Here is a 267,357-nt window from a genome sequence, read left to right as displayed (position 1 = left end):
TGTTTAAGCATTACTCTGACATTTGAGAGAAAACAATCCCTCGGAGGAGAGCAGCCAAGAGAAGATGGAGCAGTCTAAGAAAGAATGGAAATGGTTGTTGCTCCACAAGCCAGCCAGGTGGGAGGGAAGCCAGGGTAAATGAGCAGAGGCCGTCTACAAAACAGCTCGCCTCAGCTGGAGCACAGGGTGCCTGCTCTGAAGCAGTGAGAGGTCTGCCACGTCTGGCCCCACTGGAGCTCCAAGTTAGTTATCTGCAGGAAACCAGCGTGATCTCCATCCTGCAGAGAGTGAGTGATCAAGCACAAGCACCCAGAATCGCGTCTGTGCTGCGCTTCTCGGCTGTCAGGGGAAGTGTTGCAAGTTACAGAGACAAATGAGACACTGGGGAACTACACAGTAAAGCCCCACTGATTGGTAGGGCTTGCTCTTGATGGTGATGAAAAACTAAATGTGTTAAAAACATCACTTTGTCTCAGAAACTGAAGAAAATGCTGCTGTTTTACAGAAGGGAGGAAAGATGGAACTTTAAAAAGATAAAACTGCATTTAATATCAGAGAAGTCAAAAAGCTCTTTGATGGCACATTTTTTACTTCTTCTAAGGTGTCATGAATACAAAAGAGGTGACATGCTGAATACAAAAGAGGTGACATGCTGAACACAAGTCTGCAGAACCAAGTAAACGAACTCGTATAAAATTTGCTTAATCATTTTCTAGTCCCTTGGAACAACCCCTGTTCTGTGGACATGAGGGGTTGTCTTGACACCTTGCCATTAATATCTGCTCTCCTGATTCCTGTGTGCTGCCACAGTATAAATGATTAGAGAGAGGAAGTCAGTCTTCATCCTGAGATCAGTGGATTAGGAAGTATTAGGAAGCTGGCTGATGCTCAGAAGCCAACACAGTAACAGAACTTTCTTAAAGCAAATCCCCACTGGATCAATTGGATACAACTGGGCTATCATTCTGGGCTGCACTAGGTTGCTGAATGTGTTATAAATTAATAGCAAATCCTAGCACCAGTCTCCACTGTCTATGCTCAGAGGGCCTTTTTCATCTGAGGTCTTGGAACCAACCTTTCTTGGCTTTCCTGCCTGTTTTTGCTGAGAATCATAAAAAGGATTGAGAAATATTTAGTGTCATTCCCTCATTTTATAGATGAGAAAATGAAGACCCAGAGAGATTAACTAATGTAACCAGTGAAACTGAAATTTACCTAGTAAATTTTACAGTTTGAAAGTTAGCAAGATACCTTGGAACATTTTTAGATATGCCTCAATCTAACCATAACCATTGAATATTAGAAGCAAGAGAAACCTGAGGATGTAAACTCTGAACATTTAAAAATGGAATCTTTGTCGATGTCTAAAAGCCTGTAAGTTTTCAGGTAAATAACAGCATCAGTTTTTGGGTTCTGTATTTTTCTACGATGCACATTTACCGTATTATCTTTTTGTCTAGATTCGGGACTAAGCTACAAACTATGAACAGTACATAGAAATGTAATGGTCACAATTTTAACTTGTAAAGTTAACAGTATTTCATTCTCCAAAGTAAACTAGAAATCAACTACCAATCATTTTCTCAACTTGGGAAGCTACCACCCTCTAGAGGGTGGGTCTGGAAATGCCAGGGGGGTTTCACCAGTGTCACAGTGAGTAATGGGGCAGGGCGTTTGTGCTACATGCTAATGGCATTTAGTATCTAGGGATGAAGGATGCACATTCCCCAAGGATGCACACCTTCCCCAGTATGCCAATAGTATTCACTTTGAAACACAACGAAAGTGAGATCTATGAAGTTTGCTTTATTTTTTACCAGTTTCATTTTAAAATGCCATTTATCCAACAATGACTTAGTGAGAAGGGGGCTAGAGTGTACCTGTTGACAGAGAACCTGGACTATTAAGTTCATGGTAAACCTGAGTCTACAGGAAGTTCATGGATCTGCATTTCAGGCCAGCCTACTCCACAAGCATTTATCTCAACACTGGGACCTGGGACTTGACTCACCAATTCATTGTCCACAGCTATAGTGCCACTTGCTCAACTAAGCATACATAAAGGCACAGACTTCTAACTGGTGTAATGTTTTATGTACACTGTTTACAGGCAAATGCTGAGAAAATAGCTGAAGTGCTCTTATCCTTGCAGAATAGATCTCAGATACCAAAAAGATATAAATCATTTTCTACGATCTTTGGGCACTTTTAGATTACCTAAGGGAAACTTCTATTTGTTTTCCAGATTTCTTTCACTGTTTCTTCCCTTAAGTAATAAACATCTGACTCTGCATTTCCATCTACATCCTCCAGCTTCCCCATGGTGGGGGGTGGGGGGTGTGTGGCCATCGAACTGTTGCCCACTGGGCACTGTGATGCGGGCAACTTCCAGCTCTTCCCTTCTTTTCAGCAGGGTAGCTGCGTGCTCTTCACTCTCTTCTCATTGCTGTGTAAGGATGACAACCTGAGCAACCGCCTTAGATCCAGAGACGGAAGCCATGGAGTGTTCCCCAGTTGGGTGCTTGGCTGACTGCTTGAAGCATAGCCACTTACTCATTTCTCTTTCATTTCAGCCAGTGTATTTTGGAGACACTGACTTTCTGCCATTTTCTCTTATGCCAACTGCTAAGCTGCTCTTTAGATTCTAAATAAGAAATGCCATCTGGTCTCAATAACAAATACTAGTGGGAGAAATGTATGTTACATTCAGGAGAATCCTGAATGTAACAGAACTCCTTTTTAGATATGTTTGAATCACAGATACACACATGTACATACCCTACTTAAAAAAAAATGTGTTTACAAACTTAATTCATTAAAAAGAGGCATGGTCCTTGGTAGGTTGAAAAGGGTGAGGGGGCTTTATTACAGGGATATTTAATAAAATGCAATGTGATGTACACAGTACATTCTATATAGTTCATCTTCAATGTGAACAGGTCAGCTTCATACAGCTATCTTTTTTTATTTTTCTGCAGATTGTACAATGTCAGAACTGTCCCTTGAGGTGTATAGCATCGGAGGTGCAGTCCTTAAACTTTGGCTTTACTGCTACCCAATCTATGTAGGCACACGACAATACAGATGGTGTAGGCAGCCATCCTGTTAAAAACACCAAACACAGCTCCAGATAGAGACCCAAGGGAAGCTACTGCTGTCTCACTCCATTTTTTTTTAAAGCGTACAATGCATTTGTGAAAATGTACAGATTCATTTTCAGAGTAGGTTGCATCTTACGAATAATCTAGCATGTATTTCTTAAAATTTTCAGTTAATGTCGGTTAAGGCAACATATACATGCATATACTTCCATATTTTTATGCATAAAATACATATTTTTATACATGACTATAAAAATATGCTAAACATCAGTGTGTATGTGTTTGAGCTGCTCAGTCGTGTCCAACTCTTTGGAACCACATAGACTGTAACCCACCACGCTCCTCTGTCCATGGGATTCTCCAGGCAAGAATACTGGAGTGGGTTGCCAGTTCCTTCTCCAGGGGATCTTCCTGACCCAGGGATGGACCCAGGTCTCCCACACTGCAGGCAGTTTCTTTACCGTCTGAGCCACCAGGTAAGCCCAAAACATCAGGAAGGCTACATTATTCCCCTTTTGAAAAGTGCTTGGTATAAAATTACCTGCAGAGGAGAACTTGATGTCAGCCACTGCTTCAGATTCCTCAAATCCTTCATCTAATGTGATATCTTAAGCAACAAGAGGAGGAAATCCTGCCATTCTTTCTTCACCCATTGGAACCTTCCATTGGGAGGAGATGAAGTTATTTGGAAATTCAAATGAAACCCCTGATAACTCTAATATTAAGTTAAGGCACTAATAAGATAATATTGTACAGGTTATCAAGAATAAAACCATTTTAAACATTAAACTATTGGGAAAAACCCTCAATCACTTCTAGATCAAATGAAAAGCCCAAGAGCTCTGTGACAGGATGAAGCCTATGGATCCCAGTGATGAGGGCCCCATGGCATCCATCTGGTGGTCACCTCCAGACAGCAGAATCTTGTTTTATTAGCTTACACTGTTTTGACAGCCCTCCATAAAGCTTTAGACATAGTAACTGGGCAATTAAGGCAACAACCTTCCAAACACCTCACTTCTTACAGGCCTAGCTGGACAGAAGTTACTCCCTGCCTCATTAGAATTGAAGGGTACCTGGTAAATGGGTAAGATTCAGCTCTGTGTTTACAAGTGTTTCCATGTATTGGAGGCATTAATAGATCTCTCTGTGTTTAGTACCAAGGACACAAAGATGGTACAATATGGTCTCTGATCCCCCAGGGAATCAGAAGGTGGAAGTAGAAGTAAATAATTTATAGGGTAAGAAAAGCGATGAAAGTCATCTATTAAGTACTATGGTTGTGAAGAGAGTAATGAATGTGATTTGGTCAAGGGAAACATGAAGAGCAGAATTTTGAAAAATAGATTACTCAGTGCAAAGGTATTGTGGGTTAGAATCATGTACGGACACAAAATCTGGAAAAAGGATGATGAGTTCAGAGAACTGTAGTTTAACTGTGCAGAGTATGTTAGGTGTACGTGTGTGTGTGTGTGTGTGTTCTCTCAGTAATGTGGAACTAACAAGGAATTATATGCAGGAAAGAAAAGAATAAAAAATAATACTGTGACCAGCTTAGTATTTTGGAAAAGTTTGTGTAGTGCAGGTTTTTTCAACCTCAGCACTACTGACCTTTGAGGCCAAGTAATTCTTTGTCGAAGGAGGCTGTCCTGTGCACTGCATGACTTTTAGCAGCTTCTACTCGGTGTCCATCAGATTGTGAAAACCAAAACTGTCTGCAGGCTTTGCCAAACATTGTCTTGCGGTAAGAGTCAACCTGGTTGAGAACTACAGCTGTAGTGGAGTGGGGGTGGGAGGAAGACAATAAAACTGGAATCTAGGAAATACCTCATAATCTCAGAAAGCAGGCTACAGTTTGGACTGTGAGCCTGATCTCAGTGATGATTAGGAGGCAGGATTGACTTTGACTTGAGAGATGAATGAAAACCAGAAGGCAAGGCGGAGGCACAGAGCGGCCCAAGAAACTGTATGATGAGGGGAGAGAAACCTGAGTGTCACTTTGAGAAGTATCAGTGAGTCCACCCTGAAGACTACACAGATGCATGAAGGTGGAGCCCTCCCCTCAAATCCTACATGTGTCTGGAGCATCAACTTCAGGCCAGTTATTTCAATGGAGTCTTAATTTCACTCTGGCTTTTTTAGTTAGTCCAGAGAAAAAGAAGCATTTGCTTCTGCAGTCAGGTTGGTTTTATCCTGGTTGAAAGGCAGGTGTGCGTTTTGACTTATTTATAGTTGTACGAGCATTCACTAATGTAAATCACATCTGCACTGGATGCAGCTGGTGTTTTTGCAGGAGCTCTGTCCCAGCCCCCTCCTCATCACCACAAACACACGGCAGGGACAGCGGTGCCCGGGCACTGGATCTTCTCCACAACCGCATGGTGTGGTCAGAACAGACAGAGGTAGAGGACTTGCCCAAAGTCACACAGCTTCACTGAGTTGGGGGGCAGAGCGGGACGTGAACCCAGCCTAGCTCCAGTGAGCTGAACCGTCATGCACTACAGGCCAGCCGACGGTGTGTGCGCAGGTCTGCTGAAAGAGCCGCAAACCGGCCCCGCCTCTGGTGAACGTGGACCGATTTCAGCGGCACAGAAAGGCCACGGCAGGGACTGCAGAGGATGGGAGGTGAGGAGCAGCAGTCGGCGTGATTGCAAAGAAGAGGAAGGAGCGGGACAGAGTTTTGTTTTGTTTCTGAAAGATCAGAGAAATGTTCACACACTGCTTCACAGGTCAGAGGAAGGATCAAGTAAGCAGGAGAGAAGATGTACAATAGTCTCTAAGTGTCTGTGATTAAGAACCTGGGAGGAGAGCTTTTCCACCCAGACAAGGGCTACTAAGCTCAGCACTCACGTGTGGACCAGATAATTCCCTGTTGTAAGGGGCTGTCCTGTGCATGCATTATGCTTAGCATCATCTCTGGCCTCCACCCATTACCTGCCGGTAGCATCACCCCATTGTGAGAAAATCCAGTGTCTCCTCACTCACATTATCCAGCGCAACTTTTTGAAATGATGTGACTACTGGGCAGTTGAAAAGTGGCTAATGCAAGTAAAGAACTAAATTTTAAAGTTTATTTAATTTTAATTAACTTATTGAAATAGCCACATGTTGGCTATTTAGCCACATAAGGCTACCATATTGGACAGTGTCACCTAGAGAAAACCCAGCTCTGTCAGTATCCTGGGATCAGTCCAATCCAACATCCCTCTTCTTATCAGAACCCATCTCACTTTATAGCCAAAATCCTCAAGGTGAACAAGGTCAGAGAGAGCTAGCTGATGGTGTAACAAAGATGGTTCTGTCCAACAAAGGCTTTTTATCAGGGCTGTGGGACTATCCACAGTGGGTGTTATTAACCTAACTATGCAACCATCAAAGCCTGTTGCCTCACCTTCAGTAGCATATGACCCATGTGCTTCTGATATATAGTATCCACCTTGTCCAACGAAACAGGAAGAAGGTTGGAAGCCACAACTATAAACCAAGCTGACTGGTTTCCCTTAAGAAAGAAAGAAGGAACTTATTTTATACAACAAAAATCTACCAACCAATATAAAACTGGTAAGTAAAAACAGGGTCTTAAAAGCACCTATTTTGCAATTATTACAGATGTTTCTTAAAGCCACCTATTTGACGTTTCTTCTCAACAAAGCCACAAATCATATTGCATTAGTGAAGAATTCAAATGTTAAATCTGTATAGTAGGGACTTCTCTGGTGGTACAATGGATAAAAATCCACCTGCCAATTCAGGGAAGATGGATTCCATCCTCCAGCCGGGGAAAATTTCACATGCTGTGGAGCAACTAAGCCTGTGCGCCACAACTACTGAGCCAGTGCTCTAGAGCCTGGGAGGGGTAACATGAAGCCCATGTACCCTAGAGCCTGTGATCAACAAGAGAAGCCCCCTCACTGCAATGAAGAGTAGTCCCCATTGGCTGCAACTAGAGAAAGCCCACACACAGCAACAAAGACCCAGCACAACCCAAAATAAGTAAATAATAATAATAAAAATCTGTATAGCATTCTCATGAGTAAACTCAAGATATAAAGAGGAAGACAGGAGTGGAGGAGGAGTAGAAAGTAAAAGAAGGATTTTCTGGAGAAACAAAGGACTAAAGCTACAAGGGAAACCTCCAAGAGAGTAGACACTGCCTTGTCCCCTGGTTCAGTGTTTAGAACAGTGGCTTGAACATCAGAGTACTCTAATTAGTTCTACTGAAAAGTTACTATAACATATACTGAATTTACAAGCACTAAGCTGATGTGGAAGAGAAATGTGACCAAAGTAGGAAAAGCATGTTTTTAAAGGGAAGCATCCCACCAGCCCCTGCTGGACATTGAAGAAGACAGAATGAGGTGCCTGAAACATGATCAGACTTAACAACTTTTCTGAAAACGAAGGAGATGGGCGCCCCAAGGCTAACCAGGCCAAGGGGAGGTGGCGGCCCTGTCGATAGCCTCAGCGCCCTTGGCGATGCAGTAATCGGACTCCAGAAGCGTACTGAAAACAGTGGACTTGCCAGCGTTGGTGGCGCCAACCAGGTAGACGTCGCCGCGGCAGCGCCAGGAGCGCTGGAGCGCGGAGATCTTGGCGCTGATGAGCCGCACGTCTCTGAGCACCTTGCGGATCTCGGACGGAAGATTTGCATTGTCCTCCCCGTCCCATGGCCGGTCCCCGCTGAGATGTTGTGGCCTTCGGTAGCCGCGGGGCGGCAGGAGCCCGGCGCCGATAGTCATCCCACAGTCGCTCCTGGAGTCGCTGCTGGTAGTCGGGAGTGTCCTGGGGCATAAGGGTCACCATGCTTCCCAGCACCATCAGCAGCTTGGGGCCCACCAGAGCGGGCAGGTGGGGCAGCAGGGCGTCGGGCAGATCCAGCAGGTCCACCTTGTACAGCACCAGGGCGGGCTCGGGCCGCCGCAGCGCGGCGCTCACCACCCCCGGAACTGTTCCGGCTCACCTGAAGGCGCAGGGCGCGCCGGTGATGCACCAGCACTCAGCAGTGTTGGCACACGGTCCGGGAGCGCCTGCCGGCCGGCCCGTGACCTCTGCAGCCGCCTCTCCTCCCCTCGCCGCTGCCGCCGTCGCGCCTCCTCCTCCCGCCGCTGCTGCAGCTTCCGCAGCTGGTCTTGGAGGGTCAGTTCCGGCTCCGAATCCCTGGACGCATTCGGGGAACAGAAAACTCTCCTCCAGGTCAGCCCCTCCTGGGATACCCCCAGTCGCCGTCGCGCCACGAGGAAGGCCACGTCCCAGGCCCGCTGGGGGCCGGGAGGAGGAGTCGGCTGCGCGTCTCCCGGAGGAGCGTCTCCCGGACGCCGTGGCGCGCTCCAGTGGGAGTGGGTCCCCGCAGGAAGCCGCAGAGAAGTCCGCACGCGAGGGCGCGGGCAGCATCATTATGCTGGAGAGGGCAAAGGGGCGGAGCCGCCTGGGGCAGGAGCACTGTGGCTGGGGAAGCCACGGGGACAGGCCCGGAGGACCTGAGGATTGTCGCCCTGAAGCTACTTCTCCCGCGTCTAATGGCGTGAGTTCTCTGGATGAAGGCTCTATGGCCCAAGAACCCATCTGAAGCGGAGATCAAGACATCGGGGACTTAAGACTAGAGTGTGTTGGTGGAATAGGCTTGCGAGTGAGGGTCTGTTCATTTTCAGGCTTCTTCAGCGCGCCGCCGCTGGCACTACCCGCTAGTAAAAAATCTTATTTTTAAAATCTTAGTGTTTTTCGTCTTTGGAACTAGGAGAGGAAAAAGAAAAGTTGAAAATCGAATGCCGCAGACTTATAGCCACAACAGAAACCTTTTATTAATACATCTTCTTGGCTTTTCCCCCCATGTGTCATTATGCGTGCGCGCTCAGTCGCTTTAGTCGTGTCCGACTCTTTGCGACCCCAGGCTTCACTGTCCATGGGATTCTCCAGGCAAGAATACTGGAGTGGGCAGTCATTTCCTTCTCCACGGGCTCTTCCCGACCCAGGGATCAAACCAGCGTCTCCTGCAAGGCAGGCGGATTCTGTATGGCTGAGCCACCAAGGATCCCTTGTGTCATTATGTAATAGGACTAAAAAGCAAAAACTTTTCATTGCCTATATCCGAGGCCGAGCGTGTAGGAGGGATCAGCCCTGTCTGTAAACCACTTGAAGCGTCCGCCTGCCATTTGCGCATGTGCAGAATTTCTAGCCGTTAGGAAACCGTAACCTACGCTTTGCGCAGGCGCAGAATTTATATTGCCGCCCCCAGCGTAAGACGAAGAGCATTCTGGGAATGCCGGAGGCTGAGGTGCTCTGGTCTGACGATACCTGTGTGTGTGGTTGCTCGGCCATTCTGTCTGTGATTAAGAGTTTGTCGTGAACCGTTAATCAGTATGTGTCACGCACACAAGGGTACGTGAACACTCAGAACACTCCGCGGCGAGCCATCTAAGGCGGGAAACGTGGGGAGCTGGACGAGTGAAGGATTTCTGGCCTCATTCCCGATCCAGGATTTTTGGGCTTCCCTGGTGGCTTAGGCGATAAAGAATCTACCTTCAATGCAGGAGACTCGGGTTGGATTCCTGGGTGAGGAATATCCTCTGGAGGAGGGCATGGCTACCCGCTCCAGTATTCCGGAGAATTGCCTGGAGAGAATTCCGTGGACAGAGGAGCCTGGCAGGCTACAGTTCTTGCGGTCGGAGGCGACTGAGCGACCAACATTCTTTCACTTTACCGGGCCGGTCGGACCACGTCCCCAGTCGTTTACCCACATTCTCCAGGCTGGGAAGGAGTCCGGGATTTTGAGAGGTGGAGGGTTCGGGAAACGTAGCCTTTATGATCTCGGTTGGAGGGACTCTTCTTTCGGTTGTCTGCTTCTCGGTAAATCTGACACTCCCTTCGCGTATTGAAAATAGCGTACAGAAACAGGACAAATTCCTCTGTTCTGACTTTGATGCAAAGGGCAGCTTTCTTGATTTCCCTTAAGGCCAAAGTTAATGGATTTATTGAGTTGGTGAATTTTTGAGCCTCAGCCTGTGCCAGGCACTGTGCTTGGCTCTGGAAATACACCGTGGGACAAAGAATGGAGTGGGCGGTGGGGAGCAGGCACTGATCTGGTTTGGCATTTCTTCATGATGTCATGTGCCTATGTAAATTATCCTAAAAGATGACTTTTACATATACTCTTTCCACAGATGACACAGTTCTAGGCACATATTTTACTGAACACGGTCAACGTATCTCTTTTTTTTCTTTTAATATGTAGAATTCTTAGTCATGTCTAGTGTATTTTGAAAGCTCCCAGTTCCATTCTCTACAGCTTCTGTTTCAAACGTCGTTTTCTTCTAGCTCCTTATACCTTTTTCAACCCTTTCATTTCTCCTTATTCTCTCAGTTGCTTCATGGAGAAAAATAGATGAAGAAGCTTAAACGCTACTATTTATTTCTGTCACCTTGAGTCTAGAAATCATTACATTCAAAATTGAAACCGTTTTTTAGCTCAGTTTTCGAGGTCATGTATTCTCGTGGTTCATAAACCATGAAAATGTTAACTGTGAGGTCTTATTCTTTTCCACCTTCCTTTCCTGTCCACCATCTGCTCCTCTGTAGGTAACCACTATTTTAGATTCTTAGCTCTCCAGATGCTTCATTTATATTCAAGGAAATACAAATAGTATTCTATTTTTCCTGCTTTTACAGAGCAAAAGTAACTTTACACTGTTCTGTACTTTTATTTTTTGCTTTATATATCTATATCCAAAAGATTTTCATATCAGTACATAGAGAGCATCCTAATTTTTTTTCACAGATATGTAGATTGTATGGATATACTATAACTAAAGTTGTGTCTTGATGTATAGTTGGGTTATTTCCAGTCTTTTTCTGCTTCAGACGTGCTGTAATGAATAATCTTGTACATATCATTTTGTTCAATACAAGTATATTCTGCAGGATAAAGTTTTAGGTATAGAATTTCAGGTTAGAAAATGGACACTTGTTACACAAATTATTAACATTTTGCTAAATGATTCCAAGCGACCACTGTAGTTGATTGTGTTAATTAATATTCTCATTAGCAATGTATAATAATCCTGTGGGAAAAGAGTTAACGTTAGATTGGTGATCACATTTGCTCTAGCATTGAGTCTTCATTAAATTCCTGCTTGTGTCCTTTGATATCACTGTTAGATATGCTCTTATCAGGTTTTAGACACTTGTTTTTCAGCTGGCTTCTTTTTATGTGAAATATTACCTCTCTCTTGTCCTTGGGAAAGCATGTTGAATATTTCCTTTTTCCTTCAGTATTTTAAGAAAATGAGTGACATCTCAATTGATAAATAAAATGGACATTTTTAAAACCTTATGTAAACCCTTTGGTAGTCAACACTGTTGATGACTTTGCCATGAAAACTCCTTCCTTCCATCTGCTACATCCCTCTCACTTAATTCTCGCCTGTGTGACTTTTTTTCTCATCCTCTTCTGCTGTTCACGTTATTCCTGGATGATTTCATTCATTCTCCGTAGCTTCAGTTACCATGTATGAGTGGATGACTCCTAAGTACAGTTGACCCTCCATATGGGTAGGTTCAGCATCTGGGGATTTAACTAACTTTGGATGGAAAATATTTGGGAAGAAAGTTCCAGAAAGGAAAATTTGAATTTACCTTGGGCTGACAAGTATTTATAGGCATGCTTTTTAAAATTTTGCTCCTCTTTATATGCTTCACAATATTACATTCTTTATAGATTTAGCTTTATGACAACCCTGAATTGAGCAAGTCTATTGATGCCATTTTTTAAACTGTATTTGTTCACTTCATGTCTCTGTGTCACATTTTGGCAATTCTTGCAATATTTCAGGCTTTTTCATTATGTTTTTTATGGTGATCTCTGATCAGTGATCTTTGATTTTACTACTGTGAGTGGCTGAAGGCTCAGATGATGGTTAGCATTTCTTCACAAAAAAATGTATTTTTAAATTAAGGTGAGTGCATTGTTTTTTTATTTTTAAATTTTTATTTATTTTATTTATTTTTGGCTGTGCTGGGCCTCAGTGCTTTACAGGCTTTTCTCTAGTTGCATAGAACAGGGACTGCTCTCTAGTGGTATGTGGGCTTCTCATTGCAGTGGCTTCTGTTGGTACAGAGCATGGGCTTTAGGGTGTGTGAGTTGCAGCTCCTGGGCTCTAGAACACAGGCTCTGTAGTTGTGGTACACAGGTTTAGTTGCTTCATGTCATGTGGGATCTTCCCAGATCAGGAGTTGAACCCATATCTCCTGTTTTGGCAGGCAGATTTTTTACCACTGAGCTACCAGGGAAGCTCCTACATTTTTTTTTAGACATAATGCTTAGTAGACTATGGTGTAGTGTAAACATAGCTTTTATATGCCCAGCAGGCTATCTCTCCTGTTCTGTGTTTTTATTTTTGTGCCAGTACCATACTGTTTTGACTAGTGTAGCTTTGTGGTATCGTCTGAAGTTAGGGAGCCAGACTCCTCCAGCTCCATTTTTTCTTTCTCATGATTGCTTTGACTCATCTGGGTGTGTGTGTGTGTGTGTGTGTGTGTTTCCATACAAATTTAAAATTTTTTTTCTAATTTTCTGAAAAATGCCATCGGTAATGTGATAGAGATTTCATTGAATCTGTAAATATCCTTGGGAAGTATAGTCATTTTGACAAATTGATTCTTCCAATCCAAGAACAAGGGTTTTCTTGGATCGGAAATGTTTGTGTCATCTTCCATTTCTTTTGCCACATTTTATAGTTTTGGGGATATAAATCTTTTGCCTTCTTGGATACGTTTATTCCTTGTGTGTGTTTTACTCTTTTTGATGTGATGGTAAATGGGATTGTTTCTTGAATTTCTCTTTCTGATCTTTTGTTGTTAGTGTACAGAAAAGCAAGAGATTTCTGTGTATAAATTTTGTATCCTACAACGTTACCAGATTCATTGATGAGCTCTAGTAGTTTTCTGGTAGCATCTGTAGGATTTTCTATGTATAGAACCATCTGCAAACAGTGACAGTTTTTCTTTCCCAATTTGGATTCCTGTTATTTCTTTCTGTACTCTGATTGCTGTGGCTGGGACTTCTAAAACTGTGTTCAATAAAAGTGGCAAGAGTGGATATCCTTGTCTTGTTTCTGATCATAGAAGAAATGCTTTCAGTTTTTCACTGTTCAGTATGATGGTAGCTATAGGTTTGTCATTTACAGATTTTGTTATGTTGAGATAGGTTCCCTCTAAGCCCACTTCTGGGGGTTTATTACCATAAATGGGTGTTGAATTTTGTCAAAAGCTTTTTCTGCATCTATTGAGATGATCATTTGGTTGTTGTTAATCTTTTTCAACTTATAATGTGGTGAATCACACTGATTGATTTGTGGATATTGAAAAATCCTTACATCCCTGGGATAAATCCCACTTAATCATGGTGTATGATCCTTTTAATAGATTGTTGGATTTGGTTTACTAGTATTTTGTTTAGGATTTTCTATGGTCATCAGTTACATTGGCTTATAATTTTCTTTCTTTTTTTTTTGTGGTATCTTTCTCTGACTTTGGTATCAAGTAGATGGTGGTCTCATAGAATGAGTTTGGAGTGTTCCTTCCTCTGAAATATTTTGGAATAGTTTCAGAAGGATAGGTGTTAACTATTCTCTAAATGTTTGGTAGAATTCACCTGTGAAGCCATATGTGCCTGGACTTTTGTTTGTTGGAAGTTTTTAAATTACAGTTTCAATTTCCCTACTTGTGATGGATGTATTCATATTTTTTATTTCTTCCTGGTTCAGTCTCAGAAGATTGTACCTTTCTAAGAAATTGCTCATGTATTCAAAGTTGCCCATTTTATTGGCTTGCTTGTAGTAATCTCTTATGATCCTTTATATTTCTGTGGTGTCCCTTGTAACTTCTCCTTTTTCATTTCTAATTTTATTGATTTGAGTCCTCTTCCTTTTTTCTTGATGAATCTGGCAATAAGTTTATCAGTTCCCTTTGTCTTTTCAAAAAACTGGATTTTAGTTTCATTGATTTTTGCTATTTTTTGTCTCTATTTCATTTATTTCTGCTTGATCTTTTAAAAATAAACTTTTTATTTTGTATTAGAGTATAGCATATTAACAATGTTGTGATAGATTCAGGTGAACATTGAAGGGACTCAGCCATACATATACATGTATCCATTTTCCCCAAACTCCATTCCCATCCAGGCTGTGACATAACATTGAGTTTCTGCTCTGATCTTTGTGATTTCTTTCCTTCTACTAAGTTTGGATTTTGTTTGTTCTTCTTTCTCTAGTGACTTTAGGTGTAAGGTTAGGTTCCTTATTGGAAATTTTCCTTATATCCTGAAGTTAAGATTGTATTAAAAGCAGAGACATTACTTTGCTGACAAAGGTCCATATAGTCGAAGCTATGGTTTTTCCAGTAGTCATTAATGGGATGTGAGAGTTGGACCGTAAAGAAGGCTGAACACCGAAGAACTGATGCTTTTGAGCTGTGGTGTTGGAGAAGATTCTTGAGAGTCCCTTGGACTGCAAGGAGATCCACCCAGTCCATCCTAAAGGAAATCAATTCCTGAATATTCATTGGAAGGACTGATGCTGGAACTGAAGCTCCAATACTTTGGCCACCTGATGTGAAGAACTGACTCATTGGAAAAGACACTGATGCTGGGAAAGTTTGAAGGTAGGTGGGGAAGGGGATGACAGAGGATCATAATTGGATGGCATCACTGACTCAATGAATATGGGTTTGAGCAAGCTCTGGGAGATGATGATTGACAGCGAAGCCTGGCATGCTGCAGTCCATGGGGTTGCAAAGAGTCGGACACAACTGAGTGACTGAATGACAACAACAAAATTGTGTACGACAACAACAAGATTGTGTTACTATAAACTTCCCTTTTAGAACTGTCTTTGCTGTATCCCATGGGTTTTGGATCCTTGTGTTTTCGTTTTCATTCATTTTTATTTTATTTCTTCTTTGATTTGTTCAGTGATACATTGATTGTTTAGTAACATATGGTTTGGTCTCCATAAGTCTGTGTTTTTTACAGTTTTTTTCTTGTAGTTGATTTTTAATCTTATAGCATTGTGGTCAGAGAAGATGCTTGATATTATTTCAGTTTTCTTAAATTTACTCAGGCTGGCCTAGTGGCCCAGCTTGTGATCTATCCTGGAGAATGTTCCATGTGCACTTGAGAAGAATATGTATTCTGCTGCTTTCAGATGTAATGTACTATAAATACACCCAATGGTGTAATATGTCTATTAAGATCTTTGTTTCCTTATTGATTTTCTGTCCATTGATGTAAGGGGATTGTTAAAAGTCCCCCACTATTATTGTATTACTATTGATTTCAGCTTTTATGACTGTTAGGATTTGCTTTCTATATTGAGGTGCTTTTATGTTGGGTGCATATGAATTTAGAAAGCTAAGACCTGGTGGCCCAGTCAGTAAAGAATCCTCCTGCAATGCAGGAGACCTGGGTTCGATCCCTGCATTGGGAAGATCCCCTGGAGAAGGAAATGGCAACACACTTCAATATTCTTGCCTGGGAAATCCCATGGACAAAGGAGCCTGGCAGGCTACAGTCCGTGGGGTCCATATTTACAATTATGCAAGACAGAAAAAGAGACAGAGATGTATAGAACAATTATAATGTCTCTTTGGGTTGATCCCTTGATTATTATGTAGTATCCATCATTGCCTCTTATAACAGTCTTTGTTTTATTTATTTTAAAAACTATTTGTTTATTTATTTGGCTGCGTCAGATCCTAGCTGCAGCACTTGGGATCTTCATTTCATCATGCAGTATCTTTTGCTGTGGTGCATGGACTCTCTAGTTGCAGCATACGTGCTCAGTAGTTGCAGTGTGTGGGTTTAGTTGCTCTGTAGCATGTGGGGTCCTAGTTCCCCAACCAGGGTTTGAACCCACATCCCCTAGATTGCAGATGGATTCTTAAACACTGGACCACCAGCAAAGTCCTGACATATGTATAGTTTTTATTTACTTGTGATATATGAGTTCTGTTTTTGCCTCTGTTTTAAGAAAGTGATGAAGTATAAAACTTAATGTCTATGGAATATGGCTGTTGACTCTGAAGAGTATCCATATTTGTAAAGTGGATTAATTTAGCCAATTTATATGCCATCTTCTACTTAAAATGTCAATTTTGGTTTAAATGGAATCATCAAAACTTTTATGGAAAAATATTATTTGCCTTTTTTATGTTCTTTGGTTTCATTTTAGCCAAGATATTTGCTGAAGTTTGAATAAATTTACCTCTCCAAACCTACCCATTGGGAAAGAGATGGTGCTACTTCACCAGTGATGCCTCATGAAGCAAGGTTAAGAAATCTCATGTAAGAAAGAGTTATTTCAGCAGCTGATACTGAAATAAAATAGAAAATGTAATTTTAATCAATTGAGAGTTTTAGCAATTACCTTACTATTAGTTTGTGATCTACTTTTATTTTCTGGTCCTCTTTATGTTGATATTATGGAAATAGTCATAAAGGAAGGTGAAGAACAACTTCAGGTGCAGCATCAGAAAACTTTCACGGTGAAACTCCAGCTATGTTGCAGTCAATATACTGCCTATTCAGTGGCTTAACAGATCATGATCTTTGTGAATTAAATGGATGCCCCTTGGATCCTGATGGCTCTTTCATTCTTAATGGATCAGAGAAGTATAGTAGCCTTATGTAAAAAAAAAGAAAAATTACACAGTTAGCATTAGATTTATATTATGAAAGTTGAAATTAAAATGTAAGCCTTTATACAGAATAATCTGAAAGTGGCATTTGAATTATTTAGGAGGGTGACAGCTGAATTTACATACCAAGATTTTATTCAGCTGCATATACTATGTACTAGAAATTTGGTTAGTTGTAGGTTTCTATGGAGCAGTTTTGCAAATGGAGTTTATAAAATTCAAGAATTGATGTTCAACGAGCCTATATGATGACATTAAATTAAGATGCAGCTTTCACTGTTCTTTCTACTTCAAGGACCTTGTGGATTTTTATGGATATAACTTTTATTGTCCATGTAGGTTGTGATTGCTCAAGAGAAAATGGCAGCACAGTCTATGTGTTTGCCAAAAAGGATTCTAAATATATGTACACAGGAGAGTGTGGATCATGTCTGGAGACGTGAAGTATCTCTGCAGAGATACTGATTCAGGAGGGCCTAATTCCTTGGGGCCACATTTCCACACCTGTTTGTCCATTAAGCTGTTCAAGGAGTCTTACTGGATTGTCTGGTTTCCCTTAGAGGCCCACCTACCCATGAATGCTCCCACCAAGGCCCTACACTCATCTTGATCCTCCTCAACTCCTTGCCTTTTTTCTGTAAGGCATAGTCTTATTACTTCCTTGTGGCCTGTGACACTAGTTTATAACTCTTGAGAGAATATTATAAATGCAAAAGGACTTCCCAGGTGGCACAGTAGAATCTGCCTGCCAATGCAGGAGACGGGATTGGATCTCTGGGTCAGGAAGATCCCCTGAAGTAGAAAATGGCAACACACTGCAGTATTCTTGCCTTGGAAATTCCATGGACAGAGGAGCCTGGTGGGCTACATGGGGTTCCAATTAGTCCTGAGACACGACCGAGCAACACACATAAATGCAAAAAAAAATCTTCTCTTGTTTTTATCTTGAATGTTTTGAAACACTGAAATTTTTGGAAAGGATAGACTTTTTTTTTTTTTTTTTTGGTAGACTATCCTTCAATTTGGATTTTTCTAAAATTTCCTCATGATTATATTCAATTTATGCCATTTCTTGGCAGGACAAATCTAGAGGTCATATTGTGTGCTTCCCAGGACATCATATCAGGAGTCACATGATGTCATTATGTCCCATCATTGGTAATGTTAACTTCACAGTGGCAGCTGTTAGGTTCCTCCACTCTATAGTTACTATTTTTGTGGAAAGTTTTATTGAGTCTAGATAAATATGCATTTCCTTATCAGTCTTTTCCATTGATGATCTTTGTCTAAGGCATAATTGATATTCATCAATGGAAAAGATTGATGAGAAAATGCATATTTATCTAGACTCAAAGCTGGGCTGAATAAAGCATAAGCTGGAATCAAGATTGCTGGGAGAAATATCAATAACCTCAGATATTCAGATGACACCACCCTTATGGCAGAAAGTGAAGAAGGACTAAAGAGCCTTTTAATGAAAGTGAAAGAGGAGAGTGAAAAAGTTGGCTTAAAGCTCAACATTCAGAAAACTAAGATCATGGCATCCGGTCCCATCACTTCATGCAACTAGATGGGGAAACGATGGAAACAGTGACGGGCTTTATTTTCTTGGACTCTAAAATCACTGCAGATGGTGACTGCAGCCATGAAATTAAAAGATGCTCCTTGGAAGAAAAGCTATGACCAACCTATACAGCATATTAAAAAGCAGAGACATTACTTTAAGGAAAGGTCCATATAGTCAGAGCTGTGGTTTTTCCAGTAGTCATGTATGGATGTGAGAGTTGGACCATAAGGAAAGCTGAGCACCAAAGAATTGATGCTTTTGAACTGTGGTGTTGGAGAAGACTCTTGAGAGTCCCTTGGACTGCAAGGAGATCCACCCAGTCCATCCTAAAGGAGATCAGTCCTGGGTGTTCATTGGAAGGACTGATGTTGAAGCTGAAACTCCAATACTTTGGCCACGTGATGCAAAGAACTGGCTCATTTGAAAAGACCCTGATGCTGGGAAAGATTGAGGGCAGGAGGAGAAGGGGATGACAGAGGATGAGATGGTTGGATGCCTCATGCCGACTCAATGGACATGAGTTTGGGTAAACTCCAGGAGTTAGTGATGGACAGGGAGGCCTGGTGTGTTGCGGTCCATGGGGACACAACTGAGCAACTGAACTGAACTGAACTGAATAAAACTTTGCACAACAGTAATAACTTTATTTTACAGTGGAAGAACCTAACAGCTGCCACTGTGAAGAAACTTCTCGCTGTGGCTGAGTGTGTATAGATGCAAAAAAAATTTATTGTTAATCTTTAATTATAGCTTATTATAGGGTTACTAAGTACACAATGCTTTTGATTTTACATTTTAGTGCAATCAAGATTTTTGTTAATGGCTGCTGAATTGGAATACATAAATACCTTGAACAGCATATGAACACTCTGTGGAAATTGTGGTGTCAGATGGACATCATTGTGTCCCAAGTAAGAGTCTTTAACTAAGATCTATGGGATTTTCAAACAAGGCATAAGACTAGTGAAAGTTATCTTTGTATTTGTATCTTTCTTGAACTGCTTTCCTTTGAATTGTAAATTTTAGTCAAAAGTTTAAATGATACTTTGAGCTAAATTTAATTATAAAATATTGCTGGCTTTATTGCTTGAGATATATGCATCTAAAATTTTGACATGTAATTTAAGTTATTAAATTATAGTTTAGAACTCAAATTACATTTTAAAGTAAAAAATTCTTTTGAGAATCTTTTTGTAAAGCTGACAGCAATATTTTTTAAAAAATGAATGAGGAACTTCCCTGGTGATCCAGTGGTTAAGAATCTTCAGAGGGCACAGGTTCGAACCCTGGTCAAGGAAATAAGATCCTGCATGCAGCACAGCTTAGCCAAAAACTCTTTTAAAAAAGAGAGAGAAACAGAGAAAAATGGATGAGCATTCTGATTTCCCCTTTGTCTTATTCTAGAGATTCATTCATGAAATGTGATACACCTCTAGATTTTTTCATGTTTAGATAGCTGTTAAAGTACCTTGGGATTAGGGTGAATTTTTTTTAATCATTAAAATAGAGTATGAGTTCAGTTCCTCCCCAAAATAGGGCTTTTGCTTTTAGTGTACTGTATTGAGGGATAGGGCTCAGACTTTTGATTCTCTCAAATACGCATCTGGAGTCTGTTTTGGTGAAAATGGGTTTAGAGAGAAACTGTAACACACTTTAGCCAGAGCTGGTCTTCTGTCTATGTAGCAAAGCAGAGAATTGAGATTTGGCTGCTCCAGGTCTTGCTCCAGTGGATGATAGACCCTGAGTTTTGACCTGAGTGTTTTCATAGCTTGAAGTTCAGGAGCAGCATGCTTCACTTGCAGAGAAAACCGGATAACCAACACTGGCTGTGTCTCTATGACTGAGAACTTACTGTTAATGCGTGTATTTCTGAAGAGAACTGCCTTCAGCTTTTCTGTGTTCTCTAGGGTAAAATTAAGTTCTTCATGTTGTTTTAGGCCTCTTTACCTTTCCATGGGCAAATTCCCTCAACCTGGAATGCTTGTGCAACCTATTTCCCATGCCTCCTCAAAAATGGGTAATAGGAAGAGAGGTGCTTATTACTTTTTTCAGGTAAATCTCACTTATTATGTAAAACTTTAGTATTGACTCTTGTCTTCTTCAGTGTACTTTACCTGACCCACCAATTTGATTTAGATCAGAGATTAGCTAACATTTTCTGTGATATTAAATATTTTAGTCTTTGTTTACCTTACAGTGTCTGTTGTGTATTCAACCCTGCCATTGTAGTGAAAAGCAGCCATAGACAGTACATAAACCAATTAAACTTTATTTACAAAAGTAGGTGGCAGATGAAGGCAGATTTGGCCTGCAGGCTATTCTCTGAGCCCCTGATTTAGACCTATCTCTGTGACTGTATATGGCATATTTTCCTTAAATAAATTCTGACAGAATGTGTACACCAGATGGTATTATTGGTATATTTGTCTACTTCACTCACTATACTATTCACTTCTTGGAGGCAGGGAATGTGTCTTAACAGGACTTTGTATTTTCAGCTCTGAGCATGGTGCCTGACACGTAGTGTCCAACAGTGAGTGTTTGTTGAACCTATAAATGGACCCTGTGTCCTTGGACTGGGCTCTTTAATCTCCTGTTGAAGAGCGTTAGGAGCCTCTAAGTAGGAATATTGTGTTTATTTTTCATGAGTCTAGTACTTTTCTCTTCCTTCATATTTTCTGATAACCAGAGGTCCTCATTTTGCTGGTTTCTAATAGACTTTCCTGTCAATAGTCCTTTCTAGATCTACTGAAACTCATATATTTCCTTTGGAGCACATGATACTGTTTAGTCTTCGAGGAGAACACAGCTCACTTTATTTCTTCCTGTTAAGACAACAGTTATATTCTATTAGCTCTATTGTAATATAATATTCTATGTTCTATTCTGAGTTCTCTAAGGATTCAAAGCAGGCATTTGAGAATGCCACTCATACTGTTTTGGCTCCCAGTGTTTCATCTTAGGTTGTTTTCTATGGACTGGAAGTGGGCTCAGAATGTAGCACATTTTCTGTTTCTTGACTTTGGACTCTCTGGGAGAACTTGATGTTTTTGACCAAGCTTTTATGATTTACTATTGTTTTTAAACTTACTAATCAAAGTCTTTTCCTAATAAACCTGATCTTTTTTTAAATAAAAGTATCCAGATGTGATTTTACTTTTTTAAAGTACTATTGTGATCGCTTTTCGGCCTTTTGGCTAAGATCAAGTGTAAAGTACTATTGTGGAAAAATGCTGTTTTTCTATTTTCCAACTAACCAGCTGTTCGTTTCTTAGTTGACTTCCAAAATTATATATTAGATATAAATAATTCACTGGAAATTCTTCTTTGTTTCCTTTTTGACATATCTTTATATATGCATGCATTCATGCTAAGTCGCTTCAGTCATGTCCGACTCTTTGCAACCCTATGGACTTTTAGCCCTCCAGGCTCCTCTATCCATGGAATTCTTCTGGCAAAAATACTGGAATGGATTGCCATGCTCTCCTCCAGGGGATCTTCCCAATCCAGGGATCTCTTAAGTCTCCTGTATTGGCAGTCAGGTTCTTTACCGCTAGTGCCGCCTGGGAAGCCCATCTTTATATACAGATACTTCAAAATCTGAAATGCTCTTAATAATTATTATGTCCTCTATTGCATATTTTCATGGAGTATATTTTCTAGTGCTTCTCAGTAGAAATAAAATTTAAGTTACATAAGCAATTAAAATTTTTCTAGTTAGCTATATTAAAACTAAAAAAGAGATAGAGGAAAATAATTTTAATAATATTTTTATTTGACATGATACTCTAAAATATTTTAATTTCAACATATAATCAATGTAAAAATTATTAATGAGATTTTATGTATTTTGTGTGTATGTGATATGTCTTTGAAGTCCAGTGTGTAGTTTATACCAACAACATAATTCATTTCAGAATTCAATTCATATTTCAGGTGCCCAGTGATGACCTGTGCCTAGTGACTGCTCTGTTAGACAGCTTGACTATAGACCGTTTGTCTGATAGGCGATTGTGAGAAGTCAGGCTTATAACTGGGAAAGCCTGATCAAAGCAGAGTGATATAGGGCTGGATATTGAAAGATTACAGAGTGAAGTATGTATAATTATCAAAGAAGCAAAATAAGAAATTGTCATATACAGTTGACCCTTAAGCGACATAGGTTTAAATTACATGGTTTCACTTATATGTGGATTTTTTTTTTTTTTTTTGCCACACCACGTGGCATACCAGATCTGACCAGGGATTGAACCTGTGCCCCCTGCAGTGGGCAGCGTGGAGTCTTAATCACTGGACTGCCAGGGAAGTCCTGTATGTGGATTATTTTCAATAAACACATTAGAAAATTATTTGGAGATTTGGAACAATTTGAAAAACATCACAGACTAGCCATGTAACCTAGAAATATTGAAAAAAATAAGAAAGATATGTCATGAATGTATAAAATATATTTAGATACTAGTTTATTTGATCATTTTCTACCATAAAATATATAGTAATCTATTATAAGAAGTTAAAATTTACCAAAATGGGTGCAATGACTTATAGATAGTACATGATCCAGTATACATGATCCATTTACATGCAAACATGTAAAGCTGCAATTTTGAATCATAACTGCATAAAATTAAATGTCGTGTACTATTATAATTGATCTCTTAATATTGTGGTAAGCTCAAGTATGTTTTGTTGTTTGTTGCTGTTTAGTTCTTAAGTCATGTTCAACTCTTTTGCAACCCATGGACTGCACCCCAGGAGGCTCCTCTGTCCATGGGATTCTTCAGGCAAGAGTACTGGAGTGGGTTGCTATTTCTTCCTCTGGGGATATCCACTTAAAATGCCATGAGACTCTAATCATTTCCAGGTGAGCACTTCATCTTTCCAGTAAACTGCATATCACAGTAAAAAGTGATCTCTTGCAGTTCTTGTATATTTTTCTTTGTGTTTAATGCAATACTGTAGACCTTGAATAACACCATGAGACCAATATGAAGTGCCACTAGTGATTCTAGAAATGCTCCCATGAAGCAGAGAAAAGTCATGACATTTCAAGGAAGAGCTGAATTGCTTGATGTATACTGTAGATTGAGGTCTGCAGCTGCAGTTGCCAGCCATTTCAAGATAAATGAATCCAGCATAAAAACCATTATAAAAAGAAAAAAATGAAAGGAAATGTGTGAAAACATCATTACACATATGCCAGCATGCATGAAAATTTACCTTTTGTGAAATAACTTTTTATCTTATATCAAAAATGCAGTTTTTATGTGGGTGTAGAATTACTATAAGAAAAGCATACCTACTAATATGATTTGAGAAAAAGCAGTCATTATTATATGATGACTTAAATGGAAAGTGAAGGATCTTAATGCCAGCAAGGGTTGATTTGATCATTTTAGAAAGGGGTTTGACTTAAAACATGTCAAGATAACAGGAGCAGCAGCTTCTGCTGACCAAGAAGCAGCAGATCAGTTCCCAGGCACCATTAAGAAAATCATTGAGGAGGAACAATAACAGGCTAAACAGGTTTTTAATGTAGACAAAAAGAGCCCTGTTCTCGGTGGAGGCGGGCAGGGGGGAAGTGCCACAAAGGACATTTACTAGTAAGGAAGGAAATCGAGTACTAGTTTTAATTCAGAAAGGGATAGGCTAACTCTCCTGTTATGCACAAATGCAGTGGGGTTTAGGATAAGGACTGCCCTTATCTATAAGATCCCTGGGTCGGGAAGATCCTCTGGAGAAGGAAATGGCACCCCACTCCAGTACTCTTGCCTGGAAAATCCCATGGACGGAGGAGCGTGGTAGGCTACAGTCCATGGGGTTTCAAAGAGTCGGACACGACTGAGTGACTTCACTTTATCTATAAAGCTGCTGACCCACAAGCCTTGAAGGGAAAAGATAAAACACCAGCTGCCAGTGTTTTCGTTGTACTGCAACAAGGAAGCCTGGATAATGAGAACCCTTTTCTTAGATTGGTTCCACTGATGCTTTGTCCTTGAAGTCAGTAATTATATTGCAAGTAAAGAACTGCCTTTTAAGACACAAATGTACAGAACAGACTTTTGGACTCTGTGGGAGAAGGCGAGGGTGGGATGTTTCGAGAGAACAGCATGTATATTATCTATGGGGAAACAGATCACCAGCCCAGGTGGGATGCATTAGACAAATGCTTGGGCCTGGTGCACTGGGAAGACCCAGAGGAATCGGGTGGAGAGAGAGGTGGGAGGGGGGATCGGGACGGGGAACACATGTAACTCCATGGCTGATTCATGTCAATGTATGGCAAAACCCACTGCAATGTTGTGAAGTAATTAGCCTCCAACTAATAAAAATAAATGAAAAAAAAAAAAAAGAACTGCCTTTTAAAGGTTTCTTTTTATTGGACAGTACCCCTGGCCACCCAGAACCCCATGGATTCAACACTGAAGGTGTTGAAGTGGTCTTGCTGCCTCCAAATACAACATCTCTAATTCATCCTCTAGATCAGGAAGTCATAGGGACCATTATGTCTCATTACACGTAGTGCTCTATGTAAAGGATTATCAGTGCTATGGGAGAGAACTCCATGGAAAGGTCCTGGAAGTCTGGAAGGACTACACGATTGAAGATGCCATCATCATAGGAAAAGCTGTGAAGACCGTCAATCCCAAAGCAATAAATTCTTGCTGGGGAAAACTGTGCCCACATGTTGTGTATGACTTCACAGGATATACACAGAACCAATCAAGGAAATCATGAAGGACATTTTGGATAATGGTAAAAAAGGTGGGGGTGAAGGGTTTCAAGATAGGGATCTTAGAGAAATTCAAGAGCTAATAGGCACGATACAAGAGGAATTAGCAAGAGATGACTCAGATAGAGTGCTTCCGAACCAGTGCCACACAATGAGGAAAAAGACATGGAAGAAGGAAGAAGCAGTGCCAGGAAACAGACTGATATTAGACTATCTAGGGCAAGAGTTCTGATCATTAAAAACTGCTTTTGACTTTTACAGCATGGACCTTTCTATGTTCCTGGTGCTGGAACTGAAGCACACAGTGGAGGACGGATTCGTACTTTATGGAAACATTCATAGAAAAATAAAAAAGCAAAAAAGTCAGAAATTAGGGTGTATTTCCATCAAGTTACACCCAGTGTGCCTGCCTCTCTTGCCTCCCCTCCCATGCCTGGGACAGCAAAGCCAATCCCTCCTCCTCCTCCTCCTCCTCCTCAGCCTAGTCAATATGAATCAAAGACACCTAGGATGAAGACCTTTGTGAGGATCCACTTCCGCTTAATGAATAGTAGATAATCATCATGTCCTGCAGTTAATCAACCTATCTGTTATGTATGTGTGTGGGTTCTTGTATTAAAGTCTAGTAACTGCTACAAGAACTGTATGAGATGTTGTGTCATCATCATCATCACCTAAGGATTCACCATATAGAACGTCATGTGCAAGACTTGTGTTGAAGTGGAAAGCCTACCTTATATAGAAATAAGATAAGTGGCATTTAATATTAATAATGTGTTAGTTTTCCTACTGCTTTATAAATTTGCTTTCAAAGAATTGCATTATCATACAGTATGCATTTCTCTCCCTTCCAATGGGAAAACCTGTATATCAGCCTGTTGTCATAGGTAGGTGGATTTTTTAAAATGTAACAGTGTTTCCAACACTGTATTATGAATACGACTGTAATGCTGTATACCATGAAAGTTCTATAAGGATTCACTCACTGTGTCTAAGCGAAGCCACTGTGAAACAACTATATCAGTTTCACTAAGCTTACCATAAAGTAATCATATTGCTGCTGCTTCACTATCGGTGCATGAGTCTTTAGATCTATGAATATATAATATATAAATGTGAATTTGTTTTTCATGTTATCTTTTTATTTGTTATGTCTAGAATTAGTAATTCATATTGTATCTACAATGTTTTATCTCATATATATAGTATGGATATAGGTGCTGATAGATAATTAATCTTGTAAACAGATAATATTAACTTGTGGTATCAGTATCGATAGTCTCTAGTTTATTAAAAGAGTACAATCAGTCAGTTTAGTCGCTCAGTCATGTCCTACCCTGTGACCCCATGGACTGCAGCATGCCAGGCTTCCCTGTCCATCACCAACTTCCAGAGTTTGCTCAAACTCATGTCCATTGAGTCGGTGATGCCATCCAACCATCTCATCTTCTGTTGTCCCCTTCTCCTCCTGCCTTAAATCTTTCCCAGCATCAGAGTATTTTCCAATGAGTCAGTTCTTTGCATCACATGGCCGAAGTATTGGAGCTTCAGCTTCAGCATTAGTCCTTCCAGTGAATATTCAGTACCGATTTCTTTTAGGATTGACTAGTTAGATCTCCTTGCAGTCCACAGGACCCTCAAGAGTCTTCTCCAGCACCACAGTTCAAAAGCATCAATTCTTCGGCGCTCAGCTTTCTTTATGGTCCAACTCTCACATTCATACATGACCACTGGAAAAACCATAGCTTTGACTATATGGACCTTTCTTTAAAGTAATGTCTCTGCTTGTTAATATGCTGTCTAAGTTGGTCATAGCTTTTCTCCCAAGGAGCAAGCATCTTTTAATTTCATGGCTGCAGTCACCATCTGCAGTGATTTTGAGTCCAAGAAAATAAAGTCTGTCAATGTTTTCCATTGTTTCCCCATCTATTTGCCATGAAGTAATGGAATTGGATACCATGATCTCAGTTTTTTGCATGTTGAGTTTTAAGCCAGCTTTTTCACACTCCTCTTTCAATTTCATCTCGAGGCTTTTTAGTTCCTCTTCGATTTCTGCCATAAGGGTAGTGTCATCTGCATATCTGAGGTTATTGATATTTCTCCCACAATCTTGATTCCAGCTATTCTTCCTCTAGTCCAGTATTTTGCATGATGTACTTTGCATGTAAGTTAAATAAGGAGGGTGACAATATACAGCCTTGATGTACTCCTTTCCCAGTTTGGAACCACTCAATTGTTCCATGTCTGGTTCTAATTGTTGCTTCTTGACCTGCATACAGATTTCTCAGGAGGTAGAAAAGATGGTCTGGTATTCCCATCTCTTGAAGAATTTTCCAGTTTGTTGTGAGCCACACAGTCAAAGGCTTTAGTGTAGTCAATGAAACAGAAGTAGATGTTTTTCTGGAATTCTCTTGCTTTTTCTAGGATCCAGTGCATAATGGCAATTATATTGCTGATTCCTCTGCCTTTTCTAAATCCAGTTTAAACATCTGGAAGTTCTTGGTTCACGTACTGTTGAAGCCTAGCTTAGAGAATTTTGAGCATTACTTTGCTAGCGTGTGAGATGAGTGCAATTGTGTGGTAGTTTGAACATTCTTTGGCATTGCCTTTCTTTGGGATTGGAATGAAAACTGACCTTTTCCAATCCTTTAGCCACTGCTGAGTTTTCCAAATTTGCTGGCATATTGAGTGCAGCAGTTTCACAGCATCATCTTTTGGGATTTGAAATAGCTCAACTGGAATTCCATAACCTCCACTAGCTTTGTTTGTAGTGATTCTTCCTAAGGCCCACCTGACTTCGCACTCTAAGATGCCTGGCTCTAGGTGAGTGATCACACCACTGTGGTTATCTGGGTCATTAAGATCTTTTTGTATAGTTTTTCTGTGTATTCTTGCCACCTCTTAATATCTTCTGCTTCTGTTAGGTTCATACCATTTCTGTCCTTTATTGTGCCCATCTTTGCATGAAATGTTCCCTTGGTATCTCTGATTTTATTGAAGAGATCTCTAGTCTTTCCCATTCTATTGTTTTTCTCTATCTCTTTGCATCGATCACTTAGGAAATCTTTCTTGTCTCTCCTTGCTTTTCTTTGGAACTCTGTATTCAGATGGATATATCTTTCCTTTCTTCCTTTGCCTTTCACTTCTCTTGTTTTCTCAAATATTTGTAAGATCTCCTCAGACAACCATTTTGCCTTTTTGCATTTCTTCTTCTTGGGGATGGTTTTGATCATTGCCTCCTATACAATGTTACAAACCTCTGTCCATAGTTCTTTAGGCACTCTACCAGATCTAATCCCTTGAATCTATTTGTCACTTCCACTGTATAATCGTAAGGGATTTGATTTAGATTATACCTCAATGGTCTAGTGGTTTTCCCTACTTTCTTCAATTTAAGTCTGAATTTTGCAATAAGGAATTCATGGTCTGACCAGAAACTATAAAATTCCTAGAGAAAAATATAGGCCAAACACTCTCTGACATAAATCACAGCAGGATCCTCAATTGCCCACCTCCCAGAGTAATGGAAATAAAAGCAAAAATAAACAAATGGGACCTAATTAAACTTAAAAGCTTTTGCACAACAAAGGAAACTATAAGCAAGGTGAAAAGACAGCCTTCAGAATGGGAGAAAATAATAGCAAACGAAGCAACTGACAAAGAATTAATCTCAAAAATATACAAGCAGCTCCTGCAGCTCAATTCCAGAAAAATATACAACCCAATCAAAAAATGGGTCTAAGAACTAAACAGACATTTCTCCAAAGAAGACATACAGATGGCTAACAAACACATGAAAAAATGCTCAACACCACTCATTATCAGAGAAATGCAAATCAAAACTACAATGAGGTATCATCTCAGGCCAGTCAGAATGACTGCTATCAAAAAGTCTACAAACAATAAATGCTGGAGAGGGTGTGGGGGAAAAGAAACTCTCTTACACTGTTGGTGGGAATGCAAACTAGTACAGCCACTATGGAGAACAGTGTGGAGATTCCTTAAAAAACTGGAAATAGAACTTCCTTATGACCCAGCCATCCCACTCCTGGGCATACACACCGAGGAAACCAGATATGAAAGAGACACGTGCACCCCAGTGTTCATCGCAGCACTGTTTATAATAGCCAGGACATGGAAGCAACCTAGATGTCCATCAGCAGACGAATGGATAAGGAAGCTGTGGTACATATACACTATGGAATATTACTCAGCCATTAAAAAGAACTCATTTGAATCAGTTCTAATGAGATGGATGAAACTGGAGCCCATCATACAGAGTGAAGTAAGCCAGAAAGATAAACACCAATACAGTATACTAACGCATATATATGGAATTTAGAAAGATGGTAATGATAACCCTATATGCAAGACAGCAAGAGAGACACAGATGTAAACCACAGTCTTTTGGACTCTGTTGGAGAAGGCAAGGATGGGATGATTTGAGAGGGTAGCATTGAAATGTATATATTATCATATGTGAATTGGATTGCCGGTCCAGTTTCAATGCATAAGACAGGGTGCTCAGGGCTGGTGCACTGGGATGACCCTGGGGGATGTGATGGGGAGGGAGGTGTGAGGGGGGTTCAGGTCGGGGAACACATGTGCACCTGTGGCTGATTCATGTCGATGTTTGGCAAAAACCACTACAATATTGTAAAGTAATTAGCCTCCAATTAAAATAAATAAATAAATTAAAAAAAAAAAAGAATTCATGGTCTGAGCCACAGTCAGCTCCTTGTCTTGTTTTTACTGATGGTATAGAGCTTCTCCATCTTTGGCTGCAAAGAATATATCCATCTAATTTCAAAAGTACAATAATGTAGTGTATATATAGTTTACATGTATTTTGTGTAATAATACTATTGTATAATATTAATAGTATATATGTAGTATATAATACACATAAAATTATCTTAATTGACTGTATATATTATCTGTATGGCTTCTGGTCTGCAATAGCCTGTTGGTTGTTAAGTTTTGGAGAAGTCAAAAATTACGTGTGAATTTTTGACTCCATTGGTGTTGGCGCCCCTAAACCCGGTGTTTTCAAGGGCTGCCTATACAAGCATCTTTGAAAAGATAGTCTGTATCAAAGCCAGTCACTGCCTTTGTTTACAATATATGCAAAACCATGAGATTCATGGAGAATTGTCTCCCAACATTCAGTTGTTATTTGTAACAAGTGATATGCATACATTGAAAGGTAAATATTTTACTTTAACAACTGCAGACAAAAAAAACAAAAAACAACTGCAGTCACTTGGTGATAGAATATGTATACATACAGGGCACTCCACAACTCCTCAAACCTTCAAATCAGATTGGACAGCACTACCCCATTCCCTGTTGCATACTGATTTTCTCAGAGTTCCAGCTTTTTATCGTGGCAGCCACCGAAAACCTAGATTCAGAGATATCTCATGTTATCAAGAGGAGGCAGTGCTCTCTGATGTTGGGATTGTGAATCTCGAGCTAGTGATCTATGTGGTGTACATTACATTCTGAGGGTCACCATGTTTTCCTCAAAATGTTGACACATCCTCTGAGTTCACTGAGGCTCTTTGGGACAACTTGGGAACCACAGTCCTAAGCAGTGGTGGAAGAAGGATTGATTCTGAATGACCTCTCAGACTAGTGCTGTCTTGGTAGTGTAGATTAAATGGTTGTTTTATCAGAGAGAAGTAAACTTCTATCCTCTTTCAGCCAGGTTTGTGGAAAGTCCTTGTTGCAGTGGCAGAGTCTTTATCCTAACTAGTATAATCTCCTAATAAATGTGACTGTGTCTCAGTGTGGTATTTGATGACATGTTCTTACATGGTGAGAGACAGTATTCACTGTGTGTGTCTTTTGTCTTTCCAGCCTCAGTCATCACCTCAGTCCCGATGTATTGAGCCCCTACTGTGCCCTGGCACTGGGCCAAGCATCCTCTCAAGTTCCAGTCCTCTCCGATGTTCCTCAGTCCCTTCAGCTGCAGACCAGCTGCTCTTGACCATTTAGCCACATCTAAGCAAGTCCCTCCCCATTTAGCAAGTAGGCTCTGTAAGGTTCATTGATGCTTTACTCCCAGGAGTGGTTGGTATGCTTTCATTGCTGGCTGAGCTTGGGCCGGGAACTCAATGAGAACAGGAGTGATCTGAACTGAAACCTGGATCAGCCCTTTTTGGCCTGTCTGGGTAGGACTAAGAAACATCAGACCAAAAGCCAATCTGACAAATCCAGCAGGACAGAATGTGTCCAGGAAGAAGCCTGCAGGGAGCAAGATAGAAGGTACTTGTTTTCACTGCCTAGTGCTGAGCTGGATTGCTGCTGGGGTAGTGAGCACTGTGTGTATCTATAAAAAGGAAGCAGGAAGGAGGACAGACTCTGGCCCGTCAGTGATTGAAAGGAGAGAAGAGATGAGGGATGACTGGGATGGCCCTGAGTGTTGGGAGAAGCAGACCCTTTGCCTACTCACTTAGGCTTAGACTTGTTGCTCTTTATCAAAAGACATAGTTTAGGAGACAAATTTTCCTAATAAATCAACCCTATGGCAAACAAAGGATTTCTTCACTCCTGCAAAGACTAACACACCACATTGCAAGTTAGGGTCATCTGTCTCACAAATATTCATTGACAATTTCATATGCATGGGTGCCCCTGAAAGTCTTTGAGTGGCAAATGCTTCTACAGAGCTGCCCTACCCTTCCCTTTCTCTTCAGAAAGGAATTTGTCCCTGAATGCCATAATCCAGATTCTGACACTTCCATTCTGCCCACATCACACCCTTTATCCTGCAGCTGGTCTGTGTGGCCAAACCAATGCAGTGTCCCTGGCACTGGATCCCCAACCTCTCATTGGTTCTTCTTCTTATTATTAATTTATTTATTTGACTGTGATGGATCTTAGTCGCAACCAAGGAATCTTCAATCTTGGTTGCAGCATGTGGATTCCAGTTCCCCGACCAGCCTGGGCCCCCTGCATTGAGAACACAGTCTTAGCCATTGGACTACCAGGAAAGTCCTTCACTGATTTTTTATATTAGCTTTGGTCAGTATGATGGAATCTGTTTCCAGTAAAAAAAAAAAAAAAAGAGTCAAAAGTGAAAGTGTTTCAAATGGCAAGTGAAAACATACGTGAAAGTTATATAGCGATTTCCCTGGTGGTCCAGGGAAAGTTATACAGAGATTTCCCTGGTGGTCCAGTAGTTAAGACTTTGCCTTCCAGTGAAGGGGACACAGGTTGAATCCCCTGTGAATCCTCAGTCAGAAAACTGAGATCCTATCTGCCTTGCAACCAAAGATAAAAATAAATATTTTAAGAAAGCATAAAGTATGAAAGAATTTGGAAACTATAAATGGCCAGGTTAATATTTGATATTATGGATTTTCTGAATTAATGAATATGTTCACCCGGGCAGAATTTTAGTTATGATGAAAATCATTGAACCAGAGGGGGACAGGGAGGTAGAAAACCTAGAAAGGAAAAGTTGGTGGCTTTTTTATAACCCTGCCCACCACAGAAAAGCAGTTGCCTCTTAGGCCTGTCAGGTCAGAGCTTTCTGCTCAAGTCAGACAAGCTTGTATAGTAGCCTTCTCCTCTGGCAGCTTTGCAAATTCCAGCTTTTCCAGCCACGATCTGAAAGCCTGTGCTTAACTCCTTCTCCAGATGGTAAAATTGTTTTTATTTGTCATTGTTTTTAATTCACCTAGATCCTTGACCCCAGTTAGCTCCAACTGGACCATTCATTCAGTGTTAGTCACAGAAATAGTATCTTCAAAGAATCAAAGCATTATTGTAAAGCAATTATCCTCCAATTAAAAATAAATAAATAAATAAATGAAAGCTTGAGTCTTTAAGAGTAGTTTGCAAGTCAAGTGTGACTCTCCCAGGCCAGTGGCAATGCTCTAGAGAGACATTACTCAGCTGGCTTCAGGCTGAGCGGCAGGAATTGCTGGAATTGGCGGTTCCCAGGGAGCCACTGCCCCCTTGTGTCTCAGCGCTGGCCAGGAATTGTTCCATGACAGGGAGAACATTTGGCAAAAGTCTGTAAAAGATTATTGGTGGGCTATTTCTGGCTCTTAATTTGTTGCTTCAATTAAGATTTCCTGTCGTCTTATGGCTTTTTAAATTGTAATCGTCCTTCTTTTAAAGCAGCAAAAATTTAAAAGGCATATTTATTATAATTAAGGACTGCCCAGGTGGCGTTAGTGGTAAAGAACCTGCCTGCCAAATGCAGAAGACGTAAGAGATGCAGGTTCAATCCTTGGGTCAGAAAGATCCCTTGGAGAAGGAAATAGCAACCCACTCTAGTATTCTTGTCTGGAAAATCCCATGGACAGAGGAGTTTGGTGGACTAGTCCATGGGGTCACAAAGAGTTGGACATGACTGAAGTGACTTAGCATAGCACATTATAATTATAAATATTCTCCTCAAAAATTTGTGTAAAAATTTTTTGCTAAATTTTGATGTATTTCCCCTGTATTTTTTTTTCCTTCATGTAAAAATGCCTAATTTTACTTGGAGGCAGAAAAAAAAAAAGCCACAGAACCACTGAATCTAATTTTATCCTAAGTGTTATATAAATATGATCTCTTATCCACAATAAGAAAATCAACTTTTGAATATGCCAAAGTATTAAGAGTTGCCTTTTTTTTTCTTACAAAATTTAAAATGTAAAGGATAGCATTTTTTTTCAAGTTTTTTTTGTCACACTCGGCATGCGAGATCTTAGTTCTCTGACCAGGAATCAAACCTGTGCCCCTGGCAGTGGAAGCACAGAGTCTTAACCACTGGTATCACCAGGAAGTCCCAGGGTATGTATTTTATATTTGGGCTTCACAGACAAAGTGTTTGGTTTAGTCAAGAAGAAGAAGAAGAAGAAAAGTGTGTCAAAATAACTGTATACCTTTAAAAAAATGATGAATAAAACAAAGTACTTCCTTAGTATTGTTGGGAATTCCATGGTGGTCCAGTGGTTAAGAATCTGCCTTGCAGTGCAGGGTACACGAGTTGGTCCCTGGTCTGGGAACTAAGATCCCACAGGCTGTGGAGCTACTAAGCACGCTTGCTGCAATTACTGAAGCCTCTGCTCCGGAGCCCTCACCCCATAGCTAGAGAACCTGCATGCCCCAACTAGAGAGAATCTGTGCAATGTGTGCCACATCTAAGATCACTAGAAGCCAATTAATTAATTGAAAGTAAATACTGTTGACAAACTATTCTGGTAAACTAGGATGCCTACATCAAGGCTCATGGCCAGGTGAGTCTCCTCCAGCACCCGGTGAGGAAGTGGCCGTCCCTGAAGGGTGAATGGCAGTGATTGGTGTCTGACCTGCTTTACTGCCTGAATTTCAGATTCTCCTGCTGCTCAAGATACTCTTACCTTCCTAAATCTGGCCATAGAATAGAGAAGGCAACAGAATGGAACTGAGGTAAAGTAGCCAGCCCACAAGTATGTACCAACACTTACTGTGTGCCAAGTTAGGAATACAGTAAAGAACATGACAAGTAAGGGTACTAGCCTCATGGAATTCACAGTCTATAGCAGATACCAGGCTTTCAGTTTCCAGAAGTGGGCGTTGTTTACTTTTCAGAGAAACTTAAGAGTATGATCCTGTAGGCTCTGCATGAACAGGGCAGTGCTTCATTCATCACTGTATCCTCAGTGCTCAACACATGTAATAGATATCTGCAAATATGAACGGCATAATTGAGAGAATGATCAGATGTAAACTGGATACTTAACAAAAAACCTAAACCAGTTTTGAGGTATGCTCTAAGGATTGTTCAAGATCATCTGGACATTCAGTCTCATTCCCCTTTTCAGTGTAATGAAGGAAAAAACGGAAATTCATTGTTGGCCAAGAGTCAAAACTTTGTTTCCTTTGTAGCGTGTGGGTTCTGTATTTTTGCCTGTTTGGGTGGAAGGAAGGAATTCAGGGAGGTTAGTGATTTTGTTGTCATTATTTTTTGAGGCCTTCTGGGCTGTTTTCTTTCTTCCTTTAATCAATAGATATGGACCTTGGGCTTCCCTGGTGGCTCAGCTGGTAAAGAATCTGCCTGCCAATGCAGGAGACGCAGGTTCAATCCCTGGTCTGGGAAGATCCCACATGCTGTGAAGCAGCTGGAATCAGGAGCCACACCTGTTGAGCCTGTGCTCTAGAGCCCGGGGGCTGCAACGAGATCCTAGCCCCCACTCGCCACAGTCAGAGAAAGGCCTGCACAGCCGTGAAGACCCAGCACAGCCAAAAATATGGAAGTAAAATAAATAAATACACACCGTGCCAGGCACTGCCCAAGCGCAGAAGATAACACGATTAGTAAGACTGGCAAGTACCCCAGCAGCTACTATTTCAGAGCTTTCCATGGATTGGTGGGCTGTTTTTTCCTACACTTACTTTGGGTAATTATAATCATTACATATCACTTTTATAATGAGAACATTTTTAAGAAGGTATAAAAAGAGTCTTCTTTAACAGGATGTATACAAATCTGAGTTTTCAGTACAACTGAGCATATTTTGGCAGCACTGCTTCCATTGCACAAAATGAAAAGAAGACCAGGCACTAATTTACCACAGAGAATATGTAAGTAAGCACACCTTTCAACATTTTAAATTTGTTTATTTTCTAACCAAGTGATTCCAGTTTTTTTAATTTATCCTACAGAGTGCTTGCATAAATAAAAAAGGACATATATGTGTGCACCATTTCTGTGATGGTAGAAAATGAAAAGTAATTGAAATGTTCATCACTCACTCGAGAATTGCATAAATAGGTCATTGTATGTCCATGTAATAGAATATAATACTGTTCTTTTTAATAAAATGAAGTAGATCTAAATGTACTGACTTGGGAAAACATCCATGATATATTGTTACAGGATCAGGTATAGGGCCAAAAATCAGGTTACTGATTTTACTCTTTCCTTAAAGGTATGCTGCTAAGTCACTTCAGTTGTGTCCGACTCTGTGTGATCCCATAGACGGCAGCCCACCAGGCTCCCCCGTCCCTGGGATTCTCCAGGCAAGAACACTGGAGTGGGTTGCCATTTCCTTCTCCAATGTGTGAAAGTGAAAAGTGAAAGTGAAGTCGCTCAGTCGTGTCTGACTCTTAGCGACCCCATGGACCGCAGCCTACCAGGCTCCTCCATCCATGGGATTTTCCAGCCAAGAGTACTGGAGTGGGGTGCCATTGCCTTCTCCCCTTAAAGGTATAGTTTTGTCTAACAGCCAACATTTTCCAGTGTTCTGAGCGCCTTATGTGTATGATCTTATTTACTCTTCACAGCAGCCCTGTGAAGTAAGTACCGTTACTGTTCTCACTCTACAGATGAGGAAACTGACTTAAATTTGTAACTTGCCTAATGAACACAGATACCTGACTTTGCGCTCATGTGCTAAGTCCCTCTGCTATATTCAGGAACCAATTACATAATTCTATCTTTAGCTTAGAATAGTTTCAGTTGGAATTTTCAACTTTGAATCAAGAGAATTCTCAGAAACAATCCAAATAGAGATCAATATAGACTGGATAAATTGAGACAACAATATAATGGAATACTATGCAGCTCTTAAAAAGAAGGAACTGCATATATTGACATGAAAACAAACATAAAGGAGAAAAGCAACTTCATAGAATACATGTGTTTTATAACAATAGAAGTTTGTACAGAAAAGCACAGAAGTAGTGATAGTTCAGTGTCATGAAAACAATACTTTCACAAAAACCCTTATAGTACCTGTTTATACATTTGAGTTTCTTTTTGAAATACCATTATTATCAGTTTTTTTCCTCAATATAAAAGTCTTCCATGATCATTGTTGTGGGAAATAATTGTTTAGTTTACTCAGGAGAGGAGAATGGGACTAAAACAGGGAAACTCTTTCACTTCACAGACTTCTGAATTGTTTGAATTTATTAGCTGAGTTTATATGATGACAACCCAACTCAAACTGCTATAAGCAAAAAAAAAAAAAAAAAAAAGTGTTGGAGGTAATACTGAATGGACAGCAGGCCAGCTCACAGAATCAAAGGAAAAGCTGACCAGCCAAGTATAAGCCATGGCAAAGTAGACAACCGAGGTGCCCCAGGGACCCGAAGTCCTCAAACCAGAATGCTGAGCCCCACTGAGACTGTGGGCCTTTGGTCTCTGCCCCCCATGGCATGTTGGCCTCGTGCTCTCCCACCACAGTCTTTCTTTGTAGTGAGGGATCACTGCTTCCAGCAGCTTCCAGTGACACAGACTGCCGATCCCACCACCTAAAAGGAAAAGGCTGTTCTCTGAGGAAGGACTCTGAATGGTCAAAAACAGACTGCAGACCAACCTCTGTGACCAGGGTAGTGGGAATTACTACTGGTCATGATTGGTTTGATTTGAACTACGTGCTCACCCTTCAACCTATCACCAGGGACAGGTTATGGGATCGACTAAGAAGGCAGTGGTTCCATTCAGCCAGAAGTTGGGAGTGGACTGAAGAAGGACAGTTGGAGCTAGAAAAAAATGCCTTTTTGGAGCAGAAGAAGGGAGGAAATGCTGGGCAAGCCAAATGATTACTGTATGCTACATGAGCATAAATGGCGGCTAAACATTTTTTAAAGCTATTTTCGTCGTGTATATGTGTATTTAAGTGCCAAGAATGTGTTAAGAAGGATATTTTCTGAAACAGATTTATTATCATTAAAAATTGTAATAGTACAGATAAGCAATTATAGTTAACATCTACTGATTTTTTTCTTCTTGAATTTTCCCTTATTTTTCCTCTGGGAACATTGCACCCAATCTCTCATCTCAGCTGAACCAATCATATATCACCTTATTTCCTGTGACCACAATTGGGCCTAAATGGTGGGTGTGTGATCAACATGAACCAATCAGGGTCTTGGCCCAGAAAAGGCTTTTTTTTTTTTTTTTTTTTTAAGTAATAAGGCTGTGGGGCCGTGACTCCAGCAGCCTTTTTCACCTGGAGTTGTTACAAAAGACTCATTTCCTGTCAGGTTAGGAAGTTGCTAGGATAGGATCTAGAGCTGCCAATTTTGCCTCCAACTCAGGGGGGTAAAGCTAGTCTATGAATGAAGTTGTTTATGCTGAAATAAGCAAAGATGAACATGAAGAGACAAGGAGTCTTAATGCATTAGAGTCCCTGGTACTAGGCACCCTCTGAGGCTAATGCCACCTCTACCCTCCAGCTCTTCTGCAAATATGACTAAATGGGACAGTTTCTTCTTTACATAAGGCTAGCTTGAGTTGGGATTCCTCTAATTTCAGCCACAAGACTCCTAATAATATAAATACAGATCAATAGAGAGGGCTAACTTATGGCACAATAATAAAATTCTATGCAGCTTTTAAAAGAACTACATATATTGATGTTAAAAACCTAAATATAAGGAGAAAAGTAAGTTTACAGACAGGGTGAATTTCTGTATGTGTGTGATTTTATATGTACCCACATATGTAGGGAGACTATGTTCCAAAAGGTTATTGGTCACCTCTGGAGGCTGCTATGGGCAAGACTTTCATCTTTAAATATACTTCTGTGTATTTTTAGCTTTCCTAAAATTTTATACTTTTTTTTCTATTATACTTTTATAAAACTTTTAAGCCAAAAATAACTACAGACATAATGTAGTTGTGGCACATTTATGTTATACAACTTCCTACTTTATTGCCTCTGTTCTATTAAAAACAGAGTTCTGGGTATTTGGAGACCAGGCTTCTAGGCCACAAAAAAATACGTGTTTTGTATGTATTCTATAACCTTTGGCAAGTTGGCTTGCCTCTGTGGGCCTCAGTTTTGTCCTTCCTAAGAGGGCTACTTGAAGTAACAGTAGCTACTATTTCAGTAGTGTCCATGGACCAAGTGCTGTGCTAAGCAGTTTCCTCACAGCAGCTCCATGAGTTGAGCATTATCCTTCTTTTCCAGATAAGAAACAGAAGCCCAAGTAAATATTGGAATCAGAATTCAAATTCATGTTAAGCCCACTCCCGAAAGCCATGTTCTTTTTATTACATACTCTCCCAGCCACCTCCTGCCTCATGTCTCAATTTTCTGGCCCCAGAATTCAGTTAAACCCAAGACTCGACTCAAAATCCTCTACCTGGACAACACTATCTTTCTAAATTAACTTTTGGTCACTTTTATTATTGCTACATCTGTATGTATGTTGCATCATACTTGAAGACAGGATGTCTCTACCTCAGCACTATTGTACAGGAGCCAGTGACCAGAACCGTCCCAAACAAAAAGAAATGCAAGAGAGCAAAGTGGCTGTCTGAGGAGGCCTTGCAAATAGCTGAGAAAAGAAGAGGAGGGAAAGACAAAGAAGAAAGGGAAAGGTATACCCAACTCAATGCAGAGTTCCAGAGAGCAGCAGGGGAGAGAAGAAAGCCTTCTTAAGTGAAAAACGCAAAGAAACAGAGGAAAACAATAGAATGGGAAAGACTAGAGATTTCTTAAGAAAATCTGAGATACCAAGGGGACATGTTATGCAAAGATGGGCACAATAAAGGACAGAAATGGCAAGGACCTAACAGAAGCAGAAGAGATTAAGAAGAGGTAGCAAGAATATACAGAAGAACTGTACAAAAAAAAAGGTGTTAATGACATGGATAACCATGATAGTGTGATCACTCACCTACAGCCAGACATCCTGGAGTGTTGAAATCAAGTGGGCCTTAGGAAGCATCATTACAAACAAAGCTAGTGGAGGTGATGGAATTCCAGTTGAGCTATTTCAAATCCTAAAAGATGATGCTGTGAAACTGCTGCACTCAATACGCCAACAAATTTGGAAAATTCAGCAGTCACCACAGGACTGGAAAAGGTCAATCCCAAAAAAGGGCAATGCCAAAGAATGTTCAAACTACTGCACAATTGCACTCATTTCACATGTTAGCAAGATCATGCTCAAAATCCTTCAAGCTAGGCTTCAACAGTATGTGAACTGAGAATTTCCAGATGTTCAAGCTGGATTCAGAAAAGGCAGAGGAACCTGAGATCAAACCGCCAACACCTGCTGGATCATGGAAGAAGCAAGAGAATTTCAGAAAAACATCTACTTCTGCTCATTGACTACACTAAAGCCTTTGTGTGGATCACAACAAACTGTGGAAAATTCTTCAAGAGATGGGACTATGGGACCATCTGACCTGGCTCCTGAGAAATCTGTATGCAGGTCAAGAAGCAACAGAACTGGACATGGAACAACTGAGTGGTTCCAAATTGGGAAAGGACTATGTCAGGCTGCATACTGTCACCCGGCTTATTTAACTTACATGCAAAGTACGTCATGCAAAATACTGCACTGGATGAAACACAAGCTGGAATCAAGATCGCAGGGAGAAATACCAACAACTTCAGATATGCAGATGACACAACCCTTATGGCAGAAAGCAGAGAGGAACTAAAGAGCCTCTTGATGAAGGTGAAAGAGGAGAGCGAAAAAGCTGGCTTAAATCTCAGCATTCAAAAAACTAAGATGATGGCATCTGGTCCCATCACTTCATGGCAAATAGATGGGGAAACAATGGAAACAGACAGACTTTATCTTCTTGGGCTCCAAAATCACTGCAGATGGTGACTGCAGCCATGAAATTAAAAGACAGTTGCTCCTTGGAAGAAAAGCTATGACAAACCTAGACAACATATTGAAAAGCAGAGATATTATTTTACTGACAAAGGTCCCTCTAGTCAAAGCTATGGTTTTTCCAGTAGTCATGTATGGATGTGAGAATTGGACCATAAAGAAAGCTGAGTGCCAAAGAATTGATGCTTTCGAATTGCGGTACTGGAGAAGACTCTTGAGAGTCCCTTGGACAACAAGGAGATCAAACCAGTCAATCCTAAAAGAAATCAACCATGAATACTCATTGGAAGGACTAATGCTGAAGCTGAAGCTCCAATAGTTTGGTCACCTGACATGAAGAGGTGACTCATTGGAAAGGCCCTGATGCTGGGAAAGATCAAAGGCCAGAGAAGGGGACGACAAAAGATGAGATGATTGGATGGCATCACCGACTCAATGGGCATGAGTTTGAGCAAACTCTGGGAGCTAAGGACAGGGAAGCCTGGTGTGCTGCAGTCCATGGGGTTGCAAAGAGTCGGCCATAAGTTAGCGACTGAACAACTGACATTTTGGACTGAAAATTTCTTTGTTGTGGGAGCTGGATGTGTTTGGCAGCATCCCTGGCTTCTGCCCACTAGATGTCAGGATCATCTACCATTCAAGTTGTGACGCCCAAAATGCCTGTATAGTTCCAAAGGTCCTTTGGGGAAAATTCACCCAGGGTTCAGAATCTCTGCTCTCAAAGAAAGGGAAAAGCAATTTCCTGCATTAACCCTGAAGGAAAGTTGTACTGAAAGGAGATTATGTTTTTGTATTTTGTATCTTGTATTTTTACCTTTGTGATTCTTTTTGACTTTACCAACTCTGGCTAAAGTCAGCTCCAGTATACATATTATTTGCTCTGTGCAGAATGCTGTACCAGCTACACCTACATTGTACTTCCAAGATTTAGAAGAAGGTGGAAGAATAAACCTTGCCTTCTCAAAAATGACCACTTCTCCGTTAGTGAAATTCACCCTTGCTTGAGAGGCAAAGGTCCATATGAGGCTGCTGAGTGAGAATGGACAGTCGATAGCAAACTGTGGTGATTAAATACAGTGCTGATTTTATTCCAATTAAATAAAGCAATGCATAGGTCATATGGGCAATAAGCTTAACTAAAAGGATAAAAGCCAAAAATGAGGATTTTGTAGTTGTTTTATCAGTCACTGCCCTCTTACACAACTCATCTCAGAAAATCTCATGCAAAGAAATACAGGAAAAGAGAAAAGCAGGAAATGAAGTTCATTTAGTGTGCAGTGGAAGGTGGTTTCTCCAGTTCCTCTTCTGTGAACTGCTCCATCAGCATGGTCCACTTCGGATTATTTTAATATCATGACCATCATCCCTGCAAATTGAACAACCATAAAAACACATTTATTATTAAATCCCACCCCCCGCAACTGTCCTGAGTTCTTGTGGCTAGACTAAAAATGAAATGAACCCAAGACAGATTCCCAGGAAGAAAAACAATTTTAATTCTTGTGCATGGAGGTCTCATAGAAATGAGACTTAATAAGTGACCAAAGCAGAGAGCTTTTATACTTTTTAGACAAACAATACATTTGTGAGGAATTAAAGAGGACAAAGAAACTTAGGCTTTGGCTGCTTAAAATTAGTAAAGAATCTATAAACAGTTTCTGCTTACGGTAGTAAATAACAAAAACCTCAAAGACCATGAGTAGGACTAAAGTCTGTTTTATAGTGTGTATGATAGTTTCCTGCTGAAAGGTAATTTTCTTTCTACAATTATTACCAAAGATGGCCAAATCAGACTAATTTTTTCATAAAATATGTCTAGATTAAATAAACTTGGCCTGGTTGTTTACATAAGTACAGCAAGAATAGTGATTGACCACATAGACTCTCTTAAATCTGCTTTGCAGGAACTTTTTATGAGGAACTTCAGATTGAATCTTTAATAGCCTCTCAAGGATAAGAAGTCAAGCCAAGCATTCACCAACCGACTTTGTCTGCAATAGATACAGATTTGGGTGAATTCCTCTCTTCACACAAGTCTCCAAAGTACACTGTTTCCTAAAGGTCCCAGGAAATGACCTTCCTTCCTTACCTGGTAAAGCTGCTGGGAAACCTGAATGTAAGATTCTAGGCTGTTTTTCCAAAGGGCTTTATTGGCTCCATAAAGTCAACCTTAGTTCCTCAAAGCTCTCTGGTCATATCTGAGTCTATGCAGGTCTCTCTCCAATATGACATTCCAGTCAAAGCTTTGATACTACAATCAATGTTTCCAATTGTGTTCTAAGAAAAGCAGATTCTTACTGAACTTATGCAAATAACTATATTGCCAAGAAAATAAGAATACTCACTGAGAGTTTCTGACTTCTGAAGGGATCCAGTAAAGAGAAAAAGAAATGTTTCAGTGCTGCTTACAAATGTATAGTGGACCAAATTGCTCTAAGTCATAGTTAGCTTAAGAGAAAAGACAAAAAACTTTCCTTAAATCTGGAGAAAACATTTTAAAAATTCAGCAATGTTTCAGATTTTAAAAAGTATTAAAAAATTATAATTATCTTCCTCAGTTTATTTAATCTTGTAGTGAATTCTTGTTCCACTTGATCTTCTGTTAAAAAATTTTTGAAGCCATAAATTTCTCCATTTAGGGTTCTGTAAATTCTTATCCAGGTATGATTTTAAAGTCATCAGACACCTATACTCTAGAATATTTGTTAGATTTCTTTCCATGAATTTCCCTGAAAATAAAACACATTTGCAGAAAGCCTTTGTAGAAGCATCTGAGTAAAAGAGTTCAGTTCACTTCAGTCGCTCAGTCGTATCCGACTCTTTGCGACCCCATGAATCGCAGCATGCCAGGCCTCCCTGTCCATCACCAACTCCCAGAGTTTATTCAAACTCATGTCCATCGAGTCGGTGATGCCATCCAGCCATCTCATCCTCTGTCATCCCCTTCTCCTCCTGCCCCCAAGTAAAAGAGTAACTGTGTGTAAATGATAAATGAGTTTAAAATGTCCACTATTGAAGATATGATTCATTATAATGGAATTGATAAGAAAATTTGGTTATCTCTAAGACATATCATTTTAAGGTAGTAACTAGAATTATGGCTAACATATAATGACATATCCAAAGTTTAGGGATTTCATTTATTTTCTAGAACATTTATGTTAATAACATTTATCCATACAACTTAAGAAGGTTTATCATTTACTTGATAAATGTTTCCTATGTAATTTACATAAAAAAGAAGCCTAATTAGTTTAATAGCTCTTTTATGAGGACAGAAAATAAATTTTTGAGGTATCCAGGGGCCCTGTGAAAAACCCCAAAGTCATTTCCAGTTCAATAAGAGTTGATTTGGAATTTGCAGAATTTGTCAAAAATATCAAACGTTTTTGAAACACATGGTCAAATAGGACCATTGGTCACTGTGAAACAATATTTAGCTACCCATATAATCAGTGACAAACATGTCCCTGGCAAATACAGAAAGCTAAATAGTTGTAAAAAACTTTAGTTCTTTTAATATTGAAAAGACTTAGGAGTTTTTTTGTGGGTGTCTTCTAAGTGATCAAAAACCTAATAAAGACAAAATATAGAATCTGGATTTCTATTAAAGGTAAAGAAAACTTATTTTCTTTTACAATTTCTTATTAAGACTAGACCAACAATCTAAGAGAACTTTGTACTTTTAAACAAGAAAACTTTTTAAGAGATAAACACCAAATTTTAATTTTGTACCAGTTTACTTTTGATATTCCTTTACTTAATTAAACTCATTCCAGTCTTAGTCCTGATCACACATAAAATTCCTTAAGATTATTTTTTCATAAACCTTTTGCAATTTTCTATGTTCATTTTATTTGTCCCTTGTTTTCTTTCCCATTTAGAAATAGCCAGCTTTAGGACAAAACATCTTTCCTTTTCCTTAACAAAGGCACCTGTTTACCTTTTCTTAGCCCAAAACACTTAATACTTTTTTTTCATTTCTGGGACCTTTAACTGCATATATTAATTAGAATTATTAATCCTTTGAAATCTAAATTTTTGGAGGGAATAAAGAAGTAAACAACTGTGAACCGTATTTTGTGACTTGGCAAACTTATAAACACATTTCATAATTTCTAGAAATAAATGAATTTGTCAATAAAGCACAAGAGGGACCTCCCTGGTGGTCCAGTGGTTAAGAATCCTCCTTGCAATGCAGGGAACATGGGTTCAATCCCTGGTAGGGGAACTAAGATCCCACAGGCCACAGAGTAACCAAGCCCACAGCTGCTGAGTCTGCATGCTCTGGAGTCCCAACGCCACAACTAGGGAGCCCGTGTGCTGCAACTGGGGAGTCTGTGCACTGCAACGAAAGAGCGCATGGTACAACGAAGATCCCACGCGCTGCAACATCTCTGTTTTGGAAATGATACAGATATCCAGTGACCTCCCATCATTTAACTTAACAAACTCTAAGGGTGTAAATTAAATTACCGAAGAATTTAGAAAATTAAGTTCACTTACTGAGATGGCTAACATCTTTTATTATTTGTGGGAAAGACTTAAGCTCTGTATTTGCCCTTGACAAGCAGTTGTAGAGCGGTGTGATTAACTTGAATTTGGGCACGAGATCCTTTCAGCAGTGTGTGTTTTAAAAGGGATCTTTCCTTCTTTTTCGGTTTCAGGTTCTACCAATTTAGCCAATCGAAGCTTAGTCTCAGGCAAGGTGGGCTGTGTTTACATATCAAAGATATGACAATATTTATAACCTTTAAGGCCAAAGAAAGGCCTTTTAAGGTCAGTTTTCCCGTAGGAGTTTTGGATTATATTTGTCTATTATTATAAGTCTTAGGGTAATTATTATTTTAAAATAATTTTTAAAGTACAGGACAATTTTGCTCTAATATTGTGATCTTCTATAATATCTAAAGGCATTTTAAGAGGAACAGGTAAGCTTTTGGGAATGGTAAAAACAAGTGGGTCTTGATTTGTTTCTACAGTTGCATTTCTGATTTTGTAGTTTTGCAAGACAAAAAAAAAACCGGTTTCTATTAGCCCTTGATAATTGTTTGTATTAAGCTTCCAGCTAATCTACTTCCTGGTTATTCCTAGGAAGGCCTGAGGAATTGTAGAGGAGGTGGGCATTTTTTTTTTTAAAGGGGAATTTATGTTGGATCTTACTTTTAAGTCTAATTTCTGTTTTTTCATCTTAATAAGGGACACTCTAAGGCTCACCATTATAGTTTATTTTTCTTTTCAATTTGTTCCTCCCATAAGTACCAATGTAACAGTTATTTACGATGAGAACTTTCAAATTTTTTTCCTCTTAAATACAACCTGCTTAAAGGATCTTTTGACCTATGGCTGATTAATGTATGGCAGAGACCAACACAATACTGTAAAGCAATTATCCTCCAATTAAAAATAAATTTTTTGGAGAGGAAGGTGGGAGGGGGGATCGGGATGGGGAATACGTGTAAATCTATGGCTGATTCATATCAATGTATGACAAAACCCACTGGGAAAAAATAAATAAATAAAGGGAAAAAAAATCACAGGAAAAAAAAATAATAAATTTTTTTTTTTAAAAAAAGGATCCTTTGTCCGTTGATGAGTAGGACTTTATATTAATTTCAAATACAGACTCAAACCAGTAAGCCTTTTTTATGGCTTAACAAAAGATAAAAACGTGTTTCCAAGGATAGAGCTCTCACATGATTAAAAAGTTCACTCCCATGGATAGTCTAAGAAAATAAGGCAATGAAAGATGAGACCACAGCCCATTATGGATAGGGACCCCATGACCGACTTCCCTGAGAGCTGGTATGGCCGGACAAAGAGAGCGCTGACTTTGTGTCTCAGAACTCAAGTCTAGTCAACTGGCCACCAGACACACCTTTCAAATGGCAGAGCTCTCAGAACATAAAACAAGACGGAAGAACACATCTCATGTGGTTTTATATGGAAGACCCACAGGAGCTGTTTAAGTAGATGCAGGTCTGGTGAGAACCATTAACTCACCAGTCTGTGAGACCAGCTCAAACAACAGGCTCACAGGGCCTGTGGCTGCCGGCTGCCCTGTGGTTCTTCCTTCTTATGGCAGACAACACAACAGACAGAGACAAAAAGCAGTGACCATCTCTGAGAAGAAAGGAATTTCCAAGAGTTACTAAATACAAGGAGCTAAGTCGACAAATATTTTCTCCTGCTAATCTAAATTTAGAGAGGAAATAAGGAACTCTCGCCAACTTCCCCTTCCACCAGGCTTTGCAGGGAGAGATCCCAGAAGCTCAGGCGGTAAGAAATCTTACCTTCTGCTGGTCTTTATCAGAGGGCCCAGGATCTCTTAGCTGCAGGAGCCTCAGGTTGGGAAGTGGCTTCCAGCCAGGATCCTCCTGGCTCACCAACTGTCAGGGTAAAAGAAATTTCCCCCTCTACCCTCTTGAGTTCTTGTGGCTGGACTAATAATAAAATGGACACAAGACAGATTAACAGGAGAAAAAGAAAAATTTTTATTCAGGGTGCACAGAGGTCTGATGGAAATGGGACATAATAAGTGACCAAAACAGGCAACTTTTATTCTTTTTAGACAAAAAAAGCAATACATTTGTGAGGAATTGATAAGACAAAGAAACTTAGGCTTTGGGTACTTAATAAGTGAAGAATCTGTACAGAGTTTTGGCTTGGGGTAGTAAATTTAAAAAGTAACAAAGTTTGTTTATACTGGCTTTTTAGCTTTAAATTCCCAATTCCTGATGTAAGAGTGTACCTTCAGAGGCAGGAAGTGCATCTTTCACATGACATTAATTTCCTGCTTTCAGGGAGAGAGACAGAAGGGTCAAAGCATCCCTCATGCATTGGCTTTTTCTTAAGCAACTTTAATACACAATACTTAATATGCTACTGTGGCACATTTTGGGGTAGCCTGCCCTGGGCCACCATATTGAAACATCATCTGTCATATTGAAACTGCCCCACTATTTGTATTAAAAAGACCCATGTCATTATACATTATATTCTCTCCAGGGTGACAATCATTTTTAAAGCTAAATCTAGGAAACAGTAAGGGCGAAAGCCCAACTCTGCTATTTTTCTCCTAACCCTAGGGCACAGGGAACTGTTAACATTTCCAAGGAATCACTCTTGAGAAGACCTAGGTAACTCACTTAAGACTGAGGTCAGAGAATGGACCCCTGAAATACAAACCAGCATATCTGGAGGAGAAGGCATGGTCACATGAGCTGGTCGGGTGTTTTACAATAAGGGAATCGATGTAATATATTTATTACTAAGCATTCTACCAGATAGAGTTATTAAGACCTATTTTCCAGCTAATAGTGCAGGGTGTGTAGGTTGCCTGTACATAGCTTCTGACTTTAAAAAAACACAATATTCTGCCACAGAGTTTAACTATTAAATATATTCTTGTTTTATTTAATTTTTATTTTATATTGGAGTATAACTGATTTACAGTGTTGCTTTAGTCTCAGGTATACAGCAAAGTGGTTCTTTTTCCTTTTAGGTTATTACAAAATAATACATATGCATATATCCATTCTTTTTCAGATTATTTCTCCCATATAGGTTATTACAGAATATTGAGTGAAGTTCCCTGTGCTGTGCAGTAGGTCTTGTTAATTATCTATTTTATATATAGTGGTGTGCATGTTAACCCCCAACTCCTAATTTATCCCTCCCCCAACCTTTCCCTTTTGGTAACCATAAGTTTGTTTTTGAAGCCCGTGAGTCTGTTTCTGTTTTGCAGCTAAGTTCATTTGTATCATTTTTAAGATTATACACATAAGTGATATCATGGTATTTGTTTTTCTGTGTCTCTCGGCCCATCCACTTGCTGCAAATGGCATTATTTCATTCTTTTTTATGGCTGAGTAGTATTGAATATATACCACATCTTCTTTATCCATTCCTCTGTCGATGGGCTATTTAGGCTGCTTCCATGTCTTGACTATTGCTGCTGTGAACATAGGGCTAAATGTATCTTTTCAAATTATGGTTTTCTCCAGGTATATGCCCAGGAATGTGATTACTGGATCATATGGTAGTTCTATTTCTAGTTTTTTGAGGACACTCCATAGTGGCTGTACCAATTTACATTTCCACCAACAATGTAGGTGGAACTTTTCTCCAACTCCCTTTTCTGGCTGTAAGCATTTGCTGTATATATTGAGGTGCTCCTATGTTGGAGACATATATATTTACAGTTGTAATTTCTTCTTAGATTGATCCCTTGATCATTATGTGGTGTCCTTCTTTGTCTCTTTTATCAGTCTTTATTTTACAGTCTATTTTGTCTTACCTAAGTGCTGCTACTCTAGCTTTCCTTTGCTTTCCATTTGTATGAAATACCTTTTTCCAGATCCTCCCTTACAGTCTGCACTGTATCTGAAGTGAGTCTCCAGCAGACAGCATGTATATGGCACTTTTTTTTAAAATCCATTCAACCAGTCTATGTCTTATGGTTGGAGCATTTAATCCATTTACATTTAAGATAATTATCTATCAGTTCAGTTCAGTCACTCAGTCATGTCCGACTCTTTGCAACCCCATGGACTGCAGCATGCTAGGCCTCCCTGTCCATCATCAACTCCCAGAGCTTACTCAAACTCATGTCCATCAAGTCGGTGATGCCATCCAACCATCTCATCCTCTGTTGTTCCCTTCTCCTCCCACTTTCAATCGTTCCGAGCATCAGGGTCTTTTCCAGTGAGTCAGTTCTTTGCATCAGGTGGCCAGTTATCTATATGTATGGTCTTACTGCCATTTTGTTAATTGTTTTTGGGTTTTTTTTTGGGGGGGGGGTCTTTTTTCTTCCCTCCCTCTTTTGTTCTCTTTAGAGTTGTATTTGGATTGCTTTTTTCTGTGTGTGTATCTATTGTAGATTTTTGGTTTGTGCTTGTATGAGGTTTTATATTTCAGTCTATATACATAGATAGAGATATATACAAGGTTGTTTTAAGGTGCTGGTCTCTTAATTTAAATGCACTTCCAGTATCCTGCCTCTGTGCTCCCCTCCTCTCACAGTTGCTGTTTGACTTCACGTTTGTGTGTAGATGATTTCCTACCTTTACTGTGTCTTTGCCTTTACCGGTGAGCTTTGCATTGGTAATTTTCTTGTTTCTAGTCATGGCCTTTTCTTTCTCATCTAGAGAAGTTCCTTTAGTATTTGTTGTAAAACTGGTTTGGTGGCACTGAATTATCTTAGCTTTTGCTTATCTATAAAGCTTTTGGTGTCTCTGTCAGATCTGAATAAGAGCCTAGCTGGGTAGAACATTCTTGGTCCTAGGTTTTCCCCTTTCATCACTTTAAATACACACTCCCTTCTGGCCTGCATAGTTTTTGCTGGAAAAAAATCAACTGATAATCTTATGGGGATACCCTTGTATGTCACTTGTTGCTTTTCTCCTTTCGTTTATTCTCTCTATTCCTTTATTTCCTCTGTCTTTAATTTTTATTAGTTTGATTTATATGTGTCTTGGCATATTCCCCTTGTGTTTATCCAGTATGGGGCTCTCTGCACTTCCTGGACTTAAATAAGTGTTTCCTTTCCCATGTTAGGGAAATTTCTGGTTATTATCTCTTCAAGTATTTTCTCAGGCCCTTTCTCTCTCTCTTCTCCTTCTAGGACCCCTATAATGCAAAATATTGGTGCATTTAATATTGTCACAGAGGTCTCTTAGACAGTCTCGTTTCTTTTCATTCTTCTTTATTCTGTTCTGCAGCAGTGTTTCCTACCAGTATGTCTTCCAGCTCATTTATTTGTTCTTCTGCCTCATTTATTCTGTTATTGATTCCTTCTAGTGTATTTTTCATTTCACATATTGTATCGTTCATCTCTGTTTGTTTGTTCTTTAAATCTTCCAGCTCTCCATTAAGCATTTCTTATGTCTTCTGAGCTGTGCTTTCGTTCTTTTTCTGAGACCTTGGGTCACCTTTACTGTCGTTATTCTGACCCTTTTTCAGGCAGATCGCCTCTCTCCACCTCTCACTTAGCTGTTTCTCTGGGGTTTCATCTGGTTTCTGCATCTGAAACCTACTCCTCTCCTGTTTGACTTTGTCTAACTACCCGTGTTGTGGTCTCTGTTCCTCAGGTTGCAGAACTGGAGTTCTTGCTTCTGATGTCTGTCCCCTGGTAGATGAGGTTGATCCAGGGGCTTGTGCAGGCTTTCTAGTGGGAGGAACTGGTACCTACTCACTGGTGGGTGGAGTTGGGTCTTGTCCCTCTGGTAGACAGGCTGTGTCAAGGGGTGTATTTAGAGGCAGATGTTGGTGCAGGACAACTTTAAGCACCTTGTCTGCTGATGGGTGTGGCTGCCAGCTGTTGGGTGGGGCTAGGAATCTTTGCCAAAATGGAGATTTCTAGGAGAGCTCATGCCAATGAATGTTTCACAAAGTCTCTGCCACCAGTGTCCTTGTCCCCCAGTGAGCCACAGCTGATCCCTGCCTCCCCAGGAGACCATCCCAGACCCACAGGTATGTCGGGTTCAGGCTCCTATGGAGTCACTGCTTTGCCCTAAGACTCAATATATGTGAAACCTTGTGTGTTCCCTCCAAGAGCGGAGTTTCTGTTCCTCCAGGCCTGTGGAGCTCCTCCACGCAAGTCTTGCTGACCTGCAAAGCCAAATGCTCTTGAATCTCCTCGTCTCGATGCTGGACTCCCCAGGCTGCAGAGCCTGACATGAGGCTCATACTCTTACTCCTGCGGGAGAACCTCTGCAACTATTTTCCAGTTTGTGGGTCACCCATTTGGAGGGTATGAGATTTGATTATATCATGAAAGCACGCCTACTACTATCCTGTTGTGGCTTCTTCTTTATCTTTGAAGGTAGAATATCTTTTTTGGTAGGCTCCAGCTTTTTTCTGTCAGTGGTGGTTCAGCAGTTAGTTGTAATTTTGGTGTTTTCATGAGAGGACATATGCTTAAGTCTGTCTCCTGTCTCCTAAGGGACAAAGCATTCTTGATGGCCTGGGACATCCCTGCTCCCCTTCCTGCTATGCCAGGATGGGTGGGGTTGATAATGGGCTACGGTTTTTTACATAGCAGCGCCTCAGTTCCATGATCTGCCTTGAAACCCAGAAATAGCTATCATTCCTTCCCTTGTCTTCTTTCATTCCTCTGAAAACACACTGAATCATAACCCTGGAACTGTCCATAGACACTGCATGAGAGACCCAGGTCTTCTTTCTTGGTGCTCAGCACAGACTTGAGTGATGAGGCTGCAAACAGCACCACTGCTACAAGCCTAAACAAATTTTGGGAAACTACCCATCCCTGGATAGTACATTACTTAATTATCTCATCTATAATTGATTAATCACACACTTCTTTTTCTAACCTTGACCTAGAAAATACACTGAAAGATTCTGGGTCTTTTTAAATGTCAGTCTTAAAACAGAGCTACTTACGTCACATTTGATTCTTATGTCCAAGAAGAGTCACAACCTGCTAAGTGATCAAAATGCAAGAGAAGAACTAAAGAAAATGGGCCTAGTTTATATTATAAAATTGTTACCTGATTTTCATGCATAGAACACACTCAGTGGGATAAGTGGACATGTCGCTTCCACACACAGGGCTAAAGTCCCTGGGACATCCTGGTAATTTATACTGATCACAGTTTGGCTAGAAAAGAGAAAGGAAGACAGAAATTGGAGAATAACTTGAGATATTCTCATCATACAGCAGTTTAGAGGAGGACAAAGCGCTAAGTTTTCCTAGATTTCCTGGAAATATCCTACAAAAAGATTTCTTTTTCCATACAAAAATATGTTTTTTTCTAATACAAAAATCAGATGCAGTGTTGAAGCAGTGGATCAATATCTGCTATGTAAGAAAAAGGACCTCAAAGGAAGGTTCAATATGGCTGATTTTTAAAATGAAAGTCCAAGGCATGCCACCAAACGTACTTAACTATCTATCCTCCAGCTTCATAATTTGCTCTTCACTACCACCTATGTGAGAACGGCCTGTTCCATTCCCCTAATCCCTTGGCGTAACACCCAGACACGCTCAGGAATCTAATCTTTTTCTCTGGACTTTTAATATACTGGCATTTGAACAACATCATTAAAGAAAGTAAGTAGTAGGTTCAGGATTAGACCTTCAGGGTTGTTATGGGTTTAACTGTGTTCACCCAGAGAGATGTGTTAAAGTCCTAACCCCTAGCACCTCAGAATGTGACCTTATGTGGAATTAGGGTCTTTATATAGGAAATTATGTTAAAATAAGTTTAGGAGAGTGGGTCCTAATCTAATATGACTGGTGTTCTTATAAAAGGGAAAGTTTGGAAACAGAGTCACACATAGAGGGAAAATCATGCGAAGACACCGAGAGAATGCCATTTACAAGCCAAGAAATGCCTGAGGCTACGAGATACTAGGAGAGAGGAGTGGAACAGATTCTCCTTCACAGCCCTTGGAAGGAACCAACCCTGCCGACACCTTGAGTTTGGACATCCAGCCTTGAGAGCTGTGGGACAACCCATCTCTGGTGTTCAAGTCACTCAGTTTGTGGCTTTATTACAGCAGCCCTAACAAACTGATGTTGGATCGTGGAACTCAACCCTCAGATTCAATGGAATTGAGGCCAGAGAGGTAATAGGTCTTGCTCGTAACCTCTAGTCTCCAGCAGGACCAGGACTAGAACTGGTCACAGTGGTCACACCAAAGCATGCAGAGGCTCACTCTAAGAACAGGTTGAATATATGACCTGCTGTATTTGTTTTGTTTTAGTAATAGTGATCATCTTTCCTCACTTCAGAATAAGTGTTTAGTACTCTGAATAAATGAAATATACCATTTCCTTCATATTCTATGGATTCATAGAGACCTAAGTAGGACAGGGCATTGGCCAAACTCTGAACTAAAGAGAAACTTTTAACCCTTTCCACCCTCTGTTCAGCCTTCTATCTCCTTCTAGAAGCCTGATGTGTTCTTCCTGCTCAAGGCTCACTAAGATGATGACTTCCAGGGCAGCTTCCACAGGAGACTAGATACCCTTTTTCTCATTGGAAAAAGTTCCAATGAGATTGGGACAACTGGTAATTGGTCATTTTATTGAAAAAGTCAATTAAAGCAGGGAAACAATAACAAAAAATACATACCCTAAGTATTTTCTCTTAAAACATAAAAGAAAATAGGATCGCCAATCTTTTTGATGTAAGACAAGGACAAGGCACATGGCTAGGGGTAATACTCCTTACACTGAGAGAGCTTCCCTTGCAGCTCGGTATGCCCACACGATCAAGATTAGGCTGACCGGAATCAAATGGGAGTCTTGTGTAGTAGCTTCTGAGGACCTCCTTTAAAGGAAAATTGAGCCTGTCCTCTGGTTCCCCTAATTTTTAGTCTCCTTTGTCCATTCCTCTCTCCTGTTCCTGGGTGCATGAAACCCTCCCCTTTACAGACCGGGACAACAAAGGCCACATCCTAATGGCAGCTCCGTGAGCTATTATTTTGAATTCATGTTACTTGCAGCTGAATCTAATCCTACCTGACACCAGACATAAGACTTTTCCTATTAATGTTTCAAGGAATTGAGTTCTAGGTGCTATCACTGCAAAAATCATACCCATAATAAATCACCTACGATTTCTTGTTTTGTTTTTTTTTAGAAGGGATTTCTCAACTGCACTCATATTTGGGGCCAGATAATTCTCTGCTGAGTGAGGTTGTCGTGTGTGTTGCGGGATGTTTAGTATTATCTTTGTTCTTTATCTACTGGATGCCAGCAACAATTCCCTGGTGATGACAATCAAAATGACAGTCTACATGTCTCCCAGGGGTAAGACAACCCACTTTTAAATATGGCAAGAATGTAGAGACATGGTTACAACAATGCAGTGTACAATTAAAAAACAATTCCCCGATTACTTACTATTTTTTACCTACACCTAATTCAAGAGCAATTATTTTGTTTTACAATTTGTCTTTTAGCAAGTCTCAAAAGTATTTGACACAGTTCTCATATAAATGGCTTTATTTCTTTATAATCATGTTTATACTGTCTTTACATTTTTAATTAAAATAAGACTGGAAACTCTCATAATAGGCTTGTGAACACAGCCACTTGAGTCTTGGTGAAAATATAACTCCACTTATGGGAAATAGTCTGCTTTATAAGACAGGAGTCATACAAGATAGTAATCTACAACCAGTCAGTGATTGGTCTCCTGTGGAAATTATTCAGAGAGAAAGGAGAGGGGCATTTGTAAGTTGCTTAAATGGAGCATGGCAGAGTGAATTTTCACTGTTATTTATCCCCATTTTCTGAAAGAAATTCAAACCCAAGAAAAACTGAGTCACCTGAGCAAAAATATTATTGGGTACCCATTAAGTGCTGAAAATAGGACACCAAACAATAAGACATCACAAAATATACAGTTTACTGGGGGGAGACAGACAATTACAATTCATTGCTATGATGGGGTAATTAAAAGCACTGGATCTGGAGTCAGATGCTGAGGTTGAAACTACAGTTGCACCATTTCCATGTGACCTTGGCCAGAGAGATAATAATGGTACCCACTGCTAGTGCTGTAAAAGATTAAGTGAGTGATTCTATATAAAGAATTTAGGACACTGATTGGTATCCTTTACTGTTAAAGAAACCCGGGCTATGTCACCCCAAAATATGGCTCCTTGTCATAAACATCACTTGGAGCTAAAGGCAGTCAACATGCAGTTTTGACTTCCCCTTTACTGCCTAAAGGCAGAATATAAATTCTCATTTACTGGAAATGATTCTGGTTTCTTATCAGCCCAGAAATGTCACCTAAGGAACCTGCAAACAAATTTTATTCCATTAGTTTCCTCCCATTATTTATCTTCCTACTGTTTGCCACCCTTGAAAGCCTAAAACTATTTTCCTTTGTCCTGTCATTTATCTACAAACATTGTTGTTATTCAGTCCCTAAGTTATGTCTAACTCTTTGCAACCTCATGGACTATATAGTATGCTGGTCTCCTCTGTCCTTCACTGTCTCCCAGAGCTTGCTTAAATTCATGTCCACTGAGTCGAAGATGCTATCTAACCATCTCATCCTCTGCTGCTTCCTTCTCCTTTTGCCTTCAATCTTTCCCAGCATCAAGGTCTTTTGCAATGAGTCAGCTGTTTGCATCAGATGACCAAAATATTGGAACTTCAGGTTTAGCAACAGTCCTTCCAATGAATATTCAGAGTTGATTTCCTTTAGAATTTACTGGTTTGATCTCCTTGCTGTTCAAGGGTCTCTCAAGAGTCTTCTCCAGCACCACAATTTGAAAGCATCAGTTCTTTGGCACTCAGCTTTCTTTATGATCTGACTCTCACATCTGTCCACGACTACTGGAAAAACCATAGGTTTGACTACATGGACCTTTGTCAGCAAAGTGATGCCTCTGCTTTTAACACACTGGCTAGGTTTGTCATAGCCTTCCTTCTGAGGAACAAGCATCTTTTGACTTCATGGCTGCAGTCCCTGGCCACAGTGATTTTGGAGCCCAAGAAAATAAAATCTGTCACTGCTTCCACTTTCCCCCCTTCTATTTGTCATGAAGAGTTGGGACCAGATGAAATGATCTTAGTTTTTTGAATGTTGAGTTTTAAGCTAGCTTTTTTACTTTCCTCTTTCACCCTCAACAAAAGGATCTTTAGTTCCTCTTCACATTGGAGTGGTATCATCTCATATCTGAGGTTGCTGCTATTTTCCCAGCAATCTTGATTACAGTCTGTGAGTCATCCAGCCCACCATTCCACATGATATACACTGCATATAAGTTAAATAAGCAGGGTAACAATATATAGCCTTTACGTACTCCTTTCCCAATTTGGAACCAGTCAGTTGTTCCATTTCCAGTTATAACTGTTGCTTCTTGACCCATATACAGGTTTCTCAGGAGACAGGTAAGGTGGTCTGGAACTCCCGTCTCTTTAAGAATTTTCCTTGGTTTGTCGTGATCCACACAGTCAAAGGCTTTAGTGTAGTCAATGAGGCAGAAGTTTTCTGGAACCCCCTTGCTTTCTCCATGAGCCAACGAATGTTGGCAATTTGAACTCTGGTTCCTCTACCTTTTCTAAACCCAACTTGTACATCTGGAAGTTATTGGTTCATATACTGCTGAAGCCAATCTTGAAGGATTTTGAGCATTACCTTATTAGTTAGTATCTGAAATGAGGACAATTGTACAGTCGTTGGAATATTCTTTGGTATTGCCCTTCTTTGGGATTGGAATGAAAACTGACCTTTTCCAGTCCTGTGGAAACACTGTGGCCAAGACTGGGTATTCCAAATTTGCTGACCTGTTGAGTGCAGCACTTTAACAGCATCATAGTTTAGGACAGCTGGAATTCCATCACCTCCACTAGCTTTCTTCATAGTAGTGCTTCCTAAGGCCCACTTGACCTCACTCATACTCCAGTCTGGCTCTAGGTGAGTGACCACACCATTGTGGTTATCTGGGTCATTAAGATTTTTTTTGGTATAGTTCTTCAGTGTATTCTTGCTACCTCTTCTTAATCTCCTCTGCTTGTTAGGTCCTTACCATTTCTGTTCTTTATCATCCCCATCCTTGCATGAAACATTTCCTTGATAGCTCTAATTTTCTTGAAGAAATCTCTAGTCTTACCTATTCTTTTGTTTCCCTTTATTTCTTTGGATTGCTCATTTTAAGAAGGTCTTCTTATCTCTCCTGGCTATTCGCTAGAACTCTGCATTCAGTTGGGTGTGTCTTTCACAAATTTATTGCTTTCTGTTAAATATGCAAGACAAGGCAGATTTCTAAGCCACCTCTTTGAGTTACTAATTTCTGAGTACTCCCATGTGTATGCACAATACACTTGTTAATAAACATTTGTTTATTTTTCTCTGGTTAATCTCTCCTTTGTTGTACAGACCCCAGCTGAGAATTTAGGAGAGTAGAGGGAAGATTTTTTTTCCTCCCCTACACTAGTATGGTAATGATGATGATGCAGTATAGTGTGAATGGAAACAAAGAGAAAGTGCATTTATGTCTACTTTGGAGGAAGAAAACAGGGTGGGAAGTTTCCTGGAAAAGGTCTGCACTGACATGAATACTCAAAGTTACCTTACCCACTGAGGTCAATATCCACGTATGTAAAATAATCATCTCTATTTATTTTACAAGGTCATTGTGAGAACAGAGATTGCATGGAAAAATGGACAGTGTCAGACCAGATATTAAAACAGAACTATGGCCCCAAACCTTAGCAAGCTAGCCAGGAAACCAGCCCATTATTGAGAATAACCAGTCCAGGAAGCCAACCTGCTGTGAATCAGATTTGTAAGAAATCAGACAGCTATGTCTCGTGACACCCAGGTGGTCAAGCAGTGCACTAGGTAACAGTTGGCCCCAAACAGCCAAGACTTGATTAACCACTGATATTTTCCCCAAATTTTACCTCTGCTCCCAACTAGAGAAAGCCAAATATGCCCTCTGAACCATTCACATACTATGCCTGCCTTTAGTTTCCCACCTCCAGCCTCCCCATGCCAACAGCCTCAAACAGGGCACACCTAATACCTTCCCTTTTTCCCATTATAAAGCTTTCCCACTCCTCTGCCTTTGAGTCTCAGCTAAAACACAAGTGACATGGCTGACTCACTTGCTACATTAAGCTCTGAGTAACTAGCTCTTTTTTTGATTAACTTTGTAAGATAACTGACGTATAGTTATTTACAATGTTATGTTAGTTTCAGTGTACAGCAAAGCGATTCTCTTCTGGATTCTTTTCCATTATAGGTCACTAGTAGACACCGAATACAGCTCCCCACGCTATACAGCAGGTCCTTCTGTTTATCTGTTACATATATAGTAATGTGTATATGTTAACCCCAAACTCCTAATTTATCCTTCCCTCCCCCTCCCACTTGGCAACCACAAATCTGTTCTCCGTATCAGAGTCTGTTTCTGTTTCACAGATAGGTTAATTTGTGTCATAGTTTGGATTCACATTTAAATGATATCACATGATATTTGTCTTTCTCTGACTTACTTCACTTAATATGATAATCTCTATGTCTATCCATATTGCTGCAAATGGCATTATTTTATTCTTTTTTATGGCTGAGCAATATTCCTCTGTGTGTGTGTGTAATCTTATTTTTTCATTCATCTGTCAATGGACATTTAGATTGCTTCCATTCTTAGCTATTGTAAATAGTGCTGCAATGAACACTGGGGTGCATGTTGAATAACTCCTTTTTCTTGTTCTTATTCGGTTGGTCTTCCTTTACTTTCACACAATCTAATTTGTTAATATACATAAAATGTCTAATACAACATATAATTATTAGGCCCAGAACCTTCTGAATCATCAAAGGAAACAAAGCCCTGAGGCTCCCAAGGCCTGAGCTGTTTCCTTTCTTTTTAAAAATTATTTATTTATTTGGTAGTGCCAGGTTGCAGCTTGTGGGATCTTTAGTTTGTGGCATGCAACCTCTTAGTTACGGCACGCGTTTCCCTGATCAGGAACCAAACCCTGGCCCCCTGCATTGGGAGCTCTAAGTCTTAGCTACTGGACCACCAGGGAGGTCCCAAGGACTGAGCCTTTTTCAACCAGAATTTACAGTGTTATCAAAACGCCTGCCTGGTAATCTGGTTTCTAAAGGTTCAGTCAACTGTTTCCAAAGGGGCAGGTCAGACCTGAAAACCAGGCTCCAACCCCAACCTTTGTGGGCTTCATTGAATTAGTCGCAACAGTAGAAGTGATTTCTTACTTACTGTTCTATGTTCTGAATGTTGACTAAATTGAGCATTCAAAGAGGCTGCAAGAAGAAAACAGACATTTAAAAGGATATGATTAAGGTCAACTCTTCATCATAAGGGGTTTTTTATTTTTTATTTTTATTTTTTTTATAAGGGGTTTTTTAAATGCAGCTTGTAATGTATACAAGCTGCCCCTTCTCCCTTTCTCTCCCATGTCCAGCTTTTGAAGAACTTCTGGGAGGTATATTCAGCTGTATTCTGGCACCTCTCTTAGAGGCTCACAGAAAACGTTTGGTACAGTTCTATAACTGACCACTCTAATAGGTCTGCTTGAGAGAGGACTTTGGAGCTACATAACAAAAGTCAGAGAAGAGGCCCTCATGCCTTCCTCAGATATATATATATGCACAGGGTTGGTGATCCTCTGCCCTCACCCCCACCAGCTGCTTCCTAAGGAGCCAGTGGAAGTTTAGAGATCAGAGAAAACCTCCCCTGAGCCTCAGTGGGAGAATGCTTACCCAACCCTTGGAGCAACAGCAGAAGAGGCCATGTCCCACCGCCCACCTACTGTTCCTTGAGGGGGGCTTCCGAGAGGAACAGGATGGAGCTTCAGCTGCACCAGAACTCACTGCAGCTTTAGTCCCCGCAGAATGGGTCCCAGTATCCGGCAGGACATTCAGAGCCAGCGGAAAATGAACCCACAGCCGGTACTGACTGACACCTACCTCAGAGGTGTGCCAGCCAAGAGATGCGAGCACCGGCTAATTCACAAACGTGACTGCAGGAAGACCCTGACTACTGCCCCCGGGGCTTCCCTAATGCCTCAGTATCCCTTGCTCTTTGCTCCACGGCCCTCCATCATCAGGGGACCATTCCCAATCTCATCCTTCACAGTATTTAAGAAATAAAAAATCAACTTTCCTGGCTAAAAGAACCCAAAAGTCAGAGAAATAACTCAAAAATTCACGATATTCTTTTCCTTTGTTGCTCAGAATAATAAATACAAAGCTTACCACTAGATGTTACCATTTTAACTTCATTTTAAAGCGGGTGTCAAGTCTGGCTGGCCCGAGGCCCTTTTCTCATGAGCCCCAGAGTGCCTGGCACACTTGGCATTCACAATTCCTGACTCCTGTACATCTCCTGCCAAGGTTCTGTAGGGCCCCGGGTACATAAAAACCCGACCCCTGATCCTGGACTCCAGAAAATCTGCTTTAAGGGAGAAAGCGCAGGCAGCAGGGTCAGTAGAAAAGCCCAAGCAACAACACTGTGGCTCCCACATGTCACCCGCGCACACCCCCGAGTTCGTGTCCTTAGGCAATCCCGGGGCGGGCCTGGAACCGCCAGTAACGGGTGCGTGGAGGGGCAGTCGTTGGCGAGACCCCCCTCTACATTTGATCCCAGTCAAAAGGCCGAGAAGCGATGAGACCCCCCTCTCCACCGCCCCACCCCCCATCCCCAGGTAACTCTTCCGCTTCCCTTGGCTGCCAAGCCCACTGGTGACCATTACCTGCCGAGTCCCCGACCAAGAACAACAGCAGCAAGCGCAGCCCCACGAGCGCCATCCCCCCGCGCGCGCCTTCCATCCCCCCCGCGCGCCATCCCCCCCGCCTGGCCAGCGGTCGGTCCGGGGCGCCCAGCGCCTGCGCGCACCGCTGCGGCCTCGGGCAGAACACGTGACAGAGGGCTGTGAAGGAAGGGTAGGCAGGAGGAGGGAGGAGGGAGGAGGGAGGGGGGAGGGGGGAGGGGGAGGAGGGAGGGGGGAGGGGAGGAGGGAGGGGGAGGGGGAGGGGGGAGGGGGAGGAGGGAGGGGAGGGGAGGAGGGAGGGGGGAGGGGGGAGGGGGAGGAGGGAGGGGGGAGGGGGGAGGGGGAGGAGGGCCGGGAAGGACGGACGCGGGGAGGGGGGATGGAGGAAGTGGGAAAGTAAGGTAGAGGAGGGTGGTTACTAGCTTCCCACTTCCCTACCGCCCACCCGCTTCTGTAGGAGAAAGCGACTAAGGCGGCCCCGTCCCCGCAGCAAACAAGAAGGGTGTGGATAACCTTGTGAGTGACAGTCACCCCAGGTTCTTCAGCATCCTCTGTGTCCCAGAAACTGTTTGGGGGCTGAACTTTACAAAGGAGGTCAGGGCTCTCTAGAAGCTTTCTAGAGTAGGTGTTGGGGACGGGGTCACACAGGAAACCCCACAAGTGCGTACAGTAATTTCTAAAATTAAGCAGGAGACTGGAACCAGCTGCCACTGGCAGTGAAGGGCCGAAGCTGGGTCACCACTGGAAGAAACAGTGAGTCCCTCCTCTGTCACCCTGACTTGAGGTGTCCCCCCTACACATCCTATTGGCACAAGAAGCCAGCTAGCAAAGCAGATGCGAGGTCTGCAGAATTCTGTCATCAGAGTCTGAAAGGCTGGGTGTAGAGCTTGTGGTTGCTGCTCAGTTGCTCAGTCATGTCTGACTCCTTGCGACCCCATGGACTGCAGCACGCCAGACTTTTCTGTCCTTCACCATCTCCTGGAGCTTGCTCAAACTCATGTCCATTGAGTCAGTGATGCCATCCTCTGTCGTCCCCTTCCCCTCCTTCAATCTTCCCCAGCATCAGGGTCTTTCTAATGAGTGAGTTCTTTGAATCAGGTGGCCAAAGTACTGGAGCTTCAGCTTCAGCATCAGTCCTTCTAGAGATGACATACCACAGCCTAATGATTGGTGCCATCTCGTGCCCACCCCGTGATGTCAACAACCTCAGATACAGGGACAAGAAGACAGTGTGTGCCAGGCACAGTGCTCGGCTAAAGCTCTGGCTAGTGTCCTGTTGAGGCCAGAGCGTAAATTTGAAATGTGTTTATACTTTTCTGAGATATATAATGTAAATTCTTTGGACAAGAGTCTTAAAATGACTTATTTTGATCATAAATATGTTTTTTTTTTTTTTTTGCTTTCATACCAAAATATTTTCTCAACTTTGTGAGATTTCTATTACCAGATATTAATAACATAGACACTTGCTTATAAACATCTTCCTCTTTGACGTTCAGGAACACAAACTGGTATCTGAGCACAGACTCAGGGACAATGCTTAGAGTTGTGTTAGGAGGAATTTCAGCTTCAAACAGAAAACCGTTTACCCCTCAAGGTAGATTCCTTATAAATTCATGCTGCTGCCTCTTTGTTATTTTGTTCCAAACAGTTGATATCACACCTTAGAAATATTTCATACCAGGGTGCTTTTCACATAACTATCAGCATTTGTCAGATGAGAATAAGAATAACAAAAATTTTTCTGTAAAGGGCCTGAGAATTAAGTACTTTAGACTGTGGGTCATGCAGTCTGTCACAACTGATCACCTCTCCCATTGTAGTGCAAAAGCAGGCAGATTATGGGTGAGTCAGCAAAGGGACGTGGCTGTGCTCCAGCAAAACTTTATAAAAACAGGCAGCAAGCCATGTTTAGACTGTGGGCTGTAGTTTACTGACCCCTGGACAAACATGCCAAATAAAAATGGTCAATGCAGCCATTGGCGAGTTAGTAACACCAAGAGCAAGATAGGAGATGTGTTCTGAGGTTAATCCTTGTGGCTTTGTTTTTCGTCCTCCTCTAGTTACTCACTACTACTTAGATCTCCACAGCTCCAAATGAGTGAACATTTGATAAAGTGTCTAGGCAATTTTGGCAAAATAAAAATTTTTTCTAGTCCTATTATATGATCACTTCATTTAAATACATTTTTCTTTTGTCCTGAATCACCTGGTTGACTATGCCTCTAGGAAGTCGGGCTTTTAACTTTAGTGTTCTGTTGATTACAGGTACTGGTGAATCTTCTGAAATTATGCAATATGAAGGTACTTTTACTGTTTCTCATGCTACAACCAAACAAGAGATCTTATATACAAACCCTATCATAAGAAATTGTCCAGTCCATATTTAATTATTGATACGAGGCTTTTAAAAGGCATCCATAAGCTTAGAAAAAGGAAGTCTTGTTACACTAAAATTAACTCAAAATGGAATGTGAATTTAAATGTAAGAGTGAAACTTTAAAATTTTGGAGATACGTAGAAAATCTTCAGAACTTAAGCAAGGAGTTCATAGACTTGACACAAAGGTATAGTTCATGAAAAGACAAACATAAATTGGACTTCATCAAAGGTAAAAAATTTTGCTCTGCAAAAAACCTTGTAAAGAGAATGAAAAGACAAACTACAGATTGGCCAAAAATATTTGCAAACCACATATCCAACAAAGGACTTGTATCTAGAACATGTAAAGAGATCTCAAAAATCACAGATGCTTCTAGTTAGCTGGAAAACAGAGAGATAGGGGTCAAAACTGAGAATTTATTGAAAACATTTTTGCTAGCTTATTACATGCATGGTTCTCAGAATTTTTAAAAAAACTATCAGTAAATGTAAATTGTACATCTTTGAAAAGAATTCTCAAGCACTTATGACTCTTACCACAAAGGTGTATTTAGAGTCCCTCCCCCAACCTTGTTAAAAGTAGATACTCTGCATATCACATTTGGAAATTACAAAAAAGAAAAATTTAAGATAAATAATTACTTTTGAATGAAACCATCCCTACTATCCAGAAGGAAGTACAGTCCTGGAAATATCAGATTCATTTCGTTCACTCATTCATTCCACAAATATTTACAAAATATTTACATGTGTACTGTCCTAGGAAGGAGATTTAGCAGTGACTAAAACACACATCAGAATCAAAACCCCTGCCCTCAAGAAGCCTACGTTATAGTGATTTTACTGTGACAAAAAGCCCAGTTAAAACAGCAAAAAACTGTTCAAATAATGTTCACGATCAATGTATACCTACTCTTAGTTGATTACACAAGACCTGTGGATCAGAGAACTCTTTCTTTCTTTTTTTTTTTTTTAACTTTTTGGACATTTACTGTGGCATGTGGGATCCTAGTTCCCTGACCAGGGATTGAACCTGCACCCTCTGAATTAGAAGGTGGAGCCGTAATCACGGGACTACAGGGGAAGTCCCCAAGAGAATTAAAAAATTTTTTTTAATTTAATGAGGGACTTCTCTGGTGGTCTAGCACCTAAGATTCTGCACTACCAATTCAGGGGGCCCAGGTTAAAGCCCTTGTCAGATAACTAGATCCCACCTGCTACAACTGAAGATCATGTAGGCTACTGATAAGAGCCGGCACAGCCAAATAAATAAACAAATATTTTTTTAAAAAATAAAGTAAAAATAAAAATGGAATCAGTGTAGTAAATCAGGCTATATAAATACCAAAATGTATATGATCACTCCTAGGCCCATCTTGGGCCACCATGTTATCAAATCTCATCTAATCAGAAGTTGCAGAAGCACCAAAGTCTCTATGGAAAACTTTAACTGGTTCCCCGTGAATCAAATCCAAACCTTTGTGGGGTTTTGGAATATGTAGTTCCTTTATACAAAAATTATTTTGTTTATTTAAGTAATGAATATTATTATTTTAAATGAGTTAATAAATATTTTCTGAATTTCTTAGTTTAATTCTAATAACATTAAATACTGATAGACAAAACAGAAACACTCTTTAGGATCTTCAATAATTTTTTAAAATGTTAAAAATATATTTGGACTCCAAGACCATATTTTGAAGATCAACTGCCAAATGAAATAAATGGTATTCCCAATTTATATTTAGTGTAAGTAGGGCCAAAATGGTCAGGAAGATGTTAAGGACAAGGCTAATTTGATCTTGTTTTCCTTTCTATTCAGCTTTATAATGTAACAGATATTCATTTCGTACTCTGAAACTAACATAAATAGAATTCTACTGTATTAAGTGAACTTTGGCAACCTAGCGTGTGTATTCCTATTGCCTCTGTTGTTTTTAAGTCACTAAGTCATGTCTGACTCTGGGACCCCGTGGACTGCAGCATGCCAGGCTTCCCTGTCCTTCACTATTTCCTAGAGTTTGCTCAAACATGTCCATTGAGTTGGTGATGCCATTCAATCATTTCATCCTCAGTCACCCCCTTCTCCTGCCCTCAATCTTTCCCAGCATCAGGGTCTTTTTTAATAAGTTGGCTCTTCACATCACGTGGCCAAAGTATTGGAGCTTCAGCATCAGTCCTTCCGATGAATATTCACTGTTGATTTCCTTTAGGACTGACTAGTTTGATCTCTTTGCATCTGAGGAACTTAAGAGTTTTCTCCAGCACCATCAAATTTAAACTTTTAAGAAAAATTATCCCAAATTTGGAAATAAAGCAAAATATTACTATGTGGCTTTGTAAAGTCATACTAGAGCATTCTCTAAGAAGCCTGAAGGGGATCATCAAATTCTAGGGGCTATCATCTTATATGGCTTATTATTTACCCAGTAGAGCCTAGAGTGACAATATATAGACTTGACATACTCCTGTTCCTATTTGGAACCAGTCTCTTCTTCCATGTTCAGTTCTAACTGTTGCTTCCTGACCTACATACAGATTTCTCAAGAGGCAGGTCAGCTGATCTGGTATTCCCATCTCCTTCAGAATTTTCCACAGTTTATTGTGATCCACACAGTCAAAGGCTTTGGCATAGTCAATAAAGCAGAAATAGATGTTTTTCTGGAACTCTCTTGCTTTTTCGATAATCCAGTGGATGTTGGCAATTTGATCTCTGGTTCTCTGCTTTTCTAAAATCAGCTTGAACATCTGCAAGTTCACAGTTCATGTATTGCTGAAGCCTGGCTTGGAGAATTTTCAGCATTACTTTACTAGTGTGTGAGATGAGTGCAATTGTGCGGTAGTTTGAGCATTCTTTGGCATTGCCTCTCTTTGGGATTGGAATGAAAACTGACCTTTTCCAGTCCTGTGGCCACTGCTGAGTTTTCCAAATTTGCTGGCATATTGAGTGCAGCACTTTCACAGCATCATCTTTCAAGATTTGAAATAGCTCAACTGGAATTCCATCACCTTCACTAGCTTTGTTCATAGTGATGCTTCCTAAGGCCCGTTTGACTTCACATTCCAGGATGTCTGGCTCTAGGTGAGTGATCACATCATCGTGATTATCTGGGTCATGAAGATCTTTTTTGTGCAGTTCTTCTGTGTATTCTTGCCACCTCTTCTTAATATCTTCTGCTTCTGTTAGGTCCCTACCATGTCTGTCCTTTATTGAGCCCATCTTTGCATAAAATGTTCCCTTGGTATCTCTAATTTTCTTGAAGAGATCTCTAGTTTTTCCCATTCTATTGTTTTCCTCTATTTCTTTGCATTGATCACTAGGAAAGGGAGTATGTCAAGGCTGTATACTGTCACCCTACTTATTTAACTTATATGCAGAGGACATCATGAGAAACGCTGGGCTGGAGGAAGCACAAGCTGGATTGCCAAAAGAAATATCAATAACCTCAGATATGCAGATGACACCACCCTTATGGCAGAAAGTGAAGAAGAACTAAAGAGCCTCTTGATGAAAGTGAAAGAGGAGAGTGAAAAAGTTGGCTTAAAGCTCAACATTCAGAAAACTAAGATCATGGCATCTGGTCCCATCACTTCACGGCAAATAGATGGGGAAACAGTGGAAACAGTGGCTGACTATTTTTCTGGGCTCCAAAATCACTGCAGATGGTGATTGCAGCCATGAAATTAAAAGACGCTTACTCCTTGGAAGGAAAGTTATGACCAACCTAGACAGCATATTAAAAAGCAGAGACATCACTTTGCCAACAAAGGTCCGTCTAATCAAGGCTATGGTTTTTCCAGTGGTCATGTATGGATGTGAGACCTGGACTGTGAAGAAAGCTGAGCACCATGGAATTGATGCTTTTGAACTGTGGTGTTGGAGAAGAATTGAGAGTCCCTTGGACTGCAAGGAGATCCAACCAGTCCATCCTAAAGGAGATCAGTCCTGGGTGTTCATTGGAAGGACTGATGTTGATGCTGAAACTCCAATATTTTGGCCACCTGATGAGAAAAACTGACTCATTGAAAAAGACCCTGATGCTGGGAAAGATTGAGGGCAGGAGGAGAAGGGGATGACAGAGGATGAGATGGTTGGATGGCATCACTGACTCGATAGACTTGGGTTTGGGTGGACTCCGGGAGTTGGTGATGGACAGGGAGGTCTGGCGTGCTGCAGTTCATGGGGTCGCAAAGAGTCAGACACGACTGAGCGACTGAACTGACTGACTGACTGAGAGCCTAGAGTCTGTAAAATTAGATCTAACTTGTAGAAGATCTGTTATAAATGACTTTGTCAGGTAGAAAAGATTATGCTAAATGTTACTGTTTTCCTAATGTGTCAATAGTAGTAGTAATAGGAGTGTCAATAGGGCTTCCCTGGTAGCTCAGCTGGTAAAGAATCTGCCTGCAGTGCAGGAGACCCTGGTTCAACTCCTGGGTCAGGAAGATCCCCTGGAGAAGGGATAGGCTACCCACTCCAGTATTCTTGCCTGGAGAATCCCCATGGACAGAGGAGCCTGGTCGGCTACAGTCCATGAGGTCACAAAGAGCTGGACACGACTAAGTGACTAAGCACGATGTGTCAATAAAAAGCAGTGTTGTATTTAATTTTCAGTCTTACTCCAGCAGTCTTTTCTCCATAGACTGTGTGTTTACCAGTCTCCTCTATCCTCCTTGAACTGGACTTACCATCTTGCTCATTCCCTCACTAACTAATTAAATAAGAAGACTAAATAAGAAGCCAATTTTCCTAGCACATGGGGAAGAAGATCTTTCCCATTTGAGAAGACCAGCATGTGCAAAGGCTTCATGACTCCTTTAGAGAATTTTAAGAAGTTCAGTGTGGCTAGAACTGTGCTTCTCAGACTTTGATATGCATGCAAATCACTTAGATACAATAAGTCCAAGCTAAGGCCTAAGAGTCTTCGTTTCTACAGGCTTCCAGCTAAAGCTCTTGCTGCTGATATACTAACCACACTTTTAGTAACAAGGGGCTAGTCCCGAGCATAGGAGTATATGAGACTCTCCAGAGCTGAAGATGGGAACTGAAGATGAATGTGGGTCTAGAATAGGCGATCTAATAAAAAATAACCTTTTTTTTTTTTTTTTTTAACAATCTACATCAAACAGAAGATTCCTAGGGCCAAGTAGGAAGTCCACTCTTCTGAAATAATATATGTGCTCCAGCCCCATTTCAGTATAATTACAGAAGCGGGACGAGGCCTACTGAGTAACTGCATGAAAACTGTCCTGTTTTTTTGTTTTTTCCTTTTTGTTTTGGCCGCTCAACTTGTGGGCTCCTATCCTACTCCTGATCAAGAGTTGAGCCCAGCCTGTGGCAGTGACGTGAAGTGAGAATCACTCAGTCGCTCAGTCGTGTCCGACTCTTTGCGACCCCATGGGCTAGGATGGAACCCTGGTCTCCCGCATTGCAGGTGGATTCTGTACCAGCTGAGCCACAAGGGAAGCCCAACTACCGGACCACAAGGAATTCACAGCTCCCTCAGTTCTTTGTTTAGTTGAGCTCAGCTGTATTTGATGATGTCTACTGCCATCTAGGGATTCCCTGGTAGCTCAGCTGGTAAAGAATCCACCTGCAATGCAGGAAACCCTGGTTCGATTCCTGGGTTGGGAAGATCCCCTGGAGACGGGAAGGGCTACCCACTCCAGTATTCTGGCCTCCGGGTTGCAGAGAGTCAGACATGACTGAGTGACTTTTAATAAGCAACTGCCATCTAGTGGAAATGAGTGGACATTTTAACTATGCTGTGCTGCGCTCAGTCATGTCCCACTCTTTGCCACCCCATGGACTGCAGCTCGCCAGGCTCCTCTGTCCATGGGGATTCTCCAGGCAAGAATGCTGGAGTGGATCGCTGTCCCCTTCTCTAGGGGATCTTCCCAACCCAGGGATTGAACCCAGGTCTCCCACATTGCAGATGGATTCTTTACTGACTGAGCCACCAGGGAAACCAGACATTTTTTTTTGGCTGTGTACATGGGGTGCTTTATTCTTCTCAGAGTGATACGTGCTAAGGTGGGTTGGGTTTGGGCCGATGTGCCCATATGTTCAGAACGGAATAAAGTGAGTCTCTGAAAAGTCTGATCTGCCTCGATGTGGAGGGGAGCCAGGGAGGATGACGATGGATGTGACCACCAGGGTGTGTTCAGTCCTGCGCTGTTCCGTCCCTGCCTGGAATGCAGGGAGGTAAGGCAGTCCTCAGGGTGGTCACTTCTAGACGGGGGCAGCCTGCCGGGCTTGGAGGGCCTTCTGCACCCCATCTTCCCACTGGGCATCTGATATCTCACAAGCCCGGGCTGGAACCACTGGTGCAGGCCGGCGTAAGCCAGCCATCGTCCTTTTCACCAGCTCTCCGTGTTCTGGGCCCACGGGAACAGAGCTGTGGCTGTTCAGTGCTGGAGCTCCCTCCTCATCGTCATCCTCACTTTCTAATGGGGGGTCTGGCAGATGAAGCCCCAGGGCCTGGTTTTGATCCCAGGTGAGGAAACTAGATCCCACATGCCGCAGCTAAAGACCCAGCACAGCCAAATGAATAAATATTTTTTAAAAAAGAGAAGAATTCAAACCCAGGAGAGGCAGTCATCATTGACACAAACTTTCTACTCCTTCTTCTCACCGTCCTCTTCCTTCCCCGTCACCATCATCCTCATTATCACAAACTATTATGATTATGTGCCGGGCATTTTCCTAAGCCCTTTACAGGTATTATATAATTTAATTCTCACAACTGATGTGAGTTAAGTATAATTATTATTCCTGTTTCATAAGTGAAGAAATCAAGGCCCAGAGCACTTAAGCAAGTTATCCAAGGTCATTAACTAAGGAAAGCATAGCCAGAATTGGGATTTGGGAGAATTTTGGGTTTTGTTTTAATATTTTAAAAATTTTAAATAAAATTTATGTCTTTAAAGTCTATGAAAAAAAAAGTCTATGAAGTGAATTTTTTCTCATTTCTTATTTTGTTCTCCAGATTTATTGAGGTATTGCTGACATATAACTTTGTTAAAGTTTAAGTATACTATATGATGATTTGATACTAAAATGTATGTAAAATGATTACCACAATAAGGCTAGTTAACATATTCATCACCTCACGTAGTCATAAATTGCGTATGTGTATGATGAAAACATTTAAAATCTACTCTCTCAGCAATTTAAAAATACATAATACAGCATTATTGGCACCATGTTGTTCCCCAGAACTTGCTGGTGCAGCTAAAAAAAAAGGTTTGGTACATGTATATAATGGAATACTACTCAGCCCTAAAAAGAATGAAATAATGCCATTTGCAGCAACATGGATAGATTTAGAGATTATCAATACTAAGTGAAGTAAGTCAGAGATACAAGTACCATATGATATCACTTATGTGTGAAATCTAAAATACGACACAAATGAACTTATTTATGAAACAGAAACAGACTCAGAGACGTAGAAAACAAACTTTGGTTACCAAAAGGAAAAGGGGATGGGGGAGGGATAAATTAGAATTTGGGATTAGCAGAGGCAAACTGCTGTGTATAAAATAGATAAGCAACAGGGTCCTACTGCATAGCACAGGGAACTATATTCAATGTCCTGTAATCATCAGTGATGGGAAAATATTAAAAAGAATATATATGTATATATATATAACTGAATCACGTAGCTGTACACCAGAAACCATACAACATTGTGAACCAATTATAACTTTAATGTTTTTAAAGGTGTACAATTCTTTTCATGTATTGTTGAATTTGGTTGGCTAATATTTTGCTGAGGATTTTTACACTTACATTCATCAGTAATATTAGCCTGTTATTTTCTTTTTTTTGTGTTGTCTTTGTCTGGTTTTGGTATCAGGGTCATGCTGGCCTTGCAGGATGATTTCAAGAGGTTTTTTGGGTTTCTTTTTTCCCCTTCATTTCTTGGAATAGTTTGAGAAGGATAGATGTTAACTATTCTTTAGATGTTTGATAGAATACACCTATGAAGCTGTCTGGCACTGGACTTTTGCTTGTTGGGAGTTTTTAAAATTACTGATTCAAAAAAAAATTACTGATTCAGTTTAATTACAGGTAATGAGTCTGTTCACATTTTGAATTTCTGACTGAATCTTAGACAATTGTACATTTCTAGGAATTTATTCATTTCTTCTAGGTTATCCATTTGATTGATTCTAATTGTTTATAGTAACCATTTATGTATCTCCAAAATCACTGCAGATGGTGATTGCAGCCATGAAATTAAAAGACGCTTACTCCTTGGAGCGTCTTACTCCTCTCACTTACTCATCTTACTTCCAAGGAGCTTACTCCTTGGAAGGAAAGTTATGACCAACCTAGACAGCATATTAAAAAGCAGAGACATTACTTTGCCAACAAAGGTCCATCTAGTCAAGGCTATGGTTTGTCCAGTGGTCATGTATGGATGTGAGAGTTTGACTGTGAAGAAAGCTGAATGCCGAAGAATTGATGCTTTTGAACTGTGGTGTTGGAGAAGACCCTTGAGAGTCCCTTGGACTGCAAGGAGATCCAACCAGTCCATCTTAAAGGAGATCAGTCCTGGGTGTTCATTGGAAGGACAGATGCTGAAGCTGGAACTCCAATACTTTGGCCACCTCATGCGAAGAGTTGACTCGTTGGAAAAGACCCTGATGCTGGGAAAGATTGAAGGCAGGAGGAGAAGGGGATGACAGAGGATGAGATGGTTGGATGGCATCACCAACTCGATGGACATGAGTTTGAGTAAACTTCGGGAGTTGGTGATGGACAGAGAGGCCTGGCATGCTGCGATTCATGGGGTCGCAAAGAGTCGGACACGACTGAGCAACTGAACTGAGCTGAATGTTGATTATAACTTCTTTCATTTATGATTTTATTTATTTGGGCCCACTCTTTTTTGCTTAATGAACATTGCTAAAAGCTTTATCAATTTTGTCTGGTTTTCAAAGAACCCACATCTCCTGCATTGGCAGGCAGATTCTTTACCACTGAGCCACCAGGGAAGCCCTATAATAAGGGATAGGGATCTCAATTTTAGGCATATGTAGGAGTACTACCTAAAAAAAAAGGAAGTTGAGAGTATATTCATGAAAATATAAGCATATAAAATACTAAAAAATTTGGGATCTATTCCTCAATATTAAGATAAGGAAAATAAGGGGAGCTGAATTTTCTGGGGGGTTTTCAAAACATTAGATCTATCAGATTTTATAGCCACCTGGAGAGGAAGTTTTCCTGGTGGCCTGGAGCCATTATTGGCAAAAATAATTGACAGGGTGATAATTTGTGTAAGATCTCTGGTTTGAATTAATGTGTCTGTCTGCCCACCTCTGTGGTCAAATTGTCTTTTACCTGAAGCAAATGCCTTGCACGTACTTGGTATCTGCTGCAAGCAAGAGAGGAGTATAAGGACTCACTGTGGAATGGAAAACAGATGTCACTACCTTGGAAATCTAATCAAACAGCTTTTGAGGTATAGGGAGGCATGCATTTGCAAATCAGGAAATATTCAACCCCAGGAAGCAGATGTGGTCAAAACTCCAGGGTCATATTTTTACTCTGGTGACTATCAAAACATTTAATCTGCCCAGGGAATTTATTTCCAAATGACATTCTGAGTGACTGCTTCCATTCACTACAAGCTGGGTTTTGCGATAATTGCCTTTGATGTCTGTTTTGTAGTCTTCCTTCCTCTCCTAACCCCTGCCACTGTCAATTACTCTGGGAGGCTGCCCACAACAATGGAGACTATGGCCTCAGTAAAGGTAAGGCCCACAGTGCCAGAGGTCACAGGCTCTGCTGAAAGCTATACTGAGAGAAAAGGGAACTTCTAAAGGTTCATTTTTACTGATATATATCATTTTCCTTTCTAAAATGTATGCCCATCATCACATGGGCGAAACATGCCGTTTGCAGCAGCAGTTTCATCTCTCAGATTTTCAGTGGATTTACTGCCTCTGCTGTGGGCAAAGTGATTCTTGACATTGCAGGACTGTAGCTGGGGAATTCCGAGGGCAGGTAGAGAAAGAGGGGATGCTTTCTAGGCCAATAACAGTACCTTAGTGCCCTAAGGGCTTCCATAAACTATTTCTACCTTCTATACCCAGCAATCTTTCTTGAAAGATTAAGACATTTTAGGCAGTGCCAGAGAAAGGAACTAACATTTATTGGTTCATGATTATAGGTCAAAGGTTGTACAGGTCCTTCTTAGTCCTAGAACATTATCAGACCCAATTTACAGATGAGGAAAAATTAAGCTACCTTGGGATCTAAGCTCAGATCCCTAGACCCTAAAATCATGGTCTTTCTCATACAGGGAGAGAGGGGAATGAGAGTGGGAGTCAATATTACTGGCTTGTTTGGGACAGTATCTCAGTAAATACACCAGGACAGTGGCATTCATAGGAATGGGCATAAAATAGTCTCCTCCAATATATTACTTTAGATATAATGGAACAAAATGCTCACCTTTAATTCATCCTGATTTGGGGGAAATAACTGAAAAATTAAGACTATTTAAAGTACCTGATTATAAATTTTTTAAAGTTAAATAAGTCCTGATCGTATCGCATCAAGCCCATTGTATCGCAACAACTAATCAAGGACCAGAGGCTCCTTTTTCAGATCCTAACTCTCCAGGTTTCTGCTGTTGGCCATTTCCCAGTAAGATAAACACTAGATGCCTGTCATACTGGATAAAGTTGTACTTTGGGTTCCCACTGCCTTCCATAATTCATTACGTTTCAAATATGCCCAAGTGATATAAGCTACACTCATCATAAAATTCTTAATGTCTTTTTGAGCTCACTCCTAACATTATTTAAAATTGACAACCTATACTTGCAAACATGGTGACTAAAGTTGCAAGTAGATGTGTTTACAAAAAATCCTTGAAACTAAGAAGTTCACAGAAAAGACATTTTAAAATTATCAAATTCTTATGTGGAATAATACAAGAAACAAATTGTCATAAAGAACACTGGGTTGTCTACAAGCAGTAAAAGTTGAGTCGTTTAGAAATAGGAAAAGAAGATTTTTTAAAGTGGCTACTGGAAGGGGAAAATAAAAAAGAAGCTATGGCAAGGAAAGCCATTTGACTTCTCCTATTTGACTTATGTTCTTAGAGATGACTTTGTCCCAGGGCCAAGTCTAAAATAATGTGTCCTTTCCGTTGTCATTATTTAAGTCCTACTTATCAGTAAGAAAGGCCAAATCTTAAAAAAAGTTGAAAACTTAAAAAGGAGTTTAAGCATTCAGCTGTGGCAAGTCACTGGAATGAGTAGACAGAATGTCACAAGTTTTATTTTGAACTTGTACACCTGATTTTGGAAAACATTTACATGGTACGTTTAGTTTTAATTTGTCCTATTTCAGTGCAAAAATTATTGGATCCTGGAAGTCTTCCTAAGTTCCTTTTACCTCCTTGTAACAGTGCCTCTTAAACTTTAATGTGCACAGACAGCTTGTCAAAATGCAATTCTGATTCACTAGATCTGGGTTGGGCTTCAGACTCTGCATTTTTACTAAGCTCTCAGGTGATGACAGTGTTTCTGATTGATGGGCTACACTCTGTGAACCAAGACTTTAGATCAGAGAATTCTTAAAACTCAGTGGAATGATATCTCAAAGGCAGGAACTAAATGGATTTATTGTTGTTTAGTCACTAAGTCATGTCTTACTCTTTTGCGACCACATGGACTGTAGCCCACCAGGCTCCTCTGTCCATGGGATTTCCCAGGCAAGAATACTGGAGTGGGTTGCTGCTTCGGATCTTCTGGACCCAGGGATCAAACCCAAGTCTCCTGCGTTGCCCGGTGGGTTCTTTACCACAGAGCCACCAGGGAAGCCCAAATGGATTAACAGAGGAAGACTTTTTCTCAGGGGACACTTAAGAGTGAAAAGAATATGAATAGGACTTCCCTTGTGGCCCAGTGGTTAAGAACCCACCTGCCAGTGTAAGGGACACGGGTTCAATCCCTGGTCCAGGAAGATTCCACATGCCACAGGGCAACTAAGCCCATGTGCCGCAACTACTAAGCCTGCCTGCCTAGAGCCTGTACTCCTCAACAAGGGAAGACATCACAATGAGAATAGCCCTGAGTTCACTGTAACTGGAGAAAGCCCCACAAGCAGCAGTGAAGACCCAGCATCACCAAAAATTAAATTAAATTAAATTTGAAAAAAGAATATGTATAGAAACTATCTTAAGCCAGACACGCTTTACTATGGAGAGATACTGGTAGATTTAAAACAAGAAGGAACTTGATCAGATTGACTGATTATTCAATATCACTCCTTTCTTCCTAAGTAGTGATCTATTAGCAAGAGATAGACAACACACAAGCCACTACTGAGGAACACAGCTAGATAATTGCAACAAAGCCCTAGTCAAGTCTTTATCTTATCTCGACCTCCCTCTGTTCCTTGTGGTAGCTATGTGCAAGTTGAGAGATTTCAAGCTTGGATGACAGACATGGTCTTTATTCAAGATATTATCTCTACAATGGAGTCATGAACCAGAGTCTACTAACTACCCTCTTTTACAGACGAGGAAACTAAGACTCAGAGTTGTGGTAATTGCGGAATGTCATTGAGCTAGTTAGTGAAATAGCTGGAATTGGAGCCCAGGTGGTCAGGGTCTAGAATCCACATTTGAAACTTCCTCAAGTATTGCTCTCAGTATTTCAACATTGTAGCGCCATCGTGTGTGTATTAGGCATCCAAACTTGTAGGTGAAATCATCAGGATTCCTCTAGGAATGTAATTAATGTTTGTAGAGTCTAAATCTCTTCCAGAAGTCTCAGGTACATCTGCATTATACGTTTTCTACTTTTAACATCTCCACATCTTTAACTTTCATTTACCCTTCAACCCATTCAGATTCAACCAGGCATCTGACTTCATCACTCACATGAAGTGATTTTTTTTTTTTTTTTTTTTTTTTTGGGGGGCTGCAACATGCAGCATGCAGAATCTTAGTTCCTGGACCAGGGATCCAACCCATGTTCCCTGCAGTGGAAGCGCCGATTCCTAATCATTGGATCACCAAGGAAGTCCCCTAAGTGACCTTTGAAAAGCCCTGGCTGTCTCCCATGTTGCCAAATCTGGTATATGCATTCTACTCCTAATCTGACACAGTCTCTCAACAGCATTTGGTCCAGCCCTCTTGTTTCTCTGACACTGTACCATTTTGTTCTCTGATATCTCTGTTCCCTCTCCAGTCTCCTTTTGCTACCTCTTCATTCTCCATTCCAGCTTGATATTGTATCACAACAAACTGTGGAAAATTCTTAAAGTGCTAGGAATACCAGACTACCTTACCTATCTCCCAAGAAACCTGTATGCAGGTCAAGAAGCAACAGAACAGGACATGAAACAATGAATGAACTGGTTCAAAATTGGGAAAGGAGTACATCAAGGTTGTATATTGTCACCCTGCTTATTTAACTTCTGTGCAGAGTACATCATATGAAATGACAGGCTGAATGAATCACAAGCGGGAATCAAGATTGCTGGGAGAAATATCAATAACCTCAGATATGCAAATGATACCACTCTAATAGCAGAAAGTGAAGAGGAACCAAAGAGCCTCTTGATGAGGATGAAAGAGGAGAGTGAAAAAGCTGGCTTAAAACTCAACATTCAAGAAACTAAGATCATGGCACCTAGTCCCATCACTTCATGGCAAATAGATGGGGAAAAACCTGAAACAGTGACAGACTTTATTTTCCTGGGCTCCGAAATCACTGTGGACAGGGACTGCAGCCATGAAGTTAAAAGACGCTTGCTCCTTGAAAGAAAAGTTATGACAAACCCAGACAAAGTAATAGAAAAGCAGAGACATTGCTTTGCAGACAAAGGTCCATATGTCAAAGTGATGGTTTTGCCTGTAGTCATGTCCGGATGCGGAGAAGGCAATGGCAACCCACTCCAGTACTCTTGCCTGGAAAATCTCATGGACGGAGGAGCCTGGTAGGTTGCAGTCCATGGAGTCGCTAAGAATCAGACATGACTGAGCGACTTCACTTTTACTTTCATGCATTGGAGAAGGAAATGACAACCCACTCCAGTGTTCTTGCTTGGAGAATCCCAGGGACGGAGGAGCCTGGTAGGCTGCCGTCTATGGGATCACACAGAGTCAGACACGACTGGAGCGACTTAGCAGCGGCATGTCCGGATGTGAGAGCTGGACCATAAAGAAGGCTGAGGGCTGAAGAACTGTTATTTTCACAGTGAGGTACTAGAGAAGACTCTTGAGAGTCCCTTGGACTGCAAGGAGATCAAACCAGTCAATCCTAAAGGAAATCAACCCTAAATATTCATTGGAAGGACTGATGCTGAAGCTCCAATACTTTGGCCACCTGATGAGAAGAGCCAACTCATTGAAAAAGACCCTGATGCCGGGGAAGATTGAGAGCAGGAGAAGGAGGTGACAGAAGATGAGATGGTTGGATGGCGTCACTGATTCAATGGACATGAGTTTGAGCAAACTCCGGGTACAGTGAAGGACAGGGAAGCCTGGCGTGCTGCAGTCCGATGGGGTCACAAAGAGTTGGACATGACTTAGGCAATGAACAACAACAGGTCAATTAATCTCTGTTGGTCTATTTCTTCTCTCATCTTTTCCCTTCCTTCATCCCTTCCTGTTTATCCTCATGACTTTAAATATCTTCTTAATGATGCAAATGACTCCCAAATTTACATTGTCAGCCCAGGCCCCTTCCCTGAACTCTAAACATAGAACTTTTACTTTGACTTCTCCACTGGCTTGTTTTATGGGCATTTTAACTTGCATTCAAAACTAAGTGTTTAGCAGAACTTCACATAGGCATGATGATCATACTGGTTATTGAGTACATGGTTCTTTGGTTTCAGGATAAATTTAAAAATTCTTAACCTGGTATCCAAGGCCAATTTGGGGCAGTCTTTGCCCAGGTATCTTTCTGTGATCATACTAGGATTTCCTTGATGGTTTCGTGGTTAAGACTCCGTGATTCCAATGCAGGGGGTACAGGTTTGATTCCTGGTCAAGGAACTAAGATTCCACATGCTGCATGATTCGGTCAAAACAAAAAAAAAAAAGGCTTACCTAGTTCCTGCTCATTTGTTAACTCAGCCTAACTTGGTGCTGACCAACAGTCACTCTGCTTACCACTCATTCTATGAGTGAGAAAAATGGATGGTACCTGACCACAGGGTAAGTTAGTCTGGCAGGCTATCAATGTCAGTATCTGAATATTCCTGAAAGGTCATTGAGACAGTTCCCCTCCCTCAGTGAACCCCTTCCCATATATAAAACTGTGTGAGGCTTGTTGGATGGATTTCCTCCACAAAGTTGTTACCCAAAAACTGGGTTTGCCTTTTGGTGGGTGTCAAGCCAAAAGATGTAACCAAGCCAAAGATTGGAAGAAGTAAGGATTTGTGAAATAAAAGTCATATTTTTGTGGTAATACAGGAGAAGTTTAAACAAGAAATCTTCTCAGCCCTTTGGAGTCCTCTCTCCCTGCACCATGCGTTGTGTATCTGCATTATGCATTACCAAACCTCCTCTCCTCCCTGCCCCTGTAAAGGGGGAGGGGTACCGGCTCAACCTTAAAGAGCAACTTCTAGCATCAAAAAGAGGACTCCTTAAAAGATAACATTCTTTCCTGATGTTGTAAGGGGTCATATGACCTACCACAGTGACTCATTCGACGTCCAGCCCTCTGTCTCAAAAAAGCTTGTATAACTGTGCCTTTACTTCTAAAGGATGTAATAGTTCTTGGAGCCGAGATGCTCTTCCCAGGTTGTAATCCTCCAATTTGGCTCAGATAACATTTTCCATTTCTTTCTTAGATCAACTGATTAATTTTCCATCAACAGATTTATTACCTGTAGCAAGTAAGGAGAACACCAGAGAGCTTTCCCAAAGCAGTGTCTCCCCAAACAGCAAAATGTGGAAGTTTTAAGCAAAGGGTTCATGCATACTCATGAAAGGGCTTGGGCGGTATGTGTATATTCATGAAGGGAGAATTGAGTAAGAGAGATTTCAGTCTAGAATTGGTGCAAAATTGACAGAGTCCAAACTTTAGTGGAACGAAGTTGGAAAAGGTTGACATCATCAATTGATCCTCCACCTGGGTGGGGTCTTTAGTTCCTGTAGAACTCAAAGTTATGTATCAGATGGCTTTGTATACTCCCTGAGGAGGAACTAGAGTTCTGTTTTACTGCAGAACTGTTGTTTCCTGACTGCGTTTCCTTTGTTCCTTCATTCACTCACTTCCCTTAAGACCATTAATTACTGAGACCCGTTCAAGGGCAGTTATTGTGGCCAGGCTTAGATCACAAAATGGCTTATACCAAAAATGACTTCTCTTATGTCAAGAAAACCATGCCTGGTTCTCTTTGGGGATCCCCCTCCCTTATCTGTTTACAGAGTCACTGTCTCCTTCAGTTAGCCTGTCCTGGTCCAGACTAGGTTAGGCATATCATTAATGGATGTCATTGGCTGCCATGCATAATTAAATAAATGGTGCTTATGACCACGACATCCAAGTACCAGGTGCTAACAGAGCTCATAGAGGCATAGTAGGACTTGATGTAGTTCAGGTGAAGTTTTTCTGGAAGACATGACATCTAAGCAAATTCCTGAAATGAGAACAAGTCACCCAAATCAAGTGGGTCCATGTTGGAGTGGGGATAGGTGCCCAGAAGTACTGTCCAGGTAGTTGGAACAGCATGTGGAGATGGTTTAAGACTGGAAATGGCCAGTGTGAAGGAGCTGGTGGCAGGAGAGATAGCAGTCTAGGCCAGGCAGCTCCTTACTGAACTTGTTAAGCAGCTCAAACATTGCCCTAAAAGAAATGAGAAGGCTCGGAGGGGATTTTAGCACAGGAATGATGTGATCAGATGAACTGATTTGCATTTTTTAAAGTTGACCTTATAAGTCTTCTAGGTGAAGAATGGAATGCAGAGGAGCAGGAATGGGCAAGGGATATTAAGGCAGAGAGATAATGGTGGCTTGGCTTCCCTGGTGGCTCAGATGGAAAAAGAATCGGCCTGCAATGCAGGAGACCTGGGTTCGACCCCTGGATTAGGGAGATCCCCTAGAGAAGAAAAAGGCAACCCACTCCAGTATTCATGCCTAGAGAATTCCATGGACAGAGGAGCCTGGTGGGCTAGAGTCCATGGAGTTGCAAAGAGTTGGACACAACTGAGCAATTAACACCACACCAATGCTCATATATAGAGTGAATGACAGAACTTTCTAATCAAAGTATAGGTTACAAGGTCTGGAAAGTCCTCACACATACCTTTCAGGTTCCAGGTTTTATGTCTCATTGAACAAGTCACCATTATTTTTTCAATACTAACTTATTCATCCTAGCTTGCTCATTCAATACTAGCTTGCTCAAAATCCTCCAAGCCAGACTTCAACAGTATGTGAACCGTGAACTTCCAGATGTTCAAACTGGATTTAGAAAAGGCAGAGGAACCAGAGATCAAATTGCCAATATCCATTGGATCATTGAAAAAGCAAGAGAGTTCCAGAAAAACATCTACTTCTGCTTTATTGATTATGCCAAAGCCTTTGACTGTGTGGATCACAACAAACTGTGGAAAATTCTTAAAGAGATGGGAATACCAGACCACATTACCTGCCTCCCGAGAAATCTGTATGCAGGTCAAGAAGCAACAGTTAGAACTGGACATGGAACAACAGACTGGTTCCAAATTGGGAAAGGAGTATGTCAAGGCTGTATATCGTCACCCTGCTTATTTAACTTATATGAAGAGTACATCATAAGAAATGTCAGGCTGGATGAAGCACATCTGGAATCAAGATTGCAGGGAGAAATATCAATAACCTCAGATATGCAGATGACACCACCCTTATGGCAGAAAGTGAAGAAGAACTAAAGAGCCTCTTGATGAAAGTGAAAGGGGAGAGTGAAAAAGTTGGCTTAAAGCTCAACATTCAGAAAACTAAGATCGTGGCATCTGGTCCCATCACTTCATGGCAAATAGAAGGGGAAACAATGGAAACAGTGAGAGACTTTATTTTTGGGGACTCCAAAATCACTGCAAATGGTGACTGTGGCCATGAAATTAAAAGATGCTGATCCTTGGAAGAAAAGCTATGACCAATCCAGACAGCATGTTAAAAAGCAGAGACATTACTTTGTCAACAAAGGTCCGTCTAGTCAAAGCTGTAGTTTTTCCAGTAACCATGTATGGATGTGAGAGTTGGACTATAAGGAAAGTTGAGTGCTGAAGAATTGATGCTTTTGAACTGTGGTGTTGGAGAAGACTCTTGAGAGTCCCTTGGACTGCAAGGAGATCCAACCAGTCCATCCTAGGGGAGATCAGTCCTGGGTGTTCATTGGAAGGACTGACACTGAAGCTGAAGCTCCAATCCTTTGGCCACCTGATGTGAAGAACTGACTCATTGGAGAAGACCCTGATCCTGGGAAAGATTGAAGGTGGGAGGAGACGGGGACAACAGAGGATGAGATGGTTAGATAGCATCACCGATGCAATGGACATGAGTTTGAGTAAGCTCCGGGAGTTGGTAATGGACAGGGAGGCCTGTTGTGCTGCAGTCCATGGGGTCACAAAGAGTCGGACATGACTGAGTGACTGAACTGAACTGAGCTTATTTATAGCAGAGCTAGGACTACACACCAATTGTGTATTTTTCTCTTGCTACCTTTTGTCATGAACCTCCTCATATGACTCAGTGAGTTTTCAAATTTCAAAAAAGCTGTGCCATACTAAATTACAGATATGGTCTCTCTACTTTGAGGTGTTTGAGAATTTTATAATAAACAGTTCTATATAAACAGTGCTTTAAAACTGTCGGCATACAGGTACGAATTCCAGGCCTTTGAAATGAGGTTAGTGATGGAAACCTGTCCAGGGCTTCCTGGGGCTCTCAAACTCACACCACACCCTCTGGGCCCCGACCTGGTAGACTCAGAGGGATGGCATCTGGGCTGATTGCCGCAGTCATAGATAATGTCAGATTTCTGAACTCCATGGCACTCACCAGGCACAAGACACGGAACTTTGAATCTGTTGTAAATTGGGAGTCCATACTGTCAAACGACAAAAATAATACAATTTAGTCATGAGCTTGATGTCCCTTATCCATGGGAAAGCCATCCACGGATTGAGGACTGCCTCATAGACAATAGAGCACTCTTCCTGCGGGAGTCTGGGCAAGAGCGAGTTTATAGAGCATCAAAGAAGAAACAGAAAAGAGGGCAAGATGACCTAGGAAGTCAGTCATTTCCTTATAAGCTTGTTTTTGTTGTTCAGTTGTTAAGTCATGTCTGACTCTTTTGTGACCCTGTGGACGGCAGCAAGCCAGGTTTCCCTATCCTTCACCATCTCCTAGAGTTTGCTCAAACTCATGTCCATTGAGTCAGGGATGCCATCCAACCATCTTGGCCTCTGCCGTCCCCTACTCCTCCTGCCCTCAGTCTTTCCCAGCATCAGGGTCTTTTCCAACGAGTCGGCTCTTGGCATCAGGTGGCCACAGTATTGCAGCTTCAGCTTATAAGCTTAGTGGGTCCTATTTTCCAGGGTGAGGTGAGCTGGCTAAAGCTGAGCTAGGGGATTGTGATGGGCGTAGGTTAGGTTTCCTCGACAGTGGGGCATTTTCTGGAAGTGCAGCCTGGCTTAGGTTTACATTTGTGACCTGGGGCCAGCTGCTGCAGTGGCCTCCATTTTCTGGGTCCCCATATATGAATTATATTTATCAATGCTTTTTATACAGGAGATGTTGTGAGAACAAAGTGAGTCTGTATTGGTCCCACATTCCTGATCATCGATAGCTTCTTTTTTTCTTAACTCTTACTTGACATTGAGTCATCAATGTCACCACAGCTGTCTACATAAACTACCAAGTGGCGATGTAGTGACCTATTTACGATTTATATTACATGTGAAAATAAGCTTGAAGAGGTCCTGGTTTGGTTTATTTAAGCTGGGGACTGTTACTCATTTAATAGCTTCTAAATATAGAAAGCAAAGATGACAGTTTATATTCACTGAAACAATTATATGGAAGGTAGGCTGTGATCATATACTGGTTAGGACTCTGCATTGTGGAAGTTGGGTGATTGGTGAGGTAATTCTGATGATTTTCAGTCTGAGGTCTCTAGATCTTGGAGGGTGATGGTTGACAGTTAAAGGCAATAGCTCTAGCTATTAGTTTCTTTTCTGAAGCAGCTGCTGTGGCAGGCGTTTCTTATGATTGTGATCAAGGAACTCTGCAAATAGCATCCTCTATTTTATCTTCTGGGCTTCCCTGGCTCAGTGGTAAAGAATCTACCTGCCAGTTCAGGAGATGCAGGTTTCATCCCTGGGTCAGGAAGATCCCCTGGAGAAGGAAATGGCAGTATTCTTGCCTGGGAAATCTCATGGACAGAGGAGCCAGGTGGGCTGCAGTCTGTGGGGTCAGAAAAGAGTCAGACATGATATAGTGACTAAACATTTAATCTTCTACCTAGACTTTCTGCATCATGTAGATTCCCTGGTACAAGAAAGTATTCAGTTAGTCAGCTCCTTATTTGCATTGGTGAGGGAAGATTCAAAAGACACATCATAAGTAACGAATAATTGTCAAATGGATGAAATAATTCATAAGCAAATTTGAGTCCTCTAATTTAAATATAACATTGTAAGCTGCATAATAAAGGCATGTTTATTGTAGAAAGTGAAAGTACCCTGCCGTAAGTCTATTCCACAAAATAATCTTGGTTAACATTTTGACCACTAGTTTTACTAAAAAAACTGGATTGAATCTTCTTGTATATCAATGTACGCTGTAGGAGGTTTTGTTGGGTCAGAAGCCTTGTGAGCTTATATATGTGTGTGTTTATTTTGGCAGTGCCAACTTATTCTCCAAAAGAGCTGTGGAAATTTTCACTCCCTCAAACATTCTGTTGTAAGAAATTCCAAGACTGTTTTATTTTACTTTTAAAATGCTTCTTTTCCCAACTTCCCTGGTGGTGCAGTGGTTAAGAAGCTGACTGCACATGGATTTGATCCCTGGTGCGGGAAGATTCCACATGCTGTGGAGCAACTAAGCCCATGCACCACAACTAGCCTAGAGGCCACGAACCACGAGTGCTGGGCTGGCATGCTGCAGCCCCTGAAGCTTGTGTGCCTGGAGCCCGTGCTCCATAAGAGAAGCCACCGCAAGGAGAAGCCCGGGCGCCACAACGAAGAGCAGCCCCTGCTGCTGCAATGGGAGAAAGCCTGCGCACAGCAGCGAAGACCCAGAGCAGCCAAAAAGCAAAGGAGAGAGAGGCCAACGAAATTATCTATCTGTTAAAAAAATTCTTGTTTTCCATATTGTAAAAGTACACATCCTTTTGAGACAAATTAGAACAACTTGGGAGCATACAAAGTAAAAAATTCTGGTATTTTCCACCCTCCATCCAATTTTTAGGGTTATTTTAGAATGAGATGATAATATGGTTTCAATATTGAAACCTTTCAAAATCAATTTTAGTTTGTTTCTTCTTTTTCCCCTAGCATATGTAAACAACCTGTGTCACTACTTCTGGGAGAACTGCCTAGGCCTCTGGGGCCTCAGGCACTTTTGTTTTTCAAGGCTCTCTTCCTTATATTCTATCAGTCAACTTCAGATGCCCCCACATCAAATACTATATGTGTATATATATATATATATATATATATATATATATATATATATATATAGTATATGTATATATATACACACAATAGAAATAATTCAATATTTTTCTCTTAAAAATATTTGGATTTTAAGTAACCTATTTAACCTATCAGCCATGATTTCCCAGTAATCATTCTGCATACTCAGCAGGATTTCTTGGGAAGTGAGAAAATGTAGTCTATAAGTTTTTAAAAATACATAATATTTGGGACTTCCCTGGTGGTCCAGTGGCAGGAATCTGCACTCTCAATGCAAGGGGACCAGATTCCATCCCTGGTCAGGAAACTAGATCCCACATGCTGTAAGTAGGAATTCCCATGCTGCAACTAAATATCCTGCATGTCAAATGAAGACCTGATGCAGCCAAAAAAAAAAAAAGAAAGAAAGTATGGTATAAAAAGTGTGGTATGGGGCTTACCTGGTGGCTCAGCTGGTAAAGAATTGGCCTGCTATGTGGGAGACCTGGGTTCAATCCCTGGGTTGGGAGAAGGAAAAGGTTACGCACTTCAGTATTCTGGCCTGGAGAATTCCATGGGGTCCATGGGGTCACAAAGAGTTGGACATGACTGAGCGACTTTCACTTCACAAAAAAGTGTGGTATGTTATTAGCTACTCAGTCACTTTGTGAGCATGGGGTTAATGTCAGAAGAAATAATTTTATATCTAGGGACTTCCCTGATAACCCAGTGGTTAAGACTCCATGCTTCCAACACAGAGGGCCCAGGTGCAATCTGGTTGGGGAACTAAGGTCCCACATGCCGACAAGCGTATGTGTGGATAATCTTCGCACCCATTCTGAGTCCAAAAAATCCAAGTCAGCTGTGCTTGTCCTAAGCCTAGATTACGCACCTCTGTCAGATTGTATCTCAACACTCTGCACAGTGTCAGGTAAACAGAGCCAATTTTTCCCCCTTCATTTTTCTCTTTTCTAGATTACTTGCAAACTAGCTTCTTCTGGAAACAATCTGTCTTCTGAGCACAATATGGGAATTTAGATTTCGTTTTTGTCCAGATCAATACACTCGATTCAGTTAAGGTTTCAAGGTGTTGATGTTGAAGACTTGGTCTCTATGCACCCAGTGCCGAACTGAATCTCAGAGGCAGAGTTTTGGATGAAGTAGGAAAGAATAGTTTTCTTGAATTGCCAGGCAAAGGGGAATATAGCAGGCTTCTGCTTCTGAAAACTCTTGTGTTCCAACTTGGGAGGATTTAATGAGGAGTTTTATAGCAGTAGTTCAAGGGTGGAGTTGTTGCCCAGATCAAGGTGTGTGCAGGCCCTACACTCCTCTAATCTGGTCTCAGGTAATCTTCTCGATGAGCCTTTCTGGTTTCTTTAATCTGGCCTCAGGTGATCTTCTCTGACACAATCCATTTGTTGGGTTTTATTCTATAAAGAGCTTAAAGATACTGTTGTGTGTATTCCTTGAAGTGGAACCAGGACCCTGCCCCAAGGCTGCGACTGTTTCTAGACATCTCCTCCTCTGTCTCTGCATCCACTCCCTTTCCTGATTAGCAACTGTTTGAACCTGCCCTTTGGAATTCAGGGAAGTTCACGGAAACTGAAGCCTATTCCTTATAAACAAGAAACAGGGGACACCGAAAGGCTTCCAGTACCAGGAGGACCGCTAGGTCCTGCCTGGTTCCTGGTTTCATATTGAAAGGGTCAGTAATACCCACTCACTGTGACATAAAAAATTATCTTTATCAAAAGACATTTGAGTTTGTTAAATCTCTTACAGTCCTAAAAGCAGAACTAAGAACCAATTGTCATAAATCCCCTCCACTAGAGGCCATCCCTGGAATCCACCAGGGATGACTGAGTCTTATCACGAGCAAAGACAAGTCTTCACACCACAAGTAAACAGACATTGTCACAAATCGATCCTATCTCCCATCTATTCTCCTGAGGCACATGTATCTTTCCAAAATGTCATTTGTTTTTGGATAAGCTCCCTTCTTCCTCCCCTTCCCTAATTGAGAACTCATTTATTTTCCCATTAGTGTCTTTCTCTTCCTCTTCTTCCCCGATCAAGATGTTGTGTAAGCCCTCCATATAGAAATTCTAACTCCCCCTCGTGTCAAATTTTTCTGTGCACTCTCTATATACCTGAATGAAAATATGATGATTGAATGTTATCTTTTGTTAATCTGTCTTTTGTCAGTTGAATTCAAAAGACCTCAATCAAGAAAGTACAGGAAAAGTTTTTGTTGTGGTGGTTTTTTAAATTGAAGTTGATTTACAATGTTGTGTTAATTTTTGCTGTACAGGAAAGTGATTCAGTTATGCATGTAGATATATATGTTTAAATATTTTTCCCATTATGGTTTATCATAGGATATTACATAAAGTTCCCTGTGCTGTAGAGTAGGAAGTACCTTGCTGTTTATCAATTCTGTACATAATAGCTTACATCTGCTGAACCCAGTCTCCCACTCCATCCCTTCCCCAGCCTCCTCCCCCTTAGCAGCTGCAGGTCTGTTCTCTATGTCTGTGAGTCTGTTTCTGGTTTGCAGATAGGTTCATTCATGTCATATACGAAGGATATCATTTTGCACTTTTAAATTTCTCTTTCTGACTTCATTTAGTATGATAATCCCTAGATCCATTCATGTTGCCGTAAATGGCATTATTTTATTCTTTTTTAGGGCTGAGTGGTATTCCATTGTATGTATGTACCACATCTTCTTTACCCATCCCTCTGTCGATGGACCTTTTAGATCGCTTCCATGTCTTGGCTATTGTGAATAGTGCTACTATGAACATAGGGGTACCTGCATCTTTTTGAACTCGAGTTTTGTCTGGATGTATGTGCAAGAGTGGGATTGCTGGATCATATAGTAATTCTATTCTTAGTTTTCTGAGGAGTTTCCATACTGTTTTCCATAGTGGCTGCATCAACTAACATTCCCACCAACAGTGTAGGGCGGTTATACAGGAAACGTTTTAACTCCTGGACACTTTACTGTATGAATGTATTAAAATTTGTTTATCCCTTCATCAGTTGGGTTTTAGGGTTGTTTCATTTTTTGGACACTAATCTCTAGGGTTTTTTTGCATGGCATAAGTTTTCAATTCTCCTCAGTTAGTATCTAGAATTGGATACCTATATTATATTCTATGTGTCTCTATAAGAAACTTCAAGACTGTTTTCCAAAATGGTTGTTTTGGGAGATGTTGCACCAAAAGACACAAACCAAAGCTTGGGAGAAGTAAGGATTTATTACTTGCAGTAAGTAAGGAGAATACCTGGGGTCTTTTCCAAAGCAGTGTCTCCACAAACAGCAAAATGGGAAACTTTTAAGCTAAGGGTACATACATATTCTTGAAGGGGTTAGAGCAGGAAATTCCACATAGAATTGGGGCAAAGGCAGACGGAGCCCAAGCTTTAGCTGATAGAATTTGGAAAAGGTCAAAACCATCATTTCATCCTCCACCTGCGTAGGGGGATTGGTTCCTGCAGAACTCAAAGATACATAACAGAGTGTTATGTATATTCCTCATTGTTTAGTTTCTAAGTCATGTCTGACTCTGTGACCCCATGGACTGTAGCCCACCAGGCTCCTCTGTCCATGGGATTTTCCAGGCAAGAAGACTGGAGTGGGTTGCCATTTCTTTCTCCAGGGGAATCTTCCTGACCCCGGGATTGAACCCACAGCTCCTACATTGACAGGTGGATTCTTTACCACTCAGCCAACAAGGAACCCCAAGGGGCAGGAGCTAAAACTCTGTTTTATCTCTGAACTATTGTTTCTTGACTGCTTTTCCTTTGTTCTGCTTCCCCTAACTTCCCTTAAGATCACTGATTATTGAGGCAAGCATGGGGCCAACTTAGATGCAAAACACTTAGGCCAAATTGGTTTCTCTTACGTCAAGAAAACCATGCCTGGTTCTGTTTCTCTGAGGATCCCCTATCCTATCAGTTGTACCAGTTTTCATTTTCATTATCAGTAGATGAGAGTTCTAGTTGCTCAGTGTCCTCATTAGCACCTTATATGGTTAGCTGTTTTACTTTCAGTCATTTTGGTGGATAAAGTGATTATTTGAAGACAAATAAGGAAATGTCCATTGAAGAAATATTTATTTGTAAAACCAGCACTGTGTGTTAGCTTTGACTGTGTTGATATACTTTGTTGCAAGTTTAATTTTACTGACTGTGTCAGAAATAAGAACACAATTCCCTATCTCTTCAGGTCCTCCTAGTTAGGTCTGAAACAGGAATGAAACTATGTTCAACAGTATACCTCTCATGGTACTCTGGAGGCTTTTGCCTCTTTCTGGAAGGAAGGAGAAGACTGCCACAAGTTGTATTTTGAATCAAGTCCCATTTCCCCTAAGTTGACAATTAGCTCTATAGGTTAAAATGTCAACGCTGCAACTGGAGTATTTTAAAAGCAATGGAGGAAAAGAAGGGTTTCCCTTGCCAGGAGATAACTAATCTTAACCTTAAAATAGGGTCAAGAGTTAACGAAATGTGGATCTGGAGAGTATTTTAACCTCAGATATATATTGTATATCCATTGAACATAGTAGCTCACCAGGTCCAAAAGCTGTAAAAGATGTTTTAGGTAAGGATGAGCTGCTGCCAGCGATTAGAGTTTAAGGCACATTGGAAGAGCACTGGGCCAGTTGGAAATCTGTGTCCCTGGGTCCAAGTTCTGGCTGTGACCTAACTAGGTGAGCAAACATGGACAAGTCAAATGCTTGCAGGCCTGTGTTTTCTTCTATAAAACAGAGCTTGGATCCCTAAGATCGCTTTCAGTTGTGACATTTTGTGGCCTGCATATGACAGGGAGAATTCTGGGAAGAAGGACAATAGGGAAAGCCAGAGCAAAGAGATAGAATGCAGGGGAGGGGCAGGGCTGTGCAGGGAGAGAGGTGTGGCTTATATGTAAAAAGGGGCAGGGAATTCCCTGGCGGTCCAGTGGTTAGCACTCCATGCTTTCACTGCTGAGGGCCTGGGTTCAGTCCCTGGTCCGGAAACTATGATCCTGCAAGCTGCATGATGACAAAGCTAAGAAAAACAAAACAAAACAACAACAAAAACAGGGGCAAATAGAGGGACCCTTGAGGCCCAAACAGACTCTTAGGAAAATCCAAGGAAAGACTGGTGTGTGGAACTAGGAGTGCGCTAGGAGTACCATATGCAGAAGGGCAGGAACGGAGACTTTCAACAGGAAGGCAGTGCAGAGGAACCAGTGACCTAAGAGCATTTTTTTGCCCATTCAACAAATAGCTATTGAAAGGAAATATTTTAAGGGACAAAGAGCTGGGTCAGTATTCAGCATTAGGGAAGTCTGTGATGGGTGCTGAACTGGGGGTGTCAGGGGCCCCACTGTGAGAGATTGTGATGCTAAGCTGGGATCCTGTAAATTTAAGAAACACATATTGAGCAACTACCACATTATAGGCATTGGAGATAAGGACTAATTTCTTTGTCATTTTGGACGTTCAGTTCTGTTCCCAAAATCTTGGCCCCCTGTACACCCGTGTTGAATAAAGAATATGGAGGCAGAATTCAGAGGAAATAGGAAAATGACTCTATATTTGCCTGGCACAGAGGAATACACAGCAGGCTAGCACCTCAAGAACTGAGCCCCTCTCCCCTGGGGAATACAGAGAGGTTTTATATCCTCATGAAGGTCTTGTGTGTGTGTGTGTATATATATATATATATATATATATATATATATATATATATTGGTTTTGTTTTGTTTTTTCCTGCAAGTTTACAGCTAAAAGCTGGAGTCAGGCGGCTCAGCAACCTGATCTGGTATCCCTGAAGTTATAGGCCAAGAACTTCTTCCTTTTGAGATGCAGAATCCTAAATCCATGGCTGATTCATGTCAATGTATGGCAAAAACCACTACAATATTGTAAAGTAATTGGCCTGCAACTAATAAAAATAAATGGAAAAACAAAAAAAAAGAGACGCAGAATCCTACTAGAGAGTGTAGGGGGAGAAAAATGCCAGCTGCAGAGTATAATTTATGTGGAATCAGATAGTAATTAGCTTTGTGAAGGACAAATCCAGCTACAAGTGTTTGTCAGTAGTAACACCTAAAGAATACCCAAGATTATTTAACTCTTGCAGACATGTTTGGCTGGTATGTGCCAAAGGCTGTCTACTCTTTTTTGTTTTTGCTGCAACAGTTTTAGTAAGGAAAGATAAACAATAAATGGTAAATAAGTAAAATCCATGGCATGTATGTTAGCAATAAATGCTAATAGCAGGGAAGGACAGTAGGACTGGGTACAAAGGGGAGGAGCTGTAATTCTGAAGAATGTGGCTGCTGAGAAAAAGCTGCCATCTGGCTCAGGAGGGGAGGGAATGAGCTTGCATGGACAGAGAGGTACTGGATAGTCTTTAGATAACGAACAGCAAGTTCTAGCAGCCAGGGTTCAAGGAGGCCAGGGAGTTGAGGGGAAGAAGAACAAGGGGAGAGTGGTACAAAATGTGATCTGGGCTCCCTGAGAAGCAGGAGGAGCCCAGCTTCTTTCAGAGCTCCCGCTCACCTCCTTCCCTTCTCTCAGCATTTTTAGATACTGTCATGGATAAGACTCTATTCTGATTACCAGAACCAGAACAAAAGTTTGGGGCTTAACTGGCAGCAAGGGTAGATGAAGTTGCTGTCAACAGTGCTAGACCTGGCCTTAAATCTGTCTTCAGACACCATTAGTCTTTTCTTTTTTTCTTGGTTCTGGCTGTGCCACATGGCAAGTAACATCTTAGTTCCCTGGCCAGGTGTCAAACCTGCATCGCCTGTGGAGTCTTAACCACTGGACTGCCAGGGAAGTCCCCAGACACCAACAGTCCTAAAGCCAGTGTGGCTCAAGGCCTACACTGGTGGGTTTCCCCACAGAGTGCAAAAGAAGCTGCAGAGAAGAAACAAGGGCTGCCAGGTATGTTGAACTGAAAAAAATACATATATGATTGTTTTAGGAAATACCTGCACTAGATTCAAAATTTAACAGAATAAAAAGCATTTTAGGGATTTGCCTGGTGGTCCAATGGTTAGAACTCTGTGCTGGTTCAATTCCTGATCAGGGAGTTAAGATCCTACATACTGTGAGTCACAGCCAAAAAAGAAAAAAAAAAACAGAACTCAGTCACAGTTCAAAGTCTTTATTTTTTTTCAAAAGATCTTAAATTTTGGATACAGCAAAGTAAAATACAGCTTCTTGAAAAGCAATTAATAATTTGTTTATAGAACCAGCTTCCCCCAAGGAGAGTTCCTATTGATTTATAAATTTGGCCTTAAATTTGACCTGTGGCCTTTATGTCATGATGATTTGGGTCACTCTGAATATAACATCTCTGAATCAAGGACCTCTGCTAATTGTAAATGAATGCAGCTGCCTATTTGTCATTCATTTATTTGCATCACAATATGTTGGAATAAATTCCCAATTAATAAAACATTTCCAGTAAACAGTCAGACTGAGGAAATGAAGGACATTTATCTAGTAAGTTTAAAAAGAAATATTTCATTTTTGTCTTTTTTGGACATGAAAAAGGGGAAAAGGTTTATATTTTTGCGGGCTGTGACAGGCCAGATTTGTTCCCAGGGCTACAGCATCTAAAAAATCCATATAAAAAGAGACATGTGCACCCCAATGTTCATTGCAGCACTGTTTATAATAGCCAGGACATGGAAGCAACCTAGATGCCCATCAACAGATGAATGGATAAGGAAGCTGTGGTAACATATACACCATGGAATATTACTCAGCCATTAAAAAGAATTCATTTGAATCAGTTCTAATGAGATGGATGAAACTGGAGCCCATTATACAGAGTGAAGTAAGCCAGAAAGATAAAGACCAATACAGTATACTAATGCATATATATGGAATTTAGAAAGATGGTAATGATAACCCTATATGCAAAACAGAAAAAGAGACACAGATGTATGGAACAGACTTTTGGACTCTGTGGGAGAAGGCAAGGGTGGGATGTTTCGATAGAATAGCATCGAAACATGTATATTATCAAGGGTGAAAGAGATCACCATTCCAGGTTGGATGCATGAGACAAGTGCTCAGGGCTGGTGCACTGGGATGACCCAGAGGGATGGCATGGGGAGGGAGTTGGGTGGGGGGATCGGGATGGGGAACACATGTAACTCTATGGCTGATTCATGTCAATGTATGGCAAAAACCACTACAATATTGTAAAGTAATTAGCCTCCAACTAATAAAAATAAATGGAAAAAAATAAAATAAAAATAGAAAATAAATAAAAAATCCATATAACCTCAAATTAGATTTTAGTGAAAAAAAATTTTTTTTTTTTTAAGTGAATAAAGGTAGAAAAGTTTAGGGAATTCCCTGACCGTCCAGTGGTTCGAACCTGGCACTTTCACAGCCAGGGGCCGGGTTCGATCCCTGGGTCTACAGGCCGCGTGAAAGTGAAAGTGGCAGTGCTTCACTTGTGTCCAACTCTCTGCGACCCCATGGACTGGTGTTCACCAGGCTCCTCTGTCCATGGGATTCTCCAGGCAAGAATACTGGAGTGGGTTGCCATGCTCTCCTCTATGGGATCTTCCCGACCAAGGGATCAAATCCAGGTATCCCGAAACACAGCTTCTTTACCCTTAGAGCTACCCGGAGAAGCCGCATAGAGCGGCCAAAGGAAAAAGGAAAGAAAGAAAAAGTTTGCCCCAGACCTACAAAGGTTTTTTTTTTTCCTTCCTTTCCTTCTTTTAATTTTTTTCTCCCTACCCCAACTCTCTCTATTTTCTTTTTCACCCTTCCCTCCTGCATTTCTTTCTCTTTTGGGATCAATGAAACTGAATGTGTCTTAAGTTTGATTCATGCGGGGATTTTGCATTTGGACAGCAAGGAGATCAAACCAGTCAATCCGAAAGGAAGTCAACCCTGAATATTCATTGGAAGGACTGATGTTGTAGCTGAAGTGCCAATACTGTGTCCATCTGATTCCAAGAGTCGACTCATTAGAAAAGACCCTCATGCTGGGAAAGATTGAAGGCAAGAGGAGGGGATGACAGAGAATGAGATGGTTGGAGCATCATTGATTCAATGGACTTGAGTATGAGCAAACTTGGAGACAATGGAGGACAGGGAGGTGAGCCTGGCATTCTGTAGTCCATGGGGTCGCAAAGATTTGGACACCACTGAGCGACTGAACAACAACAAATCAGAACCTTTGGTAGTTAAGCACGGAGGACCTTTCTTCCATTTCCCATTTGACCCTGTACGTTATTTAATAATGTACTGTCGACAATTAGAGAGACAGGGCTCCTAAGGAGTAGACCAGGAACATAGAGTGTGGCAGCTCTCTCGTAAAAGAAAAACCTAAAGGAAGGGAAGGAACTGGCTAAACTGAGTAGGAGGTAGGGAAGCCTCAGGTGTTTTTTGAGCTTGCTGTTTTTACTGTGTATAATGTTCCTTCCCCTATTTTCCACCTGTTGAAATCTTCCCAATCCTCAAGACCAGATTCGATAATCATCTACTGTGACTGTTTCTAGATCCTATTAGAAACCAGCTTCCTCCTCTAAACCCCCAAAGCACTTGCTGCTACCTCTTTTGTAATGTTAGTGATAGTCCAACTTATCTTGATCTGGGTAGTCAGGGCCTTGAATGCCATCCTAAGGAGTTTAAGAGAGTCATTAAATTTCTGAGGATAGCTGTGAATTACAATACTTAGGCATTTCTGGGGCAAAAAGAAACTTTTTTTCCCTCTCTCTCCCTCCTTCCCTCTTTCTAGCCTATTACTGTGTGCCAAGTAGCAGGCTTGGTTACTCCACTTTATAAACATGGACGCAGGTTACTCTCCAAAACTTGCTCAGGAAGCAGCCTCCAAGTCCTCACCTCCCGCTTTACCCTCTGTAACCAGAGGGTAACTGCTACACTGAAACGGTGCTTTGAAGGCTCCTCAATGACTTGATATCTTCCACGTCGAGGGACTTGTCCTCTCTGTCCTCAGTCTCACAATTTTGAATCCACTTCCTTCCTGAAATACTTTGTTTTCACAACTTACTGCGTTTTTTTTTTTTCCCCTGGCTTATAGCTTAAAATTTGGAAAGCTTTTTTTTTTTTTTTTTAATGTACACTCAAAACGAAGGTTAATTAGTTAAGGGTGGCTATGGGTCGAGATTAGAAGAGATTCTGAAAAGTATTTTTCAAGCATTTTAGACTTGAAAGGGAGGTGACAAAGCCTATTAAGAGCGCTGCTTTTAAGAGCGCTAGTTTCTTGCATGCATTCCAGGGCTGGGGGATAACTTTTCTGTTGTTGGTTTATGAAGGAAATCAACAAAGGAAGCGGGGCTGGCTTCTTTTCTGACCTCAGAGCCCGAGTTCGAGACACTGGGGGAATTAGGTGCTGCTACGTCTGGGCGCTCCCCCATCCGAAGCCCGAGCCCCCAGCAGACTCCTTCGCCCAGGGGCGGGGCGCGCCAGGCGGCTCCGCTTCGGGCCGGCGGAGGGGGCGTGCCCGGCGGGCGCGCGCGGGCGCTGAGGGGGCGTGTCCCGGGAGTGGCGGCGGCGGCGCGGGTCGGGTGCGCGGCGCAGCCTCCTGTGCTGGAATGTGCGGCTCCCGCGAGCTCAGGGCGCAGGAGCAGAGCAAGCGCCGCCGAGGCCTGGGGCCCCAGAGCCCGCTGTGGCTGGCGGCGGCGGCCCGGAGCGCAGGGCGCGAGCCCGCGGCCTGAACACTCCCTGCAGCCCCACTGGGTCTTTGAGGGCCTCGACGGGCCCAGCGGCCAACTTTTCCAGCGCCTCCCTCCCCTCCCCCGAAACTCCTGCAACAAAGAAAAGTAGTCCGTGAAGGAGCGGCGACGCGGGTCGTCGCCCCTCCTCGCCCAGGAAGGCCGGTAAGCGCGGCGCGGTCTGAGACACGGTCGGGTGGGGGCGGCGGGCCGGCCGGGCGGCCGTGGCCGCGGGAAGGGGAGGGCGCGGAAGGACGCGGAGCGAGGCGCTGTCCAGGGCTGATTTGCAGATACTGTGGCTCGGGCGGCGGCGAGCGCCGCGTCGGGCGGGGGCGGGCGGCCGGGCGGGATCGGGTTACATCGTCGCCGCCGGGGGGCTGGGCCGGGGGCGTCGGTGGGGAGCGGCGCGGCGCCGGGACCCCCTCCCCAGTGGAGGCCGGGCCGCCGCGTCCGCGCGGGCGCAGGCGGCGGGGATGTCTTGTCCCGCGGCCAGGAGCGGAGCTGCTTGGGGCCCTAGTCCTGAAACTTCCTCTCGTGCTCCTCCTGCTCCGGGTCCCGCCGCAGCCCCTCGCCTGCCGGCGGCCCTCGCGTCCTCCTCCCTCCGCGGCCTCTCCCTTTGGCCGGAAGGCGCCGTTGAGTGCGGCCGGGCGGGTTGAGTCAGCCCGGGACCCGGGCGGTTCCGCCAATGGGGCTGGACAGCGATTTCTGCGCTCGGGCCGCCGGGTCGCCGAGGCCCTGCGTGCGGGGTCGTCTGGCCGCCGCAGTCGGCGGGTCCGGGGCGCGCGTCCCGCGGGGCGCCGTGGGGGAGTGAGCCTGAGACTTCCGGGGCGCAGGGGGCCCCCTCTGGCGCTCGGGGCCCGGCGCCTCGGGAGGGCGCCCGCGGAGGCTCCCGGCCCCCTGCGGAGGGCGAGCCCTGGGCGGGCGAGGAGCCGGACGACGACGACGCGGCAACTTCGCTCACTCTTCCCGGGCTGGGGCGCGCGGGCCGGGAGGGGGCAGCCTGGACTGGGAAGACTCGGTCTGGCCCAGCGGCGCCCCGAGTTTGCCCGCCTGGCGTCTTCCGTGGTGGGGAGCCCAGCAGACGCTTCAGGACGACTTGGTGCGTCGGTGGTGCAGCGAGCGGGCCGAGGCGAGGGCGCCGGAGTTTGCGAAGAGCTGCTTTGTGTTTGGTACGTATTTTGAGAAAATGGCCGAATGCCTATTTCAGTTAGGAATGCCGCGGCCGAGGCGGCGCTGAAGGCAGCACGTAGGATCCGAGCGGCACGTTGGGCTTTCGGGCTGTGCGCGGACGGCCTTCCTGGGTAATGTGGGGACGGTAGTTAGGGTTGGGGGAGAATTAGGAATTCCGAGTCGCCTGGGCTGTTTCGTTAAGGCCTCGGACAGCCTTGCTTTGTGTGATGGCATTTGATTCCGACTTTTCGTTGGTACCTATGACTCAACGAGTTTGTATTTATGCACTTGGGTGAAACTGATTACTGTTTGTATTTTGGGTGTAAAAGTTTTTTAGCCCTTGCCACTTTGCTTTTTCTAATTCGCAAAAGAACGTCTAATTTGAGAATTAACACTTTTTAGGCTGGAAAGTAATGAGGTTAAGACACTTTATTAAAAAAGCCCAACGTTTTTTCAAAGTGATTTCGTTATGGCTCCTCTAGGCAGTTGAGTCAGATCAAACACGAGGCAAAAAAGTTGCTGATTTGAAGATGAGTTATTCAGTTATGGGTGTTTGAAAGCTCTTGTGTTTTCATTTGTGTATATTTTGAATACACTAAACTTCCCTTTTCACAGGAAAAAAGATCTTTAATTTTTGTTTACTTTTAAACAGATCATCAAGAAAAGAAACTTAAGTAGTACTTTAGTGGTATTATGTACTTTTTCAAAGTACATTGGACTCTTGAACAACAGGAATTTGAACTGCGTGGGTTCACTTATATGTGGATTTTTTTTCGAGAAATATATTCGAAAATTTCTCGTAGATCTGCAACATTTTGCAGAAGTCTACAGATGACACACATAACCTAGAAATATGGAAAAGTTAGAGAAAGGTACATCATGAACGCATAAAGTATACATAGATAATAGTGTATTTTATCATTTACTACCATAAAACGTATACAAATCTAATAAAAGTTATCAAAAATTACAGACCACCATGGCACCATTCCTGTCCAGAGAGATGTAAACAAATGTAAAGATCAGTCATTCACCCATAACTGCATATTAACTGTGGTCCATACTGTAGGTCTGTAATCATTTCATAGCTACCTCTTGTTGCTATTTTGGTGAGCCTCAGTTGTTGGAGGTATCCACTTAAAACGTCTTGTAAGTCTAATCATATCCGGGTGAGCAGTTCTCTCCAGTAAGTTGTGCTTGCAGAAAAAAAGCCACCTCTCCCATTTCCTGAGTGTGTTTCATTGTGTTTAGTGGGATACCAGAAACCTTGAATGACTGCACAGGACCCATATAAAGTGCCACTGGTGATGCTGGAAATCCTCCCAGGCAGTAAAGTCATGACGTTAGAAGAAAGAGTTAAATTGCTTGATATTGACCATATCAAGTTCTGCAGTTTCCATTACCCACCACTTTAAGATCAGTGAATCTAGTGTAAGGGTTATTGCAAAAAAAAGAAAAGGAAATTTGGACACTATCTCTGCATTTTTTCCAGCAGACACGAAAGCCTTACACTTTTTGTAAAATGCCTTTTGTCTGATATTAAAAATACCTTTTTGGGAATTCCCTGGTTGTCCAGTGGTTGGGACACCATGCTTTCACGCTTGAGGGTTCAGGTTTAATCCCTGGTTGGGGAACTAAGATACAACAAGCCACCAAGCCACGTGATGTAACCTTAAAAAAAAAGAGAAAATGAAGTGAAGTCATTGTATGACAATTTAAAGCAAAAGGAAAATGAAGTTTCTAAATCTGGAGAATTTAATGCTGGCAGAGAATGGTTTGGTAATTTTAGAAAGAGTTTTGGCTGAAAAAAATATCAAGATAGCAGAACCAGCTTTGAGTTCCCAGATGCTATTAACAAAATTATTGAAGAGAAAGGCTGTCTGCCTAAACAGGTTTTTAATACAGAGTAATATGCCTTAGTCTGGAAAAAGTTTCCAAAAAAGTCATTCATTACTAAAGAAGAGAAGTGAGCATTAATTTGGATTTGAGGCTGGTTGAAGACTAACTTGTTTTGTGCAAATTGAGTTTTTGATCAGGACTGTTCTTACCTATAAAGCTGCCAAGCCCACTTTTTTTTTTTAATGGAATTGTTTTTCTTTCATTCTTTGTCTTCCTTTCTTTTTTTTGGCTTGCACGATCTCAGTTCCCCCACCAGGGACTGAACCTGGGCCACTGCAGTGAAAGCCCAGAACCCTAACCATTAGGCCACCAGGGAACTTCATAAGCCCACTATCCTTAAAGATAAACACCAGTTACTATTCTTTTGGTTGTATAACAAGAAGGCCAGGGCAATGAGAATACTTATCTAAATTGGTTCCGTTGATGCTTTATCCCTGATTATGAAGTACTTTGCAGTAAGGGGACTGCATTTTAAGGTTCTTTGGTATTGGACAGTGACCCTGGCCACCTTAACCCCATGAGTTCAACATTGAAGGTGTCAAAGTGGTATTCATACGTGTGTGCTAAGTTGCTTCAGTTGTATCCCACTCTTTGCAACCCTATGGACTGCAGTCGGTCAGGCTCTTCTGTCCATGGGATTCTCCAAGTAAAATACTGGACTGGGTTGCCATTTCCTCCTCCAGGGGATCTTTCCGACCCAGGGATTGAACCCAGGTCTCTTACATCCACATTGGCAGGCAAGTTCTTTACCACTAGCACCACCTGGGAAGCCTGTCAAAGTGGTTCCCAAACACAGTGTCTTTGAATAAAGTATATTAAGGTATCATAAGGACCTTGAAGTCTCATTACACATGGTACTCTGTAGAAAGGATTGTCAGTGCTGTGGAAGACACCCCCGATAGAACATCATGAAAGTCTAGAAGGATCATACTGTTGAAGATGTTATCATTGTGATAGAAAAAACTATGAAGGCCATCAAGCCTAATACAAGTTTCTGCTAGAAGAGACTGTGTCGTGCATGAACTCACAGGATTTACGGCAGCCAATCAAGGAAGTCATGAAAGAGATAGTGGCTATTGGAAAAAGGTTGGGGGTGGGGTGGATGAAAGGCTTCAAGATACATATTTTGGGAATATTCAAGAGTTAATAGATAGCATAACAGAGAAATTAATGGAAGTTAATTTGGAGATGAGTCCTTTTGAACCAGTGCAAGACCATAAGGAAAAAGACATGGAAGATAGCAGTGCCAGAAAACAAATTGCCATTAGACAGTCTGGCAGCAAGGTTCCTTTTATTGAAGACTACTTTTGACTTCTTTTACAACTTGGCCCTTTGTATGACACTTGTAGACACTAAAACTAAAGCCCGTGGTTGAAGGATTAGTACCAAATAGAGACATTATTAGAGAAGTAGAAAAGGAAAATTTGGACAGAAATTAAGATACATTTCTCTCAAGTTACGCCTCTTCCCACTTCCTCCACCTCTTCTCTCTCTGCACCACCTTCTGCCTTCCCTTCCACTTCTCTGCCCCTTCTCACTGCCGCTCCTGACTCAGACAGAGCAACCCTTCCTCCCCCGCCCCCCATCCTCAACAGAAGACCAGAGGATGAAGACCTTGATGATGATCCACTTCTCTGCTTAATGAATGTTAAACAGTCATGCTGTTCAGTTAATAAACTTCTCTGTCGTTTATGCATATGAGTGTCTTGTGAAAATCTAGTAATTGTACACCAAGAGCTGGAAGACATTGTGTCATCACCATTGTTACCTAAGTATTCATTGTGTGCAAGACTTGAGAAAGGTTTAAAGTGATATTTAATATGAAATTTATAATGTATTAGTTTTTCTCCTGTTGTATAATTTTCTTTTAAATAATTACATTACCTGGAACTTCCTTGGTGGTCCAGTTGTTAAGAATCAATTGCCATAGCAGGGGATATACGTTCAGTCCCTGGTCTGGGAGGATCCTGCCCACACGCTGAGCAGCAATTTAGCCTCTGGGCTGCAACTACTAAAGCCTGGGCTCTAGAGCCCCAGCACTGCAACAAGAGAAGTCATTGCAACTACAGAGCAGCCTCTGCTCATCAAAACTAGAGAAAGCCAACACGCTGCAACGAAGACTCAGTACAGCCAAAGATAAATTTTCAGTCCAGTTCAGTCGCTCAGTTGTGTCCAACTCTTTGTGACCCCATGGACTGTAGCATGCCAGGCTTCCCTGTCCATCACCAACTCCCATAGTTTACTCAAACCCGTGTCCATAGAATCCGTGATGCCATCCAACCGTGTCATCCTCTGTCGTCCCCTTCTACTGCTTTCAATCTTTCCCAACATCAGGGTCTTTTCCAATGAGTCAGTTCTTCACATCAGGTGGCCAAAGGTTGGAGTTTCAGCTTCAGTCTTTCCAATGAATACTCAGGACTGATTTCCTTTAGGATTGACTGGTTAGATCTCCTTGCAGTCCAGGGGACTCACAAGAGTCTTCTCCAACACCACTGTTCAAAAGCATCAATTCTTCAGTGCTTAGCTTTCTTTATAATAAGTCCAACTCTCACATTCATACATGACTACTGGAAAAACCATAGTGTTGACTAGAGGGACCTTTGTTGGCAAAGTAATGTTTCTGCTTTTTAATATGCTGTCTAGGTTGGTCATAGTTTTTCTTCCAAGGAGTAAGCGTCTTTTAATTTCATGGCTGCAATCACCATCTGCAGTGATTTTGGAGCCCAAAAAAATAAAGTCTGCCAGTGTTTCCACTGTTTCCCCATCTATTTGCCATGAAGTGATGGGACCAGATGCCATGATTTTAGTTTTCTGAATGTTGAGCTTTAAGCCAACTTTTTCACTCTCCTCTTTCACTTTCATCAAGAGGCTCTTTAGTTCTTCTTCACTTTCTGCCATAAGGGTGGTGTCATCTGCATATCTGAGGTTATTGATATTTCTTTTGGCGATCTTGAGTCCAGCTTGTGCTTCATCCAGCCTGGCATTTCTCATGATGTACTCTGCATATAAGTTAAATAAGCAGGGTGACATTATACAGCCTTGATGTGCTCCTTTTCCTATTTGGAACCAGTCTCTTGTTCCATGTCCAGTTGTAACTGTTGTTTCCTGACCTGCATACAGATTTTTCAGGAGGCAGGTAATGTGGTCTGGTATTCCCATCTCTTTAAGAATTTTCCACAATTTGTTGTGATTCACACAGTCAAAGGCTGTGGCATAGTCAATAAAGCAGAAGTAGATGTTTTTCTGGAACTTTCTTGCTTTTTCCATGATCCAGCGGCTGTTGGCAATTTGATCTCTGGTTCCTCAGCCTTTTCTAAATCCAGCTTGAACATCTGGAAGTTTGCGGTTCATGGACTGTTGAAGCCTGGCTTCTAGAATTTTGAGCATTACTTTGCTAGTGTATGAGAGGAGTGCAAGTGTGCGGTAGTTTGAGCATTCTTTGGCATTGCCTTTCTTTGGGATTGAAATGGAAACTGACCTTTTCCAGTCCTGTGGCCACTGCTGAGTTTTCCAAATTTGCTGGCATATTGAGTGCAGCACTTTCACAGCATCATCTTTCAGGATTTGAAATAGCTCAACTGGAATTCCATCACCTCCACTAGCTTTGTTGGCAGTGATGCTTCTTAAGGCCTCCTTGACTTTGCACTCCAGGATTCACTCTAGGTGAGTGATCACATCATCGTTATTATCTGGGTCATGAAGATCTTTTTTGTATAGTTCTTCTGTGTATTCTTGCCACCTCTTCTTAATATCTTCTGCTTCTGTTAGGTCCACACCATTTCTATCCTTTATTGTGCCTATCTTTGCTTGAAATGTTCCCTTGGTATATAATTTTCTTGAAGAGATCTCTAGAGCCTCCCATTCTATTGTTTTCCTTTATTTCTTTGCATTGATCACCAAAGAAGGCTTTTTTATCTCTCCTTGCTATTCTTTGGAATACTGCATTCAAATGGATATGTTTCTTTTTCCCCTTTACCTTTGGCATCTTTTCTTTCCTCAACTATTTGTAAGGCCTCCTCAGAGGCCTTTTTGCATTTCCTTTTCTTGGCGATGCTTCCGGTACAATGCTGGAACCTCTGTCCATAGTTCTTCAGGCACTCTGTGTGTTTCAGATCTAATCTTTTGAATCTATTTCTCACTTCCACTGTATAATCATAAGGGATTTGATTTAGGTCATACCTGAATGATCTAATGGTTTTCCCTACTTTCTTCAATTTAAGTCTGAATTTGGGAATAAGGAGTTCATGATCTAAGCCACAGTCAGCTCTCGGTCTTGTTTTTGCCGACTGTATAGAACTTCTCCATCTTTGGCTGCAAAGAGTATAATCAGTCTGATTTCGGTGTTGGCCATGTGGTGATGTCCATGTGTAGAGTCTTGTGTTGTTGGAAGAGGGTGTTTGCTATGACCAGTGCGTCTCTTGGCAAAACTCTGTTAGTCTTTGACCTGCTTCGTTCTGTATTCCAAGGCCAAATTTGCCTGTTACTCCAGGTATCTCTTGACTTCTAACTTTTGTATTCCAGTCCCCTATAATGAAAAGGACATCTTTTTTGGGTGTTAGTTCTAGAAGGTCTTGTAGGTCTTTGTAGAAAAATAAATTGAAAAAAAAAAATTATATTACCATATGCTGTTTGAGAAACAGCATATCAGCCCATCATACATATATGCAGTTAAAAAAAAAACTATTTCTAATACTATGTTATGAAAATGCCTTACACTATATGCCATAAAAATTTTATGACTCATTTATTTGCATATAGGCTTGGCTACTGGGAAGCTGTCCTATCGATTGCAATAGATTTCAGTAAAGCAGTCATATCGTTGCTTCAACCTTATCAGTGCTTTGTTATAACTGTAAATGAGTATGAATTTCTTTTTCACAATATCTTTTCTCTTTTGTTGACTAGTGTTAGTAATGCGTATAATATCTGCAGTATTTTGTATCACAGTATTGGTAAATGTATGACAGGTGTAATTCATCTGGTACACAGGGGTTGTAAACTTACTGTATTTATAAACACAGTACTGGAAATGTAATCCTTATGATTTTCTTGACAACTTTTTCATGTATCTATTATATAAATGCATGTAACATGCCAAATATATGTTTACTGACTTACCCTTAAGGCTTCTGGTCAACAGTAGGCTATTGGTACTCTTAGTTTTTGTGGAGCCAAAAAGATGCGATTTTTAACCACACTGGGGGTTGGTGCCTCTAACCCGTTTGTACAAAGGTCAATTTAATTTTAGTTAGCACTAAAAAAAAAAAAAATTAGCACTAAAAATGAAGGCTACTTACATTTTTCCAACAGAAAAGGTAAAAGTCCTTGAGGGAAGGCACGCTGTTGGTAGACTTAGTTGATAGATGAGTTGTGTCAAACACTTGATAGAATTTCTTATGGGGGTTACAGAAAATTTTTTGATGACTGCAGTAAAGAGAGTTTGGACTTAGAAAATGATTTTAAAGGCTGACTTTGAGTAGTTAATGAAGCTGATTGAGTTTAAAGATTACATGGGGAAATGTATTTTTTTAAGTTACAAAGAACTACAGTGATGTTTTGTTGTAGACCGGTGAACGTTGTGCTTAAACTGGTGCTTCCGTGTGTTTTGTTTTGTTTGGATGCAGAGCACAGACATGGCCACCCAGGTGATGGGGCAGTCTTCCGGAGGAGGAGGGCTGTTCACCGGCAGTGGCCCCATGGGCATGGCCTTGCCAAATGACATGTACGACTTGCCCGATCTCTCTCGAGCTGAACTGGCTGCGCCTCAGCTCATCATGTTGGCAAACGTGGCCTTAACTGGGGAAGTAAATGGCGGCTGCTGTGATTATGTGGTTGGCGAAGAAAGACAGATGGCAGAATTGATGCCTGTTGGGGATAGCAACTTCTCAGATAGTGACGGAGAAGGACTTGAGGAGTCTCCTGAGGTGAAAGGCGAACCCAGTGGGCTGGAGAAGATGGACCTGGAAAGTTTGGAACTCAGCGTTGTCCAGCCACGGCCTGTGTTCGAGGCGTCAGCTGCCTCAGAAACGTACAGCTCCAACAAAGACCTTCCTCAGGAGACGCCCGCAGCAGAGGACAAGTGCAAGACCTTGAAGACCAAACCCTTCCGCTGTAAACCGTGCCAGTACGAGGCCGAATCTGAAGAGCAGTTTGTGCATCACATCCGAGTTCATAGCGCCAAGAAATTTTTTGTGGAAGAAAGTGCAGAGAAGCAAGCAAAAGCCAGGGAATCCGGCTCTTCTCCTGGGGAAGAGGGCGATTTCTCCAAGGGCCCCATCCGCTGTGACCGCTGTGGCTACAACACCAATCGCTATGATCACTACACTGCTCACCTGAAACATCACACCCGAGCCGGGGACAATGAGCGCGTCTACAAGTGCATCATATGCACGTACACCACAGTGAGCGAGTATCACTGGAGGAAGCACCTGAGAAACCACTTTCCAAGGAAGGTTTACACATGTGGGAAATGCAACTATTTTTCAGACAGAAAAAACAATTATGTTCAGCATGTTCGAACTCACACAGGTAAGAGGACCTTTCTCATTTATGAAGTGTACTGTACCCCCCAAAATGGAACAGTCTTAAAAATGTGAAAAATTTCAAACATCTCAAAGTAAAGAGAATTAAAGATGTGTAAATCTCATCTCAGAAGTAAATTATATCTCAAAAGTAAAGAGTAAAGATGGGTACCCACAGGTACCCATCACCTATCCCCAACAGTTATTAGTTATTAACATTTTATCACATTTGACAATTCATGTTTTAAAATAACAGCTTTATGAGATGTACTCCACTTCCACGCAGTTCATCCATTTAATGTTAGAATGCATTGGCTTTAGTATGTTTGCAGAATTGTGCAGCCAGTACCACAGTCAATTTTAGGACATCTTCACCCCAAAAGGAAACACCTCTCAGTGGTTGCTCCTCATTTTCCCCAATACCCCTTATTTATTCATTTTTAAATTGACTTTCAAATCTTTGTACTTAAGGGGTCTTATTTTTTGAAAGCAATGTTTATAATATTGATAGTTGCATTACAGTTTCCTGGTGAGAATTGGTACCTTTGAGGACCGATTACTGGTCTGAAGAAGATGGATAGAGTAACCTAGTACTCTGCTCCTCCCATTAGCAGTGAGAAGGGCTATGGCATGCTGTTTGCATCAGATCCCATTTGCAGTAGTTGTCACCCTGCAGCACTGAACCCTGTGGGGAGTCCTCGTGAGGAGAGGAATTGATGTTGAAGTGGTAGACATAAACAAGGAGACTTGCAGATGAAATTCCCTTACAAGAAAGACATGTGTAGCAAGATTTCTAAACTCCAACAGATGGCTTCTGTGTAATTTATTTATTTATTTTTAAAGGCAAAATAATAATTTTAATGGCTTCTGTGTAATTTAAAGCTTAAAATCTAGTTATATAAAAGAATTTGAAATCTCTTTGGAATTTGTTATAATCTGTGATTGTCTCTAGGCTTTGCAACCATTTTATCTCAAAAGTAAAAAAGTTTCAAAATTACATGGCATAGGAAATGAGAGTTACCGGACAGAATCCTACACCATTAATCACTTAAAGAGTTTGAATTAAACAAACTGTTAGACTAAAGTTAGACTAAACTAACCTCACCTGCAGTATCATAAAACAAACCCCAGATACCATATACACTTCAGCCATAAGTACTTCATGTTCCTTTAACAGTCTTGTGAAAACTTTGGGGCCTGATTTATCATAGAATTGGCCATAATCTGTAGAGCTTTTAGGTAATAAGTGTGATATACAGCGTAGTACATGACTTTTTCGTGTACACATTTATGAATTTTTAAAAATTGAGGTATTATTGACTGTGATGAATTTTTACAAATATATATACTTAATAACCACCATGCAAGTCACCATAAAAAATAATACCAGTGTCTTTCTTTATCTTACTAAATTTTTTTGTGGTGTCAGTTATATTTTTGATACTTTCAAAATTGTTGAGTCATTGAACAATTTAAAAGATTTTCCCCAAAATCTAAAAATGTTTGAACAATAAATTTAAATTAGTTGATTTAAGAGATTTTCAGAGTTAAGGAGAATGGAGAGAACTGGAAAAATTTCAGTTTGGTACGTATTTCCAATTTCTTATGTATACTTTAAAAAAAAATAAAACATAGGATCTCTACTTTTTGCCATTTCTTCTTTTTTTCTTATGGTGGTTTATTTTCATTTAATTACAATCTAGGCAACTAATTTTAATGGCTGTTTTTATATATTTCATCATTAATATTTTTTCTATATTAACTTAAAGTTGATATTTCCACAATTAAGGTTATGACTTACACAGCTAACTCTGGTTGTACATATCTCATTTCACATTTAGTGTTAAACTTATTTGATCTTAATACTTTTTTTTTTTTTTTTGGGCCTTAATACTTTTTAAAAGCTCCCTTACTGTTGTATTACCTTATTTATGGTTTTTTTAAAAAAAATTTTCTAGGCAATTTGGTGGTACACAAATAGAAGGTTATTATTTTAATTATTTAAAATCTGAGAGTATCAGTGGTATTAAATGCATGGTTCTAAAAATTGTATTTATGGAAAAATTAATTCATCTAGCGCAGAAGAGCAGAGATAAATGATCATCAGCAGGAATCCATCATTTCTTATCTCTCACTTAGGGAGCCAGCTTTTCAGGTTCACTTACCAAGTCTGGTATGTTTCTTTATTGAGTGCTCAGGGTTAGGTCTTTCTTCTACTCTCTGCTAATCGTCAGAAAAATACGCTAAGAAAAACAGTTAAGTGTCTATTGAAAGCCTAAAGTATTGTACCCAGGGTCACATACAGCTAAGATTCAAAGTTCTGTATCTTTTTTTATAGGTAGTATCATGGTAGGGGGCTGAGGATTTTCATTTGAGTCTTCAGTAGAAAGATTTTTCATTTTGTGGTTTTGCTATCTAACCAGTTCACAAATTCTATTTTGAAAGATGACATTTTTGCTTATATGTGCGAGTGAAAAATTACTAGTGCTTTTAGAGTATTTATGCCTATTTTGGTGAGTTGCACAGATAGATGCAATCTATTTTGTTATGAAGAATTTAAAAGTAAAGTATCTGTAGTTGATCCTTCATGTTAATCTTTAGGGTATTAAATTTTTCTTAGCTTTTTTTGGTAACAGTTTGACTGATACACAGTTGATATACCATACAATTCACTGTGAATTGAACTGTTCTGAACACTTCATATCAATGGAATCAGATAATATGTGGCCCTCAGTGGCTACCTTCTTTCACTTATGTTTTCAAGTTCATCCACATCAAAAGTACAGTACTTGTTTTCCTTTTGTTGCCAAATACTACTCTCAAATGGGTAAGCAACATTTTGTTTTTCTATTAGTTAAAGGATTTTTGGATTATTTCCACTTTTTGGCTATTGTGAGTAATGCTGCTATTGCCATTCTTATGCAAGGTTTTGTGTAGACATATGTTTTTATTTTTCTTAGGTAAATATACACCTAGGAGTGGAATTGCTTAGCCATATGGTAATTATGTTTAATCATTTGAGGGACTGACAAGGTGTTTTCCAAAGTGGCTGCACTATTTTACAGTCCCACCAGCACTGTATTAGGGTTCTAAATTGTCCACAACCTAACAAATAAATGTTAACATCTGTTATTTTGATTATAGCCATCCTGGTGGGTGTGAAATCATCTCACTGTGGTTTTGATTTACATTTCTGTTGTGGCTAATGATACTGTGCATCTTTTCATGTGCTTGTTGTCAATTATGTATCTTTTTACAGAAATACATTTCAACATTTTTTAAGTTACCAGAATTCTTCCAGGCTAAAGTAGGCGTCCTGTTGCCATGAACTATTTATGTCTAATCTATAGGTACCAGCTAATAATAGCTGGATAGCTACTAGGAACACATTTCACAGTTATCACCACATTCTTTCTTTCTTTTTTTCACTTTGTCTTTTCCTTTCCTTGTTCCATGGGTTTTTTGTTTGTGTTTTGTTTTTGGCCAAGCCACATGACATGTGGGATCTTTAGTTCTCCTACCAGGGATTGAACCTGTGCGCCCTGCAGTGGAAGTATGGAGTCTTAACCAGTTGACTGCCAGGAAAGTCCCTCCTTGTCCCTTGTTATTAGATACGTCTGTTGCTGTAATGCATGATATAGACAGAATAATAACATATTTATTGAGGGCTCTATTTGTCAGGCACAGGGCTGAAGGCTATCCATGTATTATCTTAATTTAAATTCTCACAATTCTAGAAAGTTGAGGTGCTGTTACTTTTATAGATGAGGAAGCTTGCCTGAGGTCCTGATTGTTATCTTGTGGCCAAAAAATAGACAAATGTCACAGTGTTTTTTTAGTATATTTTGTGGTCTACAACCCATGTCCAAAAAACACAATTTCTGCCTTTGAGACTTATATTCTTTAGTTCTCTTATCTCCAGTTGCTGTCAGTCCCTGTGGCTTTATGAGTATAACTGGGACTTCCCTGGTGGGCATGAGTTCGATCCTTGGTCTGGGAACTAAGGTCTCACATGCTGAGTGAGCAGCCAAAAAAACCCCCCAAAACTCAGTATTAAATAATGTATGTATTGTTAGTGAGAATTGTTATTGCCTTATTTTATCATTTGAACATTAATCACTGTATTTTTGTAGGTGAACGTCCATATAAATGTGAACTTTGTCCTTACTCAAGTTCTCAGAAGACCCATTTAACCAGGCATATGCGTACTCATTCAGGTTGGTAAGAAATGGGAACTTTTCTATCATTTTTAGTAAACTACCATTATAAAGAATGGAACTGGGTCATTACTTATGATTTATTTTTGATGTAATTTGGATATTTATATATTTTTTGCATATAATTTCAGTATGTGGTTGCTGGGTTCCAGGGATTCCTTGTTAGTTGCTTAGTTCCTGACATTTGGTTTTGTTCTCTTGAGAATTGTTAAGGCTTCTGAAGATTGATTTACAAAAGCCAAACTTTAAAGAGTGATGGATAATCCATGTTCCTAATTTATTCACTTACAATAAATAAAATATAGGACTATAACCCCTGGGAGAATTGTCCGCTCTAGAACTGAAATGATCATGATCACCATCCAGAATTGGCCCCCATTATGAATGTATGAAGATTGCGAAGTTAAAAAGTCAGTATTTGTGTAGGTGGTCTTGAGTGGATAATTTATTTCATCTTTGCCACACTGACGCTTGGGAGGTCCTGATATGATCCACAACTCTTCCTCTTCTAATTCTCAGTAGTTATGTTACCATTTCATCTTGAATGAAATATTTAGAACTGGAGGGAATGCGTCCAATTTGCATGTCCCTTTGTAATATTTTCGTAGGTATCATACTGGATAGTTCTTCCATCCTGCTAGCACAGGAATTAATTTTGAATATTTTCCAATTATGAGCACAGTGAATGTTTGTTAAAGGGAATTAACATCTTACTGAATTCTGTTACGGACTACTTATTTTTAAGATGGAAAAGTAATTTTTTCAGCAAAAACTATTTTCCCTCCATTGAGTACTTGGTGATTATTATGGAGGCACTGTGTTTTTTTTTTTTTTTTTTTTTTTTCCCTCTTGGCCAAGTGGCTTTCAGGATCTTAGTTCTCCAACCAGGGATCAAACCTGTGCCCACTGCAGTGGAAGCATGTAGTCCTAACCACTGGGCCACCAGTGAATTCCCTGAAAGGCATCATGTTTAATAGCTGGGTCATTTGAAACATATTATGGTTTGAGAGTCTTTTTGTGGATTTTAGAATAATTTTTTTGAAGATTTATTGATGCATTTTATTTATTTACGTTTTTTGGCTGTGGTGGGTCTTTGCTGCTGCACATGTGCTTTCTCTAGTTGCAGCGAGCAGGGGCTACTTTTTGTTGCGGCACGTGAGCTGAGTAGCTCTGTGGCATGTGGGATCCTCCCAGACTGGGTATCAAACTGGTGTCCCTTGTGTGTTGCAAGACAGATTCTTAACCCCTGGACCATCAGGGAAGCCCTAGAATAACTTTTTAAACATATTTTATTAAGGTTTAATTTACCTACATGAAAATGCACATGTATTAGGCATATAGGTCAGTGATTTTATGTATGCTTTCTCTTGTTTGACTGCCATTTTGGTGTAGATATGAAATATTTCTACTACCCTTAGAAAAGTTCCCTCCTTATTCTTCCTAGTCAGTACTCCCACATTCTTCCGTCAAGTGATACTCCGATTTCTGTTAAAGATTTAACATCCTTCTGTAAAATGTTTTCGAGAGTAATTCCATGCTGCGTTATCAGAATGTTGTGTTTATTGCTGAGTAGTACACCCCAGTTCCTTCGTTATTCTATCTGGGCTCTACTTAATAAGAATGTGTATAAGCTTATAAAACTCCCTTTTTGAATTTGCCTTACATTTATAAATTAGTTTGGGAAGAATAAAACAGACACCTGGCACATTTACAAAGATAAAAAACAGGTAAAAAGTTTTACTAGAACTGGAAAAGGAAATTAAATTGAAACTGTTGGTACAGGGCAAAAGAATCTTCATTCAGCTAGGTATTAATAAACTAATCAACTTGATGAATTGGTCTTCCAGTGTAACAGATTTAATGGCAATAAAGCAAAAATAGGGTGGGGTGAATGAAGCAAGTAAATGACGCCATTGGAGTTTTATTTAAACAGAGTACTAGGAACTCCATTCCTTGATCATTTCACAGGTGAATGCTTGCATCTTGCTTGATGCTGGCTATGAAAATGCTCTCATTCATTAGGGCTTATAAAGTGGTGACATTTTCTTTATACTTCTTTTAAGAGCACAAATATTTCCCTAACGAGATTGACTCCATTCATCAGCTCTTTGTTTACTCAAAGGTAAGGTTTATATAGTAAGGCAGGATAAGCACCTGAAATCTTCCTTTGTGTTTACCTATTCTATAGTATACCAGTTCATTCCAGAAGTCATAAATTACAGGTAATATGTATTGACTGGCCATCTGTTCTACACTATAGCTTACAGCACGTAAGAATAGTTTACAGATGAGGAAATTGAGCCTTAGAGAGTTTTCAGTACCTTGCTCAAGACCTCACAGTAAGTTGCAGAGCCCATACTTGATCCCTGCTGGTATTCTTACTGTGGAACAAGTTCTTAACCGTTATGTCACATATCTTGTTTCCCCCATTCTGTCTCTATATATATTAAGTAGATGTTTGTCTCCATTGAAGTCATTCAGTGGGAAGGACAAGATAGCACCAAGTGGAGAGTAATTTAGCATATTGTTAGAAACCTCTCTTCGTGAATCTGTTAGTGGACTAATGTGGAAAAGAGCTTATAGTTTGACACACTTGGATAAGTTTTTGTTTTTGTGGTCAACTATGCTGTAATCAGATATCTGCTAATCATGTAAAGCTTACTATCTGTGGTTTTACTTAATGTCTGAGTAGTTTTGCTTTACGAAAAAATTTAATAAGATTTTATGTGAATTTGAGAATGTTGAGAGATGAATTTTCATAAATGTCAATTTCCATTTTTCTGCTATGCATTCCATTGGACCAGTGGGGTATGGATACCGTTTGGTAATATTTGCTAGAGTGTGATCTAGATGGGTATGTATTCAGGTAGAATGAGTTAAATCTCATGCCTTTAATTTGGGGGTGGGAGGGCTTCTGGTCTTGTATGTGCCTGTGATTATAACTTGTGCTTATTTTATATGCCATATCTATTTGTATGCCCCTGGTTTCTTTGCTCATTCATTAGAAGAAAGTGGGAGAAAATCTAGAAAGGATTTTTGACTTGTTATACTTTGCTGTAGAATAGCAGCTTTGGCAGTGGAAAAATTTGCTGAGTGAAATCTGATTCAACTCTGCTACGATGGATGAAGGGTCAAAACATTGTTTTAAAGCTTTCACATAAAGGTTTGGGAGTATGGCCTAGAGTATGAAGTATTTTTTTTGAAGTCTCAAGGTTTATCTTAAATGTATGGGAATTTTATGTTCTGCTCCTTTATAATTTGTTTTAACTACATAAAAACGTTATAATTATGTTACCTTTTTGAGTGCCTTTGCCCAAGAATTAGCGTCAAGAGCCTAAGTCACTTTTTCAGTAATTGTATATTTCTTGATGAATCTGTGTTCTTTAAGAGTGTTTGAGAGCACTAACTTGATGAACTTTTTAGAAGATGATTAAGATAATTATTCCTTTGTTTAGAATGAGAATCAGAAGTCAAGGGATAGAGGAAAGATATACAAATAAATACAAAAGATATACAAATAAATATGGTAAATATAAGTTGCATGATAAAGTCTTCATGAAATAGTTTTGGTGGTTTTGTTTTATTTTTATATATATATATATATATATATATATATCTCCACTTCTTGATGAGCATATTTGAATAAATCTTGAATTCATTTCTTAACGTGTGCCTTCTGTAACATGTCTTGTCTGCCTTCAGGTGAGAAGCCATTTAAGTGTGACCAGTGCAGCTATGTGGCCTCTAATCAGCATGAAGTAACCCGCCACGCAAGACAGGTTCACAACGGGCCCAAACCTCTAAACTGCCCGCACTGTGACTATAAAACAGCAGACAGAAGTAACTTCAAAAAGCACGTGGAGCTGCATGTGAATCCACGGCAGTTCAACTGCCCTGTGTGTGACTATGCAGCTTCCAAGAAGTGTAATCTGCAGTATCATTTCAAATCTAAGCATCCTACGTGTCCTAATAAAACCATGGATGTCTCAAAGGTGAAACTAAAGAAAACCAAGAAGCGAGAGGCTGACTTGCCTGATAACAAAATCACCAGTGAGAAACCAGAAACAGAGCAGGCAAAAGTAAAGGGGGATGTGACTGGGAAGAAAAATGAGAGGTCTGTAAAAGGGGAGAAGAAAGAGAACGTTTCAAAAGAGAAACGGCCTTGTAGTAATGCCTCAAGCCAGGTGACCACCAGAACTCGCAAATCGGCCATGGAAGCGAAAGAAGTGGATGTGTCCCCAGGAAACAATTCAGAAAAGAGCTGCAGAAGCAAGAAAAGCAAAAGGAAGGTGGAAGCTGAAGCCCATTCCTTACAAGAGCCTGTTAATGATGAGGAACCTGTGACAAAAAAGAAAAAGAAGGCAGAAAGCAAATCCAAAAATAGTCAGGCAGTGCCAAAGGGTGACAGCAAAGTAGAGGAGAATAAAAAGCAAAACATTTGCATGAAAAACAAGAGGAAAACCGTGAGAAGTAAACCATGTAAGAAGAGCAGCCAGCCTGCTCAGAGGAGGCCCACTCAGATGGAGTCTGCTCAGGTGGGGTGTGTTCAGACGGAGCCGCCCCCCCCTCCTCCCCCTTCCCCTCCCCCTCCTGTGGGGGGCGTTGAGGTCGAGGTTGTCCAGAAGGGGCCTGTTCAGATGGAGCCGCCTCCTCCCCTGGAGCCGCCTCCTCCCCTGGAGCCTGTTCAGGCCACCCCTGTTCAGATGGAGCCGCCGCCTCCCCTGGAGCCTGTTCAGGCCACCCCTGTTCAGATGGAGCCCCCTCCTCCCCTTCCTCCTCCTCCCCTTCCCCGTCCTCCCCCAGAGCCTGCTCAGGTGGGGTCTCTTCAGACAGAGCCTCCTCCTCCCCCTTCCCCTCCTCCTCCTGTGGGGGACGCTGAGATGGAGGTGGTTCAGACGGGGCCTGTTCAGACAGAGCCGCCGCCTCCCACGGAGCCGATCCCCAGAAGGTCTCCTCGCAGAGATCATGGAAAGGAGAAGTCCAGCATGCTGAGTGAAAGGGCGCGGAAGGAGCAGGTCCTCATTGAGGTCGGCTTAGTGCCTGTTAAAGACGCGCAGCGTCTGAAGGAAAGTGCCTGTGCCCAGGATCTCTCCCCACCGTCACCAGCCCTGCCAAAGGAAAACTCAAGCGGGGAGGAATCGCAAGGCCAGCATTTGTTCCCTGCAGGCGAAGGGAAGAAAGAAGCCCCTCCTCAAAAAGCGGGAGCAGAAGAGGCAGATGAGAGTCGAGCTGGTCTTGCTGCTGTTATCAAGGCATCTGCCAACACTTCATCCTCTGAACAAAACTTGAATATGCCAGAGGGGGAAACTTCAGAGGATAAACATCAGGCCGAAGCTGTGCTCTGTGAAATGGAGGTGGACACTGACGAGAGGAAAGCAGCGAATTTCCCCAGCAGAGCCGCGACAGTTGAAGAACCAGTTTCACCACCACTTCCTGCTCTGCCGCTGGAAAAACATGAAGCGGTGTCCACGGCGGCTGTGGCGTCCCCACCTCTCACCGTGGCAGTGGGTGAGTCTCAGGAAATGGATGAAGACGAAGGCATCCACAGTCACGATGGAAGCGACCTGAGTGACAACACGTCAGAGGACAGTGACGATTCTGGATTGAACGGGGCTCGGCCAGTCCCACAGGAGGCCAGTGGGAAAGATGGAAAGGAGGCCTTGGCTGCCAGAGTGGCCGAGGGAGGTTTCGTTTGTATCTTCTGTGATCGTTCTTTTCGAAAGGAAAAAGATTACAGCAAACACCTCAATCGCCATCTGGTCAATGTATATTTCCTTGAAAAAGCAGCTCAAGGGCAGGAGTAATGACACTCTGGTCAAGGTTTCAGTTCTTAGTGGATAAGGTCTCTGACATTTTATATTCATTTGCAGTAGTAGACAGCCTTTTTTTAAAATTAATTACTGTCCAATCTTGATTTTTAAGTGGCACTCTTTTTTTCTTAGGACTCCGTGTACCTACTCATGTACACATTTTAGTAAATCCAAGGGAGTTTCTGTCGCAGACATCTAAATCTCTAAGCTTTTTTTTTTTTTTAATCTGTTTTCATTTAATTTAACTAAGGAGGCCAAGGTGGTATTAGAGCATTCTGTCAATTTGTTCAGCTATAACTTACCAGTTTTTTCCTCATGTCTGTCTTCCTATTTCATTTTAGTTTATTCTTTGTTTATAGCCCTATAAAAATTGGCTTACTTAAATAGCAAATTACTTGAAGAATTTGCCTGCTTTATATAAAGTTAGCACTTTAAATTGTTCTAGCGATAAGAAGAGAGACATTGAATTTGAAGAGAAATTCTCCCAACAATGGATGTTCTATCAATCCAGGTATTTACGTTCCTGAATTTTGATCAGTATGTATGTTTATTTGTGTATGTGTTAATTGTCATAAAAACAATGATTTTGGTGGGTTTTTTTTTTTTTTTTTGGTGCTTTAATGCCTTAAGATGTTGCACATTGTTTTTTTTTTTAACCTATGCAGTTAAATTTTTTCTAGAAATAGCATTTGCGTTGTAATACTTTATATATGCATGTTTATTTTGATCTCTCTGGAGGGATGCTTTTTAGTATTGTTTGCAAAAGGGGCAGTTTTCTTTTTCCTTGCCGCAGTTGTCTTTTCTGAAGAATAGTAGTCTGTGAAAATTTGTGAGCAAATGAAAGATGCAGGTTTAGTCCATTGATTTTGATTTTAACATCTATGCCAGAATCTGTATTTCATTTATTTATTTTAAATTGATGTAGTGAGCTCACACCTTTCAGTTTGAACTTTGCAGTAAATACACCACTAGATCTATGTTGAATGGATTTTTATATCAAATACCAACCATAAGTAAATTTTTTGGCTCATCTTAGTACATCTACTTCCTCAATGTGTGGTATTAAGTTGTATCTTATAGGAAACCTCTTTTCCTGGATGGTTGGTGTTTGTTTATATGTCTGCTCCGCTGAATTAAGAGCTGTAATTTTTATTTGGAAACTGCAAATCTGGAACTAGGAGGCATAATGACTCCTTCCAGTTACACACAGTATCAGTTGTGAGACTCCAAAGCCATAGCAGTTACACAGAAAACCCAGGATGAGGAAGGTAGTGTGAGTGCTGGTAGACCAGCTGCTCCTCCTGTGAGCATGGTGAGGAGGGCTGGCGAAACGGAAGTTCAGTCCAGATTCAAAATCACACTTTCTCAGGGATCTCCACCAACTAGTGGGTGTCCTGGCTGTTACCGGGACAGTCTTTTGCTACAGGTGAGGCCTCAAATGAATAACTATTTTGGTGTTCCTACGGGACCACTTTGTATGGAAAAGAGTATGTGCTCCAAGCTTGGTAGGTTCTTTGGCCAGTCACCAAAGAATATGAAAGAATCTAACATAGGTTTTTGTTTTTCCTTGTAAAATAAAGTATGATTCCGGTAAGGAACCTTGATTCTTATCCTCCCAGGTTCTATTCTGAAGTAATCACTTTATATATTGTTTGTTTTCTTTTATCTGATTGATCTCTGAGGCAGGTTTCAGGGTTTGGCAATGCAACATGAAAAATTAGGAAGAAGTATTAAACTGTGTGTGGAAAACTAGTTATTCTGAGAGTGGACGTTTAAGGTAAAGGACATTTGAACTTGGAATTGACTGGGAGGCCAAAGATTTAAAGAAGCAGAAAATTTTCTCAAGACATGAGTAAGTTGTGTATTATTGATGTGTGTTTTCTGTACATAATAGGGATTTGTAAATGATGTTGAATTCTAGGTGAATTCTCGGCTCCGACAATCATTGTCAAACAGATCAAGCTGCAGATATTTATGTTTTAAAACTTAAATTATAAAGCTAGTTAAACCTTTCCAACAACTAGATTTAATGTTCATTAGTACATTTTATATTAAAACGTTACCTTTTTCAGTACATAACAAAAATATTCATATTAAGTACAAATTGGAGATTAGGAATCAGTTTGGATTCTTTTGATACCTCAAAAGAAAAAAAAATGACTTCTGGGGAATTGGACTTATTTTCTTATCTAGATTTTAAGACTAGAATGCCAAAACGAAAAATATGAAAGAAATTAAAACCCCTCATTAAAGTGATTTGTGAAAACATTGTTACTGGAAATTGAATGGGCTTGAGGCCTTTCCTCCAGAAAACAAGGACTTGTTTGTCAGGCCTATATTAGGTTCTGAACCTTAGTGCCATGTATTTGTTCTTATTAAAAATCGTTTGATTACAAAAATTGTTTCATTGAAAAATAGATTAGTAATATGAACTTCTGGTCTAGTTCTTCCATTTGAAAAATGTGCTATTTGCTTTGAATCTTTTTTTTCTCGCTTTCCCTTCCACTGGATAGGATTGAAGCTAGACTTTTCCCTTTTGATAAAGGAATAAAAAGTAAACATGTTGTAAACTGATGTTTAGTATTAAAGGTTGAAATACTTAGAATACCTTTATAAGCCTAATCCTAGGTAGCTTTGTAAAATATATCTCTTAACTGTCTTCTGAACCTATGTTCACGTTGCTTTTCAGGATATTTTAAGTTATTTTTTTTCCTCTTTTCAGAGCTGCTTCATTGAGGCTTTTTTTTTTTTTTTTTTTTTTAATTGATGTGTAATTCATAAAGAGCTATTCTTTTTTTTTTTGATTAGGCTTCTTTTAGCTATTGCCAGATGTTTTGCTCTAGTCTTCCAAGAAAGGCCATTTTATTTTTTAGAGTCACTTCTAAAGTCACGTGGTCTTTAACTTTGGGGACTCTTGCATCTGAGTGCTAATTCAGATTTAAGCCTAAGTAACCTCATTGCCTCTCACCCCAAGAATGTTGAAATGGGAGAAATACTTTGCTGTAGTTCTGGACTAAAAAGCTGGGGAAGAAACTTCGTTTTCTTTTTTGCACAAATCAGAAAAACAGCTACTGTGCAGAGTTGCCTTGTTGACTTCAGCTGATGAACTGGACTGCTAGTGTTAATTCAGAGTTAAGAAATTATCTGAATCTTTGAATAGATTTGGGATCTGCATGTAATATTAACTAGATCAGATAGCTTTTTTATACTTTCACATGTATACATAGGCTCTCCCTACCCTTGTCAACACCATTAGTTATTGAACTTTGTGAACTGGCATTGAAACATTACAACAATGTTTTGTTGTACCAGTGTATAAACTTTTACAGTGCAATACATGGTGTTTTTCAGAGACAAACCAAAGGTTTATTTCTCAAGGTTCCTGCTGTTTGCTTTAACAGCATTTGATGGAGAATCTTTTATATACATTTTTAATAGATGAAAAGCCAGATTGCAAATCCCTTTTATTGTTTTTTGAAGCAAACCATGTACCAGGTTTTTGGTCCCAATTGTGTAGGATAAGTTAAATTGCATTCTATTAACCCATATATAAGTGTATTTCTGTAAGCATAGTAATGTTGAAATAAAGTTTTAAAAAGCATTTTATGCCTTTGTTTATTTGTGGTACATCAAGTGTTAAGGAACCCAAATTTATTTGACTGGAACTAGAAGTATTTTAATAATTCTCAAAACATTTTCACTCTGATAACCTAGGGTAAATAGGAAGGTGGTGAGAATCTTTGTTTGGGGATAACCAGTCTGTGGGTAGAAGTCCAAAGCCTCTCTTCCTATAATCTGCTTTCTGGGAAGTGGATGTGTAGTAGGTAGGAGAGAAACAACCTGAAGACAATTTATAGGAAATTATATACTTCCCAATCACAGTTCCCTTAACAGTCGTAGTCTACATGTCTGTTCTCAGTAGCAAGCCTACTCAGTAAATATTCACTTATTGGAAAAAGGTGCATTGAATGGAAAATAAGAGGAGTTACACTGACTTCACTGAGTGCTGGGGCGCTGATGTGACTAGTTTTACTCTGATGGAAGCCTGAGAAGGAAATGAAGTCCTTGGGAAAGTGATAAGCCAAGTTATAAGGTTCTGCTTCCTTTGTTGCTGCTGCTAAGTCATGTCAGTCGTGTCTGACTCTGTGTGACCCCATAGAAGGCAGCCCACCAGGCTACCGTCCCTGGGATTCTCCAGGCAAGAACACTGGAGTGGGCTGCCATTTCCTTTTCCAGTGCATTAAAGTGAAAAGTGAAAGTTAAGTCGCTCAGTCATGTCCAACTCTTTGCGACCCCGTGGACTGTAGCCTACCAGGCTCTTCCGTCCATGGGATTTCTCAGGCAAGAGTACTGGAGTGGGTTGCCATTGCCTTCTCCAGCTTCCTTTGTTACTGGAAGTGATTGTGCTGTATGTTGAAAAACAGCGTTGAAGATTTAGGTATTTCTGTGGACTTGAGAGAAAAGGGAGAACAAATTGGAGAAACATCAGAACAACTGGATTGCATTTTGTCTTGATAGAGTAAGTGACCTAAAAGTTCATGAGTCAGGAAAGGATATTTAAATGTTATTGATGTGTGACTTGTTTGTTACCTTTAAGTGTGTTACCACAAGTGTGTTTTTCCAATCCCTTGCTATTCCTTTCTCAGAGGCTCACCCTGTTATGCTTTTTACAAGTGTCCGTTTTTCACTTAATCTTTGGCCATCCTTGTATTCTACCCAGGGGCAGTTAACGGTCCAGTAGTGGGCCCCCTCCAAGGGTACTCATCCTCAGCTCCATGAAGGTAGGTTGGTGAAGAGGCTAAGAACAATGTACTGATCTTTGGTAATCAGGGGAAGTTTCAGTGTAAACAAAATTGCTTATTTAAAGGATTATTATTGATGTTTGCTGTATCAAGTGCTCTGTGGCCCTTGCAGTTAGAGTTGGGTTCACTGTGGGCCTCTCTTTCTTACAACTATAATTTTGCAAATCATTTTTAACTTTGTTAAATCTGTTTCTTCATCCTGAAAATGAGGTCATATGGTACTAGTATTCATAGGGTGACTCTTGAGTGTTAACTGCTTTTGTTGGGTTTTTAAAATATTTTTTTGACTGTGCCACACCAAGCTTGGGGGAATCTTAGTTCCCCAGTCAGGGACTGAACCTGGGCCATAGCGCTGGAAGGGCTGAGTCCTAATCACTGGACCGCCAGAGAATTCCTGAGTGTTAAATTCCAGCTGAACTATTTCAAATCCTGAAAGATGAGGCTGTGAAAGTGCTGCACTCAGTATGCCCGAAAGTTTGGAAAACTCAGCAGTGGCCACAGGACTGGAAAAGGTCAGTTTTCATTCCAGTCCCAAAGAAGGGCACTGCCAGAGAATGTTCAAACTATCACACAATTGCACTCATTTCACAGGCAAGCAAAATAATGCTCAGAATTCTCCAAGCTAGGCTTCAACAGTATGTGAACCGAGAACTCCCAGATGTTTAAGCTGGATTTAGAAAAGTCAGAGGAACCAGAGATGAAATTGCCAACATCCATTGGATCATAGAAAAACATCTGCTTCATTGATTATGCTAAAGCCTTTGACTCTGGATCACCACAAACAGTGGAAAATTCTTTAAGAGACTACCTGTGTCCTGTGAAACCTGTATGTAGGTCAAGAAGCAACAGTTAGAACTGGACATGGAACAATAGATGGGTTCCAAATTGGGAAAGGAGTATGTGAAGGCTGTATATTGTCACCCTGCTTATTTAATTTAATATGCAAAGTGCTGGGCTGGGTGAAGCACAAGCTGGAATCAAGATTGCCAGGAGAGATACCAACAACCTCAGATATGCAGATGACACCACCCTAATGGCAGCAAGTGAGGAGGAACCAAAGAGCCTCTTGATGAAGGTGAAAGAGAGTGAAAAAGCTGGCTTAAAACTCAGCATTCAAAAAACTACCATGGCATCTGGTCCCATCACTTCATGGCAAATAGATGGGGAAACAATGGAAACATGACAGACTTTATTTTCCTGGGCTCCAAAATCACTGCAGATGGTGACAGCAGCCATGAAATTAAATGACGCTTGCTCCTTGGAAGAAAAGCTATGACAAACCTAGATAGCATATTAAAAAAGCAGAAACATTACTTTGCTGACAAAAGTCCATATAGTCAAAGCTATGGTTTTTCCAGTGGTCATGTATGGATGTGAGAGTTGGACCATAAAGAAGGCTGAGTGCTGAAGACTTGATGCTTTTGAACTGTGATGTTGAAGACTCTTGATAGTCCCTTGGACTGCAGGGAGATCAAACCAGTCAATTCTAAAGGAAATTAATCCCGAATATTCATTGGAAGAACTGATGGTGAAGCTGAAACTCCAGTACTTTGGCCACCTGATGTGAAGAACTGACTCATTAGAAAAGACCTTGATGCTTTGAAAGATTGAAGGCAGGAGGAGAAGGGGATGACAGAGGATGAGATGGTTGGATGGCATCACCGACTCAATGGACATGAGTTTGAGGAAGCTCCGGGAGTTGGTGATGGACAGGGAAGCCTGGCATGCTGCAATGGGGTTGCAGAGTTGAACATTACTGAGCGACTGGATAACAACAACAAATGTTTTATTTGTTTATTGAGCACTTAGCCTAGTGCTTGACATGTAATTTTAGTATTAAGACATTTTCCACTAATAAAAAAGCAACTTAAGTATTCTTAAATATATAAAAGTGCTTCCTCTATTTGGCATAATTAAGGTGTATAATCCACCTGCCTCTCTTGCATGTCTTTAATAGTAGCTTTTAATGTTAAAATAGTATGAAGGCTTTTGTGTCAAATAATATAATTGCTACTAGAGTCAGAATGATTTTGTTCTCACTGCTTAACCCAAGTACCTAAAACAATACCTGGCCCTTGGAAAGGCAAATAGTTGTTGATTACTCAGGGCTACAGGTGTGTGTGTGTGATATTTTTCTGTGGGTGTGTTTCTCCTTGATTGCAACCAATTCATATACAGTGGTCATTTTACTGTAATTTTAAAATTCTGATGATACATAAATACTGTTTCATAGACTGAGTATTGTCTGAATGCATTCACGAGGCAAGGAGAGTTCACTCAGGTAGCAGGAAATAGCATGTCTTGAGAAAGTGACTTTGTTAAGAAACTGAGAAATGCTTAAGCTTACAGAGAAATTGTGGGAATGGTACCCTGAAATCTTATGTATCCCTTATTTGGGATCTACCACTCAACGTTTGTTTTCTGCATATTATGTATATTATGTGGTGGAAGCCCAGAAATTAAGTTGAAAGCATACCTCTTCATCTCTGAATGTTTGTATCTCCTAAGGATAAGAGCACTGTCTTATACAATCATCCTGTAATAATTAAATTCAGGACTTTAAAGATTGGTATAGTCTGTATAGTCTTAAATTCAGATTGTGCCAGATAACCTTAATAACTTTACATATCTCCCTGCTCCTGCCTCCTCGTTGTGTCCGGCTGTCACCTATCTTCATTTCTTTTAGTTTGGAACAACTCCTTAGCATTTGTGCTTCACAACATGAAGAATTTGAAACTGTTTAAAGAATGTTTCTTAATTTGAATTATAGTATCATAATTACTTTCTCATGCTTCAGTTCAGGTTATGTGTCTTGGCAGGAATAGTCAGTACTGGTACATTACATCAGTACGTCACATCAGAAGGCACATGATCCTGTTATTGGTTGTGTTAACTTTTATTGTTTGGTTAACGTGTTGTCTACCAGATTTCTCCACTGACGTTATTATTTATTTCCCTTTATAATTAATATTCCTTGGGATGATATAGTGAAACTATCTTAATCCTTGAACAAACTCAGTGATTTTCTCTTCTTGCTTGAGTCAGTTATATCTTTTATGGTAACTGATACTCTTTATCAAGAAGAGCTTCCTTTCCCTTTTACCTACAGACCCAGGGTCTTGTTTCCTGTGGTAACTGGCACTTTACCCCCATTCATACAGTGGAAGGCAGAGGGGGATACTCTTTCAGGCTTTAAATGAGATTCTTAAGAGTGAGACTATTACCCTGAACAATTAAAACTCATATATCACATTTCTCCTTGCTTATAACAGTACTATAAAATTTATGAAAGCTTGAAAAAGTGTCTTAAGGATTAAATTGTGGAAACTTACCAGTACAGGATTCTACCAGCAGAAGGGGCAATTTAGAGACCAGTATCCTAATTCTTTATGTTGATTTTGAAATACTGCACCTTTGATTTCTTTTTCTTTGTGCTCTAATTACTTTTTAAAGATCACAATGCAGGTACAACAGCAAACTCATAACAAGTTAAAATCTGTCTTGACTAGCTGTCTTCCTACTAATCCTCTTAGTCTCATTTGTTTCTTCTGCAGAATTAATTACTGTTAATGGCAATTATTAACTCTTTGAGAGTGGATGGGCGCGTGAAGTGAGTGGTTCAAGGAACCCATAATATCTTATAACCTTACAAGTTATGATTATGTTTGTGTCCTAAAAATAGAACTTTCAGACTTGCTATAGTGATCAAGTCTGTCCTCTTCATTTTTTTTTTTTAACTGAAGATGTATATATTTGGGATGTTTGATTTACTGTGGCTTAAAATAACAGAACGATGGGTAACATGTTCATGTAGCATTCAGCGTTGATACAGTAAGGGAGAGGAGATAACCTACATTTGCATCTGAGTGGATTTTTTGCATTTTAAATTTATAGAAGTAATAGTGCACACTTTTCCTTAAAAACTTCCTAAAAGACTTATGATGAGATCAAAATCGCACAACCTGTGTTCCCTCCTGTTCTCAGTCACACGGCTGTTCTACGTATCTGACTCCTGAGGTAAATTTAAGTCAGCATCAGTTTTCTTTCACGTTCATTCATTTATCTGGCTGCATCTGGTCAGAGTTGCGGCACACAGGATCTTCACTGTGGTGCACAGGTTCAGTTGCCCTGTGGCATGTGAGATCTTAGTTCCCCACCAGGGATCGAACCCACTTCCCCTGCATTGCAAGGCGGATTCTTAACCACTGCACCACCAGGGAAGTCTCAGCATCAAATTTCTTGTTTGATAAATTTATAGTGGGTTCTCTTCACATAGGTCGGAACATACAGCATGTTGTACTGCGTTTGCCTCAGGGTGATGAACCTGCTGAAACTGTGTGGTGGATGAAAATGGATTCCCGTCAGCCTGAGTCCCTGCCGCCCCTGCGGCTTGCTCTGGCCAGTGGAACACAGCAGAGTGACGCTGTGTGATTTGAGCTTCAGCCTGCAGAGGCCTTGTAACTTCTGCTCCTGCTCTTCCTGAACACCGTCACCTGTGAACAAGCCAGAACTGGCCTCCTGAGGGTGAGAGCCTAGGTGGAGTGAGCCCTGGGAAGAGACCCAGGTTTCCCAGCTGTTACAGCCGTCCCAGCTGAAGTTCCTGACATGGAGTGAGGTCTGCAGATGCATGTCCCCAAGGGGCGGAAGAATCCCTGAGCTGAGCCCAGATTAAACTGCCAAACTAAAGAATCAGAGCACAGCTTTCAATTCACTAAGCTTTGAGGTGGTTACTTACTCAGCCATTAGGTGTGGATACAAACCTAATTATGCCCTCAATTTAGTTAAAAAGAAGCATTTCCAATTGACAAGTGAGCAATTACACCTAGAAGTGACTGAAGCCACTCTTAACGGAGGAGTTAACAGGTAAATGGGACTGTTAAGCATCGTTTTGTTGGAACAATCTTAGCCAAGTTCCCTTGTTGCAAATCTTCAACACATTCCTCAGAACTAACTTTACAGAATAGCCTTAGTTGTCCAGTAAAAAAGCCATTTTCTTAAGTAATACTTCAGTACATCCTTCATCTGATATTTTAGGGACAGTAGTCCCCATTTTTCTAATTTTCCTTCCTGTTGAATATTTAACCATGATTTAAACTCAAAGACAGGAAAAATAAATCTTTTTAGGCCCAGTGTTACATGCTGAGGAAAACTGGACAACCAGGATCCCCTTTTAGTTAAATGTGAAAAGGAACAGGAAACAGGATGAGTGCTACACAAGTAGAAAAGACAAGGCCATTTGAACAAGTTCAGGGCCAAGTCTGGTTTTTGGAGCTATTTGATTTGTGAATACATAGGGACCACCAGTTCTCATGTGTCACTAAAGGATCAGGTTTTAGATTGGTTTTTCTTTTAAGATAGTTTCTTTCCTATGGTGTAATTCTTTGGATGTTTGCATTCCAAATTTCCTGTGTATGTTGTTTTCTATTAATCAGAATTGTGGGTTAGGATATCCTTTTATGCTGTGATCTGTCTGTGGTACTTAGCAAAGATCACTAACAATGTGTAAAGATTTTTGGCCGGCCATGAAAGTACTTTGAATTTTTTTGTTTTTCGAAAATGTATTGAAGTATAGTTGATTTCCAGCATGTTAACGTCTACTGTACAAGTGATGCAGTCATACCTGTACCCGTGTGTGGGCGTAGACATGGCCCGGTGTGCGGCGCTCCCTGCTCCTCTCTGCAGCCCTCCTCCCTGACGCTGCCACTGTGACCTGAAAACCCTGGACTGCTCTGCTCCTCGCTGCCGCTGCCACTGCGACCTGATGACCCTGGACTGCTCCGCTCCTCCTGCACACCTGTGCCCTTTCCTCCCTTCCTTCCGGCTATTAAGAGGTTTTCTCCATTTTTCTTGAAAACTTGATTCTGCCCTCCTCCCAGGCTTGGGCTATTTCCAAATACACACATGTAATGTGTATATTGTACATACACACATTTTTCATATTCTTCCCTAATATGGTTTATCTTAGTTCCCTGAAAGCACCTTTCATTTAAAACTACCTGGTATGGGAAGACAGCATAGAAATTACAGAAGAACACTTGTATAGATTTGGGTAAGGGTATAGGCCATCTCACACACACACCCTGCCTATGAAGAATATTATTCTTTTTTTTTTTAATTGTGTGTGTGTATGTATGTATTTTGGAGGAATATTCCTCTCAGACTGGAATTTTACATGGGAGGATTAAAATGAAGCTAGGAAGTGTCTATAACACAGGGTTTCCAAGGAAATTGTGTCATTACCTTTGAGGTCTTCAAGTGGGTTGATTTTTTTTTTTTTTTAGATGGTGCTAGTGGTAAAGAACGTGCCTGCCAATGCTGGAGATGTAAGAGACTCTGATTTGATCCCTGGTTGGGAAGATCCCCTGGTGAAGGGCATGGCAAACCACTCCAGTCTTCTTGCCTGGAGAATCCCATGGACAGAGGAACCTGGAGGGCTGCAGTCCGTAGGGTCACAGAGATTCAGACACAACTGAAGTGACTTAGTGCACATGCGTGTATATATTAAAATCCATAGAACTGTACATCAAAAGGGAAAAAGTCAGTTTCACTGTATAAAGGTGCTAGAAGCTTGTGTTTGTTTGAATTGTGAATCCCATCTCTGTCATTCATTAATTATGTGACCCTGGCTAGTTACTTTTGCCCCAGTTCCATCTCTAAATACAGATGGTAGTATATACCTCCTGCAGGGGGTTGTCGACTCTGCGACCTAGTGGACCGTAGCCCTCCAGGCTTCTCTGTCCGTGGGATTCTCCAGGCAAGAATACCGGAGTGGGTTGCCATGCCCTCCTCCAGGGGATCTTCCCAACAGAGGGATTGAATCTGCGTCTCCTGTGTCTCTTTACCACTAGCACCACCTGGGATGTCATCATGATCATAGCAGCAATGAATACTCTCAAATAGAACTGTTTTGAGGTACTGCCTTTAGGCAGGACAGGAAGAAATCCTAGAAAAGTGTCAATGCTAAGTCAGCTTTCCATTTTTCAGAGAAGGCAAAAATCAAGCCCTCAGAAAAGTCCCTTTGTTCTCCTAATTCATTGATATGTTGAATCCATACAACTATTTTCTGGGGACTTAGTGAAAAGTTAGAAAGGAACTTTGGCTGTCTCACCTGTCCAAAATCACCTGATAATGTGGTCTCTATCCCACACTAAGAAACATAATGTGTCTTTCTGTGTGTGTGTGGCCTCAGTTTTCTCAGATCTACCAGTGCTCCTGGCCAGAGGTACTCACAGTGTCTGTGATTAAGCATCATACCTATTGTACCTACCAGTGAGAATATTAAGACCAAAGAAATCTTTCCACTAGGTCTATGACTCAGAAGGCAAATTCTGAGAATTATGTGAGAAACAAAAGGAAGCTTCTGAAAAAACAAGAACCTGAAGCTCCAAGCCACAGGTATTTGCTCTATAACTCTAGACTTAGGAATTGTCAGATCATGAAACTCTTGTACTAAATGAGAGAATATCTGTGGTCTCTGACATGATGGGGAAAGTGATGCATTGTTCGTACGTGATGTTAAATTATTAATCTCAATCCGTTCCCACCTACTACAGGGCATCTGTGAGACAGACAACAGGACAAAGATACTAAGAGCAGGCAGAGGTGCTATCTGTTGGGTTCACAGGAGCCTGAAGTTTTGTTTTTGTTTTTATTGTTTAAGCATTACTCTGACTTTTGAGAGAAAACAATCCCTTGGGGAGGAGGAGAGCAGCCAAGAGAAAATGGAGCAGTCTGAGAAAGAATGGAAATGATTGTTGCTCCACAAGACAGCCAGGTGGGAGGGAAGCCAGGGTAAATGAGCAGAGGCCGTCTGCAAAACAGCTCGCCTCAGCTGGAGCACGGGGTGCCTGCTCTGAAGCAGTGAGAGGTCTGCCGTGTCTGGCCCCACTGGAGCTCCAAGTTAGTCATCTGCAGGAAACCAGTGTGATCTCCATCCTGCAGAGAGTGAGTGATCAAGCACAAGCACCCAGGATCGCGTCTGTGCTGCGACTTCTCGGCTGTCAGGGGAAGTGTTGCAAGTTACAGAGACAAATGAGACACTGGGGAACTACACAGTAAAGCCCCACTGATTGGTAGGGCTTGCTGTTGATGGTGATTAGAAATACAAAATACATTGAACTTCACTGAAACTTTGAAGAAAATGCTGTTATTTTAAAAGGGGAGAAAGAGAGAAGATGGAACTTCAACCCCTATTCTGTGGACATGAGGGGCTGTCCTGACACCTTGCCGTTAACTTCTACTCTGCTGATTCCTGCATGCTGCCATGGTATAAATGAGTCATGCTGGAAGGGTACTCTTCGTATTGTGACCGGTGGATTAAGAAGTATCAGTAAGCCGACTTAGAAACCAGCACAGTAAGAGAACTTTCTTATAGCAAATCCACTGTGGATCAGTTGGATAGACCAGCAGTGATCTGGGCTGCACTGGGTTGGCAGAATGTGGTGTAAATTAACAGCAAAACCTAGCACCAGTCTCTACTGTCTATGCTCAGAGGGCTTTTTTCATCTGAGGTCTTGTAACCACCCTTTCTTGGCTTCCCTGCCTGTTTTTGCTGAGAATTCTATAAAGTTAGGACTGAGAAATATATAGTGTAATTCCCTCATTTTATAGATGAGAAAATGAAGACCCAAAGAGATTAAAATCAGGGAAACTGAAACTTACTTAGTAAATTGCACTGTTTAAAACTGCTAGCAAAGTACCTTGGAACATTTTTAGATGTGCCTCAGTGAAAACATAACCATTGAATTTTAGAGGTAAGAGAAACCTGAGAATATAAACTCTAAACATTTAAAAATGGAATCTCTGCTCGTTGAGACGTCTGAAAGCCTAAAGAAAAGATAAGGGAGAAATGTTCGGCTTTCTAAAATACATAGGTTTTCAGGGTAAATACAGCATCAGGTTTTGGGTTCTATATTTTTCCGTAAATGCACGTTTACCATATTTTCTTCTTTTTAATCTAAAGATTCAGGCCTAAGCTCCAGACTGCAAACAGTACACAAATACAATGGTCACAGTTTTAAGTTACAAAATTTACAGTTTCATTTTCTCCAAAATAAACTAGAAATCAGCTACCATTTTCTTCACTTGGGAAGCTGCCGCCCTCTAGAGGGTGGGTCTGGAAATGCCGGGGTTCTCCATTGTCAGTGAGGAATAGGGCAGGGCTGCTGCTAGTGGCATGTGGCATTTGGGGATGAAGGATGCACATAGAGAACCATTTTCCCCAAGATGCCAATCGTATTCACTTTGAAACGTAATGAAAGGGAGACCTACGGTTTTTTTTTTTTTTTTTTTAGTTTTTATTTATTTTTGGCTGTGCTGGGTCTTTGTTGGTGAAGCTGACTTTTTTCTAGTTGTGGGTAGCAGGGCCTACTCTAGGTGCAGTGCATGGGTGTCTCACTGTGGTGGCATCTCTTGTCATGGAACATGGGCTCTAGGGTGCATGGGCTTCAGTAGTTGCTGCCCCGTCTCTAGAGCACAGGCTCAGTCAGTTGTGGCTCACAGACTTAGTTGCTCCACACCACGTGGGATCATCCCGGACCAGGGATTGAACCCGTGTCTCCTGCATTGGCAGGCAGATTCTTTTCCGCTGAGCTACCAAAAAGCCCTACAAGTTGCATCTTAAAATACTGACCATTTATCCTATAATGATCTACTTAGTGAGGGGGGAGGGGGGGCCTCGAGTGTATATGTTGTCAGAGAGTGCAGGACTATTAGAAAGTTAATGCTAACCCTAAGTCTACAGGAAGTTCAGGGATCTGTTTCAGGCCAGTTAACGTCACAGCATTCATCTCATCATGGGACCTGGGACTTGACTTGCCAATTCATTGTCCACAGCTGTAGGGCCACTTACTCTACTAGGAATGCCTGAAGGTAAAGACTTCTGACTGGTGTGATGTTTTATGTACAGTGTTTACAGACAAATGTTATAAAATAGTTGAAGTGCTCTGATCCTTGCAGAATAGACCTCAGATTCCAAAAAGATATAAATCCTTTTCTAAGATTTTCAGGCACTTTTAGATTACGTAAGGGAAATTTCTACTTGTTTTCCAGATTTCTTTCACTGCTGCTTCCTCTAAGTAATACAAATCTGACTCCGCATTTCCGTTTACATCCTCCAGCTTCCTCATGGCAGGGTGTGGCCGTGGAAATATTGACCACGGGACACTGTGATGTGGGCAGCTTCCAGCTCTTCCCTTCTTTCAGGGCGGTAGCTGCGTGCTCTTGACTCTCTACTCTTCTCTTCCCGTTGCTGTGAGAGGATGACAACCTGAGCAACTGCCTTAGACCCAGAGACGGACGCCATGGAGTGTTCCCCAGCTGGGTGCTTGGCTGACCACATGAAGTGCAGCCGCTAACTCACTTCTCTCTCATTTAAGCCAGCATAGTTTGGAGAAATTAACTTCCTGCCATTTTCTCTTAAGCCAACTGCTAAGCTCCTCTTTCAACTAGATTCTAAATGAGAAGTGCCATCTGGTCTCAATAACAAATACTAGTGGGAGAAAATAATGTAGCAGAACTCTTTTTTAGGTATGTTTGAATCACAGATACACACGTGTATGTACCCTCCTAAAAAAATAAGGTGTTTACAAACTCAATTCATTAAAAAGAGGCATGGTCCTTGGCAGTTTAAAAAGGATGAGGGGGCTTTATTATAGCAGTATTTAATAAAATGCAGTGTGATGCACACAGAATGTTCTATACAGTTCATCTTCAGTGTGAACAGGTCAGCTTCACGTGTCTATCTTTTCTTCTGCAGATTGTACACGAGGGCCGGAGGCCTTTTGGTTTGATACGCCACACTTCCTCTGATGCGCTTTCCTTTGATGTTAACTATATGTGGCAAGAGAGGACGCCGGACTGTCAGAACTGTCCCTTGAGGTGTATAGCCTCGGAGGTGCAGTGTGTCCTTAAGCTGTGGTGTTACTGCTACCCAACCTGTGCAGGCACACGAGAAAAAACAGACGGTGTTAGCAACCATCCTATTGAAAACACCAAACACAGCTCCAGATGGAGACCCAAGGGAGGCTACTGCTGCTTCACTCTCTTTTTTAAAAAAGCATCAATGCACTTGTGAAAATGTACAGATTCATTTTCAGAGCAGGTTGCATCTTATGAGTAATCTAGCATGTATAAAAATATTTGGCTGATGTCAGTTAAGGCAAATCTGTATAAAAATATGCTAAACTCTTGTGCTTGGTGTAAAATTACCTGCAGAGGAGAACTTGATGTCAGCCACTGCTTCAGATTGCCCAAGTCCTCCATCTAATGTGATGTCTTCAGCAACAAGAGGAGGAAATTCTGCCATTCTTTCTTCTCCACCCATTGGTACCTTCCATTGGGAGGAGATAAAGTTATTTGGAAATTCAAATGAAACCCCTGATAACTAATATTAAGTAAGGCACTGATAATACTGTACAGGTATCAAAAATAAAATGCTTTTAACCATTAAACTATTGAAAAAAATCCTCATTCACTTCTAGATCAAATGAAAAGCCCAGGAGCTCTGTGACGGGATGAAGCCTATGGATCCCAGTGACAAGGGCCCCATGGCATCCATCTGGTGGTCACCTCCAGACAGCAGAATCTTATTAGCTTATACTGTTTTGAGAGCCCTTCATAATGGTTTAAACACAGTAACTTTGGGCAATTAAGGCACCATCCCTCCAACTACCTTAGGTCTTACAGGCCTGTCTGGACACACAGGTTAATCCCTGCCTCATTGGAAATCAAGGGTACATGGATAATAGTTAACATCAGCTCTGTGTTTACAGGTGTTTCCATGTATTGGAAATAAGTGAATAATAATTTACTTAATGGATTTCTCTGTGTTTATAACTAAGAATACAAACATAGATGTTATCGTATGGTCCCTGCTCCCGAGGAGATCAGAAGGTGGAAACAGCAAGTAAATAAAAGGTTAGAAATGTGATGAGAGGCAATCTCTTAAGTACTATGATAATGAAGGGAATAATGAAATGTGGCTTGGTCAAGTAAAACATTAATGAAGAGCAGAATTTTGAAAAATAGATTAAAGTTACTCAGTGTTGAAAGGTATTCTGAGTAACATACAGACATAAAAACTGGAAAAAGGATGATGAGTTCAGAGAATTGTAGTTTAACTGTGCAGAGTGTGTTGTGTGTGTGTGTCTGTATTAGTGATGAGGCTTTCAGTTTCGACTTCTCAGTAATGTGGAACTAACAAGGAATTATAAGCAGGAAAGAAAAAAGAATGAAAATACTGTGACCTGCTTTATATTTTGGAAAAACCTGTACAGTGCAGGATTTGTCAACCTCAGCACTACTGACCTTTTGAGTCAATTTTTTTGTTGGGGGAGGCTGTCTTGGGTATTGCACAATTTTTAGTAGCCTCTACCCAGCGTCCATTAAGTTGTGAAAACCAAAACTGTCTGCAGGTTTTGCCAAATGTTGCCGTGCGGGAAGAGTCAAGCCTGGTTGATAACTACAGCTGTAGTGGGGTGTGGGTGGGAGGAAGACAATAAAACTGGGATCTAGGAAATACCTCATAATCTCAGAAAGCAGGCTACAGTTTGGACTGTGAGCCTGATCTCAGTGATGATTAGGAGGCAGGATTGACTTTGACTTGGGAGATAAATGAAAACCAGAAGGCAAGGCGGAGGCACAGAGCGGCTCAAGAAACTGTATGATGAGGGAGAGAAACCTGAGTGTGGCTTTGAGAAGTATCAGTGAGTCCACCCTGAAGACTACACAGATGCATGAAGGTGGAGCCCTCCCCTCAAATCCTACATGTGTCTGGAGCATCAACGTTAGGCCAGTTATTTCAATGGAGTCTTAATTTCACTCTGGCTTTTTTAGTTAGTCCAGAGAGAAAGAAGCATTTGCTTCTGCAGTCAGGTTGGTTTTATCCTGGTTGAAAGGCAGGTGTGCGTTTTGACTTATTTATAGTTGTATGAGCATTCACTAATGTAAATCACATCTGCACTGGATGCAGCTGGTGTTTTTGCAGGAGCTCTGTCCCAGCCCCCTCCTCATCACGACAAACACACGGCAGGGACAGCGGTGCCCGGGCACTGGATCTTCTCCACAACCGCATGGTGTGGCCACAACAGACAGAGGTAGAGGACTTGCCCAAAGTCACACAGCTTCACTGAGTTGGGGGGCAGAGCGGGACGTGAACCCAGCCTAGCTCCAGTGAGCTGAACCGTCATGCACTACAGGCCAGCCGACGGTGTGTGCGCAGGTCTGCTGAAAGAGCCGCAAACCGGCCCAGCCTCTGGTGAACGTGGACCGATTTCAGCGGCATAGAAAGGCCACGGCAGGGACTGCAGAGGATGGGAGGTGAGAAGCAGCAGTCGGCGTGATTGCAAAGAAGAGGAAGGAGCGGGACAGAGTTTTGTTTCTGAAAGATCAGAGAAATGTTCACACACTGCTTCACAGGTCAAAGGAAGGATCAAGTAAGCAGGAGAGAAGATGTACAATAGTCTCTAAGTGTCTGTGATTAAGAACCTGGGAGGAGAGCTTTTCCACCCAGACAAGGGCTGCTAAGCTCAGCACTCACATGTGGACCAGATAATTCCCTGTTGTGAGGGGCTGTCCTGTGCATGCATTATGCTTAGCATCCTCTCTGGCCTCCGAGACCCATTACATGCCGGTAGCATCACTCCGTTGTGAGAAAATCCAGCGTCTCCTCACTCACATTATCCAGCACATCTTTTTGAAATGATGTGACTACTGGGCAGTTGAAAAGTGGCTACTGCAAGAACTAAATTTTAAAGTTTATTTAATTTTAATTAACTTACTGAAATAGCCACATGTGGCTACCATACCGGACAGTGTCATCCAGAGAAAACCCAGCTCTGTCAGTATCCTGGGATCAGTCAAATCCAACATCCCTTTTCTTATTAGAGCCTGTCTCACTTTATAGCCAAAATCCTCACGGTGAACAAGGTCAGGGAGAGCTAGCTGATGGTGTAACAAAGATGGTTCTGTCCCACAAAGGCTTTTTATCAGGGCTGTGGGACTACCAGGGTGTATTAACGTAACTATTCAACCATCAAATCATATTGGCTCACCTTCAGTAGCATATGACCTGCGTGCTTCTGATACATAGTATCCGCCTTGTCCAACGAAGTAATGTGAACAGGAAGGAAGTTGGAAGCCACAACTGTAAACCAAGCTGACTGATTTCCCTTAAGAAAGGAAGAAAAAACTTATCTGTACAATGAAAACTTGGAAAACCAGCACATTACAAGGTACAATTAAAAAATTTGGGGAATTCCCTGGCAGTCTGGTGCTTATTGCTCTGTGCTTCCATTGCAGTGGCCTGGGTTCAGTCTCTGTTCGCGGAACCAACATACTGTTGGTTCCACATGGTCCTACATACTATGTGGTGTGGTCAAAAAAACAAAGAGGAAGGTAGGAGAAAGATGGCAGAAGCAGTGCACTTAACCCATGTAAATAAACCTATGATACCTTATATACACTTTGTGGATACTAAATGTCTGTTTTTATGAAAAACATGAAAATACCATCTGCTTTAATTGTCCCTGTATAAAGTTTGGTTTAAAATGTTAACATTGTATGATCTTTAAAAATGTATGTAAGGTTTGAAGTATGTAAGGCCAAATTTTCAATAAATTATGGACAAACAGAAGGCAGGACATGTGCTAAGGCAGCGCCCACAGGTCGCACTGAGCGTGGTTGGACACATCCATCTTTCACTTTCCATTTTTCTGCTCGCTTTGGCAAAAATGGGGAGCAGTTCTGTAGATGTTCTACAATCTGTGAATGATGCTATGTAAATGAATACCAAACCAAAAAAATACATGTATAAAGGTATACATGTCATCGGATATAGAGTGTGGAATTAATTGAATGCATATTAACCCTGCCCCTAAATGTATGACCTCTGATTTCCACAGAAAAGAATACCACAGGAGAGGGAAACTATCTTTTTAATGTCAAGCTGTATGGGACATTCAACTGTTTTTTGAAGACAGTTTTTTTTAAGACCTAATTACTTTTTCCCACCATTTCATTATCCCAGGTTTCTATTACATACATTTTAAAACACACACATAAAAGGATATCAACCCCCACACAGTCAAGACCTAGTTATCAACATTTTGCTAGTCTTGATAATATCTGCTTGCTTAAAGTAAATCCCAAAAATAAAGTCATTTTTCAATGGTACAGACTTTCCTTACCTTCAGAAAATCTATGCGGCCTAAGGCACCCAAAAATAGAACCATTCCTGGTTTTAGCATAAAAGTTCTTGGAATAATGGAATGTGTTGGCAATACAACATTTACTTCTTTTTCTGTTAGAAGACTTAAAATCTGTAAAGCAAAGCGCAGATTTTTTTTTTTTTTTGAGAATTACTTTCAATGAACATATGCTGTATCATGCTTTACCTGTAAGATAAAAAGTTATGATTATATATTCCAGGCTTCACAATACATCAAAGCATGTATTCCAGAATTTGCTGCACATAAAATTCATAGCTTCTGTCTGTCTAATGGAATCAATTTATAGTTGGCTCTACTCTTGTTTCACAACTTAATCTTAAGTAATGGCAATATACAGGTATTGAAACAACAGCATCCTCCGAATTCTGTCAAATTTGGTGTGATCTGAACACACTGATGATTCAATCACAGGATAGAAAAATAGGTTCTCTTGTCAAGGCTTCTAGGGAGCAGCAATTCTCAACTAATGGTAAGGTCATGTGCTGTGTTTTGTCCTGGTGGCAGATATGTATGCATTAAATGAGAGTGATCACCCCATTCTAGGCTCAAGTAAAAAGCTTGAAGAACCTTTTCTAAACTCTAGTATTCACTTTCCTTATTTTGTACAAATTCTCAGCAAAAAACAAAAAAACAAACACAAAGATTGGATCCTGTAACTTCTGGGGATGAAGATTCCTAAGTAGACTAGAGAAAGGAGAAAAGAAAAGCCAGGAAGTACAAGATTCTGGTGAGACTAAAATAAAAATCTGACTCAAAAAATGCGAGAAAGTAAATAAATGGCTTTTTGTGAACTTGTTTCTTAAAGAAAAGTAACAAGAAAATTAAAAAAAACGTAGTATCTGGGGAGACTTGAAAGAAAATATGTAAGGGGTGGCAAGTAGTTTTCTTGGATGCTTGTGTTTGAAAAGCACATTTAAAGCCCCTGGCAGGAGAGAAATACTTTAACCCTTTTAGCAAAGACCCTCACACTTCCATTTGACAACAGAGTTCCTTGCTTTAGTTTGGGAAACACTGGTTCAGGCATTAAATAAATATATCAATAAACTGACAGAGAATCAAACTGCCTGAGAGAACTTTTCTATCTAAAAACTTGAGGGTCTCACTGCTGGCTTTAGTAGTTAGCAGATTCTTGCCTTTCTGACCAACTGACAAGAGGGTGTACCTGACTAAGGGAACTGAATCCCTGACCTGCTGCTGCTGCTAAATCGCTTCAGTCATGTCATTGCCCTAACTGAGTCTAAAAGTTAAAGATGAGTGGGTCAAGTTAAAGCGATAGAACATTACTAGGAAGCAGTAGGAATGTTCAGTAGTAATGGGAACCAGTTTCCTAAGCTGAAGCAAGGAACCCTGTTGTGAAATGGAAGTATTAGGGTCTCTGCTAAAAGGGTTAAAATATTTCTTTCCTGCATGTGCTTTTCAAACACAAATACTGAAGAAAACTACTTGACACCCCCTTAGATTATTTTCCTCCGAATCTCCCTAGATACTACATTTTTTAAAATTTCCTTGTTACTTTTCTTTAAGAAACAAGTTCGCAAAGGCTTTTTAGCCATTTTTTTTACTTTCTCAAATTTTTAAAGTCAGATTTTGATTTAAATCTTATCAAATTCTTGTACTCCTTGGCTTTTTCTTTACTCTGTGAAGTTCTGAATTGCTAAGGGAGTGAAGATTGGACATCAACAATGAGTTGATCCTATTCTAAATGAGGTTCATCTGAGGGGGCGCCTACTTAAGAAATTTAGTACTTTGTGTCACTTTAAGAACAAAAACAAATTAGAACTCATGCTGGAAAGTGTCCTGTGTTCATAGCTATTCTCAGAATAGCTCCAGGAAATGAAGACAAAGCATCTGGATTATGTCAGCACAGTCCCCATGTTTGTAGGATGAATTAATGACAGAGAAGAAAAGTGTAGAGTAAGAAAGAGAGGCCATTATACTTTAAAACATTTCAATGTCTGGCAAAGGGACCGAGGCGTTACATTTATTCCATACACCTTTGGGGAACAATAAGTACAAAGTATGTACAGGGAGACTGCCCAGTTCAATATAAAGAGCAGGTCAAAGATCAAATGGGTGGCCTTGGGACGTGAGGTGACACTGCTTTAGCTGAGGGCGAGTCCCTCCTTACTTCAGTTCAAGGTGGGTGCACCTCTTGGTGAATATGTTATAGAGGGAATTCAAGTATGGAACAGGTGGCTGGACCGCAGTGACATTTATGGTTTCTTCCAACCTTAAAATCTGGGATTCTGTAAATATTTCTCTAAGTAAGGTAAAAACCACAAAGACAGAAGTAGGTTGTCAGCAGCGACGCCTGCCAAATGGCATACAGATTCACCAAGGAGACAGTTCGGTGAATGAGTCAGAACTGAGTCTAAAATGAAAGGGTGCCTTTTTTTCTTCTGCTGATTAAAATAATACTCCTGCACTTGAAAGTTAATGTTTCTAAAAGACATGAAATACATACACAATTTTCTTTTGTAATTCCAGGGGTGTCATAAAACCAGTGGGCATCTTTCACATCTTCTGGGGTCAGTTTTACTCGTTTGGTGGATTTATCTGCGGCCATAACAGGTTCATTTCCCATGTCAAAGGCAAATGAATCGGCATCAAATTCAAAGGCAGCTTTATCCTTCTGTGCTTCTGAATATGAGAATGTTCTTCCAACCCTTCCTAGAACAAGTTATATTGAAGTTAGCAGTCACTCGTTTAAAGCTTTTGACTCCTAATTTTTATGTTTGCTTCAAACAAGTTACTAAGACTAACTATGGTGTTTGGAGGGAAGTGAGACTACAGTGATACTTTTGCTCTGTTTCTGAATGCAGCCGGAGTCAGACTCTTGCAATGATGAAATGCGTGTGGCTAGCTGTACACATCTGGTGGAGGAGAAGTGTTGGAAATCAGTTTTTCGTAAATAGAGGTTGGAAAGAGATACCAAGGAAAGGGGGACAATCCAATTTAAAGCTGTTACAGTTCAACAACGTATACGGTCTGCAAGGAGGGGGCTGGTATCTTAGTACAGATACTTCTACTTCCAACAACAGCCAGGTAGACACTTATTCACAGTTCATTTCCTGGATTTCTTCAAGTAGCTACTGTCACAATTTTCCCAGTGCAATGAATTCTGGACTTCCAAACAACAGCCTTGCCTTTAAAAGGTCTCTACGTTCTAAAAAGAGGAAGTGTCTCTTCCCATAAAAAACTGGCTAGCCCTAGAGAGCTGTATTTCAAAGATGCTCAACAAAAAATTTTAGTATAGAGTTACACTAGTTTTCCTATAGAAGACACTTACCTACTAAATAACCATGCTTTTTTAAGAGATTCAGTTTATTTTGTTCTTGTTGACTAAGATTTTCTTCTGCTTCAGTTGCATCTCTTTTAAGCCTTTTTTGCCTTTGAAACATTCTGTAAGGAGTTGGGTTACAAATAGGAAACTTCAGAAGATTTAATGTAGTACCTGAAATACCAAATACATACACTGTTATAAACACTGTACAGGAAAATGGAATAAAACATTGAAGAGGATCTATACCATCTTGAGTACTGTGATTATTTCTCTTAACTTTAATGACAAAGGTGAAAGTGAAGTGGCTCAGTCTGTCTGACTCTTGGCAACCCCATGGACTGTACCCACCAGGCTCCTCCATCCATGGAGTTTTCTAGGCAAGAGTACTGGAGTGGGTTGCCATTGCCTTCTCCAGGGGATAGTCCCTCTACAAAATTATTCTTACTCTACAGATAAGGCAATAGGCTCAAAGACTGGCTCACAGGCTCAACTAGGATATGAATGCCAACTCTATAGGCCTGATCTCTTTCCATCTTCTGCATACTACTAACTGATATAAAAAGCACTTCTGTGTATAAGTCTCCCAAAGTCCAGGACAGAGAATACAGTTTACCAAGCAAAGTTAAACACTGCTTTCAAAGGAACAAATGAAGTAGTTCATTTTGCCAACTGTTACATAAAAACAGGTCACAGAAGGATTCATTCTGCAATTACTACAGATGTTTCTTGGAGCCACAAAGTTGACTTTTATTTTCAACAAAGCCACACATCATATTGCATCAGTGAATTATTCATATGTTAAATCTGTATAGAATTCTCATGAGTAAACTCAAGATATGAAGGGTAAGACTGAGGGATGGAAGGAGGCTTTTCTCCACAAAGTAAAAGGACTTTCTGAAGAAACTTACAAAGGACTGAAACTACAAGGGAAACCTTCAAGAGAGCAAACACTGGTTTGTCCTCTGGTTCACCTACAGTGCTTAGAACAGTGGCTTGAACATAGGAATACTCTATTGAGTATTTCTATTTCTTTTGAAAAGTTAAAACATATACTGACTTTGCAAGCACTAAGCTGCCACGGAAGAGAAATGTGAACAAAGTAGGTAGAGAATTTTTAAAGGGAAGCCTCCCACCAGCTCAGGATGGACATTAAGGAAGAATACATGACTAGGAGAGTGAATCACGATCAGACAGAGTACCAGCTTCTCAGAAAACGAAGGGGACACTCACCAGGCCAAGGGGAGATGGTGGCCCTGTCGATAGCTTCAGCGCCCTTGGCGATGCAATAATCGGACTCCAGAAGCGTATTGAAAAGAGTGGACTTGCCAGCGTTGGTGGCGCCAACCAGGTAGACGTCGCCGCGGTAGCGCCAGGAGCGCTGGAGCGCGGAGATCAACTCCTCAACTCCATAACCCGTCTTGGCGCTGATGAGCCTCACGTCTCTGAGCACCGTGCTGGACTTCGACGGAAGATTCGCGTTGTCCTCCCCGTCCCGTGGCCGGTCCCCGCTGGGATGCTGAGGTCTTCGGTAGCCGCGGGGCGGCAGGAGCCCGGCGCCGATACATTCGTCCCACAGTCGCTCCCGGAGCCGCTGCCGGTAGTTGGGAGTGTCCTGGGGCAGCAGGTCCACCTTGTTTCCCAGCACGATCAGTTGCTTGGGGCCCACCAGGGCGGGCAGGTGGGGCAGCAGGGCGTCGGGCAGATCCAGCAGGTCCACCATGTACAGCACCAGGGCGGGCTCGGGCCGCCGCAGCGCGGCGCTCACCAGCTCCAGGAACTGCTCCTGGCTCACCTGAAGGCGCAGGGCGCGCCGGTGATGCACCAGCAGCCAGCACCGCTGGCATACGGTCCGCTCCAGGCCCCCTTCCTCCGCCACCGCGCTGTTAAACTTCTCGCTGGGCAGGTAGCCGGGCACGCCGGGGTCCTGGCAGTGCAGCTCCGCACCGCAGCCAGAACAGTTCTGGCCGCTGGGCGGCACCGTCGGGTCCGGGTGCCCCACCGCTTGGTGAACCCGCCGGCCGGCGCCTAACTTCCGCTGCCGCCTCTCCTCCCGCCGCTGCTCTATCCGTCTCTCCTCCTCCTCCTGCCGCTGCTGCAAATCCCGCAGCTGGTCTTGGAGGGTCGCTTCCGATTCCGAATCCGGGACGTACTCAGGGAACAGAAAACTCTCCTCCAGGTCAGCCCCTCCTGGGTTACCCCCAGTCGCCGTCGCGCCACGAGGAAGGCCACGTCCCAGGCCCGCTGGGTGTCGGGGGCAGGAATCGGTAGCGCATCTCTGGAGGAGCGTCTCCCGGACGCCGTGGCGCGTTACAGTGGGAGTGGGTCCCCGCAAGAAGCCGCAAAGAAGCCTGCGAGCTAGGCGCGCGGGCAGCATGAGAAATGCAGCAGTGGGCAAAGGGGCGGAGCCACCTTTTCGCACGTGCACTGTGGCCCCAGATGAGCGTAAAACAGCAGACACAGGCCGGGAGGACCTGAGAGCTGTCATTCGTCAGTGTCGCACTGAAGCGCCTCCTTCCACGTCTAATCTCGTGAGTTCCCGCGATGAAGGCTCTGTGGCCCAGAAACCTACTTAAAGCGATACCGCGGACTTAGATTAGCGTAGGTCGGTCGAATAGGCTAGTTAGTGAGGGTTTATCCACTTTCAGACTTGTTTAACGCGCTGTCCCACCTGCTGTTAAGAAATCACATTGTTAGAAGCTACGTGTTTGTCTTTTGAACTGGAAAATTAAAAATCGAATGTCGCACTTACAGCCACAATTAAAACCTTTTATTAATACATCCGCTTGGCTTTTTTCGGGTATCATTCATTATTCGTGCAACAGCATTAAAATCACATTTCTTAAACATTTTTTTAAAAAATATGACGCATAGTTGGTGTACACAAATCCTTCTTAAAATCTTCGTGTTTTTAAAACTTTGGAACTGAAAAAAATAGACCACGGGGACAATTAAACCTTTTATTATTAAATCTTCTTTTTTTTTTTTTTTTTGGTGCCATTATTTGTGCAACACTAGAAAACAAAGCTTCATTTGCAGGAGCCAGCTCGGAGACAGTAAGCAGCGGTTCTCCCACTCAAGAAGAGGAAACCTCAATCCATAAACCGCGCATGTGCAATACTAACCCTTAACCACCTTCCCCCCCCCCCCCCCCTGCCCTTCGCGCAGGCGCAGACCTTAACTGGAGCCTTTTTGGGCGGGGCTTCGTGCGGGACGCAGAGTATTCTGGGAACGCCGGAGACGGAAATTACTTCGCCTCACTCGGCTGTGGTCGGTGGCAGCTACGTGCCTTCTGTGTGTGATTTCGAGATTGAGGGGCTCGGGAACCGTTTGCCAAGATGTATGACGCGGACGAGGGTAGGTGACCTGTCAGGGCACTCCTCAGCGACACATTTAAAGGGGGGAAGCGTTGGGAGTTGGACGAAGGATTTGCGGCCCCCTCCCCAGCCTCCCCCACCACGTCCCCAGTCGTTTCCCCACATCCCCAGGCCGGATCCGAGATTTTGAGAGGTGGAGGGTGCGGGGAACGTAGCCTTTATGTTCTCGGTCAGGAGGACTTTTGTTCTCTTGGTTGAACCTGATACTCCCTTCCCGTATTGAAAGTAGCCTGCAGAACCATACGACAGGTACAGTTTTGATTTCGTCTGAAGCAGAGCTCCTTTTCTTTTCTTTCTTCATTTATTTTTATTAGTTGGAGGCTAATTACTTCACAATATTGTAGTGGTTTTTCCCATACATTGACATGAATCAGCCATGGATTTACATGTATTCCCCATCCAGATCCCCCCTCCCACCTCCCTCTCCACCCGAATCCTCTGGGTCGTTAAGGCCAGCGCTAGTGGATTTGTTGAATAGTTTTTGAGCGTCGGCCTGTGCCAAACATTGCGCTCAGTTCTGGAAATACACCGGGGACAAAGAATATAGTTTCTGTATATGTGTGTGTGTGGAGGGGGGGCAGAGTTTGATCTAGTTTGGCATTCCTGGTAGCTCAGACAGTAAAACGTCTGCCTACAATGCGGGAGACGGGTTCGATCCCTGGGTCGGGAAGATCCCCTGGAGAAGGAGACGGCAACCCACTCCAGTATTCATGCCTGGAAAATCCCATGGACAGAAGAGCCTGGTCGGCTACAGTCCATAGGGTCGCAAAGAGTCGGACACGACTGAGCGACTTCATGTTGTTATATGCCTAAGTAAATTATCTTGAAAGGTGATATTTACATTTTCTCTTACCACGAGATGACACAGTTCTCGATGGTATGTATTTTACTGAACAGGGACGCTATGTCTTTTTTTCTTTTTACATGTAGAAGTCTTAGTCCTGAGTAGTGTATTTTCATTGTATATTTTTAATGCTCCCTCTTCCATTCTCCACAACTCCTTTTTCAGAGTTCATTTTCTTCTAGCTCCCAACCTCCTGGTTGCCCCTCACTCTTCTGTTCCTTCACTTACTTCATGGAGAAACTAGAAGCGGAAACTTAAGGTCTACTGTTTAAACTTCTGTTTCATTTTTATCTTGCATCTAGAAATTTATAAGTATCATTGTATTCTTTTTCTTAACTTCTGTCTGCGTAAAAAATTTAAAAAAATCTTAGCTTAATTTTTTAGTAGGTGATATATTCTCATTTCTCACAAGCTAAATGACATAAGTAATGTTAAAAGGGATAAATGATCGATAAATATAAAACTAACTTCATTATTAGGCTCCTTTTCCAGCCTTATTAGCTTCTCCTGTGTGCCTGTGATAATAACACCTAGTGTGTCATCAAAGCTAGAAATCTTTAAGCCATTTTAGATCCCTTAGTTTTTTTTTTTTACCTCTTTTCCCACATGTAGGAGTCAGCAATTCCAGACGATTCAAGAAGCGTTTATTAATATAATTTATTTTGGATTATACATCAAATTTTGAATCAGAGTTATTAAGTTTTACACACTGTCTATATAGGTCAGAATAGAAAAAAAAAAAAAACAGCCCACACACTCTTACATAAGATGATGAGACTGTTTGTCATGGAGAAGCTTCCGCAGGTCCTGAGCAGCCAGGACAAGGAGGAACAGGGCCTGACCCTGCCGGTCCTTGATGCCTTGTCCCTTAGTTTTAACACCAAGCTGAAGTCGTTTGCCATATGCTTCATCAGTGTCATCTTCTGCATTCTTGAAACTGGATTGCTGTGTCTCCCTGGAGGCATAAAGCTTTTTGCAGTGTTTTAAACCTTTGGAAATACTGCTGCCTTAGTCAGTACATGCTTTTTAATGGGACCCGTGAGACAACTGAAGAAAATGTTTGAAACGAGATTTTTTGCAGCATTTATGCTTTTGTGTTTCGTCCTCATCCTGTGTGCTGCTCTTGGGTGGCACGAGAAGGGACTGGCCGTATTATTCTGCAGATTGCAGTTCTGTCGATGACCTGGTATAGTCTATCATACATCCCATGTGCAGGGGATGCAGTAATTAAATGCTGTTCTTCTCTCCTGAGCTGAGAGCTCTTTGAAGAGAAGGAGACTGGAAGGACCTTTTGAAAGTCCATGTTCTGTTTTTGGTGACGTGGCCTTTTCCTGATATAGTGATCACTCCAGAACAGCTGCAGCGACTATCTAAGACCATTTTGTATACTGATAAAACTACATACCCATTAAACTGTTAAGTGCTTGTGACAGTGAATTCATTATGTGCCATTAATACGCTCTTTCAGAGACAAGGATATTTTAATCATTGCCAATTGTAAATGATTTTTAGCAAGTTTTAAAATCTTTTCTAAACAGCATTTGAGATGTAAATACTTAAGGATAAACCTACACTGCAAGATATAGTCAGCTTTTTTGGTGGCTTTTATGTGTTTACATTTTTAAAATATCTTTTTAAAATAAAAACTTTAAATGTGAAAGTTTTTACTCTAAGCATTGCTTTATTGTATGTAATAAAAAATAATGTAGAAATTTCATAATTTTGAAATAAACCCACACTTGGAAAAGAAATTAAAAAAAAAAAGATGAGACTAATATTAGGACCAGTACACACTGATTTTTCAAATGCTCCATTGTACACATGACTATTGCTGCATGACTACCCCAAAATTTGGCTGCTTAGAAATTATGTAATATGTTCGTGAATTAAATGGGCTCAGAATTTGGGCAGAGCATGGTGGGAATGGCTTGACTGTTGCCTGATGCCAGTGGTTGGCAGACACAAAGGCTGGATATTGACAGCTGGGGATTGTGATCTGGAGTGTTCTCGGTGCATCTGGCACCTAGCCTGGGAAAATTCAAGGCCTGGGATTGCTGACTGGAACATCTCTGAGTGGCTCCTCTGCTTAGGCCTTCTCACCTAAGCATACCGGCCTTAGAGTAGTAGAGCTTCTTAATCACAGCTCCAAAAGTAAGTATTTCAGCAAACAAGGTGGAATTGCATTGTTTTTCCTGATCTAAAGCTTCTAAAATTGTGTAATATTGGTTCAACTGTATTCAATTAGTTATGGGAGATTCAAAAACCCATCCAGAATCAAGGGGAAGAAGCATAGACCAACTTCCCCTGCCCTTATATCTTGACGGTAGGAGTGTTAAAACCACTTTATAAAAGAATATGTAAAATGGAAGATACAGTGTGGCCATTTTTGGAAAATATAGGCTGTCATCCCTGTCCGTATATGAAATGTTGCTGTAATAGACACTGTGCCTTAACGTATTGCCCAGCTACTGGAATCCTTTGCTGACTCCTCCCTCTTAGCCTAATCTCTGACTTTGGATCAGAGGACTGTGAGCTTGCTGTTAGTTATTATATATTTAGCTGTTAATAAGAGTAACATGAGCTTTCTGGAGAAGACGGAACAGTTATAAATTCCTATGACTTGTATTGAACATTTCTCATGAGACCTCTTTGTGAATTGGGAGAATACCTATGTGACATAGACTCATGTATATGTACATACATATATACAATATTTCATTACAATTCAAGTAATGATTGACGTTTTACAGAAATGGGGTAAAGCAATTGTTTTTTATTTAGTGTAGATAAATGTGTTTCTGCTACCTCACATGATAGGAGTGAGATGTGAACTAGTACTACTTACTGCAAGTGAGAATAATTTTTTTTTTTTTTGCAGATATGCAATATGATGAAGATGATGATGAAATCACCCCAGATTTATGGCAGGAGGCTTGCTGGATTGTAATTAGGTAATGTTTTAGACCAAACTGAATAAGTTTTAAAAGGCACTGTAAACCATCCAGCGATTTCCTGCTTATTCTTTGCTTGAAAATTAGATGTTTTATGTGAATACACTTCATGAGTGTTGGCTTGTTATTTATTTAAGTATCTAACTTTAACTTGCAAGGTATTTTGATTTATAGAAAAATTATGCGAGAATTCATGTGTATACTTCACCTAGATTCCCTAAAGGTTAACCTTATGCTATGTTTTCTTTGCCTTATTCTTTATCTATCTGCATTTTTTTCTTGAAATATTTGAGACTTAGTGACTTACCTAGGAATATTCTTTCACATAATCATAATCTAAGTTATTAAAATAAGGAAATTAATTAATACAGTAATCTCATTTAACCTAGAGACCTTACCCAGATTTTGCTGGTGTCCCACTAAAGTTGTTTGGAACAAAACAAAAATTTTCTGATCCTGGATCCAACATAAGATCACATATTACATTTAGTTTTCATGACTTATTTTTTTGTCTCTTATAATCTAGGAGAGTTCCTTAGTCTTCCTCTTTTTTGTTTGGTTTTTGGTTCTGAAACCCCCTATCTTTCCAAAGCGTCCCATGGCCTCACTTTTTTTTTTTTTTACTTTGACGTTTTTGAAGAATATAGGCTAATTATTTTTTAGACTGCCCCTCAGTTTGGGTTTGTCTGATGCTCATAATTAGATAATTACTTTTGGTAACAATGATGTTCTGCTCTCAGTGCATTATATCAGGAGGCATATGATGCCTGTTTGTTACATTACTGGTGCTGTTAATTTGATTCCTTGGTTTTCTCACTGTTTTAACTGGATAAAGTCATAACAGGTTGTATTTCAACCCACATTCCCATCCAAGTCTAAGTGTAATTAAACTGTTAATAAAACTGAGCAGGAAGCGTTACATATAGGTAAGAAAAATAACTTTTAAGTAATAAAGTCACCTCTTGCTATGTTAGGATGTAAAATGCTACAATTCTCTCTTACCAAAGAGACAGTTTCTTTGTATATAGTAATATGATGACGCCTCAGCCTCTTCCCTTTTGAAGAGTACACACTTCTGGATTCTGCTAGTTGTATTTGGAGTAAAACTGAAGCTTTGCTAAAGATTGTTTTGTTAGAAATATATTGAGTTTATGGGATGTAAGTATGTATGTATTTTTCCTATTAAACGTGGACTGTAAAGTTCATACTGAGACATTTACATCTTCTATGATTTTCAGTATTAAACACCAAGAGACACTTTACTAGGAAACGATAACCAGCTAGATGTTTGGAGGATGCCTGTATTTGGTGATCGCCAGGGAGAAAGAATGTTTTGATCTTAGCCAAAAAAATAATTGTTTTCAACTTATGTGGCAAATTGCTGAAGGATTAAATACACTGTTTGACAAGTCCTTGCATTTAATGTTTCTTAGAGAATAAAATATTGTTTGACTTTTGCATTTTAATTGATTATAGGAGCTTTATTGTGAGATGATGTTTTGTTTTTCCACTATTTGATATCAAATGATCTTTCCCAGGCATTGTGAATGTGATAATACTTAATATCATAGTGACTTTAGTAAGATGACCTCTTGTACATCAGTCATGGTAGTTGTTATTTAGTCACTGTGTCCGACTCTTTTGTGACCCCATGGACTATAGCCTTCCAGGTTCCTTCTGTACATGAGATTTCCCAGGCAAGAATACTGGAGTGGGTTGCCATTTCTTCTCCAGAGGATCTTCTTGACCCAGGGAATGAACCGATGTCTCCTGCATTGGCAGGCGGATACTTTACAACTGAATCTGGGAATTCAGGGATACCATCGTAGTAGATACCATAAATAAGAACTATTTAAAATAATAACTGTTCATAAATAAGAACTATAGTTTAGGTGTTTAAAGGGTGGCATTCTAATGAGGTACTGTTCTGATGATTTGGGGAAAAGTAGAAATGGTTCAGCTTCTTGGGAGGATGAAACTTGTCCTTAGTTTTTTAAAAGATTTTTCATTGTAAATTGTCCATAAAAACCATTGTTGTTTACTTTGCAGCTAGTGCCTTCCATGTGTCTCTTATATACCAATGGCTGACCCAAATGGTTGTGAGAAATTTCTTTCCTGTTAGCTCACAGTCTCTACTGAAGGAAATTACCTTCACCATTCTATAAATACTTACTTACTTTTATTTATTTATTTGCTGTACCAGGTCTTAGTTGTGGCATGTGGGAATTTTTAATTTTGGCCCACGAACTCTTAGTTGTGGCATTTGGCACCTAGTTCCCTGACGGAGGATCAAAACTAGCCCCTTGCATTGGGAGCACAGGGTCTTAGCCACTGGACCGCCAAGGAAGTCTCTGCCTCCATCTTTCTTGAAGCTGTACCTTATATACGGGTGATTGTTACTGTGTTCTCTGCCATAGAGAACTTCGGATACTGGTAGCCATGGGTGACTGAATCAGGGTGGGACCCAAAGCCAGCCAATCTGCAGGCTGGCCAGCAACCTGTCAGATGATCTCCTGATGCGGAAATGGGAAGCTGATGGTTTGTTGGGCTATGCGTGTCACTCAGAAAATTGGTGTGAGATGAGGGAGCTAGTTAATAAGCAAAAGGGGCTAGAAGCTAGGTCCAGCTATGCAGCTCTTCCTGTGTGGTGGTGAGGGGAAAGGGTCTTCTTGCAGATAATAAGTTGTTTCTTTTTGAGCCTCTGTCCTTCATTAGGGCTTTCACAGTTTGATTTCCGTGTCTATACCACTAGCTCTGATCTCTCAACCTTGCTCCATTTTTAGTGATCAGTCGTTTGCTGAGTATTTTCACTTAAATGACTTTGCCTCATCTTACCTTTAACATATGCAGAGGATAACCTTTAATCTAAAATTGAAATTCTTAACATGCTATATTTTAGTCACTGACATCATCTTTTTTTCTTATTAAAATTAAAGTTCTTATAGTTGAACATCTGAATATACCACAGAGGGATCACCGCCAGAGTCTAGTTATCATCCATCACCATACATTTTACCCCCTTCACCAATTTCACCTATAACACTAACTGCCTTCTCTCTCTGGCAACCTCTTATCTGTTGTCTATGTCTGTGAGTTTTTTTTCTTTTGTTTGTCTGTTGTTTTGGGTTTGGGTTTTTTTTCTTTTTTTTTTAAAGATTCCTCGTATGAGTGAAATAATGTGCTGTTTTTCTCTTATTTATTTCTCTTAGCGTAATATTCTCATGGCCCATCCATGTTAACGTTTTTCTCTTTGACTATACATTTTCTTTAGTTTCAAGAGATGTTTCAGAGAGATTGGATAAAGTTTATAAGGGATAGTTATAAGTTAGGGCTTCCTTCCTTACAGTTCTTACGTTGTGTTTTAGTAATTTTACCCACAAGTATAAGTCTCATTTCCTCATATTTAACAATAAGTTCTACAAAGAAAGTGTTCTAGTCTCATCCCCTTTTTGGATACATGATAGTATTTTATATAGTGATGGGTACAGAGTGATTTCTATTTTATGATTAATATTTGTTGAATGAGTTGTAACTGATTGTAAACTCATATTTTCCCAGTTCCTATTTTGATGAGAAAGGTTTGGTGAGACAACAACTGGATTCTTTTGATGAGTTTATTCAGATGTCTGTTCAAAGAATTGTGGAAGATGCTCCACCTATAGACCTACAAGCTGAAGCTCAGCATGCTAGTGGAGAAGTTGAGGAACCGGTAAGATGGTTATTTTAATAAAGTAACGTAAATAAGGGTATTGATTTGAAATTTCAGTCCTTTTCTCACCTGGCTTAAAGGTTAAAAAAGAAAGTTGGTGTTTCTTGTAGTGTACTTAAAACAGTTTCTGTCAGCTCTTGATTTACTCTTAAGAGATGCATTTTTGCAAGTAATGCACAATCGTTAATTCTTATTTAGATAGTAGGTATTTAATAGTCAGGAAGAGGAAACTCAGAGATACGATGAACTACTAAGAGAAGCAAGCCAGAAATAGTCATATTACTTCAGAAAGTCCTCCTTTTTTCTTTCCAAGTGTAAGGAATCAAAAGAAAAAGTAGATGAAGGACTTCCCCTTGATTATTTGTTGCATGAAATACATTATATCAATATAAGAGAAAATAAGGGAAAAGCACCCAAATATATCAGCTCTTTTAATTTTTCTAAATTCGTTTGTAGTTTTTTTTTTTTTTTTAACACATGCATGTTTTCAGCATTGTTAAAATCATAGCAGGGCTGTCATTTTAGAATCTAGTTTTAAGTGAGTGATTGTAAAGAAGTGTGTATGTCGTCGAAAATAATGACTAGTTATTTTTTCCCTAGTTTTTTTTCCTTATTTATTTTTAATTGGAGGATAATCACTGTACAGTGTTGTTGGTTTCTGCCATACGTCAACATGAATCAGCCGTAGGTATACATATTTCCCCTCCCTCATGAACCTTTTTCCCACCTCAGTTTTTTTTTTCTTTTTTAAAGCACTATTTATTTATTGGCTGCATGGGTTGGGGGATCTCAGTTTACCCAATCAGGGATCAAATCCACGCCATGGCAGCGAAAGCCCAGAATCCTAGCCACTAAGCCACCTGGGAATTCCATGTTCCCAGTTTTTGAGTTGAGAGGCAGCTTGATTGCTCTTGAGGAACAGGGAAAACTAAAAACCAAAATGAAGTAGAAAAGAAGTAGAATTAGACAGAGGGAGAGATTATTATTTCCTGCCAGATCAGTCCCTCTTTTCCGTAGCTCATCTCATAAGGGCTGGTGTATTATTCTCATTTTGGGTGGAGATACTGCATAGACTTTGCTCTTGAGAACAAAAATAATTGACTCTTCTGGCACTGTGTTGGAAAAATGGGTGTAAAATGTCTTTTTTTTTTTTTTATGTATGGCATTTTTTTTCTATATGGTCTTTTCAAAATGAGAGATAACAATATAGCATATTCAGAGTTACAAAATAAGTACTATGGAAGGAAGAGATCTCTCAAGCTTTGGTATCAGAGCTTAGTGAAAAAGATGGGAGGGACTTAAGCTGACCATGAAGGGCATTTGTCTTAGTAGAGAAAAGATATTTAATGATTTCAGCAAAAGATACTTTATATATTTGGCTTGTGGTTGGAATGGAGGGACCACTGTAATCAGTATATTGTTTTTGACTTGATCTCTTTTTGATAGTGGAAGATAAGATGGAACTAGGTTGTTACATGCTTGAATGTCATTGGCTGTCATGGGAAATTGTGTAAAGACTGTCAAAGAATGTATATAAAGCATTATTTTAAAAAGGTTGCTTTGGAAATGATGTTTACTGGGAATGGGAAGAAATTTTGAAATAGCTTAAGTTTCAGATAATAATGGCTGAATTCCTTTTGTTTCATTATCACTAGTAGTTCTTTTTGCTCTTTACCTACTCCAGCTTGGGAAACTTGGGTATTAATAATTTTCCTCTAGTGACCTGCTTAGTTCCATCTTTTCCTTTTCTGAGGTTTGATTTAGAGAGAAATTCTGTATCCATTTAACTCTGGAAAGTTCTCTTGGATCTTGTTTTATTGGGTAACAGATATTTAATTGAAAATTTTTTTCTTTTTTCTTTCTTTTCTTTTTTTAACTGTGAAATAAGCTATAGTCAGCCATGGTTGGAAATTCTCATTCCTTTATGTAGAATAGTAATTAGGATTTTCTGTTGTTGTTGGTTTTGTTTTTTTTTTTTTATTCCCCTTTGCACTCAGTATTATAAGAAGGTGGCTATCATACTGATTCCATACATCTCTTACACAGAAATGCCCCCTCAAGGGTTCCCAGTTATCTGCCCATGGGAATTGGCAGTTAGTGAATGGGACAGAATGCTAAGTCTCAGGAAGGTTTCTTGAGACATTTTTGTGGAAAGTTTTGGGTCAAAGGGAGAGATGAAACCCAACAATGAGCGTTCCATCCTTCATCTTCCTGGGGAAGTTCCCATCCCAAAGGTTTTCTGAAGAAAGGCACCTCTCTCAGCAACCTAGAGATGGGAGGTGCCCAGACCTACTGCCTGGATTGGGTTGAGGCAGAAGAGGACAGCGTTAAGCAGCAGAGCTCACAGACCCAGGGCAGAGAAGTGAAATGCCTGTGGGGGAGAGAAGGGGACTAAAAGAGCCCAGAGGTCCAAGTCATAAATTCCACCCTGTCTCCAGTTCTGAGCAGAAACTCTTCTTCCCAAGACTCAAGTGGAGTTTTAATTCAGGGACTGGCTTTTCTCCAGGGCACAGAGAGGACAAGTCAGGCGGAGATCCGATGGTAGTGAAGGTGGAGAGTTAAGGTATCAGACACAGAGGCGGACACTCCCACAACAAACACAGACCCCAGCAGTTTGGAAGCTATAAGCCAGGATCAGGGTAAAAAAAAAATTCCAGCTGTGTTTGAAATATAGAATTTTGTAGACCCTCTTCAATAAAATTTATATCACTGCTTCCATGCTGCCCCTTCTTATGTTCCCAGTATTTTTTCCAAGACTAAAGGTCTGGGCAGTAAGAAGAAATAGGAGGAAATACCGACACTGGAAATGCCACTACCCACCCCCACTATTCTATACAAAAGAGTGCTCTCTCCTTCCCCTCGCTGTTGGGGTAAAGGCTGGGTGAAGGCAAAAGGAGGAGAACCCTCAGCACGGTCCTTCTCGCGCTTTGAAGTGTAGTTACATCACAGGGCATAGAAGTGGAGAAAATACAGGCTCTAGGAGATCGTGGGAGCATAATCCCGTCAAAGGAGGAGGAGGGCGCTTTCTTCAGATGCTGCCTGTGTCAGATGTGCTCAGAGCCTGCCTTCCAGTGCTGACAAAGAGGACTGAGAAGGAAGGGGAGGCAGGCACAGGTTGGGGTGAGGGTGGGGCACCTACAGACAAGATGGAGTCTTAGTCCCTGTGACCCCAGATGATCCTGCAAGCATCACTCGGGGGGCTGGATGAGAAGTCACCCAGGAGCACTTCTTGGATTTTTTGAGGGAGTGAAGAGCCAGGAATGGTGGTCTTCACTGGAGTGACTGCTGGATCTTTTCTTTGGCTGACTGCAGCACCTGATACTTGATCTGCTCCTTAATGCCACCAGGTGTACCACTTTATGGGAATTACTGTCTCGGATCACCCCTGCATCCATGATTTCTTCCACAGCTGAGAAGAATGTTCACCAGCAGAGCTCGCTTTTCTACATTTTCCCTCAGCATCTGGCTTGATTAGTTGAAGAAGCAGTTCAAAACAGCCATGAACTTCAGCTCATTTTCATAGGAGCTACCAATAATACAGAAATAGAGATTGATACTGCTTTTGTATACCGCTTTCAGGCTTTCTAAAAGGGCAGCTTCACTGTCAGTCCTATGATTGCTTCTTGATGCTGGTATAGGTGTCGTTGTACTTGGCAAAAGGTTGATCTCCATCATTGTCCCGAATAAAGACGGCGTTGATCAGTATACAGGGAGGATTCCAAGATCAGCGCCTCCATTCCGCTGTGACTGGTGCTGATGTCTTATGTTTAATTGAAGAGTTAGGTCAACTTTTTCCCATGTTCTGTTGATTAGTTTAGAACATGTTTCTAGTTGTATGAATTTATTTTTTCTTTGTTTTCCGGTAACTTTGTTAACCTCAGCTAAGGAGAGGGCATATGAAATAGCTATACCGCTCATTAATGCAAATCCATTTTAGTTGCTTGACATGAATTCAGAGCCTATGATATGTGCTTAGTCTTTGCAGTCTCTTTTTGTCTTTCACCTTAAGAGAGTGATGAAGTATAAAACTTGATGTCTATGGAATATGGATAGTGACTGTGGAGAGTCACCATTTTAGTAAAGTGGATGAATTTTGGCATTTTCTAGAACTGTTTTTACTCAAAATGTTAATGTTGATTAAAATGGAATCATTAAATCTTTTATGGAAAAAATTATTTACTTTTTCCCATGGTTTTTGGTTTCATTTTAGCCAAGATATTTGCTGAAGTTTGAACAGATTTACCTGTCCAAGCCTACCCATTGGGAAAGAGATGGTGCTCCATCACCAATGATGCCAAATGAGGCCAGATTAAGAAATCTCACGTAAGAAACCATGTTTCTTTTCCAGCAGCTGATTTTGAAATAAAAATCAGAAAATAAAATTTTGGCCAGTTGAGAGTTTTAGCAAATACCTTACTGTTAACTTGTGATCTACTTTTATTTTCAAAGGTACTCTGCTCCACTTTATGTTGACATAACAAAAACAGTCATTAAAGAAGGTGAAGAACAACTTCAGACACAGCATCAGAAAACTTTTATAGGAAAAATTCCAATTATGTTGCGTTCAACTTACTGCCTATTGAATGGCTTAACCGATCGTGATCTTTGTGAGTTAAATGAATGTCCCTTGGATCCTGGTGGCTACTTCATTATTAATGGATCAGAAAAGGTATAGTAGCATTATTTATAAAAAAACACCAAATGATCATTAAGCTCATGAAAGTTGAAATTAAAAGTAAATTTTTGTGTAATAATCTGGAAGTAGCAGTTGAATTATTAGGGAGGTGACAGCTGAATTTATATTAAACCAAAACTTTGTTTAGCTGTATATAATATACACTAGAAATTTGGTCAGTTTGAGCTTAATGTGTTTTAGTGAAGTGTTTATGCAAAGTGGAATATGTAAAGTTTAAGAATTATTATTTCAGTGAGCTTGTACAGTCAGATTAAGGTGCAGCTTTCACTGTTCTTTCTAGTTCAAAGACCTTGTGTGTTTTATGGCTGTAACTTGTATTGTCCATGTAGGTTCTGATTGCTCAAGAGAAAATGGCAACAAACACAGTCTATGTGTTTGCCAAAAAGGATTCTAAATATGCCTACACAGGAGAGTGTAGATCATGTCTGGAGAATTCTTCTCGACCCACCAGCACTATCTGGGTTAGCATGCTGGCGAGAGGAGGACAGGTATGGACTATTACATGATATTGTTTGGGTTTATTCCTTCTGATTTAGTTCTGTAAGTTATCAGGCTGCATGCTTTGTTAAAAAGTTTTTCTCCAGCATACTATCAGTGTTGTATGAAAGACATTTTATTCTTTATTAATACTTATTGCTGTGTAGCAAATTACTCCAGTGACAACATTTATCTTGTGTCAGTTTCTGGGTGTGGATTAGCTGGGTCCTCTGGTCGCAAGGCTGCGATCAGGGTTTTTGGGCCACAGTCATTGTAAGGCTCCTTCTTGTGGTGGTTGGCAAGGTTCAGTTCCTTGCCACGTGGTGCCCCTCCATATCGCCCCTGACAACATGGCAGCTTGCTTGTCAGAGTGATTGAGCAGAGCCATAGAGCGTATGAACAAGATGGAAATGGCCATCTTTTATGCCTTGATCTTGAGAGCAACATCCTGTCGTTTGTGCCATGTTCTTTTTGTTAGTTGCAATTCAGCACATCCAGTCTATTCTCCAGGGGGACCACACAAGGCAGTAATAGAGGCAGGGATCATTGAGCGTCATCGTAGAAGCCACCCAGTATAGGCACGTTACTTACGATAATGTAATCTAACAAAGGCATTTCTTGACTATAGCTGTGTGCCAACTATGTTACTTAGGTCACTTGATTTAATTTTTGTGTTTCCCCTGGAAATTTGTTGTAATTAATTTCATGTATGTTTTTATTTGTTAAAATTTTCAATGTAAGTCATTTATGCACATTAAAGTGGTTCAGAAAAGTACAAAAAAATGTATTCTATAAAAAGTAGTCTTCCTTTGACCTCTAGATCTCTTCCCTTAGAAGCAGCTACTTTTGACAATTTCTCATGAGTCCATTCAGAAATGTCTTCATTCAAAAACAATGTTTGCACCTTGCTGGTATCTTTTAAAGACAAGTTTAGGTCAGCAGTTTTTCACTGTTTCTGAGATGTGACACTTCACGTATGGATGTAGTATAATTTATTGAGCCATTCCCTGTGATGGATGTTTAGGTTTCCAGCCTTGTGCTCTTACAAACACTTCTGCAGAGTGCCATGTCACTGTGATGTTTTATAAAGAAGAACTTAACATAGAGGTTTAAGAGCCTCAAGTTAAAAATCTCACGTAGAATAAGTGTTTTAAAGAATTAAAATGGTTTTTTCTTGTGACTGGGGGTAGAATGGAGCCCAGCTACAAGTGTTTGGGAAAGATCCCCCGGTGATTGTGATGTGGATTCTTAATTGATAAGTATTGGCCTGGATTATGGAGGGCAGAGGTATAAGGAACACAGTATATTAGGGAGATTATCATGGAAGCTATGGGCAAAATCAATTAATCAGAGGCAGAGAAAGGAAAATCATCTAGTTTTAGTGATAAAGTTTGATATAATATGAGGATGACTCAGGATCCTATGGTTCTTTCCAGAATTTTCATTTAATCAGTTGAGGAATGGGGCTTGAGGACTCATGTTGTATTTAATTCCCTGGAATATTCTCATGCGAAGCCAGAGTTGAAAATCACTAAGCAAAAACATAAGGTCTTTGTCTTATAATCATGAAATAAAATGAAAAGGATAACATTTTAAAGGGAACGAAATGAACAGTTGAGGTGTATGGTCTTTATTTTGGTGACATTTCAATATACATGTATATTTCTATGTAGTTATTTTTAGGGGATTTTGCTTTTGCTTTTTCTGACTGTGCCATGTGGTTTGCAAGATCTTAGTTCCCTAACCAGGGATTGAACCTGTGCCCCAGCAGTGAAAGGGCTAAGTCCTAACCACTGGACCAGCAGGCAACTCCCTCTATGTAGTGTTTTTAACTCTTTTAAATTCAGAGATAATTGTTCATAGTGATTCTGTCAACTTGGAAGTTGTGGCTAAAAGGTGTTGCCACTTGCCCGTTCCCATCCTCTGTATGCTTTTGCCGTGCTCTAGTCAAATCTGCCCGAGCGTGGGACACTTGGTATCACAGCTGTCTGCATCAGCCGGGCTTTGTATAATCATTGCCCAGGGCCTCACTGTCTTTTGCCTGTTTGTGCCCACAGTAGCTATTTTATAACAATCTGAAACCTTCCGTCACCTCTTGAAATTTACAAATTAGGAAATGGAGTTTAATTACTTGCGTTGGGCCTTGAGGCTTGCTGACAAACAGACTGAAATTAGTATTCTCAGCCATTGAATTTCCTGTACCTTATTAAGCTCCTGAAGTGCGTGTGCCCGGAAAGATGACTAGTCAGTCTGCCTGAAGTGCAAACACTGTGGTTATGAGTGTCAATAGCCTATAGGCAGCCATGGGAAAAAAAAAGATTGTATTGTTCTATCCTGAGGTTTAAGATAAAGTAGGGAACTTCCAAGAATTGATTTTTAGAGAGAATGTAGTGATGCGAGCAGTACATGATGTAGGCATTCTTTTTAAATGTTTTGCATATTCTGAAAAAGGTCTATGATGAAACAGGTGGAGTAATTGTTGAAATAACCGAATGGAGGTTGGGGTTGTGAAGATTATGGGTACAGGAAAAAAGACCAAGGTGAAGATTTAGGTATCATTTGTGAAAAGTTGTTACTGAACACTCGTGAGATGAAATAAGGTTTCTAAGGAAGGAGGCCTGAAGTAGGAGGAAGACAACAGAAACAGTTATTAAGTGGACCATGATAATGTAGGATTATGAGGCAAAGAGAAGATAGAGTTTGATACTAAAGGAAAGAAATTTGATTAAATTTGAGATACCACGTGTTTGTATGCCAGGGAAGGCTGGTGACTTATTTCATTTCTGTGTGCAATTGAAGAGAGAAATTGTAGAAGAGAAGCTTACATGGAAGAGACTTTTTTAATATTGAATAATCATTCATATTTGGAGATACCTCACCGACCGACTCTCCGTTTATTTTTCATTCTGTTCTTAGCTTTTTCCCACATTTGCCTATCTATTGTCTCTCTTATCTTTCCTTCATCAATTTCTTCCAAACTTCCTAATTTTTTTGGTTGGGGGAAAGGACGAAGGGTAGTCTGTGTTTATGTTCTTTTGCAGTCAGAGTTTCCAGATACAGTCTTGAGGTGTTCTAGAGAATCTTGGCAAACAGAAAGTAGAGAATGGAAATTCTCTCAGGTCTGAATGACCAGCCTGTCTGTCAAATAAGTAAACCTGTTGCAGTGGTTTTTGAAAAGCAGCCGTAGGAATATGAGTATTTCCTTAAGAGTATGAGAGGCATGTAAGGCATGAGAGGCATGCTTTTTTTGAAATACATACAATGGACATTTATATGAAATCGTTCTTATGATGTTTATGTAGGCTGTAATCTCTGTATTCTCATATTCTAATGATTTTTTTTCCTAGGGTGCAAAAAAGAGTGCTATTGGTCAACGTATTGTGGCAACCCTACCGTATATCAAGCAAGAAGTTCCCATCATTATTGTGTTTAGAGCGTTAGGTTTTGTGTCTGACAGAGATATTTTAGAGCATATTATTTATGATTTTGAAGATCCAGAGATGATGGAAATGGTAATGTGCAAGCAAAATGTATTCATAGTGTTTTTTAAGAGGTTTAAAGTTACTGACTGTTGTTAATCCTAAAACACAAAAGAAAGCTGCTCTGAAGATCAGTTTAACTGTTGTAAACTCCATTCTATTTACTGTATAGCAAAAGCCTTCAGCCCTGCTTTGACTTTTTTTTCTGACAATGGTATGTAAAATTGACCTGAAAACTAGAGGCAGCCAGAGTTCATTGACAGCAGTAAAGCAGAAATAGTAATAAGGGAAATCGTAAAGGCACACTAGTCTGATGCAGTTTAGTAAGGGGAACAGAAGAGTTGGTATCTTTAAAAAACACAAAACACTTTTGTTTTGAAAACATTCCAAACTTACAGAAAAGTTACAGATAACTCTTATGTAGCCTGTGCCTGTCTTTAGCAGCTGTTACCTTTGCCACATTTGTTTTAGGATTCTTTTTATCTATGTATATACATTGTTTTTTTCTGGATCATTTGAAAGTGAGTTTTAGGCATCATGCCCCTTTATTCCTAAATACTTCAGTGTGTATTTCATAAGAATCAGGATATTTACTCATAATCATAGTGCAGTTTTGAAAATTGGTATTTTGGTGTAGTACATACTGTTAACCTGGAGATATTCAAGTTTTTGCCAGAGATATTGATAATGTCCTTAAGGGCATTTTTTCCCCCTGGTTCAAAATCCAGTCAGTCATCTATTACATGTTGTTTTTAATGTTTGCTTAATCTCTTTTAATCTTCCCTGTCTCCAGTTGTTTCATAACACTGAAGTTTTTCAGGCGGGTAGGCCATTATATTTTGAATATCCTTCAACTTGGATTTTTCTGATATTTCCTTATGATTAGATTCAGTTTATGCCATTTGTTGGCAGGACAAATCTAGAGGTCATATTGTGTGCTTCCCAGGGCATGACATCAGGAGTCACATGATGTCATTTTGTCCCATCATTGGTAATGTTAACTTCACAGTGGCAGCTGTTAGGTTCCTCCACTGTAAAGTTACTACTTTTATGGGAAGGTTTGTTGAGTCTAGATAAATATGCATTTCCTCATCAATCATCCTTGTCTAAGGTGTACTTGGTATTCTTAAAGTTGTCCTGAATTATCCAAAGTCTTTAAGACTACAGAGAAATAAAGTAAAATATAGGCTAAACATTGGTCACAAAGTTAGAAAGTGAAGTATATTTTAGAGTATTGATATGATTACATGACAAAATGGATTCTGTTTAGATTTTACTTTAAGCTTTTGGCAATAGTTATGCTTTTTTTCCCCTTAATACTTAAAGATAAGTATTTAGATAGTTAAAGGATAAACCTCTTAAACCAAGGCTGACAACATTATGACACATTTATTCATTTGAGCTTAGTTTGGGTGTTAAACTTCTCTAAATTGATTTTAGATATTTGAAAGGAACTTTTTTAAGCTACTGTTTATTAAAATGTAAAAAAAAAACCCCTCAAACCCACTGTGCTCTGTTATAATGGAATTATTTGTATTTTTCTGGAAAGTATGATTGTCCATGCTGATCATTTTTTTCAGAGTTCCCTAAATCAATAAGGTGTTTTTAAGTTCTAGGATTTTGTGGTTCCTTGAATTTTTAAAAATATTTGCATATTTAGTTAGGTGTTCATAGGGATATTTAACATATTATAAATTGACAATTGCCTTATCTTAAAGATAATTAAAAAATAATTTTATTTTAATTAATGGATAGGTTAAACCATCACTCGATGAAGCTTTTGTCATCCAAGAACAGAATGTTGCACTAAATTTCATTGGTTCAAGAGGGGCAAAGCCTGGTGTTACCAAAGAGAAAAGAATTAAATATGCCAAGGAAGTATTACAGAAAGAAATGCTCCCTCATGTTGGTGTCAGTGATTTTTGTGAGACAAAGAAAGCTTATTTCTTGGGGTAGGTCATATTTCATTGTTTTAAGTTCTTTGCTAAGATGCGGTTGAGATGAAGTTTTTCTTAAAGCTGAAAATGTCAAAATTGATGTTTTTAATATATGTTAAAAAAGAACGCCAAAACCATGTGCTTTCTCTTTCTCTTTTTCTAAAGGTACATGGTTCATAGGTTGCTGCTAGCAGCTTTGGGTAGAAGAGAATTAGATGACAGAGATCACTATGGAAACAAAAGATTGGACCTTGCTGGACCACTACTTGCATTCTTATTTAGAGGGTAAGAAATTATAGAATGATACTCTTAAAAGTAGATAAATTTCACTTTAGATTGGTTACGGCACATGGGGGTGCTAAAAAACTATCTTGGCTTGCATAATGGGTACATGTGAAGTTAGGTACGTTCTTTGCCACTTGTACAGTTTAGTTCTGCTTCATATCTGAGAATTTCAAGATTGTGGGGACATTTATCACTTGTGTACATTTTCTTTATTCCTCTCCACCATTGCAAAGCATTTGAGAAAGCTCAATTATTGATTGACTTTCTGGGTGCTGATATTGGAATTCTTATTAACTCTGCTTTGCAGTTTATAAAAACACAAAAACTAGAGAGGAAGCAGTGGTTGTGTCAGAATTAAGGTTATATGTGATTTTTATCTTATTCTTAATATGTTTTTATATTTTCTATAATGAACATATACTACTAATTGGAAAAACTTATTTGTAAAAATTAGGTAGACAGTTCAGCACAAAAATGATATTAGCAATGTTTTGTGCATGTTCTGTTATTTATTGTGTTGTATATTAGTGTTTTTCAACCTTGTTTTGTTACCACCCACTAAGGAACCCTCTTTCGACTATTTTTTCCCTTACTGCTTTACTTGTGTGTGTTTTTGTATTGTATGTACATCTGTGCTTTTCATATAAAAAAGAATACCCACCCCCCCATCTCAACCACTTTTCACTTCCTGTGGGTAACAGTGTCCTTGTTAAAGAATTCATATTACAGACCCTGACATGTTTAAAACATTTTATTGGGCAGAATGTTTAAGAATTTGCTTAAAGAAGTACGGATCTATGCCCAGAAGTTCATTGATCGTGGAAAAGATTTCAACTTGGAATTGGCAATTAAAACAAGGATTATATCTGATGGCCTAAAATATTCTTTGGCTACTGGAAACTGGGGTGATCAAAAGAAAGCTCATCAAGCCAGAGCTGGAGTATCTCAGGTAAGGATGTCAACTGTGACTACAGGTTTGGTAAGAAAGCATTATGAAACCAATAGAATCTTCATTTATTGAATGTAAATTGTTTTCCCTTTTTTTTTCTTGGTCAGATATAAAAGCACCTGGAGGCTTTTGAATTATGAAGGTGAAAATTTTCTTAAGTTAGCTGTTAGCATTACTAAGAGATTTTAAAGTTTTGACTCTCATCAAGATATCTAATAAATTCACATAGGTTCTTAGGAGGTAAAACAGTCTATGTTCTTGAAATTTTTGTCTTAAAAATTCCGTATTAGAAACTGATACCCAGGGAATGAATTAATTTGTGTAATGTAATACTTGTAACACTGATTTCTGTATGTTGCCCTGTTTTATGTACAGTGACTGCAGTAGGTACTCTCAGAATGATTAATAGGGGAAACATTTTACAAAAATGTCTCACCAGGTGTTTTTATTTATTTTTCGTAATTACTTTTCATATGAGATTTAAAACTTACCATGTACATGTTTAGCTTTATGGAAGGGATCTCCCCCTCATTTGCTTTTCTTTTTTTTTTTTTAAAACAAGCCTGCACCAGCATCACCTGAGTAATTTGGCATTCAGACACCAACTTTAACCTCCTGATTCCTGGAAGCCTAAATATCTTAAGAATTATGGAAGGATGCTCATAGCCCGGTTAAATTCCTAGTTTCTTTTAGTTTAGTAAGGATTTGTTGACTCTAGTTGGTGTTTGTGATGCTGGGTTCACAGGTTGATTCCAGCCCTCAAGGAGCTCACCATCTATTAGAGGAAACATTTGCCCTTGTATGTCTCACCATGCCTTGAGCTGAATTATGATAAATGCCATCCTGCCAGTTGAATTCAGTTCCTGGGTTTTAAGATGTGCCAAGAGCACTGTCACACATTGGATCTGCAAAAAATGAGTAAAACATGATCCCTGGTCTTCAGTAGCTTACAGTCTGTACTCACAGATGTAAACAGATACTACAGCCTGGTACAGGGAGTATTAAATGAGAGCTATGCACGCTTGCTCTGTGGGCGTGCTGGAGAAAGGCATATAGCACTGCCCGAGAGTGTGAACAGAAATGTTTTCTTTAGGAGGTGGCATGTGAGCTGGATTTTGAAGGTTAGTTGAGAAATAGCCCAAGCCTTGGAGGAGGGTAGAACCAATAGCTTATAGGAAAACTGGAGAAAATTTCTTTATATCCTGAAAAGAGGGACAGAGGGAGAAAAGGGCACATGTATGTGGGAGGAGCTAGATCATTCTAATGTTTTCAAATCAAAGTGGGAGAGTTAGAAAGGTGGGATTGGAGAAGGGAGCTTGGGAACACCTCGTAGAGGGGCATTCATTTTTGCTTTTAAGGTAGCTTCACAGTAAATGTCATTGTGGATAAAAGATTTGAGAAGGGCATAGTTGGTGGCAGAAAGATTGTTGCAACAGGCTGGGTGAGAAATGGTTAGAGCCTGCAGTAGAACAGTTCTATGGAGGTAGAGAGTGGTGTCAGATTTGAGAAATACAGGAAGTGTGGAAAGCTGTGTGATTGGCTGAATGATGGAAAACTCCGTAGAACAGAGAGAAGAGAACAGTTCTTCCTGGAGGCGGTCAGATGTCTTCTGTAGAAGTGGTAGAGTTTCCCCAAGCAGAGCAGAATGGGGAGTGCATCCCATGCCGTGGCAGTTGCGTGTCAGAGTTGTGGAGGTGAGGAGGGTTTGGCAGTGTGGGTGGAGGACAGGAGTTCTGAAGACTGTGGGAGGGGAAGGTTGTCTGGGACTCCCTTGAAAAGAGCTTCAGTGTCATGCTCCTCTAGCTGGTGGCGAACTGTCTAATATTTTTTAATTTGGTGAGTGATGTGAACTTACCTGTATCTGTGCTTTAATAATTCTGGTAACTGAGCAGAGTAAATTGGAGAGGACATTGCAGGGACTTAGGAGCTGATGATGGTAGTACAGGTAAGAGGTGAGGAGCTGGTTTTTTGCTGTGACATTGGGAATGGACAGTTTAGCTTTTTGGGGAAGTTGGGAAATAGAGTTGACAGGATATGTTTATTAATGTATGAAAGGAGGAAGTCAGAGACAAAGATGTCATGAGATTTCTAGGTTGGGAGATAAAGGGAACCATGATAGGAGATTTAGGAAGAGGAAAGAGGATGGATTGTTGTAGGTGTGGGGAAAGAGGTGATGTGTTACTAGGTACACTGAGATGGTGTTGATTGCTTTATATCTCTCTAAATATTACCGTACTTACACAAGTCTTACCTTGCTTAGTGTTCTGTAAATATTGAATCTCTGTGTTGGGTTCAGAGGCCTCAACCTGGAAAAAGTTCTGGGACAGGTAAGTGATGTTCGCTATGGTCAAAGGAATGAGAGTTGGTAGCATATAGCACTTAGTGCCTGATGTTTGCTAAGTACTGTTCTAGGTACGGGGATACAACGGAGAACAAAACAAGTTAAAAAAACCCCACTAACATCCAAATGTTTGGAGATAGGCCATAACACATTTATGTGGCATGTTAGAACTGTATGTCATATATTTGCCATCCTTGCTGTAAGGATCAGTTAAGTTAAAAGAGTGAACAGAATTATCCAGGGCACATTGGAGAAAGGAAGGATGGAAATAGTTGGACACTGAGTGGATTATATGTGAAAATATGACTTTGCCTCATTTTAGCATTTGCCAAAAATGTGATAGTGTGAGTAACAGAAATGCCCAAGCTCTGTAAAGATTTGTTATTGTTTTCTAGGTATTAAATCGCCTGACTTTTGCATCTACTCTTTCTCACCTGCGTCGTTTAAATTCTCCCATTGGTAGAGATGGCAAGCTAGCAAAACCCAGACAATTGCATAATACATTATGGGGAATGGTGTGTCCTGCTGAGACCCCAGAGGTAATACATTAGAATTTATGTTCAAGACAAAAAGTACAAGAATTATCGTGTAGAGTATAATTACTTTTATAAGTACTTTTTAATTTTATTTAATTATCTAAGTGTAGTATAGAACTAAGATATTATAATTATGTTTTTAGGAAATAAGAATATATTCTGAAATCAAATTGGAGGGGAAGTGTGGAAAAGAATTTTGAAAGGCATGTTAAATCAGTATGAGTAATATGTACTTTATTTATTCCAAGGGTCATGCTGTAGGACTTGTGAAGAATTTAGCCCTGATGGCTTATATTTCAGTTGGATCTCAACCTTCTCCAATTCTGGAATTTTTAGAAGAATGGAGTATGGAAAATTTAGAAGAAATTTCTCCTGCAGCTATTGCTGAGTTTGTATAGATGCAGTTAAAAAAAAAACTTGTTAATTTTTGGTTATAGCTTATTACAGAGTTACTAAGTACAAAATACTTTTGGTTTTCTATTTTAGTGCAACCAAGATTTTTGTTAATGGCTGTTGGGTTGGAATACATAAAGATCCCGAACAGCTTATGAACACACTACGGAAGTTGCGGCGTCAGATGGACATCATTGTGTCTGAAGTAAGAATCTTTAATTATTTAAGAGGATGTGATCTCTGGGATTTCTGAACAAGGTATAAGGCTAAGTGAAAGTTATCTTTGCATTGATACCTTTCTTGAACTGGTGTCCTTTGAATTTTAAAGTACACTCTAAAAAGTCTAGATGATGTTTTGAGCTAGATTTAATAATAAGGTATTGCTTGCTTTAATGCCTTAGATATATACATCTAAAGTTTTGACATGTAATTTATTATTATATTTTGGAATTCAGATTACATTTTAAAGTATATTCTTTTGAGACTCTTTTTGTGAAGCTGACAGTGCTTTTAAAAAGGGAATGATCATCTCTGATAACCTCCTTTGTTGGAATCCAGAGATTGATTCTTGAAATGTGGTACCCCTCTAATTAGATTCTTTTATGTTTAGGTGGATGTTGACGTGCTCTGGGTATAGGATTTTTTTTTTAAATCATCAAAATACCAAATGAACTTTATTCCTCCCCAAAATATGGCTTTTACTTTCAGTGTAGTACGTTGAGGTCTGGACTCAGGCTTTTTTTGATTTCCCCAAATCTGCACCTTTGGGTCTTGCTGGGTGAAAGTGGATTTGAAGAGAAGCTAACACACTTAAGCTGGCCACCTGTCTATCTAGCATAGCAGAGAATCAGGTTAGGCTGCTCCAAGTCTTCCTCTAGCAGGCAGACTCTGGGTGTTGAGCCTTCGGGTATTCAGAGCTTGAAGTCAGGAGCAGCTTGCTTCACTTGGGGGCAGTGGGCAGAGATAAGAGAAAGCCCAAGAACTGGCATTGTCTTTTTTATGATTGAGAATTTCGTTAATGCCGTTTGTTTCTGCTGAGGTTTGCTGCTGTGTTCTCTAGGATAAAATTAAGTTCTTCCTGCTGTTTAGGCCTCTTTACCTTTCCACGGGCCCTTTCCCTCAACCTGGAATGCTGTGCTCCCTGTCACCCATGCCTCCTCAGAAACGGGTAATAGGGCGAAGGGGGTTTTTACTTTTTTTTAGATAAATCTCACTAATTCTGCAAAACTCACTAGTATTAACTCTTGTCTTCTTCAGGATACTTTACCTGAGCCCCCAGTTTGATTTAGATCAGAGGTTGGCAAACATTTTCTTTAAAGGACCACATATTAAATATTTCAGTCTTCGTTTGCCTTAAGTGTCTGTTGTGTATTCAGCTCTGCTGTTGTAGTGAAAAGCAGCCATAGCCAGTACACAAATCAGTATGACTCTATTTTTTTAAAAATAGATGGCAGGTAAGGGCAGGTTTGGTCTGTTGGGCTCTTCACTGAGCCCCTGATTTAGACCTATCTCTGTGACTATATATAGCATATTTTCCTTGAATGAATCTGACAGAATGCGTATACCAGATAGTAGCTATTGATTTATTTAGACTGCTTCTCTCACTATACTGTTAACTTCTCAGAGGCAAGGAATGTGTCTTAATATGACTTTGTATTTTCAGCTCTGAGTGTGGTGCCTGGTATGTAGTGTCTGACAGTGAGTGTTTGTTGAAACTATAAATGGGCCCTGTGTCCTTGAGCTGGGCTGTTTAATCTCCTGTTGGAGAATGTTGTTGGGAGCCTCTTAGTAGGAGAATTGTATATATTTTTTAGGAGTCTAGTACTTTTTCTTTTTCTTTTCCTTTATGTTTTCTGATAACCAGAGGTTCTCATCTTATCCATTTCTGACTTTACCTTTGTGTTGGACCTGTTAGGCTTTCCTGTCTGTAGTCTCTCGAGAACACCTGTTTCCTTTGGAATACAAGATTTTGTTTGGCCTTTGAGGAGACACAGCTCAGTTATGTCTTTCTGTTAAGACAAAAGAGCTATTTTCTGTTATTGTAATATAATATTTTATATTCTATTAGGAATTCTCTAAGGATTCAAGGAAAGCATTTGAGAATGCTGTTCATGGTGTTTTTGCTCACACACAGTTTCATCTCAGATTTTTTCTAAGGATGGGAAGTGGGTCTAAGAATGTGGGACATTTTCTTTTTCTTGGCTTTTGACTCTTTACACTTTGGGAGAACTTAGTGTTTTTTGATTAAGCTTTAATGATTTACTGTTGTTTTAAAACTGAATAATCCAAACTTTTTCTTTAAATAAACCCAATCTTTTTTTTTCCATGGCTATGTCACATGGCTTGTGGGGTCTTAGTTCCCCCACCAGGTTTTGAACCTGGGCCCCAGCAGTGAAAGCGCAGACCAACAGGGAATTCCCTACCCAATCTTTTCTTTAAGAAAAGTATCCAGTTGTGATTTCGCTTTTTGAAAGTACTTTTATGTAGAAATACCTGTCTATTTTTCCATTTCCCAGCTCATTAGCAATTCATTTTTTAGTTGACTTTTAAGATTATATATTAGATCTAGAATATTCAATGGAAATCTTTATTTGTTTACTTCTTGATATTGGCACTTCAAATTCTGTAGTGCTTTTAATATTATGTTCTTTATTGTAAATTTTTCCAAAATATTTTTGATATTTTCCAGGAATATATTTTCTGGCACTATCCAGTAGAAATACAATGTAAGTTACATAGACAATTAAATTTTTCTAGTAGTCATGTTAAAAAAATTAAAGGAAAGAAAAAGGGTATTTCCTGGTGGTCCAGCTACATGCTTTCACTGCAGAGGGTGTGAGTTCATCTCCTGGTCGGGGAGCTAAGATCCCACGACCACATTGTGTGGCAGAAAAAAAGAAAAGAAAAAAGAAATAGACGAAAATAAATGTGTTTTGTTTAGCTTAATACATCAAAAATAGTACAAATTCAACATATAATCCTTGGAAAATTATTAGTGATAAATTTTATCATTGAAATTCAGTAAGTAGTTTATACTCACAGCATATCTCCTTTTAGAATGGCCACATTTCAAGTGCTTAATAGTGACCTGTGGCTAGTGACTGCTGTATTAGGCATCTAGATTGTAAACCATTTGCTGATAGACTAGCATGAGCAGTCAGGCTTACAACTGGGAAAGCTTGATTGAATCAGTGACACAGGGCTAGATATTGAAAGGTTACACAGTGAAGTATATGTAATTATCAGAGACAAAAATAAGAAATTGTCGCATATTAGTGTTTTGATATCCAAAATACATTTTCTTCATATTTTATTTTGCATGACATTACTACTAGATGTTGTTCAGCTCTATAATTATCAAGGCTAATTTTAAATTATACCTAGGTTTTTAGGATACTGAACAATGATCAACTAAGATCTGTTAGTTTTATCTGATAATTTATTAATGTTATTTTATCTCAGCCTTAATGATACAGAGAAAATGTAAGTTCATGAGACTATTTTGTCTTCTTATGTATAGGTTTCTATGATCAGAGATATTCGAGAGAGGGAGATTCGGATCTATACAGATGCAGGCCGTATTTGTAGACCACTTCTAATTGTGGAAAAACAAAAGCTGCTTTTGAAGAAGAGACACATTGATCAATTGAAAGAGAGAGAATATAATAATTACAGGTAAGAACATGCAGTTAGGAAAAAAAATGAGATATAATTAACATGACATAAAACATTTTAAAGTGCATCATTGAGTGGTTTTTAGTATAATCACAAGATTGTACAACCATTGCCACTATAATTCCAGAATATTTTCTTTGACCCAAAAAACAAAAAAAAGAAACTCTGTACTCATAAGCTATTACATTTGTTGTTCTTAATTTTTCTTAAGTAAGAGACTTGGGGTTTCCCTGGTGGCTCAGATGGTAAAGAATCTGCCTGTAATTCAGGAGACCAGGTTCAGTCCTGGGTTGGGAAGATACCCTGGAGAAGGGAATGGCTACCCACTGCAGTATTCTTGCCTGGAGAATTCCATGGACAGAGGAGTCTGGCGGGCTACAGTCAAGGGGTTGTTATCAGTTGCCTACAACTGAGTGACTTAACACTTTCTTTCAAGAGACTTGTATGGTCTTATTTAAGAATAAAAGTCTTTGTGACATGGTAAAGTCTATCTCTACTAATAAAAAATGACCCACATAGGACTCTGAGCTTCCACTGCTCGGAGGGGGCTCGGGTTTGATCCCTGGTCAGGGACCTGGAATCCCACATGCCATGTGGTGTGGCCAAAGAAAAAGAAATAATCTATGTGATGAAGTAATATATAACATATGAACAAAATAATAAATTTAATAAGAATCTTTTACAATTTATTATTAGTGATATATGAATGTATATAGTTTTGTTGTAAAAAAAAATTTCAAAAAATAGGTATAATAAAATGTATAAAAGCCTCCAGTTCACACCTTCCTTTTCGAAAGTAAGTTCTGTTACCAATTCGGGCATATATTCTTCCAGACCTTATTCTTTGTTTTCATATACTCCCCCTCTAGCCGCACAAATAGGTTCTTTAGATCAGAGCAGATAAAAACAAACTAATAGTACTTACAGAGCCATACTTTATGTGTATTTTTCAGTAACTTTTTTTTTTTCCCACTGTTAACAATAATATACGTATTTTAGGACTCTTCCTATATGAGTACATACAGATACAGGAATACTCTTTATTAAGTAGGGAGCCTAGTTAACTAAGATAGTTGAGGAGGTAAGGAAATTAAATGAATTGTTCTTTTTTAGTTGGCAGGATCTTGTGGCCAGTGGGGTGGTAGAATATATTGATACTCTTGAAGAAGAAACAGTGATGCTTGCAATGACCCCAGATGATTTACAGGAGAAAGAAGTAGCTTATTGTTCCACATATACACACTGTGAAATTCATCCATCAATGATTCTTGGTGTCTGTGCCTCTATTATTCCTTTTCCTGATCATAACCAGGTTGGTACCAGTTTTTAACTATGCTTTGTGAGGAATTGGGGTGGAAGTAGAATAAAAATTAGAAATCAGTCTATAGTTTTTTTCTGAAAGAAAAGCCTTGTAGTGTAAAGGCTATGGATTACAGCATTTAATATGCTTATTCTTATGTTTGACTCTTAAGAGCCGTAATTGCCTTATTCCAGAAAAAGTAGAAACTTTACCAACCATATTTCTGATTTATGAAGTACCCTGTAGAGTCTATTTATTTATTTAGAAGTAAATAAATTTTCATTGATTCTACTTTTCATTTCTACTTTTAGTCCCCTAGAAACACATACCAGTCTGCTATGGGTAAGCAGGCTATGGGGGTTTATATCACCAACTTTCATGTTCGTATGGATACGTTGGCCCATGTTCTGTATTATCCTCAAAAACCACTTGTGACTACACGGTCTATGGAATATCTGCGATTTAGAGAGCTGCCAGCAGGTATGTTCAGTTTTGCTCTACATTTTGTAAGATCCTGCCCTGGTTAAGGCATTTTTGTGGGTGCTTTGAAGGATTAATAAAATGCATATGACACAGTCTCTGTTCTCATAGAATTTACAATGTGGCAGGAAAATATGAGCACAATTAAATAAAAAGGTAAATGTGTGGAAAGTGTTACAATGGAGATATAGATTCCTTTGGGAGCACAGAGTGAAAGAAATGATTGATTCTTATGGGAGTCTAGTGCCAATTTCATGGGGGAGGTAGCATTTTCACCTAGAGTAAAGTTGATGAAAGGGTAATTGAATTTGAGAGGTGGTTTGAGCTAGGGCCTGGATGCATGAAGGCAGCTGTCAGTACTTAGGTCAGTTTAGTATGGCTGGAATGGAAATGCATGGGAGTGATACTTGATCTCATGAGATGGAGACAGCGGGTTGAATTTTATTTTGAGAATGAAAATGTCTAGCCTTTTTGAACAAGGAAGTAATACAATTGGAAGTTTATTTTGAATGTCATTCTGGCTACCACCTAAAAGAGTCAGATATGGTATTAAGTAGGGAGATAACTTAGAGGTTCTTGCAGTGGTCTAAGTGAGAATTGGTACAGTTCTTACTAAGAAGTGAAAAAGTATAAGGGGTTGAAACACCTGTTGGAATACATTTGATAGGACTTGATCACTGATTGAATGTGAAATTATGAAGAGAGGGAAGAAAGGAATTGGAAATATTTTTGGTGTTCTTGGCTTGGGTGATCTGGCAGAGAGAGAGACTCTTAATAATATTGGGAGCATGTTAGGAGAAAGAAGAGGCTTTGTTTTTAAAATTACTTTTTATTGGAGTATAGTTGGTGTACAGTATTGTGTTAAATTCTGCTCTACAGCACAGTAAGGCAATTATACGTACATCCACTCTCTTTAGGTTGAAAGAAGAGGTTTTAGAGGTAAGATAACAAGTTCAGTTTTTGACATGTTGGTTTTGAGTTGCCGCCACAAATCTCAGGAATGATCTTCCAACAGTGAGTTGCAAATATAGTTAGAAGAAATGTCAAATCAAGAGCTGTGAAGTTTTTGTTATGTTAATGATAATTATAGATGATTGTGAAATTGCTCAGGGAAAATTCAGAGTGAGAATAAAGTCAGAGACAGCCAGAACTTTGGGAAAAGAAATCAGGAAAAGAGATTTGAGATGGATCTGATAAGGAGAAAACCCTGGAATTTCCAGGAAGAGATTTCAGAACAACAGTCTCTTGAAATAGTGCAGAGAAATCTGAAGGGTATAAGAGAGTTGAATATAAAGGAGACAGCATGGTTCTTCTGCACAGTTGTCGTCTTACCATATTATTAGCAGAATTTTGGCTTTGACTGTGGATAACATTATTTAGTAAAGTGTACCTTGTAAATAACGGCTTTAAATCATTTACTGTAATATGGGATCTAGCATTTTGATAGCAGATTCTCACAGCTTAGAATGATTTATTTTCAGAGTCCTCCACAAGGGGTTACTCTTGTCTAGAAAAAGAAACTAGAAAAACAAAATCTGTTACTTTGTCTACAGTGTGCCGGTATCTTTGGTCTGTGTTTGCAGTGCGGTATTTTCTTCCACATTTAGATGATACTTTCTTTATGGCTAGAGAAGAAAAGAAATACTGGCGAAGGATTGAATTTGAAATAGAATGTTCCTTTGGCACTGATATGAAGTGGTGAGGGCATGGCTGGTAGGGACCACGTGCCTTTCAGTTTTGTTACTGCTTCATGCCTTAATCTTGTTAGCTGTTTAAAAACTTTATTTTGAGATAATTTAAAGCTTTCAGAAGAGTTGCAAGACTGTCAAAAAGAACTCGTGTATACTGTCCATCCAGACCTCAGGTTCACATTTTACCACACTTGCAGTATTCTTTCCGTTTCTTTTTCTTCCTAAACCATTTGCAAGTAACTTGCAGGCATGGAAGCCCCATCACTCTAGTTTTTCAGTATATATTTTCTAAAAACAAAGACATGCTTCACAGTACATCTGTCACCATCAGGGGGTCAACACTAATCCCCATCTAATCAGCAGTCCCCCAGTTCAGATTTTGCCAGTGGTCCTTATAGTGTCCTTTATGGGCCTGGGGTCTGATCCAGGATTCTGCCTGTCTCTTTAGTCTGAAGCAGTTCTTTGGTCTTTCCTTGTCTCTTAGGACCGTCACATTTGTGAAGAGTCCAGTCAAGTTACTTTATACATTGTCTCTCAATTTCAGTTTGACTGTTGTTTCCTGTGGTTTATATTCAGATATGAATTCTTGGCAGGGCTAACAGAAGTGGTGCTTCAGTCTCAGGGCATCGTGTCAGGAGGCATATGCTGTGTCTATGTCCCATTGTTAGTGATTCTAATTTTATCATGTAATTAAGATAGTGACTGTCAGGCTTCTCCACATTTTATTAATTATGAGTATTGTGTACTTGCCCAGTTCGATTCAGTCACTCAGTCATGTCTGACTCTGCGACCCCATGGACTGTAGCACGCCAGGCTTCCCTGTCCATCATGAACTCCTGGAGCTTGCTCAAACCCATGTCCATCGAGTTGGTGACGCTATCCAACCATCTCATCCTCTGTCGTCCCCTTCTCCTCCTGCCTTCAATTTTTCCCAGCATCAGGGTCTTTTCCAGTGAGTCAGTTCTTCGCATCAGGTGGCCCAAATATTGGGGTTTCAGCTTCAGCATCAGTCCTTCCAATGAATATTCAGGACTGATCTCCTTTAGGATGGACTGGTTGGATCTCCTTGCAGTCCAAGGGATTCTCAAGAGTCTTCTCCAGCACCACAGTTCAGAAGCATCAGTTCTTTAGTGCTCAACTTTCTTTATGGTCCAACTCTCACATCCATACATGACTATTGGAAAAACCATAGCTTTGACTAGACAGACCTCTGTTGGCAAAGTAATGTCTTTGCTTTTTAATATGCTGTCTAGGTTGGTTATAGCTTTTCTTCCAAGGAGCAAGTGCCTTTTAATTTCACGACTGCAGTCACCATCTGCAGTGATTTTGGAGTCCAAAAAAAAAAAAAAAACCCAAGGTCTGTCACTGTTTCCATTGTTTCCCCATCTATTTGCCATGAAGTGATGGGACCGGTTGCCATGATCTTAGTTTTCTGAATGTTGAGTTTTAAGCCAACTTTTTCACTCTCTCTTTCACTTTCATCAAGAGGCTCGTTAGTTTCTTTTCGCTTTCTGCCATAAGGGTGGTGTCATCTGCATATCTGAGGTTATTGATATTTCTTCCAGCAATCTTATATTAAATAAGTAGTAAGTCTCTGTTAGAAGATACTTTGAAAGGATGTAAATATCCCATTTCTTATCTCACTTCCGGCCATTAGTTTACTGTGTAAGTGTTGCCAAATGGTGATCTTCTAATTTTATCATTCTTTCCTTTTTGATGCTGAAATTGTCCCAGATTTTCCAGTGAGAGCATCTTCAAGATGACTCCGTTAGGTCCTCATCATTCTTTAAGCACTTCCTTACCTTTTGTCTCATCTTGTGCTTTTCTTCCCCTAAACTTGGACTTGGCCATTTCTTCTTTCAGTGAAGGATAGTGTGTGGAAACCAAAATCTGGGTGCTGGGCTTAGTCCTTGGTATTAGAATGTCATCATTTCTAGGTCCTCTCAGCTGCCAGAGCTAGGAAAATATGTGTATGCATATACCTCTCTCACTTCTAACTATTTTTATATCTATATATACTAAAGAACTGTGAGTTTATACCGTATCTCCCAGTACAGCACTGTAGTGTTTATTTTAGAACTCCATTCTCTGACAGAAACCTGGCTCCCATTGTCCCCACTATGTTGAGTTATTTGCTACATCTGTTGATGTAACCAATCTCCTGACCCTCCTGGCTAAACACTTAGCTCTGTCCCTGCCTAATACGGCAGCTGCATTGACCAAATTCTGATCTCTAAGGGGAAGGGGCAGACTGGGTTATCTTAAGTGATCTTTTGATTAGTATCATTCCTATTTCTATATGGTACTGTTACCTTGGATGGCGTCTTCTAGGAGCAAAGATGCTTGTGACAGAAGTTCACCTTAATTTAAAGTGGGTCAGGGTACTTAGAGATTCCTTAGTGCTGAGCTGAGGTTTGAAGTGGGTGGGGACGGAGTCACTGAAAGGGTTTGAGCCTGACTGACAGATGAATTGTAATCCTAGGTTTCACATGTTGATAGTCTTTGAGATAGCAGATAATATTTTAAAAATTACTGGTATTTTTTGAGCAGTTTGTGAAATACCGTCCAAAGTACTTTACACATATTATTTCTAAGCATCATAAAAGCTTTGTGATGTTTTTTCACCTACAAACTGCCTCAAAGCTTTTGTGATGATTAAATGGTTACATCCACTTAAAACTCATGGCTTTGTGCCTAGCACTTAATAAGGGAGAAATAAATGTTAGCTGATTAGTAATAGTGGTGGTTATATCCTCTTTGTTTTACAAATGTGGAGACAGGATCAGAAAGGTTATTTGCCCAAAGTTGTACAACTTATTTTGTAAACCCAGAATGCAGACTCTGGCTTTTTTTTTTTTAAGACCAGAAATAGGTCTTTCCCCCATTTTCCTTTTTTGTTCTCTTTTCTCTTCACTACACTGTGTTTTGATTTGGGGCGTTTAAGCTAAGAAGAAAGGATTAGAAGTAAAATTCAGAAGTTTACTGTTTTTAGCTAAATTTAGCTGATCTTTCAGACTTGCCTGCATACCTTGGATGAAGGTTGTAGGATGGAGGGGGTTGCTTCCTGGGGTGTAGTGGGTGTAGCGTGTGTGGGCTGTCGGGTTGTCACAGCAGAGAAGGAAGGCCCTGCAAGGGCCAAGACCGTTTAGCAACTACCGGCTGTGTCACCTGGGCAGGAGGGAGGGCCGTAGGGAGCACGTATGTCGTGAGGATGTGCCAGGGACGTCCTGCCCATTCCATGGGTCATAAATGTCACGTAAGTCCCGCTTCTGGCTTCCGTAGCAGTAGGAGCACATCACGTCTCCCAGGACCCTGGGATTTCTGCAAGTTGTCGTCTATCTTCAGACCCCCCTACCTTGAGGATCCTGCATCTTTATGTGCTTTCTCTGCGTTATACAGCTTGACCATGTTGATGGACACTTACGTTGCTTCCATACCTTAGCTATTACAAATACTGCAGTTGTGAACATTGGGGTGCATGTATCTTTTTGAAGTCGCGTTTTCATCTTTTCTGGATGTATGCCCAGGAGTGGAATTGCTGGATTATGTGGTAACTCTTGTTTTTGTTTTTTCTTTAGTTTGCTAATATCTTGTTGAGGATTTTGTGTCTGCATTCATACTGTGTTTTGTGTCTGTGTTCATACAGGCAGACTGGCCTGTAATTTTCTTTTTGTGGTATCTTTCTCTGGTTTTGATATCAGGGTCATGATGGTCTCATAGAAGGAGTTTAGCAGTGTTCTGTCCTCTGCAACTATTTGGAATAGTTTCAGGAGGATAGGTCTTAATTCTTCTCTAAGTGTTTGATAGACTTCACCTCTGTAGCCATCTGGTCCTACTCTTTTGTTTGTTGGAAATTTTTAAATCACAGCTTCAATTTTAGTACTTGTGATTCATCTGTTTATATTTTCTAGTTCTCCCTGGTTCAGTCTTTTTCTAAGAATTTGTCCATTTCTTCTCGGTGGTTCGTTTTATTGGTGTATAGTCACTTGCACTAATCTCTTCTGACTCCTTGTATTTATGTGGTATCAGTTGTAGCTCGTCTGTTTTCATATCTAATTTTTGATTTGTGCCCTCACCCTTTTTTTCTTGATGAGTGTGGCTAAAGGTTTATCAGTTTTGTTTGTCAGTACTTGATATTTTAAGTCTTAAGTTCTCATCAGAAGTAGTTTTGGCAGTAGCAACTAAGTGAAATGGAGGTAGAAAGATGCTACCCCTTTTCTTTGTAGTGTAGGGAGAGGCTCTAGGCGCAGAGCAGGCTGCGGAGAGAGGAGCAGGGCGGCGCCGGGTCAGACTTGTCAGGAGACTTGGACTCGACTCTGTTGCCTATTAACTTTGACATCATGGATAAGCTTTATTTTGTTAGATCTTTCTAATAATGCAAATAATAATACTTGCCTTGTTTACGGCACAGGGTTGTGGTGAGAATCATGAAACCTCTTTGGGGGAGGGACTTTATAAATATGCGGTTACATGTATATAATCACTGACTAGAAAGTCATTGGGAGTGACTACTATTAGGATTTGCTTATATTAGACATTTAACCATCAGAGTAGTTTTCTCACAGATTGCTTTTTCCAGGAGGAGTAGACTTTGACAGTTACCATGGTGAAAATATTTGTAGTAAATATAGTTAAATAAGATAGATTTAAAAGAAAGAGGTGAGTTTTCTTTGTTTCTCATGTGATGCTTTAATGTTTGCTATTGAATATACTACAGGTATCAACTCAATTGTAGCCATTGCATCATACACTGGATATAATCAAGAAGACTCTGTTATCATGAATCGTTCAGCTGTAGACCGAGGCTTTTTCAGGTCAGCTATTTATAACAGTTTCCAAAATACAGATATAGTGGAAATACTAATATTTTAATTTTTTAAAGAAAATTTTTAAAAACAGGTGTGGGAACGTCCCTGGGGGTCCAGGGTGCCTCCAGTGCAGGGGGCATGGTTCCCCTGGTTGGGGAACTAAGGTCCCACGTATCATGTGGTCCAGCCAGAAAGAAAAAAAGGTATGACTTGTGTGTGTCCAAAGTTTTTGGTGGTTTTGAATGTCAGGCGAGAAGAAATTTTGATCTGACAGCAGGGAAATTTTTTTGTTAAGATAGGTAATCTTGTCTCCATTCATAAAACTTTGTGTATACCTGTCAGACACAGGTGTTGTATGGTTGCCTGTATGGAGGTTAAAGTGGTGAAATCAGTGTCCTGCTCCAGAAAGTGGGAGGCTCGACTGAAGGTCCTGAGCAGCTAAAGACGTTGCTGCTTGTATCAGTATTTTCAGGCACTAATATTTTAGTGCCACCCCCCCCCCCCCCACCTTTTTTTGTAAGCCAATAAATATTTGCATTTAGATAATACAGAAGTATCTAAAGAAGGAATAAAGATAAACCTAAGAGTTTTAGGGCCCTTAAATTAACTACTGTTAAAATTATAGTATGCTTTCTTTTTCAGCCTTATTTTCTGTTATTCAGTTTATTGTCAAACATTAATCACAAATCCATGGCATGTGAAAATTGGTTAAAAAACTGAGAATTTAGAAGAGAGGATAGATTTTTTTCTGTATAGTTGTCAGAGGATATTAGACCAGAGGTGGACATTATAGCTTAATATCATAAATTTCTCACTAGAAATACTGGGGCAGATCCTGGGTGACCATCTATGAGGGTTGTTACGGAAGGGATTCTTATTTTAGGTCAAGGGTTGGACTTAGTTTTCCTATTCTCACAGTTCAAGCTGTGTTAAGGATCAAATGTTACATGGGTGACCTGTGTAATAGCTCTTAGGACTTAAGTTTGACCCTTCATACAGTTAACTCCTGTCTTAGATTCATAGTTTAATTGCTATGGTTAAAATTACCAGATATCAACTAAGTAAAAATTATTGGTATGTTCTCAGTTGTTGTATTAAAGGAAAATAAAGTTCACTTTAGAACCATGCATTTTTAGGTCTGTTTTCTATCGATCATACAAAGAACAGGAATCTAAAAAAGGCTTTGATCAAGAAGAAGTTTTTGAGAAGCCTACACGTGAAACTTGCCAGGGTAAGTGATACTGACAGTGAAATTATGGAATTCAAAGTTAACTCCTGATTAGTTTTTCTGGGTTTTGTCTTCTCACCCTCCTTTTTGCAGTGTGGGAGTATGTTTGCTTGTCATTCTTAGAGCTTATGTTTAAGGAAATAGATATATTTGCCAGAAGTCTTTACATCTGGAGTGGGCTTGCTATAGTTCTTCTATTCTGCTAGGTCCTGCATTGAGGAAGGGATTTAGGAAAGTAGAGAGGCCATGTAATTGCATGGGACACACCCAGCCTCATTCTCACTTGTACCATGCCCTTTCCCTTAGTTTATGTATTTGCACGGGAACTTCCTCCCCTCTTCACATTCTGATGTGACTATAGTGTTTGTCTGGCCACAGTATATGTATATATTTAGCAGATAAATAATGAGAGAATGTCTACAGCTTTGTTTCTTCTGAAAACCTCACATTTATTTTCTAGTTACTATTTTTACAGACATTTATAAGCTGTATACAGCTTTTGGGATGGATGGGATGTTCCCAGGGAATATCTGCTACAGTTTTGGCCTCTAATAGTATTGCATGAAGTAAATTGTTGTTGTATTCCCGTTTCCTGTGGGTGCTTCTATGTAGTAGTGAACTGATTTTCCATGGAGTTAAGGTTACAGTTTAGATTCAAGTTTTCTGTGGGAGATTTTGTATAGAGGACATAGATAACTCTTTCTCATGTAATATAGGGAGCAAAAGATGGCAACACATTTATTCAAAGTCACTTAGCAAATGGAGAATCGTGATTTTCCAGTACTCAGTCCAATGCTTTTTTTTAAAGTTCAGAATCGTTTATAATGTTTGGAATAAGGGCATGTTATAGTAACATGTGTTAGACATTCCTATGAACTTCTCTCTGGTTAAAACTGATGTATATATTTGCTTTTTAATGTTTTTGAGAGAGGGATTATGTGACATTTTAAATACTTTTCTTTATGGTATTACATTTCAGAAAATTCTCTTTCTTCTCAGGTATGAGACATGCTATTTATGACAAGCTGGATGATGATGGTTTGATAGCTCCTGGAGTCCGTGTCTCAGGAGATGACGTTATTATAGGCAAAACAGTCACCTTGCCTGAAAATGAAGATGAATTGGAGGGCACTAACAGACGCTATACAAAGAGAGACTGCAGCACTTTCCTCAGGACCAGTGAGACGGGCATCGTGGATCAGGTCATGGTAACGCTCAACCAAGAAGGATACAAGTTTTGTAAAATAAGGGTAAGTGTAGCTTTGTCATATAGTTGTTTATAGAAAGTAAACCAGAATGACCTAACTAACTTATTTTTATGTGAATTCAGGTACGCTCTGTTAGAATTCCACAGATTGGAGACAAATTTGCTAGTCGACATGGTCAAAAGGGTACTTGTGGTATTCAGTATAGACAGGAGGTAGGTATCTTTCATCACCTCTGACTCACAGTTTTATTGATCATTTTATTAAAATGTGCTTTAACTTAAGAGTCCAGAGGCAGTTAAAGGCTTTACTTTTAATTGTAGTGATGAACAAGTAGGTGAATATCTATGTTGAGGGCTTCCCAGGCACTAGTGGTAAAGGACCCGCTTGCCAGTGCAGGAGACATAGGAGCTGCAGGTTCGATCCCGGATTAGGAAGATCCCCTGGAGGAGGGCGTGGCAACCCACTTTAGTATTCTTGCTTGGAGAGTCCCATGGACAGAGGCGCCTGGCAGGCTATAGTCCATAGAGTTGCAGAGTCAGACATGACTGAAGCAATTTAGCATGCATACTATGTTGAACAGAGTTTAGGACATAGAAAAATTCAGATGAAGGGGAGTTGGTTCTAGTTCTGTAGCTAAGAGATTTAAGTTTTTAAAGTGTCTTTTAAAAAATTCCTTTATAGGATATGCCTTTCACCTGTGAAGGTATCACCCCCGATATCATCATAAATCCCCATGCCATCCCCTCTCGTATGACCATTGGTCACTTGATTGAATGTCTTCAAGGGAAGGTAAGAGATTTTCTTTACAGATATAGGTCTCAAATTGATGTTTCTTCCAAAGTGTTAGGTGATTTCTCTCTTTCTGAGCCAGGGGACTGTGGAAAAAGCCAGTGTGACACTTACTTTCCTGCTTTTAAATTGGTTTGATTATGTCTGTCTTTCTTTTTGCAAAAATTTGCAAAGTTACGACTAAAAATTTACTATATACAGTCTTTGAATGTATGGTTATTCTTTTGATTGGTTCTTCCTTATAAGTGATGGTTAGTTCATTGTGACCCTAATGGTTTTATAGCTGTGATATTAGCTATGCATGTGTCTTTCAGTGGAGGTTTTCTATTTTTAAGGATCTTATTAAGGTGGAGTAGCTACAGCTTAACACATGGATGGCTTGGTTTTAAGGATTAAAATGTCATCTTCCTTGAGTCATAGGAAGTATTGAGAGTCACATTCTTTTTGTATGTGGTCTCACAGAGAGCTTCCTAATTGAAGGCTTAATAGGTAGTTTGTTCCATTTTATGTAACATGCTAATAAAATGCACCTTATGATGTTACAGCTTTCTATAACATAGATATTTAAGTTAATTTGTAATCTTACGTTCAAAATCTTCCCTTTTTTTTTTGCATTCTTGCACAATTTTAATTCAGTTCTTGGAACACCAAAGTAGGTGAGTCAGTGACAGTGTTAATAGGACATATTCAAAGATATCCAGAAGCCAGGAGTAGAAGTGAGCTGGAATGCTCCTTATCATGGTGACCTCAATTCCATGACCCCAATCTTCCCTTTCTTAGAAAGGTTTTTTTTTTAACCTGACTATATTTGTATTAACATAGACTTCTAAAGAGAGACAGAAGGAAGCAACCAAACATTACTTTTCTTTTTAAAGGTATCAGCTAACAAGGGTGAAATTGGTGATGCCACTCCATTCAATGATGCTGTTAATGTGCAGAAGATTTCTAATCTTTTATCTGATTATGGCTACCATCTCAGAGGAAATGAGGTATGTTTGCTTTTACATTGGTAATTTGTTAAGTATACTCTTTTTTTGCACATGTGTTATTTCATTCTTAAAAAAATAAATCCTTCATTGAAGTATACCACATACTTCAAATATATACATAAACCATAAATGTTCAGGTTGATAAATTTTCACAAAGTGAAAGGTGTGACTGGCACCCAGATCTTGAAAAGAAAATGATCAGAATCCTTTTCTGCCTGATGCTCTCTTGTGTCCCCTTCCAGTCACTACCTTCATACCCCAACCCCAAGGTAATTACTCCTTTTATAGCATAGATTATTTTAGTCTGTTTTAATTTGTATAGAAATGGAATGTATAGTATATGTACATATATTCTTTGAACTTGTTTAATAATTTTAAGTCTGTACTTCAAAATCTGCTTGTTTCAGGTTTTATACAATGGATTCACTGGTCGAAAAATCACATCACAGATTTTTATTGGCCCTACTTATTACCAGCGTTTGAAGCATATGGTGGATGATAAGATTCATTCTCGTGCTCGGGGTCCTATTCAGATTCTTAATAGACAGCCGATGGAGGGTAGATCTCGGTAAGAGAGCTGCATCATTGATCTTATATAAAAGAATCGTTCTCCTATTTCTTGATTACAGGATCCCAAAAGGGTTTTGTGTGGGAGCTGGTATCTTTTGATATTTATCATGTTAGAAATTAAAACCGAGAAAGGTTTAAAATATTTATGGTTTAAAAAATAATAGTAACAAATCATTATACATTAACATGAATAACATTTTAAGTGAAAAATATTTTCCAGATAAATATAGTGATAAGTGACATTGGTTTATCTTTTTGCAAATCTTCTTAATGAACTGGTTCATGAGAAGATAGCTAGATTCTTGATTCTTGTGTTTGCTTCTGCATTTAATCCATTGCAGGATTTTATTTTTTATAATTAACTATGTGACCTCACACAGACTTATGGTTGGAAGGGAAGAATATTTTAGTAATTTTCAGGTGATTATGGATTTTTTTTGATGCTGCACTAGAGTGACAAGTTATACTTTCTGAAAGGTTAGTTGTGATGTAGAATCTGGAACCACTTAAGTGAATCTTTTATATTGAAATCCATTGACCTGTCTTGTACTTTGATTGTATCTTTTATACTTACATAGTTTCATAGTCTCGTAATTGGTTATTTGGAAAATATTTTCATTGAGTTGTGTAGATTTTTACATGTTGTCACATTTCATTATACCAAAAAAAATTTCACATTTGTGAATATCACCACCATGTCATCAGAAAGTTTTTAAGTGTTGGGAAGTTATCAAGCTCAGAGTGTTGGATAGAGGTTTTCTTTTTCTAAATTCTCCTTTTTGATTGAAAACTCAATTTTTAATAATTTACAACAAATATTTAAAATTGTTTTCCTTGAGTGAAAAAAATGTCTGCCAAATATCTTAAGGCTGAATTAACATAGTTGGTGCTAATGTTGGCAGATTAACATAATTGGTGTCAGCTGTTTTTTCAAGTATAAAACATATTCCGTGATAAAAGTGACCAGTTCAGAATTGTGCAAGCACTTTACTTCAAGACCACCATCTTTAGTATACACCTAAAGTGCCTTATGAGAACTCATTTTATCAGAGTTAAAACTAGGTACTCAGGGGTCAAAGTTGAATAAAACTAATCATTTTTTTTCACTGCTTCATTAATGACACTCTTTATATAAAACTGGTTTTCTCACCTTCAGATACACTGGAGAATGTGATTGCTAGTCAAGGACGGTTCTGCCCACCTGAGGGGTTCAGGTGCCAGCGGTTGTGCTGTTACTTTTGCAACTGTCAGTGCAAGTGTCAATACAGTGAAAGAAGCAAATGTGTCATTAGTGTTATTGTAAAAGCAGAGTTCACCCTCCAGAGTCCACAGACCACACTCTCAGAACTCCTGCTTTAAAAGAGGAGGGATGGGGTGGGGAGGGAGGTGGGAGGGGGGATCGGGATGGGGAACACATGGAAATCCATGGCTGATTCATGTCAGTGTGTGGCAAAAACCATTACAATATTGTAAAGTAATTTGCCTCCAACTAATAAAAATAATTGGAAAAAAAATAAAATAAAATTTTTAAAAAAGGAAAAAAAAAATAAAAGGAAAGTTATAAAAGCAATCACAGTATTTCCTTAATATTATTAAATATCTAGTGTTCAGATTTCCTTGACAGTTGCATAGTTTTTAAAAAAACGTTTGTTGGTTTCAATTAGGATACAAATAAGGTCCATGCTTTGCAGTTGATTGATACATCTCAAGTTTTTTTCCTTAATCTATGGGTTACCCTTCGACTTTTTTTCCTTGCACTTTATTTGTTGGATTGTTTGTCATGGAGGGTTTCTCACAGACTGGATTTTTTGAATTGTGGGATCTTAGTTCTCCAACCAGAGGTTGAACCTGGGCGCCAGCAATGAAAGCGCCAAGTCCTAACCACTGGACTGCCAGGGAATTCCCTCTCACAGTCTGGATTTTTGTTGATTGCATTCCTGGGCTATGTGTGCCTATTTCTTGTAAATAGCTAATTGGATCTAGAGCCTTGATGAGTTGAAGGGTTTGTGTTCTTTAATAGTAATACTTAAAAGGCAGTATTCAAAATTGTACACTTTCCATGTCTGGTTGTTTCTCTTTTGTGACTTTAGTAGCTATTAATGATCATTAATGTTCATTACCTAAAACCTTTAATTAAATAGGGACTGCAGACTGATGAGATTCTAATTTTATCATTCCTTCATTTATCAGCTGAAACACTTTCATAGAGAGAAATTTTGTTTCATCATCTGGTTACCTGCTGACATAGTTCATATAGTAAAAGACATGATAAATGCTTGATTCTTTCCTTTTATTTACCAGTTTTCAAAATGATGAGTAGGTTACTTAGAATCCTATAAAGCTGACCAAGTGTTTTGTTTTTGGTAATATCATTATCTTTTATATAGAAGAACATTAAGGAAGTCATCACCATCTACTTGCCTGGCCAGCAGAACAATGCATTTCATTTCACTTACTAAGCTGGGGAAACCTGTAACTGATTCACCTGTTCTTTCCATTACTTGTGCCAATGTGCATTTATTGTTTCAGGTTTGATTGCTTGGGAGTCTCATTCATGGAGAAGCTACTTTATTTAGATTAACTTTTATTATTAAATTTTTAGCATACAGATGAATTTGAATAAGTTAAATGATAATCTTACAAGATTTTATTCTGTATGTCATTGTATTTTATTTGAAAAAGTATATGCTATACTTAAGAAACTAATGTGTTTACTCTGTTTGGGGACCTTCTAATGCACATCAAATAGTTGGTAGACTTCTTAGCCTCCTAACCATGTTGACAGAATACAAGAGTAGAAAAATTGGAGTCTAGTTCTCATTCTTTACTAATGTTACTTTTTATACTTGCCATTAGTCAAAGTGGTACTGATAATAGAAAATCAGTACAAAATAGCCTGTTGTTTTTTCCCATAATAGTGATGGTGGCCTGCGTTTTGGAGAAATGGAACGAGACTGTCAGATTGCCCATGGAGCAGCTCAGTTTTTAAGGGAAAGATTGTTTGAGGCATCAGATCCGTATCAGGTTCATGTTTGCAATCTTTGTGGAATAATGGCAATTGCTAACACCAGGACCCATACATATGAATGCAGGGGCTGCCGAAATAAAACCCAGGTATGTACAGACATTCCTGTCAGTTATTATCTATTCAGGACATAACCATGTTTGCCTAATCATCCAGGCAGATTTAGTGTGGTGAACAGATTGGTGTTTTCACAATTTTGGTAGCATTTTTCTATAAGATTCCTGGTTTTAAATGAAGAAAAAGATATTGGTTCGGTTTTTCTAAAAACTAGTTTAAGTTTTAGCGTGGTAATTTCTCTAAGCTGTTCATCTTTTGGAAATAATAAGGTCTTGTACAAGGAATTTTAAACAATGAGTTTTTTTTTTTTTTTTTTTTAAAAAAAAAAAAAAACACCTTTTCATTGAGAAGGGTGAATATAAATTAAGTCTGACAGAAAGGGTAAAATACCAAAGCCTGTTAGGAGAAAAAGCCACCATAGGCCAAGGTGATAGGATGAGTGTTAGCAGCCCACTCATTTGTTCATCATCTCTAGTACCAAGTCTGTGGCTTTTCCGGGGGGGTAGGGAAGTGGAGTTGCTTCAGTACAGCTTTGCTAATTGCCTCTTTTTTCTCCTTCCCCAGATCTCTTTGGTTCGAATGCCTTATGCGTGCAAACTGCTGTTTCAGGAGCTCATGTCGATGAGCATTGCACCTCGAATGATGAGTGTTTAGCTCTTTTAAAACATCTTTGTGTCTTGTTTCTATGATACAGCTTAAAAAATTTTTTTAAAAACAAAAATGTACTGCGCTGTGAGAAAACACACTTTTATTTGTTTTGTTTAATGATATGCATGCTTTTCTTTTGTAAATAGACAATAAATTTTTGTAGATAGTCTTGGTGTGTTATCTTAATTTTGTATTTCACTGTGTAAAATCAGTGAATATAGCTAAAGTGTTAGTGGACTGGATGAGAAGAAACTGGTTACTAGGCAAGAACAGGGGCTGTAGTTCCCCACGACTACTTTTAGCTGTGCAGACTAATACATTCTGCAGGTTTACAGCTCAGCACCTTCACCTGTTTAAAAAAAAAAAAGAAAGATAAAAATTAGTTACACATATGGATATGGTTTGATTTTCTAATTTTGAGGTAGTGTAGTATTTCCAAATAAATGAAGATGTTAAAATGTGGGGATAAAGAATGTGTGAGGATAAATTGGTAACGGTGGATGGTGGGAGTGCTCTTTGCATTTGAACTACCTGTATATGATTTTTAGATGTGGAAGGTGATTTTGTTGTACTGGTCCATCTGTAAGAGAGGGACCTTATAGAACTGGGAGAAGCACATTTCATAGGTGAGCAAGATAAGCTAGAGAGACACTAAGGAACTTTCCTTTGTCTTCCAGTTCTTATTCAGAATTGAAAGTGGAATAATCAATGGCAGAGCTGAGGCTCAAACATGCCTCTGAGCTACTGCTGTTTGTTCCATCACTTGGCTTTACACATCTTGGCTGAAAAGAATCTGACCAAACACATCTTTACTTCATATTTCTTCCTTTCATACCACAGCTGAGTGGTCCACACAGTGGAATGGTTTTTACAAATGCTCACAATAAATTTTGTTTTTATTTTTGGCTTAAGAAAAAACCAGTTCAGACATCAGTCTAACAGAACTATATAAATGGAAAGTAGCATGACTCTCATTGACAGTGAAGTGGATAGAGGCAGAACAGAATTGAATACCTGCCAATATACTCTTTCAGGTTTTTTTCTTACAAAAGCTCAAAGTGAAGGACCAGAATTGTCTACAAATCACTTCCTTTTAAACGGGAATCTAATAGTCACAACATCAAGGAAAATGTGGTGAAGATAGAAAGTTATGGAAAATATAAACCATTCTAATCAGGTTTGAGTTTTGACTCTTACATGTAAGATAAAGTGAAAGCATCTAAGTCATAATAGCATTCCATCAACCACTGAATGTTCTCTTGGAGCCATGCACTCTAAATTTTGATTACATACTTAATGCCATTCCCTTGTGGATTCCTAACATCAACAGAATTTCATTAAGAGCTGTCTGATACTTTTATACTTGGTTTTGTGCTTTATTAAACAGAAGCACTAAGGAAACAAATGTTAATCGCTCAGTCGTATTTGACTCTTGTGCGACCCCATGGACTATAGCCCACCAGGCTCCTCTGCCCATGAGATTCTCCAGGCAAGAGTACTGGAATGGGTTGCCATTCCCTTCTCCAGGGGATCTTCCCAACCCAGGGATCAAACCCAGGTCTCCCACATTGCAGGCAGATTTTTTACTGCCTGAGCCATAGGGAAGCCCAAACAAAAGCACCAGTCATTTTTAAATGCTTATGAGATTTATTAGCTACCTTTTTTCACTGGTATTTCATGTAAGGCATCAACCACTGTAATTTTTGCTGATGCTGAAGCCTGTCCTTGGGAGTTGGATGCATGGCACTCATATTCTCCGGCGTCTTCCTTACTAAGAGGAGATACCTGTGAAAGAAAAAAAGATCTTCAGTTTCTCTGTGGTGGTCATCTTTTTCCAGTGGCCTCAATTAAGTCAATTTCATAAGTTTCCTAACATGACCAAGGGGGTTCATGGCAAAGATGCTGCTAGAAATAGTACTAGTCCTGTGCTAGGAGTAATTATGTAGCTATCAAATGCTCTGCCAGGAGGATTCCTACTATGAGAAAAAGCGATGGACAACTTTAGATCACACTGCATAGGTTAAAAACAGGATAGGTGCACATATACTTGTTTGAGGGAGACCCTGGTGTAGGGTATGTAATCTAAGAACTAGGGACACTAGCCTTGCATGTCCATGGCTATCAAAGATCAAGTAGAATTAATAACTTATTAAGGCTTGGGTCATTTAGTTCCCTTTTGCTTTGAACTCCTAGGGGGCAAAAATTTGTTCTCATTTATTTGGTCGTTTCCAAAACATCCTAATAAACTCCAGCTGTTTGTTTTTTGTCTGTTTCCTCCGAAAGAGAAAGCTGCTCTGTGGTCAGACTGTTCTAAAGAGATGTGGAGGAGCAGGCGAATGCTTCGAGCCTGGCAGGACACTGGCACCTCCAGCCGGTTTGCTGTGTCTTAATTCTAAGGGTGAAGCACTTGTCAGCTTGGTACTCACCAGCACCCAGCCAGTGACTTCATGCTTCTCTGGACCGCCCCGGGTCTGGATGGCCAGATTGTCTCGGTCGCCAGGCAAGAGTTCTGTTCTTTGAACTCCATAGTGACCCCTTTTTACCTGCAAAAAAAGCAGGGAGGCGGGGGAACAGTCAGCTCTCTGCACTGAATCATCAACTTGGAAGTGGCCAGTATTTCTAGAATTGCACAGGGTATACATCAGAATTTCTAACTGGATTAAACCTAGAAGTTTCCATATTACTCTCTCCTACATACGTAGAATATACATTCTCTTTTATTCCTTCCTCTAAGCTTGTGTATTTAAAATTAATGTGTTTTTTTGCATGCTTGGGGAATATGAACTCGTACTTTCTGCCACTGGCTGCCGTCATTCAAACCCTTGTAAATTTGCTTGTCAGCGTTGGGCCTTGTTTGCCATATGCCATTTTGACAAACCGTCGCCGTCTTAGGTCTGACACTTGGGACCTTGTGTAAGAGCGCAACTCCTGCAGCTCTTCCCTAACAGCCTCATCAATAGAAAATAACGAGTCCAAAGCCGATTCCATTACTCTGTTCAGAGGGCTGAGGGTTTGTTCATCAAATGATTTACTAAAAGGCCTGAGAGCAAAAATGCCTGTCAAGTACAAGCCGTCATTGTTCTCTTACAACAAAACTTGCTGCATATACCTGTGCATGTCCTGATGAGATTCAGAAAGAGGAAGAAAAAACTCAGTTTCCTTGGCTTGAGGCCACTAGTGAATACTTCTACTTTCCTCCTCTCATTTTTTAAAAAGGCAAACTTAATATCTGTTCATCATATAAACTTTGGAAAATATATAAAGATTCACAAAACAATAAAATTTGCCCATAACCTCTCCATATGTATACATTTAGCATAAATTTCTAGAAGCAGAATTGTTGAGACACAGAATATAAATATTTTCAGGCTTGTGATAACAATAGGTTTAAAAATATATATTAAAGAATACATGAGGCAATGTTTATTTCCATCCCAGGCCATCTTTAAGAATTAGGTTGATGTTTATTGTTATTAACCTTTGTAATTAGAAAGATGGATTTACATTCTCAAATAGGTAGTTTTCCTTTCCTCTTATAATTAAGCAAATCTTGAGTTAGACCACAGTACCTACTTTTTTTTGACACTTTACATCAGATTTGCTTCTCTTACTTGTGAGCCCACTGGCACCAAACAGTTACTAAACTGTTGTCTCAGCATCAAAACCACCCTTTTATTTTCTGCTTCATGACAGCGGGATTGGCACTCTGCAAACCGTGTGGAATCTAGGCTAACTCCTACTCTGTTAAAAAAAAACCCTAGGCGTTACTGATCTGGAGTGGCTGGTTTTCACCTGTTTGCTTTTTTTCCCCCTGAAAGTCCCCATTTTGCCACTATTAGAGAAAACTAGGTATCTGAGTATTTTTCGCAAATGAATTTTATAAAGGCAGATACATTTAGTAGGCCTCTTCTTCCCTTCCCTTCCCCAGGTAGCTGGCAGAAATGGTTTACACTAATGCAGATTCTGAAGCAGTTACTTAAAAATGATTTTAAATAATGGTTTTAAGTATTAATTTGATTCAGTGGTTAAAGTAATATGTCTCTGGTCTTGATATTCAGAATTCTTTAAGGGTTTTGTATGTGACCAAAAACAGAAAAACACTACTGCATCAGATAGTGAATCTTGGCAGCTGAGCTGTTTGTCCTCAGCTCATGTAGCTCTCAGGAAACAGCGTTCTCTGCCAATTAATGACTCACTCTGTACCAAGAAACTTTTAAGTACTTGATTGTAAAATAAATACCTATATTCAACAAAACTCATATTTAATTAGCAGATTGTAAAAGTTTTATACCATGTAGAAAACACAGAAGAAATACAAACAATTTTTACACGGGAAATTCTTTTACAGCAAACTCCTTTACCGCATCACTTACGTAAGGGGAACTTGTTGATAAATACATTTTCAGTTTGAGAAAAAGATGCAGGCTGGGCTGACAGAAGTTCTACATATGTGCCATGGACTGGAGGTTTGTACAGCAGAAAAAACCGCCTAGAAGTCACTGCTCACCACAGACTCAACTAGGAGAACCAGAAGGGGGAGACCCAGGAAGTCACCTCAGCCCTCTCCAGTTGTATTTCAGCTGCAGCGAGCAATAACTAAGAAAAAGGTGCCAATGACGGCAGAATGATGCATTAGTCTGATTCCTACAGGTTGATAAACGTCAAGCATTCACTGAATTTCAGGGATCTTTTATGCAGCTTAGAACATATTTGCTGTGCCTTTCTGGTGAAGTTTCAGAACTTTAAGATGAAATAGAATCTGTAACTATTACAATTTTCAGCCCCACAGCCACTGTAAACAAAAGACAAAATGGTTGTCTAGGAAAAAAATCTGTAATACATGACAAAGGGTCATTATCCTGAATGTGCAAAAAAACCACAAAATGATAATAAGAATCGACCCCGTGGAGAAATGAGTAAAGGCTACAAACAGGTAATTCATATAAAAAGAAAATCTAAATGTGAAAATATTTTCAATGTAGTCAAGGAAATAAAAGCAATAATGATACTTCTACTCATCATTAACAAAAACTAAAAAGGGGTAATATTCAGTGCTGGTGAGTATGCAGGGAAATGACACCCATACATTGCTGGCGGGGAGGGTGAACTGTTAAAATGAATATAGAGCACCACAGCAATCAGACAAGAGAAAGAAAAGATAATCCAAGTGGAAGGGAAGAGGTAAAATTGTCATTATATTCAGATGGCATGATTCTATATATAGAAACCCCTCACAATTCCATAAAACTACTAGCACTGATAAATGAATTCAGCAGGATACAAGAGTAACATACAGAAACCAGTAACATTTCTTGACATTAACAATGAAATACTGAAAGGGAATGCAAAAAAAAAAAAAAATATTGCACCCCCCAAAATAAAACACTTAGAAATGAACCTGGGCAAGGATGAGAAAGACATATTCTGAGAACTGTAAAGCATTAATAAAGAAAACTGAAGATGATTCAAGGACATGGAAAGGTCCCCTGGAGAAGGGAATGGTTACCCACTCCAGTATTCTTGCCTGGAGAACTCGACGGACAGAGGAGCCTGGCAGGCTACATAGTCCATGAAGTGGAAAAGAGTCAGACACGACTGAACAACTTTCACTCACTCATGTTCTTGGACTGGAGGAATTAATATTGTTAAAATGGCCATACTACCCAAAGCAATCAACAGATTGAATGCAATCCCTATCAAATTACCCATGATACAGAAAAATTACCTATTTTTCACAGAACTAGAACAAGTAATCCTCAATTTATATGGAACCATACAAGACCCAGTCTTGAAGAAAAAGCAGGAGGCATAAGCCTCCAAGGCTTCAGACAACACTGCAAAGCTACAGATATTGACACAAACAGACATGGATCAATGGAACAGATAGAGCACAGAAATAAACCCACACACCTGTGGTTGGTTAGTATTTGACACAGGAGGCAAAAATATACAATGTGAAAGACAGCCTCCTCAACAAGTGGTATTGGGAAAGCTGGATAGCCACACGTAAATCAATGAATTTAGAATATACCCTCTCACCATACACAAAATATATACAAACAGTTCATACAACTTAATAACAACAAAAAAAACCCCCAATTCAGTAGAAACGTGGTAAGACCTAAATAGACATTTCTCTAAAGAAATACAAATGGTAATAGGCACATGAAAAGATACTCAAAGTCACTAATTAGTAGAGAAATGCGAATCAAAACTACAATGGTAGGTATCACCTCACACCAGTCAGAGTGGCCTTCATTAAAATCTACAAATAACCAATGTGATGTGGAGACAAGGGAACCCTCCTACATCGTTGGTGAGAACGTTAGTTGGTGCAGCCACTATGGAAAACAGTGTGCAGTTTCTTCAGAGAAATAGAATTTTAATTTATGATTCAGCAATCCCACTCCTGGGTATATATCCAAACAAGACTATAATCCAAAAAGATACATGCATCCCTATGTTCATAGCATTATTCACAATGTCCAAGACATGGAAACAAGTAAATATCCATTGACAGATGAATGGATAAAGAAGATATAGACTTATATACAGTGGGATACTACTCAGCCACAAAAAGAGCAAAATAACGCCATCTGCAGTAACACGGATCTAGAGATTATCATACCAAGTGAGGTGAATCAGGAGAAAGGCAAACACCGTATAGTATCATTTATATGTGGACTCCAATATGGTAGAAATGAACCTATTAACACAAAACAGACATAGACCCACAGACAGAGAACAGACTTGCGGTTGTAAAGAGGGGAGGGGTTTGCAGAGGGATGCAGTGGGAAGCTGGGATCAGCAGATGAAAGCTATTAGTGCATATAGCATGGATAAACAACAAGGTCCTATGTATAGCTCAGATAATAATATTCAGTACCCTATGATAAACCATAATGGAGAAGAATGTAAAAAAAGAGAATGTATATATCTATAACTGAATCACTTTGCCGTACAGCAGAAATTAACACAACATTGTAAATCAACTACACTTCAATGAAAAAGAAAAGAAACAAGACAGAACTCCTTGAAGACAGGAACCAATGAGACTAGCAGAATGCATAAGACATTGCAGATAAGAAATAATGTTTATTGTATTCAAGGTACTAAGGAGTTCTCTCAAAAGGTACAGTGCCTCCAACATGTTTAACATTTTCATAATTATTAAAATCAGGTGGTAAAGTTTTTTTTAAAAGAAAATATTCTGACGATGTCTATTAAGACTAAAATAAATCTTTTAACCTAGTCATGTATCTTTGGGGGAATATGTCCCTATAGGGAAAAAAGTCAGTTGCATGTAGGATATGTATACTCAAATGTTTCAGGTGATTTATTTAAGGTGATGAAAAGTTAGAAACACAGAAATTGTGTTTAATAATTATGGAACACCCACAGTTGGAATATTATGTAGTCCTTGAGAAGCAGGCTTGGAGGGATGCCCATGAAATATTTCTTGAAAAAAACAATTTCAAAAAAAAAAAAAAAAACAATTTAAGAGTAATTGCAAACTTCATTCCCATTTCAACCCATACTCTGGGAATATGTGTCTGTATACATATGGGCATGAATGGGGTATAGAAAGATACAAAGTTCATACTGGTTATTTCAAGGAGGGGAAGGAGGTGGGAGGACATTATGAACATCTTTGGATAGTTTCTCCTTCTTTAACAATCACTCTTTTTTTTTAACTGAAAAAAAAATATTCTTAGAGGTTCTGAGCCCTAATCTGAAAAAATGTTCAGGCAGGAAAAGAATGGAATAGAAAGCCTCTTAATCTTGGAAACACCTAAATGTTTGGGAGAAATTCTGGTCTCTCGCCGTCCCTGTAAGCATCCCTCTGACTTACCAGGGTTAAGGTAAATACAGCTTTTTCAGTTCATTTCCCCATTTCAAAATATGGCTCTTGTAATCTTTGTAGGCTGGGTTTTTTTTTTTTTTTTTCCATTTATTTTTATTAGTTGGAGGCTAATTACTTTACAATATTGTAGTGGTTTTTGCCATACATTGACATGAATCAGCCATGGATTTACATGTGTTCCCCATCCCGATCCCCCCTCCCGCCTCCCTCCCCATCCCACCCCTCTGGGTCTTCCCAGTGCACCAGCCCTGAGCATCCGTCTCATGCATCCAACCTGGGCTGGTGATCTGTTTCACCCTTGATAGTATACTTGTTTCAGTGCTATTCTCTCAGAACATCCCACCCTCACCTTCTTTTTTTTTAATAAAAAAGTTTTTATTGGGGTATAGCTGCTCACTCTAGAGCAAACTCCAGGAGACAGTGGAGGGCAGGGAAGGCTGGCATGCTGTGGTCCGTGGGGTCACAGAGTCAAACACAGCTTAGCAAGTGAACAACAACAGTTGCTTTACAACGTTGTGTTACCTTTCACTGCAGCAAAGTGAGTTAGCTATCTGTGTGCATACACCCCCTCTCCTTAATCTCTCCTTCCCACTGAGCTCACCCCAGGGCACTGGGTAGAATGCCCTGTGCTGTCCAGTGCATCAGTTACCCATTTCACACACACTGCTCTGCCGTGCTGAGTCGCTCAGCCGTGTCCGACTCTTGGCAACCCAGGGACCGTGGCCCACCAGGCTCCTCTGTCCATGGGGATTCTCCAGGAAAGAATACTGGAGCGGGTTGCCATGCCCTCCTCCAGGGGGTCTTCCCAACCCAGGGATCGAACCCAGGTCTCCTGCACTGCAGGTGGATTCTTCACTGAGCCCCCAGGGAAGCCCATTTTATACACAGTAGTATATATGCCAATCCCGGGAGTTTCGTTTAAAAAAAAGAGGAAAAAAAATATATGTATGGGACTTGTTAAGGTCACGCGATAAGTACTGGTCAGAATAGCACAGGCCACTCAGCAGGCTGGGCCTGCCATAGAACTGTCCTCGTAGCCAGAAGGGCCTCAGAGAGGTCATCCTGTCAGTTCTGCTGCTGCTAAGAATCTTTGAGCAAGAAAGACATGCTACCTTCTTGGAACCTCAGTTTAACAAGGGAGGATTCTAAGATTCATTTATGTCCAAAAAGAAGTTCCATGCTTAAATTGGATTTGACGGGTGATCTTAAGTATAAATCTGTATTTCTTAACAGTCTGGTTACCAGGGGAGTGGAGGAGAAAATAAATGGCCTGTTTAATTCTTTAGGTCAGTGACTTTCAAAGTGCTCTGACATGGCTCATAGTAAGAAACACATTTTGCATTGCTATCTGGAATATACAGAAGAAAAGTTTTATGAAATACCTTTACTAAAGGACTTCCCTGGTGGTACAGTGGATAAGAATCCACCTGCCAATGCAGTGGACATGGGTTGGATCCCTGGTCCAGGAAGATCCCATATGTCTCAGAGCAACTACAATCCGGGCGCCACAAGTACTGAGGCTGCGTGCCACAAGTACTGAGGCTGTGTGCCACAAGTACTGAGGCTGCGTGCCATAAGTACTGAGGCTGCGTGCTGCAACTACTGAAGCCTGTGTGCCTAGAACCTGTGCTCCCCAACAAGAGAAGCTACCCCAAGAAGCCTGTGCATCTCAACAAAGAGTAACCCCCGACTCACTGCAACTAAAGAAAGCCTGCGTGCAGCAACAAAGACTGTAACCAAACATAAATAAATAAGAAATACCTTTACTAAATGTGCCTTTACTTAAGGTATTTTCTGTTCTACTTTTTAGTCTTTAAGAAAATACTGGTTGTGATCTCTACATTAAATTCAAGACTCACTGATGGGTCACGGTCTATAGTTTGAACAACACTGCTTTAGGTCATGCATGTGGCAAATTACATTATGAAGACAGAAGAAAATCAGCAGAACCTGGAAGTAGGGTTTTTGTTTGTTTCAGACAATCTATAGAAAAAAATTTTTTCTGTTTCTTTCTCCTCGCTCCCACTCCATCCATTCCCACCCTCCCCCAGAACTCCTCCAGTTGACAAGCCCTCAAGGGACCCAAGGGATCAATCCCAGAGGATCTCCAAGTTTAAAGGAAAAGATTCCTGAGGCTAATTTACTCCGTGTGTTTGGGTACATTAGTTGCAAGGATGGCCAGAGAAAGGACTGAATTACTCTCTGCCAAGATCTGTCATGATGTTGGGTCTTGTCAAGATCTTTCATGATCTTTCATGGCCTGGGTCACCCTGGCTTCTCACTGTGTGACCCTTAGAGAGCTGCACAGAGCTTTTCATGAGAATCCTTTGAAAAAGTTGTTCCTTACCTCTTCACCCCCTGGAACAAACCAGAAACCTCCGAATAAGCAATGAGGAGCACCAGCAGCTTTCACTGAAGGCCAAGAGGAATACATCCACCAGTTGAGTTTATGCTCGTCACTGCTCCTGCCTTCCCTTTAAAAAAGTAGTTTACTGAGGTAAAGTTTCATCCCTCCGTTTAAAGAAATCTCAGCTGTAAAGGGCGGCTTCCGTCACCTCTGCCTACCCCTACCCCAGGCAGGTTCTGGAGTCACCCTTGTTCCGCTCCATGAGGGCGCCACACCCCTCTGGCCACACGGGGGAGCCAGAGGTTAGCAGGTGACCCAACCTGGGTCAGAGTCCTTCCCTGGGAATTTTACAAAGTAGCACGGTGATACCCTCTTTCCTCTGGGGTCTTTGGAGTTGCCGGCGACACTATCGCCTATAGCACGGAGGAATCTTTCTGAAGCACAAGGAGAAAACGAGATCCCCTACACCGAGAGCAAACAGCCAAGAGTTGGAGTTGTGACCCCACTTGGCGCCCGGACGCAGATGCCCTTGAGGCTGGAATCATCCCTCTCCCCCACCCCCGTTGTGTTGTTGTTCCCTAAACTAGTGTGAAGTGAGTCTCTACAGCCTGCAACAGAAAGAGTTCTGACTACGGGAGCCACAATCACTCCTGGAGTTCCAGGAGTTGCTCCTCTGTTCAGACACCAAATCAAGTAATCAGGACAGACGTCATCCACCTCAGAGCTGCTCAAGAAGCAAATCAGCTGAAGAGGGACTTCTGGCTATGCCTCTCAACTGAAACAAGGTTTCCCTTTTGTTAGCATGAGCTTGATGATTTATACTCCGCAGACTTGTGAGGTTTAAACAAGTCAAAATGTAAGGGCACTAATGTAATGTACATTATGACTGCGAAGTGTTACAGTATCACCTGATTTGGCCAATCTTTTCTCGTCCCTTCTACAGGCGTGCAAGGAGTTTGTTGTCCTTCATGTGTGAAGATAACACTCATATACAAGATAACGCTCTTCAAAGGGAAACATTTTCAGGAAGAGTAGCTAACTTTGCCTGAGCACCAGTGATTTGGCCGGGCGACTTCCTATGTAATCTTTATAAGAATTCCAAGCTGCGTTCATCACACAGTGGAAAAACTGAGGGCTAGGGTGACCTTCTCCCCAGGGAACATTTGATAACATCTGGAGGCATTTTTAACTGTCACAGTGGGATGTGTGTGTGTGTGCGTGTGTGTGTGTGCACGCACATGCGAGAATACACATGTGCTCCTGGCATCTAGGGGGTAGAGGCCAGGGACGCTGCAAACTCCATACAGTGCACAGGGCAGCCCCCGCAGCAAAGAAGCATCTGGCTCAAGATGCCAACAGTGCTGCCGCCGAGACACCCTGACCTAGAGAGAACTCAGCCAGCCCGCCTGAGGAGCTCACAATCTTAAGCACCATGTTATACTGAGATACACACATGCACTCAGAGGGTGGGATGTGTGCCCAGCATCACAGCTCCTCCAGCCCCTCAGGCTCGGTGCTGGGGGACTATTAACAAGAGCAAAGAGGGACTATTCCGGAGGTCAGGGAGGTTGTTTGATGAGACACAGGGCCGGTGTCTAGAAGACTGTGGGAAAGCTTTGACTGGCTGAGGATTCTAGGCCATTCCTCTCCCGTGCAGTGTAACTACTCATTGGTCAGTCTAAGGTGTCTTCCTGAAGTCTCCGCCACTGACCTTGTTCCAGATGAGGACAGGGGTGGGGATTCCAATGACCTCGCAGCTCAAATACACCTGGGCACCAGTGACATTCCAGATGTCCTTGGGGGGCGTCACGATGGAAGGACCTAGGGAAGGGTGCACAAAGCCAAATCATGTTTTTAAATAGTCTTTAACATCCGTCAGCACGGTAGAGATCTGCAAGTGTTACTAGAAGTAAATACTTGGTTATGTTTGGGAGACTGTCCCCTCCATTGGTTGTCTGAAGTTACTTTCAAAGACCAGACCAGCTTCCCCCAGCCACCAGCAGGATTTTAAGCTATACTTCGGTGATGCATACATTTTGACAGTCAGAAAACAATTAGGAAGAAAAATTTACTGCTTACAAAATTTTCTTCTCCTGTGATTCATGCTTAAATGAGTTTTAATTTACCAGCTGTTGTGCTTACCTGCAACTTTCCAATTAATATTGTGAACTCCCAAAATAATTAATGTTTTTCTTTTTTTATATACTAGTATTTCTGTTTGGAGAGAGGGGCAACAACCAATCTTTACTCTTTGGGTAATAGAAGGAAAAAAAAAGTCTCAGAAGATTTTTGCAAATGCGCTCCACTGTTAATTCACCAGGCACAGCCCCAGGCGCCCGAGAGAGTCCACGTTAGAGGGAAGCAGCCTGGAATCCCGGGAGACAGTACAGTCCTTCCAGAACCAAACCTGGCCCAAAGTCAAAGCTCGAGGCCATTTCTTCAAAGAATGAGTTAATTATTCCCTCTGAATTTCAGCTCTCCACTGCTTTGGGTCTTGGAGCTGAATAAAGTATCTAACTGCAAGGACATCTTGCATCAGAGTCCTGGGAAAGGGACAACCTTCCCTTGGGGCCTGGAAAGTTTTCTGGCATAATCAGCATTCAAAGGGCACGAAGTCTCCCCTCTTGCAACAGGCTATTTCCAGCCCACAATTAATTTCTTGAAACAGAAAGGAAATGACAACAGCATGTAAGAGTTTTCCCACTCATCTCAAGTACTGAAAGCTGATTTTTAAAAAATCCCTCAGGGTAGTTTTATTTTTTCCCTTTGTAAGAGCAGGCAAAACATAGTTTTGAAAGCTCTAAATATATTTCTTGCTTCCTTCCCTCTAAAGCCTAGATCTGAAAGGAAGCATGTCTCTCGGCTAGGGGTCTCAGGCATTTCTGTGGCAAACGTGTGCACAGTGAGCACAGCGGGTGTGGACTGCTGGTTCTGTTTCCGACACCGCCTCGTCTGTCTTCACCAACACCGGGCCCCCGCAAAGGGCAGGGCTGGGCCTCACCGCATCTTGGGCTCCCTCTAGGGCCCTGGGACCCAAAGAACTTGGACACCACACAGCGGATCTGGCTCAAGCCTGAGGGCCCTGTGAGGCTGTCCTCCTTCCCACACAGACTTGGCAGGACAGCCTCAAAGCTCAGGGGATCTCAAGGGAGTGTTCTGAGAAGAATGCACCAGGGTTCGGAGACTGGGGGGGCCCGGGAACAAAGCTGCCTCTCACGTAGCAAAACCACATGGGGAGTGCGAGATTCCTGTGAGATTCGAGTGCCTCAGCCTTGCAACAAGCCACTTATTTCAACTCGTAGCCATTTCTCTATAGACGGAGCAAGGAGCAGGGTCACTGGTCTTAGCCAAGGCAGTTTCTGGAGCCCACATGGAAGAATTCTAGCCTGATTTTCTGTCCCATGTCTTGAAGACATGTTACGGATTCTCTGACAGCCTAATTTTAAAGCTAAGATGTCCTTAGTTTTAATATAGTCCAATGTATCAAATTTTTCTTTTATGATTGATGCTTTTAGTGTTCTGTTAGATTTTTTTTTGGGGGGCCCAGATCAAGCCCATAAAGATCTCCTGTTTTCTTCTACAAGCTCCATGGGTTCACCTTTCATATTCAGGTTTTGGTCCATCTTGAATTAACTGTTGTGTATGCTAGGAAGTAGAGGTCAAAGTTCATCACCCCTCCCCAAAAGACAACTGACTGCTTTGACATCATTTGTTGAAAAGACTATCCTTTTCCTCCTGTAAGTGGTGCCTTTGAAGTAAATCCATTGCTTATATATATGTGAGTCTATTTCTGGACTCTCTACTCAGTTCCATTGCATTTAGCCTTGTACCAACAACCATGGTATGATTTAGAAATAACTATTAAAACTAAAGCACTGAATGGAGGCTAGATCCATTATATCCATCTCCCTTCAATTCTCTCCTTATTTCAAGAGGCAGAACATTTCAGGAGGAGCAAAACTTCTTTAAAAACATCTTAAGTGAAAGTTGCTCAGTCATGTCCAACTCTTTGTGACCCCATGGACTATATAGTCCATGGAATTCTCTAGGCCAGAATCCTGGAGAGGGTAGCTTTTCCTTCTCCAGGGTATCTTCCCAACCCAGGGAGTGAACCCAGATCTCCCACATTGCTGGTGGATTCTTTACCAGTTGAGCCACAAGGGAAGCGCTACCCAGAAATACTTTGAATAAGCACCAGCCCCAGAGCATTCAGATAAGGACAAATCATGCTGTGAGTTCCCACCCCCTCTCTCCCCATGCTTTGAATATATATATTCAACCTCAGGTGAATGCGCTGAGTCAATATTCAGACCAGAATTTGTCAACTCTGCTACCAGGCCATGCCTAGAATTCTACAAGAATTCTATACCATGAAAATCTGTTTTACTCACTGACTCCTGTTGAGTTGATGGGGTGGAGAGGCAAAGGAGGAACCATTTGGATCAGTTCCCTGCACAACATTTATGAAAACCTTTGCTATTTCAAACATCCCTGAACAAATGCTGACCCACAGAGACACCAGGTGGACATGATTTGTATGGAAGTGAAGGATGGTGAAAACACTTGGGGCTGATGTGGTGGCAGACCCAACACCGCACCCCTCCCCACTCTGAAGAACCACCATCCCACATATTCCATTGACAAGCAGTTTCACTGCCTGAATTACCTTGAATTGCATGTGTACCACACAATTAATTTCCTGAAGGTTCTGTCCTACCTCACGAGAGCAGCTGACAGAATGACTCTTTACCAAATAACTTCTCTTTCCATGTTGCCTTTTTTTCCCAAGAAGGCCAAAGCAGATCCAGAATTATTTCTGTTTTTAAGGATAAAGGAACTTCTAGTTCATTCTGAGCTTATTTTCGGGCAGAAAGCTCAAAATCAGTCCTCAAGGCCAAGCCAAGGGTAATAAAATTGCCATCTAAATCATGCTCTGTGTTTGGATTCCATTTAAAACGAGTCACAGACTATTTAAACATATAGGGACAAACACCCAGATAGGTTCAGGTTCAATTATTTATTTATCCTTGTCTTTGTTCCAGTAAAGACTTCAAGCCACTCAAACATATGTCTAGCAGACATCCTGCACAGAGTAACTGCCCACTGCCTCTCTCCTCCCCTCCCCACCGTGGACCTCCAGGCAGCAACCAAGCTGCAGCAGTGAGGTCCGGTGGCTGGAGTGGGGAAAAATCCATCCCAAGACCTTCCTCACTTCCAACTCTCCCTCCTTTTCTGTTTCAGATGAGTGCCTCTGACCAGGGTACTCCTGGTACCTGGGTTTCTTTCTTACCTTTCTCAACTCACTTAGTTCTTATTCCATTTCATTTGATCTTTCTCAGCTCTCTAAATGTATTATATTGCTCCCTTATTTTTCATAATTCTTGCCTGGTAAGCTTAGGTGATCTCTTCCTTTTATTCATTCCTTGAAGGGAAAGAGGAAGAAAAGGAAGGGAGGAAGGGAGGAGGCAGAGGAGGAGGAGAGGAAAGAGAAAATGAAATACAGAAAGAGCCGGATCTTAAAGTCGTAAGGAAGAAGAAAGTTCTAAGTGTGGAAGAAAAGTGAAATTCAATTTAGTGAGTTAGTGTCACCTTAAAAGTACCTGGAAAGAGTCAGATCATCCCAGGGAATGTCCACCTAAGTCTACGTTCTCTCCCTCAGTCACTTTTTTTTTGGCTGCGCCATGTGACATGTGTGATCTTCGTTCCCCGACTAGGGATTGAATCCACACCCTGTGCATTGGAAGCTTGTTAAGCCAGAGAAATACCCACTTAGAGACTTTTAATTAAGTTCTAGACAAATGACCTACAGACTACAGATTACTTACTGCTATAAATAGCAATGTTCTGAGAAATCAGTAAAGATACAGAAAAGGAAGAATTGTTGACAGATTTAAATCTGGAATATTTCAATTAGATTCTGAAGAGTTAAAGAAGGGTGGTTCCCACAAAACACACAAATGTCATGAGGAAAAGATCCTGAAATAGGATTAACTTTGAACTTGACAAGCAATTCATTTGAGCCAATCTTATACAAAGCTGTAGTAGAGAGGAGAGAGTTAAAATCTGTTGTCCTATAAAAAGCATGGGAATACTAAAAAAGAAATATGTGAACAATTTCCTAGTCTCTTACAGAACACAAAACACTCCCTAGACATGACCTGAGATGCCTTCACCATGTTATCATTAAAATAACAAACAAAACCCCCAGAGCTCTTTTGGGGAGAGAACACTTGGCCCTGGAGGCTTGTCTACTGCTTATAGTTAGGAGACCTTAGACAAGCCACTTAACCCATTTGTACAGAAGAAACTGGGGCAGGTCTGAGAATTTTCTTTTGGGTCAGAGGTGAATTTACCCATCAGAATGTGCCGTAGAGCACATTCATATGGCATCTTTAATATCCATGAAGTTTTGAGCTTCTACTGCCTGGTTCTGGGAGCTCTCACACCTCACAAATCAGTCTAGTGCACCACTTCATCTACCTAAATGCAATGTACAAGACTCATAACAAAGTTCATTCTCCCAGTGATCAAGAAAAATAGAGCTTCAATTATAAAAGTATCCGTGGTTACCAAGATAACTAATTTATTAATCTGAAAAAGTGGCACAGAAGATGCTGGGAGCGGTCATGTGTTGGAGCTAAATATATGTACTCCATTGAACCTGGGAAGTGGTCAAAAGTCAAATTCTTCCTAATAGTCAATTTTTGTCCAGTTTTGTTGATATGCTATTCAACCACATTTTCCTCTTCACTGCCTTCTTCATTTCTTCCATCATCTCTCCCATGTTTATCCTACAAATTCACCCTTCTTTCTTATTCTCACCAAAACTCATTCTCTGCTCCTAGCATTCATGCCCACTCCCTCATTATATGCTTATTGCTACTTCTAGAACCTTTGCTTATGCTGATGCACTTGCCTACGTGGGATGTCCTCCTTCCTTTCATCTGTTATCTATATCTTATTCTTTATTTGGAGCTCTAAGGCTGAAATTTCATCTCCCTTTTGAAATTTTTCTCACAGCTCCAGTTCCCTCTTAATTCTCTGCAATCTTTTGGACTCAGAATTAGTGCCATGCAGCTTAGTGCATGATTGCTCTCTAATGCTTTCCCCAGCAGGGCTAATTGAGAGATGTCAGTCTCCTGACAGAATTATAACTGAGCCAGAAACTCTGGAACCAGACATACTTCCTGTTCATTGGTAGGAGGGACAGATAAGATTGTATACAGTGGAAAAAGGGCAGCAGAAAACTCAGAACATAACATGACTAGTTATATGGAACTAAGAAGATAGTCACTATCTTGAAAATACACCAGTGTACACATTGCCTAGGTACCTAACCAAATGGTGCTATAGTCACTTCTTATTTATCAGCTAGAAGATTATTCATTGTGCTTTTCTTTAATCTTCCACTTGACTTCCTCTTCCTTCTAGGCTATTGTCCATTCGCCAATGAATTTGCACATGATGAGGGATGCAAAATAATTTAAATCTATGTTAGCCAAGCAAGTTCCAATGAGAAGGGTAGATCTGCTGTGGGGAAAGATCATCAGTCATCCTCACATCAAAAACAGGACTTCTATAATATGCAGGGTTATACCATTGACATTATAACTGAGTATTGATTAATGTGGCTAAGAGAGTCAAGTATAAAGATGTCTCCAAGTTATGGCAGATTTGCAGACCACACTAATCTTGTCTCTTAATGATGCTGGGTCCTAAAATAGCTCATAGGGAGTATGTGCATTCATACCAAAAAAGGAGGGTTTAAAAACGAAGTGAAATACCACATATGGAGATAAAATGTTCAGACAACTTGGCAAAAATCCCCAGATTGGATTCCGATAACACACTGAAGGGAAAAGCACCAAACAAAAGTACAAAATGGGAAAAGAATAGTAGGAAGGCACGATGTCCAAGAGGGGGAAGGGGATGAAACACATGGACACTTCCTGATATTAAATAAGGGGAAGCAGGAACTGAACAGCTAATTAAAGGGCAGAGCCATCTGCCAAGGCGAGTCATTTCGGGAACTTCTGGAGGTGGGTGACACAGCAGCTGACCCCAGGTAGGGGAATCAGGCACAGAGTCTCATGGGTGCAGGGCAGCAAGGGCAGGAGAAGAAGCACTATATCGTAAGCAGCACCACCCAGATGTAATTTCAGGGCTTTAGTTTAAGGCAACGTCACCTGGTTATGGACGCTCCAGTTGGTCATTTACCTTTCAGTGTGAGTGAAGACGCTGATGCTTGTGTTCACTTGCTCAGTTGTGTCTAACTCTTTGCAGCCCCAGGGACTGCAGCCCGCCAGGCTCCTCTGTCCATGGGATTTCCCAGCAAGAATACGGGAGTAAGTAGCCATTTCCTTCTCCAGGGGTCTACCTGACTCAGGGATGGAACCCATGTCTCCTGTGTCTCCTGCACTGCAGGTGGGTTCTTTACTGCTGACAGGCCACTGGGGAAGCCCTTATCATGACGGGGCTCTCTAAAACACTGCTGGGGTAAGAGTATGTGACAAATGATTCCTCTTCTTCAGATAACAATGCATTGAGGTGAGACAGGGATGTTTAACACATACAGACAGATCAAAATGCTACAGAGACAATAGACTGTGATGAGCTTGCAGCGCGGACTTTGGAATTAGGAATTCTGCTCTACCTACCACTTCTGAGTTACGTGACATGGAAGAAGTTATTTGACATTTCTCAGTTTATTCATCTGTGAAATGGGATAATACCTAAGTCATTAGATTATCAGAAAGATCAAACAAGATACAGCAATTAGCACAGGACCTGGCATGTGCAAGGTCAGTAAGTATTGCTGTGCTGTGTTTAGTCGCTCAGTAGCATCCGACTCCTTGTGACCTCATGGATGGTAGCCTGTCAGGCTCCTCTGTCCCTGGGGATTCTCCAGGCAAGAATACTAGGGTGGGTTGCCATGCCCTCCTCCAGGGGATATTCCCAACCCAGGGATTGAACCCAGGTCTCCCGCATTGCAGGTGGGTTCTTTACCAGCTGAGCCAACAGGGAAGCCCCAGTATTAGTTACTGCTTTAACTTCAAAGCAAATTCTTATGACTGAAGCTGATATAAATTGCTTCTTCAGAGAATGGAGAGGACACATGATTTGGGCAGGGGGTGGCTGGGAAAGGAGCTGGCATTTGACCAGGCCCTGAAGTTCAGAAGTCAGCCTCCTCTCAGGGACAGGTTTTCACTTTCAGAGACCTGCCTGAGCAGAGGTGTGCAGGCAGGAAAACACAGACCGGCTGATGGAACAGTGAGCACCCCAGTCCGGCTGGGTAAGAGGGAGGCAGAAGAGCTGAGACTCAGGTGCCGGGCACAGTGGAAGGCGGAGGGGGCAGGATTTGGGGCCCAGTGTGTCTTTGAATGTCAGAGAGATGAGATTCAAGTGGCATTTTGGGAGTTGACTTTAGAGGCCTTGACAGCAGGACTGGGACTGGTTAGGGATTAGGAGCTTAAATCAAGGTGGTAGTAATGTGAACAGGCTAATGGAATTCTGCCAAGAGAACGCACTGGTCATAGCAAACACCCTCTTCTAACAACACAAGAGAAGACTCTACACATGGAGATCATCAGATGGTCAACACTGAAACCAGGTTGATTATATTCTTTGCGGCCAAAGATGGAGAAGCTCTATGCAGTCAGCAAAAACAAGACCGGGAGCTGGCTATGGCTCAGGTCATGAACTCCTTATTGCCAAATTCAGACCTAAACTGAGGAAAGCAGGGAAAACCACTAGACCATTCAGGTATGACCTAAATCAAATCCCTAATGATTATACAGTGGAAATGAGAAATAGATTTAAGGGACTAGATCTGATAGACAGAGTGCCTGATGAACTATGGATGGACGTTCGTGACATTGTACAGGAGTAAGGGATCAAGACCATCCCCATGGAAAAGAAATGCAAAAAAGCAAAATGGCTGTCTGAGGAGGCCTTACAAATAGCTGTGAAAAGAAGAGAAGCCAAAAGCAAAGGAGGAAAGGAAATATATAAGCATATGAATGCAGTGTTCCAAAGAAGAGCAAGGAGAGATAAGAAAGCCTTTCTCAGTGATCAGTGCAAAGAAATAGAGGAAAACAATAGAATGGGAAAGACTAGAGATCTCTTCAAGAAAATTAGAGATACCTAGGGAACATTTCATGCAAAGATGGGTTCAATAAAGGACAGAAATGGTAGGGACCTAACAGAAGCAGAAGATGTTAAGAAGAGGTGGCAAGAATACACATAACTGTACAAAAAAGATCTTCATGACCCAGATAATCATGACGGTGTGATCACTCACCTAGAGCCAGACACCTGGAATGTGAAGTTAAGTGGGCCTTAGGAAGCATCACTGAGAACAAAGCTAGTGGAGGTGATGGAATTCCAGTTGAGCTATTTCAAATCCTGAAAGATGATGCTGTGAAAGTGCTGCACTCAATATGCCAGCAAATTTGGAAAACTCAGCAGTGGCCAAGGAACTGGAAAAGGTCAGTTTTCATTCCAATTCCAAAGAAAGGCAATGCCAAGAATGTTCAAACTACCACACAATTGTACTCATCTTACATGCTAGCAAAGTAATGCTTAAAATTCTCCAAGCCAGGCTCCAACAATACGTGAACTGTGAACTTCCAGATATTCAAGCTGGATTTAGAAAAGGCAGAGGAACAAGAGATCAAATTTCCAACATCTGCGAGATCATCGAAAAAGCAAGAGAGTTCCAGGAAAACATCTAGTTCTGCTTTATTGACTATGCCAAAGTCTATGTGTGGATCAAAATAAACTGTGGAAAATTCTGAAAGAGATGGGAATACCAGACCACCTGACATGCCTCTTGAGAAATCCATATGCAGGTCAGGAAGCAACAGTTAGAACTGGACATGGAACAACAGACAGGTTCCAAAAAGGAAAAGGAGTAGGTCAAGGCTGTATATTGTCACCGTGCTTATTTAACTTATATGCAGAGTACATCATGAGAAACGCTGGGTTGGATGAAGCACAAGCTGGAATCAAGATTGCCGGGAGAAATGTCAATAACCTCAGATATGCAGATGACACCACCCTCATGGCAGAAAGTGAAGAACTAAAGAGCCTCTTGATGAAAGTGAAAGAGGAGAATGAAAAAGTTGGCTTAAAGCTCAACACTCAGAAAACAAAGATCAAGGCATCTGGGCCCATCACTTCATGGCAAATAGATGGGGAAAGAGTGGAAACAGTATCAGATTTTATTTTTTTGGGGTCCAAAATCACTGCAGATGGTGACTGCAGCCATGAAATTAAGATGCTTACTCCTTGGAAGAAAAGTTATGACCAACCTAGACAGCATATTGAAAAGTAGACACATTACTTTGCCAGCAAAGGTCTGTCTAGTCAAGGCTATGGTTTTTCCAGTAGTCAAGTACGGATGTGAGAGTTGGACTATAAAGAAAGCTGAGTGCTGAAGAATTGATGCTTTTCAACAGTGGTGTTGGAGAAGACTGTTGAGAGTCCCTTGGACTGCAAGGAGTTCCAATCAGTCCATCCTAAAGGAAATCAGTCCTGAATGGTCATTGGAAGGACTGATGTTGAAGCTGAAATTCTAATATTTTGGCCACCTGATTTGAAGAGCTGACTCATTTGAAAAGACCCTGATGCTGGGAAAGATTGAAGGCAGGAGGAGAAGGGGTGGACAGAGGATGAGACAGCTGGATGGCATCACCAACTCGATGGAGATGAGTTTGAGTAAACTCCGGGAGTTGGTGATGGACAGGGAGGCCTGGCGTGCTGAAGTCCATGGGGTCACAAAGAGTCGGACACGACTGAGCGACTAACTGAACTAATGCGAACAGAGAGGAAAGAGGAAGACTTGAGAGATTATTCAGGAAGAACCAACACTGGCCAGGAACTGACTGGATATGGGGAAGAGGGAATGAGCTAAAAGTTGTAAGAGAGGGCTGTGACACCATGAACAGGAGCTGAATCTGAGGCGTCACCCTGGGCAATGAGGAGGTACGAATCCCACAGAGAGAAAGAAAACAGACGGGGACCAGTGGTACCAAGGTAAACATGGTCTACTTTACGCTTTAGCCCTGGAAGGCTGGGTGGGTTCCCTGGTACAGAAGGAAAACTGCTTTCCTGGCTCTTCCCTGGACAGCTTCTCTGGAGGGCATCCCATCTGCTCACTGCTGACACCTGGCCCATTCTCACCGCACACCATCCCAGGTAAAGCCAGGGAGTAGACAGCTGAGACACTGCTTAGCAGGGGCAGTGCATCTGAGTGCAGACTGTCCGGTATGATACAACCCTAGTGATGGCAAACACAGATGCTGAGAATTGCATTTCCTGTCTGACAGCTAGTTACCTCTGGGTTAATGAGACACCCCATTGTGGTTCCAATCTTTGATGCCAAAAATCTTTCTAGGCTACGTTTTCTGTCATAGACATTATTCAGATAGTATTCAGATGTCTCTCTATGATTGAACCTTGCAAGGTCTCAGAATTATCACAGGTTTGAACTGACCATGGAACATAAACAGAAAGTTGCTTCTTACAATCTGTTGCTTGTAAACAATCTCTTATTTGATGATGTCTTCTTATTCTTTTCCCCTAACATGGAAGAGCTCAATACAAGATGAACAGAATAATGACCAAGGGTCTGACTCCAGGCTGAGATTCCCATGCACGGGTGCTTCTGGTACATGCAGTCTGAGATTATCCTTGGACAAGTCCTGCATTAGGTGAAATAAATCCATGAAAGATTCAAAGCCAAGTTCAAACATGTAAGGTGAAGAGATCACTCGGGTGACCATGTGGGGGCTGAGCTAACCTGGGGCTGTGTCAGCAACATTGCCCATGGGTGAGCTCATGTATTCGGCAGAGCTCCCACAGAAGCTGAAATAGCTAGACTGCCTGTTTGACACTGGACTGACTGACAAGTTAAATGAGCGGGCTACATTTTTATTTGGTTTGAGCACAAGGAAGAACTGACTTCATACAGAGTACCTTTATGAATGGAAACGCCCAGATTATGTAAATGTACCTTGTTCATGCTAATGGAGCCTTGGAAATACTTTTTTCCCCCTGCATTTCATGGGCCTGTCCTATTTGGACTATGACTCACCTTAAACCCAACATATTACAATTTTGGGTCAGTTTTTCCTAGTCTGCCAGCACAGAACTGGGTGGGGAAGTTTCCACAGGAGGGCACTTATTGCCACCTGAATCTGGGCTTTCTAGAAACCCAGAGAGCGAGTTTCCCCAGGATCCTTCATCTTTGTCTCCCTGCCTCCCAGTGCCTGGCACTGTCAAACATCAGAAGTGTTTCTTGAACCAAGCTGTGAACTGCAAGAGGAACTCTTCCAGAAACTGGAGGCTACCTGCCCCCAGAACTTAGCTTCTGTCCACAGGCCCTAAGCTGACTGACAAGCACTGCAGTCTGGGCAGATCCAAAGAAAGATGTTCCTGAACCTCTGCCCCTGAAGGGAAGGATATGAGGGACTGTCCGGTGGCCTTCGACTTAAAAGAGGGTTGGACTGGCTAGAAGGCTGAAGGAGGCTAAGGCCTGAGCTCCCAGGAGGCCCTGGAAGGATCCCACCAGGGGGCCACTCCTGCTGTTTCTTGTCCACTGGATAGCCTGGCTTCCAGGGAGCTTCCCGCCAGGGTATTTCGTAGAAGACTAAAGCCATCAGCTCCCGGAGAATTAGGTAAGCTCTCTACTCCACTTTGTTCAAGAAGGAGACTTCTGTGGTTGGGAATCCCTCAGTCCAGGGTCCCCCTTTAGATGAGGAGTTATCAAAAAGAGGAGCTGTGTTCAGCCTCTGGGAGGTCATGCAGGTTGGAAGAGATCTCACAGAGGGGCGTCTGCAGGAATAACAGGTGCCAGACACACAACCAAAGGCACAAGCCCCGGCCGCCCAGGAACCTGCCTGTAAGAGGGATCCTATTCTGCCATGGCTGCCAAGCCTGGCCCTCACTGGGCTCCTCCGGGAATGTTTAACTGGGCAAGCCTGGGCCTGGGCTGCAGTCCCAGAGTTTCTCAGTCTGGGCATGGGGCCTGGCCCTGGAATTATTATTTTTTTCCACTCCCCAGGTAAAACCACTCAACTAAAACATGGCTGCAGAGGAGGAGATTCTCAGATGCTGAACACAGAGGTGGAGGGTAAGAGAGGAGGAGAGATTTGGAGAAACATTGCTCCCAAGTCTTCTTAGGGAGAGGCCGAGGGCAGTGGGAGATGCCAAGATTCAAGGAGAAGAGAGGACAGTCCCTGGAACTGGGGTGAGGGGTGAAGCGTGTAGAGACCCCATAACAACGCTTCTTAGTGTTACTATTACCGCGTTAGCTCTCTGGGGGATGGGGGGCCATGTCTGACTTCCCCTCCTTTGTCAGGCGCTTGGAGTTGCCTGCTCTCAGAGTCTTAGCAGTCCTCCTTCGGTGCTGTTTTCCATCTTCCTAAAAATAAAGCATTTGGCTCACAGCCCCAGCCCTGCCCCCGCCTGCTCTTAATGGCAACACCAGAGATGGGGCTCTGCGAGCGTTTGTGAGTCTCCCTAAAGAGCTCACTGAATCTGGACCCTTTGCCCATTTAGAGTCAGGTCACCTCTCTGCTAAGACATGTTCAGCTCGCCTTTGCCAGGGCCCAGAGCTGGAAAAAACACAAGGGAGGCACCCCCCCCCACCCCCACCACCCCCAGCCACAGGACACGGTGTGGGGTGTGCCGAGCCAGCCGAGCCTGGCTGGTTTTACTGTGGGGATGTCTGCGCCCGTCAGGCCCCGGGCTCTAGAGCGCTTGTGGTTACAGTTGCCTCCTTGGCTGACAACCCCAGACACTCATCAGCTGTGCCGAACAGCTCCTCCCTTCCCTTTCTCAGGGGTTTTCCTCTCCTTCTCTGGGGCCCTCCGGTTATTGCCTGCGCTCTGTGAGCTCCGCAGACTCGAAAGCTCGCAGTTATTTACCCCAGTCTCACTCTGTTTATCTCTGCCTTGCTGAGTGTTCTCAGATCTCCTCCCAGCTTTCTCGGGGTGGGGGGACTCAGCGTTACTCCTCCCACGTTCTGCATGTTCCCAGCGCTGCCCTCCAGGCTCAGGCTGGAGCAGGACTTGTCTCACTTCGTGGGCGAGTTCTCAGGTGTGTCTCCGAGCACTTGGACGACATTCGCTGCAGTGCACTCGCTTTGTGGACATGCCGTGTGCTCCCCGTATAACAAGACCTTCTTTCTGAGTGCTGAGGGGAAACATATTACAGGAGGCGCTAGATGTGGGTGCTGTAGACTACCTGAGCTGGGAAGGGCTGGATTGCTCAAGGAGCCTCAGAAGTGTCAGGAAACACAGCTCTGGAAGCCAGCGAAATGGGCATGTCCCTCCGATCACGGGGGACGAGGACCTCTCCCATAGGAGCTGGAGGATTTGAATAAAGGTTTTGTATCTGCATTAGTGAGGCAAGTCTTGCTTGCTCTTATCTGGTGGAGGCTGTCCTGGAGCCCACCCTGCTGGGTGTGAGCTATGAAAAATGGAAACCAGGTAATGAATGGAAAGCTATGTCACCGCATGGGTGAGTAGTTACCCTAGAAGGAGGGCCCCTGAGGGTATGAGAAGGCTCTTTGCTGCTCTTGTGCTTCAGTGGTATCCGATTCCTTGTGACTCCCTGGACTGTAGCCTGCCAGGCTCCTCTGTCCATGGGATTCTCCAGGCAAGAATGCTGGAGTGGGTTGCCATGCCCTCCTTGAAGGGATCTTCCTGACCCAGGGATTGAACTTGTGATTCTATGTCTTCTGCATTGGCAGTTGGGTTCTTCACCACTAGCACCACCTGGAAGCCCTCTTACTTTATAGGACCAGACAGCTTTACTTTGGCATTTTGATTTATTTTCAGACTGATTATTTTTCTATAATTAGTGGTACTTTCTCTCTCTGTCTCTTTTTGAGTTTTGTTTTCCTTGAGTTATAAATTCCTTTTATAATGCAGGGGGATAAAAGAAGCTTTCATGGATTCGGTAGTAAACTGGGTTTTAAAGGTGAAGACATTGCATCTTTATGAGGACTGGGAGCAACTGCATGTGAGGAAACCCATGGGGCCTGTGGTTGAAACATCCTTTCCCTCCGCAGGTGTTCCTTCTAGAGAAGCCATCAGCTCCAGCCTTGGAAATTTAATTCTTTTGTTTAAGTCAAGAAAAAGAATTTCCTCAGAGCAGCAGCTGGGATTTCAGACTTGGCACCTCTTCAGAGCAGCTATACATAAAAATAGGAAACTCATTCTTGACAAACTTGGGGGAGAAAATGTTCTTGAGTTTCCTGAAACTGATGTAGAAGCTGTGCTTTTTGCCTCCTTAGTCTGTGCCTTTGGGTATATTCTCAGGATATCTTTAGCAAATGTGTGGCCCCTTTAGGAAGGTGGGGGCTTCAGAGATGAGGCTGGTTCATAAAGGAGCTGATGCCTGCTCTGCTTGTGAACAAGTGGAAGAGCTGGAAAGCAGTCCAGACTTGTCTAGTCCATGGGAAATGATGATGGTCCCTGAGCTTGGAAATCAAACTGACACTTGAAGAGAAGGAAAGTCAAAGTAGACTCAGATAGATAACATAAGACGAGACCCCTGGGACAAACACGATGTTGATAAGTATGGCAGCTTGATAAGTTGACAAATATGACGTCATTTAACCTGCCTCCACTCACTCACCCACGGGAACTTGGCCTCTGTGGAAACTGAGGGTCATGATCTCTGGAGCTGAGAGCTTAATCCCACTCACAGACAGTTCTGAATAATTTTTTGAAAAATAAGTAAGCAGCATTTTAACCTACACAGCAATAATGAGGAATAACAAATCCACAAATACGCCACAGTGTCAGCACTGGACAGGTTTCTCAGGTCGTAACATGCTCAGATGATTAAAGAATGGATCTTTCTGTAACATATCAGTCATCAGCTATAAAACTGGACTGCCCAGAAATTCTAATAAGAAAGCGAAACATCATCTATTCATCATTAGTATTCATTTCCTGGAATGAGAACACTAATTTCTACTATTGTCTAGATGAATTTACTCACTGAAGGAAAATCTCTGTGGAAAAAGGTATAAAAGTTGAGAAAGATTCACAATGATACTAACTAAATCGAATTTCAGCATTGCACGGCACTGAGCAGGTGAAAGCATCGAGTGGATCCACGAACTAAATGCTGCGCTGGGTGACAGGAGGGATGGAAAGATGATGGGGTTGTCAAAAAAAAAAAAAAAAAAAAAGATGATGGGGTTGGACTCCTACCTGATGCGGATTTACAAAACACGAAGTATGGACAAGTATACAAGTACAGAAGCAATTATAATATGGGAGGAGTGTGACTAGTCCTATGATATAAAAAGCATCTGGGGACTTCCCTGGTAGTCCAGGGGTTAAGAATCCACCTTGCAAAGAAGGGGATGCAGGTTCGATCCCTAGTTGGGGAACCATGATCCTATGTGCCTCAGAGCAACTAAGCCCACTAGCTGCAACTACTGAGCCTGCGCGCCGCTAGAGAATCCTTGCGCTGCAACCAAAGATCTCGTATGACGCACCTAAGACCTGACACAGCCAAGTAAATAAACTTTTTTTTTTTTTTTTTTACCACGCATTCTGACCAAGTAGGTCAGAACTGAATTCATGGAAGAGGAAAAGGGCTTTCAAAGTTAAAGCTAGTGGGTGGAGTTGGTGAGGAAATTCCAAGGAAAGGATCAGCCTGCTCAAAGAGGTGGAATGTGGCTTTATACTGGTATTAGGGTTTACAGCCCACAGAGTTTTTATATTCATTACTTCATTTTGATTTTCCCCACAGTCTTGTGAGTTAAGGTAGTCATTTTACAGATAAAGACACTGAGGTTCAGTAAGGTTAACTATTTTGTGCTAAGTCCCAGCCTGGAAGTGGTATGTCTGGAACATGAAGCTGTGTTTTCTAAGTCCAAACCCAGAGCTTTCCTAGGCTCCTGCGGAGCTTCTCTACATAACCCAGGATGAGTGAAATGTTCTATCTTGCTTTGTTTTGCTAGAGATGAGGGATCTGGGGGCTTTCCAGGTGGTGCAGTGGTAAAGAATCCGCCCGCCCATGAAGAAGACTCAGGAATCACAGGTTTGATTCCTGGGATAGGAAGATCTCCTGGAGAAGGAAATGGCAACCCACTCCAGTATTCTTGCCTGGGAAATCTCATGGACAGAGGAGCCTGGTGGATTGTAGTCCAGGGGTTCACAAAGAGTTGGACACGACTGAGCATGCAGCATGAGGGGTTTGGGGAGAAGGAAAAGAAATCTTGAGAACTGGAGACCAGACATGATTGCAGAGGTTTTCAGTATGAAGCCAAGGAAATCATGAAGAAAAATAAGAGAATAAAAACATTCATGTATTTTGGAGAAAAGATTACACAATTATGAGAATCACAAACAGAGGGCACCATTCACATTCTGGCCTCAACTATTTCACAGGTATTTTCTGAGTTGTTCTGGGTAAGCGATTTGGACTGGCAACCCCAGACAGGTGAGAATACCCTCCTCATACTGAATGCTGGGCGCCCCAGGTGGTACTAGTGGTAAAGAACCTGCCAGTCAACGCAAGAGATGCAGGAGACTTGGGTTCCATCCCTGGGTCAGGGATGATCCCCTGGAGCAGGGCATGGCAACCCACTCCAGTCTTCTTGCCTGGAGATCCCACAGACAGAGGAGCCTGGTAGACTACAGCTTAAAGAGTCAGACATGGCTGAAGCGACTTAGCACCACATATACTGAATCCTGAGTAGATGTTAACCTTACTGTGATCACATGCTTAGAGTCCCACCCACGTCTTATTAGAACAAAGCAATCTGGGAACTCCAGAACTTTTCATTAGATTTTAATGGTTTCAATGAATGTTGTGAAAATCAGTATTTGAAAATACGCCTCATGTTTTGTTTCTCAAATCATTAAGAAGATGCCATCTTCTTAGAAAACACCTTACATAGACAGCAATCCTATGAAAAATTTAAAAGTCAATGTTAACAGTCAGTAAACGTTCCTGGGCAGAACCAAGCAATTCCCATATTAGTGAAAATATTTCCTCTTTGGGATTGGATATGTTTACCTCCTTAAAGATTTACATCCTTATCTTGAGAAAAAATTTAACAGCCAGAAAGGGGATATATTTATCTAAAGTATAAAATCCAGAATAAATAAGAGCTGGCCCTGAGTACATTCTCAGCCTAATTTCTTGCTTCATTCCTCCTGAACTCTGAGCTCCACCCCTAATGAACTTCTGTCTTCCTCAAATGTGTCCTGCTCTCCCTGGCCCCAAGCCTTTGTGCATTTCATTCCTTTTCCTGGGAAATTCTCCCCGTTTCCCATTCTTCCCCATCTTTGCCTTTAGATCTCAGTGGAGTTATCTTTTTGCATAACAAACCTCCCTTAACCCTTCTTTTCCTATCCTCCTCCCCAGACCCACTTAGAACGGGGCCTCCTTCCTGGTTCTCCTATTTACTCTCATCCCAACACCTTCTCTAAAGGACCTCCCTGTAGCTCAAATGGTAACGAATCTGCCTGCAATGCAGGAGACACGGCTTCGATCCCTGAGTCAGGAAGATTCCTTCTGGAGAAGGGAATGGCAATCCACTCCAGTGTTCTTGCCTGGAGAATTCCATGCACAGAGAAGCCTGGTGGGCTACAGTCCATGGGATTGCAGAGTCAGACACGACTGAGCATTATGTGCCAGGCATGCATCATCTTCTGGTTCTCTTATGTACCTTCATCACAGCATCTTCTCAGGGCTGTAACTGTCTTTGCGAACCCCAGTATACTGTAGGATCAATGCTGGTAATGACAGGCCAACTTCTCTCTAGTTCTTTTTTGTATCACAGTGCCTGGAACTAAGTAGATGATTAACAAACCTGAGTAGCTGAGTGAACTGATGCCAATACCTAAATATACACCAGATTTTGTACTTCCAATTCAAGGTTTTAGGAAGATTTCAGGAAGCACTCCAAGAGATTGGCTTCCTTTGTTGTGGATTTTGTGGGGCAAGCTAGCTATAACTACTTTTATTCAAGAATTTGTATAAAGGCATGTCATTGGGCAGAGATTTTGATTACTATGGCTATTCAAACATTGGTCCTCAGCTGTTCAAAGGAACAAACAGGCCGATGTTTAGAGAGGCCCTGCTTATGTTCCTGACCCAGCTACTCAACTAGAGCAATAAGACGGCCAGACTTGCTGATGCCATATTTTCACACTTACATTACATGGATCATATGTTAGAAATATCTACAAAAGCAGTAATATCATTTAAAATTTAGATAAAACTCAGGAGACCAAAGATAAAGGCTGACCCTCTAGGAAAATGCTGCCTTATTAGTCAATTTATAAGATTTAAAAATTGAGGGTCATTGGTCAGACTTTTAGTAGGAGAAACCAGAGTGAAGTTGGGGGCAACTATTTAAAAGTACAAAAGTGCAAGTCTGTGTTGACAAGCAATAATATTATATTGGAAAAGATGGATTTAAAAGAAACAACCAGCAAAGCATAAACCCCAGTCCCCTAAAGATGTTAAAAACATTTATATGAGGTTTTAAGTACAAAAGGTCAACTTAAAAGTCTGTTTCCAAATGTGAAAGAAGCACTGTTGATTCCACATGCAGAGGAAAAGCTCCAGCTGACAGACAGGCCCCTTCCAGGAGAATAGTCACAGGAGACAGTACTGAGATTCTCCTCTTGTGGTAAATAACTGCTACCTCATTCTTAAATTATCATATAGCCAGCTACCTGTAGCCATGTAGGAGGACCCCAAGAACCATCTTGTCCAAATTCTCATTTTATAGATGAGGCTTGGGGATGGGGAGGGGATGGTTAAACATTTGCCTACTCACTCATCATTGCCAGGATGCTGGCAGAAATGGAACTAGAACTGTTTGAATTCATCTCCTTGTACTTTATTAATAATCAGAAAAAACATTATCTGCTTTCAATCAGCTGGCCACCATTTAAACAGTGTGAAGCTGAGAGATTAGAAAGGCGCTGAGCAAAAGCATTAAGCATGAACAGCTGCATTTCACAAACAGAAGGGCAGCACACAGTTTAGTTGTGGGAGGATGTCCAATTTGCATGAATGGAACAGAGACAAGATAAAACCGGCTCCAGAAAAGTAATTCCCCCAATTCCCATGAGCCTTGGATTTGGCAAACTGCAGTCTGCTGAGGGATTCGGGGACATGACAAATGGTCCTGGGTAGACCTCCCCAGATGACCTCAGCCCACGCATGCATGGAGGCTTGTCAAGGTCCCAGGTGCTGGCTCACCCGCAGCTTGTGGCTGAGACAGAAAAACGAAGAAAAGAAGTCTTCCCCACACATGCACATAAGCAAAAACTATCTTCCCGTGTTCTCTGCCAAGAGAGCTGGAGCCAAAGAGAGGAGTTCAAGACTCTGATTTATCCATCAAGACAAATCGACTCAGTCTAAGGAGGTTAGGAAGGCAATTTAGGAAGTAAACAAAAGTTGGGTTTCAGAAAGAAGCTTTGGAGAAAACAAAGAGTCTATCCCTGGAATCCAACTCCATAATGAAAACAGAAAAGCGCTGCTAAGGCAGGGAATTCTGAAAATGCCAACAGATGGACGCATTCAAAGGGGCAACTCCAGAGGCAAATGGCATCAAGATGTCAGCCCTCCCACCATGAGGAGTCTGGTTTCTGAGCCAGTGCCTTGCTGAGCTGAAGAAGCATCTCTAGTGAAGAAGGCCTAACAGCACTGCTCAAGTTCAGCAACAGCAAAGAGAGATTGGTGAAAAGTGCTCCCTTTCCAGGAGTGCCAAGCTCCTGGGCTGGCCTGGAGCATCCACCCTTGTGCTTTCCCTTCTATCACTTTTCTGGTTGCCTGGCCAGCTGTTCCCCTGTCTCCCGTCCCTCCCTCTTGGCCCCCATGCCAGCCACAGATGGGAGTTATGTCCACATGCTCTTTCTCTTTGCCTCCCAGGCATCACTAGAGTATCAGGTCTGGGTCCTGTTCATCCCTTCTGCAACGTGAGTTTCCCATCTCCTTATCAAATCCTCCCTTTTTAGGTGGAGCCAAATCCTGCTCCCCTTGAATATGAGCTAGACTTAGTGACTCCCTTCTAAGGAACAGAATGTGGTGGAAGAGACAATGTGTGAATTCTGAGACCATTAGGCACTGCATTAAAGGCACTGTAGCTTCCTTCCTGCTGCTTCTTAGATCACTTGCTTTGGGGGAATCAGCCTCCATGTTGTCAGGATGCTCAAGCAGTGCAATGGAGATGTCCATGTGATGAGGAGCCAAGTCCTCATGACAAGAGTCATGTGAGTGAGCTGAGCCGGAAATAGATCCTCCAACCTCAAACCTTCAGATGACTAGTCCCCACTGACATCTTGACTGCAACCGCATGAGAGACCCCCCCAGCCAAAGACCACCTAGATAAGCCAGTCCCAAATTTCTGACCCACACAAACTGTATGAGATAACAGATATTCATGGTTGCTTTATTCAGGCTGCAAGTTTTGGACTAATTTACTGAGTAGCAGTAAATAACTAGAATAAATGCAACATTTTTGAACTTTTCAGTTGAATAATCAACGAGAATTGTCCCTTGTTCATCATCTCTTTTTAGAGAAGGAGATTTTCTTGTTTGTTTGTTTTGTTTTTGTGACAAAGTCCTTTCCTCAAGGGTTAGGGCAAAACCACTCATATTTATACAGTCCTCATGGAGGGAATTTTACTGCTTTGGGGTCATTACGGCTCAATCCTAAGGGGATGACTACAAGAATGATGGTATCTATTTTCAAGAACTGTTCTTTGTACATGCTATCCTAGAATCTCTTATGCTACTTTATCATTATATTAAAAATATTGCACCTTACACCTAGGATCCTCCAAACATAAGCCTTAACTGTGTGCATTTGTAACCTTAAACAGCCCATAGGAAATATAAGGGACTTCTTTTCCTTAAGAGTCTTGTATTTCCATTTTAGGAAATAGTGAGAGAGATTAAACTGCCATATACTACAACATGGATGAACCTTGAGGACACTACGCTAAGTGAAATAAGCCAGTCACAGAAGGACAAATGCTGCATGACTTCACTGACATGAGGGATCTAAAGTAGTTAAGTTCACAGAAGCAGAAAGTAGAAAGGTGGTTGCCATGGATTAGGGGGAGAGGAAGTGAGGAGTTGCTGTTCAATGTTCCTGCAAGACGAAAAAGTTGTAGAAATCTGTACTCCAGTGTGCATATATGTAACAATACTGTACGTACACTTAATTTGTTAAGATGGTAGATTTTACGTTATGTGATTTTGCCCTTAATTTTTTTTTGCCCTTAATTTTTTAAAAAAGGAAACACTGAGATTAAAATGACCTATTTATGTCAAGATCCACAGTGGTAATTCCTTTTTTGCAATACTCCATGCCTCTTTCAACACACCATTAAGTGTCATATGCTCCCCAAAATTCCTCAAAAAGCCTAAGAAAGTTTTACTTGTTTTTATATTAAAAACAGAAATGTTTCTCTCTCCTTCCTGCAGGATTCACAGGGTGGGTAAGGAGGGGTATCTCATACAAACCAGACATAAGGATAGGATGCTGCAACTCCCAGAAGTTTGGAAATCACGGATCTGAAGATATGTTGAGGTTTCAGAAGAAGTGGTCTTTAAAAACATCTGAGTGTTTGAAATGCTAAATTCTAAAGGATTGCTGTCACCAGTTCACTATCTAATTCTCCACAAGAGCCAAGACCTGTAGACACAATGCCCAAGAGATCAAGGCAAAACAGAAGCCAGTGAAGACTCAGATAAGCAATGATGAGATGCTAATGCCCAGATGAGAACAGCCTATTAATACAGAAGTGATGGGAGAGAAAAATAAGAAGGCTGAAATACTTTCTATTCATTAAGACATGTTTGAGGGGTCAAAAATGAGGAACATACAGGTAGCGAGATTCTGTTCTATCATTTTCCATAAAAAGGAATGAAAATATCAAAAGAGAGGAAACAGTAGACCAAGGGCTGATTATCGTTGCCGGGTAAACCAGGAGTGGGGTTAGTGGAAGGAAGGGAGGACGTGAAAGGAAACTTTGGGTGTTAAACAAACAAGGAGAAAGGGACACATTACGTTTAATTTTCGAACATATACTAATGCTCTCAAAGTTGACTGATGACTGGAGTGTGCTTTCTCTTTAGTCATTCTTTAGTGAGCTACCTTTTTTTTTTTTTTTTTAAACATTAAAAGCTGATTTTGTGAAGCTTTTCAACTGCCACTCTGGGGTGCAAGATCCGTCTGAAGGACATGGGAGAAAAGCCAAGTTCTAAGGAGGCCTTTCTGGCCAAGACTAGAGACGTGTTCTGAGCCTCTTGCTCAGACATATCAGAGGGTCCAGGGTGGGTGGCTTCCGTGAGGGGTGCCCCCAGGAGTCAGGGTGAAGGAGACTATTGTATCCTCTTCTTGTCCAGTAAGTCCCCTACATAAGAACCGTCAAGTCGTGAGCTTTCAAACATGCCAACAAGTCCCTGTATGCCGGCTGTCATACTGTACTATTCCATTATTGTACCTTAAGATTAAAACTGTTTTATTTTTTTGTGTTTTTTAATGTATAATTTTGTGAAAAGTATTATAAACCTATTACAGTACAGCACTATATAGCCCACTGTGTTAGTTGGGTACCTAGGCTAACTTTGTTGGACTTATGAACAAACTGGATTTACAAATGCACTCTGGAACTGTGAAACCTCTTCATATGTAGATGACTTAATGTATTATTTCAGGACAGAATGTTACCATGAGACACACTGACTTGTTCAGGAAGAAAACTCACATTAGTGTACAAGCATTAAGGCTTCTCTGAGTCTCTTGGGCCATCTGCGAGGCTGGATGGAGCAGAAGAGAAGATTGTTCAGTTGCCCAGTTGCATCTGACTCTTTGTGACCCCATGGACTGCTGCACACCAGGCTTCTCTGTCCTCTACTATCTCCTGGAGTTTTCTCAAATTCATGTCCATTGGGTGATACCAGCTAACCATCTCCTCTTTCGCCGGCCCCTTATCCTTCTGCCTTCAATCTTTCCCAGCATCAGGGTCTTTTCCAATGAGTCAGCTCTTTGCATCAGATGTCCAAAGTATTGGAGCTTCAGCTTCAGCCCTTCCAATGAATATTCAGTTCTTTCATGAATATTCATTGGAAGAGAAGAAAAAGATGGTAAATGAGCAGAAGCTGGGGAGGAACCAGAGGCTGGGCCACAGGGGAACCTCCAGTTACTGGGCTCTCTCTCTTCAGGTTATTTATGGTCCCTCACAACAAAACCCAGATGAGAGGCCGGCCATCAGAAGCCTTCAGCACTGGGAGTTCTCTTTAGATCTCCTGTGGGAATCTTAGGTGAATTTTCTTTCTTCTAAAAGTCCTCCCAGAGCAAGACATTGTCTCTTCAAAATGCTCAGAACACTGTATAATGTCTTATTAAGAAATTAATTTTATTAAGAGGAGGCTGGTGTAAATAAAAATGAAAAAGCTAGAAGACACTCATTTCATGTTTGACAGAGATTTTTCTGTCTTTGTTTCCTCTATTCTTTCCCCTCCTCCCAAGTCTGATGAGCTTATTATATTCACACAGATTCTATTTATCTATGCATTTCCATTATGGCTAACAAATTGAAAAAAGCGCGTTTCCCACTGAAAATCACATTTAACGGATCCCTTTGGGGACAGAAAGACGTGCACACCATTTAAAACGATTAGTTTATCGGAGGAAGAAGTCAGCCCCCAGTCACTCCTCTGCATTAAGCTCTAGTTAAAATGAGGTGGGCGCCCCAGGCCACATTTATAATGATGGAAGCCACTCAATCTCTGACTGCAGTACTGAACCTCTATGAGACCACAATCGTTCTCAACACTATGCCAAATGAACCACCAAAAGCTTACATAAGAATGCTTCTCTTCTGAATGCCTAAGAACACTTGAGCCAGCTCACAAACTGCAGGGAGGAGTGATAAGTAATGAACATGGGATGGGGAGAGGGGCTCAGTGCATTTTTCTATTAGATTAAGATTATTTCCTCCTGAAAAACAAATGCAATTGATCTTGAAGATCAATGTTAAATGGTACAACACAATGTATTAAAGAATTTATTGAGGGAACTTCCTTTGCAGTCCAGTGGTTAGGACTCTGGGCTTTCACTGCCAAGGGCGTGGATTCAAACCCTAGTTGGGTTACAATCCTTCAAACCAGGCTGTGTGGCCAGAAAAAAGAAATTTATTGAAATAAAATTGCTAACGGAAAAGGCCAATTTTTCTGCATATGGGCTCTCCCTATGTGTTCATTTTACACTACGTTCTATTTCTTCTGCTCTGAACACACCAGGCTGACCTGGTTAATGCAGCCCCTCAGTCTATTGCATATGGCGGCAGTGAAACCTGGCTGGAGGAAGTGTGTGAATGGGTACAAGATGCAGCACAAGGATATTTGAGTCAAAAGTGATGCTGATCAGCACACAACTCTAGGTCCTGCTGACGGTCCCATCTATACATCCAGGGTCTGAAACGCTAGACTGGAATTTACAAAGAATGTTCCTCCTGCTACAGCCTTTGGAAAGCCTCTTCTACTCAAACACTACAACCCAAGCTGCCGCTGAGTACACACAGGTCTCGTTAAATTAGGCGAGTTCTACAGAAGGCCTGCTGGGGCTATCTCCCTCCTCCATCTGTGCTGACCAGCGGATGTTTGCTTTCCGTCCGGCACTGTCACTGGTTCTTGATCATTTAGGTTTAGATTAAGCACCCCCAGATTCTAACATACACAGGGTAAGACAGCCTCCCTTGGTTTTCCCTGGGTGGTCACTCAGTGGGCAGACTCCCCCAGTGGCAGGCACTGGGGCATACTCCCCGCCCATAGTCCTGGTGCCCAGCCCAGCAGAAAGGGCTGGCCTCAGTCAATACGGCAGGTCTAAGGGAGCCACGATGCTGTAATGCACATGGTCCTCCCTTGGTATCTGTTGGGGGTTGGTACCAGGAGTCCTGTGGATATCAAAATCCACAGATGCTCAAGTCCCTTACATGGAATGATACAATACAATGAATACAGGCAGCTCTCGGAATCTGAGAATGCAAACATCTGTGGATATGGAGGGCTGACTGTGCTTGGCATGGAAGATATCTGGGTACTCAGGAAGGCAGGTCCACACCGGGTTTCAAAACTTTGAGTCTGCTTAGGAGGACTTGCCTTTTTTTTTTTTTTAATTGCAGTATTTGCTTTATTGTGGTGGTCTGGAACCAAACTTGCGGTGTCTCTGAGGTGTGCCTATATATTCTTTGTTAACAGCTTTATTGAGATGTAATTTACACACCATTCAATTCACCCGTTTTAAGTGTATAATTCAGTGATTTTCAGTGTATTTAGAGTAATGCAGCCATCATCACAATAGAATTTTAGAATATTTTCATCATCCCCCAAAGAAACCCCACACCAAGTTTATTCCTTATCCCCACCATTTCTTGGCAACCACAAATCTACTTTCAGTTTCTGTAGACTTACCTATTCTGGATATTCCATACAAATGGAATCATATGTTTATACATTGCCATATATAAAACAGGTAATCAATAAGAACCTGCTGAATAGCACAGGTAACTACATATTTTATAAGAATCTATAAGGGAATCACTGTGATGCACACCTAAAGCTAACACAACACTGTAAATCAACTATACTTTAGTTAAAAAAATGGAATTATATAACACGTGGGGCTTCCCTGTCGACTCAGTAGTCAAGAATCTACCTGTAATGCAGGAGGAGACTCAAGAGATGCAGGTTCGATCCCTGGGCTGGGACAATCCCCTAGAGAAGGAAATGGCAACCCACTCTAGTATTCTTGCCTGAGAAATCACACGGACAGAGGAGCCTGGTGGGCTACGTACATGGGGTCGCAAAGAGTTGGACTCAACTGAGGAGAACTTGTCTTGAAGAGTTTTTCTCTGAGGATTGTGAACCCTTCCTTCAGGAAGAGAGGTGGCTATAAAGACAGCTTCAGACTGTCTGGGATTACCAGGTCTCTGGATCTGCAGGGGCAGTGGGATGGGCCTCCTGGGCAGCCCTATAAGCTTGCACAGCTGCAAGGGGATTGGCAAGGCTTTGGGCCAGGCTGGATACGCCGCCCCAGCCATAACCATCTCCTCCAGTGTCCCCCAGGTCACCGGCCACTTGTGGAGAACTTTCTAAAGTGTGTTATCTTACCCGCCCCACAGCACAGCACTGTGAAGTTCATTGGGAGCCTCTGTGACCCTATTGCATGGAGGTGAGGAAACCCAGGGGAGCGGGGGTGGGCACAGGGGGTGGGACTCGGGGTGATCGGGACTAAGTAACCTGCCCAGGCCAGTGGCTGACACAGCAGGTCCTGGTCTGAGCGTGCAGATGTCCAAATAGCCTGCGCTGCTTTCTTCCTTGGAAAGCGTACCTCAAACCCAAAACTAAAACATTTTTATTGTCTCTGCCCTTCCATTCCTCTCTTCTACCTGCCTTGGAAGGTATTAAAAGGTGGAAGTGAGCCATGACTGGCGTCTGGGTTCTGCCTGTCAATCAGACACGTCTAAAAGCACCACTGGCTTCTCTCGTTTATGTTTGTCAGTGTTCGGGAGGCTCCAGTTTCCTCTCCAGCCTGACTTCAGGGGCTTAACATCACTCTTGCCAAAACACTCCATTCCTTTCCTTTTATCTCTTGAAATTGAAGGAGGCCCTCCTTTCATACGATCACTTGCTTTCTGCCCTCTATATACCACTCTAAAAACTGGGCCCTCTTTTTTTTTTTTTTAAACACTTTTTCAGACTGCTTGCATCAAGTCTTTCAATTAAAAGAAAAAAGATACAGCTCCTAAAAAAAAAAAGTCACCAGCACCTAAGTATTGCCATGCTTTAGAAACCTGTACTTCATTTGGTATAATCTGTGTTAAAACAATATAGCATTATCTACTGTGAATGCACTAGAAGCCCTCGGGGTAGTGTTTTTGTATGAGAGGTATTAAATCTGGTTGGAACTTGACAAGAAACAGTGTCATGTGGGGGAAATCCGTGCCCATTGAACCCTTGACTGATCACATTTCAAAGCCTAGTGCTTTGCTAAAGGGCATCTTTCTTTAAAAAATAAAGCAATCCTATTACTCAGAGCCTTCTCTGCACACCATAGCTTTGAAGGAATTTGATAGTTTGCAAATTCTAACTTGAAAATTAAAAACCCACGAATAAGACTTGAATCCATTTATTCATGGTAAAATGAATATCGCTTTGAAAAGTCTATCCTCATTAGGATCATTTCGATGTAATCTGTGATCTGGTGTGAGTCTGTTTAACTAGGCTCTTGCCACAGAAAGAGACCCATTTTCTAAAAAAATGAAGCACTGTCTTCAAAGGACTCAGGAGGTACCATAGAATAATATTAACTGAAGTGCAATTCGTTTTCAAGGATGTTTCATTGTTTTCTTAATCAGTGTTATTTTTATTTTGCCAGATTTAGCATAGCTCTTCCCCTTCCCCCTCAAAGGCATTAAAATAAATCCTGGCCCCTGCAGGAGAGATCAGAGCCTCCCAGTTCACAGAGGAATGTCCGTCCCTCCAAGCTTGGGGAGGTTTCCTAAATAATGAACTAGAACACTGTCAGACGTCTCGTTGCCAAGTAATATATTAAAGTGCTTTTCTAATGAGATTTCTGCAAGGTAACTATAAAACCATAAAAAGTACACTAAGCTTCAGTGAAGCAAAAACATTAAAAAAATAATCAAATGCCTTTAAGGAAAAGAATTCAACACAGCAGTTAAAAAGCTGAAGAGAATTTGACAAGTGGAAAAAATAAAGCTCAACAATTTCACGTCTGAGAAAAAGGGTGTAGAGAAAGCAGAGCAGTGCAGGGGTGAGATCTGCCTGGTGATCTCCGTACCCGCCTTTCAACATCTCCTTTCCACGCATCCCTGTCTATTCGTAACATGGACCTGTGATAAACATGTCAACAGATGTCCCCTTGTATGGAAAGAAGGAATAGCTCTTCATTTTTAGAACATGTGCCTGAGAATTTAGGAACAAATCTTGAATACCAAGGCACTCTTTGTTAGACCAGCATAGCAGGAACTCTCACTTGAAATACAAACAATAGCAATGACACTCAGCCTCTACCATGGACCACTCAGAAAGTGTTTGGGGGAAATCCTTCTGTTGGCTCCTGCTTATCCCTCTCATTTGTGCTCAGTCATCTCTGACTCTTTGCAACCCTATGGACTGTAGCCCGCCAGGCTCCTCTATCCATGGGATTCTCCAGGCAAGAAGACTGGAGTGGGTTGCCATTTCCTTCTCCAGGGGATCTTTCTGACCCAGGAATAGAACAGTATCTCCTGCATTGGCAGGTGGGTTCTTTGCCACTAAGCTATCTGGGAAGCCCCCATATCACCCTGCCTTTATAATTGAACCATGGAGCCCAGAATGACATCAGTGAGTCTGAGAGGCTGGAGGTCAGTGTCTGCGTCTGCAATTGTGTGACCCTATAGCTCCAGTGTGTTCTGTACTGTTCTGTTCTGGCCAGTCCTGCAGCCCTGGGTCTTGTTCAAGAGGTGAAGAGTGGAAGCCACCCATCAAAGACTGGTGTGGGGTCTGAAAACCAACACAGAAGATGATGTGGGTGTTTAGCTTAAAGAAGAGAAGCCTGGGGTGGGGGACTACCTGTCAATATCTTCTAACATCTGAAGGGGTGCCATGAGAAATCTTGATTTTAGTTACTCCTGAAGGAAGCACTAAGATCAAAGACACATCACTTATTTAAGGTCAAGGTAACAAAGCATTCATCAGCAGTTAAAGATCTCTAAGAATAAACAGACTTGCTTAGTGTGCATTCATGCGTGGATGAACAATGGCTGAGTTGCCAGAGATGAATTCTTTATTTTATTCACCATTGCAATCAAATCCAGTCAAACGATGAACTGATTCCAGAGGAAAGTTTTTTATTATCTGATATTATCATTTCTTTGAAACAGTTAACATAGCACTGGGAAATAATTTACTCAAGTTTAATAGAATGAAAGTATTTTTCAAAATATGGTACCCTGATTTATATGGAGCAAAACCAAAAGAGGCATGTATTCATGGATATTAAATATCTGCTTCAAAGAGAACTTTAGAACACAATAATCAGTCCTGCCTTTGCAGAGATTCTCCAAGGAAAGACTACTTTAAAAAGTCAAATAATTGACAGAACAATGCAAGTCCAATGCAAGTGCCGGGATGAAACCCTTCAGTTGAATTCTGTCCCAAAGCGTTTGTCTTGGGAAAGTGATAGAAAATAGAAAGCAAAGGGAATGGAGCTGCTGTGTTATGAACATAATCTCTGGATTCAGACAGATCTAGGTGATGTTGGGTAAGTTATCTAACATTTTGAGCCTCAGTTTTCTCACCTACAAAATGGGGTAATAATAAGTACCCAGGTCTCATGGGATTACTTTGTTACATGCACAGGGCTTCCCTGCTTTCTGGCACACAATGAGCACTCAATAAATGGTCACTGTTATTTATGATTTCAAAATAGTTATTTTAAAGTGGGATAGGATATGTTTTCCTGGTTAAGGAGAAAGCTGGACCAAATGACTTTCACAGTATCTAACCACCATATTCTATTGTTATCCCATTTCATGTTAACTGTTTCCCCTCTCAACTCAGTCATGCCCCTCACCTCCGCATCAGTGGCATTAACAACAATATATAGGCCTATTCATTGACTGCTCACCATGGGCATTCAGATGTGCGACTAATTTAACCTTCTCAACCACTCCGTGAGGTTGGGGCTATCTCCCGTCTTACAGAGGAGACAACCGAGGCACAGGAAAGTTGAGTGATTTGCCTAAAGTCACAAGGAAGAGCCGGGATTCAGAACCAGGCAACTTGGTTCTAGAACGCAGGTTCCTAACCCTCATCCCATATTACCTTATAAGTAACCTAAAACTCTGCCTCAACATATGGACCAACCAAATACAGTCAACTCTGTGCTGCAGCTGATGAAACAGTGGTACAAGATCCAGTGTATGCTTTCAGTCTCCATCACAGATCTTCTAGCTTTACACCCCAGAGCTTCATTCCTAATCATCAATTTCTCTCCCTTCCTTCCCACAGAACACTCTTACCCGTGATGGACCAGTGATATAAATATGCACTCCCATTCACTTCTGGGTTTAGGGTTAAAAAAACTTGACTCTGCCAAGTTCCTCTGCTAGTGATACAGACCAGGTCCCTGGAGGGCTGGCTAACCCTGAGCTTAACAGAGCCCTGAGCACAGTCAGGCATCTCAGAAATGCACTTAGATGATGACGAGGGGGTTACTCTAACAATGAAAAGTTCCCAATAAAGCTGTCAGGACTTGAGAGGACCAGCTCCACCACCCCACCCCTGCTGGCCTGGGAGCTGCCGCTGGGGCACTGCTGACTCCCCACCCACAGGGAACCCAATCCTCCTGGATCAACTAACTCCATGCCTCTGGCTGTGGCTGTTCGTTTCCTCTTGTTCCACGTGTTTGCTCCAGTACTGATGGCTAATGGCCACTCTTTTAGAAAAATGACCTTGCTCTCCATGCAAGTAGGGGCCACCCATTCCATCTAAAACAGAAGTACACAGCTACTAGATTCAGCACAAGAGTATCCTCTCTGCAGTCTTCCTGTCACTTTTTCAATCAAGGTATTACATTGTCTTGTCATTTCCTTTTTATCTCTTAAAATGAAAACAAATTGCAGGTGATCCCTTGCATTTTGTGTTGCTAAAATTCACATTCTGCTGTACTTCATTAGTAAAAGCTCTTTCTCCCCCACCTTTCAACAGGGCTCTATGAGATGCAAATAGAACCATTTCAGTTTTCCAGTTGAACAGCCAGGGAAAGAAGTAGAAAAGAAGCAGCAGCACCCTGCTTATCTCCATGTTACACATTAACATGGTTCTCCTTTGCAGAGGTTCTTCAAGGTAAGCACACTTTAAAAGTCAAATAATTGACAGAATAATTACCTTAGCACTCTAAGGTCAATGCAAATGCTGGGATGCAGTCTTCAGTTGAATTCTGCACCAAAGTGTCAGTCTTCAGGAATGTAATAGAAAATGGAATGCAAAGGGAATGGAATTTCCCAATTTGTCCACTAAGATGTGATTGAAAAATAAAACAGAGCTTAAGGGAAAGAAAGCCCCAAAGTCAAGTTTTCTATGAAATTTTCCCAAGGTCTTCTGTCCGACAATCTCTCCCCTCCTGAAACCTATCACTTCTGCTTTGCTCTCTCACTCCTGTGCTAGAGGTCTCATTAATAATGATAATAATCGCTAACAATGAAAACTATTACTATTCTTACCATCGCCACTAATACTGCCTCTACCACCATTTACCGAGCTTAATATATGCCAGGCATGGCACAGGCTTTCCCATATTATCTCAGGAAACTCTCACAAGAATCCAATGAGGTGTTTATGTTCATTAGCCCCATTTTCAGGTGAGAAATCAGAAGCTCTGAGAGGTTAAATAACTCACACAGAGCCTGTCACTCAGTAGCAGGGTCAGGGGTCTATGGTAGGTTTAACTCCAGAACTTTCATCCTGATCAAGATTCCCAGTTTTCTGAGTAATGGCCCTTTGACATGACCCTCCCACCCCAGGGCTTGGAGGGCACCTGAATGAATGAATGACTACATGAAGGAACAAGCCAATAAACAAGTGAATGTGCTTTAAAGTAAAGTTCTCTCTCTGCCAGAACACCAAGAAATGTCTAAAATTGAGTATGGGAATTTTCATGACTTCAAATGAGATCTTTCCTCCACATCTTTAAAATTCAGCAGAGAGGAACTGACATGATTGCACTCTACCTCTGTTGGTTCTCCGTGCTCCTGGCCACAGGCGTAATGGCTGAAATAACCAAAGCTGACATATTCAAAAGAACCTTGATTTCAGAGACATGAAGGTTTCCACCAAAGTTAACATCAATGTCTTTTCTTCCAATACTGAACTCCCTTCCTCCCACTTTAGAGGGAGCTTGCTGAGTGACATTTACTCTTCTTGCTTTTTATTTAGTATTAGGGATAGAGAATATTAATCTTTACCCACATCTCCTCCTGCCAACACACACCCAAACGACCCATGGGCATGAACGTGCTCAAGCCGTTAGATCAGCACTACCAGTGAAAGTGCTCTGGGTCACAGAGGCCATGCTGCTTTCTTTTCCCCCATGAAGGGGACATCTATGCTGGCTCCACGCTCTTCAATCTCTCCTCCCTCTCCTGGGCCAGCAATCCCAGAATTCCTTGGGTGGGCTGAGGATGCTGAGAAGTGCCATCTGGTCCACCTTACCTTTCCTCCTATGAGAGGCAAGGCCAATTTCCTCTACAGAGTTTCCCCCTTTTGTCAGCATAGGAAGTGAGCATCCCAACTGGGGTACTTACATTGTGCAGTAAGAGGATGTCTTTTGGAACACTCCTGGCCTCTGGGTGGGGACCAGGGAAACCTGACCTAACTGCCTCGCTTAGCTCTAAACTTTCCTGGTAATCACTTTGGTAATCACTTTGGAGTTGTCCGATCTTCACAGATCCCATTCCTCTCCTTTTTTTTGGCATGCACCCAGCTATGGGTTCTAAGTATAAAAGCCTGGTAGGCTATTAAAAATGGCTGCTGTTAAAAATGCTTAAGAATTATGGAAGGAGGAAGCTGATGTTTGGATTTATTCCCCTCTACTCCCTCCCACTCACACCATAGACCGCATAGTTTCCCCTTAGAAAGGAAAACATTCTTGACCTCTGTTTAAATGTTTATCAGAAGTTGTCTCGACTTGCAGAGTCTCTGAAGTCACATTCAGTATTAGTCACATCCTTCTTGGTGTGTGGTGTAAACCTCCTATCAGGCCAGGAGAAATACTTGGACTTTCTGCAGAAACCATTTGGTGTTGGAAGCATCCATTCCCAACCAGGGCTTTTCATTTAGCCCAAACACAAGCAGAATCTGAGCAAAGAACCTGAGCTTCCTGATGGTGTCAGGGCTTTGAATAGGTATGAAAAAAAAATCCTGGGTGACCTTGATTTTAAAACAAAGCTCTATCTAGGGAGAAGCAGATCACCAGCCCAGGCTGGATGCATGAGACAAGTGCTTGGGCCTGGTGCACTGGGAAGACCCAGAGGAATGGGGTGGAGAGGGAGGTGGGAGGGGGGGATCGGGATGGGGAATACTTGTAAATCCATGGCTGATTCATGTCAATGTATGACAAAAACAACTACAATATTATAAAGTAATTAGCCTCCAACTAATAAAAATAAATGAAAAAAAAAAAAAAAAGCTCTAGCATTTGGAACCAGTAGAGGTTGGAACCAGTAGAGGTTCTAGGTCCTCAGCACAAACTGAAAAACTCAGAGTTTTATTCTTGCTCCAAAACACTTCTACTCTGGAGTAGGAAGGCAAATCACTTTGCCTTTTTGGTTTTTCAATACTGATAAATCAGCTTCAGAAGTTTTGTCAGTAGTATGTATCTATCAGACCCTGTATCCATGGCTGAAAGGCACTATATGTAGAATAAACTAGGTGACGCTGGTGTGTGTGTGAGAGAAAGTTATGACTAGGGCAACAGAAAGTGCACTGGTCTGGCAGGCAGGATGAGTGAGTTTTGGTTCCAGTTCTCACCAGAGGCAGGTTACATATTCCACTTGTCCTCAGTTTTTCATCTTTAAAATGAGAGGTTTGAAGCAATTATCTTGGAGGTCCTTTGGGGGCCCAGAATAATTTCTGATTTTTCCCTCTAATATCCAAAGTTGAGAAAATAGGAATAAGTTTCAGTCCAAAGGACCTCAGTCACAATAAGGAAGACTTTCTTGAGAACAATATGGGTTTGCAAAGGACACTCTGGAATTTCACCCTCTAGAGCGGATCTTAAATTGTTGTCCAAGAGGACTCTTCCAGGTCAGATGGTTTAGAGCTGTCATATTTGAAATCTCATAGACTGGGATGATACAGAGAAGTGGGTAGTGGGTAGTTAATGATGAACTAACATATCACACGAGAACCATTCTAGATCTATGAGTCTACACTTTAATTAGGTTTTTCAGTAATTAAAAGAAGGGAAAGAAATACCTTCACAACTTTAGCAGCTTTTATCATGTTACAAAGGGAACACCAATGCTATAATGGTATAGTATTTTTAAAAATTTTGTTGGTATTTAGAAAAACACAAAAGTACATGCTCATCAACATTATTTATGATAAAGACTCTCAACAAAGTGGCTATACATGGAACATACCGTAACATAATGAAGGCCACATATGATCAGCCCATAGCTAACATACTCAATGGTGAAAAGAAAAAAGCTTTTCCTCAAAGATTATGAACCAGACAAAGATATCCTCTCTTGCCATTTGTATTCAACATAGCATTGGTAGTCCTAGCCAGAGCAATTAGGCAAGAAAAATAAAAGCATCCAAATTAAAAATGAAGCAGTAACACTGCCATTTTTGCAGATGACATAATGTTACATAGAGAAAACCTAAAAACTCTACCAAAAAACTGTTTGAACTAATAAACATATTCAGTAAAATTACAGAATGCAAAGTAAATATAAAAAAATCAGTTGCATTTCTACATGTCAACAATAAACTATCAGAAAGAGAAATTAAGAAAAGCAGTACCCGCACCCCCCCCCCCCCAAAAAAAAAAAGAAAAGAAAAGCAGTCCCATTTACAACAGCATTGAAAAGAATAAAATTCTTAGGTATACATTTAGCCAAGAAGGGGAAAGATCCATACACTGAAAACTGATGAAGGACTGATGAAGACACTGATGAAAGGAACTGAAGAAAATACAAATAAAAGAAAGGTATCTGTTGCTCATGGGTTGGAAGCATTAATATTGTTAAAATGTCTATACTATCCAAAGCAATCTACAGATTCAATGTAATCCTTATCAAAATGGTATTTTTCATAGAAATAGAAAAAAATCCTAAAACTTGTATAGAAGCACAAAAGACCCTGAATAGCCAAAGCAATCTTGAGGAAGAAGAAGAAAATTGGAGGCATCATGTGTCCTGACTTCAAACTATATTACAAAGCTGTAGTAATCAAAAGAGTATGGTATTGGCATAAAAACAGACATACAGATTAATGGAACAGAATAGAGAGCCCAGAAATAGCCCAAACACTTATGGTTAATTAACTTATGACAAAGGAGCCAAAAATTTACAATGGGAAAAGAACAGTCTCTTTAACAGCTGTGTTGGGGAGACTGGAGAGCCACATCAAAAGAATGAATCTGGACCACCATATTATACCACACACACAAATTATCTCAAAATGAATAAAAGACTTGAAAATAAGAGCTGGTACCATAAAGCTCCTAGAAAAAACATAGTGGGTAAGCTCCTTGATACTGATTTTGGCAGTGATTTTTCAAACCTGACAACAAAAACAAGTGAGACCACCTCAAATTAAAAAGCTTTTGTACAGCAAAGGAAACAATCAACAAAATGAAAAGGTAACCTACCAAATGAGAGAAAACATTCACAAATCATATTATCTCATAAGGGGTTAATATCCAAAATATATAAAGAATTCACATTCAACAGCAAAAAAAAAAAAAAAAAAAAAAAAAATCTGATTGAAAAATAGGCAGATGATCTGAACAGACATTTTTTTCCAAAGAAGACATACAGATGGCCAGATACATGAATAGGTGCTCAGTATCACTAATCATCAGGGAAGTGCAAACCAAAACCACAGTGAGATAACACCTCACACCTGTTAGAATGGCTACTATCAAAAAAGAAGAAATAACAAGTGTTGGTGAGGATGTGGAGAAAAGCGAACCCTTGTGCACTGCTGGTGGCAATGTAAACTGGTGCAGTCACAGTGGAAAAAGGTCGGAAGGTTTCTCAAAAAATTAAAACTAGAACTACCATATGATTCAGCAATTCCACATCTGGGTATTTGGTATTTGAAGAAACCAAAAACACTAACTTGAAAATACACACACTCCTATGTTCACTGCAGCATTATTTACACTAGCCAAGACATGGGAGTAACCTACAGTCCGCTGATGGATGAATGCATAAAGATGTGGTGTACATATACAATGGAATAATCTTGTACGTGTGCATGCTCAGTCATGTCCAACTCTTTGTGAACCCATGGATTGTAGCTGCCAGGGTCCTCTGTCGATGGAATTTTCCAGGTAAGAATACTAGAGGGCATTGCCATTTCCTATTCCTGGCCCAGGGATCGAATCCTTGTTTCTTGTGTCTCCTGCATTGGCAGGCAGATTGTTTACCACTGTGCCACCTGAGAAGCCCACAAAGGAATAATACTCAATCATATAAAAAGGAAGTCTTGCCTTGCAACAACAGGGATGGATTTTGAAGGCATTATGCTAGGTGAAATAAGTCGGACAGAGAAAGACAAATACCATCATGATCTCACTTGCATGCAGAATTTAAGACAAAAACAGAACTCACAGATACAGAGAACAGAGTGTGGTTACTAGAGGTAGGGGTGAGGTGAAGGGACAAAAGGTACAAAAATTTCTAGCTACAAAATAAATAAGTCACAAGGATGTAATAATGTACAGCATGGTAACTACATTGATAATACTATATTTGAAAGTTGCTAAAAGAGTAGATCTTAAAAGTTCTCATCACAAGAAAAAATATGACTATGTGTGATGATGGATGTTAACTAGACTTATTGTGGTAGCCATTTCGCAATATATACAAATACTGAAGCATTATGTTGTACACCTGAAACTAATATAATGTTGTATGTCAATTATATCTCAATAAAGAGACCTTTAACAAAAATGATTATAAATCTCACTATATAATACTAAGCTATTATAAAACTTTTGAGGTTGGGGGAACTTCTCTGGTGGTCCAATGGTGGGGACTCCGAGCTTCCACTCCTAGGGGTATGGGTCCAATCCCTTCTTGAGGAACTAATATCCCATATGTTGTGCTGCACGGACCAAAAAAAATAAAAAATAAATAAACAACTGTTGGGGTTGGAAGCAATCTTGAGTCATTTAATCCAACCCTAAAACTGGATACAAAAGTTTGCTCTCTACCAGTTTATGGTTCTCTGCAGGAACACTTCCAGAGACCCTCCCCCAAGGTTCCCAAATCCATTGCTGCATCACCATTGTTGTTAGAAAGTTTTCCCTTAGGTGAACTAAAATCAGCCTTCCTGCAACCTCCACCACTGATTACAGTTCCATTCTCCAAAACATCATGGAATAAATTAAATTGTTTTTCAAGATGATAAAAAAAGAAGTCTATGCTCACTGTAACAATTAAAACAATACACAGTACATAGAGAGGCAGTAAATTGTCTACTTTAATCTCATGATAATCCTAACACCACAGTAACCTGTTGGAGGAGGAAATGGCAATCCACTCCAGTATCCTTGCCTGGGAAATCCCATGGACAGAGGCGCCCGGTGGGCTACAGTCCACGGGGTCACAAAGAGTCTGACACGACTGAGCAACTAACACAGTTTAACCTATGCTAACAGTTCATACATCCATATACTTTTTCAGTTTATTTTTTTAATTAAGATTTTCACATTTAGCCGACACGCTGCCTGTTGTCCGTGAACAATCAGTGTATCATATGATGATTTATTAGGTCAATATCCATAAAACAACTTCATTCTTTTCAATAACTACAAAATGTTCCATAACATGGGTGTAGTTCTTTAAGAGCATTCAGGATGTTTCCCTTTTTTTTTCTGTATACAAACTGTGATACAATAAATATTCTTACACATATGTCCTTATGTATTAGAGCTTCTGTCTCTGTGGGATAGGCTCCAAGAAAAGTGCTTTCTGGGTCAAAGGGTGTGAGAATGCTTAGTTTTCATAGACATTCTTAGATTGCATTCAAAAAAGTTGTTAGGGATTCTTGTCTTTGGTGATAATATACCAGAGTGCTCATTTCCTCACACATTTCCCAGCAGTGGGAGGTAGGGATTTTTAAAAATTAGACCCAGTTGAAGGGGGAGACGCTGTCCGTCACTGTTGTTCTAATTCCATTTTCAGGACTGCTTGTGAAGTAGAGCAACTTATCAGGGCAACTCTTCACAAGTTTATTGGCCACTGGCAGTTGTTTTCATTTTAATTCACTATAACTTTTGTTTATTCATCTTTGGGTTTTTAAAAAAATCATTGTATATGAACTCTTGTTTATTTCAGATATTTACTCTTTTGGTGGTGGTGTAGTGGCTAAGCTGTGTTCGACTCTTGCGACTCCAAGGACAGCAGCCTGCCAGCCTCCTCTGTACGTGGGATTTCCCAGGCAAGAATACTGGAGTGTGTTTCCATTTCCTTCTTCAGGTGATCTTTCTGACCCAGGGATCAAACCCACATCTCAGGCATTGAAGACAAATTCTTTACCGCTGAGCCAGCAGAGAAGCCCCATTTATTTGTGGTACTGGTTGTCACGTAGCCTGTAAGCTCATTGAGAGCAGCGAGCTGGTTTTTTAGCACACCGCTATACCTTCAGCATTTAAAACAGTACCCAGCACATAGTCGGTTCTCAGTAAAAATGACTGAATGAAGAATATATAAGCTTAAAACTTTCATGTAGCCAAATCTGTCAATCCTTCCCTTTATGATTTCTGGGTTATCAGAATAGTTTTATTACTTTTACTTTTTTGTAATTAATCCTTTAATCCAGCTTGAATTTTTTGTTCAAAAAGTTTTTTTTTTTTTTTTTTCCTATTTGGAGTTCAGGGTCAAGCACTTTACCCTACTTCCTACCACATACAAATTCTACATTAATATAGGCATATACCCTATCACTTTATGTGCTATTAAAATATTTTTGGTTAAGAGCAGTGGTCCTTGAATGGCTCACTCAACTATTATGTGATCTCACAGTTAGAAATGTTTGGCAAAAGACTAGGGAAAAGAGATGAGATACTACATGTAGAAGCATCTATACTACTGCATCAGGAGAAAAAGGTGTCAGAGGACTACCACCATCCGGTGTAGAGGTCTGAGAGGAAACCCAACAGGTTATCCAGACAGAAGAGCTTAAACAAAATTCAGAGGATAAAACAGAAACCAACTGAAGAGCCATCAGAGTTTCTAGAAAGGCTTCATCAAGCTTATATACGCTACACAGATAGAGACCCTGAGACCCGTGAGAATGTAAGGATGATAAATAAGACCTTCACCAGGCAAAGCACCCCACAGATTACAAAATTATGGAAATTAGATTATTTGAAATGAACCCTTCTCAATTAGTAGATGTTGTTTTTAAAAGTATTCAACCACAGGCAACAATGTCAGAAGCAAGGAGATGCTTGTTTTTCAGGTAGCAGCATTGAAAGCAAGTAACCTAAAGGAGGGCTTCCCAGCTGGTTCAGTGGTTAAGAATCTGCCTGTCAATGCAGGAGATGCAGGAGACGTGGGTTCAATCTCTTGGTTGGAAAGATCCCCTGGAGAAGGGCATAGCAACCCACTCCAGTATTCTTGTCTGGAAAATTCCATGGACAGAGGAGCCTGGTTGGCTAGAGTCCATGGGGTTGCAAAGAATTGGACACAACTGAATGACTGAGCATGCATGCAATTCATTGTTAATTAATTTGGTTAATTCTGTCTTTAACAGCACATAGAAATAACCAAATGAATTTAATTAACTATCAATTAACCAAAAAATAAAGATAATTTGCTTTTTGTGATTTTCTGTTATATTTCTCTCTCCAGCTCCTTTTTACCTCTCCACTGGAAAATTTTTAAAATTTTTATGTAATTGGTGCTGAGTTGAGCCCTAGGAGAATAACTTGACAAAAGACCCAGGTGCTTCTTGAGAATAATTCTACTTACACAATAAAATTATGTCACAGGATTGAATGTGGTTGACTATATTATAGTCCAGGAACCTTAAAGATAGAAATCATAATTATTCCTTCTATATCCTGCCATAATTCAAAGATCATTTTGATATATTGGTCAAGAAAATGTATCTAAACCTCTTCCTTTTCTCCCGTTGTGGTTAAGCTGTCTTGCAATCACAAGGACCTAAGTCACTCCCCAACTGGCTCTGTCTTTCCTTCATCTTTACTGTCTCTTTCCTGCTCAGTTTTGATTCTACTTCCAGAAATTTCTCCTGAGTGAAGGACCCTGTCCTGGAAGGGAGCTCTAGCCAGTCAGTTGTGAGAATTCATGGGGCTCAGAGTGCTCCAGCTCCACAGGGCCCCCCACGGCTCCCCTGCGCTCACCGACTAATGGACTGGGTGCATCACACTTTCCAGGAGCGAGTACCTGTTGGCTATGCTGGAATTTTCTTGCTATCAGGTCTGTCATCACCTCGTTATTTTCCGCTGCTTCCTTCTACAAAGCTGCGGACATCATGCAGGTCTTCCAGCAGAGCTGGCTTGCTTTAACCCACTTACTTCACAGGGCTAGCTTGCTACCTTTTGTGTGGTTAAGTGTTGTCCAGGGGGTTTTGATTTTGGTGATCTAGTGGCTTTATTTTTACTTTTAAAAAACAGTAGTAAAATACACATCATAAAATTTACCATCTTAGCAGTGTTTGAGCATATAGTTCATAGAGTTAGGCATATTCACATTGTTGTGCAATAGATCCGCAGAACTCTTTTCATCTTGTAAAACTGAAACTGTATCTATAGCCACTCAACAACTCCCTACTCTTCCTTTCCCCCAGCTCCTGGCAACCATCCTTCTCCTGGCTGTTTTTCTGAGGGGATTGAATTCAGAGAGATCAACAAACTCTGCTGTTGCCAGCAGCCCCACTATTAAATCTTAACTCTTGGAGGCTGGAGGAGCCTGTGTTCCATGCCCACAGGGCCAGGGTAGCACCTGAAACAAAGAAACCACTCCCATACTTAACTGAGGAGGGAGTTGTTCTTTTTTGCGACTTTATTTATTTATTTTTTGGGAGTTGTTCTTAATTCCTGTTCCTTTTGGCAGGGTGATAGGATGCTTTCTTGTACTCATTAAAGTGATTGATGGTTAACATAAAAGTTGCCATCTTTATCTGGACTGATGCCTTTCCAGGTCAATATGCAACACATGCTCCTAGATGGGAAAGCACTGCCAATTCTTGATTACCCAACTAAGGGAGGGCGGGGGAAGGATAGACTAGCTCAAATGGATGCTGATTTTGAAAGCACCTTATATTTTGCTGTGTATGAGTTTGTTGTGGCAGGTTTCCTTACCAATTACCTTTGGTTCAGGCTAACATTATAAAATAAGCAGTTCCCAGGCACTATTTGCTGGTAGTGATTTGAAGGGAAGGTATACACGGGGTGGCCTATTAAAAAGTAGACATTTGACACAGATGTACACAAGGTAGTTAACTGGGCATATTTGAGAGTTGTTGTTATAGTAATTGGTGAGATCAAGGGGAATACAATCTTGCATTCATATAGGGCTTTACAAAAAGCCTTCAAATCCATTACCTCATTTCTTTCCCTTGACTCTAACCCTTGGATACAGGCCTTGATAGCGCCACTTCACAGTGAGGAAATGGACAGGCCTGGGAGGTTAAGTAATATAATCGCACATTTAGTCAACGTATAATCAGGACTGTTTTCTTCTCAGATTAGCTTCTTATTTTAAAATTTTAAAATACTTTTATAAAAAATTATCGTTAAGTTTTGCCCTCTCCTTTTTATTCTTAATACCATATATTCATATCCTCTCTTTTTAAATTTTATTATTTTTAATTAAAGTTTAACTGACCTACTAACATTATGTTAGTTCCACATATTAAAGCAAATAAGGCACAAACTCACAAATCTGTTAGCCATCATTTCAGTTAAAGAGACTTAAGGAGTGAAATATCGTTTCTTTCAAAACGGTCTCTGCGAAGATCTCTGGCACCTTTCATATACGACTTCTTCCCTCTTCCCACTCAATTTTGGGAATGACATTTTTCTAGAAAGCTCTTTTTTTTTTTTTTTTAGTCATGATCTATTTTATCACCTGCTCCTCATAAGTGATTGGTGATTGATTACTGTTCAGTGACCTCTGACGGGGTCTGTGGACTCTCAAACACTGAAGTCATCCCTGAAGTGAACTGTTTCTAAGACTAAAAACTGCTGCCCAGCTCTGGCAGACACTTCAGATAGGCCCTAATTGCCTCCTTCTCAGTCTCTCCTGCTGCTAGAGGTAGTCAAGTGACCCGTTTTCAGCCAATGAAGCAGACGTTTGCTGAGAGGATAGTGTACGGGAACCCTTTGCTCATTTGGTAGAATGGGACATGTGACAGGCACTGCCTTGGATGAGGACTCAGTGATCGGAGGCACTGTAGTCTCCTTGTGACCATCAGGCATGAGGTAAAAATCCACACACAAAGGACGGCAGAGCACAAAGAATGAACCTGGGTCCTCCACGCTGTTATCGTTGAGCTGGTAAACCCTCACCAACAGCTGTCTACACCTGACGGTTCCGCAGGCCACTAAACGCCTTCTGAGGGAGCCGCTGAAGCCAGCTTCTGTGTTTCTCGGCTGAACACGTTCCTTACTGAGAGACCAACTGTTGCCCTTTCGGGTTATCGTTCTTCCTCCCCCTTCCCCAACTCCAAGCATCTCCTTAACCATTGTAGGAATTGGCACAGAATGGCACTTTCACATCAGGTACACATAACCTAAAAGTATTTACAAACTGAAATATAATGCACACTGAATTACATGACTGATTCAGAAAACTGCTGACAAGCGTTCACCTCTGCCTAAGAATTTCTTCAGTCTGAGATAAATGTCACGCTTCCATGAGGCACCTATTATTTCCCACTTTTTTTTTTTGGCAGTGTGTGTCAGAGGTCAAGATCTTCTAGTTCTTATGATGTACTCTGTTGGTTTTAGAGATATAAAACCAACACATTCCACAGAGATATGAAGCAAATCCACATGAAGGCATGTGACACAAGAAAAAATATGAAATCTCTCTGAGACTCAATTTTATTCAACTGATTAGAAATTTAATTTGTTCTCATGCTCTTCAGTGATATTGGTTTTATTTTTTCAGAAAACATGTGAAAGCAGAGATTTACCTGGTTACCTTTTCTAACTTATTTTGCATTTTCTTCAGAACACTGAAAGGCACATTGGTTGGTTACTTCACTGAGCAAAGCTTATGGATCCAGGCAGTGTGCTTGCTTTGGGAATTGGATCACTTGTAATTAACCAAGTTAATCAGCAGCACTTGGGGAATAATTATATCATGCTATATTAGACAGATGCTACTGCCAAACCTTGAATTTCAGTTATTTACTAAAGCAACAGCTGTAGGATCTCTAGAGAGTGTTCTTAAAAAACACATATATGGTTTAACAAAACAAGCACAAGGATATGCATTTCCATATGTTAGTAATAATCAGAGTAACTGAAAATTGTGGAACCATAGCGTATTAGCAATACAGGCAGTTTAAAGGAGACACAAGTTTAGGAATGGAAACTGAAATTCACAGATTAAGAACTGGAATGAAATATTTCTTATGTTTAGCTGTCTCTGAAACTCAATGTTAGCTTCCTGTGGCTTTAAATGTGGGTACACATGTGTGTCCATCGACACAACAGCTCAACTGAAACCCTTGCTTCACTGGATTCCCAGTTAATTAGGCTCTGCTTGGGCACTCAAACTGAATCATGGTTGCCTAATTTATAATGTGAGGACAACACACCACAGGGTTCTGGTGGGGATTAAAGAGGTGTTATATGTGTGCACCTATGTGAAAATTCTTATAAACTGTACTGTGCTATGCTGAATTAAGGTCTTGTTAGTATTCCTCTCTCCCAGTCAAATATGGGAAAAATTCCATCAGAACAATCACACACAGCCTCTCCATTTTATAAATATATTTTCTACACTGTTAAGTTGCTCTCTTAGCTGGAATAACGGCCTTACAGAGGACTATTGTTGCTGAATGTGCTGGAGATTAAAGGATTTAAGGAAAAAAGAAACGAGGCTCTGCCAGTCTCTAAGAACCCAAGGACAGCTCCAAGGACACGTGTAGTAAAATGTTGTAAGTAGGTCCTTTTCCAGTTTTATGAAGTGAAGCAGGCCACAGGCTGTCCCGGAGAGGTGGAGAGGAACAGTGCATCTCACCCTGAGACGAAACAGGGGTCAAACCATGGTCTCAGTATTATGCACAGAACTTGTATTTAAAGAGATGCTAAGAATCAACTATATGTGTATTTGACTGTATGTAGTCAGAGTTGTGAAGGCTATTTTTTTTTCTTCTGTGAAAAAAATACTAAAGACAAACCTTCCAAATTTCACAGTTTTTTACTGTTTACGTCTCACATGGATGCCTGCCACTGCAACATTTTCAAGCTAGACTGGCAGGGCTGCACGGACTTTTTATAAATCCCAGTTCAGTGATGGAAGCAGAGTTCTAACTGATCTGGTCTACTCTCGATGCCTGGAAGTCTCGGATGCAAACTAGGGCCCTTGGGTTTTTGGCCAGTCATTACAAATATCCCAAATAGGGCTTAAGGAACAACTCCCAACGGTCTCCAGGACATCAGAGAGGGTCTGTCACAAGTATGATCCAAATCTGAAGAGAATTAAAAAGTAATTTCAATGGCGTAGTGAAATGTTTTGCTTTTGGCTTTTTGTTTTTAGAAGATGTGTTTAAATTATTTTGGAGAGACTAATTTTTAAACTGAAGTCCATCAATATCAATATATATCAACATTTTAAAAGAATCTTCACACCTTTGAATAAGTAAGTCTAATTTGGGATCTAGTCTAAAGAAACAATGCAGAAGAAATAAGATCCACAAATCCAAAGATGTGAATTTAAATTTTATTTTGGATAGAGGAAAACTGGAATATATTATGGCTCATTCAAATGCTTATATGCACATTATAAATATTTATAAAACATTTTAAACATATGGAAAATAATTATAAATAAAAACAAGATGCAAAAAATACTGTCAAAATGGTTGTATAACATATGCCTAGAAAAACACTAGAATAAAAATATAATAAAACACGAACTTGGTAGAATAAAAGCATTAATGATTTCAATGAATTCTACAATTTTATTTAATATTTTTCTTAAATAACAAAAAAGGTCTTTATTGAAAATGAAATTTAATTCTGGGAATTAACATTCCTAAAACACACAGCTGAAATTAATTTAATTAACAAGGCTATGTAAGTCTAGAATTTATAACCCACTGTGGCTTGTCCAAAAAGCTAAACAACTGCAAAATATACCCTCCTGGTCTCAATAGGTCATTGCACCTGTTTAAAACTGTGCTTTTACATATTGCCAGGGCAAGGTGAATTTATTGCATATTTTTTCTTAGTGTTACCGAAGTATTTAAACACCATCTTAAAGATTCTTTTGAATCAATATTCTATTCTTCAATTCTGAGCCAACGAAAACAAAATTCACTCATCTCTCCAGAATGTCACTTTGGGCAAAGTAATAACTAACTTTATATTATATCTTTAGGCCTAGTATATTATTTACAAGCCCTTAAGTCTGTAGTTATGATGTATTCTTAGGCCACAAACATGAAGTAACTTCGCTCATCTTTTCCCTTCCAGTATGAATTGCACAGAAAACACATCCTTCCAATGATGAAGAGTTGAGGTGAGTACATGTATCTGTGTGTATCCTTGGCTCCTATGCATTCTTACTGACCAGACTTACAAGGAGCTCTTTTGTTTTAGCCTAACTGCCACTTCTGCCTTCCCACACTTCACAAACCACCAGCTGGACCACAGGTTCGTGGGCTCCGTAGAGAAAAGGCATTATCTTTTTCCTCACTGCAAATTTCCTTGTGATGGCTCTTTGCCCAGCATTGACAAAAAGCAGGCACTTGACATGACTGACAGGGAAATTATTATAATTTTCCACTTCTGATGACAGTGAAGATCAGGCAAACTTTGTTTCCTGAGCTAAGTGATGGGTGAGCTCAGTTAGGCCAGGGCAGAATTCAACTGCTCCACATAAACCTGGAGAGGGAGGAGAGGTCTGGCTGCAGGCGAGGTGAGGGATGATACCCTGAGCCTGGCTCTGCGTGAGGGAAGGAAAGGCATGAGGGGGTCAGCTGGTGGGAAGGCTGGGGGGGAAAGTGGGAGGGCCTGCCTCCTCCCCATGAAGATTTAGTGAAATCTGCACTTTGCATCAGGGCCTGTGGAGTGGGAGTCCTGCTTGCAGGTGGGTGCAGGGCAAAGCTAGAGACTGGCCATGGGGACAGTCAACACAGCGGTAGCATGTGTATTTGTTAACCTGGGTCAAGAGTCCAAGAATAATCTAAGCGCCTGTTTAACAAGCATCTCTAGGCACCAGAACCAAGCAAAGGATGCATAACCCCTGCGTGTGCTCTGCTTTCAAAAACCCTGGCAGTTCCCTAAGGCTTATCACGATCTGACCCTTCCCAACAGTGCTGATCATCATCATTCGTGAGTTCCGTATGTGCAAATCCACCTACTTGCTAAAATGTATTTATCAGTTCAGTTCAGTTCAGTAGCTCAGTCGTGTCCGACTCTTTGCGACCCCGTGCACTGTGGCACGCCAGGCCTCCCTGTCCATCACCAACTCCCGGAGTTTACTCAAACTCATCTCCATCGAGTTGGTGATGCCATCCAGCTGTCTCATCCTCTGTCATCCCCTTCTCCTCCTGCCCCCAATCCCTCCCAGCATCAGGGTCTTTTCTAATGAGTCAACTCTTCGCATGAGGTGGCCAAAGTACTGGAGCTTCAGCATCAGTCCGTCCAATGAACACCCAGGACTGATCTCCTTTAGGATGGACTGGTTGGATCTCCTTCCAGTCCAAGGGACTCTCAAGAGTCTTCTCCAACACCACAGTTCAAAAGCATCAATTCTCCGGCACTCAGCTTTCTTCACAGTCCAACTCTCACATCCATACATGACCACTGCAAAAACCATAGCCTTGACTAGACAGACCTCTGTTGGCAAAGTAATGTCTCTGCTTTTTAATATGCTATCTAGGTTGGTCATAACTTTCCTTCCAAGGAGTAAGTGTCTTTTAACTTCATGGCTGCAGTCACCATTTGCAGTGATTTTGGAGCCCAGAAAAATAGTCTGACACTGTTTCCACTATCTCCCCATCTATTTCCCATGAAGTGATGGAACCAGATGCCATGATCTTAGTTTTTGGAATGTTGAGCTTTAAGCCAACTTTTTCACTCTCCTCATTCACTTTCATCAAGAGGTTTTTTAGTTCCTCTTCTCTTTCTGCTATAAGGGTGGTGTCATCTGCATATCTGAGGTTATTGATATTTCTCCCGGCAATCTTGATTCCAGCTTGTGCTTCATCCAGCCCAGCGTTTCTCATGATGTGCTCTGCATGTAAGTTAAATATACCCGCCACCTCTCCAAATAAGCTCATCCTTGGACCGGCACAGAGTGGCAAAAACCGTGAGGCCCCAGCTGAGGTCAAACAAGATGACATTCCACCTTTTTGTTCCTGGTCTCCCACTGGGACTTTGCATTCTAATACCACTGAGAACTCAACAAAACAGATTAAAAAAAGCCCTGAGCTCATGGAACTTAGGTTCCAGCGACACGACTGAGAGACTGGATTGTGTAGACTTAGGTGAATACCTAAAGCACTGTAGTACTCAAACTTTCATCACTACCAACAGTACTGATGGATGCAGGAACATTTTCATTCTGTAGATTCAGATTACGGCGCTGAAACAGTCGAGGAGATTAAAAAGCCGCCAAAGCGTCAGCCTGCTTGTGCTGTATCCAGTGACCATGTTTTCTAGGGCTTTCGCTTCTTACCATGTATCAGGGAGCCTGAAAAGTCATCCCGCTGTAAAACACTAGAAGCTGGATAAATTGGGCATAATTGGCCTCTTGTTATTATAATTATCCCAAGGAAACGATGCTCCCTCAAAGACACAGTAAGTCTTTTTAGGACACTGGTTCTGAACCTAGCCTAGACCTTAAAATCATCTGGGAAGCTTTTATAAGGCTCACTGCCCAGGTAACAAAACCACTGAAACCAGAATCTTGGCATTGGAACTCAGGCGTCAGCATTTTATAAAATTCCCTAGGTGATCTGGTGTCCAGCCGAGGTCCAGAACTACCATTGTAGAAGGTGCCTGGAGAGGCATTAGTCCCGATGTTCTGTCAGCTTGTTATTCAAAATTCCTAATGCCTGGGGAATCTGAAAAGTTATCCAGCTTCTTGAATATTTTCTCCACAGCCTCATTTCTTGTGCTCTCCCCTCTATCCTGGGAGGTGGATGTTATCACTTTTCAGACGGATACAGAGAACCAACCTAAGTGGGTACCTTCCTGAGGCTAAATATGCCCATTGATAGTTAAACATTTCATTTTTTAAAATGAGCTCCTGCCAAGGCTACATGTGAAAGCCAAAGCAGAGATACATGAATCACAAGCAAAAGGATTTTATTATTTCTACCAATGAGTCTCTAAACATCAAGGATAACACCCAATATGTACATAATGGATACCGATCATACTATTCCTCTGCCAATCTCTGTGATTCTGTTCACCCTCCTCTTTGGAGACAGTACCTCCGTTTCTAAAAAAACGAACCAACCAACAAAACCATGAAACATTTCCTATATGTTCATGGAAGAAACAGACCAGTAATGACTGAATCTGAGTGTCTCCTGAATCCAAAACGTCCTCTACGTGTAAAAGATGTTATTAGGAAATACTGTGTGTGACCTGAGCTGGAACATGGAAATATTCCGTGCTGTGAAAACAAAGTGAACCCTCTGGCCAGCATCCTGGGGGTCCCATGTGACTGTCTGCATTTGGACTCCCTGCCCTGGAATCCTTGAAGAACAAGAACAAAAGCTCAATGGAAGTTTCCAGGGATTTGTTTATAAGAACATCATCCTGCTTTTTTGTTTGCAGAGATCTAAACACTGGTTTTAGATCTCACTTGAAGATAGTCTGGATTGGTTAAAGTGAGACATCACATGTTACAGTCAAGGCACTTATAAACTAACTCATACCAGGGTTTATGATGCTAATACCAATAACAATGAAAATGAAACTGTATTTAATGAGACTTTACTATACGCCAGGTACCAGGCCTTTTCATGAATCTCACTTAAGCTCCCAATAGCCCCAAGTGGCAGACGTTATTATTATATTTGTTTTGAAAGTAAGAAAACTAAATCGAGGCGGCTAGAGTCACACAGTTAAGTGGCAGAGGACTTTGACTCAGGTGGTCTGAGCCCCAAGTCCACACTCTTGACCACTCTGCTATATTTCCTTACAAAAAACCAGCCATGTTCTGGCTTCTGTGCGACCAGCACAGTCACAAGAGGTGAAGACAAGGGTCAGACCTGGGGTCAGCCTTGGGGGTCTGTTAAACCCACGACCACCAGGGGGTATGCCTGTTCTCCCACACCCTGGACTGGGCCTGAGATGGGTCACAGGGTGTGGGGCTGATGCATGGAATGGATTAGGCTCCTAAAACACTGAGAAAGCTTCCTCCCAAAGGAGTGTCAATACAAGAAGGGACAGCCATCTCCCGCATGATGTGGGCTGAGCTGGCTGCCTCTAGGGGTGGATATCAAGTGTTTGCTTATTCACCATCTTCTGCAAGAAGCCAGGCGATGGCTCATGAGTCTGGGGATGGAGTCGAGGGAGAAGCCAGCAGACCGCACCATTTATAAAGTTGCTGGCCAGGCTCTGTAGCTAAGAGAAGGCTGAGAGGTGGAGAAAGAAAACCCCCTTTCTTTGCACTCCATCAGACAGGATAAAAGGGTGGCCTGTAATGACAGGCCAGGCAGAGCAGGTGAAAAGAAAGAAGCCTCAGATGAGGCAGGGCTGCAGGAGGGGGCTGCCAACTTGCCCACATCACGGCTGGGTCCTGAACAGGCCCGCCCCGGCCCTGACAGTTATCTTCTCATGGACCACAGGCTCAGTGGTGCAGCAAGAGCCAAGCCGGATCAGCTTCTGCCTCCTGCTCTGCAGCTCTGATCTGAGACACCCCTGAGCACAGAGGGGCCTCCGGCTCCACAGTCCCGACCCGTCAAAACTCAGGCAGCATCTTGATCTCCGCTCCGGCCCAGCCTCTCCAGCTGGGCTGCGCATCTCTAACAAGCGGCCTCACTGCACGGATCCCTCGCCCCGACTCCTCAGGTCTGCGCTGCCACCCAAGCCCTTCATTCAGGATCACAGGCTCCACGGTTTCCTGAGGGGTCCTTTGGAAGCCAGGGCTGCAGTGTAATTGCTACAGCTGCTATTGAAATTCACTCTTGGATTTCTGTTCCCTGAGCAGAAAGTTCTGAAAGCTCCCACGGAGAAGAAGCGGGCTTTGCATCCTTCAGGCGTGGGCTGTTCCGACAGATTCCTAAAGCCTCATTTCTGTGTGGTCTTTTTCAAAACCTTCTGAAGGTGCCAGGAGATCCACTTCTTGATAAAAATTTTTCTCCCATGCTTGGGGTCAGGCCAGAAAATTGCTGAACAGATGTTAGATCTGAAGCTTTCTCAATTCAGCCACTTGACCGCCGGCCTGCTAATCTGCCCGGATGTAAATGAGATGTCTTTGAGCTTCTCTCTCAGGGAAAAAGACAAGATTCCAAAAAAGCTGGAGTCATCCCCTCCTCAAGAAAAACAACATGAAAGAACAGGGTGATTGGAGTCAGCTGCATTTCTGCCTGTTAAGACTATTAAAGTGCTCTTTTTTTTTTTTTCTTTCTCAGGAAGTCACAATGGATTATACTTAATTGAGTCCTCAAACTCCTACATGGATTTTTCTTCTTCGGCAAGTTGTCACTTGACTGACAAAAAAATATGCTCCAGTCCCTAAAAATGCAAATTCCCTAAAGAGAGTATATGGACCTATGTATGATGAACTACTGCTCAGATATGGAGTAAATATTATTATCCCAGCCAGGGATGTTGATGGTTCTGTGCTGGAGGGGCAGGCCTCAGTCAGCACGTGTGGCTGAAACCTCAGATGAAAGACCACACTTGAGTGTGTTGGCGGTTTTCTTAGGGATCTTCTCCTTACCCTACTCAGAGTTACCGGAAAGGCCTGGCCAATGACCAAACCCCACACACAAACGGTATCTCCCAAGAGGTCCTGCTTGGGAGAATCTTCACGCCGGCTGCTCCTAGCATACTGGATCTTTAAGAGCCTCTTGGTGAGGAACCTCCCTGGTAGTGCAGTGGTTAGGAAAGAGTCTCCTGGCTGCAACTGAAGAGGCTTGCTCTTAGGTTTCCCATCTGACCCTGGAAGGGCCAACTCTAGACTGGGCACTCAGGGACCTGTACAAAGTCCCCTTGGAGACATCCATTCATAGAAGGCATACCATCTTTCATTGAATGTAACATATTTACTACAAGTTGCACCACACTACCACAAAAAGCCAGTTGAACCATGACATCAACTCTCTTATCGTATAGAAATTCTCTTTTATGCTAGTGAAAAAGCTCTTTCAGAGCAGTTTAGACAGGAATGTATCTTATATCCCTTTTGTTAACTCATCAAAAGGAAAAGAGAAGTAAGATAAATTCATTAAGGTATTCCTAACACTTTTTCACACCCAGGAGTTTGACTTTTGTGAACCACTTTTAAGTTGTTAACTTTGAAATAATTTCAGGTTCACAGAAGAGAAGGACAAGATATACAGAGAGCCGAAGCCACTGGTCTGCAAACCATGCTGTGAACGGCAAGGCTGCAGAATACCTAGATTTATGTCCTAGAACTGCTGGTTACTGGCTGTGTGACCGCTGACCTTCAGTTCCCTTGTCTGGAAGCTGGGACAACAGTTCCCCTTCCCTTCCAAGGCCGTTCTGTGGTTTCCGAGGCAGCATCCCCGGGAGCCCGCGGTTGTCATTGCCACACCCTACAAGGCCTCTGCAGAGTTCAGGCCCAGAGGAGTCCACAGACTCGTCAATAATGGCTCTGTACATTTCTTGGTGCTGCTCAGTATTACAGAATGATTTCATGTCCATTCTGTAATCTGACCTTTGTGATAATTCTGTGAAGTAGGGAGAATACTGTGCCTTCACTTACGCAATTTACATGTAATAATATATCTTAATCTATATATACTAATTTAAGTATATATAATTAATATATACCTTAATTTATATATATATATATAATGTTATTCTGAGGTTTTTTTGGGGGGTGGCTTTTTCATAGTGGTAAACTCTAGTCTGAACAGGTCCACTCTCCCTGTCTTGCCAACACTCTTCTGTAAGTAACTTCATAGCATCTGAATGGGGCTTTGTCAACCCTGGGTTACTAGGTCTGTTTTACCTGGTCTGAACCTTTCTTACTTTTCAGACAAACTTTGCAACCTGGCCCTGCTTTCGGCAGGGCAGTTTCATGCACGACTCCTCTCTGTGACCCGTGACTTGGTGGAGGCACTGAGGAGGCAGGGTTCTTGGCAGGCGTCAGCTATTTCTGATTAACCCAACCCTGCTTTCCTTTGCAGGATGGTTAGGTCAAACTCAACAAGTTAAATATTTAAAAAGCACTATTTAGAATAAGAAGAAATTTCTTGGGCCTCGGGAATCCATGTCCTCTGAGCTCTTTTATTTAATAAGTTATTTTTGGCTGTACTGGGTCTCTGTTGCTGTATGCACGCTTTCTCGAGTTGCAGCGCAACTTTGTTGCAGTGCAAGGACTTCTCACGGAGGTGACTTCTCTTGTTGCAGGGCACAGGCTCTAGGTGTGCGGGCTTCAGTAGTTGCGGCACACAGGCTCAGATGTCCATGGCGTGTGGGATCTTGGCATCCGGACCAGGGACTGAAACTGTGTCCCCTGCACTGGCAGGCGGATTCCCAACCACTAGACCCCCAGGGGAGCCGAAGCTAGTGTTTTCAAAGGCATCGGATCATTTGCCGTTAATCCAACTTGGGATAAAACAAAATTCAACTATTTCACACATTACTTTTAAGTCATAAATAAACACTCTCCCCGCTAATATCAACCTTTTTTCTTTTTCCTGACCACCTCACCTTCTCTCAGAGGCTTCATGGAGGTGATGGGATACTGGTGGGGTGGTGGTCTTCAATCAGCCTGAAAGAGCCACACAGATCAGACTTGGCAAAGTTTCCCTTGGGTATTTCTATGTCTTTCCCATTCTCCTATGCCCCTCATAAAGTGTAAAGGACTCACTGGAAAAACTTTAAAATTTCCTGACATAACCAGGCTCGTTCATTAACGTATTCCCAAATCTTCTTCCAAAGTCTTCTTCCATCTCAAAGCTTTTTAACAGTGCCACTCCTGATCTAAATTACAAAAGAAGGTTACACTCACATGCTCCCTGGCGTAAAAGTTCTTTTGACAATATTTCAAGGTTCCCTTTTCCCCCCCAAACAGTTGGCTAAAAACAAGATGTGATTTGTCTTACAGTTAAAAACTCAGACGAGGTGAGAGCATTTGTGGGGTAGCTTAAAGTAAAGGAAGCACCATAATCTTATCCACTGGGGGAGGAATTTAGAATGAGGGAAGGCTGGCTGGCCTTGGACTCTATTCAAGGGAGTTCTGTCACTAAACTACACAAAAGAGAGCCTTATAAGGCAGTTTCTTCTAGAAGGCAGGTCTATGATAAATCCAGAGGGTAAGCTCTAGAGAAAGACGGGAAAGCATATCTAAGGGCATTAAATAAATGCCTTCTCAGCTCAATCACTCCATCTCATATGTCTAGAACGTAAAAAGTCTTAAAGGCCTTTTATAACCTTATAACATCATCTCCCAGACACTTCCCCCCCTCCCTTAGGTTAACTCTCAGTTTCATAAGAAAGAATCTTTGAAACAGAATTCTCCTGACTCCCACAAGAGCACGTTACAGTATTCAACAGCTTTTACTGCAAGTTCTTACTTGTGTGTAATCTAAAAGTGCCTCCTGGCTATTTAATTCCAAGCCTGTTAATTTGTCTCCTGAAGAATGGTAGAACAGTAGGTCAGGCACCTTCCATTTAATAACTAATTTCTAAACCATGAAGAAATATTAACTTCTTCTTTGGATTACTTTCCTCTAAAAGAATCTTAAAGCAACATATGGAATGGGAGAAAACATTTGCAAGTGATGCAACTAACAAGAGTTCAATTTCCAAAATATACACACAGCTCATACAACTTAACAACAACAACAAAAAAAATGACTCAATCGAAAAATGAACAGAAGACCTAAACAGACATTTCTCCAAAGAATACATACAGATGGCCAATAGGCACATGATGCTCAACCATACTATTAGAGAAACGTAAATCAAAATGACAGTTAGGTACCACCTCACACCAGTCAGAACGGCCATCATCAAAAGTCTACAGACAATAAATGATGGAGAGTATGTGGAGAAAAGGGAATCCTCTTACACTGTTAGTGGGAAATAAACTGTTAGAGCCACCATGGAGAACAGTAGAGAAATTTCTTAAAAAATGAAAATTAGAGCTACCATATGACCTAGGAATCCCACTCTTGGGCAAACATCTAGAGGAAATCATAATTCAATAGATACGTGCACCTCAATATTCATTGCTGCTCTATTTACAATAACCAAGCCATGAAGAAACCTGAGTCCACTGACATACGGAAGGATAAAGGAGATATAGTCCACGCTCAGTCACTCAGTCATGTCTGACTCTGTGTGACCCCATGGACTGCAGCCCGCTGGGCTCCTCAGCTAGTGGGATTTCCCAGGCAAGAATACTAGAGTGGGTTGCCATTTCCTCCTCCAGGGGATCTTCCCAATCCAGGGATCGAACCAGTTTCTCCTGCATTGGCAGGTGGATTCTTTACCACCGAACTACCTAGGAAGCCTCAAAAGAAGATGTGGTATGTGTATACAATTGAATACTACTTAGCCATAAAAAAGAACAAAATAATGCCATTTGCAGCAACATGGATGCAGCTAGAGATGATCATATACATTAAATGAGAAAGAGAAAAGACATATATGATATCACTTTTACGTGAAATCTATAATATGGCGCAAACTTATCTATGAAACAGAAACAGACTCAGTGACATAGAGAACCAACTTGTGCTTGTTGGGCAGGGGGAGTTGTCAAGATGCAGCACTTCTTTCAGGATGCTCCCAGTCTAGTGGGGAAGACAGACATTCCAAGAGCCCTTTCCAGGCAGTGGAAGGTGCTACACCAACTGGAAGAGCTCCTTCTTTTCCCAGGAGCTCTGCTCCAACGCTGGAATCCTCACAAGGGCCCTCAGCACGGCTTGGCCCACCCCTACTTAAAGCTGCTCATCCACCCTTTGTTTCTATCCTATTTCCCTTGTGTACATTCTTCACAGCACATACTATGTGAAACTGCCTGTTTATTTGTTTGTGTTTAAAGTTTATGGTAGATGCTATGAGAGAGGGATCTTGTCTATCTTATTCAAGGCTGCTTACCCTGAGACTAGAAAGAGCACCTAAAAATTCATATATTCATTCATTCAACATATATTCAAAGCATTTACTAATGCCAGGCACTGATTTAGGCCCTTGAAGAGAGAACAGGGAGTGAAAATCCCCTTCCCTCATAGAGCTTGTTTTTAAGTTGAAAAATGACAACAATGGATATTCATTGAGTGCTTTCTATGGATCATCTTATTGAATCTTCACAACAGTTCTACGAGATAGGTATGACTATAATTCTTATATTACAGGTGAGGAACCAAGGCCCAGAGAGGTCAAGGATCATGCTCAAAGCTAAGTAAGTGGCAGAGTTAAGATTTACACCCAGGAGTCTGGTTCTGGAGCTCAGCGTCTTAACTATTCTGCTAGAAGAATGCCTTGTGCTCACACACACATAGTCCACGTGCAATAAATATCAGCTAGAAGGCAGAGCAGCTGAATAGGTGTTTTCCCCAAGAAGACATACAGAGGGGCAATAGGCACATGAAAAGATGTTCAGCATCACTAATGGTTAGGGAAATGCACATCAAAACCACCATGAAGTATCACCTCCTGCCTGTCAGAATGGCTATTATCAAAAAGGCAAGAAATAACAGGTGTCGGTGAAGATGTGCAGAAAAGGGAACCTTTGTGCACTGTTGCTGGGAATGTAAATTGGTGCAGAAACTATGGAAAACCATACGGATACTCCTCAAAAAATTAATAATAGAACCACCATGGGATACAGTTATCCCACTTCTGGCTACTTACCCCGAGAATACAAAAACACTAATTTGAAAAGATAAATGAGGTGGTTAGATAGCATCACCAACTCATTGAACATGAATTTGAGCAAACTCTGGGGGACAGCAGAGAACAGAAGAGCCTGGAATACTGCAGTCCGTGGAATTGGAAAGAGTCAGTTACAACTTAGCAGCTGAACAACAAAGTTTGAAAAGATATATGCACCTTATGTTTATCACAGAATTATTTACAATGGTACAACAGTGAAGATAGGGAAACAATGTTAAGTGCCCAGAGACACATGAATGGATAAAGATGTGGTACACAAACACACACACACACACGCACACAATAGAATATTACTCAACCATAAAGAAGATTAAATCTTATCATTGGTGACAACATGGAATGGATCTGGAGGGTACAGTGCTAAGTGAAATAAGTCAGAAGGAAAAAGACAAATACTGTATGATATCACTTATATGTGTAATTAAAAAAAAACCGCAAGACCCAAAATAAATGAACAAACCAAACCAAACATAAACAAACACGCAGCTACAGAGAACAGAGCCGCGATGACCAGAGGGGGTGGGGTGGGGTTGACAGCAAAATGAGCAACCAGGGTCAACTGTATGGAGACAGGTGGAAACAAAAGTTTTGGTGATGAGCACCCTGTTGGGTATACAGAAGTAGAAATATAATGTTGTATACTTGAAATGTATCTAATGTTATAAACCAATGTTACCCCAATAAAAAATAAAGTGACACCCTCCACCCCCCACAGAGTGTATAAACAGACTCAGAACATTAAAAAAAAAAAAAAAAAAAAAAAAGATGCCTGGAAGCCTACACAAAGTTGAAGAAGGACAAGAACATAATTATGAGGGGTGGGGAGGGGAGAGACAGGGGGTTTCATAAAGACAGTGATACTAGCTGATCCTTGAAGGCTAAGAGTTCCAAGAGTGGAAAGATAAGTGAGGGTGTGACTGCAAACAATAGCCAAGAGCAAACAATTACTGTGGCTGGACCATAAAGGTGGTTGGAGAGAAGAGGCCAAAATAAGAGAGTTATTGTGAAGTGCTAGGTAGTTTTAACTTGGTCCTAGAGGTGCTAGCTGAGCTAGGCAAAATCCTTTAAGATGATGCTGTTAAAGTGCTGCACTCAATATGTCAGCAAATTTAGAAAACTCAGCAATGGCCACAGGACTAAAAAGGTCAGTTTTCATTCCAATCCCAAAGAAGGGCAGTGCCAAAGAATGTTCAAGTGAAAGTGTCAGTCACTCAGTACAGTCTGACTCTGCGACCACATGGACTGTAGTCTGCCAGGGCTCCTCTGTCCATGGAATTCTCTAGGCAAGAATATTGGAGTGGGAAGCCATTCCCTTCTCCAGGGGATCTTCTTGACCCAGGAATCAAACCCCAACCTCTTGCATTGCGGGCAGATTCTTTACTGTCTGAGCCATTTGCTTATTTCACATGCTAGCAATGCTGTGCTCAAAATCCTTCAAGCTAGGCTTCAGCAGAACATGAACTGAGAAATTCCAGATGTACAAGCTGGGTTTAGAAAAGCGGAGGAACCAGAGATCAAATTGCCAACACTCGTTGGATCATGGAGAAAGCAAGGGAAGAACATCTATTTCTGCTTCATTGACTATGCTAAAGCCTTTGACTGTGTGGATCACAACAAACTGGGAAATTCTTGGAGATGGGTGTACCAGACCACCTTACCTGTCTCCTAAGAAACCTGTTTGCAGGTCAAAAAGTAACAGTTAGAACCAGACATGGAACAATGGAACAACTTCAAAATTGGGAAAGGAGTATGACAAGACTGTATATTGTCACCCTGCTTATTTAACTTATATGCAAATTATTATTTATTTGTAGTCACTCAGTTGTGTCCGACTCTTAGCAATCCTGTGATCTGTAGACTACCAGATTTCTCTGTCCATGGAATTTTTCAGCCAAGAATACTGGAGTGGGTTGCCATTCCCTTCTCCAGGGGATCTTCCTGACCCAGGAATCAAACCTGGTTCTCCTGCATTGCAGGCAGATTCTTTACCAACTGAGCCACCAGGGAAGCCTATTTGCAAAATATATCATGTGAAGTGCTGGGCTGGATGAATCACAAACTGCAATCAGGATTGCCGGGAGAAATATCAACAACCTAACCTCAGTGGAGAAATATCAACAACCTCAGTTATGGAGATGATACTACCCTAATGGCATAAAGTGAAGAGGAACCAAAGAGCCTCTTAATGAGGTTGAGAGGAGAGTAAAAAGGTGGCTTGAAACTCAATATTCATAAAATTCATGGCATAGGATCACGGCATTTGATCCCATCACTTCATGGCAAATAGATGGGGAAAAAGTGGAAGCAGTGACAGATTTTATTTTCTAGGGCTCCAAAATCACTGCAGATGGTGACTGCAGCCATGAAACTAAAAGACACTTACTCCTTGGAAGGAAAGCTATGACAAATGTAGAGAGTGTATATAAAAGCAGAGACATCACTTTGTCCACAAAGGTCCGTATAGTCAAAACTATGGGTTTTCCAGTGGTCATGTACAGATGTGAGAGTTGGACCATAAAGAAGGATGAGCGCCAAAGAATTGATGCTTTCAAATTGTAGTGCTGGAGAAGACTCTTGAGAGTCTCTTAGACAGCAAAGAGATCAAATCAGTCAATTTTAAAGGAAATCAACTCTGAATATTCACTGGAAGGACAGATGGTGAAGCTGAAGTTCCAGTACTTTGGTCATCTGATGTGAAGAGCTGACTCATGGGAAAAAGACTCTGATGCTGGAAAAGATTGAAGGCAAAAGGAGGAGGAGGCAGCAGAGAATGAGATGGTTGGTTGGATGGCCTCACTGACTCAAGGGACATGAATTTGAGCAAACTCCAGGAGATGCTGGAGGAGAGTGGAATTTAGCGTGCTGAAGTCCATGGGGTCACAAAGAGTCGGACATGACTTATGATGGAATAATAGCAAACAACAAAGGTACTAGAAAGAAAGACTCATAAGAATGAATTCTGATTCTACAAGTGAAAACTTAATTGATGAGGGAGAAGAGGGAATGAGACACAAGGACCAAGGGATTGCCAAGTAACTCAGACATAAAGGATTATGCACAAAAAGAGTAACCAAGACACAGACTAAAGAGGCATGGTGTTCTTCCCTGTGAGATTTGATTACACATCTTGGCATCTCTATTAACTTTTTAAAAAAAATTATTTGTTTGGCTGTGCCAAGTCTTGGTTGTGGCATGTGGACTCTTATTTGCAGCAACCAGTCCATCCTAAAGGAGATCAGCCCTGGGTGTTCATTGGAAGGACTGATGCTGAAGCTGAAACTCCAATACTTTGGCCACCTGATGCGAAGAGCTGACTCACTGGAAAAGACCTTGATGCTGGGAAAGATTGAGGGCAGGAGGAGAAGGGGACGACAGAGGATGAGATGGCTGGATGGCATCACCGACTCAATGGACATGGGTTTGGGTAAACTCCGGGAGTTGGTGATGGACAGGGAGGCCTGGCGTGCTGCAGTTCATGGGGTCGCAGAGTCGGACACAACTGAGCGACTGAACTGAACTGAACTGGGATCTAGTTCTCTGACCAGGGATTGAACCCAGGTCCTCTGCATTGGGAGCAGAGTCTTAGCCACTGGACCACTAGGGAAGTCCCTTTATTAACTTTTTATTAAACTGAATTTTCAAATCTCTTCTGGTTACTCATGGCTTCAGGGACCTCAATAAGATCTATTGGCACTAAATTCATGATGAGAGTCTTAGGTGAGATTACCAAGTCACTACCTTTTAGATCAGGGTTCTCCAGGGCTCCAGGGAAAGTGCTCTGGGTGACAGGTCTGTAACGTGTATGGATACTTTGTTAATCAGCAAGACCAGACTACTTCTGTGCATCCTCAACGGCACAGCATCTAGCAAGAGTGCCGACACCTGCCACATGCTCTCAGTAAACGCAGGTTAAGCGAGACAAACAGCGATGCCCTCTCCATCTCAGTACTTGAGGAGGCGTAACTCGAGTCTCTTCTGAGGGCAGAAGAAGAACCCTTTCTAGACTGAAGAACCTGGAGAATGCATTTCTATTCTTTGCAAAGTCCCAGTACTAAATGGCACAGAGGTTAAAGGCACTCTGATGGGCTTGCTTCTATGATGTGTCAGAACACCTTCAGGAGTCAGGAGAAACAGATTACATCTGGCTTTAGCCCCATTTATCTCTGCTGTAGAAATGTACTCTGGTGGACTTCACATTCTTTTCTGCTCTCCCCGACTTTTTTCTATAAAATGGTCTCGGGCACTAGACTCTTTATCTCTAAATTTAGATTGGGCGGGGGGACTAATTTATGACAAGGTTTCCAGTTTCAGAAGTTATTTCTCTTAAGCTTTTCCCAAACATAAAGGAAAACTAGGTCTGTATCCTCATGACGTTTAAAGTTTGGAGAAATGCTGAGGATCAAGGATTACATGATAATAAGGTTACATGACTACTTCTACATGACTATCAGTCTAAATATTTTATAATTGCCCTGTGTGAGTGTTTAGAGATGTAAATAGCAATGAGAGAAGATGAATAAAACTAGCTACAGGCTAGAAGTGACCGTAATACTTACATAATCTTCTAGCTAACCTTTTGCTCTGATAAGGCAAATTCCATTGATTTGGAGGCTGTGGGGGAAAATTCCCCTTGGAATGTGTAAGAAAAATGTCAATACTTGGAATGAATTCCTCAACTATGCACATTTCTTTTTTCATGGTATGACCGATAAGTTAGATCCAAAGGAACAAATGCCTGTTTCTGTTGAAAGAGCATGTGGATTACCTTGCATGGCGGTTTTTCTAAGTTTAAGGTGATGATAATATAAACAGTTAATGTTGGTTACACTACTTAAGGCTTTCAATCAGCAACAGATGACCTACTTGCCATTTGGACTTCTGGGAAAAACTCTAACAAAATAATTGCTTGGGGAGCTTGGAGAAAGTCTGAGCTGAGTTAAAGGAGCAACTGCTTCTGACATTTCAGGAGAACTGCCTCCTCTCTCCCTTTCTCTGCCTTGGCTGGGACCAGGAATGGGGCTGCCAAGGTTGGATTTCTAACTTTCCCCTGAAACTGCTTTCTATGGAAAATGTTATTTCAGACACGAGAATTAAAAGCCCCCTCCTTTTATTTTGCAAGTCCAGGCTCTCTTTATTTTCCCCTTTCATTTATGGCAAGCTTGGACTTGTCTGGAATAAAATAAATGACCAAATATAACCTCAAACGCATTCCTGCTGAAAAGTGCATCCTGGGGACAAATTATTCAAAGGAAAAAAAAAAAAAAAAAAGAGAGAAAAAGAAAGAAAAGAAGGAAGAAGAAAGAAAAACAAAATGGTCATAAGGTTCACAATATATATGACATCTTTAAAGAGGGTTTTTTTTTAAAACCCACAAATAACTAGATAGTTTAAATTACTGTTTGAGAATCTGTAACGTCCAGTAAGTGAATTATTTCCCTTAACATTGAGAAACCATGAAATCTAATTTTTAAAATTCTTACAATCTAGTTCATCAAACACGAGACTTCTCTCTGAAAGGCCTTATTCTGTATTTCGTCGTCAAACTCCTTTCCCCTCTCTCTTGCCTTCATCGCTATCAAGCCACTCAAGCCAAGAAAGAATGAAGCGAAAATGTATTTCTGGGCTCCCCAAAGAGTGGGGGCAGCTTTTGTGAATCGATTTGCCAGTTGTTAGTATGAGCCGGGTGGGCCTTGGGGACGGGAGAGTCTATGGTATCGGGACATCTTTTCTACATATACGCTCGCTCCACGAGTCCTCACTTTTTTTGGCGCATGCACCGAACTCTCAAAATAAAATTACCAAAAAAAAAAAAAAAAAAAAAAGAGAGAGAGAGAGAGAGAGAGAAGAGGAGGCGTCGCCCATCCCTCCCTCGCGGCATCCCACGGCCGCCGACTCCCCCAGCTCCTGTCTCCTGGGATGCCCACGGGAGGAGCCGCGGGAATCAGCCGGGCGCGCCGGCTGCAAACGCCCTGCCGGCTCTGCGCCGCCAGGGGGCGCCCGGCTCGCTCAGCGGGGCGGGGCGGGACCCGCGGGGAAGGCGCCGGTGCCCACCTTGTTCGCAGGTGCCCTTGCTGACCTGGGTGACGGCCTTCTCCCCGCGGCCCTCGGCCCTGAGGCTGGCGGCGCGCAGCTGGCAGCCGCTGGAGTAGGTGACGCCGTCGCTGCCGCACACGGGGTAGCGGCTCTTGCACACACACACGCCGCTCACCAGCGGGCCGCCGGCTGCTGCCCCGGCTTTACCCTTCCGCCTCTTGCGGCTCTTCACGCACTCCATGCCCGGCGCGCAGTGCCCCCTGCCGGCGCCGCCGCCCCCGCACGGCTCGCCCTCGCCGCGGGCGCACACCGGGCAGCAGCCGCACGCGTCGCGGGTCTCGCCCAGCTGGCAGCCCCGCGGGGGCAGGGGCGGGCAGGCGGCCGGCTCGCAGGGGCCGCAGGCGTCCGAAGAGGAGGAAGAGGAGAGGGGCAGGAGCAGGAGCAGCAGCCCGGCGGCGCCGAGGAGCAGGGCGGGCAGCGGGGGCCGCTCCATGGCGCGGCGGCGGCGGCGGCGGGAGTGAGCCGGGCCCCGCGGGCCAGCGTTTTAAGCCCGGCCGCGGGAACCACACCCCGGGGCGGCGAGAGCCGGGCCGCCGGGCCCGCGCCGCCCCGCCCGGGAGCGCGGGGCTCGAGCGCGCCCCTGCTGGCGGGGCCGGGCGGGGCGGCGCGGGCCCGGGGGTGCTCGGCCGCCTGCTCCCCAGGGCGGCGTGCACCCCGTCCCTGGGCAGTCGCCCGCAGTGAGGACAGCTCCCTGACACCCCCGGCCTTCGGCTCTCGCAGTCCGAACATTCATACTTCTTCGCAACAACTTTGCGATGGCCTCCTGTGTAATCCATTATATTCTCGTGGGTCTGGGAGACCTGAGTATTGATCGTTCTGCGGTTTGCGAAGCTCTTTTAAGAACAATTCGTTTTCTACACCCCGCGTGGAGATTTTGTGTCCCGGTTGGCCACAGGCCCGGTGTGGTCTTGGGTGCCAAGCTTAAAGGACAAATTGTTGCCAACCGCTCCTCTTTCCGGAGCCGCATAACCGCCTGCCCCCCGTGTGTTTTCTTATGTCAGGTTTTATCTGTGAGTACTGGAACCCATGTGAGAGCTGGTTGTGTCCTCAGCTTGTAATATGTGCTGCTGGACCGCCATCAAACCCGTCTGCAGGCCTGAGCACGACTTGGGGGGTGCGGCCTCCGAGGCCCCTAGAGCGCCCAGCTTTCACCAGTCGTTCTGTTGAGTTTTTTTTGTTTGTTTGTTTGTTTGTTTTTTAAATATATAAACGACTGACGGTTCCCCCTCAATCTTCCTGAAAACTACTCTGGGAACTCAACTTCAAAGCTTTTTTCCAAGAGAAAGGGCTCAATAAATCCCTCTTATTAAGCAGACTTTTAAGTTGTTTTCATGTTTATGAAACTTACGGCACTGCCGTGCGTCATTCTACGCATTGCATTTGAATTCTTTGAATTCTTTTTTCTTAGCATAAGTCCAAGGCTTTATAGGATTGCTAACTCAAAGTGTGCGGTTCACCATACCACCAGCAGTCTCTAGATGTCACTCTCACCAGAGTCTTCCTAGGATAATTATTGTATAATTTTTTGAAAATTAGTCACAAAATTCAGAGAATAAAATATCAAGCACCCTCCTATCGGGAAAACTTAGCTCTAATTCTCTGGCCTCTCCTTAGCATATTCTAGAAAAGTGGCACTTTTTTCTTTTAAAGGTCTATGTTGACAAGAAAATTGTTTATAAAACAATGAAAAGTCTTTACAGCAGATATTCCGTACGTGTTCTTACCTTTGTCTCCCAGTTATAGAGTTTACATGACCCAGTCTACTGTCCCAAATTGAGCCAAATGCAGAGAGGGCACTCTGATACTGCCTGTTCCATTTCAGTTTTATGAATTCCCTGGTCAAGGTCCACTAAGTTGATTTCATGACCCGCTGTGACTATTGCAGTTTTCAGATCTCCAGAACCTGAGACAAGGGTTCTTGTGCAAGTCTTACCTGGGGTCAGGATGCATCAGCTGAGGGGAGGGGACAGAGGCAGGAGGAGGTGAGCAGGGGGAAGACAGCCAGGATTGGTGATTGATTATCCACCGGCTCTGGGCAGGGTGGGCTCTGTGACCGAGGAAGCCCTCAGGCTGTATGCGGTTTTGTGTAGGGAGGGTTTGGGGAGTCGGGGCAGGCCCGGACAGCAGCTGCACCACTGAGGGCCACAGCTCACAGGGTTTGCACACCCTGAGTGGAGTCAGCAGTAAGAACACAAACGCGTGGCACACGAGTGTGTCTTTGATGGGGGGACCTCATTGCCCAGCACGTGGAAGAGCAAGCCCGGTGTTTATCACTGAAGGGGGTGCCTTGGCTCTGTGTGACGAACGCCAATCTGGAGGACCTGAAAATAGAGCGCCGTGGTTATTCAGAAGGAGAAAAGGCAGGAAGGGAGTCTTTGCAAAGAAACGATACTGTTTCCCATTCAGCTTCAGCTCTGGTGAGAGGAAAAGCCTAGATATGTAGGTGAGATATGTTCTCTGCAAACAGAAGAATTTTCCTCTTCCTGTTTTATCTGGATGCTCTGTATCTCTTTTTCCTGCCTAATTGCCCTGGTTAGAACCTCTAGCATTACATTATATATATATATATATATATATATATATATATAATATACATCTATATATATTATATATAATGTTATATAATAGAAATGGTGAGAGTAAGCATCCTTGCCTAGTTCCTGATCTCAGAGGGACCGCTTTCAGTCTTTTGCCATTAACTAAGATGTTAGCTGTGGGTTCTTCATAGATGTTCTTGTTACATTGAGGAAATTGCCTTCTATTTCCAATATGTGGAGTGCTTTTATCACGAAGAGGTATTGCATTTTGTCAAATGCCTTTTTTGCATCTATTGAAATGATCAATAAAGATGTATTTTATTCTACAATATAATGTTTTACATTAATTGATTTTTGGATGTTAAACCAAAATTGCCTTCCTGGAATAAATTTCGCTTGGCCATGATATATAGACCCCCCCTTTTTAAAAATATGTTTCTAGATGGGATTTGCTAATATTTTGCTGAGGATTTTTGCATCTGTTTTCATAGGAGATATTGGATTGTAATTTTCTTTGTGTGTGATGTCTTTGGTTTTGATATCACAGTAATAGTGGTTTTGTAGGATGAATCAGGAAGTATTTCTTTATCTTCTGCTTGTTTTGGAGATTTCTGAAGAATTGGTGCAATTCTTCTTTAAATGGTTAGTGAAATTCAGTGAAAGACTTCCCAAAGAAAGGCAATGCCGAAGAATGCTCAAACTATGGCACAATTACACTCACCTCACACGCTAGTAAAGTAATACTCAAAATTCTCCACGACAGGCTTCAACGATACGTGAACTGTGAACTTCCAAATGTTCAGGCTGGTTTTAGAAAAGGCAGAGGAACCAGAGATCAAATTGCCAACATCCGCTGGATCATTGAAAAAGCAAGAGAGTTTCAGAAAAATATCTACTTCTGCTTTATTGACAATGCCAAAGCCTTTGACTGTGTGGATCATAATAAACTGTGGAAAATTCTGAAAGAGATGGGAATACCAGACAACCTGACCTCTCTCTTGAGAAACCTGTATGCAGGTCAGGAAGCAACAGTTAGAACTGGACATGGAACAACAGACTGGTTCCAAATAGGAAAAGGAGTACGTCAAGGCTGTATATTGTCACCCTGCTTATTTAACTTATGTGCAGAGTACATCATGATAAATGCTGGGCTGGAGGAAGCACAAGCCAGAATTAAGACTGCTTGGAGAAATATCAATAACCTCAGATATGCAGATGATACCACCCTTATGGCAGAAAGTGAAGAAGAACTAAAGAGCCTCTTGATGAAAGTGAAAGCGGAGAGTGAAAAAGTTGGCTCAACATTCAGAAAACTAAGATCATGGCATCTGGTCCCATCACTTCATGGCAAATAGATGGAGAAACAGTGGAAACAGTGTCAGGCTTCATATTTTTGGGGGCTCCAAAATCACTGCAGATGGTGACCGCAGCCATGAAATTAAAAGATACTTACTCCTTGGAAGAAAAGTTATGACCAACCTAGACAGCATATTAAAAAGCAGAGACATTACTTTGCCAACAAAGGTCCATCTAGTCAAGGCAATGGTTTTTCCAGTAGTCATGTATGGATGTAAGAGTTGGACTATAAAGAAAGCTGAGTGCCAAAGAATTGATGCTTTTGAACTGTGGTGTTGGAGAAGACCCTTGAGGGTCCTTTGGACTGCAAGGAGATCCAACCATTCTGTCCTAAAGGAAATCAGTCCTGAAGGGTCATTGGAAGGACTGATGTTTAAGCTGAAACTCCAATACTTTGGCCACCTCATACGAAGAGCTGACTCATTTGAAAAGACCCTGATGCTGGGAAAGATTGAGGGTGGGTGAGAAGGGGATGACAGAGGATGAGATGGCTGGATGGCATCACTGACTCAATGGACATGAGTTTGAGTAAACTCTGGGAGTTGGTGATGGACAGGGAGGCCTGGCGTGCTGCAGTCCATGGGGTCACAAAGAGTCTGAGCGACTGAAATGTGAGCTACTGAAATGAACTGAAAATCCAGTGAAGCCATCTGGGCCTGGGCTTTTTCTGCATTGGAAGTGTTTGGTTATTATTTCTGTCTCTTTACTTGTTATAGGCCTGTGTTAGTTTGCTATGGCTACTATAACACAATACCCCAGACTGGGTGGCTGGTACCACTGAGGCTGATTTTCTCACAGTTCTGGAAGCTGGCAGTCCAAGATCAAGGTGCCAGCAGGATTGGTTTCCTCTGAGAGTCATAAGGGTAAGCTCTTCCCACTTCAGATGAGTTGCCACCATAAAATACTAAGAACCTTCATCTCTTCACTGAACAAGACTGCTACTTTACCAATTATAGCTTTATATTGCTCGTCTTCCTTCCTTATAGATATGATGTATTGAGATATTCAGTCACTGAATTCTTTCTATCTAGGGCAAGCTCTGGCTTCTTTGAACCTTTCCCAAACAACCCCAAATCCCATAATAGTTCTTTCTAACTCCCTCTTACTGGGACTCCCAGCAGTTCTGTATGGAGTCCATTCTCTCTTGCTACGATGAGTAATAAACCCACCTTTCTTGACTACAGGTATTTTCCTGGTGGTCTTTGGATGAAAGGCAATGACACATGAGCTATCTCCTTTTAGCTCCTTCTCTTCTATCCAACTTCAGCAAAACTTTCTCCATCCCAGTCCATGTATGCTTAGTTGCTCATTCATGTCCAACTCTTTGTGACCCCATGAGCTGTAGCCCACCAGGCTCCTCTGTCAGTGGGAATTCTCCAGGCAAGGATACTGGAGTGGGTTGCCATGCTCTCCCTCAAGGGATCTTCCCAACCCAGGGATCGAACCCAGGTCTTCCACACTGCAGGCAGATTCTTTACCAGCTGAGTCACCAGAAAAGCCCGAGAATACTGAAGTGGGGGGGCCTACCCCTTCTCCAGTGGAACTTCCTGACCCAGGAACTGAACCGGGGTTTCCTGCGTTGCAGGCAGATTCTTTACCAGCTGACCTTTAGCCCCAATCCATAGTACACTCTAACACCCTTCACTGACGGGTTCTCGTACCTGGCAAGCATCCCTCTTGGTGGGGCAACTTTGAGACTTCTCTGGCCAGCAGACTTCAGTGGCATTTGTGGAAAACCCATGGGGCCATGCAGCCTACCCTCTTGTGTTTCTCTGTGCCCATCCTTCTCAGCAAATGTCTAACTGGAAAATGGAATGTTTGTCTCCCTGCATGGCAGTCATCACAAATACATTGGCTTCCCACTCCCCTTACTTGGCTTCTTTGGGTGGGGGAGGGGGGAAGGGGAGAGGCATGGGAGAGGAGGGGAAGCCCTTTGCATCCTCCAATAGGCTTTTACTCCCCAACCAACCTCCTTATATAGAGTGGGGGCTAGTGTGCTGCTGGGGTTGATTGAGGTAGGGCTATTTAGGAAAAATTTGAGGAAGAGTCTGCTCCAGTTCTTGGTGGCCCTTTTTCAGAATGTGGGGATACATTGTTTTGGGTTATGGATCCCAGTGTCATTTTCAGGCAAGAGAAAAGTTATTCCATTCAACAGTCTGTTATAGTAATTATCTATCATCTTTATCATCTCACTTTTCCCCCTCTCCTTCCTCCTTCTTCATCATCATCAGTAAGATTTTCAGGTGATGGGGTGGGATATGGGTGACCATCCTAGCCCAGATAAACAGCACATGAAAAGGAATGAAGGCGGTGGAATCCATTTTGGTACATTCCAGCAACCAGAACATGTCCAGCACAGCCGAAGGAAGGTGTGTGTTGGGAGAAATGGGGGGAAATGAGTCTGGAAAGAGGGGAGATGTCAGATGACCTAGGACTTTGCAGATCATGCCCAGGACTTTGAATTGCAACTTCTTGGTGATAGTGAGCTGCTGAAGAATGCAGGGAAGAGGCAAGATCAGGTTTGCAATGTAGGAAGGTCAATGCAGAGGAGGGAAATGGATTCAAATGGAGATGGACTTGAAGAAGGAATGTAATGGCCACAGTGCAGAGGCCCCCTGAGGCCTGTGCAGTGGCTTCCTGTGAATTAGAAAACAGCACCCAGATGAGCAGATGCAGCACTGAGGGTACAAGATTGGTAAGCAGCTGGCACCAAGAACAAGGAACATCTTTCTCCTGAGAAGAGGACCTAGCCCCACCAAGGTGCGTGGGCTGGCAGGTGGAGGGAAGGCTGAACTTTAGCCTCACTTGTTCCCTGGGCTGGGCACCCTTGTGTAGTGTGCAAAACCTCACAGGGAAGTTTGCTCTGGTGCCAACACTGTCTGGTTCAGAATTGGCACTCGATTAAAAAGCTTGGAAAGTAAATGGATGAAAGAGAGGATCATTTGGACAGTCTCAACCACCCACTACTGCCAACTACTACTGCCATCCAGGCAGAAATCAATGAGAGCTTGGAGCAAGTCGTAGCCGTGGGACTGCAGGGCATGGACCATATCATTTCTTATCCTTCATGAACACATTTGTGAGCACGAGGAGGGCACTGTTCATAATTACACTGGACAACAGGCATAAATCAAGGTCGTCCTGGACACCAGGAACATATGGTCCTCCTAAGTAGAGAGGAAGGGATGGTTGAGGGGTCTTTAAGAGGTAGAATCTATCAGGCCTCAGGAAGCATCTGACTGGGAAGCAACTCAAGAGAAACCTCGACATTTCTTGCATGGAAGATGAGATGATAGCTGCTGCAGAAGCAGGTTTGTGTTGGGGGAAGGAGATAGCTATTTATAGGTGTTAATAGCCTATATGAAGCTGAAGCTCCAATACTCTGGCCATCTGCTGCAAAGAACTGACTTATTGGAAAAGAGCCTGATGCTGGGAAAGATTGAAGGCGGGAGGAGAAGGGGATGACAGAGGATGAGATGGTTGGATGGCATCATGAACTCAATGGACATGAGTTTGAGTTAACTTCGGGAATTGGTGATGGACTGGAAAACCTGGCATGCTGCAGTCCATGGGGTCACAAAGAGTCAGACACGACTGACTGAACTGTACTGAATAGCCTATAAAATTCAGTATTAGAGACAGAACTTGGAGGACTCTCTAGAGGCCGTTGATTTTGGACATGCTGATTCTTTCTTAAATTATTTAATTGATTTGGTCGTATGGAGGCTTAGTGTGGCATGTGGGTCTTTCTTTGAAGTGCACGGACTCTAGTGGTGCGTGGGCTCAGCAGTCGTAGTCCACTGGGTTGGTTGCACTGAGGCTTGTGGGATCTTAGTTCCCCAACCAGGGATCAAATCTGCATCCCCTGAATCGCAGAGCAGATTCTCAGGGAAGTTCCTGGCCATGCTAATTCTTTACAAAACCAGGTCTGTCCTTTCTGTACAGTTCCAGAAAGGGAAGCAAGAGAAGTTCTCTAATAATTGTATCACATTGCTCTAGGGATGCTTCAGGGCCCTGACTAAGAGTCAGCCCTTGAAGTTTGTTTTCTCTGTATGTGAAGTCTCTCAATGATAAAATCTTGTTGT

General features: G+C 41.2%; 5 protein-coding genes, 1 long non-coding RNA gene and 3 pseudogenes across 9 annotated transcripts; 4 read left to right on the top strand and 5 right to left on the bottom strand.

The window, feature by feature from the left end:
* Positions 1-6,158: 6,158 nt before the first annotated feature.
* On the bottom strand, positions 6,159-9,416 carry LOC133058717 (nitric oxide-associated protein 1-like; annotated as a pseudogene).
* An 8,384-nt stretch (positions 9,417-17,800) lies between these two features.
* Positions 17,801-26,202, top strand: LOC133058857 (uncharacterized). Of its 2 annotated transcripts, none has more exons than XR_009693409.1 (3): positions 17,801-19,265; positions 23,062-23,218; positions 25,349-26,202. It is a non-coding gene; the product is annotated as an uncharacterized LOC133058857 (long non-coding RNA). The 2 variants fall into 2 exon arrangements; XR_009693408.1 differs by having other exon boundaries at positions 17,801-20,406; positions 22,588-23,218.
* A 15,514-nt stretch (positions 26,203-41,716) lies between these two features.
* Positions 41,717-60,934, bottom strand: LOC133058555 (serine protease inhibitor Kazal-type 2-like). 2 transcript variants are annotated; one of them, XR_009693350.1, is made up of 5 exons: positions 60,873-60,934; positions 59,378-59,421; positions 52,171-52,280; positions 46,951-47,100; positions 41,717-42,023 (listed from the first exon to the last, which is right to left on the bottom strand). XR_009693350.1 is itself a non-coding variant. In XM_061145270.1 (4 exons), exons 1-4 carry the CDS (start codon positions 60,925-60,927, stop codon positions 41,978-41,980), a joined length of 255 nt encoding a protein of 84 aa, XP_061001253.1. In that variant the 5' UTR covers positions 60,928-60,934; the 3' UTR covers positions 41,717-41,977. The 2 variants fall into 2 exon arrangements, 1 of the variants encoding a protein (XP_061001253.1); XM_061145270.1 differs by lacking the exon at positions 46,951-47,100.
* A 34,612-nt stretch (positions 60,935-95,546) lies between these two features.
* On the top strand, positions 95,547-118,847 carry LOC133058855 (RE1-silencing transcription factor-like). 2 transcript variants are annotated; one of them, XM_061145879.1, is made up of 4 exons: positions 95,547-95,794; positions 104,323-105,226; positions 109,353-109,436; positions 113,139-118,847. In XM_061145879.1, exons 2-4 carry the CDS (start codon positions 104,332-104,334, stop codon positions 115,238-115,240), a joined length of 3,081 nt encoding a protein of 1,026 aa, XP_061001862.1. In that variant the 5' UTR covers positions 95,547-95,794; positions 104,323-104,331; the 3' UTR covers positions 115,241-118,847. The 2 variants fall into 2 exon arrangements, with proteins under 2 accessions (XP_061001862.1, XP_061001861.1); XM_061145878.1 differs by lacking the exon at positions 95,547-95,794 and adding an exon at positions 96,550-96,798.
* A 10,881-nt stretch (positions 118,848-129,728) lies between these two features.
* LOC133058856 (nitric oxide-associated protein 1) lies at positions 129,729-141,031 on the bottom strand. The gene is made up of 7 exons (XM_061145880.1): positions 139,789-141,031; positions 138,565-138,729; positions 137,740-137,945; positions 135,234-135,365; positions 134,100-134,216; positions 131,257-131,377; positions 129,729-130,983 (listed from the first exon to the last, which is right to left on the bottom strand). The coding sequence occupies exons 1-7, from the start codon at positions 140,930-140,932 to the stop codon at positions 130,787-130,789; spliced, it is 2,082 nt and encodes a 693-aa protein (XP_061001863.1). The 5' UTR covers positions 140,933-141,031; the 3' UTR covers positions 129,729-130,786.
* A 740-nt stretch (positions 141,032-141,771) lies between these two features.
* POLR2B (RNA polymerase II subunit B) lies at positions 141,772-185,166 on the top strand. The gene is made up of 25 exons (XM_061145876.1): positions 141,772-141,912; positions 145,655-145,727; positions 149,286-149,436; positions 153,647-153,759; positions 153,886-154,105; positions 154,462-154,620; positions 157,957-158,121; positions 159,844-160,040; positions 160,191-160,310; positions 161,073-161,259; positions 163,996-164,139; positions 164,385-164,524; positions 164,623-164,734; positions 168,050-168,204; positions 169,318-169,516; positions 169,816-169,984; positions 176,393-176,489; positions 177,620-177,714; positions 178,711-178,961; positions 179,042-179,131; positions 179,601-179,708; positions 180,584-180,697; positions 181,105-181,265; positions 184,186-184,381; positions 184,914-185,166. The coding sequence occupies exons 1-25, from the start codon at positions 141,894-141,896 to the stop codon at positions 185,001-185,003; spliced, it is 3,525 nt and encodes a 1,174-aa protein (XP_061001859.1). The 5' UTR covers positions 141,772-141,893; the 3' UTR covers positions 185,004-185,166.
* On the top strand, positions 143,562-144,330 carry LOC133058854 (vesicle transport protein SFT2A-like; annotated as a pseudogene).
* Positions 152,649-153,388, bottom strand: LOC133058485 (coatomer subunit zeta-1-like; annotated as a pseudogene).
* Positions 185,081-259,842, bottom strand: IGFBP7 (insulin like growth factor binding protein 7). Its single transcript, XM_061145877.1, has 5 exons — positions 259,338-259,842; positions 196,920-197,029; positions 187,424-187,540; positions 186,656-186,782; positions 185,081-185,346 (listed from the first exon to the last, which is right to left on the bottom strand). The coding sequence occupies exons 1-5, from the start codon at positions 259,810-259,812 to the stop codon at positions 185,327-185,329; spliced, it is 849 nt and encodes a 282-aa protein (XP_061001860.1). The 5' UTR covers positions 259,813-259,842; the 3' UTR covers positions 185,081-185,326.
* Between the last annotated feature and the right edge of the window lie 7,515 nt (positions 259,843-267,357).

This window comes from Dama dama, chromosome 6 (genome assembly GCF_033118175.1).
Source record: "Dama dama isolate Ldn47 chromosome 6, ASM3311817v1, whole genome shotgun sequence".
In the NCBI taxonomy this organism is placed as follows: Eukaryota; Metazoa; Chordata; class Mammalia; order Artiodactyla; family Cervidae; genus Dama; species Dama dama.
The sequence above is the reverse complement of the archived record's forward strand: the minus strand, read 5'-3'. Positions and strand labels throughout refer to the sequence as shown.

What these genes read in the sequence shown, in the direction of transcription:
- POLR2B (XM_061145876.1), top strand. An exon ending in ACCATCTCAGAGGAAATGAG is followed by an intron (nt 180,698 to 181,104) that starts GTATGTTTGCTT and finishes TGCTTGTTTCAG; the next exon opens with GTTTTATACAATGGATTCAC. An exon ending in GCTGCCGAAATAAAACCCAG is followed by an intron (nt 184,382 to 184,913) that starts GTATGTACAGAC and finishes CTCCTTCCCCAG; the next exon opens with ATCTCTTTGGTTCGAATGCC.
- LOC133058856 (XM_061145880.1), bottom strand. Translation starts at nt 140,932, where the DNA reads ATGCTGCCCGCGCGCCTAGCTCGCAGGCTTCTTTGCGGCTTCTTGCGG. An exon ending in CACCATCTCCCCTTGGCCTG is followed by an intron (nt 138,730 to 139,788) that starts GTGAGTGTCCCC and finishes TTGGTATTTCAG; the next exon opens with GTACTACATTAAATCTTCTG. An exon ending in CATCAAGTTCTCCTCTGCAG is followed by an intron (nt 130,984 to 131,256) that starts GTAATTTTACAC and finishes GTGCCTGCACAG; the next exon opens with GTTGGGTAGCAGTAACACCA.
- LOC133058555 (XM_061145270.1), bottom strand. Translation starts at nt 60,927, where the DNA reads ATGGCGCTCGTGGGGCTGCGCTTGCTGCTGTTGTTCTTGGTCGGGGAC. An exon ending in CTTGGTCGGGGACTCGGCAG is followed by an intron (nt 59,422 to 60,872) that starts GTAATGGTCACC and finishes TTCTTCTTGCAG; the next exon opens with CCTCTTTGAATGCTCAATTT. An exon ending in GTTCTATGCATGAAAATCAG is followed by an intron (nt 42,024 to 52,170) that starts GTAACAATTTTA and finishes TTCAATTTGCAG; the next exon opens with GGATGATGGTCATGATATTA.
- LOC133058855 (XM_061145879.1), top strand. Translation starts at nt 104,332, where the DNA reads ATGGCCACCCAGGTGATGGGGCAGTCTTCCGGAGGAGGAGGGCTGTTC. An exon ending in GCATGTTCGAACTCACACAG is followed by an intron (nt 105,227 to 109,352) that starts GTAAGAGGACCT and finishes GTATTTTTGTAG; the next exon opens with GTGAACGTCCATATAAATGT. An exon ending in GCATATGCGTACTCATTCAG is followed by an intron (nt 109,437 to 113,138) that starts GTTGGTAAGAAA and finishes GTCTGCCTTCAG; the next exon opens with GTGAGAAGCCATTTAAGTGT.
- IGFBP7 (XM_061145877.1), bottom strand. Translation starts at nt 259,812, where the DNA reads ATGGAGCGGCCCCCGCTGCCCGCCCTGCTCCTCGGCGCCGCCGGGCTG. An exon ending in AAGTCACTGGCTGGGTGCTG is followed by an intron (nt 186,783 to 187,423) that starts GTGAGTACCAAG and finishes TTTCTTTCACAG; the next exon opens with GTATCTCCTCTTAGTAAGGA. An exon ending in TGAAATACCAGTGAAAAAAG is followed by an intron (nt 185,347 to 186,655) that starts GTAGCTAATAAA and finishes TTTTTTAAACAG; the next exon opens with GTGAAGGTGCTGAGCTGTAA.